This window comes from Erpetoichthys calabaricus, chromosome 7 (assembly GCF_900747795.2).
Source record: "Erpetoichthys calabaricus chromosome 7, fErpCal1.3, whole genome shotgun sequence".
In the NCBI taxonomy this organism is placed as follows: domain Eukaryota; kingdom Metazoa; phylum Chordata; class Cladistia; order Polypteriformes; family Polypteridae; genus Erpetoichthys; species Erpetoichthys calabaricus.
In genome coordinates this window covers 131,717,943-131,970,619 of record NC_041400.2, presented here as the reverse complement: position 1 = coordinate 131,970,619, position 252,677 = coordinate 131,717,943, and the positions used below count along the sequence as shown (strand labels likewise).

The 252,677-nt window shown below is 36.8% G+C and overlaps 1 protein-coding gene across 6 annotated transcripts; it reads right to left on the bottom strand.

Moving 5' to 3' along the window:
- Nucleotides 1-13,996: 13,996 nt before the first annotated feature.
- Nucleotides 13,997-183,147, bottom strand: nrg1 (neuregulin 1). 6 transcript variants are annotated; one of them, XM_028805397.2, is made up of 11 exons: nt 182,436-183,147; nt 141,835-141,997; nt 140,741-140,862; nt 59,152-59,284; nt 50,103-50,161; nt 41,948-41,971; nt 39,232-39,334; nt 38,611-38,737; nt 35,456-35,586; nt 26,683-26,886; nt 13,997-21,320 (listed from the first exon to the last, which is right to left on the bottom strand). In XM_028805397.2, exons 1-11 carry the CDS (start codon nt 182,539-182,541, stop codon nt 20,654-20,656), a joined length of 1,839 nt encoding a protein of 612 aa, XP_028661230.2. In that variant the 5' UTR covers nt 182,542-183,147; the 3' UTR covers nt 13,997-20,653. The 6 variants fall into 6 exon arrangements, with proteins under 6 accessions (XP_028661230.2, XP_051785542.1, XP_051785543.1 ...); XM_051929582.1 differs by lacking the exons at nt 41,948-41,971; nt 50,103-50,161 and adding an exon at nt 50,745-50,812; XM_051929583.1 differs by lacking the exon at nt 41,948-41,971.
- Between the last annotated feature and the right edge of the window lie 69,530 nt (nt 183,148-252,677).

Here is a 252,677-nt window from a genome sequence, read left to right as displayed (position 1 = left end):
AGGGAGTACAGAAGAAGTTAGATACTGTATGGCAGAAATGAGAATGTTGAGATGGATGAGTAGAGTTACAAAAAAAAGGACAAAATAAAAAATGAAACAATCAGAGGTAACACAACAGTGGGAGAGTTCTCCAAGAAAGTATAGGAACGTTAAGTTGAAGTGGTATGGACGTGTGATGAGGAGAGACATGGGCAAAAGAGTGATGGAAATGGAAGTACGGGGGAAGAGAAAGCAAGGGAAGCCAAAGAGGAGGAGGATGGATAAACTAAAAGGAGATCTGAAGGAAAAGGACTTGACTGGGGAGGAAGTGCAGGGCCGAGTTGTTTGGAGAAGGTTGATCAGGCACATCGACCCCACATAGAAGTTGGAAAAGACGAAGAGGAAGAAGATGATGAATGATGAAGGGCTTGCTTTATCTTTGTTTAAAAGGGGGTGAATACTCAATGTGATCAATTATTTTGTTTTTTTATATTTGTAATTATTTTAGGCTACTATGCACAGATCCATTTTCCAAATGGTGAATATTTTCTGTAGGTGCTGCACGTACCACTTTTTGACGTCTATGGCTTTGTGTGTCACTGTTTCCTACAAAGAAGTGGTTTGCCCTCCGTGGATGCCCTCCATCGCTCTTCACAACGTGTAATGATGTGTAACACTTTGGTCACTGAAGCACCTGCCTGTAAGCATCAGCAGTTACACACCTGTCCAGGTCACTGGGGCCTCTCCTGCCAGTCATGTTGGCCTGTAGCTACAGTGCACCGTGTTAAGTGGACCACCAGCCGACACAGATCTGTGGTCACTTCATACTCCCATCACTCACTGATGATGGCAGTTCAGGTCTTATCCTTTTGAACTCATTGATTCTTGTTTGAGTTACCACACTGTTGACTAGGTACTGTAAGATACTGGGGTCACTCTGCTGAGGTGGGAGTTTGTGTGAACCTTGAAACATAACATGGCACTCTTATAGCCTGTGAGTCCCATTAAAGGGCACAGGGGGTCAGAACTTTTCAGGTGCAGAGTGAGGCCCAGTCCTGGATGGGAATGTGGCAGTGGCAAAGTGGTCAGTGTACCCCACCTTGAGGGTGAGAGGTCAACACCCGGTGTGGGTTGGCTCCAGCTGCCACAACATCCTTGAACCCAAAACCATCAAGAACATGACTGGGATGAACCAGACACATGTGAAGTGCTTATAGTGCTTTTAATTTAAACAAGCAAGTGTTCAAACAGTGCAGTGCTGCTTCAATAAATAAAAACTATAATCCAATCAAAGGGCGGTTTTAAATCTAATAATATGAGTCATTTATTAAAACAAGGTCACATATCCAGAGGCACAATCCCTAGCTGCAGTGTCACCACTTTGAACCTGACATCCACCGACAAGGTGCAGGCAAACTTTAAAATCCGACTTGTGTCCCTCGCTGCCTTCCTTCGGTGTCCCAGGCCCCTTTTCTCACACCGCCACTCCTTGGCCTCTGCACTGAGCATGTGGCCATTCCTGTTCCAGTGGGGGCTCAGCAGGAGTGACCTCCACGGGTCATACCTGAGCGCCTGCCTCCTCTCATCTGTTGCACCAGCTCCACTATCACTCTGCCCTTCCTCATGTCACTCTCGTTTTCTTCATTTTAACCGCCGTCTTCAAACCCAGAGAAACCAAAAAGTGTAACTGTAATGCCAAGTGTCCTGGCAGAAATTGTTAGAGTCCGTCCGTCTATTTCATTCCTTCATACACATAAAAAAACATTAATAAAAGCAAAAGCAGGGTCCTGATTGAACAGAGCAGTTTATTTATGAACTTGCAAGCTTTTTTTGCTGTTTATGTTTTCTTTAATAGACCCACAAGATGTGAAAGGGCAGAATGATTACCGGCCCAGAAAACCTACAGAGTGCTGCAGATGACATATTGCAAGTTTTCAGAATTTCACTCTTGCCGCCGTCAGCATCCATTAATAATGGGAACCAACAGAAAAGAAGCGAATGTGTACAGTAGAAGGAGGTTAAAATATAAAAGTAAAAAAGACACACACATGTGCAGCTAGAGCCTACAACAGTTTCTGGGTGGGATTTGAAGAGGACGAGGCCAATAGGAGTCCTTACCACACTTGGTAAGGTTTGACAGAGAATGCGGCCGTGGAACAAGCGAGGGGACCCGCTGCCGATATACCTTAAGCTGGGCATTTGGATTTTTAAAGGTGGACACGAATAAATATACAATTAAATAAATCCTGCCCTTGGTTCTAATAAGTATTTTAATAAAAATAAAACACTACAGTCTAAAGAATGTAAATGAAATAAAATGCATGAATGCCAAGTGACTCGTTAATCAACCAGAGAGATTAGCACCACAGACGCCCAGCACACCACAATGTCAACAGAACAAGACCCCATGTGTCAGACACGCCAAACTGGAGTTAACCAAAGAACACCAAAACAAAAACACAAACATTCATTAGGATTAGAACACCATGCTGCAGGCATAACACGAGACAACGTTAATCAAATATTACACATAATGTAAGCGGTAGCATAAGTTCACTATTTTTCAAGTCAAAGTTATTTCTTCACAATCACAGTATTAATTTATTTGCCACTTAAAATTTTAGAAATATCTTGTCTGTTTTTGCAGCTTACAAAGGGGACAAAGGGTACACAGGGTACACAGGTCCATAGCTAATTAAAAAAAAAAGCCTTAAAACTTACCAAACACGTCCATTGCGTAAGATGAGAATGTTATCAGATATTCATTTACGTCCCTGTAGAACGAAATCCAAACTATTTGCATTTCTTCAAGGAGCGCTATACCTTCAGCCATCAGACTCCATAATGAGTCTCCCCCTCGGCCATGGTGCTCTTGTTTCCTGTGTGCTGAATGGTACTGAGCTGTTTTAGCAGACACCTTAACAGATGAGGACACCTTGGGTCACATGCTGTGCTAATGGCCGACATCTTGTACTGTAAAACTGTAACTTAGAAGGATGTGCGATTCTAATCCCTACACACTTTGCTCATTTATTTATACTCTTGTTTGTATTTCTACCTTGTTAGCATGCATAAAATTATATAACTCTTGATATTTGTGGCTTTTCGTGTTTGCTACTGTAACCCTGCAATTTCCTTCAGGAATAATAAAGTTGCTACACATGGCTTCCTCACTGACATGCCTGAAAAACGAGTGCTGCACCAACCAGTGACAGAACGGAGTGGAAGCTAACCTATTAGTTACTGATTCCGGTGAGATTGTGCCATCCTTGTTCTTTTAGATCTTGCAGCAGCGTTTGATACAGTAGACCATAACATACTTATTTCCCACCTGGAGCATTGTGTGGGCATTAAAGGTACCGCATTGGAGTGCTTCAAACCATACCTGTTTTTCTGTCAACATTGGTGACTGTACCTCCTCCTCAGCATCTCTCCACTACAGAATACCCCAGAGATCTATCCTAGGGCCTCTCCTTTCTTCCATATACACTTGTCCCCTTTATAAAAATACGGTCTTGCAGACGACACCCAAACATTCTTGCCTTTTAAAAAGAAAGATAACCTTTCAAAACCATTGTTGGACTGCTTGGAAGACATCAGATCCTGGATGGCCTTGAATTTTCTTAACTTTAACTTTGATAATAAAATCAATGTCCCTATTTTTCGACCTAGTGGAACCAGTGATTCCCCGTATTTTAACCTAGGTCCTTTGAAACCTTTTGTTTAATCCCCTGCAAGGAATTTTTGGTGCAATAATGGATGATGATTCTAAAATGGACAATCAAATTAGCTTGGTGAGAAAGTCAAGCTTCTTCCAACTAAGACTTTAATCGAAAGTCGAGCTCTTTTTATTATTTGATGATTTTGAGAAACGTATCCATGCTTTTATCTCATTGCGTCTCGATTACTGCAATGCTGTGTACTCTAGGGTCAGTCAGGCTTCCCTCTCCTCCGTTCAGCTGGTACAGAACACTGCAGCACGTCTCTTAACAGGCACTAAGAAGTGTGACCATGTCACCCCAATACTTGCATCCATCCATTGGCTTCCAATACAGTTTAGAATATATTTTAAGGTTCTCATTTTTATTTTCAAAGCTATAAAAGGATTGGCCCCCATCTGCCTTAAAGACCTGATTGTTCCGTTCACCCCAGCAAAGTCCCTCAAGAATGCTGGTTTGTTTCTGTTGATTGCCCTAAAGGCTAGGCTGAAACAGAGAGGAGACCAGGCCTTCTCTGTCTGGGCTCCTAAACTTTGGAATGATTTACCCCTGAATGTTAGGATGGCCCCCTCACTACCTGCTTTTAAATCTTGTCTTAAAACTTAACTTTTATTCCCTGGCTTTTAACGCTGCTTGAGAGCTGTTTGTCCTGATTGTGAAATTATCTGTCATTTGTTTTATTTATTGTTATTTAAATTCTTACCTTATTGTGTTACCCTATATATGGTCTGTGCAGCACTTTGGGTTCAATTCCTGTTCCTTTAAAGTGCTTTATAAATAAACACTAAATTAAATGAAATTCAGATAATGGGAAGATGGACGAGTTAGGGTGTGTGTGAATGTTGGGCTGTGGCTGTGTTAACAGAGCCTGGTGCCACCAAGACGCACCACGACCCCACCTGCAGCTCCCCATTGATCTTAATGTAAGCCAAATTCCATCCAAAGCAACCGGAGAGACTCTGTGCACGTCCTGATAGTTCTTACTAAGTGGCCCTGAGTTTTTTTGACAGATGGATCATTTCTGTTATTCTATCAGGTTGTAGATGGACATTTGTAACTTTAGGTTGAGTTCACTGTAGCTTAGCAAAGACAGGCTCGTCCTCCTGAGGATTTACAGTATTGCTGTGCTAGCTACATTATAAGTATGAAGACCTTTTGTCATTGCCATCATAAAACAGAAAAGTTAACAGGGATGAGCTTCAGCGATTTGATTTCAATTTGCTTCCCTTCTAGTGGCTGCAGTTTTTATTTGAACAAATTTTACAAATCTCAAAGCATGTGAGTAGCGTGTTGAAGAAGCAAGTAGGGTTGCTGCCTCACACCTCCAGATTCCTGGGGTTGAAAACTCCATGCATGTGTACGTGAGGCTATCTGACACTGGAGATCTGGTGCTTTGTGGGCGAGTGTGTCCTCTGATGTACTGATGGCCCATCATGCCTTGAGCTCAGTGCTACCAAGACAGGCTCCAGCTCCCCAGGAATGTAAAAATTGATAAATGTCATTCAGTAAACAGAAGTGTGGATAGAAACAATATGACGTTTTTAAATGTTCTTATGCACCCAAAGCAACTTTAGATGATGAATGAATGGGAAACTACAAAACAGGCTTCTGTTTCCTAATATGACAGACTCCAGTCCACAGAAATAATAAAAACATTCCCACATGGTGATGAAAAAAAAACACATGCGTTATGTGGAAGAAAGATAAGCCAAAGAGCAACTCCATCACTGGGATCACACACACTCAGGCCAATCTCAAACCGCAGGGTGCCAAACACAAAGAGCTGTGCCCGTGTTTATCAAGGGTCTCAGGGTATGAAAACGCTCCTTACTGGCTCCAAATTCTCCGAGAGACGCACTCATGATCCTACTTCTAGGAGGAAATGCATTTCAGCAGTTTTCTTAAATACATAAAGGACTGCTAACTTCACCAGGATTTATGGGAGCTCGTGAGGTGTGCTAACTTGCTAGGAGGTGCCAGAAGATGGCGTGGGTGTGGCGTTCAGGCAGAAATCTGGCCATTATTTTGGAGATACTGGACAACAGTGAACTTGTATAAACTTACAGATTTGACAGTGATGAAATGATACTCATAGCAAATCTTGTAGGTCACGTGATTGCTCCAGCTGCATGAAGAAGTCATGTGCTGTCAACCAAAATGACAGTGTTGGTGACCGTATGTCTTTTGGGCACAGGAAAAATGCAGTTTTGCAATAAAGATGATTTGGGTATGTCACAACCAACAGATTCTTGAATTTTGCACCAAACTTTGAACGCTCGTACAGCGCAACAGGTAATATGCAGATTTATACATTTCTGCACCACTCTACATGAGACTATGTTAATGCAAGCTGCGTTCACTCAGGGCGCTGGTTTTCTTGGGGTTGTTGGTGCACATATAGATCATTGCCCCCAAGTGTGAATGAGCACGCAATTGTGAATTGAGTATCAACACACGGGTGGTCAAGGAATACAAACTGTACTGTAGTAGCCAGCATATTAAACTGAAGACAGGTAGGACATGATGGGTGACTGACAGTGAAATGTCACACAGGTACTGTATGCCAAGCTCTGAACCCCTGGAACATTCATGTCACACTTTACAACACCTGAAGGTTCAAGATGGCAGGCAGACTCCTGGAACATTAGATACATAAAGCATCGCAGAAGTTAAGAGGGGATCATGGAGGTAGACAGACATGACATGACAGTGTGAAAGACGATCAAAACACTTCTGTTTATTGAAGGAGCTTCTGTAACACGCCAAATAACCCCCTGGGGACAAAAGAAAGTTGAATAAAGAAAAAGTGCCAGAATAGCTGTGGCTAGTATCAATAACTGTGACCTTACAAGGTGTGGCCATAACAGTCAGAAAGTACGACTGTGGACCATTCTTTGTTAAATACACATGGTCGCTATCAAGCTTTACTCTCAGTCAGTTTGCGTGTCTCGGTCATTCCATCTCAGTGCTCCTTACAGTGTTATTCTTCATGTTGTTGCAAAGCAGCATCAGTAAGGTACAGCTTGGCAAAATATCCTATCCTTAATATTCAAAGAAGAAGAAGGAAAGTTCATTATTACTATTAATATCTTTATATTGATAGTATCAGAAAACTACAAAACATCACAAGTGCCATGTGGGCGCTCAGGGTGCGGTAAAATCTTGATGTCATCTCACTCTCTTGACATCATTCACTCCTGTTCCTTGCTGGGAGTGGGCGTGGAATGCTTCGTAGCTACTTCTCACGTCCTATGCAGAGTTAAGACAAATTCTTATCCTCATCAAACTGTTAGTGCAGTTCCTAGGAGGAATTCTGAAATGCTTGATAAACTCAGGCACAGGCCATGATCTGAGCCCAGACTCATGGAGCTGTGAGGTGACAGCATGAAGCACTGGGCCAACTGAACTTTCTGCGGTAGCTAAGGAACTGCGGTGTACCAGGAGGCCAAACCGACCTGCCTAGACGGCGTTAGGGAGCCCAGAGTTCAGTTCAGCTCAGGGTCAGTCAGTATGGGTGGATGTGTGTCCTGCAAATTTCATAGTTTGGCCTTGTGCTACCTTGCAACCCTGAATTCAATTAAGTAGGTTTAATTATATATTTTGTAGCGGTCCGGTGCCGCTAAGATTCACACTGTCAAGATGACGGTGATTTATTTATTTTTTATAGTGGATCCCAGGGACGTTCCCAGCCTTGGCTCAACCTGAAGATGGATGGATGGTTCAGGAGCGCTCCTTTTCTTGCGGGGAAGCCAATGAATCCATAATCAATCTGCAGGACACAGACAGAAGACAATCCAGACCCCAACAATGAATACAATCCAGGACACAAAACTAATTACAGCTTTTAAACAACACAAGGCAGTCTCACAGGTAAACGGAACACAAAATACAACAACAAAACACACTTTTTTTCCCTTTGCCACCTGCCCTCCTTTTAAACTCCTTTGACCACCTTTGACCCCAACAGCCCCTGCAGGGCCTGCTGGGAGATGCAGTTCTCACTAATAGCAGCACTGCTACAATTTAATTATATTGGATGTTAAAGTGCAATAAAGTTTCTATGTAAAAGAAATTGCAGATCTCTAGCAATTCTATACTCACTTATTACATTCCTCCTATTTATTGACTCAACTTGCATCCATTGATGTCAAAATACATCACTGACAGGAGCAAAGGCACACAGGCCCTCGAGGTCCAAGGCTATCTACGCCATGTAGGACACACAAAGGTGGATCTTTAAATTTCATTAGAGGACAAACCGATGCCCTTCAGTATAAGTGAAATTTCACCAACAGCCAAGTTCTTCTCCCGCAGAGCTTGAAGCTCGAAGCTCTTAAACCGTTTCTAAAGTCTCTTTGTTAACTTTCAATCATGTCTTTAATGACTGTGCACTCATTATTCACACTTTGTTCCTATTTCATTATCAGGGAAATAAGCTCACCAGACAAAAAATTAGTCACCCCTGACAATCTTATCTAATAATGTGCAAAACCTCGTAACACTGAAGAACACCTTCAATTCTGGCTGGCATGGAAGCCACCAGTTTGTAGGCGACATCAATTTTCATCCTCTCTTCCAGCACCAAAATCTGCTTCATTGTTGCTCCAAATAGTCTCACAGATTTTCTATGGGACTTCAGTCTGGGGTGTTTGAAGGCCAGTGAAGACGAGAGAATGCTTTGGAATGTTCTTTACGTTGGTTTTCATCTTTGAAGGCAGGGTAGCCATTCAGTGCTCACTCTGAGAATGAAGCACAAAAGATAACATTTGGTCATCCAGCATTCCAATGCAGCCTTTCTAGTTCTAGTGCGTCATCACTTCAACCAAAGGACACGTTTCCTTGTAATTGAAAAACACCCCTAGAACATCAGTGAGCTGTCCTGCTTGAACAGCATCTCACACAAAGTCCTCATGGAAGGCTTCATGTGGTTTATGATGTACCCATCATCTTGCATTATTCATGTTCAAGCAGACCAGGTAACACATTTCCAGACGTCAACAGTCCACCATTTGTGGCTTTGCACCCACTGTAATAGTGCAGCTTTGTCAATAGCTATTAACAAGAGACTCTTCCGTCTTGATCTGCTCCAGATACCAATGGCATTCAGTTTCCTTCCGAGTGTTCATTCAGCTTGCTGTAGGCCTTCACTGACTGTCTGCTGCAGTCTTTGACTGATGGCAAAGTGATTTGCTGTCACAATTCATGATGAACGGTGATGGCCCCCATCTGTGAGCACCATCTTTCAACCACAGTTCAAGTGACAATTAGCATTTGACCGCAATGTACGACACTGCTGAAAACCCCACTGGACCCATTTGACACATCCATAAAATTGGTAACTTACTGTACACTGTGACCCTTGGCACAGCTGAACATCATAACCCCCTTTTCGCCAGTCATTCGTGTCTATTGTGCAATCCATTTCTTATGGAGAGAACTAAACACATGTGGCATACCACTACTCCTCGTCACTCGACGAACTCATAGCACATAACACAGGAATATGTAGGATGGCAAACTGGAGTGCCTTCTGCTGACTCAAGACACCAACACTGGCTGGCATAAACAAATAGAAAATTATTGAAGAAAACATAAAAATTTCCACTGACTTCCCAAAGTATAGGCAACACAGTAACAGCTGAGCACATGCCACAAAACTCCACTTCCACTTCAAGATGAAGCTCATTATGTAGACCTTATGGTCAAACTTTTTCTTTGCTTAGGGGTCTGCCTAAACCAACTAGCTCCTGGGGATCAAACAAAAACAGCAGCATGGCGCTGAAGAAAAATGAAAAAAACAGCAGCCAAAAAGATACAATCAGAAGCACCACAAAAATCAGATATATAAAAGAAAATAATGTGCTAAAAGCACTAGCAAAGATGTATAAAGTAGTAGAAAAAAAGATGCAAATAAGCACGTAAAGCATGGCCCGTCTTGATCTTTAACTTTAGGGAATTAATTTGACATGTCTTCGATATACATCTTATTTTTGATGCGAAGTAAATTATTTTTTGTATCAGTTATGAGACTTATGTGCTGCCATTTTGTGCATTGCTTTAGGTTGTGTTTGCCACTGTTCTGTACTCCCTTTAACAGCTGAGGCTCTTTTTGTTGTAGATGTTATCTGCTAGCAAATATTTAAGACTGACAGTTGTTATCAGTCCTTGACCAAGTTTCTGGATAAAAAAATTAAATGAACACATTACTAGTGAGATAGAAAAAGATAAGTGAAAGTGGTGTGCAAAAGTATTCAATCCCCTAGAAAGATGATGAAGAAAAACTCAAAGGTTAGTGTTTGCATAAGTATTCAAGTCCTACACATCAGTACTTTGTCAAGAACCCTTTTGCTGCAATAGCAGCTTTAATTTTTTTTGGGGTAATTATGTCCTTCTTTTACACATTGTTCAGGAGTGATTCTTCCCTATTCTTCTTGCCAGAATTTATAGAGATCCTCTAGGTTAGTGGGATGGCATCTCTGGACAGCAGTTTTCAAACAATGCCACACATTCTCAATAGGGTTACAATCAGGGCTTTGACTTTGCTATTCCACAACATTCTCCTTCAGTCTTTGAGCCATTCCAGTATCGCTTTGGCCTTCTGCTTAGGACAAATTTCTACCACACCATAGGTTCATAGCAGACTGGAATAAGTTCTCCTACAATATTGTGGGGTATTTGTGTCCATCCATTGTCCCTTCAACTTTGACAAGATTGTCCGTACCAGCATATGAAAAGAATCCCCATAGTATGATTCTGCCACCACCATATTTCACTGTAGGTATGGTGTTTCTTGAGGCTTGGGCAGTGTTAGTTTTACACCTCATATACCTCTGTGAACAAAAAGTTCTACTTTGGCCTTATCTGACCATAAACACCTTCTCCCACATCTTAACTGAGTTTTTCTCATGCTTTGTAGTAAATACCACACGCCTTTATATGGACCTTCTTAACGAATGGCTTTATTCTCGCTGTCCTCCTGTAGACGCCCGTTTTATGGAGAGGTTTTGAAATAGTGGACCCAGGCACCTTCACTCCAGTTTCAGACAAAGAGCATTGCAGACTTCTGAAAGTGATGGTTGGATTTTTAGTAGCCTCTTTCACCAGTTGATGTCTTATACTGATGTTTAGTTTCGAGGGATGGCCTGTTCTAGTAAGAGTCTAGGTGCTGTGATGAACCTTCCACTTTCTAATGATGGATCTGACAGTGCTTAATGGGACATTCAAACTCTGATATTTTTTGTAGTCATTTCCCGACTTGTGAGTTTGTTTCTCATATCAAATGAATGCTCCTTTACCTTCACTTTTGCAGTGACTGTCCAACAAAGACTACGGCCCTTACAAAGGGTATTTTTTATTTCCAGAGAGAGATTTAATGGACTCGCAAGTAGTACCTAATTAGGTTTGATTACGGTCAAATGACTGTCATCTTTGTGTCATTTGTGATTAATTTGTCAGCTATATAAACCTGGAGCTTCCAAAGGACTATGCAAACACTAACATCTACAGCAAATGGTTTACTCTGATTTTGGAAATCTCCTGTTACAGCATAAGAGTTCACATTAAAAAGATTGAATGGATAAATGTGTACAAATCTTTTGTCAAGCAGAAAATTATGAAGACTTTCAAGGGGATTAAATACTTTTGCACGCCACTGTACATTATACATTTCAGCCCTGGCTGGGCTTCAAGTGTTGTTTTTAAGTCTCTTTTCTTCAGTTTTAATTCATTTGTTTATGTTTAAAGCGTTGGTCATTTTCTTACTATGTACTTGGGTATCTCATTTTATGTTTCATGTGTTTTGTGGGTGGTCCCCCAAAAGGCAGGGCCACATTCCCATCACCATCAAGGGACTGCCCTATAAAGGCGGAGGACAACCCGCAGCATCTTGTGGTTCATTGTGAATGCTCTTGTGGTCCTGGGGAGTTCCTGTGCCTATCGCTCTTTTCATTATTGTGAATTACTGGATTTGTGTGACCTTTCACTTGCCTTTTGACCATGCTTGGATTTATGTTTTGGGATTTCCTATTCTCAAGGCATTGCCTTCTGTGATTTTTACTTTGTGGTCCTTGAAGTTTATTATTATGCCACAGAGAATTTTTGTGTTAATAAATCTTTTTATATTTATAAAGATCCTTTGTTGCCCTTTATGGTGACTACCTGGGGTATGAGGTTTTCTTTCTAGTGGGCATTCTGAGCTGATTTGACAGTTTTTTGTTGCGTTTGTTTCAATTGTACCTTATCTGTTGTAACTAAATCTGCTTTTGACCTTTGCCCGTTTAACTACTTTTTGCTTTGCTCATTGGCAGCTTGATTTCTGCTCTATCTTTAATAATTTTAGTCCTTTGAGATTTGAATCATTGTAACTCACAACAGGACTATTTGAATCATTCTGAGTAAGGTCCAGATTATCGTAATTATATCAGTCAAGGGATCATAATATTTTCTCTAAAAAAACACCGAAAAGGCATAACTTGTCAATTTCCCACGTTGTCGTGATGCTCCAGGTAGTTTTGGAATTAAATGTTGACATTTATTTAAATTAATTAATATTACTTTATATGACTGCAATACCACGTTAATATTTCATTTCATAGTGTTTACAATTGCCATGGCAACTACCAGTCACATGACCTGTGATGTCACAATGTGAACAGTATAAAACATGACCGTGCATTAAGTCAGCATCTAAGCATTTGATTTGATTGCTTTGCTTTCAATGCCACGTAAATATTTTTGGACCGTGATTGTTGAGAAGAGATTTCATACTACCTGTATATGGTAACAGCAGTTTTGGAAGATAATGGAATACACACAGTAGTGTAATGGGGACGACTGTAATTTAATAAACAAAACTCAGGACAAGTAACAAGAATCAAGGTCAAAGAGAAGTGTAGTAATTCATAATCTAAAAAGACTGCATGTAACTGGTGCCAAAGAATATGATATGCAAATTGTAATCGGAGGACAGAGAAAGTTGTCATAATCAGTAAACTCAAAACTAATAATAAGACATGATGCAAAAGGTTTCTTCCTTCTGTGAATTTAACATTGGATGACAAGCGAGTGCGCGACACGTGACTTTTATCTTATCACAGTAATCCGGACTTCATTCCAACTAGCAGCATGAGCGCCTGCCTGCTTTAATTAGTTCCTCATGGATTTAAAGAGTACAGTGCCGTAAAACAGACAAGGTAAAACTGCCTTAAGCAGACAGCAAAGCAAGCTCAAAAACACAAAGAAACATATTACATGCAAAAAAGTGTAAAGGCACAGTTAGAGAAAGCTTTAAAATAAAACCAACTCAGAAGAGTGAGCCTGGTCATTTCAACAACATTAGAAGAACTCACAATCTGATGGCACTTTGGGGTCTTTTCATATGGGGACCCAAAATGGTAATCAAGACCATAAGACATTACACCCCCATTATGTGACCATAGTCACACCCATGGTGCCAAGATATACCAGCCATCCTGGATTCTTGAAAACAATGAAAGATTGTCAGACATTGGAAAAAAAAAAAAGAAAAAGAAAAGAAGAATAAATAAAATAGATAAATGAAAACATAGAAGAAGCCCAAAATGAGCTTAACTAATTGAGGAACATTACACCCATCTGTGAAGCCTTGGTTGATAACATCCTGATGTTCATCCAGAATAGCTGGTACATCACAAGTTCACCAGTCAAACAACCTTAAAAAAACTAATATAAACAAATAAGCACAAAAACTGTGCAAATGTAAGATACACATCATGTAATCACTCATATTCAGCCACACATGATGAACATTGAGATGCCAATTAAACCAACACACACACATCTTTGACCTCAGAAGTACACCTAGAACACTGGGAGAACTTGCAAATTGCACAGATGGTGGCGAGGTCAGGACTGAAACTTGGACTCCTGTCAGGCAGAAGCACTAACAGGGGTGCACTGCATATCCAGTAGCAAACCAACAAGCCCTTACATTTAAAGGGGGAAGTGAAAGCACATGAAGAGAAACCCCGGAGCAGGAGCCCATTTGCCTGCCAAACTACTGCACTAATCATCACACTATCAAAGGAGCATCATGTCACGTTTGTTTTGCTTCAGGATAAAAGCTGCTGAAGGAGAAGCAAGTGTAACAGCAATACTAATTAATCACTGCTTTAGGAGGTAAAAAAAAAAAAACAAAATACAAGACTTCCTATTTCAGGCTTTTAGTAATTTGACAGATCTGCCACAGGAAATTCATGGTTACCTCTAAAGTGTGTGATGATTTCACTGGCAGAAAATGAAAATATTGTAGAAGAAGAAAAATCAATGTCATAACTCATTTTAATAAACAAGAAAAGGGTACAAAATGTAAGCTTTGTTTTCTTAAAAAACTGCAAACTGTAATAAATAAATGATAATATATTGCAGAGCTCTGACATTTTCTTTAGTTTTTCATTTAACAGATTAACCTTTTTCTTGCTGAAAACATTTGCTTTCTAAACACATTCTCAACAATAAATTATGATACAAAATGTGGTATTGATACATACTTAAAAGATAAAAAAAAAATGAAAGAAAAAAACATAAAACATTTGTTGGATATACACTTTATACACTGTAATGACTGAACAGTTCCTCAAAGACGCTTTGGAAAAAATATAAACATAAATAATGGAAGAATATTTACAGGACAATTAATTTAACAAGGTGTTTTAACAAACAGTATGCAATCTATATAAACTAAAATGAGTAAAGTAAAAAAAAAAAAAAAAAATACTAGCAAGCAGTTTGTTCTTTCTTTCTTTCTTTCTTTTTCTCTTTCTTTCTTTCTTTCTTTCTTTCTTTCTTTCTTTCTTTCTTTCTTTCTTTCTTTCTTTCTTTCTTTCTTTCTTTCTTTCCTTTTACTAACCTCATCTGGCTGGACACTTAGTGAATGTTGCCCAGCTGCTCACGAAAAACACAGCAGTTTGAGTTTCCTTGGAAACCCATTTAGTGGGCATCTCGTTTGTGTGTTTAAATAAATACTTTTTATCTGATTCATATTCCAAAATGATCCCCCATCCAGGTCAGATGTTTTGATCCTAGGGTTAGTGGTGTGGATTAGCCATAGTCATTTCAGAAAACATTCCAAAAATGTATTTTGAATTCTGCTTCTGTCTGCATTGAGATAACAGGCTCAATGAAGGATGCCATACAAAATAAAGGGTGAATGAGTGAAAACTGTGTGTGTGTAGAAATGTAATGTTACATTTTCTACACATACATCATAACACAGACTTCTTTCTTTATAAGCTGTTATTCTGAAAAAGTGACCCTCCAAACAAGACTTATAGAGCACTTAAGTTTCCATTGTTAAACCAAAATAGCTACCACAGATGAATATTATAGGTGCAGTACATTGCTGATGGCAGTGAGACCTAATTGTACCAATTACATAACAACATATGGAAGGAGCTGTAAATTCTTCACTTCTGCCCACATTCCGATGTGCCTTTTTATGACTGCAATAACTAGGTAGCCGAGTGCACAGATCAGGCTCGGGGCAACTAAGCCATTCCGATCAGAAAGTGCAGTAGTTCAGCCTGTCTTTAAACTGACAAAGTAAAAAACACACACATTTCAAAAACACATACAGTATATATATGTTCTGTAACTCGATTAAGAATGAAAAACAAAAGCGAAAAGACTTCAAGTTGTCAATGAGTCCAATCTGAATAAAAATGGTTGTACAAATAAAATCAAACAAGGTTTCATGAGAAAGACAGACCAGAATGAAAGATTGACCTCTAAGTGACAGAACGGTATGGTTACTATAAACTGGAGAAATATATTGTTACATATACAATTAAGAGTGACAAAAAAGAAATAATTAAAACAAGCGTTGAATGACTACTGCAGTTACATTTGTCCATTTTAATATATTACCATCACTTTAACATTGTGAAAAAATTTCCTTTTAAATATTTCAGTTTTATATTATTATCTTGTAATTTTATATAAATATATATACATAGGTTTGCATGGATGTGTGAAAATACTGTGTATATCTATCCATATACACACACATACACACATTACATGTAAACAATAGATAATATTAACATATATGCAAAAATGTTTTTTTTTCCTTTACAAAAAAAAGCTGATTTTAACTTTGATTATATACCTTTAAGGATGAAGCTTCTCTCCCAGTTTTCTTTCTGCCACATACATAAGCAAACATTTTCAGGGAGAAATAAAAATTTGTGAATCCTGATTATGTAAGTCTTTAAAAACTGAAACAGTATTATTCTGGGCCCCAAAAATTGAATACTTTTTTTTTTTTTTTTGAAGCGAAACATACACAAAGCTGCAATATGAAGAGGTTATTCATTTAAATGTTAGTCTTTATTTTAACACCTCTTTTATTTTGCCCTGCCTCAAAACCGCAGGTACTATTAGCAGCCTTGTGATCAGAGGACCGATGGTGGGCATGCTGACCCAGCTGGGGTACATACACACACATTTATTCGACAGGTACTTAAGGAACAATGTCATCTGCTCTGATACATTTGGCTTGACTCTTGCATTCTTCAACTAACAGAATGGCTATTTGAAAATATAAGTTGTCCCCGCCTGGTCACACATATTAATTTAAACTGAACTGAACAAAACAGTTATGCACTGGAGTTCAAAATTCTGTTAGTCTTACCAAATGGGGGAAAAACGATATAAAGAAACAGGCTCCTGATCATAGTGGGGGAGTGTTTTGTACACCAGCAGTAATACAATTCATCAACTTTGCTGCTCGCTGACTTGAAAGTGAAGAACAAAAGAACACCACTCATCCACAGATCCATTTAATAGAAAGCTCAGTCCAGTTGATGGCCACATGAAATCAGACATCTTTTTGCCACGGACTCAAGGCAAGAAGTCTCCTTGAAAGAAAATTCTGTTGACTACAGAGTGCCCAGAAGCAATTTGTGAATGTCAACTGAACTAAGTGATCATAGTGTCTTTGGGCTGTGGGAGAAAAGTCCCATCAAGCACAGCCATGGAGCTCAACATAGCCAATAGTCAAGCGGTAACAACACTGGTTGCAATATAGTGCTTCCCAGCTAAACAAATTACATTTTTCATATTTAAAATGTTTATTCTGATAATCTATGTTTAATTTGATGATGCTGCCTTATAGGGCCTGCTATCCATAGTATAGTCCTGAAGTGGAATAAGCCAAACCACAAGCTGGATGGGTGTTCTGTACCCTCACTTTGTTTGCTTTTAGAAAGACAAGATCATAAAAGCAGCCCACAAGGTAAGCCCAAAGAAAAAGGCAATCCTGACATCTTGATGTACAGTATTTGTGTCTGTAGAATTGTGATGTGAATGATGAAAGGGTATGGCAGGATCTGTGAGAGATGGCTGTGCAATGCACCTGATAGGCATGGAACAATCACTAGTGGACAGGGATGGGGGAGTTCTAGTAGGGTCCAACTAGGAATGCTTCACTTTATTCATTTCATTTCACATTTCATTTTATTATTGCAAAAAAATGCCTGCATTTTAGGTACAATAGCATTAAAAGAAATAAATATCCCTGGGAAATGGTTAAAAAAGTAGAAGAAAAAAAATACAATTTACATATTAAGTTGTATTTTCATTTAAATTGCAAGTACAAAGAAAATCATACTCAGCGACCTTGCCAATAAACACTTCCAAGCAGCAAAAAAGGGAGACTTGTAAAGGAGGGAAAATTAGGGGAGAAGTTAAATAAAGTAGCACAAGTATACAAGCGTCCTTCCACAATTTTTTAGTTTGTCAGCATCAGAAGTTCTCATTTTGCTTGTCATTGAAACTGCTGCATGCATATTCACTAGAAATGTGCACTGCATGCATGTACTGGACGTGCAGTGGTACCGTATTCAGAGCCACTTAACAAACTTCTACTCTTGTTAACTGTTCTGTAGGCGTTAAGTTAGCAGTGCAGTGTACTTTTAAGGCTTGCTGTGGTATTGCATCACAGGCACCATCTTTACTCCTAGTAATAATTGCATAATAGGAGAATAAAGTATATTTGAATATTATCTGATGTAGCCATGCATGAAGAAATCCATCTGTTTTTAAGGTACAAATATCATAAGCGATAACCTGGCTGCATGTTACGTTCAAATTATAAGAGTTGAAACTAATCGAATACAGAACAGAAATTTTAAAATAGGGGGTAACACGTGATCATGTTTCAGAGTAAAATGTATGCAAGCTTTTGGAAAATTTCAAACCACCTGCTAAATGGTGCAAAACATACTGAGGGATATTAGTCTAAATGAACTAAGCAGGACATCTAAATATCAACTTAGTATATCTTGAGGTTCTCTGTAACTAGTTTCAATAAAGCTCAGTTTTGTGAAACTAACAAGACACTTATGAGTTAAATAACTAATTGCGGAGCAACAAGACATATGGCTCTACTTCAGTAAATATAACTGTTTGCCACTGGCATAAATATCTGCTTCGTTTCACTTAGGAGCTGTTAGTCTTTAGCTATTCAGAAAATGAGCTGCCATCTGTACTTGTATCATTTATTTAAAACATGAAGCAAACTACACAGAGTGCTCCAAAAGTCTTGCTTAGCCAGAGGTTAGTATTTTCTTACAAATGCTTGCAGTTTAATTTGACTTTAAGCTATGCAAAGTTTTTTTAATTGTTTATATGGTAACAGAAGGAATTTGTTAATTGCACATCATTATCAGACAAAAATTACATTTGGCTGTAAAAATTCAAATTTCTGACAATTTGTACACTTGATTGAGAAACTATTTGTAGCATTTGCCAGTATGTTTTTGGGATTCTTGCACATTGTTCATATGTAGTGAATATGCAAAATACACCTAACTACAGTAATGGAGAGCATGAAAACTGACGCAGATACCATCCAGCAAACTACACAGACATTTGTAAACTGATGTCTCATTTTTTAAAGAAAAAGGCAGTTTTGTCCTTTCTGTCAACTCTAGCATTGCTTAATTTGTGTGTTAAAAGATCATATAATCTTGCTAAACTGTGAGTCAAACGTGAGTCAGAGTCGATGTTTGTTAACGAACAGTCAGAATTCACACTCTTTATTTTTTCAATTATTCTCAAACATATACTTGTTATGCTGACCCACATTCATAAAAGCATCTACATAGGGAGCCAGAGGGCAGTTCTGAGCAGCACATTATGTTTGATAATTTCCTTGTGCAGATAACTTGTAGCCATTCTGCAGTTCAGAAGTGTGTGCTCATCCTCTATATGTGGACCATATTGAATGATCAATAAGATAGGAAGAGGGAAAACAAAAAAACAAGAAAAAAGTTTCAAAACCTCAGACACCGAGTTTGACTGTAATCAGTTAAACAGGGTAGAGTAGGCGACTCTGCACAACTACCAGACCTTTGCTTGCAATCTCAATAAGATGGATGGCTTATCCAATATTCAGTGTGCAACTGGACTAATGCACCACCAAACAAAGTGATGAATGGGTGTAAACTGGATTCAGGTTGAAAATAAATGTCTGCTGGACAACTTGCTGCACTTTTGGCTAAGAGCCCAAGTCCAGTGGAGTCCGAGAATCCAGGAAGGCAACATTACAAGATCAGACTCAAGAAGCATGACTATTATTATGATAAAATAAATAGCTTTATCTGGTTTCATACAGATTTTCATCAAGAAGTGATGAATACAACAAAAGTGAATTGCACTGGAAAGCTCAAAAGCTGTCTATGTAAGTAATTTACTGAAAGCAATGCATATGTTTCAAGTGGATGGCATTACCGAACAGTCAGCAATGAACCTCGTAAAATGGTTTATTAAAATGGTGGATTCAGTGTTTTTCCTTAAAATGTAATTATGAACAGCTTTAGGAGAACACCTGATAATGTTCAGTTCATGTTCTCATTTTAAGGGAACAATGGAATTAAATGAATCTGGAAAAACTGGATGCAAGATTAATATGCAGAGGTAAAGGGCAGGTACAAGTCACAGCAAGACAGAATCAGAACTGCTCTATGGTATCCTGCTGGTGTCATAAACATACAACTAGAAATCAAGTAAACATCCGGAGAAACAACATGCACTGGGCTTTATATTATATTTTATATAAAACAGTGGAGCAAGCCTAGGCGAAAAGGGTGGCAAGACAAAACATCTTGCCAGCCGCTTTTTTAAAGAAAGAAATGCTGTTAGGTGCCAGAATGGTCAAAAGGACATGTATTTGAAAATGTAAGGAAAAATTAACTTGTCATCTAAATATTCAGAAGGAGAAACCCCTGTGTCTTCACACGTGCACACAGTATATATTTTTTTCTTTTAATTGCATGCTTAGTCATGTGGTCTAAATTATAAAGCCATATGAAAAGGTTAATGCTTACTTTTTTGAGTTAGCTGGTTCTGACCATGGACAGTTTCATTTTTTTTAAGAATGAATAAGTTTGTGGGTGACGCTTAAGAACACAAAGGACAGAGACAGCTATACTACGGATGACATTACATGAATGAGTTGAAAGAAACAGAGAGAGAGAGAAAAAAAAAACAGCTTATGACCACGATTTTGCTAGTTTCAATTTTGCACTGTAATTTAATTTAAATAGTTAATTTCTTAATAACCAGAAGACACTGGTCAAAAGCCAAAGCAGCAAGTCATTTTCCACGGTATTGTTGCTGTGTAAATATGCTGGGGCACCACGCACTGAATGAATTCTGCATTAAACAGAACATAATACAACATAAAGGCACCGTAGATAGTCATCTCTATTGAAATACTGTAAAAATTGCTGTATATAGTATGGCACATTCATTCATAACACACAGTTTTAGATTTGAATATTTAATTTATAAAAGACTTTTTTGTTAAATCTACTAATGATAAAATAAAATAGTTTAATTTAAACTAAATGGGCTTCTTATTTAATACTTTTATAGAAAATTAAATTTTACTGGTGAATCTATATGTATTCTTTGTTTTATACAGCAATTGGATCTTGATTAGATATTACACCAGATAACCTTGCTTGCAATTCATCCTGTGCAGAAAGTTTTTGGCTTGTGTTAGTCCTGCTGCCCTCAGCCAGCCAGAATGTAGGCGCTGAATCAAGGTTCGTTGTCATAGGGTTCTGTATACTGAGAAAAGGTGTGTCTTCCCCAATTCTCTCATCTTCAGTCTCACTTTCTGAGCTATTGCTCACAGAGATCGAGTCACTGTCTGATTCAAGTTTATGCTGCCCATGGCCATTAGTTTTTGTTCTTTTTGCACGTCGACTATTGGAAACTTTCTTAACAGGCTGTTGCGCTGGAGCTTCATATTCCTGTGTAGTTTCATACTCATCATCTTCAACAATTCGCAGAGGACTGGGGGGTGGACTGTGGGCTTCATGCCCTTCATTGTAATGGGCAGAGTTCCGTTGCTGGTTGCTATTGCTATAGTCATGCCATTTCTCTCTCAACTGTGGAGGTGTCACCAAAAGCAGAGGCCTTTCTTCCTCCATGAAAGGACTGATTGCGACCGAAGGCATGGATGTTGCAAGACTGGACACCGACGGTGACATTTCTGAAGGTGGCAGGCTTGGACCAACTGGAGGCTGTAGATCCACAGGCGACAGACGGTTAGGTGTTGTCACTGCAGACATGTACCTATAAGTAAGGAAAGGGTAGTAAATTATCAGAAGTTCTGAATTTTAATATAAACTAAGTGCAACACCTATATAAGGACAATTTCAAAGATTTTTTTTTAACGTATTGACCATCCTGATGTGATAATTAAAATGTTTTTTCTATCAGAATATTAATGAGGGAATAGAATAGTGCATCCAACATAGCATGAATTTTAAAAAGTTCAAAACAAATTAAAGAATTCTTTAAAATCACTGGGTAAGTGTTTTTCAAAGGCATTTATTTCTAAGCAGGATGCAATTTAATTTTGTGGCAGCCCACCTAAGCCAACTACCCTTTTGCTTGCTAAACCTGTTTTACATCACATGCCTCAAAACAGCAGAATGCTGTTTTTCCTTACCTCTAGCTCAGTGGTGGAACCAAGAGGGCTGCAGTGTCTGTTTTCATTCCAATCGTTTATTAAATTAGCACCGAATACTGCTCTCTAGTTGAACAAACATCTTTAATTAACTAGCATTTTAGGATTCAGAACACTTAATTGCTTCTTTGTTTAATGTGCCAAACAATAAAATGATGCCAAGCGAGCCAACAGATGACAAATGAATGCAAGGGTTCAAATTTATCTCTTGAAAGACTAACATTTTCTCTATAACAAGTTCCTTAATTAGAAGTTCATTCTTGCTGCTAATGTAACATGTTATTTATCTTTTTGGACTGTTAAGGCTCTCACTGTACCTCAGCAGACATTTCCAAAACTTTTGATCTGTTCTGGTCCACAAAACATTTTGATGGTGCACTCAGAAGTAATATTTCTCAGATCTTCACTTTTATAAATTATGCCTGTGCATGTGCAGATCAATGGAGAATACATTGTCTCTATTTCCTTCAGCAATTATGTTATGACAAACTGGATGACTCAATAGGCTTCAAAAAGCTAGGAGGAGGAATTATTACTTTGTACAAATAATGACCACAAGCAAGTGACTGACATTTTCAAAACTAATTGTTTAACCCTGTGTTGTACCAAATTTGTACATCTGACCCAGAACTGTTGCAGAATTTTATTTTTCTTATATCATTAGTGTCTGTGTCATGTTGTTTGCTTAGGCTGCCATCAAGGGTTATGCATACATATAATGAGGGAGATTTCTGGTCCCCAATTTAGATAAGAATAAAATGAAGAAATGTTCAGGTTAAGGAAAAGCTTACTTTCTAGAACATAGCTTAAAGTGCAAAGAATCCTTGTTGTGGGGATAGACACTTAACTTTGCCACACACGTGCACATGGGAGAAAACTTATGGGCTCATATAATTGCAATTTCCTGCCGGAACAGCAGAGGACACTGTTGACTGATGCCTTTCTTCTTCCTCTCTCTGCAGACAGTAAGATTGACAGCCATAACATCTCTGACATCACTTCTGGTGCCCAAATGCATAGACCTGCCTCTTCCTACCTGGAGTCCGTAAGACCAGAAGCTCTTCTTCTACTCTTGAGCAGTCTACTTTAAGACTTGTGTCGATATGATACTTTCTTTTGCCTTTTTAACACGTTTGCACCTGGGTTTTCTTTTCATTATATGGGGTTAGTCTTTGGGTGCCTCAAAGATTTATGATTTTCTTTGCCTTTCTCATTACACTGTGTATTTGCAGCTGTTTAAATTCATAGTGGAGGGAAAAGGAGGTCAAGTCAATTTACAGTTCAAGTATAAACCAGTTTTACTTAAGGCATGACTAATGCACACAAGTGCTCAGCCATGAACCTCTACCAGCTTGCTAGGGCTTACTTTTTGTACTGGACTGGGCAACTATGTTCAGTGTATACAGCAAGCTGCTGCTACTCACTCAATAGTCCAGTGAACACAGACCTTGATGGAGTGGATAAAGACTCAATGATGTTCAAAAGATATGTACTTTCTGATGTCTTTACATAAACTAAATACCTTGTCCCATAAGTATTCTTTTATCAAATGACTGCATAATAGTTTTTTTTTGTATCTCTTACAAAAAAAAAAAAACTATGTGTATGGGGATGACTCCCAAATATTATTGTTGACCAATATGTCACTGGTTCTGACACATTTTTGATTTAGCTAAAGTTAACAAACCTTTTGTAGGAGCGCCGAGTATTTTGAAAGCAGTGGTATTCTTGAAGTTCACTACTGTCCAATTAACATTATCTTTCAGACAGATATAATTATCTACTAAACACCTTATAGTTTTGCTTCACTACTCACATTATATGTAAAGGACTTCATTTTAGTTCAGAGCAGTGGTTTAAAAAGGGTTTCACATATTTGTAAAGCTATATAGTACAGCTAACTAATTATTTCTTGAAAATTCTTTTCCAGTTTGTGGTTGGGATGAACCATAGTCAGGAACCAACCTTGGACAGTATTTCAGGATTACAGGCATGAACACCAGACTACCCATGGAAATACTGAACATAGATAAAGTATGGAAACATATGCTGCATCATTTTAAATATAATATTACTCAAAATCTGTACAGATTTGACCACAACACACATAAAAAATGAGTGGGAAGAACAAGAGAAAAGAAATTTGGGATAAGAAAGCAACATTCTGGGCTGTGGAGAAAGAAAATAAAATATGTCCTTTTCAGACTGGTACCAATAGATGGTCCAGATGAAAAATAATATGGTTTGCTAAATTCTCTTTGTATTGTTTTACTTTGTTTGTGTGTGGGTGACATAAAAAAATACATGCAGAATTTCAGTGTGTTTCGTTCATGTCAATACTAAATGCCAATATGGAGTTTTTTTTTTCTGGGACACTTATATACTGTATTATAAAGTACTATAAAATAAAATATTAAAAACTGGAACAACCATTGAACTTTCGTGAAGATTTATGAAGAAAAAAATCAGCCACTTTTTTTTTTAAACCAATTTGCATTAGAAATTGTATTGTTTCTACTAAACAAGCAAGAATCTTCCACGCTTCAACAGTCACGGCAGTCTGTTTCATTTCCTTTTTTAATTATAAATGTAAAAGCAGCTGATTCCAGACCATATTTAGAGCTCAGATTTTGCAGAACCATGATAATTAGAGATAAGCTTAAAAGATACAGCTTTACAAAACAATTATCTTTTCTTCCAATTATCATAATTCTACGCTTTGCTAACCAGTTTTATATCAAACATCAAAATTCATGAAATATATTTATTTGCCAATGCCTTTGAAATGGGAATGGAACATAGATACATTAATAAATTTTACACTTATGTTTCCAAATTGCAGTTCACTGCACACAAAGATGAACTTGAAAGGCAGTAATTAACCATTTAGAATGAAATAGTCTTCAGCATGACAATGAAGGTGTAGAAAATCACCACTAATTCATAGGCCTGCATCATATGGTGAAGACAAGACGACAAAACAATTTACTGTGTTTACTCAAACAATAACCGCTTGAAACAATTAAGTATAAAATTAAATTATCACAATTTTACTCTCACAGAAGTCCAAGATATAAATTCATCAATGGTGGAGACAATGTTTACTATCAATATATACTGCCAGTACTGCTTATTGAGTGTGTGTGTGCATAAGAACCAGAAAGATCAGATTCTAACACAATAAAGGACATCAATTTGTTAAAATAGTGGTGGAACAATCCATACAATGTACATGCAGTATTAGTTCTGTTGTGACTCTGGAATACAGACAACATATTAATGAAACATATGATAAAACAATGGGTTTTTTGGTGGGTATGATATTGCTGTATCAGTTACCAAATTTTATATATTAGCTCATAGGCACAGTCTTTATGTTGAGAATAAGAAGGAAAAATGACACATTCCATAAAAGAAGAGGTGCAGTAAGGCTCATTAATGCAAGTATTTTCTCTGATAGACTCAATGAGCCAAAATGACTATTCAGCTGAGTGAAGCTGCATAATCATGCTTAATAGAGGGATTTCAAGAAAAAGGAAACCAAGATGCCTCAGGAATAATTTAAAGGGTTGAATGTGGAACAGGCAGTGAATGTACGTACTGGTCATTATTAGAAAGAGGTGTTTATAACAGATGATAAAAAGGAGAGGTGACTAGTTTTTCTTTGTAAAGGCTGGACATAAGCTGTGCTTGGCATAACTAAAAAATTACATTTGAAGGACTGAAAGTAACTAAAGTATTTGTTGGGAACAATTCATTTCTTGGCACTGAAGAAGAGCGGCGTCTTCAGGAAAATGTAACAAAATATGCTTTAAAGGTTTATTTTATTATGACTTGTGTCTCTGTTCTATGCAAATCATTTATAGAAAGGAAGATGATAGACTCCTCCTTTGCCAGGTCCTTTCAGGGAAACAAATTGTTTCTTTTTTTTTTTTTTTGCATAGCATGCACTGTCCTTTTAGAAATGTTATTGCATATTAGGTTGCTCTTCCAAGAGGTCTTTTGTTAATGAGTGCTTGCATGGTCAGCTCACAGAAAAAGTGAAACAACATGTGCTTCTCTTTCAATTGATCTATGTTAAAAATAATTAGTCATGCATATTAATAAAATGGTGACATTCCAGAAAGGAAATTAAATAACAAAATTAAAACATGTATAGATTGGACAGGGAGTGAAACAAACATCACCTAGATAATAATTCACAAATATACCTTCTCGCCCCTTAAAAAAGAGGTGTACCCTAAAACAGTGAAAGCTTCAACATGGCTATGGTCGCTCCTGCAAATGTAAAACTTCTCCGTTTCTCCTAATCAAGAAAACATTAGTCTACATGAAGAAAAGTAATAATGCAGATTTGGTTCAATAGACTGAGATTTTTGGTAAATGATATACTCTAAAGCATTGAGAAAATTCACATCTCAATGACTGTGTTAAGTTGTCTGCTGAATGTTAGTGGCCTCTGCTTTAGGGAGGCAACATAAGGTAACACAAAACAAGAGACACAGGAACCTTGATCTTACCGGGTAATCATTTATATATGGTATAAACTGTTTTAATTTATTTTATGAAAACCTCATGTCTTAAGAAATTGTGATAGCTCTGGGCAGTTGGCTACTATAAACAGAGAAAAACATTATAAGCAACAAATTAATGTAGTGGAGGTGATGTGCCTGATGGAGTCAAGATGATATAAAACTACAATCCCCATTAGAAACAGCATTGCAGACTGATGTAAAACTGGGGAGTGAGTTCTTCTCTTCATGGAACTACAGTAGAATTGTGTTCTTAGTAAATTGGTTATAGTCAGACAGTTAGAATTTATTCTTTAAGAATATGAATAGCAAGCTCTACTCATAGTAAAGCAACATTTTAGATGAAAATCTAATATTGGTTATTTGATACATGTACTTTATAAACTCAAGATCCTGGAACATATTGTTTATATACTTAACATATTATGCTTACCTCTCACTGTATGGTGAGTCTTTAAAGGATTCAGGTGTATCTCTTGAATTTTTTAAAAACACATTAACGTCTCTCAAACAACCTGTACCATTTAAACGACTTCGATGTCCAAATGGACTGGTCTGCCTGCTGGTTTCCACTGAAGATGTCACCAGTACTGATCGACTCTCTGTTATTATGCTTTCTGTTTGACAATTACTCCAGCTAGAGAAAATGAAAATAGCACACATTTAAGTGCATTAAATGAAAACAATGACTTATTAAATTATTAGTATACATAATATATAATTACTTATTAGTATACATAATATATAATTACTTGACAAATTAAAATTTTAACCTGCTTATTCTACTTTAGTGTACACAGAGATCACCACAATAGCACTGCACTAATGTCTGATGGGAGATTATTAAAACACATTGTAGAATTACCACACACAGCATTCTGCTGGTAACTTGGGAAGGGCTAATTCAAAGTTACTACTTAACCTAATACACGAATCTCCAAGATGTTGTTTGAGGTAAAAAAACAGTACTCAAATAAAAATCCAGATAGGAGGAAATGCAAACTCCACAGAAACAGTAAATGGGCTGAGATTGTAAACCTGTGTTTTGTAGCTGTAAGGTAGCAGGCTTGACAACCATGCCACTGTGCCTTCCACTTAGCAAATTCACTTTACTTATTATTATTTGCTGGTTGAATGTATTGTCAGAATACAGAAACACCTCTAAATTATTCTATATACAACATAATTGAATTAAGAGGCATGTAAGCTTGGGCTAATACTGTAATCTTAATTTAATAATAATGATTGAATATTCATATAAGGTTTTGAACTTTAATAACTTGTTAGTTTTTAGTAAACTTTAAAAAACAGCATTGGCTCTCATGATGCAATCCTCCTCCTTCCATTTCGAATTAAGTCAATGACCAATACAATTTTTACTCAGTGTTAATAATTTTGTGGCCAAAAACAACAGCATACCATTATATACTTTGGCTCATTAATACAGAGCATAATATGTACCAGATGAGAAAAAAAACATTCTTGACTTTTGTTAATCTGCGGTGGGTTGGCACCCTGCCCGGGATTGGTTCCTGCCTTGTGCCCTGTGTTGGCTGGGATTGGCTCCAGCAGACACCCGTGACCCTGTGTTCGGATTCAGCGGGTTGGAAAATGGATGGATGGACTTTGTTAATACACCACAGCAAAATCCGGCAACTTCACTTTGTATCTTAAGTAATCTGTGACCTAGATGACCCTGAGGAAGCGTAACTGTAGACCAGTTTAATCCAGCTGGAATCTCCAATAAAGCTTTGAACTTTGATTGCTGAACTACAAACACATCAGAAACTGACCCATAATTGTATTTTTTTCCTTATGTGAAGCTGATCTGCTAAACAGATTACAAGTCCTAAGGGTAGTATTCAGTGCTTATATGGCACAAGCAAGGTTAGTGAAAAAAAACCCTATATCATATAAACTGCTATATACAAAAAATATAATACTGAATTTGTTTCAGGTTTATTTTAATAACTTTACTATTTGTATTTAGTGCATGTCTTAGGTTTTAAGTGAACAATATTTACACAGATTTAGCATCAACATCTCAACAGACATCATCCTCAAATATTTTAAGTCTATAGTCTATGTATGACAAAGTAATACAATATTTTGTTGCTCTCTGCTATGGGTGAGCTGTATTTAAATAACACCAATATTAAATTGCAGTCTCCTTAATCTAGCTAAATACGAAGTTAAACTATAATGTCTTTTAAGCACTTGGTTTAGCAAAAAAAAAAAAAAAAGATAAGTACTTTCTCCTCTTCTCAAGCCACCTTTGATGGCTGCTGTAAATGTTGCAAGGTGTGTGTCACTCATAGATAAGGAGATAATACAGTGTATAACCTACATGCTACTGATATTGTAATTGACATGGCCTTACAATGATTTTCTGGGTAGAATATCCGAGTAGGTTAACATGCTCAATGGATCTTTGAGAATATACAGCTCTAAGATGAAGTAATCTTTTCAGTCTATGTTGCTTTGCTGCAAGAGTTTTACACATTATGGACATACAGGGTTATGTAGTTGCTACCTACAACAACACAGTGTCCCCAGACATAATATTGAAACATCTTGCATTCATACACTTTGTCAACATGGGCACAGTTTACTGCAGCAGCTCAGGGGGAGCAGGTTGTGTTGATAACTGACATACTCATCTGCTATAAAAAAACACCTAAACCAAATGAAAATGAACATAAATATATCTACAGTAACTTGGGAGTTTTATTTCTTTTCGTGGTTAAAACCGGTCATATTGAACCTTGTTGTCTTGTCATGTAGTCCTCCAACTTTTGCATTTTATATTATGTTGCACATCCTAGTTGAACTCACTTGAGCATTTACACAGCTGCTACTTGATCCCAGAGTGATATAAAGTTTGAACACAAGTAATAATATGCCTTGTACTATTTTAAGTTCTGCTTAATTTTTTTGGTATATGATGTCCTACTCGTTGGACATCTTGGTCTGATCTAGCTGATTTCACCTACTGTGAGGTAATGTTGAAATTTTATGACTTCAGCTGCTTTGATGATGTTCAGTTTAGGACTGAATCTGTCTTCTCACACAGGTTGTCATTGTAACAATGTAGTAGGATTCTGTCATGCTATTTTTCTTTCTTTTTGTAGATGTCATCCATACCTCAACTGCATCAAGACCTTCAAAGTTTATTCAGCTGGAATGCACATTAGCTAACTAAATATTATTCAAAGATAGGCAGAGCGATTGTGTATGTTCAAACACTGTTATAAATGCTTAGACTGAATTACTCCTCAGGGACTTTGAAGCTCCTGTGTTGTGATTTGACATGACAGTGAAAATGTTTGTTCCGGTAAGTTTGGGTGTAGAAAGTGATGACATGTTACATGTTGATTAGCACATACAAGTAAGAAATTCACTGTACATTGCACATGTGACAATAATGATCCCTTAACCTATAATTAATTTTTGTAATGGATGAGGAAATAGCCAAGCATAAGATTATCCCTTAGGATGAGATATAACTATTTGCTTTATGAAAACAAGTATTCTGTCCTAATCCTTTTGTTATAAAACACTTTAATAGCTCATGCCCTACAGTTCATTGTGTTCCCTTTCAGTGTGAAGGGCATAGGTCTTTCTAGGTAGAGTATAAGGTTTGTCAATAAAATTGCAAGTTCACTCTTCAATGAATGATATTGAGCACCTATATCTAGTCTGAACTTTTTTTTCTGTTTGCCTGCTTTAATAACTGAAAACGTTCAATATTGGAATGCTTACTTCTTTGTAACAGAGTATTAATAAATATATAGTTTTTATTTAATTGACTTTCACCCATAATATGTGTTCCTCCTTATTCACTGGAACAAAACACCCTTGGACTCACAGTGTGAACATCACATGCTACATAACTGTTTTTTCCTTGGAATTATGTGGCACTTGACCTGCATGCTTGATTGAAGACTGCTTATGCATGTTTTTGAGCTGCATTGCTTTGATTCATTGCCAGGAGTTTCTCTCTTGCACCCTGTGAATACTCGCTAAACACAAGTTTACTTCAGGCAATACAAAGAAGTAATAATGTATTTTTAGTACTTTTTTTTCTTGCTTCTATGAATTCATAACCTGTAAATGCCCTACATTCTTTCTCCTCAGCATAGGAAGAAACATGTCCACTAGATCATCACTAATTGACCTTCCATTCTCTTACACTATTAACTCTAATTTGGGTCACGAAGAGTCCAAGCCAAACTGTTCATCATGAAACACAACTCAAGAATGAAAGGTCACAGGACATACTGACACAAAGGCCCATATTCACACTTAACTGGTTGGTGTGGTTGACCGAGTCACTAATCAACCTAACGTACATATCTTTATGATACCAAGGACAAATTGGAATACCTAGAGAACTTCCCAGGATAAAAATGAGGCAAATTCCACACAGACACCGACCTAGGTAATACTTAAACCTAATGACTTGGGACTTTGACAAGAGAAGCACTAAACACTACATCAATAACTCTCCTTTCAAATGACCAAAAAACAACATTCAATGTGTCTACTGAATTTGGTACAAGAGCACCAAATATAACCACTCACTCTTTTCAAAAGGGTGGCTTTTACTTATCTACAGTTCTTTCTTTTATAGTTCATTTTATATCTAACAAGACTTTTCACTCTGATGCCATGTTCTTCTTTACTCACCTGATGTTTACTAACATACTCTAAGTAAAGAAAGAAACTTCTGTTTCTGTGACTTGTGGATTTTCCCACAGTTTCCTTTGCAAAATACTAAATGTTCATTGACTCACAACATTCAAATAACATCATTTATTAAATTCAGACCAAAATGTTTTATTTTTGTAACTGTACAATTCAGAACAAACAATCTAATGGCCATCATTACATACTGTGACAATGTTTCTCATAATGTACTATGTACCGCATGTACTAATAGCAGTTAAACTCAGTAATATTAAAAAAAAAAATTTTTCAAGCTAGAAATAGTGATACATTAAATGATCTTCAATCACCTTAACACTCAAATACCATCTAATAAAAAATGAATCATAATATTTGGCCTTCATGGTGCAGTGAATGGGTAACAATATAGGAAGGGGTTCGCGCGACCTGAAAATATTTTTTTTTAGTTTAAAAGAGCAATAACTTCACACCTTTCATGTAAAATGAGAAAAACAGAGAAATGTTTTTCACTTCTGACATTTCATTTTTCCATAAAAAAAGGTTTTTTTTATGGCTCTGTGACAATTCCGTTCCCTTGGACAATTAATAACACTGCACTCATGAGAAGTCACCCTACAGACATTACTTCATTTGGCTCCAGAGATGCACTGTTTAAACTGTTTGTTACTGTACTGAGAATGAATTACCATCTCTGTTTTACATAGAAATATTGAACTCATAAGCATAAACTGTGTCTTCTATGAATATAAAGGCAAATACAAGGCGCTATAGGAATGTTTGTGTTGTACATAATGTGATTCAAAAAAATGGTGACTGTTCTGCTAAAATCATGTTTTTTTTAAATATTATTATATGCCTCAAAAATACACATTAGTAATCAATGAAAACTGAAAACAGGGCAAGAAAAGCAGTTGTCATTCCAATGCAACACCAATGGAAATAAGAAACTCTGTGAAAAGCAGCCTTGGTTCACTATAAAAAATGTATGTTTATCAGCCAATAACAATAATCTGAATTTTTGACTTGTGCCCCCTTACATTAAGGTTACCCATGGGTCTTATTTTTGTATTGTGACATCATATAATACTTCCTCTACAATACTAAGAATTAACAAAATTTGGAGATGGCCTGAGTAAGAAAAGAAAAAAGGAATTATAATTGGTCTGTCAACATTCAATACAAAATTAGGAAGGTTTGATTTCTAGTAGCTAAATAAAAATGCAAAAAACGAAAACAGAGGTTTAATTTTTAAAAAACTACAGAAATTAAGTATGCAACAACAACATACAACAACAATCCTGTAAACACCAGAAGTGTCTCTATTCTATTGGGCCCTTGAGCAAGGCCCTTAACCTGCAATTGTTTCGACCTGGGTATGGTGTTAATCTGTATCCAACCCTGCAAGCTGATCCTCTAACTTATAGGGAAAACTTGGGGGTTGGTGGAAGGATTGGCACTCTAGCCACCGTAAAAAAAAATCTCACACTGTTCCAGTGTGGTGCTGAGGTAAAACCTACTGCATTCGGGTCCCAGGGTCCCAATCCAGGTAGTTCGTTATGTGGCAATGCAGCGCAAGCCAAAATATTGCTTCCTGCAAACATGTAATTTTAACTGAAATCTAAGACCAGTAATTGGTTGCCCTGTACTCAATTGTCCAGAATATGACACACATAGGGAAAGAAAAAGAAAAATTACAATGATTCCTTTTATATTACACGGTATATACATTATATACTAACATTTGTCAACAATTATTAAATAAGCTAAGTTAATTAATATAAACATGGTTTACATTCCCAACATCAATTTTATATTATTTAAATACAAAACAATGAATAGCTAATTAGCTGTCATGACCATCATGGCTGCAGAATCTCACTCTATCACTCTAGACTGCCATACAAACATTGTGCAAATACCGTCATATCTGTATTTGTAGATTGTCCTAAAGGTAGATGTTTTCTATAAATGGCAAATGGAGGAGGTTGATGGCATTGAAAGTTATGTTTAATAGAGTAAATTGGAACAGTCAAAAATGTAGAAAGTAACTGACAGAGTCCTGCCTCAGAGACAGGTGGCCTACTGAGACCAAAGGTGAGTATTCATCTAAACTTGTGTTGTTACTGATTTTGAGGAATGATAGTAAATATTACATGTTACAATGTGAACAGTAGTCAGGAGCTACCCAATCTTAAAATAATAGCCCTTCTGTTACGCAATAGATTTGGGAAAATTCGTCCCCTACGTAAAAAATACATGGAAGAGGTGCAAGCAGCACAGGCCCGATATTATGGCCAAGGCATGTCTCTCCGGGAATTCCACCCGGGAGATCAGGTCATGGTCCTTGTTCCTACCTCCCATTCTAAGTTACTAGCCCACTGTCAAGGTCCATATGAAGTTAAGGAGAGGAGAGGACTTGTTGACTATTTGGTGAAACAACCCAATCATCAGCTGAGCAAGCGGGTATATCATGCAAATCTGCTGAAGCCGAGGAAGGATAGGGATCACGATCCCTCCTCCGGTCAGCCCTGCTCACTCTCTGCTCACAAGAACAACCTTAACTTTGGTGCGGATTGAAGTCCTAAACAGAGGCAGGAGCTGGAAGCAGTTATCCTGTCCATCCTGGAGGTACTGAGTGAAACACCCAGAAGGAATTCTCTGATTGCGCACAATATTGTGACAGAACCCTGGGTTACAGTTTGAGAACACCCATATCACCTTCCTGAGGCAAAAAGAGCTTAAATGGAATTTGAGATCAAGCGCACGCTAGAACCAAGAGTGATAGAGGAAAGTCATAGTCCCTGGTCCAGTCCCATCATCTTGGTCAGTATGCCTGATGGTAGTTGGAGGTTTTACAATGACTTCCATTGACTTAATCAGGTCTCCCAGATTGATGCCTTTCCAATGACACGAGTGGACGACCGCCTCGAGAGGATAGGACAGGTTAAATATTTGACTAATCTTGACATGACAAGAGGGTACTGGCAGGTTCCTTTAATGGACTCCGCAGAGGTTAAGACTGCGTTTAGCACCCCCTAGCAGTCACTGGCAGTATTGTGTCCTTCCATTTGGGTTACACAGGGCTCCTGTGACTTTCCAGCGCCTGGTGAATAAAGTGCTCCAGCCTCATAACTCATATAGTGCTCGTAGTCATCTATTTCAGCACCTGGGAGGAACATCTACAGCAGCTCAGAGCAGAATTACTGACAATTGGTGAGGCCGGACTTCAGATTAATCCCAAGAAATGCTTTGTTGGATTGAATGAAGTATTTAGGCTACCTGGTGGGTTGGGGTACTGTGAAGTCACAGTGCTCCAAAGTAGATGCCATATTGAAATGGCCCCGTCCATGAACCAAGTGGCAGGTCCAAGCCTTTCTCGACTTAGTGGGGTATTACCACTGGTTTGTACAACGATTCTCAGAGAGAGCACCCTCGACTGATTTAACAAAAAAGAGGGCCACGAACAATGTGGTATTGACTGACAAGACAGGCACTACATTTAGTGACTTGAAACAGGCCCTTATGTCAACATCAGTTTTGAAAGCTCCTAACTTTTCTTTACCTTTCATTCTTTAGATGGACACTTTGAACACAGGCCTGGGTGCCATGCTGAGCCAGAGCATTGATGGTGTTGAACACCCCGTTATGCTCCTAAGCCTGAAACTGCTGGAACGATAGACCATGTATGCAGCATTTGAAAGACAGGCCTTGGAAATCAAACGGGTGATTATGCAGCTGAGGTACTAGCTCTTAGGCCACGAGTTCGCCCTTGTTATGAATCATGCACAGAATCGAATCTGTGGGTCACCAGGTGGTTTCTTGACCTACAGCCATACAAGTTTTTGCTTGTTCATCGATGGGGCTCTCTCCATGCCAACGGCGATGCACTTTTTCGGGTTCACGACCTCTTGGTCAGGAGTGCCCAATGGGTCTGGGCCATGGGGTTTGGGGGCTTTGTCATACACGTGCGCGTGGGAGGCAGCTAAAGGGCCTGAATAAAAGTAATTCCATGCCTGACCGGGGGTGGCGGAGTGCACTAACTCTTTCTCTCGCTGACATCACTTCCAGTTCCAGGCCCAATAACATTACTTCCAGTTCCATCCCAACTGATGACGTCACTTCTGCTCCCACACCCCAATAACACCACTTCTGGTTCAGGCCTTACTGTTGATGTCACTTCCGGGCCTGGCTCCAGTGACACCACTTCCAGTCTCAATAATGATGTCACTTCCTCTACTGTCCTTTAAAGCTGCCATCTTTGTGCCAGCAAATCAGTTCTGTTTTGGACTCAAACCTGTACACAACTGTACACCATTGCACATTTTTGCAGCCAGGAAATAATATACAGATGGCTGCCCCAAACCTTTTTGTGGCTCTTGTCTATTCTTGTGACAATGATTATAAATGGTACAAAAACACAAAACAATAAATACATTTGTAATTTAATTCTCCAGACCAAATATATGTAACTGTACAGTACGTACAACAAGCAAGATTTTACAATATCATATATTTACCTGTGGACAGATGCACTTTTTACAGTAGTGGAGTGATGCGTTGTTGATGTGTATTGGCTGGTAGAAAAAGAAGTTTCCATTTCTTTTTCTAAATTGTTATGTGTATCAACAGCACTTTTTGATGCATATTGCTGTAAAAAAGACAATTTGACAATAAACAAATACTAAACAAATTCTCAATATACTTAAATGCATTTTAATTTTTAAGCACAGTTGAAACAGAAAAAATATTTTAGCGAACTAGCATTTCATTATGTAAGAGAAATATTATTTGCTTAAATATGGCAATGAAATAATTTGATAATATCTTTAGCCCACTTGGTTTGACTTTTTTTCATTTGACTCTCTGAAAGCAAACAATTAAATTTAAACAAGTCTGACAAATAAGGAATCATAATTTTTTTATACAGATTTGTATAAAAGCCCTGAAGCCTACGAAAATATTTGTAATGATGGGCCACCTTAAATTCCTTCACACCTCATCATCAGTGTCTTTGTTTTTGCAAATATGTCAATCAGCACAAGCAGCCTGCTCACTCATCCCCCACTGAGGCAGCTGAAGTCAAGTCAGACTCAAAATTCCCAGATCTGGGAGCAAGGTATCTGGAATTGTATAAAGTAAATAATATATTGTTATTTGGAATACATACATTTCATGTGTGTTGTGTGTGTACAGTGATCTGTGTAAATGTAAAATGACAGGAAATGTTGAATACATAACTAAAACAGAAACTTTTTTCATAATATAGTAATAATGACAAAATGCTGACGTGAAGTGTATATTGTGTGAAGACTGATGTCCAAATATCAAATAAACGCTTTCACAAAGGGTATAACAAAACAAGTGCGCTTTTATTCAAGAATATAACTGAAAAAAAATAAATTATTCAAAGTACATGTTGCTGTCAATGTGTAAACACTGAAACCCACCTGCAGAACTGTTGTCTCGTAATCAAAAGATTGTGGGTTTGAGTCCTCCCCGCATTTACTGTACCGTTTTCAGTAGTGAGCTGTTATTATTATTACTATTATATAATAAAAACATTTGAGTGTAACATGCCTATGAATATATTGCTTCTTGTAAAAGTTAGTTCTTTTTTTTTTTTTAATTCAGTTTTATTCTCTCAGACACGTTCACGTGGTACAACAAACTTGACTCTCCCCCTCTGAGTTGACAGAATTTATCCCCATTCTTTTCACAAGAGCAGTAATGACCACAGTTGGTGCTGTGGTTGATGCCTTATAAGAACTATTTGTTGTACTGGCAATCAAAGATACAATGCCATGACTGCTATCAGACTATCATGCAGCATTTGCGCTTTGACAACAAAGACACCCATGCAGAACGTGTGAAAATGACAGATTTGCTGTGATCTTGGACATCTAGCAACGTTTTGTTGAGAACTGTGATTTGAGTTACAACCCAGGGCAACATTTTACCATTGATAAGCAACTGTTTCCAACCAAGGTCCATTGTCCTTTCTTGCAATACATCTCAACCAAGCCTGAAAAATTTGGCATAAAGTTTTGGATTGTGGCAGATTTGGAGACAAAATATATGTGCAATGCAACTCCTTATTTAGGAAATGATGCTAGTCGTCCCACGGGAGAAAGACTTTCCAAGACTGTGGTCAAAAAGCTTATGGAGCCATTTCTGGACGAAGGCAGAACCGTAACAGACAACTTCTTCACAGCATTTTCGCTGGCTGCTGCAACTGCTACACTGGAACATAACTCTGCTTGGCACCATAAATAAAGTGGGACTTCCACCTGCAGCTAAAGTCACTTCAGTAAGCGAGCAATTCTCCATGCAATTGTTTAGATCTGGTAGCACCAACTGACGGTGTATGTGCCCAAAAAGTAGAAGTCTGTCTGCATTCTCAGTACCATGCACCATAACGTGGAGACTGGGCAAGATCAGAATAATAAAAAAAACAAAAAAATTCAAATGACAACTCATGTTCAAATGACATGGCATTTTCAAATAATAACGTTTACATGTATGAATGTATGTGTGAGAGGGGCACAGACAGATTTGACGTCATTCAAGTGGTTACTGGAATATAAACTAAACACTTTTGCAGAGGTATAACAAAACAAGTGTGCTTTTATTCAAGAATAAAACTGAATAAAAAAAAAAATTCAAGTGACAACAAGATACCAAGAAGACATGATTCACCAGCGTTTGTGTTTCTGCTTATATCCCTTCAGCGATATCTTTTACAAGTAGCAAAAACTTGTACCGGGTGTTACAGACTCAAATCAAATACATGTTTTATTATATGATAGTAAATATAATAGCAGCTCACTATTGAAAACGGTAAATACAGGGATGACTCAGGCTCAAACCAACAACTTTTTGATTACGAGACATGAGTTCTTATCTCTGCATCAGCCAAGCGGATACGTTTAGTTTATGTCGATTGATATTTGGTTCCTCGGTTTTTAACACATTGACAGCAGTATGTAAATTAAATAATTTCTTTTTCTTTGGTTATACTCTTAAATATAAAAGCGTAGTTGTTTTGTTATACCTTTTGTGAAAGTGTTCATTTGATATTTCGACTTCAGTCTTCACACATTATACACTTCATGTCAGCATTTACTCATTATTACTATAATATGAAAAAAGTTTGTTTTAGTTATGTGTTCAACATTTCTTACCTCACATTTCATGTCATCCTACATTTATACAGATTGTTGTAGACACGTAAAACATTTGAAATGTATGTATTTCAAATAACAATATATTATTTACCCTATACAATCCAGACAACTTCAGACTTCACCTCTGAGAATTTTGCATCTGACTTGACTTCAGCTGTCTCAGTGGGGGATGAGAGAACAGGCTGTTTGCTGCTTGTACTGATTGACACATTTGCAAAACAAAGACTCTGATGATTGGGTGCGAGGGAATTTAAGGTGGCACGGAACTACAAATATTTTCATTGGTTTCAGGGATTCTAGTGTTAAGTGAGACAAATATGCAAGTTAGCTAAGGAAGTTTGATTTTTATGCCTCAAAACACAACAGAAAATCATAACTGCTAATTTAACAACAAGAACTTATTTTTTTAATATCAAAAATAAACAGCATATAAACTACATTTACAACATATCAGGATATCATATAGAAAGCAGTCAAAAACAACTTACATGCGCTAGTTGGACATGTTCAGTTGTGGGGTTTGGGTGATGAGGTCCATTTGCAAGACTGTTTGTATTGTTTCTTTCATATCGCAAGCTTTGTCTTAGGCGATCATGAAGCTTTTTTCTCTGTTTCCTATTTTGAGCAAATTAAATGTATAAATAAAGTGCAGCACTCCCTGTTATGTACAATAATCAGATTTCAAACAGTTTTCTACCTTATGTCAGATGCAACAGCTTATGCTTTGCAACAACAGTTAATAGTAAAATCAATGTTTTATGAATTATCCAAATTCATTTTGAAAAATTCTTAAAGTATCCATAAATCTAAATATTATTGACATCTTCAAAAAGTATAGCAAAAGCATCTCTCTAATTGTATTTTTGTCAAGTCAAACATAGGGCACTTCAGGAGCATCCGCCTCATTTACTAGATATGTGATAATTGTTATGCATTTTCTTCTCTTCATTCTATATTTAATCTTATCTACTGTGTGTCCACTCTTAAATAAATTAACTATACAATTCTGGATCATTTTTCTTACAGTCTTTCTTACAGCTACATACTACTACAAACATTTTAATTGTGTACTTATATAATCATTGAAAAAACATGAAAAACTGAATTACTTTGTTTTGCAGTAGGCTACAACACACATAATGCCAACAACCAAAAGGGCAATACATATGCCTGCAATAGTTAGAATACGTTTCTGGTACAGTTCCTCAGCTTCTAGAAAAAAAACAAGAAAAAAAATTATATTTCTGAATCACATTTGATTTATCTTATTAATAAAAAAATATAAATGCAATACATTAAAGAGGTATTTAAAAATATGACTTGTAAATTAAATTCTGAACAGACATGGATATTATTTTTGAGCACTTGTGGATCACTAATATATCATTTTTTAAGCAATTAAAGCAGTGTAATGGTTAGCCCAGGTGTTCCCCAGCTCCTCAGACTTGGGTTCAATTTATGGCCTGAACTATGTAGATGGAATCAGCACATTCAGCTTGTATCTGTGTTGGTTTTCTGTTTGAGTTAACCAGTGGTCTTAAATTGGCCTGTTGTGAGCTTTCTTGTAACAGCTTGGAATACTGTTGGAATTGTATTTTTCTTGAGTATGCTCAAAAACAACATTGGAAAATTATTTGAAGATTAAAGCTGTAAATCTACATTTGTTAATGGAATACTGTATTTATAACAAACTATTTGTACTTTTAACAGTTGAAAGTAAAAAAAAGTGTCATTGTTTAATACAAAGAATGTAGTAATGCTAAAACACTGCTTCATGCATTATATATGGGAATGACAATAAACACTGTGAAATAAATGAATAATCAACAATATATACTGACATTCTCAAACTTAAGTAAAAAAAGAGAGATATTAACTATTCCAGAGGAGACATTTCTAGTAATAAGAGCTAATGAGCGAATGAATATGATTGGTGTGTCTGGATTAATGGGGTAAGTGGTATGAAGTAGTGTTGGTGCAGGACAAATGCTGCAGGATTCTTTCATGGAGTGGTGGTAGCTGTGAGTTTAAGTGAGGTGATGAAATTCATCCTAACTGGCTTGGCAGTTGCTGTTAATGCTATCAGTACCATTTGGTGTTTCACTAGCATCCTTGTTGTTAAGATCACCTTCTGTGTCCTATTCATTGTTGCCCATGGTTTCTACAGCAAACATTTCAAAAGACCCTTAAGACAGCTCGAAAGCCAATGAAAAGGCACAACAGACATCTTAGCAAAAATATGTTGTAGAAATGAATTCTTGTTTGTAGTTAAGTTTTAGTCATAAGTCATAATGAGGACAATAACTAATGCAGTAACTAATAAGGCATAAATAATTTAATCAGATTTTTATACCTGAAAAATTCTAATCAAAAGGAAAATTCAAATAAAATGTTGTAGTTTTTTGAAACTCAAAATTCTATCACTGCTTGGTACTTGTTGAACATGTTTTTATGAAGGTATCCTGCGTCAAATTTTAAAAACATAAGAAGGGACATCAAAAATCTCAAAGATGCTTGGATATAACATCCATGTCTGCATGAAGTAAAGTACACTTTTTGCATATACATATAAAATTTAATGCATATGCACCTGGGCATATATAAAGGAAAACAAACAGCTAAAGTAATTCTAATAAGCAATACATTCACTTTGTTTTTTGTTTTGTACAATGCATAAAAAAAATATCTATATAACATATTTTAAACTAAATGTGTAGCTTTGTTCACAGGTCATGTGCTTAGAATTGGACATTTAATGCTTTCTTTCATAATATCTTGATACCTTTGAAAAGGCTGTACTTTAATTAAATTATGATACTTATTTAAAATTAAATATTTTGTTTCACTAGATTTTCAAAGTTCTGTTATATTTTAGAATAGCACACAAGTTATACAATGAATAAATACAATTCATGTCTAAAAATCATTGTTCATTAGTGTTACATGAGTAAATTATTCTTAAACAAGACACAATAAATGTGTCAACTTTAATAAAGTGCAATGAAAAATCTACATTTCCTGTGAACAAACCTTTGCAAATCAAACATTTGACAAATTAGACAATCATTAACATGAAACAAGAGCTGTTTTAAATTGACAAAACAAAAGTTATCAATCATTTTCACTGACAATGTAGTGAAAGAGAAAATGAGGGTGAGAAAGACAGGGAGACACTCAATGAAATGGAAGAAAAAAAAAAAAACTAAGAGTCAACTGGAATAACATGGAAGGGCTTGGAATAACATGCTTGATAATAGAAAAAGAGAGAAGGAGCAATGCTTGGAAAGGCTAAGCAGAAGTTTGAAGGGATACCCCATACAGCATAACAATGGAACTGTGTGTACAATCATGAATTCTAAAGGATTTAGATTAATATATTCTGATTTTAATTTCTCATTTCCTAACCTATGCCTAGAAATATATCTCAGTAGTTAACAGAATATGTTGTTGTACTACCTACACTGTAGAGTACAAAGATATCTGGCATAAACCAAAGTCATCAAAATGTACCATTAATAATTTTGCCAAAAAGTAGCTAACAGTTTTTAAACTGATATTGGAAGTACATTTAAAATTAACTAATGGTAAAAAAATTTCCAGAATGATTCTTGACATTACACTAGTGAAATTATGCCGAGAATTACATATTTTTAAGAATTTGGTACTTGTCACTTGTAATTTATTATTATTCATATTTTTCCATTTAACAGTTATGGCTGTATGATCCCTTATAAATTACACAGAAACTAGCTTGAGTTAAAAACTGAAAGTTTCAAAATCCTAAGAGTCCAGGTCTGCAAGCTAAAAGGAAAGAGTGTTTCATACCCATAAATTCAATCCCAAGATGCTCTGCCAACGAAAACAAGTTGAAAAGAAAGAGAAAGGAAAAACAGTTTCAGAAATGAACATTACTCCATACTGTACTTAAGATAACTGACATGTATACTTGTTGATTACCGTTTCATTTTCATTTATTATTACACAAGAACATGTGGAAAGTAGTAAACAACAAAATGAGGCACTGGTTGTCTAAAGATGTGTGTGTTTTGAGTTATGTTTACTAGAAATGTTCATATGGTAATTACTGCAGAAAAATAATATCAAGAGATGAAACAGTCACTGTCTTTAAAACATGAAACCATCAGTCGGGTGCAGGCTTTTATGCTCTCATACAATTGGATAACTTTTTGTAAAATTTGCCATTTCTAATGACTGGAAACACTTGAAAAGTAAGTCATCTAGGAATAAAGTAGCATCATGATGTACAAAGGGAAGCTGATCATTAAAGGATTTCTTGAAGAAGGTATTTATATGGAATATTCATTACTTTTACAACCTTAAGCAGAAATACTCTGTATAACGAAAGCACCTTATTTTACAGCTAACATTATCTTAACCAAACATTATAAATGCTACTTTTTTTTTTTTTTAAGAAACTTCCCACATTCTTCTAGTTAAAGACTCAACTATGGACTATGTAGAGCAGCAGCAAACAGTAGAGAGTGGCTTCCTACATTTGTTTAAATATTTGAAGCTAGAGCTAATCCTTCCAATCTCTTTAAATAAACTTCTTCGATGTATTACAGAAAAGCGAAGAAAGAAAAAACATACTGAGCTCACACTCAAATGAGAAAAAAATTAAACACACCGCTGTGTCAAAGAGCATTCTATTAAAAAAAACTGATAACCTATAAACAAAAATATAAGGATAGGTGCTTATAGCTCATGAATATTTTGAAACAAATTAAAAAAAAGAAAAAAGCTGAAAAGAATGTCTTGGAGAGAAGAAACTAGAGTTAAAGAAGAATACTGGTCATAAGTAGAATTGCATGATGTATTGCAAAGTTTTCTGAAGTTTTTATTTTCTAAATCTTTTAAAATTATTATATCAATACGATTGCTTCCTAATGGCATATGACTGACTTACAGTTGAAGGTGTTTTTCATTATTAAAGCGGAGTACAAATTTTCACCTGTCCCGTCTTTTAAAAGGGTGTTATTATAGTAATGCTAACTCACTCTTTATAAACTTTATTTTTTAATTAACATACTTTTCAGGATTTGTAAAGGTCTGTTTCTATGTGCATAAAGGTAAATAATTTACCATAAATAATTTAATAAAAAACTTTCTTTTAATTGCTAATATAAGTGAATGCTACATGCCTACTTCAGGTTAGCCTTGCAGAACTTATAACTTTATGCTGAACTACTTAGCCAACTATACATCTAGTTCGATTCCCAGCCTGGCCGGCCAATGTCTGTGTGCAGTATGCATGCTTTTCCAAGCTCTATGTAGGTTTTGTCTGGATACTCTTGTTTTAATGTGCTCATTAATAGGTAAGTGTTCTGTCAATGGACTGGGCCCTGCTTTACTACCAACATTGCTAATTAGGCTCTTCTTAATGGTGACCTTGTAATAGAAAAAGCAAGTTCTGACAATGAAGAGATGGATGATTTGCATTGTAACATCATCATCCTTTGGTGTAACAAACTGACATATCATTTACTAATATTTTCAATGCAATTATTCAAAATTTAGTGCTATGAACTTTGATGTAATCACTTTTTAACAATACACTAATATTGTATACAGTAATCCCTCGCTATATCGCGCTTCACCTTTCGCGGCTTCACTCCATCGCGGATTTTATATGTAAGCATATTTAAATATATATCGCGGATTTTTTGCTGGTTCGCGGATTTCTGCGGACAATAGGTCTTTTAATTTCTGGTACATGCTTCCTGAGTTGGTTTGCCCAGTTGATTTCATACAAGGGACGCTATTGGCAGATGGCTGAGAAGCTACCCAACTTACTTTTCTCTGTCTCTCTTGCGCTGACTTTCTCTGATCCTGACGTAGGGGGTGTGAGCAGGGGGGCTGTTCGCACACCTAGACGATACGGACGCTCGTCTAAAAATGCTGAAAGATTATCTTCACGTTGCTATCTTTTGTGCAGCTGCTTCCTGAAACGACATGCTGCACGGTGCTTCGCATACTTAAAAGCTCGAAGGGCACGTATTGATTTTTGCTTGAAAAATAAACTCTGTCTCTCTCTATCTCTCTCTCTCTCTTTGTCTGCTCCTGACGGAGGGGGTGTGAGCTGCCGCCTTCAACAGCTTTGTGCCGCGGTGCTTCGCCCTATTGATTTGTTTGCTTTTCTCTATCTCTGTGACTTTATATGCTCCTGACGGGCACTCCTTTGAAGAGGAAGATATGTTTGCATTCTTTTAATTGTGAGACGGAACTGTCATCTCTGTTTTGTCATGGAGCACAGTTTAAACTTTTGAAAAAGAGACAAATGTTTGTTTGCAGTGTTTGAATAACGTTCCTGTCTCTCTACAACCTCCTGTGTTTCTGCGCAAATCTGTGACCCAAGCATGACAATATAAAAATAACCATATAAACATATGGTTTCTACTTCGCGGATTTTCTTATTTCGCAGGTGGCTCTGGAACGCAACCCCCGCGATGGAGGAGGGATTACTGTATTGTCTTTATCCTTAACCATAAAAAGAAACTTAGCAAAATGTTTATAGAACAGGGAAAAATTTGGAGCCTTACAAGAAACGGGTGAGAGAGTCAAAAACTTTTCATGACATTCAAAGATAAGTAGAAGATTGGAATAATTAACAGACAATTGCAGCAGTTCTTTTGCCAATACTGGATAATTAAGAATTTAAAACACTAAATTTACCTTGCTTTTGTGTCTTATCTGTTAAAATTGATTAATGCATTTCAGTTTCAGCTGTTTTATTGATTTAAGTCAATCATCTTAAAGGTTTCAGGAGATATAGCCTTGTTACTTTATTTGGTGCCCATTTACTAATGCTCATATATCTTTACTAGCAAAATACCTGCACTTCGCAGCAGAGAAGTAGTGTGTTAAAGAAGTTATGAAAAATAAAAGGAAACATTTTAAAAATAACGTAACATGATTGTCAATTTAAGTGTCGTAGGCTTATTTAAGTATTGAGAGTAAATTTGATGATTGTAAAGAATTTATGATTGTAAATGTTGTGTATGAGAAATGCACATTTTTAGGCAGGCAGCCAACCACGTGGTAGGTGTGCGGACAGCGGCCACGCAGAAAAAGGAATGGGGACCAGGGGGGCGGCCCTTGTGCGTCTCTGCCGTGAAATAAATCGTCTGTTTAACAGAAATAAGGAATGAAACTGCCAAAAGGAGAGGTCAGTTCCGAAAGTACCTTACGGCACAGTGGCGAGAACTGCCAAAAAGATGACGTTATTTTCGGAAGTTCGTTATGGGGCACGGCGCGAAATAAAACAAACTTAACGTTTGTAAGTACAGTGTAAAGGATGAGCATGGGAAATTTGGGCTTCCTACGTATATCGGAAATCGCAGAAATAGTGAGGAGGGGTTTCCCCTATCTATATATACAGCTTAGGGGGTACACCCGTTCCCACAACCCCTTGGGTGTTGCAATAGGACATAAAACATACCTAACTTTTGTAAGTACACTGTAAGGAATGAGCATGCGAAATTTCAGCTTCCCACCTATATGGAAAGTGGGAGAATTAGTGATGAGTCAGTGAGGGCTTTGCCTTTTATATGTATAGATTTATCTTTATTTTTGGTTTATTTCAGAATATTAAAATCATATTTGTAAAGCTACAAATGAATACTAAAAGACATCAAATACAATAATGAGAATACTTTATCCACCTAATGAGACATATTCTAAATTACAAACTGATACAAATTCTGCCTGTAAAGAGAAATGAGGAAATTTGTACATGATGCCTTTAATTGTGGGCATTTTCTTTTTTACTTAAAAATGAACCTTCAAGCCTTTTGCGCCAAGTAATCAGAAGATCAGCCTGCCTTTAACAGCTCTGTCACCACTTCCTGTGTCAGTCTGGAAAATTAGACATGAACAATTGCAAATAATCTGACCTTAGCTGTCATGTTTCCTGCACTGACTTTCATTGACAAAAATAATAATTTAATAAGCAGACTTGTTTTAAAAAAAAATTTTACTTGTTAAAGATAATGAACATCTTGCAAGTTCGTTCATCTTCAAAGATCAAAACTATTCACATACAATTTATCATTTGAGAGATTTTTTAATATGTGACTTTTTCTTTAAATAAGTACAAAGATTAAAAATTACTTAGAAATTTCTTTAGATTGGCCTTTAAAACACAGTGTTAAATCTACATTACTTACACAGTGTTCATGAAAAAGCAAGAGGAATTCCAAAATCTTCTAGCAATAGTTGGTGACAACCAAAGACAGGGAGTGCAGAGTGCAGAAGCAAACTTCCTGAAAGTTTACAATCCTTTACATGACAGTTTTAACTTACTACAATGTTCATTATCAACACTGCACATTTTTATAGCATTAATCATTGAAGGCCTCTTCTGGTAATCCATAAACATAGTATATAAATAAGAAATCAAATGTTCCTAAAAAAGTTTAGACTATTTTTTTGGTGTTATGGTGCTACCACCACCGGAATACTTTCTAATGTTCTGATTGCTTCAGTGATGCTGGTAGGTCCAAGGTGTGAGTTCAATGTTTCTCATGAGGAGAATGCATATAATGAAATGAAGAGTTACTGATTTGCAATCGATTATGGTAAGGTGGTCCACAGCACTGGATTTAGAATAGGCCATAAATGTGAAAATATGTCCTTCTCCATGGAAAAAAAAAAGTTTAGCATTACACTACAGGCAATATTAGTTTTTCTTGCTATATGGTATTTGTGGACATGGGTTAGTGTTTGTTGGGTTAGATTTTGTCTTTGGCATTATGTTTTCTCATCTTCTCTGACTAGTTGTATAGGTCAAAAGGGATGCCAAACCAGAAAAAAAAAACTGCTTGTTAATTTAAATTGCGACAAAATACTTTAGACTAGCCGGCCATTTTTTTAACAAAACCAGCTCTAAGTTATTAACAATATATATATAGTGTATGACAGATTTATCTTCCACAGCGAGAAACAAGTTTACACTGCTGCAGCTAAACAATAAAATGAATGGATACAAGTTATATGTCATCTGCATTGAGAGATCCACTTCTGAAGAATTCCTTGGTTGCTGTAAATCCTCTGGAACTACAGAAATGTTCACTGATTTGTTTAGTAGAAATAACACAAAAAGATTTAAAAAACTTGACTTACTGGTTTAATGCATATTGCATGCACAAACAAATGCCAGACAAGGCAGCAAGTTATATGTTTTGAGAACAAAAAAAAAACCCCAAAAAAACTAAATTTAGCTACAATCGTATGGATTCAGCAGGCGAAGCATATTGACCCTGGTTTTGAAGAGCTCCAGGCTTTAATTCCAATTAATTTCATAATTTGACATCAGTCCTTGTGTTATTGAAACATCTGACCAAAGCTGATTTTTGTTTCAAGGTACAGTGTCAGAAATTAACCATATAGTGGATAATACTTCTCTCTGAAATTCAGAAAAAGCTGGTACTATATTTACTTTTTGCTCAAAAATGAAATTCTTCTTGAATAGTGAATCAAAATAGTTTACATCTCATTTTTTTGCTGACATAAACAAATATTTTTTCCCCAAGCACGGACTGTAATAAAGGTATTGGCTTGGTCTGTGCACCAATTTTGGATATTCAAATGCTTTTAATTATTAAAAGAGTGATGTGAAGATGTAAACCGTCAAAGTAGGGTGTGAGTTGATAATTACTAGAATTGGGTTATTAGTTTTTTGCTAAACTGATCAAGATTTGCTTGAGCACACTGCTAGCTAGTTAGTGTTTGAAGATGCTAGATATGCTTGTTGTTCCTAGGCTACTTTTTCCTTAAAAACTATAATTACAATTAACCACAAACAGATTTTACTGAAAAAATGGATATTCCATTTAGCGATTTAGTCTTTGTGTAGCAAGAACACATCAAAACTGAAAACTAAGTGTTTAACTCACCAATTTTCCAGATCTACTTATAATTTAACTGCTTCTATTTTTGGTGGTGAGGGGGAAACAGCTCATGAAATGACTATATAGTCACACCAACTGTTATTCTTTCTTTGTTATGATGACTTTCTTACAGTGTATGCTGATTGTTCTGTTCACCTTTAAATTGCATTTTGTCCACTCTTGAACATTCAATATTTTTCAAAACGTCCTATAATTTCAGTAAGTTAAGTCTTAAGGATTAATAAGTTAATGATTAGTTTTTGGAAATTAAATATTTTTGCTTATTTTTTCTTATTTGGACAAATCTTGCTGTAGTTTATTTCTTTATTGCATTTCTTCTTTAAAAGATAAAAAAAATTTCAGTCTTTTCAACTTTTACATTAAAAGAGAAGCCGTGTCGCCAAAATTATTCTTGTGTGCATGTGGTTTATCATTGACAATGGGCTGGGTCCTGTTTTACTAAAATGTAAGACAATGTTTGTGCAGAGTAAGATGTATATTTTTATAATTTATGTGCCTCTTGTATTTAAAGTCCATAAGTCAAGAAGCTAAACCTCTCCCTTTAAGTGATTTATTATATCATAACAATGAATGGATATTCAATTTAGTTCTCCACATTGCTGAAAAATGTAAACAGTTTGCCAGGTCACAGTAACCTTGGATGAGTAGTAAAGTGCAACATGCTTTTTTTGTAGGCTTAAAATGAATTAGTTTGACATATATTTGTCACTTGAAAGTGTATTTTTAATAATTAACTTACATTACAGGCATTAAAACTTGCTTTAAATGACTAAAACAATTTTAGTTCAGAAATATAGGTAAACAGCCTCAGAAAAAAGTATGTTAGTAAAACATATGGTATTTTTTTTTTTAATAATGTGGAAGTTTTGCAATCATTGGGAACAAATTCAAGTTTTGTACATTGAATAAAGTATCTATGTGGAAGAAAATCGACTTTACATGATGGATGTTACAAAAATTAGTAGAAGTTTTCATTCTCTCACATTACACTTTTTTCAATTAGTTTTGAGCTGGAATGAATTCCTAAATTAATATAGGATAGGTGTAATCTCTGTAGACTCTGAATACAAACTGTAATTGAAGCAGCAACTGTAGAACCTTATACATTAGTTATTCACAACACAATAACATCATTCCAGACAATTGTCAGGAATTGGAGTACAGTATACTATACAGTTGTTGGTATAAAGATAAAAGCTTAGCAAAAAGCAAAGAAAGACAGATTTACACCATACAAATAATACTTATTTTATTATGTCAGAGAGTAATACTTACTAGTTTTATGAATTTATTTGCTTATGTAAAAACAAGAATGGCTAAAATTGGATAAACTAACAATCTGTAGCTTGACTCAGAAAAATGTTTTTCACAGAACTACATGGTGTTGGTCTTAATGGTTTTGCTTCTAGTGAAATGACTGATTTTCAGCCTAACAGTGAATTCCTTACAAGTACCATTACAAATCAACAAACCTTACAGAGATTTACTGTATTCTGTGAAATGGGTGTTCATTAATTGTGTGCTTGTATTCATTATACTATACCAGGAAAATCATTATAAATATATATAATATATATATATATCTCTCAAGGTAACGGTATTACCATCAAAACTAATTTTAGCAATTCTCAACCTAATTAACTGTCAAAAACGTGAATTAACGATGTGGAGATGAAGATAGGCATATTTTATATTGAACATCACATCTTGTATCTACATAAAAATCACCTGCAACCTTCCCTTATATGAATTCAGCTCTCTATGAATATAATTTAAGTTAATGGGTTCTCCTAAGCTATTAGGGTTCTTACTTGTATACACGCGAACTATTAATTATGCAGTGTGTGCTTTTTATTTCTAAGTACTGTATTTTTAAAAAGTGTCATTTTAAAATATGAGTGTGTTCCAGTGCCCATTTACAATTAAAAAATAAAACACAAATTGATAATATAAGCTAATCTGTCTATATTTGAGAAGAAAATGAAACAGAAAGCTGTTTTGATTGAGCATGCTCAGATTCAGGCACAGACAGAAAGAGGAAATAGACGTACTGTAGAAGCTGGCCATTACGTAGTTTTGGCAGCGATCACCAGTAAATTCATTGGGGCACCTGAGAGGGGAAAAAAAAAAAAAAAAAAAAAAAAACGCAGAGAAAAAAAAAAAAAAAAGACAAGAGAAGAAGTGAGTATCAACCAGAGCAGATTCCTATCATGTCAGTGTGCATCACCAGTGCTCATCACTGTCAAGAAAGCCAGTCTGTGTTCAGACAAAAATAGTTCATTTTCATTTTTACAGGCTTCAAAGATCCATATATGAATATTTTAAAATACTATTACTTTTATCAGATTAATTTAAATGTTTTTTTTTTTTCAATTAATAGGCATAGAAATATTGACCAGATTTTCATTCTGAAGTAGTAAATCAGAGATAGGTAATTTAATTTTTTTAAGGTAGCCACACCCTGCAGTAACAAAATGGCACATTAAACATTGGAAGTCTGTAGGAAACAATTTATAAATGCACAGTAACAAAAACTTTTTCTTTATAGAAAGGAGAAAAAAAAATTATGAAAATTGATCAATCAACTGTTAAATCCCAAAACATGTTAATTTAAAAACACAGGGATTGGCATTTTTAGCAGTGATTAAACACCAGTGATTTGAAGAGCATTTTGTTCTGTGATTGGGACATACGTTGAGGACTTAGGACTCTCAAAGGCACAATGTCTTGACATCGCTCTCCCGTGAATCCTGGTTTGCACCTGGAGGGCAAAAATGAAATAAGAAACAACCCAAATCCAATAAGTGTATCTGTGGTATTAGCTGGAAATATCTTGCTTGAGGTTCAATGAAACAACAACAATATGTTTCTGGACATTGTACAAAGAACTCCTTTGACTTTTTAAATTGAATAATGTACAAGTTCCCATACATTTCTGGAATTAAATCAAAATATAAACAGTTTTCAGGGATCAATGAGAAACTGGATTTTATATTTCTTCTTTCTCTAGTCTAGATTATATCATCCATTCTCTGCTGTCAAGCGAAGCATAATCAGTGTTCTGCTTCAATGCATTTGGCTCAATTACTGTATTAATTGTTGGTGTGCAATTTCCAATTGATAAGAGAAAAAAGCATTTAGTGTAGTTATAAGAAGATATGCTAATTATGTGGGTATCATAGCTCCTAGCTTTTGTGATGGCTTGTAGCTGTTCTGCCAAGCTAGTTATGATATTCTATAGATTTATCTTTGTTTGCTTGTTTCGAGATTATAATTTTATTTCTTCATATAATTATTCAGTGCACCTTCAGCACAAAACACATTTTTTGTTTTTGACCTAAGGTAGTTAACTTGCTCTTGTAATCTTTATAATAACACATTCTGCCAAAAACAGCAGGATTACAGCTTATCTGGTAATTCTGGAGAGCTCTTTGCTGACAGATGCATAGCTAGTCTACTTTTCAATATACTGAAATTAGAGGGGTCAAATCTCTAAGAAGTTCTAAGGACGACATTTACAAATGTGTATTTTCAAGCAAATTTTACTTAAAAAGGAGTGTTGGGGAAGGGCACAGATATTACTTGTTTTCAATGAACACTTTATTAGAAAACACAAAATAGTATAAAAATTAAAAAGCTACAGCTGTACCCACACATGAAATACAAAACACAAAAACACAATAATGCAGCAATGTCAAATTGCCAAATGAAGTACAAATGTCCAGCCCTGGAAGGAAGCACCTTTATTTTCCCATTGTACAACGTTATTGAATGAAAGTATACAGATGTGAGCAATGTCTTTTACAGAATTACAGTAATATATTAATATTTCAAGGGATGCAATAAATGCACCGTAACACTTTACACAAAGTGGTGCAGAAGACGGTCTGCTAATATTTTAGGGTGACAGATTTTTTTGACGATCTTTCCATGGTAAGTAATATTCCTACATTTACCAACAGTTGCACAACAGTATTGACTACCATAAAATACACTGAAAAATGCTGCATATGACAATTTTCTTTTCCTTAGCCTTTTAGGTAGTCTTGGTATACTGGTTATTTACATTTCATGTGCAAAGCAGAAACAGTATATCAAACCCCTGGAGTTGGCAAATGTATGCAGAGGTCTGTCAAACCGTTTCAAACAAAGAATCAATAAAACCCTGTGGACGCAGGTATAGGTCCTGTATTGTGATTAATATAATTATGTCTGTTGTCTCCTGCCTTTTTAGCATACACTTTAATGTCTCTACCATTATGCCAATTTACCTTGGAAGCAATGGAGTGTTAATAAGGCATGTTTGCCAGTACCTTTAACATGATGTATGAACTTGTTAATTATATATGAATACAGTATGTGTTTAAAACATACATACATATATTTAAGTAAAGAATTCATCAACAGCCTTAAAATTTTTTACCTGATCTGCACACAAGTTTCTTTTCTTTCTTTTTTTATTTTTAAACTGTGAGGCTTTTAAACTTTGATCACCAAGTAGTGTTAAATCAGCACTCCTATGCATCTACATATCTTGATCAGCCAAAACTGCTTTCTTACCATCAACCTGTGATTAGCAAAAAAGAACAAAGTGTTTGCTTTTTTAATGACTAAACCTTGCGGAGCTTATAATAAGACAACATGGGCTCTTAAGTTCAGCAGCATTTTTTGCTTAGTCATGGGGGCATTTAAGCAAATACTTAATCTTACAGAACAGTCTGAAACACTCTCTTATGCATCTAATGGACAAGAGCCAAGTGTATCTTTAGGACTGTTGACTGCATTTCTCAATTGCCCATAAGAAATCCTGCATCTGCAGCATTCATTTAGATGATTAAAGTGGGGGTGGGGTGCAAAAAGTAGGGCAAAATGACACAGATGAACACAGATTGCAGAGTATGTTACAGCTTTTAGGCAAATACCTTTGTAGTGTTAAAACCATTGGTTGTAACCAGTAAGCAAAATTATGTGAAATAAGGAAACCAAATGACAAACATTGGTTCAGGACTGGTATCCTTATGCCAAACAAAATGCCAAATATTTGGTACAATACTATAGATAGTCAAGTTTCAAGTGATTTTTGAAAAGGGATTTTAAAATATCTAATGGTAGTCAAACTAAATGATTCATCTCTTTGTACTGCAATTGCCATAATGCAATGCTTCTGACCAAACCAGCAAGCCCGCGAAAGAATCGCAAATCCAAGAATGGCAATCACTTTCTGTTCCCTCCGATACTTGGAGGGATGAAATTTCATGGAGGGTGGGTGCGTCCTGGGAAAGTTCATTTAATTATATACACATATTTTTTGGAGCTGTGACTCAGTTGTAGGCGCCTTCGTTTATTTGTTTTAGCCATGCAGTTTCATTTTTGTGTTTCTATGGCTGTGTCGTCAGCGAGAAGTCATTTGCTGACGGCGGCGGATTCGCGTGCTGAAGTGGCCATGTCGGCGGATCCGGGCATGGAGGGCCACATTACTAAACGAACATGGTATATGCGCTGGTGTGGGCAGTCGCGTTCTGGCGGCCGTACAACCTGGCGTGCACACTTTACCTCAGGTTTAGTTTACAGGTCGTAGCCATGGTAAAGTTTTCATTTAATTAAATAAATATATTTGTACTAAAGTAGTGTCTTTGTGTGGGCACCTTCGTTCATTCATTTTATCCATACGGGCTCGTTTTTTTATTTCCGTTAGTTGAGCTGTTTCTTTTTGGAGTCGTGACTCCGTTAGCTATAAGTCGTTTACTGTTAGGAATTATAATCGCACTTACATTTAATACGGAGCGTTCGTTTACTGTTTTCTTCCATCTGGTGTCGTTTCTGTGTTTTCCGTGGCTGGACTGTTAATAATGTATTACTGTAATGTGATTCACATATGCTGTGTAGTCTGGACGTCTGGGGATTGTGTACTGTAATACTGTAATGTGATTCAGATATGCGCTGAATCGTTTCGTTTTTGTTTTCTCCGTGGCTGTGTCGTTAGCTATGGGCTTGGATTTGTATTTCCGTTAGTTGAGCTGTTTCGTTTCTGAGCCGTGACTCCTTTGCCTGGGAGCTGTTTCGTTTTTGAGCCGTGACTCCTCTGCCTGTGGTGTTTCAGAAGAGCGTTGTAGGCGGCAGTGCGCGTGTGCTTCGAAGTCTGGACGTCTGGGGATTCCGTACTGTAATACTGTAATGTGATTCAAATATGCGCTCAATCATTTCATTTTTGTTTTCTCTGTGGCTGTGTTGTTAGCTATGGGCTCAGATTTGTACAGCCTAAGCAAACGGCTGATTCTGGTACATCTAATCTGTGTTTTCTGTGGCTGTGTTGTATCACACTGGTAGGCGATTCGTGACATCCGGTTTACAACGTTCTCGTTTCTGTGTTTTCTGTGGCTGTGTTGTTAGCTATGGGCGGGTACAACGTTCTCGTTTCTGTGTTTTCTGTGGCTGTGTTGTTAGCTATGGGCGGGTACAACGTTCTCGTTTGTGTGTTTTATGTGGCTGTGTCGTTAGCTATGGGCGGGCTCGTTGCAGTGCGGCAGTGCGCATGCGCTTCGATGCGCCCATCCGGTTTACAACCTTCGGTTAGTAATATGGATAACAACTGATGCATTATAATTGCCAAACACACATATTGTGGATTCTTCTCTTTTAATCAGCTGTGAATAAAGTGTAGATGATTTCTTCCGTCATTGATTTTGGTGTCTCTAAGTCACTAAACTTTAAACAAAAATGCTGTCAGTTCAGTTCCTATTTGGTTCCTATTTCGCTATCAGTGTAGACCAAGGCGGCATGCGGGAAAGACAACTGAGAAGCATCTTAGTGCTTAACCAAGAAACGTTAGATGATGAAAGTCTTCAAACAGTGATGCTTGAATCAGAATTCATCATCAGCAACAGACCCCTTACAAAGATATCAGATGATCCGAATGACTCGGAGGCACTGACATCCAATCACTTGCTGTTACTCAAGACTCCATCCAGCATACCTCCAGGACTTTTTTTCTAAAAATGACCAGTATACAGGAAGATGCTGGAAAAGCAAGTACAAAATAGTGCTAATTTGTTTTGGAAAAGATGGACTAAAGCGTATTTAACAATACTTCATGAATGTCAGAAATGGTTCTCACCAAGACAACATTTTGAACCAGGTGAAGATGTTCTCAAAGATGACACTGTATCTAGGAACTCTCAGGTAATGGGTTGTCATGAAAACAATGCCAGGTCCCAAAGGTGCAGTCAGAAGAGTGTGAGTGCAGACTAAAACCAGCACACTGGACAGATCCATAAGCAATTTGTGCTTGCTCCAAGAAAAAGCAATTAATTGAAATGATTAATCTTAAATTTTGTGTGCTTAAATACTGATTGTGCTTTTACATTTACATTTTAAGTTTTCATTTAACTGTTCATGAATAAATTAAGGCTCTTATCTAAGTAGTGCTGTTGTAAATGATTTTGCCCTTAGCATCAACATTTAGGGGCTGGATATGTAAGAGCCATTTATTTTATTGATAGAAGTATTTTCTTAGTTATGCTAAAATTTTTGACTATATATTAATGCATAGTCTATGAGAGATTCTATTGTAACTCCCACAAGTTAAATTGAGATGGAATATTGACTGGACATAGTACCAAAAAGATATACTGTCATTTTGTATTCCTCTAGTCTGTCATACAGATTATCTTCAGGCCACCACAAAAAGCGAAGGAGATCAGCATCTTCATCTGGAACCTTTACTTGGTAAAACATTGATTTAATATCTGCTATTAATGTGGCTGGTTTTGAATCCTCCAAGCAAAGTATTAGTTAGGTCAGGTCCTTTCAGTAATTGTTCATTCAGTGTGAACCCTTGGTAAGTTGTTGTACAGTCAAAAACCACTCTAATTTTATTTTTCTTTAGATGATATACTCCATGGTGAGGAATGTACCACAAACTATCTTGGCCGAGTGATAACTGTTCTGTGAGTACCTTAATAGCATATCCCTTATCTAAAATGTCTTTCAAGAATATTTTGTAATCCTCATTAAATGTTAATTTAATTAATGTTTTCTTGAGAACAATAGCACTCTGTTCTGCAATCCAACGATTATTTGACATGTTAAGTATCTCATCTTTCAAAGACAAATTTATGCAATTGTGTCAGTCCACCAATTTTGCAGACTCTGAGACTATGGGCATGAACTTATCTTCTTGTGACATTTCCTCTTTCTCCTCACTGCTGTGCTCTGGAAAGTAAGTATTGTATTGCTGGAGTAACATTTGTTCTATTTCCATTACTGACACAAGATTGAGTGTATGTCTTTGCAGTCTTTCATTATCTGACCCCGTTAGCAGACCACTGACAATCCATCCTTCACCTCTACTGTGTATGACCAATCATGGCTCCACGGCTTTAGGGACATTTGTACCTATTAACAAGCCCACCTCTGCTTTTGTCTATGGTAGATGCACATCTTTGAGGCAAGACCATTTTGCGATATTCCTCTAGCATTGGGATGTTCTCCTTTTTTAATAGGAAAAAATTCTGTGTATAAACTTCTGGCAATTCAATAAATATGTTTTCTCATAGCTCCACAAACCTGTAACTCTGATAGGATGGAACTTTTCATTATCCCTTTCCACCATGCTGATAATGAACTTGAGTTCTTCTTCCAGGAAGATTTAACTGCTCTTGATGTTTTTCTGTGCAGAATGTTGTTGTACTGCCTGAGTCTACAAGGGCATAGGTTTATATACAGCTTTCACTCATTTTAGACTCAACTTTCACTGGGGCCAAAGCTAGGACATACTCTTTACCAGCCCTGGTAGCAGTACATGTCTCTAATTCCACAGTGACATATAAACAAGAAATATTCTTCTTTTCTGATGGATTAATGTCCTCTTCTTTAGTGGGTGAGGCTTTATTTTCTATACCTATTTCTTTACTCATATGTAAAATGTCTGGATGTAGCTGAGAACATACTGTATTTGACATTTAATTTTTTCTACACAGTCTTTACTAAGATGTCCTTGTTTAGGGCACTTAAAGCATAAAACTTTAGATTTCAAAAAGTCAATTCTACTTTCATTTTGATCTTACTGCATTCAACAAGCATGTGACTTTCATTTCAAAATAGACAGGGCTTATGTAATGCACAAACAGCTATCTCTGCCATTTTGACTGAGGTGTCTTGAATTCCCTTTTCAGCAGCAACTGTAACAAAACTGCTTCTTCTCTGTCCACTTTTCAGGGGAGACTTCCCTTTGTCAGTCTTTTCCTTTTCCTTCTTGGAAATATGGCTTTGATAAGCTCTACCATGCACAGGATGTAAGGATCATGTAGCCTGTTGTTCTAGAAAGTCAACTAGGTCAGCAAGTCGTGAGCCTGTTTAAATTTTCCTCAGTATTGCAAGCTACTGTATATTTTCCCACTCCTCTCAGTTGGTAGGGAAGCTATGAGAGTACAGTACGAATGTTTGAGCTGTTATCAAATTCAAAACCGTTCTTCACGTTGGATATAATGTTTATACGGCTGCAAAGAAACGATGAGTAATCTCTCAGACCTGCTCCATCATCCGACTTTACTTACAGCCACTTCACTGCTTTGGTTAGGTATGCATCAGCTCTCTGTAGCTGGTTTCCATAATAGCTTTTAAGCTGCTTCCTGGGCTTTTTGTTAACTTCCTCCGGTGGCAGTTATGTACAGCTTTTAACAATTTTATATGTTGAACCTTTGGTAAATTGCACCAAGACGTCTAAGGCTTCTCCATCACCTCTCCCACAGATTTGATCAAATGCTCTAATAAAGTTTGCAAAGGCCACTGGGTCACCTTAAAACACTGGGACCTTTCTGTCAGGTATGTGCACTTTAGATTGCTGTTCATAGTGTAAACAGCTACTTGCATCATAAATTTGCATCTACATTTTTAGGAGCATTGTAAGGGTTTGAATTTAATCAGAGATATTGGTTTTTCAGGAGCCTTGTAAAGATTTGAATTACTCGGAGATATTGGTTTTTCATCTACTGTATTGGAAGGTGCCTTGGGGTGACTTCTATTTTGACGCATCTTCCATAACCAGTTCATATTATCTTCAACAAAAGTATATAAAGTCTTCAGTTCAGCACTGAGACTTTTACGTTTGCTTCTTTTGTTCATCTTCATCACTTTGTAAAGAATAAAACTCCTCACTTAACTCTACATATTCCTTTTTTGCTGCAGAAAATTTTGTTTCAATAATTTTAATTATGTTTTCACAATTCCCTTTATCCTTAAATGTTTTCTATGTACTTTATCAAGTTGGATAACTGTTCATATTTTTCCATACTAGCTACTTGAAGCAACGTTACTTTATATATATTTTCATCAATATCTGATTGGGAATCAATACGTTATTCCAATTAGTCTACCATTAACAGTCATCCAGAAAATAACCTGGGCTGAGCTGGAGTTGTGAGCATCTTGCTGTCGTCATAGACATGCTCTCTCTCTGTTGGGTCACTGATATCAGGAGATAATCACTCAGGCTTCCATGTGGAAATAGTATTTCAATCATGCACCAGGATCGCTCCTTTAAAAGTATTTAAATTCTTTCCTCTTAGCTTATAGAATTACACAAAACAGCACTTTGCCTTTTCAAAAGTTCAGCTTTGCTCGGCAAATGTGCCAAAGCATGCAAACATTAAGATACCTGATGTGTCTTTCAAGTTGTTGTTGTTTTTTTCCTTTGCGAACCAACGTCAAGCTTAAACCAGCAGTTTTCAAACTTAAAATGTAGCTGCTTCTTTCCCAGGTTCCCAAAATCAAGCAGCTGCTGAGTTGGCAAGGTGGGATCCAACAAATGCACATCAAAAGAAATGTCTCAGTCCAATAAAATTTTAAAAAGGTTTAGTGAAAATGTTGCAGTAGCATCTTATATTTTATGATACCTACCACACTTTCTAAACATATTTTTACTCCTTAACATACTGCAGGCTACTCATAAAATTCTTTAAAATCAGTTTGCTTAAAATCTCCAGAAAAAGTGATTTTTGTGTGAAAGAATTTCTCAAGAATCCCCTCTGAAGGCAACAATTAGGCCTATTTTATTTTTATGATATATTAAAATGTTGTTCTTAAATCATAAAAACTGCTTACCTGCAAAGATACTTGATTTTGCTGGGAACATCATTGAGCATAAAGCATTCACCTCCATTTACACAATAGTTTTTCTCTTTCTCACTACATCCTATGAAATGGCCAGTTCCTAGAGGAGGTGTTGTGGTAGAAGCTACAAAGAAAGAAAAAAATTATATTTTTTATATTATGATTAGCGTGTACAATACATAGAGGGATAAAACGTATATAAACTACTATACTGTAAAATCACGAAAAGATTACTGTAGATAGATTAAAGGAAATACTACAGAATTTCATTGTAAACAATAAGATTGCAGGATTTTTTTATTTAGCAAATGATTGCTTAAAACATCCAGGAAATTCAGAGTGCCACTTCAACTAGCTGCAGCACAGTTATGCAAGTAAGAACATTGTAGGACTGCCTATAATACTTCAAAGTGAAAGAAAAAAAGCAGAGAAAGAAAAAAAACTAATATTAGTTTAAACAAGGCATCTCTCGAATCTACTCATTAAATCTGATGTAGTTTCAAGTTCCATAAAATACTACATATAATGACATAGGTATAATAATCATTTACATCCAACAAAACTTGAGACAGAAAATCAATTTGCATTTGATAAAAAAGTAAAAGCACTTAATGACCTCATGCTCTTAAAAGTACAGTATATATTGTCACCATGAAACTAGAGACCTACATTAAGATCTAATAACTTATTCCAGTATTGACCTTGTGGATTCTTGGAAAGGTTCTTCTTTTTCAGGTTTCTAATTTTCTGAATTAATAAGAATTTACAATGAATTTCCAGCACTGCTGGAAGAACATTCTGGACATTCTGTATCAGTTTCAAGATATACTTAGCTACTATGCATTAATCAGGACAAAGCTTGCAGTTATCACCATTAATTACTATGTAAAATTTACAATTATACAAAACTTTAAAGAAGACTACTTTTCAATAAACAAATACTTTTGTTTATACTACAGATTAACTTGCATTGTTTGCCCTGGCACATTTCTTTTATGATTGTGGTCTATAGTATTTTGAAGCTTACAGATCTGATGGCCTTGTACTTTTTTCAAACAGGGTCAAAAAACTCAGCTGGTATGAAAAGGGCTCCTTCCAGGATAAACAAAAGATGGCAGACAAGGGCTGCTGTGAAATATTTATCTCTGATAAAAATACTGTTTTTGGCCTTCAATACAGCTGTTCAATAACTACAGAAACAAACACTGTACTGTATATACAACTATACTGTACAGAGTGGTAAATGTATTAGCCATAAAATGCACAAAAAGGCTATAATCTATAGGAAAAGTAGCTAAAAAGACTTTCGTCCACCTAACCCCTTGCTTTCATCTCATTATCAACTCAGGAGGCACAATGTGTATTTTTTATATACCTATATAGTATATACACATGCATGCCGACATATAAACAATACTGTTTAAGAAGAGGGCAACTGCATAAGTGATTGAATTTCATAAACCTCCTTCACAAGAGAACACCCATAAAAAAAGAATAAAACAGCTGTTAGACCATTTACTTCTAAAATAAAAAGACTATACTCACCATAACCATACATGTTATTTATTTTATGAAAATGAAAAAACATATTTAGACTATGCTACTAAATGCAGGAAAACAAAATAGTGTTTCTTAGCCATGAGTTGGTAGGAACTAATTATAGTCTATTTGTTTAAAATCTGTACTGTTTTATAAACAGTTTTACATTTCATCTAAATTAAACCAACGGAACCTCTGTGCTTAATATGAGAAACCCAAACAATATGGAATTGGAAAAAATAAACAGGAGTTCATTTATACTCCATTATAAAAAGTATAAAGTTAAATCTTACCAAGAATGATTTTCATTTAAATATTATTTAAAAATAAAAGAATAACTGTTTTATTACTATCAAATTAAAATAAACTTCAAATTAGACACTGAAAAGTAATTCACTATTACATTTCACAAATACATTACATAACATTAAATAAAAAAGTATACACCACTTATTTTCACTTTCTCAAAATTATAATTTACTTATTCAAGTTTCCCACAAGTTTAAAAACAAGTATTCTCATCTAACACAAATAGGATATTACAATTAAAATAGATATAGATAGATAGATAGATAGATAGATAGATAGATAGATAGATAGAAAGATAGATAGGACAGTTAGTTTATTAATCCCAAGAGGAAATTCACAATTGAACTGCACTCTTTTATTGCACTCTTTCTCAACAGCCATTCTTGCCTACAGCACACAGTCATAATAATTTAGCAAAATACGTACATGTAAGCTTATATGTAATAATACAAGATATAATTCTATTACATTAACTCTCTGTTCTTTAAACTATTCAAAATGTGAAAAAGAAAATATCAACTATAAGGATATTAAGGAAATCTGTATTTGCAAATGAATAAAAAACAACTTGAATCACATTACTAAGCCTTTGACTTTCTTTGCCTTACCTGAAAGCATTTTAAAATGTCAGGAAGCATAAAGATGCATTTGAACAGCAAGCTGGAACACTTCATTCTCCTAATACTCTCAGTGCTCTGCAAAGCATTTGCACTCTCCTGTTAGTCTAGATCAAGACTAACTTTTTTAAAAAACCTCTTTTTTACGTCATCAGTTCTATTATTGACTTGAAAGCTTATTGAAAGGAAAGACGTCAGTGTTGGCATTAGAGCGTAATAAAATTACCAACCTGAAATCAAATAATCAAGCTAGGAAGGGAAAAGAACACTCAGAAAATGAAATGACAAATATTTTCCTCCTTTATGTCCTGGGATAAGAGCTTACTGCAAGAGCACAAATAAGCCTCATAGAAGGCTATTACAGTGAATCAATACTCAGATGCAAGTCTTAATTTAAGTTCTGCATCCACACAAGGGGAATGCCAAAGGTGATCCCTCATTCTAACTGCTTTATTTACCAAAAGCCTCACCATTTGCTAGTCACTTTAAAAAGTAATTAACAGCAGAGATACATTTCAGATTTTTTTTCTAAACAATTTGCCACCAAATGATTTGATAAACGATATAATTTTTAGAGTTGTGATCCTGGCTGCCCTGGAAATCCCATCTAAGGAATGGAACATATTAACATCACCAAATACTAAAGAAGAGGATTTTTTTATGTTTAACTTTTTCTCAGATACATGAAACAATCAAAATTTATTTTGAATTTAATTTATTGAACCTCTTGGTACAGGAACCATAAATGTAGATACTTTTAACCACTATAAGGCAAACTCTCAAAGACTACTGTATTTAGTACATAGTCTTGAGGTGACTGAGTGTTGGTAAGGGCTGGTCCTTGTGTTGTACCTAATGTGCTCTTATGACCCTCAATTGGATTAAGTGCATTGATTTGTGAATGAGTGGATGGATACAAAGAAATGTGGTTAAAAATGGAAGGTATTTAGATTATTATGGGTAAACAAGTAATATTCTTGGATTTTTTTTTTTTTATATTCTTTGATTTTATATAAATTTGTCTTGTGATTGTGGTGTTTATACCTTGTAATCCTTAATGCAAGTAAATGTTAAAGGGTTTCTTAAAGGCACATTAATGAAGAGTGCTGTTTTGTATCTAAAATAACAGCAGCTGCAATATAGTACTATTTGGTCCTCTACTTTTAATGGTTGTTGGCAATACAGTAATATTTAGTACTTGTATTGCTATGTAGTTTACAGTACATAAAAATAAGTGACCAGAAAAGAAATGAATCTTAGCATTATATCATTTCATACTTCAACATTTTGCAACTGCTGACCAGCCTACTTCTGCCAAATTCAAACCTGCTTGCTCATATGAAGTTAGAGAAAAAATAACACAGGCACATCAGCACAGATCTGGCAAAGGTTTAAATTTAGATCTCTGTTCACAATTATCATTGCTTCTCTTATCACTATTACTGTTACCAAAGTGGGTTGTGAGGTGTCCAACCACAAATCAGCTCTCAAATACTATATAATATCATTCAATTAATTATATAAAAACAGTTAACTGTGTAAACATATCCTTAATCAATATGCATCATAAAATGACACTGTCTCCCGATGGCAATTCAACCCTTAAATATCCTTATGACAAGGATAAGATTGTTTGTCTGCAAAAAACAGGGTGACCTAACTTTTAAACTCCAAAGTTCATTTACTACGTTTATTCAGATGTATCTATATCAAAATGGGCTGGTTAGAATATATACACTGTTCAGAATTACTTGTGTAACACGGTTGTCATAGTTTTTTTTTTTTAGAAGCTATTTTCTTTATGTGATGATGTCTATATTAGACAATGTGATTCACATTAACACAAAATTCCTGTGTCCTGTGGTTACTAGCACTTCCAAGACTGCAAGATCAATCAAATTATTTAAGGTTCAGGAGGGGCAAAAAGAGAATGATGTAAATAGGATAATGTAAATTTGGTGTTAGTAAGAACACATTTTGCTTTCAATTATTGAGAAAAAAAATCTATACAGTAAACTATCCAAAATGCAAGAGTGTGTTCAAACCCACCCTGCTAATTACAGGCTAATCAGGACACCTGGTGTTACAAGTAAATTAAATGAAGTTGATTGTAAAAGGCACTACTGAAAACAGCCATCTGTTGTTAGCATATTAGTGGATAGTCACTAGTAACTTAGACAGGAGCCACACAAATTAAGATGTTTGTAAGGAACAATGAAAACATCCGATAGGAATACAAAATATGATATAATTTACCATGAGTTCTACAAAAATATTTGTCTTATGCAAAACAAATAATTAAACTACAAGCAGGTGGCAATTCAGGGAGTGGTGTACAGGCCAGTACAAAACTGACTCAAGTACAGAATGCAAAAGGTTATGATGAGGAATTTCTGACTCTATAGTGATCAGTGTTAAGAATGCCACTATTTTTAACTTCCATCCATCCATCATTCAACGTGCTATATCCTAACTACAGGGTCACGGGGGTCTGCTGGAGCCAATCCCAGCCAACATAATGCGCAAGGCAGGAAACAAACCCCGGGCAGGGCGCCAGCCCACCACAGGGCACACACCCACACACCAAGCACACACCAGGGACAATTTAGGATTGCCAATGCACCTAACCTGCATGTCTTTGGACTGTGGGAGGAAACTGGAACACCCGGAGGAAATCCATGCAGACACGGGGAGAACATGCAAACTCCACGCAGGGAGGACCCGGGAAGCGAACCCAGGTCTCCTAACTGCGAGGCAGCAGCGCTACCACTGCCAGATAATTTCATAAACTGGTTTCACTTATAGATTAGTATTAACATGGGTAAATGAGTTAATCTCACAGACTCAGAAAAATTTGGAAGACCAAGGGCAAAAGAAGTTTAAATATAAAGATATAAGGTGGCTTAGACATGAAAGTGTGCCTTGCAAGGAAGGCCATAAAGTGTGCAGGAATGATTACAAAAGCTAGCAAGGTGTTAATTTACATAGCACACTGTGGAGTAAATGTCATAGGAGGTTTTGTTTAAGCTGTATAAAACATATATGGAATGCTGAATGCAGTTTTACTGTATTCACAATTTAACCTGCCTCCTTGGGAAGTGCATGCCCAAAGCACAGGAGAATCTCTAAGGAAAAGGATGAGGAACTCCAGATTCTTTAGAGCATGTTCTTTTTTAACAGGGGAGGACTAGAAGCATCCAAGGAAAGCCATGCCCAGTAAGGTCAAAGGAATTTCCCAAAAGTTTATCCAGTCCAAAAGACTACACTTAAGGACAGCTCATTTCCATCGAATTAGAAGACTGGAGCACAGCTCAAGGTCTGACATTTAACTTCCAACCATATTGGTTGTACTACAGAGGTTTCTTATCCTCTTCAACAAGGAACAAAGAAGACCAGAGAGGAGCCATGGAAAAACTTTGTTGCCCTGAAATAACTGCTATATGGATTAATTGACAACTGCATAACATCTTTGATAACACCTAGATGGTGGACTGTTTTGCATTTAGTGTATTTTATTTTGCATTTTTGCCAAAAAGACATCTATAAATACACAAGAGATGTAAATTCTATTTACAGCATGTCTGTGCTGCTTAGTGGAGAACCTCCACTTGGTTACACTATCTATATTACAAGGAGGACATAACCGCGGTAAGAAAATTCCAGAGGCAGGTTACTAGACTGATGCCTGGACTGCAGAGTATGAAGAATAAGGATATTATATTATATAGGAGTTGATCCTTTTGGTCTAGTTGAATGGAGACAAACAGATAATGCAACAGAAAAAAATAAATAAGTAGTAAGAAGTAACATGATTGTCAGTGGTTACTTTAATATCAATTTTTTTAAATTTACAAGATCATGTTGACAGAAGGCAGCTACTTAATGCAAAATTCCCACAAATATTACAAAGTATATGTACAACCATTGAACAAAGGGCCCAATAGTGTAGTTATACACTACAAAATTTGAGAAATTTTAAATCTTGATCTAGTGTAAATAGTTAATTAAATTGTTAATTATAACAATTTAGTTTGAGAGCAGTCAAATGCTGGATAGTATTCCAAGTCTCAAACTGTTTTTATTATTCTTATGTACTGTATTATAGCGGTTTGTCATTTTCCATAATTAATGTATGCATTCATATTACTTTGAAACAGCACATAATAAATTGCTGAGATTTTAAGTGAATAGATATTTCTATCTAGGCTTTAAAGTAGATAGAATATAGTTATATATTTAGATAACTAGAGTATGTGTCAAGAATTTATTTTGAGGAGGTCATATTGGGGAAAACTTAGGATTGCTTAGTCAGGTAATTCCATATTTTTAAACACACAGACTGGAAACATCAAACGCATTTTTGAAAGGTATTTTTGGTATCAGGACAGTATTTAGTTACAATGTGGAAGAGCTGAGCATGACTTTTTCGAAATGTTCCGATTGGAATTAGACACTAAAATCAATGGAAAGATCTTTATATTTGTTCAAGGAAAGTAACACAAAACCAAAAGGCATGAAAAAAATTCTGCCATGTCAGAAAGACAGTCAAACTCTTGCAAGCTTTTCTATCTCCTGTTTTTGCAGCCTGGGCACAATCTCAGTTTTAGAAAGATATTTGTACAAAGTTCAAGGACACTTCTTTTGACAATGCAAACTGAAATCTGCCTTGTTGATTTTTACAGTACATTACAATAAAATATTGGCTTCAATACTTGTATCTACTGTATTTAAAAACAACATGTTATAACTGACAATTGACTTCAGTGTGTCTTTTAAACAATCATATTTCTACACCACTGTTATGGCTTCATCAAAATCTCACCAACTTTGTCTATTACATACAGTAAATAAATATGTATCTAAACTTATTCAACATGTATATGAGGAACACATATTTAATTGAAATAATGAAATAAATTCATGATTTTTAAACTCACACATAAACAGAGCTCTCACCAATTAGAAACAAGTTACATACTAGTCTTTTGTTTAGACCTGATTTCTACTTTAAGATTATCACAAATGGAATTGGCTTACATGCACTAACACCATACGTTGTTTTCTGTTCTGGCTTGGTAGCACTAAACTTGGGATTAAGATAAATCCTTAGTAATACCACCCAAAATAAAAGTAGTTTTAAAGTAACCAAATCAAATTGGCACGTGATGGCAAATATTGAAGAAAACCTTCAGAATTCCATTTATTAAAGAATTTAAGAAAGAAATTATGTTAAACCTGACATCTATTACACATATACTAAACAGATCTGTAGTGTACATTCACTGTATTGTACTTTCAAAGAATGACTCCATGCAATGAAATTTATTTTTAAAATTAGATAATCTAGTCAATGAGCTTACAACTGTTCACTTCTCCAGTATAAAATTCTATAAAACATTAATAGTCTTCAAAAGACATTTACTTTGAACCTGAAAGGCAAAGCGTGATTTTACAGATTGTACAATTTAAACTCAGTGGCGAACAAGTCCCTGATGGTGTCTGCCTCAAAATCAATAGCTCAACACATCCTTCAGTCAAGCTGATGCAGTATTGCTGCAGTCTAATAGAGCTCTTGTTATCTTTTGATCTGATTTTCTCATCCGGTGTTGCAGTTATCTTCCAAAAAGATAACACACCTAGTTAAAATAATGAAAAGACAGCAGGAGTCAGGTGATGCTGTATCTTTTAATTCACAGTAATTCAAATCCTGCATTGACTTTGATGTACTCTAACTAGCCATACAGAACCTCCTGTTAGACTGCAGCAGTCAACCAGAACTTTCCCTTCACTTTCATTACAGATTTTGTGAAAATGAAAGAACGGACTTCAGTTAATAGCCTCGTTCTATGTTTGTCCCTCCACACACACACAGCGCAGAAGAATATTATATTGACTTGAAGAGCAGTACAGTCAGATGATTCATATTTAAAACACCTACCTTTATGTTTAATTTGTAATATTATGAAATATGAGAACAGACCATTGGCACTCTAGTTTACGAGAACAGACCATTGGCACGCTAGCTTACTTATTTATCAGACACACAAAAATCATACCAAATAATACATTTGATTATAACTTGAACGTTTTCTTTTTTTAACAGCTGAATATCAGCTCAAAATGCCTTACATTAACATTACTGAGACAAAATGTGCTATTGTGCAAAGCTGAGACTATAAGATAAGTCCCTATCTTTGGCTTAACAATATCTTGAACAAGTCACTTATAACGCCTTTTCAGAAAATCATGTAATATAAAATATATGTACATCAATATATATACACACACACACACACACACACACACACACACACACACACACACACACACTCTCACTACCAATCAAAGGTTTTAGAACATCTCAGTTTTTCTTTAAATTTAGTCAATTGAAATGCAACGAATAACCTAAAATGGTGAAAAAGTAAGAAGTAAACTAACAAAGGTTTAAATTTAAGGTTTAGGTTAGCAAAAACTTACAAAAGGAAATATCAGAATATTACAAATGAGCCTTCTTCAGGGAGCAATTAACAGGTGCAACCTATAAATGTTCTGCAGCAATTAAAGTAAATTAAGCCTTGCAAGGTGAAGCAAACAATTTTCACAGGTTTCCCAGCTTCTATTATTTAAAAACCCTCTGTCTGCCTTAAAGCAGAGTTGGAACAGACTGTGTTACTATACCCTCTGAAGTGCTACTTGAACAATATTACACTGTAGAAAGATCCAGTGATAATAGCAAGTAAATGGCCATTACCAAATGAAATGAGACAGAGCATTATTACCCTCATTGCAAAAAAAAAAAAAAAAAAAAAATCCAAGTGTCAGTGAGAATGCCAATCCAAAGGCAATTAGAAACTGGAAGAAATTCTGATTGGGTCTGCCAAACCTCTTCCTAAGTTGCAATCCAATCAGAACGCAAGTTTCTGTGGGTCACCAACTTTCATGATAGGTACCTCACAGCACAACAGCTTCAAGCACAGTTTAACAGTGGTCAAAAAAAGAAAGCTGCAGTTTCTGCTGTAAGCAGGAGACTTTGTGCTACATGTTTGACAGGGCGAGAGACAGTAAGAAAGCTATTCCTTTAAGGACAAAATAGGGACTTGAAATACTGCCTGTGGACTATTGCAGAAGAAAGTCTTATGGACCAATGAATCAAAATTTAAAATCTTTGGTTCATCACGCAGGGTGTTTGTTCGCCATTGGATTGGTGAAAGGATGGTTCCTCAGTGTGTGACACCAACTGTCAATCATGGAGGAGGAAGTGTGATGGTCGGGGGTTCTTTTGCTAGAGGCAGAGTCGGTGACTTGCACAGAGTCACTGGCATTCTGAATCAAAGGGGTTACCACAGTTTGGCAGTTATATTAAAATAATCAATCAAAAATGTATTCATAACTTATTCATTTATTTGACATTGTTTATATGTTATATGCCTTGGATTTCATGAAACATTAAACTGTGTATATTTCCATAAAAACTGAATAAACTGAGGTGTTTTAAAACTTTTGACCAGTAGTGTGTGTGTGTCTGTATGTATATACACACACATTTCATATGTATATACAGTATCTCCTATATATATTTTATACAGTATATATGCGCATTGATTAAAGTACATACCTTACTCTGTAAATCTTGCAGTCTCAAGTTAACCACTAAGCCACAATGCTCTAATTAAGCAGATTTTCATTACCCTTTAATGTACCTTTACTCAGATGAATAACATTCTAGTTTTCAGCACCAAAATTAAAAGCTATTAGACATGCTGATTTTGCCACACAAATTAATATATTTACTATAAATATCTGGACATTGCACTGTTATATTAAAGGCAAAAAATGCAACCCCCCTTGCATATTCTGAACCTACTTTTACTATTATAATGATGCAGTGAGTAAGCTACATCATGTACACGGCAGGTAACTAGTCCATATTCCCACACAACAACCTCAGTGATGTGCATGTTTGTGGGATGTGAGGGGAAATTAGTATACCTGGAGAAAATGCATGCAGTCACAACAGAAATGGATAACTTAATGTAGAAAGTAAAAAGGCTAAACACATAACCCATGTCCCTTGAACTATGAAGCACCAGAACAAGCCAATGTGACACCTAAAGACATCTGAAGACTGAATCTCTTGTTCCTTCATGAATGAATGTATGAATATGGCCTACAGTACAGTACTGTGTCACACATACAAAATGTTAACATGTTGCTGGTTAATTTTATTACTTGTTTTCTACTTTGCCTGCAGTAATCAGACTAAACATGCATAAAACTAAAAGCCATTGTAAACAGAAGATATGCATCTTAACAAAAATAACAACATCCTTAAATCCAATTAAGACGTACTGTTGCACCATTGGACACAAGAGAGAAACCAGCCAAGGATACCAGTTCATTGCAGATTCAACACAGACAAATAGAGAATGTTCAAACTCAACATAGATAGGGATAGCATTAAAAACATTAACCTTTTAACATTAAGTTAAAATAAAGACTCACTGCATAATATCTACATGCGGATCGTTTAGAGACTCAGTCATCTAAGGTAAGCCTTGTTAAGAAAATTAATGTCTATGTGAGTGAAACTTGAACATAATATTTTGTGAAATTTTACTCTAATATTAGAGTTAAAAATAACGGGGTAGAAGAGTTAAGAACAAAATCCTTACAGCCAGAAGAAATACTATTCACCACAATATAGAAAAAAAAAATAAATGCATAAATAAATGTATAACAGACTAATTTGATGATTTTGGTTGAATTTTGCTGTTAATATATCTTGATTAGACTGATTAATGCAAATCAACTAAAGCTAACCTCTTACCTTGCAAAGGCTTATGGTTGTCTCCCTAAAATTGTTCCTTTTATGGCCATGTAATGCGAGTCCAAATAAAAATTCTCCAACAAATATAGTGCTAATAAGAGAGCACAATGATTTCCACAGACTGTGTTGTCCATCCATGTATCCATTTTCTAAAGTCACTTTTACATAGCTGATGAACAGGCAAGGTTTCTTCACATTTTAAATCTGTGTGACAGTTAAAAATTGTGGTATTATGGTCATAAACATTTAATCTAGATAATGGTATTTTAAGCTATCACAGTTCTAAAAAGTTTTAATTTCACTTCAAACTTTATTCCACTTATCCGTGACCTCAACATTCATTATAAAACTAGTCTTCTCTTTGAAACTATATTATATATAAAGTATATATTGACTTTTATAGAATAAAAACCATTCATATTTGGCAATGCATATATGAACTGTAAGCGGATTGCAAAAAGAAGGCCCAAGTTGTCAAACCAACGAGATTTCTTCACAGAAGCAGATTAGACTAGATTTGCCTTAAAGAAGTAACAGTTCATTAACACAAAGAGTATTATTGAATCTAAACCATCAGTCTTTTTTTCCCCCTACCAATTGGGGAAAAATGTGCACCAACCCTGTCTACATTTTTTAAATTCTTGACACAGCAGCTTATTTTTATTTTAGGGGGAAAATCTGTGATATGAATTCATGCTTTTGTGGATGCAACAAATGAACACATATTTCAAGGCCCTGCTGATAAGATCATCTGCTAAATCAAGAGATTCAAATATATATTTTTGCGGGTTTTAGAATCGGATCATTTGAGTCTCTACCAATTTCCAAGAGTAACTATGTACAAAGGGGAATATACAGTATATTACTTTGATCTACCAACTAAATGTAATACACTCTATACTTTGTTCTGTGGTAGAGTGCCTTTTAATAAATGTGACACATATTTACAAATATCTGAAAGCTACCAATATCCCATTTTCTTGAGGTTTCAAGTTAATTTTAAACACACACAGATGATAAAACAAAAGGGGGCCTTATTAGACAACCAACCAACCAATATCTGCCTTACAAATATACAATATGATACACATCTTCAATTCTCCAAGCTTAAGGATTCTTTTTCCACCACCACACATCAGACTGTTATAGAGTCTTCTGCTACGACTACTTTCCCATCAGACTGTGGACTTGTTAAAACTTGTTAATTGTGTTGTATAAGAAAAAATCTCTAGCTCGTAATTTATAATTCTTCAAAACAGTAGTTTTGAATATCTGCATGTGCCTGTAAATGAAGCTGCCATGACATAAAAAAAATTATGGACTATGTTGTCTTATCTAATTTTTTATTTCATGGTGTATAAAATAATGTCTTATATACTGAACATTGTAGGTTAAATATTTCTGAAGGCTTTATATACTGTAGCAATGTATCTATTTTAAACAAAATATGAATTAAATTTATTCCTAAAATGTATGCACCTTTATAGAAGTCTGTAAAAAACTGAGTAACTGAAGTGTATGATACATCTACAAGATGAAAGCTGACATACAAAAGTATATTATATCCATTCACACTGAGGATATATGAAGATACCAACTGACTGAAGAGCAAGGCTTTGAACAGTTGAAGTAAAACATAAACCCTGGGAAAAGGTGACAAAAACAATGGGGTAACAAAGAAAAATCTTTGTGACAGAGAGGTAATCTGTGGGTTCACCATCTCCAAGTGGACAGGTGTGGTTTGGATTTAATGCAAGCTAATTTGTTTTCCAGTTTGCCAAAAGTGTAAAGTACAAAATAAGTGTACTTTTTAAACCATATCTCAGTGACTGAATTTCAATGATAAAGTTAACATTCAAAGGCCTATTAGATTAATATGTATAACCAGATAGAAGATCGGTTTTTATGGAAACTATGAGGTTGGAACTTCTTATGGTCACTTCAATTCCAAATTCAGTCTCTGAGAGTCAAGTGTGTTGATTAATTAAAACTCACGTATAGAGGCTTACAAATTGTATTCATGCTAATTATCCCAAAATATTCCCAGCATTCTGTCATTTCAAAGAACAAACTAACATTTAGAGTTTAAAAACCAGAGAATAAACCAGATGTTATGTTAATCAGTGGAACACATCTACAGAAACAGTTCCTGACTGAATAGATAGACAGATAGATACATCACATGAGAGAGAAGCAGGGTACATGTGGACACCATAAAATCTTTGCACATTGTGTGATGACAGCTAACATTCCAGCAACTAAGAAACTGTACAGATTACAACCATAAAGCAGATAGAGTAATTAAAAAAAAACACCCAAAAAGGTGGCCAGAACAACAACAAAAAATGTATGCGCACTTATGCAGGTAACTAATGAGCATAAACAACCCGAGTGTGATGGTAAATTCAATCATCTTTGTGTCTATACATTAGTAACCTGAGGACACCTGTAACACTCATACAGGAAAAATTATGTGCAGTGGAGAAAGCAGGCTTGGTATAAAATCTTAAGACATTCCATGTGTTTTTTCTTCTTCTTGTATGGCAAACACGGTTACATGGATGTCAATATCACAAGGGGAAAACACCAATTAAACAACAATGGCATTAAGCAGCTTGTATGTAAAAAATGGGTTTCAAGCAAGAAGAGAAAATGTCTGGTAATTAGTGAAGTCATTCACATATGTTAATTAGCCAAGTGTTGAATGCTATTAATCTTCAGTCATGGTGCTTGAATGCAAATGGATTCCTGCAAAGCTTGCTAACAAAATCCCTCCTGACATGTACTTTGTATGTTGCAAAACACTCCACTAAATAAATAATACTTTTGTAGCTATCAATATAACCTGCAATGGAACAGACCTAAAATGGTTTTGCACATCACAATAGCAAGCCCTGCTGTAGAACTACTGTGCTCCATTAGGTTGTGTTCTATCAGATACCTAACAACATCTTTAAAGTTTATTTATCCTAGTTTATATAGATGAGCGTATTTATAACACACCAGTCCTCCAGACTCATGTAATAGCTGCAGGCACTGCATTCTGACAGCAATCTGTTGAGTCATTAGGTGGCATTGTGAATTTGATTGCTCTCTTAATTCTTCGTCCTGCCTGAGGCTTAGGCTATGTTTCAAGCATATGGTACTGCCTTTAAGTTGACTGATTTTTTACAAGAAAGTGCCCGTGGAAACAGAAGCCTGTGTAATAAATCATAAAGGCAGGAGACAATCAACAGGAGACCACCCATCCTCACACATTTGCACTTCTTTGGAACACCTTATTTAAATACAACTGGAAATGAAATGAACTTTTTCTTGCAGATACAGTTATAAGAAACAACTCAGGTGAAAACATTCACTAATACAAGGGGAAAAAAAAAAAAAAAAAAAAAAAGTAGTTTTGCAGTGCACCTCCCAGGATTAAAATATAGTGCTATCCTAAACAGCGCTATTAAGTTTAACAAGCAAATTAAATATTTATAACAAAGCTGCAACTAAAAGCCTGTCTAGTATCCCTTTGCCCCATGCTGTAAAGACTACCAGGTTCACTGTTAAAATTTCATTTACAGAAATTTTCTTTTCAAAGACAAAGTTAAAAAAAATCTAAAAATGTATTCTAAATTCTTAGCAGCTTTCACTTAGATGATTTTAGGTGACTAGTATAATCTCTCAATTTGCAGGTTAGATATAACCTCTCTCTCTCTATTACAGCAAATGATCCTAATGAATGGGGCCAGCAGTTCCAAAGTCTTCTGTGGTCTAACTTTAGAAACCATATACTGTATATTCCCCAGAAACGGAAAGCAGGAAAAAATGAATATTCTGACAGATCTCATAAGAAAGGGATGATAAAATCTATATTATCTTCATTTAGTAAGATGAGGAGACAATGGTTTTATCAGCTTTAGTTACTCCATGTACCTCATGTATTACCTTTATATGTTTATCTTCTTCTTATTATTTTAGTAGCATATCTTACTAGTATATGCTTTTGCTTCATGTATTGTTAAGGTAACTGGCTTGTTATTTTTGTAGAGTCCTTTGAGGAAATAAATGCATCACTTCTATTAATTTTCAGGCTAATTTAAGCTCCAAAAAAGGAAATTTTGAAGTATAAAGGGAATTTCTAATTTTCAGATTCAAGTTAGAGTTTATGGGGTGGGCTGGCGCCCTGCCCGGGGTTTGTTTCCTGCCTTGTGCCCTGTGTTGGCTGGGATTGGCTCCAGCAGACCCCCGTGACCCTGTAGTTAGGATATAGCGGGTTGGATACTGGATGGATGGAAGTTAGAGTTTACTCACGAACACAAAAGTCTTAACATTTTGAATTTAATCTAGATTCATTGTTACAGGGAGTCAAAACATGGCAGAATATAGTTTTCCTTCATTTAGAGTACAGTATGACTGTATGTCAAAGTACAATTCTTTCACATATTCCAGAAACTGGTGCACAGGTAAATTAAATGAAAATTCATTCTCTTTGACATGATCTATAATACAATTGTGTAAAAATTTCAAACTTGTTTTACATATGAAGCTTTATTTTATTTGTATTTCCTCTCAAATATGGTGATTTCTGAAATGATCTAAAGCATGGTAAAATCTCCTTGGATTACCATGCTGTTAACAGTGTATTGAAGGTTACTTTTAATAATCTAGATTGTTAAAGTTATTTTAAAGTTAGTTATTTTTAATAAACTAGATTTTAATAATCTAGTAAAATGCTGTTTATATCTGAATACATTAGATAGAGAGATAGATAGATAGATAGATAGATAGATAGATAGATAGATAGATAGATAGATAGATAGATAGATAGATAGATAGATAGATAGATACTTTATTAATCCCAGGGGGAAATTCACATACTCCAGCAGCAGCATACTGATAAAGAACAATATTAAATTAAAGAGTGATAACAATGCCGATAACAATGTGGGTATACAGACAGACAATAACTTTGTATAATTTTAACGTTTGAAGAGTCGCATAGTGTGTGGGAGGAAAGATCTCCTCAGTCTGTCAGTGAAGCAGGACATTGACAGCAGTCTGTCACTGAAGCTGCTCCTCTGTCTGGAGATGATACTGTTTAGTGGATGCAGTGGATTCTCCATTATTGACAGGAGCCTGCTCAGTGCCCATCGCTCTGCCACGGATGTCAAACTGTCCAGCTCCGTGCCTACAACAGAGCCTGCCTTCCTCACCAGTTTGTCCAGGCATGAAGCGTCCAGGTATTTATAGGTTTGCACCCTCTGCACACATTAAACAAAATAGTCAATGCAAGTCATCCACATTTTCTTTAGTTGCCAGCTTCCATACTCAGTGATGGCAGTGGGAAGCTGTAGGTTATATTATTGGACTTCAAGTCTGTCAAAAAGATACCGATCATTATAGTATAGCCAAGCAGGTTGGTCGCTTGCAGATGACAAAACAAAACAAAACAGAAAATCATGCATTGACATTTTGTTACTTAACACATCTCAAATAAAAAAAGAAATGACTAAAATATGATTTGTTTAGAAGTACAAAAAAAAAAAAAAAAAAGACCTTGCGTCCTTAAGTCTATTGTAGCCACATTTTTTATTTTGACAACTAAGGTAAGACCTCCTCATTTAGGCAGCTTATTCTTAAATTTTCCTTGAAATTTTACATGGCAACTAACCAATAGATCTTGGCATAACCAGTTAAGTATCTTCACAGCAGTAACAGCTGATGTACTGGTTATTTATTTATATGCAAATCAAAGAGACGTCTAGTCAATTAGATCAACCCATATTGTTAAAATGGAAAAAGCAATGTTATCAAGAAAAACTATTTCTACCCTATAAATACAGAATGACCCATTTTGAAGTTTATTTTTTATCCTATGAATCCAATGGTTCAGACACTCATTGTTAAATATAAATTTAATATTTGAGCAGCATTTCTCAACTTCAGGGTCAGGAACTTTGTAAAAATATATGTACTTTATTTTTTTCATATAATGCATAAAAAGCACACTGTGCTCTGAATCCTTAACCTTGCAAAATTTGATGATGATCTTCATATGGTGTAAATTTTCAGAATATATTTTCAAAGTCATAAGTACGATTTGTTTAATTGTTCTGGGACATTAGTAAATCATATTGTCTCCTCTATAAAGCTGTAACAGCTGCCTGCTAACATACAGGTTCTAGCTAGCTGCTTTTATGTTTTTATTTTTTATAATACCCTCCATTAACTTACTTGTTTGAAAAAAATAAGCTTAAATGGCCTAATATTATCATATAGAACCTGATCATTCTTTTTGTAGATGGTTCAACATTTGCTAGCATCCACGCTTTAAGAATTTACAAAGTTGTCAGTAATCTCATAACACACATATTAAGGTCTCAAATACTGTATATATACATATAATGTTGGAAAAATATGGGTGTGGTTTTTTGTGACTATACAATATATCATAACTCCTGAACTAGTATCTACTGAAGCTTGAGTTTTTGCTACTCTAATTTATGTCTTCCCTTTTCCTTTGTGAATTTTTTCTTTTTTTTATCATAGCATTGTTCTAGTGTATACCAAGAGATTTTGCTGTACTCACTTCAAGACTATTGTTAATGAGTCATTCCATTAGACATTTTCACTCAGTTACTAGATGGGCTTCTTGATAGGGATTGACTGAGATTTACACAATTATCTATTTAAAACGCTGTCACACATCAAGAACTCTCTGTCGCTTGAAACAGGCAATGCATAATTGTACTTGGGAAAGTGAGCTACCAGAAGTTAGGATGTGAAATGTAATGGACTTCAAAATTATATTTTCATCTGCATCCTTTTCACTTATCTGGTAAAGGTAAAGCAAACAGCATACTGAAAAACAAGACTTGAATATGTTTCCTAAGTGACAGAGTTTACCTTTTGTTAGGTATAACATTGAATATTAAGATGGGCAACAAGCAGTATATCCCATGCATACATTAGCACTGTGCTGATATATGAATATTGTCTGAGCAGACTGAGCTACTAATGATTTACTAAGAATATGTAAATGATACTTAGATATTTTAATATAATCTTACAATCAAGAACAGAAAGCATTAGTTATGTTTTAACAATATTTTTTTTTTTTTGGGAAGTAAATTAAAGCAGCTCATATATTAATGGTTTTGGATGCTCTACGTTTTTTGATATTGGTTTACGGTTTCAGCACATTCTATAAAACAACTGGACTTTATCTGTTCACAATAGAATTTTTCTTTTGATTATTTCTAAAGCTCATTTCACTGGGGCTTAGTAATGTCTAACTACTAAACAAATATGAGCATTAATCAAAAATGCTTCATGACACAAACCAGAGCGAGCTGTGCAGGCAACATTATTAGTCTCATTTGTTTCATGACTATAATTTTGGGTTGTTCAAACTCATATTGCTAAAGTCAAACTTTAAATGTGTAAATGCATGCTTTCTAGTGGGCATGATCAGGCTATTACAATTACAGAGTAAGAAATAGATAGATAGATAGATAGATAATTAATCCCAAGGTGAAATTCACATACTCCAGCAGCACCTTAGTGATACAAAAAACAATATTAAATTAAAGATTGATAATAATGCAGGTAAAAACAGACAATAACTTTATATAATGTTAACGTTTACCCCCCCCGGGTGGAATTGAAGAGTCGCATAGTTTGGGGGAGGAACGATCTTCTCAGTCTGTCAGAGGAGCAGGACAGTGACAGCAGTCTGTCGCTGAAGCTGCTCTTCTGTCTAGAGATGACACTGTTTAGTGGATGCAGTGGATTCTCCATAATTGATAGGAGCCTGCTTAGCGCCCGTCGCTCTGCCACAGATGTCAAACTGTCTAGCTCCATGCCAACAATAGAGCCTGCCTTCCTCACCAGTTTGTCCAGGCGTGAGGCGTCTTTCTTCTTAATGCTGCCTCCCCAGCACACCACCACGTAGAAGGCGGCGCTCGCCACAACCGTCTGATAGAACATCTGCAGCATCTTATTGCAGATGTTGAAGGACGCCAGCCTTCTAAGGAAGTATAACTGGCTCTGTCCTTTCTTACACAGAGCATCAGTATTGGCAGTCCAGTCTAATTTATCATCCAGCTGCACTCCCAGGTTTTTATAGGTCTGCACCATCTGCACACAGTCACCTCTGATGATCACGGGGTCCATGAGGGGTCTGGGCCTCCTAAAATCCACTACCAGCTCCTTGGTTTTGCTGGTGTTCAGGTGTAGGTGGTTTGAGTCGCACCATTTAACAAAGTCATTGATTAGGTCCCTATACTCCTCCTCCTGCCCACTCCTGATGCAGCCCATGATAGCAGTGTCATCAGCGAACTTTTGCATGTGGCAGGACTCCGAGTTGTGTTGGAAGTCCGATGTATATAGGCTGAACAGGATCGGAAAAAGTACAGTCCCTTGTGGCGCTCCTGTGTTGCTGACCACAGTGTCAGACCTGCAGTTCCCAAGACGCACATACTGAGGTCTGTCTTTAAGATAGTCCACGATCCATGCCACCAGGTATGAATCTACTCCCATCTCTGTCAGCTTGTTCCTAAGGAGCAGAGGTTGGATTGTGTTGAAGGCGCTAGAGAAGTCTAGAAACATAATTCTTACAGCAACACTGCCTCTGTCCAAGTGGGAGAGGGATCGATGTAGCATATAGATGATGGCATCCTCCGCTCCCACCTTCTCCTGATATGCAAACTGCAGACGGTCGAGGGCGTGTTGAACCTGTGGCCTCAGGTGGTGAAGCAGCAGCCTCTCCATGGTCTTCATCACATGTGATGTCAGAGCAACAGGCCGGAAGTCATTCAGCTCACTAGGACATGATACCTGTGGGACTGGGGTGATGCAAGATGTTTTCCAAAGCCTCTGGACTCTCCCCTGTTCCAGGCTCAGGTTGAAGATGCGCTGTAGAGGACCCCCCAGCTCCGATGCACAGACCTTCAGCAGTCGTGGCGATACTCCATCTGGACCTGCTGCTTTGCTGGCACGAAGTCTCCTCAGCTCTCTGATCACTTGCGCTGTTGTAATTATGGGTGGGGATGTCTCTCCTATGCTGGTATCAGCAGAAGGATGTGTGGAGGGTGCAGTACTCCGAGGTGAGAGTGAGAGTGGGTTAGGGTGGTCAAACCTGTTAAAGAAGTTGTTCATTTGGTTTGCTCTCTTCACGTCTCTCTCGATGGTGGTACCCCGCTTCGAGCTGCAGCCAGTGATGATCTTCATCCCATCCCACACTTCCTTCATGCTGTTATTCTGCAACTTCTGCTCGTGCTTGAGCTCATGCTGATCACCGTCTTTAAGAGCCCTTTTCTTCTGGTTCAGAAGAAAACTAACTAACTAAATGTTAGTTTACAAAATTGTTTTTGAACAATTATACTGTATTTACACAGTTATGTAGTCAGTTAATAGATATTTTTAACCAAAGCGTTGAATGGAGAATTCTGATCTACTCTGAGTGCATTATTGAAGAGTATGGTACAGATCATATATATAGGGGTACTATGGCAAGCTGAGTGGTTCCTGCACCAATAACTAGATTGAGAAGGATGAGAAAGCTACTGTAAAGGCCGGCATGGGCCAGCAGAACAAATAAATGGGTAAAATGATAAAAATATGAGGTGTCTAGTGAAGTCTAAATAAAAGGGAGTCTCTCAGCAACACAACATCCTCATATTAATGTCAAATTATACTGTAGACGGACAACTGCTACAATTCTTATTTTGTTCATTCAAAGGTCTTTAACTGATTTTTTCTTACGTTAGAATGTGAGTATATGAACATGGATGTCCTGCAATGGACTTGCGCTCCATCTACAGTTGGTTACTGCCTTGCACCTGATGATGCTGGGATAAGCTTGACCATAACGTACTTTAATTTGTATTTGGTTGGATGGATGACTTTAGTTAAATCAAAATAACAACATAAAAATCTAACGCTTAAAAACAATCATTTATGAATCAGACAAAAAAAAAAACAAAACTTTTTCCTCAATCGTTTCAAATGATTTTATTATGACAACTTTTCTAGAGAGTATAACAGATAGATACCCTGCCATAGTTTGAATTTCCTATGCCAGAAGCCGTTTAATGCCCTTTAAATGGTAATCCATAACTTCACGTTGCAAACAAGCCTCCAAGGTAAAATGAAACCTCCGAACAGAAGGCCAATAAAGCACATGCTCACTGGCTCCTTCTGTGCCTAACATCATACCTTGTACAGCTTCTGCTGATCAGTTACTAGAGATTGATGGGTGTGTAGTATATAAACTGGATTCTCACCACAACCCTCTGAGGTTATTGTAAAAAGTTATATTTTGTCTGTTGCCTTCACTGACTCCACAATTTATCAAGCCTCAAAACAAGCCTAAAAGTCTAGTTTAAGTGCACAGCTCATCTGGGATCTCTACAATTCAGCCCCCATATCCTTCATCTTAATCTAAGGATCACTTACACATGCTGTCAGTGCCGGAACTGTGCAGACTCATCACACTCCCTTTGGTAGCAGACCGACAGGAAATTGTCCTAGATCAATAGGTAATGCCATAAATAATGTCTGAATACCATTTCTGTTCATTCATGCAGACATCACCATGATGATACAGAGTATTAGGCCTGTTCTGGGTTTTCTACAACAATCAAAGGCACAATTTTCCTTCTTTGGACAGGTATTGTGAAATAAAATTTTTTGTTAAAAACAATTTTCATATTGTATTTCAAATCTCACATTTTCTTGATTTATTTTATTAAGTTTCCTATCCCCGCACAATGATGCATGCCTCATTTGTTATTAATTACTACAAGTCAGCAGAAAAAAAATGTATCTTTTCAGTTATGAATTCCTTCTTTGACATTAGTGTAATGCCACTGGAAAAACATATTCATGTTTGAAAAATGAAATGTACTTTCCTTCATTTAAGACTGACAGTATTAAAATCTCACATGTCGGTCATTATGCAGGGGCCACAGAAGATAAACTAGGGTCACCTTGTATTTCTGATGCCGCAGCTTCAGTAACTGCAGATTTAAACTGAAGCAATTTAGATGGCAACGATGCAAGTCTTCCTCTTTCACTGGCCAACTCATGATTACAGAGATCTTCTGAACACCTCTTATTTAGCATTGAAGCATCTTTTCTCTGGAAATTACTCCCTAGGACCGTCTGTAAAACAGTATCAATTGGCTCAGTCAAATGAGGCTTAAATACTCACCTCTTGTCATTTGTATTTAAATTTGGCTATACCTGTATTCTCTTAATCAAACAAAATATTTTAAGGTTAGAATATTTTAATATAGTGTGATGGAGGACTACTTGGGTCCTACGGTTCAATTTTTGGCTTGCTTACTTGCTTGCTATCTGTATGCACATCAGTTCTCCTAACTGAGGTCTTTTTTCTAGGTCCAGACTTCATTCCAAAACCAGGAAGCTATACGCATAAATGAATTCCTAATTCTAAGTTTAGCCTGGTGTTTATGTTGATAGTCATCTGTCCTAGTTGTCATGCAATGAACAGGCAACTAGTACAGGACTGATCCTTGCCTAGCACCTCTTGTTGCTAGGATTTGTTTTGCATGCTAACCACTCAACTCTGAATTATCTTGCATACAGAATTTTTCATTAAACACTACAAAAAATAAAGATGATTCTGAAAATATTCAGATACCTTTACTTTCTGCACACTTTGTTGTGTTGTAGATTTAGTTTTAAATGAATGAATTTGCCTATCAATCTTTTGATTTATTAAAAATCAAAAAAATGTACATTTATCATTTATATAAGTATTCAGAATTTTTGCTGTGGCACTTTAAATTGTGGTCAAGTGCATTCTGTTTGCTTTAATTATCCTTGAGATATATTTATAACCTGAATCTGCCTGTGGCAAACTGAATTGGTTGGAATAGTTTAGAAAGCAAACACCTGGGTATATACAGTAATGTCCCACAATTAACACTGCACGTAAAGACAAAATCCATGCGATGAAGTCAAATTAAATTTGTGGTGAGGCATAGATAAGGGCAGGGGTATAAAACCATTTGTAAAGCTTTGACTGCTCCCAGGAGTACAGTAACCTCAGTAATTGTGAACCCCTACAACTCTTCCTAGAGTATGCCATCCAAGAATGCCCCTGGTTAGGGAGATGTCGAAAAACCCAATGGTCACGCTAACAGTACTTCAAACGTCTGCTGTGGAGATGTGAGAACCTGTCAGAAGAATGACCTTCTCACCAGCACTCTGCCAATTAGCCATTTATAGTACATTGGGTATATAGAAGCCACTCAGTAAAAGTGAAATATGATAGCACACTTGGAGTCCACCAAACTGCCCTTAAAGCCTTGTAAGAGCATGTTGAAAGAGATTCTCTGGTATGATAAGACAAAAATTGATCTCTATTTGCGGGACTCCAACCACTATATCTGGCAAAGACCAAGCACTGCTTATCACCTGTCTAATACCATCCCTACAGTGAAATATGGTGGTGGCAGGGACAGGGAGACTGGTCAAAGTTGAGGGGAGGAAGAAGGCAGCCAAGGTCATTAAAGAAAATCTTCAGAGTGCATGATACATCAGACTAGAGCCTTTCAATACATTTGTGACCCAAAGCATATAGCCAAGACAATGCTTTAATGGCTTGGAAATATGTCTGACTGTCCTTGAGTGGCCCATCCAAAGCCCAGACTTAAACCCTATAGAACATCTATGAAGAGCCCTGAAAATGTCAGTTTACAGACACTTCCCATCCAATCTAATGCAGCTTGAGAGGATCCGCCAGGAAGGATAAACTGCCCAAATCCAGGTATACACAGCTTGTAGAAATTTACTCAAGAACACTTGAAGCTGGAACAGCTGCCAAAGGGGCTTCTATAAAGTATACTGGGTATGTACCATACAACTAACTACGATGCAGAGTATTTAAAAACAGAGGCTTAACAAATCATATGATATATTATTTACAAAACCCAAGAACGTTATGAAAAACAGACCACTTCTAAAATCAAAAATGACCCAATTTATGTGAAGTTAATTTAGTTTATAAAGCCCAGTAATCATTAGTTGGATTGGTCAAGGCATTTATTGCAAGAATGGTTTTCACAGCTTTTCTAAATGAATCATTAGGGTTACAACCATGAGTCAGACAAAAGACCACTAAATCAATGTCATCCTTGCAAAGGAGGAGACCAAGGGGGGTGACAGGAATGTCTGATTAGCAACATATTGAATGTGTAGTACAAATATGAAATAAATAAAAATCAGGAAAAAAAAAACAGCCCACAGTCATGGCTTTGGTCAGCTGTGTCCATAGTTTTAAATGTCACTGGAAAGAACAGTGATATACAGGATAATACACAAGAAACTGATAGACCTTTGCACACATTTAAAAAAAGATCTACAACTCCTAAATTAACTGTCTATATTACACTTAAAAGAGCAGTCAGAATTAATGTAGATAAATTGTAACTGTTTCTGGACTCTAGGCTGTATGGCTGCTAATCCAATCCAAAGCAAATCTCTGTTTATATTTAACAAACTGCTGAAAGTGCATACCATAGCTCTACACCAGACAAGGTCATATCAGAGTAAACTTGAAGTGAGTTGGTGAAACTGTGCATAACTGGGTCAAAATACAAAGCAACTGACCCTTTGATGTTATTTTCCTGACCTGAAGTGTTAAAATCTAAAACAGCTTTCATATTCACATCAACGCCATGTCATCATATTATTAAGAGGTACTAGAAAGAAAGGGATACAATGTTATTTTGTTACTTTAAACAACAGTCAGAAAAATGATAATGACATATGCAATGACACAGCATTCCTGAGCATTAGCCTAAGCACATCAATAGATATTTAAAATATTCTAAATATTTTGGTAAACTGTAGAAGATAAAATTTTTATGCACTTGTCCAAGATTTTTGTGAGGTTTGCTTTTTCTTTCACAATGTCAACATTTGACAAATGCAGAAAAAATATATAAGCATAGATTTATCTGCAAGCTACTTCCACCATACAAATGCAATTTTAATTGGCATATATACTATATCAAAGATTATATACTCCAAACAACACATATAAAAAACATAAAGCACTGGTTTTAAAGAAAACTTGTTACTTCCAACTTCTACTTTTGGCTGTTCCCGTTAGGGTTGACCACAGCAGATCATCTTGTTCCATATCTTCCTGTTCTCTGCATCTTGTTCTGTTACACCCAACACCTGCATGTCCTCTCTCACTGCATCCATAAACTTTCTCTTAGGCCTTCCCCTTTTTCTCTTGCCTGGCAGCTCTATCCTTAGCATCCTTTTCCTAATACAGCATACCCAGCATCTCTCCTCTAACAATCTGAAACTCTAAATCACAATTATGTAATTATACACTTGCAGGACAAAAAAACAAAGCACTGGAAATTACACAAGTTACATGGTCATGAACAACTACTGTTTCCTAATCAGAACCTCCTCGGCAAAGCACAATTAATGTGCCTTCCCTGTCCTGAAACACCACATTTCATTACACCTTCTGGCATCACTAATTGAATCTATGAGTACCTTCACATATAGCTGCCCTACCTTTCCTCAAAATCCTTAATTTGATTTGCTTAAGAGTGTCAAAGATGGAATGCACAAAAGACTGATCTGAAGTTGTATAGATTCCAGAGTTGGCTGGATGCACAAGGTTGTTCTTATGTTTAGTTTTTAAGTTCTCATGCAACAACATATACATACATGCAGAGCAGACTCTTAACTAGTTATACATGTACCTCCTAAAAAGTGCTTGCTGAACCAGTGAAAGCACCATCTTCCTAAATGCTCATAGCTTTTTTGTTATGCCCTTTTTTATGTTGCAACTGACCTTACAGTTGCAAAATACAGACTTCCTTCATTAGCTATCCATAATGGTCTATATGGCACTAGCCAGGTACTAGCAGGGCTTCTGAACACAGACTTCCTCTTTTGTATTGGCAAGAAATAAGCAAACACTACATATTTAATTACAAAAATATTCTGATCATAAGCGATATAAGGGACAAAAAGAAATCTAGAGCACTATGAAAATGAAGGTGTATTTATACAGCAATGCAACCAATATAGAATATATACTTAGATGTTGGACAATGGAAGAGTTTGTTTATTAAAGTTCGAAAATGTTGTGATATATATATATTCACGGCATTCGTAGTCTGAATCACAATCTGATTGTATGGGTGGTTACCTACCAGGTATATATACACACAGACACACACACTGGGAGCCTGCTGTTGCCCCGGCAACATATAAACAGTCTTCCACAGACACGGTGATCACACTTCAGCATGTTGTCCAGTTGGGGGAGGTCCCAAGAGATTTTAGAAACCTCACATTTTCTTGAATGAGTGCCATATTAATAGGAGTGTTTCTTGAACGAGCATCACTTAATCACATAAAAACGGCTTTTTCGACATCTACAAATGCAGCAGTTCGCATACATTTTCAACCAGAGATTTTTCTTCTTTTGTTGCTTGGTCTTTCAAGACAGTTGACAGTGTCGATAGCGAAATTCTGAATTCACTGGCAACGTCTTTTTTCTTTTTGGCGCAATAGAGAGCTGCAAAAATGTAAAGTTTTTTTTTCTTCTAATATGAACTGTTATCATTTTTTTGTGTATGTTGTTTCTATAGGAGGGTGACAATGAGTTAAATTCCAATGTATGTTTTTCAAATGTGGACGAGCAATAAGCAAAAGGTATCACTGAAAACCACTGAAAAGAAAAACAGCAAAAAAACAGTATGAGGAAAGTTCGAAGAAAGAAATGTTATTACAATGTTTCTGTTGTGCACAACTGAGCTGCGAACACAGAACTAACTGCCCTGTGGATGATTCATTCAGGCATTTCAAGGTCTTTTGGGCACTTCGTTGTAATGAAAGTACTGTATCTGCTGAATGTCCTTCGTAGTAATGAGAATTCTATAGACTCGTGTCATATGGGGAAACTGTCGGGACCATAAAAATACTTCGTTGCAATGAAAATTTCGTAGTAAAGATATTCATTTAATGGAATTTTACTTGTATATTATATATATATTATATATATATATATATATTTATATAGATACTGTATAAATATATATATAGATATATATAAAATACCCATATATAATCATTTTAATATTCAAAGACCTATCTACTTGCACCTGTGATGCCACTTTGTGAGGCACTGCACAGAATATACAGTAGCTGCTGTTGGAACTATAAGGTTAATTAATGTGGGTGAAATCCATTGTCATGCTTTGAGTGTGGGAGAACTGCAGCATTCTCAGAATTAACCTTCAGTGGTTGTCCTCAATGCACCTGAAGCTGAATAGGACACAAAAGTTTTATATTATAGCAACAGAAAAACTGGGTGAGAGGGAAAAAAAAATTGTTTAATGAATAACATTTTATATATTACATGAAAGCTGGCGGCATAATTTACTGTACAAGTTACACCTATATCTGACGTCAACTTCAGCTTCTCTTCGAGTATAGATGATATTTTACATGGGAATGCTGTTTTGTTACTATATGCACAATATTAAGAATATAACTTTAGCATGAAATCTAACATTAGTAGGATAAGTACACTTTGAAAATAATACTCTATATCAGTTGACTAACACACTACAAATTCACACCAGCTGTTGTCTCCAAAAAAACAGGTCTGATTTCTCTCCTAAGAGTCTTTGAAAGAGAAAATCCAAGGATTTAACGAAAGAATAAAAGATTAAAAAGTACAGGAAACGTGCAGGATTTTGATTGTAAGGTAAACAAAACAAAATTAGCTTATGTACAATTCTTGCTATCGTGCTTTATTATAGTGTTTCTCTCTTTTATATTCTACCCTTATTTTTCAGATTATCTACAAACAAAAACAGCAGTCAAAGCCACTTGTCACAGCACCCCTGGTGGAACATCTTGAATGAAAGTAAATTATACGTTGTCAGGCATATTGACTTTACTAAGAGGATGAATAAAACTGACTCTCTCATGATGCATTAGGTGCTTGGCAGAAGTCCAGCCCCAGTAAATAACCCTACAGTACCAGTGTCTATCCTGATTTTCTTCACATACACTGGCCTGCAGAACACTGTGGTTAATTGCTCATCAATTTTTTCCTTTAAGAACACGGAATCTTAAAACAATTAATTTTCATGGAACGAACAAGAATGTGAATAGTGCATTATTTCCTGCTTTACCATTGCAGCCATATGCGTAAATTACACCTGGCTTGGCTATTGACTTTGGAAATGAATTTCTATTGGTATACTTTGAAAATCATTGTATTTGAAGTTGTAACATTCACTGGAGCAAGTCTTTAAGAACTAGAGTAGAAGGAATAATAAAAAAAAAAAAAACTTTACAATTTATCCTACAGTGTTAACAATGGTATTCTGTAACAGCATTAAATAGTCAGTACTTTAATATATACAGCTTTCATTTTAAGAAAACCTTTACTATTTGAAATTGTTTGGTGTTGCACTGACTAAACTAATAAACATTTGGTAACCCATAGACTGGGTATAGCAATTTCTGAAAAAGGGAAAATCTCATTCTTGTGTTATGCTAAAAAATTATCCAAAATATCACAATGGGGTTCATTCGGATTACACATCTGAAAGTATCAAAACTGACAATGAAAAAATCAAGGAGTATTATGACCTCATGAAAATCAGGGGAAAAAAAAGTGAAGATAAACTTACTAATTACAGTATTCAAAACAGAACATTTTTGTTATACATACACACAAAAAATACAAAGAAGAAAAAGCTGCAGTAGTTTAAAATCTCACATTTTCCATTTTATGAAAACCAATTAAGTATTCAATTTGTAAATTAAGGAATTCTTAGATAGATATATATATATATATATATATCTTGTATATAAATGTCTACGCATGGAAGTGTGTGTGTGCATGTATGTATCTGTCTGGCCTGGAAGTGAGAGGTGGTGTCGGGGTAAGGGCTCCGCCTCCTAAGAAACAGAAAACTCCCTTAGCCACTAATAACACAAGCGAGGCCAGCATGTCAGCAAAACAAAACCTCAGAAGAAAGACAAAGTCACTTAGCCGCCAACATTGGCAAAATGGTATCCCTTTTACTTTCCCTCCCGCCGCTAATGCACAAGCGAGGCGAGCACATCTGCAAGACGAATCCTCCTAGAAGAGAGATGCCCAGAGAAGTTCTTTTCAATTATCTGACATCTCAACATTTCATTCCCCGCCCCCCCAAGACGATTTCAATAGTTTCTAGGACCATGGGCTTTTTACAGCATGGGCTTACACATATATATATTGCTATCATGTGGTTTATTGTTAAAACAACATTAGGATTTTATCTTAAGCTTACTTTAAACCAAAGGTTAACAACTAGTGAGGTGTACCCAAAATTATGAGACATAGAGCATTCACCGTATGTGTTAAAAATCACTGTTTTTGTATTAAACAGTTTAAAAAATCCAAGTAATTATTCATTTAACAAAATCAGGCCACATCATTGGCTGGATTCGATTTACTCAGTTAAATGCAACACAGGACACAGAAGTTATGCTATCTGCTACTTGCCTGTGGGTGGGTGGCGATTTTCTGTACAAAACACCTAAAAATGACTGGCCAACCGTTGCTTACTTGAGGTTCACCTGTATGCCATCAGGTACACAATGCTCCATAATAATAATAATTTGTATTTATATAGTGCCTTTCCCATGCTCACTGGTTGGGCTAGGAAGTACTTCATCCTTACATAGCAAATAAAAAGCAATGTGGGTATCTTTGGAGTCTGTTGTCTGGGTCCAGTCAATTAAATAAATCACCATTAAGTGAAATACCCAGAAGAGACTGCCCAGGCAAAATTAAGACTTAAAGACTGTGGCTGCACCTATATCAATAACTTTATAGGCATATTAGTGAATTGGTGGTAATCATAATTTTAAAACTAATAAGTTGTAAGCAACTTAGACAACATGCCATGCAACTTATGAAAACAAAATGTGTTTTTATTAAGTGTAGGTTAGAAGATAACAATTTGCACATGATGGGCTAAATTCATTAATTACTTAGGTTCTAAATGATGTTATTATCACATGGCTTTTTTTTTTTTTTTTTTAAATCACATTTTGCTTTAAGTGAAGTTACCTGAAATATAATCTTAAATTCTGATTTCAGATCATGTCTTCTGAGATTTGTGTTTGCTCTCACTCTCCAACATTTTCTTAAAACATGTTTGATGACACAATATATAATATTTGTTAAGATGAAAATGGGTTAGACACAGTACATGTAGTAATTTATGTATGATAGACAGCTTACTCAATGATTTATTTTTGCAGAAAAAAAGGAAAACCTTCTTATGGGACACATTCACACAGAGAATCCCTACGTTCTCTCCCTTTCTTTAGCAAGGCAGAATTTTTAGCAAAAAAAGGTTTTTCTTCTGTGGAAAGAGTTAAATTTGTACATGTACAGCAGTCTTTAATCTTGAATCTGAGCAGTAAGAATGTGGTAATGCATACTTTCTGAAAAAATGTGTACCTTCACACTGAGAATTAACTTGTGCTTTTTCTTGTATTGTTTTTTCCTTGTAAGTGAGGTATTCATTAATTTATAACAAAGCACCTTGAACATAAATTATAAACCAGTTACTCTTAAAATATATAACGTGAAATATTCATTTATATGCAGATAGCCATATGTATAGTGGTACATATATCGTTTCACCTCACAGTTTGACTCTATTGATTTTTTTTCTACACTCCATTAGGTAATATCCAGCACATATATTAGGTGAAGTTTTCAGAGCAGCCAGAAGATGTTATTATTATTTACCCCATTGCTAATGGATGCAAGATCATTCCCTTGGGAGTTAAATCATTAATGATCACCATGCCTTTGTGATTAGACTCTACCATGTTACTGCATGAATGAAATTCAATAATGAATTTTGAGAATACACAAAATTTTTTATTTTATTAATTATCACTGAGTTATTTACAGCTGGGCAAAAATATACCTGTTAAACTGTTCTCAATCCAGATATATCAGATCTGAATGTAAAGTCAAAACTACAATAACATTAAGGAAAGTGTAATATAGTATTAAAAACTCATTGATATTTTATGTCAGCTCTTCTGTGTAGTAGATACACATTTTGATTCTGATTACAAAGAAATAAATACCTACTGTGTCTTTTTTATCAAACAATTACTTGCAATAGTCCACTACAACTGTAGCAGTTTAATTTGGGTAATCTTCTGATTTTGTTCTTAAGATGATATATTAAATTATTCATGATGAAATATGTATACTGCACTGAATTTGCTCTAGTGATCCTACATTTGTTATGCAAATTAAGTATTTTTCTGTTTGACCAATAACTGTTCTCAGTTATAGCTGTTCTCAATTTGTGCATAAGGCAATTTTACAAATGTTTTTACACTTATGGTCCCACCATAAGCTGCAGTATTTTTGTTCAGAACTTAAAAAAATATATACTTATGCTTGCCTGTATCATTGTTTGTATAAAGGGTTGCCGATTACTGATGAATACTCACTATTATGACCCTGGTGAATACAGTTCCTTTATTACCTCTTCATTCAAGTTGGATTTCACCATTCAAATATAAACTTCAGGCCATATACCCTTTTTATTATATTAAAATGCAATTTAAATATACTGCTCAAAAAATTAAAGGAACACTATTTAATCAGAGTAAAACATCAAGTCAATGAAACTTCTGGGATATTGATCTGGTCAGTTAAGTATCAGAGGGGGTTGTTAATTAGTTTCAGCTTCTTTGGTGTTAATGAAATTAACAACAGGCGCACTAGAGGGGCAACAATGAGACAACCCCCAAAACAGGAATGGCAGCATGAGGCAATACCTGGACCCTACAGAGGTTGCGCAGGTAGTTAACTTCTCCAGGATGGCACATCAGTACGTGCCACTGCCAGAAGGTTTGCTGTGTCTCCCAGCACAGTCTCAAGGGCATGGAGGAGATTCCAGGAGACAGGTAGTTACTCTAGGAGAGCTGAACAGGGCCATACAAGGTCCATAACCCATCAGTAGGATGGGTATCTGCACCTTTGGGCAAGGAGGAATAGGATGAGCACTGCCAGAGCCCTACAAAATGGCTTCCAGCAGGCCATTGGTGTGAATGTCTTCGACTAAACAATCAGAAACAGACTTCATGAGGGTGGTCTGAGGTCCCAATGTCCTCTAGTGGGCCTTGTGCTCACTGCTCGGCACCATGGAGCTTAAATGGCATTTGCCATTGAATACCAGAATTGGCAGGTCTGCCACTGGCACCCTGTGCTTTCACAGATGAGAGCAGGTTCTCCCGGAGCACATATGATAGGCATGAAAGGGCCTGGAGAAGCCGTGGAGAACGTTATGCTGGCTGTAACATTGTTCAGCATGACCAGGTTTGTTGGTGAGTCAGTGATGGTCTGGGGAGGCATATCCATGGAGGGACACACAGACCTCTACAGGTTAGACAACAGCACCTTCACTGCCATTAAGTATTGGGATGAAATCCTTGGACCCATTTGTAAGAGCCTATGCTGGTGCAGTGGGTCCTGGGTTCCTCCTGGTGCACGATAATGCCGGGCCTCATGTGGTGAGAGTATGCAGGCAGCTCCTGGAGGATGAAGGAATTGATACCATTGACTGGTCCCCATACTCACCTGACCTAAATCCAATAGAACACCACTGGGACATTATGTTCCGGTCTATCCAACGCCACCAGGTTGAACCTAAGGCTGTCCAGGAGCTTAATAATGCCCTGGTCCAGATCTGGGAGGAGATTCCCCAGGACACCGTCTGTCATCTCATTAGGAGCAGGCCCCGACGTTGTCAGTCATGCATACAAGCATGTGGAGGCCATACAAACTACCGAGTACAATTTTGAGTTGCTGCAATGAAATTTCGGCAAAATGGCCCAGCCTGCTGCATCATTTTTTCCACTTTGACTTTCGGGGTGTCTTTGATTTAGCCCTCAGCAGGTTGATAATTTTCATTTCCATCAAACGATGTGGCGTCCTTTCGTTCCTAACACATTACCCAGTCCATATCAGTATAGATATCCAGCATGAATTTTTCCCCATTGAGATCTGAAGTGTTTTCAAAGTGTTCCTTTAATTTTTGTTGAGCAGTTTATATGAAACCTCTGATTTTATGCATTTGGTCTGCATCTTCACTTGCCTACTTAATGTACTTGTGCACAGGGCAGATCTTGTGCACCAAACACTAAGATATACATCCAACAAATGTTACTGCAATAATTATACAGGTTTTAGGTGTACAGTGTTCAAATAAACAGCAAGCATATGTAAAAATGAATCATTTCACATACTAAGTTCAATGATTTTATAGCGTTTTGAAAACTACCCAGACTGTGATCTGCTTTTCAAATAAAAGGTATTTTGCAGATATAATTAAAAATAATGTAATTTATAAATAAAATGCATTAATTGTAAGAAAAATATATTGGACTGAATGATTTTACATATTTTTTAACAAAGATGAATGATAATACCTTACTACATGTTACCAAAGATATATTCCTCAACCTTTGTTTTAAATACGATGAAACTGGAAATCTATCAGAATATAGAAGAAGGTAAAACAAATTTCTGTACATATTGCATTATTGTAAAAGAAATAATTATGAAATTTTAACAGTGACTAGTGACTACATAATCAAACTTTACTATCTGCAGTAGTTCAGATATCTTTTAAAAAGAGGAATTTTAAAATTACAGTGGAGTATCTCTTAACTCACATTTAAATGGCCCACCAGCTCAGGAAAGCTATCATGTATGTGCTTACATTTTTAAGGAGGAGTTTATACTTCACTGCATACTCATTAGTGTTTCCAATAGATAAAACCAAGCAGACAATTACTAAAAAGATAGGGTATATAATACAAACAATGTTTGCAGATAAACAAAGAATGAAAGTACAATGATTTTTTGAGGCAGAAAAAAAAAGAAAATTCTGGTATCATAACAAATCACACAAATAGCACATTAATCCAACAATGTGACTTCATGGTTCCCTAAGACCAGCATTACTTTCAGCTCTTTTTGGCCAAATTACCCAGCTTAGTGACTAAAAACCAAGTAAGTTTAATTCTAATAGGTCAAAAACACTAAACAATAACCTTACATGACTTACATGGGAAAGGTAATTGAAAACACTAATAATTTAATCTCAAAACAGAAGAAAACTGAGTTAAAGTTCTCTAAAGCACACATATAGGGAAAATGATTACGGTCAATTCAGAGAATCCCCTAAATGTTGTTTTCCAGATCAGTGAACTATACTTAATGAATACAGGTTTGAGCAGCATTACAGTGTGAGCACTGGAAGTTATTAACAAAAATATTCTTGTGAAAGCAAGTGTTTCAGCAACCTGGAGACTGCTTATTTCCAGTTTAGTAAAATAATCATTGAAGGCAGAAATGTAGACACATTTCCTTAAAAAATGGAAAATGGAAAAAAAAATCATTGTAGCCTTCTCTTTGCGTTTTCTTGCATTTGTAGATGTATTTGTCAACCACAGAATTACAGACACGGATTCAAATAAGAACACCTTCCCATTTTCTTTCTTATTTTAAATATCTATCTATCTATTATAAAAAGAAATCCTGTCCCCTGTCCTGATAGTCTACGATACGTGATCTTTCTCGGAAGATAATTTAAAGACCCGCGAGACAAAAGAGACCTGCCACGGTGCGTCTCACGGGAACATAGAACGAGAGTCTTGCAAGACACACCCTACTTACAAGCAATATCAAAAAAAAACAAATCAGTAGTGTAAAGGCAGTCATGCAGCACACACAGCTCCAGGGCTCTCAGTGCATATAGAGTGTATAAGGTCAATATGGCAGAAATGAATAGGGTAGAAATGAAATGAATAGGGTAGAAATGAAACGTTGACGAATAAACAAAGAATAAAGAAAAGCGCGGAGAAAAGAGACTCAAATGTGTTGGACAGAAAAAAGAACAAAAAAGAATAATCGAGATGCAAATTCAGAAAATAAGGAAAGTAATTATCAGCCCGGAACAAGTGGAATTGAAAAAAAAAGCACGTCCATTCCGGCTCAGAATTAAATGACAGTGAGTAAAAGACAAAGTAGAACTTCATAGAGATGTTTACAAACGTTGGCGCTAAACACATGCAGAGCAGGTTAGAGACTATGAAACCAGGAAAATTAGAAAGGCTCAAAAAAAAAACAAAAAAAAAAAAACAAAACCTTGGCGCTATACACATGTGGAGAAAGTTAAAGGATATGAAAGTAGGAAAATTAGAAAATATAAAAAAAGTAAAGATCGCAGTAGCGCAAACAAACAAACTGCCTCTTGAGAATTTCAAAAACGGAGTTTACCGCACATGCATTTATTGGTTACTTTGTTAATGTATATATATTTATCTGTCTGCTTATTTAAAAACCTAAATTTACCCCAGGAGTCAAAAACGTTCTGTCTAGCCCTTGTACAAAAACCTAGACAAAAGCTGGGGTATCACCTTGGTAAACCCATGTACTTTTGGAACTGTGAGAGGAAAATAGCACGACTTTACAGACAGGAGTCCAATGCAGAACTCTACTTACTTTGTTATTTTGTAAAAAAAAATTATTAAATGCTGATGATGTAGACCGTTTTGTCTATGCTGAAATTCCAAACAAAGAAACCTATCCTGACCTCATTAAAAAGATTCAGAATATTGGGACTCGCAAGATTACAAATATTGTTTTTACAGAAGTTCTGAAATAAAAGTGAAACTAATGAAATAGCAACAATTCAAAGAAAAAACAATCTTAAAAGTGTGTATCCGGAAAACCAAATACGGGGGTTGGCGAGCGAAGCGAGCAGGGGCAAAGCCCCCTAGTTTATTTATATAATTTAAATAATGTCACATTATAAAGTTAACAGTAGAAAGTATAACATTTTTGTGTTTCTATTTAATTTAATACACTAGCATAAAACAAGTAGATAACACAAGATAGCTTCTTGCCAACGTGCCATGAACTAGGAGTTCCAAAGCACATAAATCCTACTAAGTTCCAAAAGCATTTCCAAAAAAGCCCATTAGAGGGGGATATCGCTGTCAAACCTCAGCTAGCAATAAGAGCAAACACCAAATCTTATAAAATAAAAAACATTTTAATTTTCAATAACAGAGAAGCTCAGCAGAGCAGAAGAACCAAAGGAACTGCCCAAAAACACTAAGATAATCCAGTGTAAATAAGTCCCAATTCAATAATCCAGACATGAGCAACAAAGTTAAAAACAAAATATCAAAAAATCTAGAAATCCAATAAATCGAGGAAGCATTACTCCACAACTCTGTAGCATGTTCAAACTGAACCACCAGGTGCTGTGGAAGACCATCTGGATTTATAGGGTGTAGGGCAATTCCTGGTAGTGACTGGCATGTGGCCCAGCCTCTTGGTAGTCCACCCACAGAACACATGGAACATAACAAAGGCAGCTTATAGTATAGGAAAGATCAAAAACAAAAAAAAAATGAAAATAATCTAGAAAAGCAACAGTAAAATAACTAAATGGAACAAAAATGAATAAAAAAAAGATATGAAACAAGACTTTAAACCCTAGTCTGGGGAGAAACCCTGACTAAAACATGACACAATGACTTTAGTCTCATTTGAAATATGTGCAGGCATTACTTTTATTTAATGGAGGGCAGAGGCAATTTTTTTGTAATGGTGATATGCTTTAATCTTTTATGATCAAGATTGGTAGATATAGACATAGTGTATGTGTTTTAAGTATTACGTGTGAAAAGAGAAACAGTACATTTTTGTTTCATTTTCGTTTCAGTCAGTTTATTAAGAGTATGAGTACTTGAATATCAGGAACAGCCAGGCCAAAACAGATTTTGCAGTTATTCTGGGTTTTGACATCCTCAATTTCAGTTTGTTTCATTTTTGGACCTTTAAGGCTTGTTCTCTTGTTGTTGTTTTGTTAATCATTATTTTAGCATTGCCATTTTATTTCTTGTTTTGGTTGCTGCAATTTCTCTGCAGGTGTTATACCAGATTTGTGTTACAGATACAGCCATTCAAAATAGGTAGAATGACCTCTGCCAGCACTATTTCACAAGGTACTACGTTCTGTACTTTGCTAGCAAAACTGACCCTAAGGTGGTGCTCATGATGCATCATTTCTTAGTGGTAAGATTACTTTATTTAATCTGTTTTTTTTTTAAAAATCCATTTAATAAATAATTTTACAGCTACTGGGTCATTTGTTACAATTATTTTGGAAAAAGTTTTGATGTTTATAGTATGTATTTTTTTTTTGTTTGCAAACACCATGTGTTTGCTGTTGATACTTTTCTGCAAGAGGTTTAGTGTTGCAGTGAACCGGAAAGACTGTAGGTTTTCCTCAGTCTTTATAGGGCTTAAGTCAGATTTTAAAATACCCTATGGCACTTCTAGTGTTAAAAAAAATAGTAATATCTATGTGTAGCTAAGTTTTTCTTTCATGGTGGTTTGTCTTTTTTATTTCCTTCCTTTTAATTATTCTTCTGCTGTCTTTATACCATAACATTCTCAAACACACGCCTAATCCGCTTCAGGGACATTGTGAGCCAGAGAATATCCTGGAAGAATGGGCAGAATTCAGAAATCATCCCTGGACATAGTGCCTGCATGGTGCTCTTGTGCACACAACCACACTCATATGTGGGCAATTTATAAGTGCAAGTTTACTTAGCAAGTATATCATTGGAGATGAGGGAGTTAAACAAGATCACCCAGACAAAACCCTGTAAAGACAACAGGAGACAACAAAGAACTACATGCAGGATTTGAACCCAAGATGGCAGATGCATGAGGCAATAATGCTTGCAAATACTATGAAAATGTGACATCCTCTTAAAAATAACTGTCAAAATGTAACAATTTTGGAAATTTGGCGGGCAGCTCATTTGCAAGCTTCAACAGAGAGTACTACATTTATAGTACATCAATCAACAATCGGAAACCTGAACATGAAATTGTGCATGTTATTATACATGTCTGTAAAGTCTCAAATAAAAGTCAGTCTGTATAATGCAGTGTCAAAGGATAGCACTATTCGAAGGTGAATTTAAGTACTGTATCTATAAATACGATTAACCCCTTGAGATGGTCTAATGTGAATTGTGCTTTATATGACATTAATTATTAATATTGTCAATACCTCAGTAAGATTTACATTTAAGGAAAAAAGATAGATTGCTAAAAATGAATATAAATGTTAATGAATGCAATCGCACTGCCTTAGAAAAAGAACTCTATTGATAGTTTAGCAGTTTTTTAAATGACATTGTTTAGCAAATCAACAGTAAAACTCAACTTAAAAAAACTTAGATTAATATTAACCTTCTATAAAGGCAAGCAGTGTAATACAGTGGTTAATGCTTTGAACTACAAACCATGAGGCTGTGGGCTTAAATCCCATCACTGACACTGTGTGATCCTGAGCAAGTTACTTCACCAGCTTGTGCTCCAATTGGAAAAACAAAAGAAATGTAACCAATCGTATCTCAAATATTGTGAGTCACTTTGAATAAAAGCATCAGCTGAATAAATAAATGTAAATGTATAAATTTTTGTTTACATCAAACATAGTGGAAAAAGGCATGCATGATTAAAATAATAAATAAATAAAAAGCACTACTCAAACTATTAAAAAACATACATTGTTGTATATTACTTACAACATAAATACATTGTACAAAATCATTTGAAAGCATTGTTTCCAACAAAAATCTAAAAGGAAATTAAGTCATTCAATCATTACAACTGCAGATACTAATGTGTACTGAAGATTTATTAAGTAAGAAAATAGTTGTTTTATAGTTATTTATATGGAAAAAGACATGCAGGTCATGATTAATTCAATAGCTTTATTAACTTTAATAACTCAAAAGAATGTCATAATGGCACAGTGCTCTTAGGCAATATATAAAGTGCTCAAAATGGTGGCCTTCATTATTTACACACTCTTGTAGTCTACTTCCTACTCTCAAGCATACTTTACTAATAACAAATAGTAACAAGACAAATAATACAATTAAATAATACAATAATTAATAAATAAATAATAAAAGAATAACCTCTGTTTTTCATGTACTCACAAATGCAAATCTACTTTTGGCCACCACTGTACATAAAAACATTCATAGGTTAATATGTATATTACCTTTATTATATTTTCTTACATGCTGGTGCCTAAACCTAAACATTGTGGGGAGAAAAGATTACAGCAGCTCAAAGAAACACACATGAAATCAAATGCTCTTTATTCAAGAGCAGCTGTCATGTACTACAGTTATGTGCAACTATGCATTCATACACATATACTAAAAGAATATTTGTTTATACATTTTCCTTATCTGCTTTTTCCATTGCAGGGTTACTAGAAGCCTCAACTTATAATTCAAGATGGGTCCCCATTACACAGCAGGGTACACTTATTCACAAATGGTCAATTTAGGTCACCAACTAACCAAACTGCAAGGTTAAGTTAACTGGAAACAGGGAGTTCCTGAAGAAACACCAAGCAATTAATCAAAAACAGACACCTGGAGCTATAAGTCAGCAATACTAAACACTGTACCACACACTAATAATACTATTTTGTTTATATTATCATGTAACATTCACACTAATTACATAACCATTCCCTTTTTGTTTCCTCATATGAATCCACCAACACCATTTTTATGGGTGTCAACATTGTGGGATTCCTTCATTTAGTTAACTCTTATTCAATTGAACTTTCATATTAATTACTGAGGTAATACATTGAACGATTTAAATCAGCATAAAATAGCCACTACTGAATATAACGAAGATGTGTAAGTACTACTTGTAATGCTATACCTTCTAAAGTTTTAAATGTTTTGTTAACAGCTGAAGATTTTCTGGTTTTAGGATGCATAAACGAATGAACCATAACTTTATTTCTGCTTTGATATAGTAAATAAAACAAAGTAAACGGAAAGGTCCGGGATTTTCCATACATTCTTTAAAGCAGACTGTAAAAGCCTTCTAGTTTTCTAGTCTCAGCACTTAAAGATGGCTCTTGAGGTGAATATAGTTGACTGTGTTTCAATCTAGTGGAATATCTATTTTCCAAAGTCAGATACCTTGCAGGTGCACCTTGTAGCAGACGCCTCTCACTGACTCCAGTTGGGGCAACTGTTCTGCTTTGTTGTTATTGATTTAAGCTTAGATTTCTGTGCCAACGATTACATTTCCATTAAGAGAAGAAGAATTGATCAAATACAAAAAATAGCTGTACATTCTACTGTGATAGTTATATTTAGTAAAATGACAGCAGAGGTATTTGTCCATTTAACCTTTTGAAAATATTGTGTGGGGCTGTACATCAAAACATGCTGTAGAAATTAACCGTAGAATTTTTGTTTCCCCAACTGCAAGAATCTTAGTATTTCAGCATTCCTAAAATATGTCAGGGCATCAGTTTTATTTGCTCAACAGTCCATAAAAGGCATATTTTTGTCGTGGTCTCTAGCTCTGTGACAGTAAAGAGTGAGTAGCATCCTTAAGAATTGCTGATACAATGTGCAAGCTTTTCTTTTTCAAGATTTGCCAGTACAGAAGACTAATTTGCTTTTTCATTGAGAACATTTATCCATTCACTTTTAATATCCACTTGATCTGGGTCAATAGCACTGGAGACGATTATCCACTAGACTTCCACTAAAAGTCAAGCTACTCATGAATATTTTTTTCCAAAATTAAGAATATCAAAACACCACTAGTACCCCCACAACAAATTTGTTTTCTAGTTAAAAATCAAATTCGATAAAAGGCTATAAGTTCAAACTTTTTTTTTTTAAAAAAAGAAAGTTAACAGCACACCTGATGGTAAAATATTTATTTTTAATGAGCCTTTAATTTTTTTCATTTTTACACTTATTAAAATGTAAATTGGAAAAGACTGACATTTTTACAAACTAGTTTTCAACATGAAATAAGACAATGTCTTGGCTATATTCTCACCTCAGTCTCTCGCTCTTATTGAGCTGTATGATCAAATGCAACTTCATGAAAGTACAAGTTACAGTACTCCTGTTCTGCTCTCTGTGATATATCTAAAATAAATCAGTAATGAATATTAATATATTCAGCTGTAGGGTAGCATTGTAATGTGGTGATTGATGTGGTCATCTCACGGCTCCATAAGTCTACATTCAAAGCATATTTTCTCTGTGTTGTTGGTTTTCCTCACACATCTTAAAAACATGCTTGTCAGATAAACTGGTGCTTCTAACATGATGTGGTGCAAGTTTGGGGAAATGTTCCCTGTAATAGCTAGGGTTCCTTCCTGTCTTGTTCTCAATGCCATGAGGCTAGGCCCTGGACAGCCACAGTTTTAGATTTGGATTAAACAGGGTCAGAAAGTAATAAAAGAAAATTGAAGCTTACACTTGACCCTGGCATACTATATAGAAAAACTTTCTGCAAAACACGTATTTGCTGTACTTGACTTTCAAATAACAAGTCTCCTTGGCATGTGACACGTATCAACATATTTTTATCAGAAAGGATGCAAGTTAAATTTGCCTAAATATAACAATGAATTGAAGGAGATATAGAAGACAGAACGCCATGAAACTGGCAACACTCCAAATGTAATAATTTTTCCTGCTTCAAAAGTGACGGAAGAAAGCAGTTAGCAGACAGATAGCATTACTAGAATTGTCTTTCTCAGACTCCACGATAGAGTGGAATCAATTAGCCCCAGCAGAGTCTGACCTTGAAGAAGATCATAGAGGAAACAAAAAAAAATAAAAAAAATAAAGGAAAAAGCTTCATCCAACCCAAAGCACTTCCATTTAGGAAGCAATGCATCTGCTTTTAATATTTGCTACTGCATAAACAAATTGTTCTAAATAGATTACAAACCTAGTATTGATTTCCAAGTTTAAACCAACATGATGTTGGTTCAGTAGGTACTACTGCTGAATTGACACCTCTTTTTCACTGTAAGCAAGAGTTATTTTCTTGAAAGAAGTACCACATACATACAGAATATGACAATTACATGACACAGCCCTATATCATGTAACTATGATGCCAATGACACAGCAAAATATTCACTTTTACACCAATGTAACACAATCTGTCCAGTCAGCAGCCACAGTGGTGGATTAATGTGACTCTGAATCTCCAAAATCTAACTATGTACACTAGACAGCATACTGGTCATTCTTCTTACTGAACTGCACTGTAAATCACACTGCACTCTATCACTTGGTATACTGACAAGTGCTACTAATTCTGTAACACCATGACAAGGGTTAATATCTATAGTCCTGCTTGCTCATCCAAATACACTCCATTTAAAACTTTTGTCAGAAGAAAAGGCAGAGGGTAGTAAACGTTTGTGACCTTATACTATTCAGCCCTGCTTTCCTTTACATTTATTTTTTTATTTCTTAGTCTAGCTAAGCAATTAAAAGGAAGGTTTAAAACACCACACACACAGCAAAATGGAAGTATGGAAGAAGACAGCCAATGTCACTTTTATAACAAAGTGTACTTACACAAATCAGGTACTTTAAGAATATTAGTTTCCATGGTCTGCAAAGTATTCACTAATGGTGTTCCCTTCACATTCGGCTGGATAGAAGTGGGAAGCAGCCTTGGAGCCACAGTACTCAGCAGAGTTAAGGCTGAGGTAGGACTATTGTACGCTGGTCTGTGAAGGGGTTCATAGGAAGCCATTGAAGGGTCAGCTTTTGCCTGGATTACTTGTTTCCCTGTGGGTAGAATGGGTATGACAGAGGTATATACATCAGTAGGCTCTTCTGTGGGCTCAGTAGCTTGATCCATGTAGACGACAGGGTCCTGCCCTATCCTTTTGGGATCAAGATGAGTGGGAGGCTCATATTCAAAAATTTTGTCCACAAACACCCACTTTAGTCCAGCCGTGCAAAGGGCCAGGCTAATGAGACAGGCCAAGATAGGAAGGATGCAGATTTTCTCAGAGTGCAAGCAGCTCCGCATTTGTTCCCTCTCCATGAAGATGCAGCAGGTAGCAGTCAGGCCTGCTAATCCCAAGACTCGTCTTTCATCAGGAGCATCCGGAACCTCCTCAAGGCCAAGTTCCTGATCTGCGTGTGGAGTGGCGCATGGGACTGAGGAGGTTTCACTAATTCCCTGAGACATCTCCATAATGTTGGTCAGACGAATGTCTCTGGAGGCTTGCACTCCTTCTTAACTAGGTGCCCAAGGCAGTTGCCAGCAACGATGAGTAATTGTGGGCTCCATTGTTTGATTTTAAAATGCCTGGCTGTGGCCCGCCACAATCCCTATAAAAAACATACCAAGGAGCTAATTGTGGGTAAACTTACAGAGCAACACTCAAGGCATGATCAGTCTTCAGGTAAGATGAAAAATAAATGGAAACAGTACCCACGCAAAAAATAACCCAGATAAGTTCCTTCAGTCAAGTCGGTCCCAATTTTGGCAAGACGAGTTACACAGCCCGGTGTTCACGCTGCAGCTCACTCACCTGAAGACTTTAAGAGAGGAGTCGGCTTTTGAGTAAATGCTGTTATCAAGCAGTAGCCGAAGCAGGGGCTGTGGCAGCAGCCAATGCAGTAGCAAAAGTAACATCATTTTGTGTTGAAGCAGCAGCATAAAGGGATTCAATCACCCAGAAGCAGCAGGTGCTAGTCTTCTCAGCACAACTAGAAAAGCGTGTCATTAGCAGAGAAAGAGACTCAGACTGGTTGAAGTACCAGGAGGGTGGATACTCTCCTCCTTCTTCCTCATCACTCGCCTATCCCTCCCCGTTCTCTCTCTCTCTCTCTCTCTCTCTCTCTTTACATTCTCACTGCACTGCAAATTCAAAGCACACAACGTGACTGCTAGCAACTTCCTTCTTGATCCAATTAAGAAGAAAAAGCCATCAAATCAAAAGGCAGGCAGGCAGGCAGACAGGGCGGAACCCCCCCCCCCCCCCCACACTACTGCTGTAGGTATAGACAGACACACAATTGATTATGCTAATGTAAGAGCAGGGATTTTGAAGGGCTGGAGCTGAACTGGTGCAACTTGACATCTGATGCCTCCCTAGAGAGTTTCAGCTTTTGTTTTAATATTGCTATATCTCTGCTGGCTTACTTTCACGCTTGCTGGCATTATCATGAATTGCTTATAACAACCTTCACTTATGACATAGAGTTAAGAAAAAAAATACACGAAAATATAACGGAAGCACAATGAACGTTATATTGCTGTCACAAAATGAGCATAAAATATTATGCTCGTTTCATTAAATTTTTTTTGGCACATTATCTGTGCTTATAAAGCTTGCTCTTTTGTTAGTAATGATTACACTAACACTTACTATTAATTTGCACTTTCATATAAGGGATACATAACATTGTAAAGAACAGCAAGAGACTGCCAAAAGGCAAAGTTAATATTTTACAAGACATAGACAGGATAAAATTCATTAAAACATCATATCTTTAGCAACTGTTCTTTTGTTCGTAACAAAATTGAAAAATTAACTACTGTATATGCATTTTATTCAGCATATTAATCTCCAATGAAATAAACATATTATTACATTATTTAAGTTTGTATAGTAACATTTTTCTTTTCTTGATATTGTTAAACTACATTCTGAATATTTACTTAAAATGGATCAAATGTACATCTATTAATACACATTTTAATGACTGACAGTACTATTCCATACATACAGCTTAATCCTGTTTAGCCAGCTATATTGAACATTTAGCTTGTGGGTGATACTTTTTAGTAAAATTATATTTTATATTATTAATATATTTGTAAGCAAATGCAATATAATGATGCATATATCAAGAAACTGACCTCACACACTGAAAATTATAAGCAAATAGATGCTAATATCAGTGTTATCAAACGTTAATGTTTTGCTAATATTTCCACGTCATAGGTTTATCATACTAATAGGAATGGTACACTTTAACAAAGTTAGCCTCAATTAAAATAATCAGCAGCCTGAACATTTACAATTTTACATTTAAATTACCATTATAAATAGTAGTTTTCAAATCTGAAATATAACCAGCCACTCTCACTCATCTCTTAAAAGTCATGGATTTCTTTGCTGTATATCAGATGGCTTCAAGTCACAAAAAGTTCAAGATTACAGGTTATCCAACTCAAGATGCACAGTTGGGATTATAGAGAGGCAATCTCTTAACTGCCCTGTGAAAGAGGAGAGAAATTCAGACAAATCCCCCAATGAGCTGTTAATCTCTCACTCTGCTAATTAAGAAAATCCAGGGAGTGCTGTCTGCAAAAGCTGCCAGTAAAAAGACTTTACACGTCAACATCAAACCTCACAAATGGTCCAGAGAAAACCACCAGCCTCCTTCAGGATTTTGTTTTCCACAAACAGCACATGCATCTGTTATGATAACACAATCTTACCCTACATGAAAAAGGTGAAAAACATATGCATTAAGTATGTTTTACTGATTTACTGTATATTTTAAATCAAAGGACACACTGACATTTCCAGTATGTCTAATTCTTAATTCCAAAGATCTTTGCAAAGTATTCACTTCACAACCTCATGTCACTAACAAACATACACCTTTGATCCCCAGATAGATAATACACTTGAATCCAGGAGATAATGTTAAAAAAAAAGCCAGTTGGGTTTAAAGATTGAGACCTTGGCTAGAAAAGTATTCAATATAAGTGAAAAAGACTGGGCATATTTACAAGTTTATGCAATGAGGCTTTTGAGAAATCTGATTAAAAAAAAACAAACAAACAAACCCCCAAAACAATACATATAATGCAAAAGAAAAGCAGGCTCCGCATCATCTAAGGGTAATTTTCCTATAAACACAAACTGCATTCTTGCTACATTTTTTTTTTTTTTTTTTTTTAACCGGTTTAACAGGAAGTAGATTAAAACTATCCACGTTAATGTTATACTCTGTCATTTGCTTACTAGTGTGTGATACAACATACTTACAGTAAATTATCAAGCATTTACATGTTTGACATCTAGAGTAGTAGGATATTAAGTGGCAAGCTCACAGTTACAGAGTAAGTGATTGAAATTGAGTGTATAACTTTTGTGTTTGACATTATAATGCCTTAGTTTCAAGGCCTACAACATCTACTCATTTCATAAATCTGCTTAAACGAAGCAACAATGGTTGAAAGCAGGAGCCAAACCTGAATTGCTCCTCAGTCATCTGAAAGGCAAACTCATGCACACACTCACACCGTTTCAAAACCTGATAATAAAGAGTCTTAACATTTTTGGATGTAGGAGGAAATCATAATTCAAAGAGAAACCACACAAGGGGAGAATATGTATACGTCACACAGAAAATAACCAGACTGAGATTTAAACCCAGTCTCTTGAAGCTATGGGGTTGTATGAAGCACTAATCACTGGGTCTGCCTGACTGTAAACAACCTTTACTCTAAAAAGCACTTCTCTATAGGTGAGATCATTGATGCTTTATAACACAGTGGTTTGTCTGAGCCATTTTCTTGTGTGTGTGTGTGTGTGTTATTTGCAGTACAAGCACATGGTAGTTAAGTGTCTTACTCATGGCCATGGAGAGAGACAGAGACCGGGACTAAACTACCAGACTTTATTTGCCTTATCTGGTTTTAACTATTAAACAAATCTGGTGAACACAACGACATCTAGTTATATGTTTGTATTAACCACTTCTTAACTTATTAACCTCTTCTTTTAGCACATTAAACATTGTATTAAATCTAAACAGGTGTGGCTTTAATCATCAAAATGGCAATACTGTGCACAAATACAAATATCCAAACAGTTGAAATTATGTAAAACTCATTTAAAAGTCATAATATACAACATTCAGGTCAGAACTCAAACTGGATGATTCTCTTTACAAGCCTTCATTTATTCATTCATGTTCTGTTCTCACATATTCACTTAAGACTCACTAGGGGCTGAAGTCTATTCCAGCAACATCAGCAGTAGTGCAGAAACCAACTCTGGATGGGATGCCAGTCCATTTCCGGGCCCACTCAAGCACATGTCAACATTTTAAAAATTTAATTTACTGTTAACTAGTTTTGCATATTAGTTTACAGTATTTTCTTAGGATATGCATTTATACCTGTAGAATACATAATCATGTAAACACATAAACATTTACAATATCTCTTTTTACACAATCTGTTCAGAGAATGATGCCATATTATCTTCTGTCCTGTGATTTCCATTTGAAAGCTGGGAGTTAAACAGAGCCGGGTGCTATGGAAATTGGCACCTTGGGATTTGGAAGAACAGTGACTGAAGTACCTTAGAGCAAAATAAGTCAACAACTAAATGCACTTTCCTAGCCACCAAGGAAACTTAAGCAGAGCAGTAGAGGATAACAAGACAGCATTATACAATGGAGACTAGAACAAAAAGGATCTGCAATAATTGCAATAGAGGCAAAAGCTATAAAGTTTGAGCACTTCTTTCCTGAGATGTTAGCCAAGCTGCACGAACAGACACCACAACATTCACAATTAGACCCAAGGGATGATCTATAGGTTGAGTCAAAATTAACAAGTTAACAATTTGCCACTATGACACACCTACAGTCTCCTTTGAACTCTTGAAGAGACAAATAAGCAATGGTTAGAAAAGTCAATGTTAGGTTTAGCTTCAAATAGTAAACTAATATATTATAGACAGACAGACAGAGACAAAAGATTACTAAAACATTTCTTTATTTATTCTAATCTGGCATTTTAAAATCAATATTAATTAAAGAAATCCAACATAATGTAAAACATTGCTATTTTTTAAATAAGTGGGAAATACTCATTTGTTCATTTTCTGTTTCTGTTTAAGGTCATGGGGAGCCATAAAATATCCTGACAGCATTGCAGTTTCTAATTTCATATTGTGAAGCAGTCCAACCTATGCCACATGGGCGATTATTACACTCTTTCCTTTGCCAATTATTTTTAACTACACCACACTGAATCAGTTTAGTATTTTACTTGGTATTTAAAAATCAAAGATACTGAGGAGCATCTACTGCAAAAATGACCTTTCTACCTTCCTCCTAGAGCCAAAACTGCAAGCTTTAAAACTTCAACATTTAACTAGACTCAAATCCAGTTTTGATTACATGAAAAGTCTGGTCAAAAGCTGCAGTGGATACAAGATTTTTATTTAATTTTTTTTAAGGAAAACAGCTATTATTTAACATTCTTACTTCATATTCATGTTTTATGTACATGTAATGACTATTTCTACTATTCTTAACAACAAAGTAAAAGATACTGTATAACAGAACCCATTCCTGTACTATAAATTAAATTAATGGGAGAAAATAATTCAAGGTCAGCTATTATGGAGCAGTTTAATTAACTACATGTACAATACTGAAAAGAAACAAAGCAGTTTGAGCTTTGCATACGTGGTTACAAAATGAATAAGTTCCATTACAGCACTTCAACACTCACAGTGCATCTCTAACCTGAGATCTTAATTGCATTTAAGCATCCGAGAATACCTAAGACAGAATCTGTCTTAATGAACTTGTTTTGAATGATTTATTAGGATTGTGCTCCAAGGGAATTTCTCAATGATTCAGAATAAATGACATTATAATACTTCTCTGTTAATAAACAATATATAGTCTTACTGGCTACTCTTTGAAAAACACAAGCAATATTAAAGTCCTAATCTGAAACCGATGCAGATAGTTTCCCCTTTAATATGTTATATAAGACCACCATGTCAGTAACATGCACAATGTAAATTACTACCCATTTAGCTTTTTCCATGAGGACATCCAATTTACCTTTTCACAGTCAAGGAGGAGAGGAGAGGAGAGAGTTGGGTTAAGGCTGTCACTTATGTTTTATCTTGACAAGACAACAAATGTAATGGTCTCCATGATGCAGAAGAAATACACAACTGCATGTAAAGGTATTGCTCCAATCTGGATGAAAACCAGAGTGCTGAGGAGAGTATCAAATAAATCCAAAAATTGAAAGAAACTAGTAATTTATTCATCTAGAATGTTGGTTCTTTAGAATCGTGGGGCCTCAAATGGTTAAAGGGATTTGCTCAAACCAACTTCTTTTTTTAAATTGGAATTCTAGTCTAATTAAGCAAACTGATATTTCCCAATTTCTGTCTTTTGTGGTGAATTTACAAAGTACACAACTTTGATGTAGTAAATTTTTATTTACCAAGCATTTATGTAGATTACATGGGTATAGTTTTTTTTTTTGTTTTTTTTTTAACCTGGTTTTCAAGATTTTCATCATTGTCATGATTTTCATTCTAGTTTTTCAGTTGTTCTGGTTATTTGATCCATTGTTAATTAATGGGTACATTAGAAAATCTGACACTGAAGAAGTTACAGTCTTCATTTATTTAGTGTTGTTTGCCTAGGTGCCTGCTCTGCTTGTTGCCAAAATACAAATATTTCTATGATAATTAAGAATTGAGTTATACTGGAGAATTGTTACATTTGGGGGAACCTTTATGGTTGGCAATGCAATCAGCTACTCATTGTAGCATGAAGCCAAACAGATACCAAGTGTTAGCCAGTTGTATAAAAGTCAGGATGGAAAAAAAAAATCTTAAAATATTACACTGTACTTATATGCAACACCAGTTTTAGAGCCGTTTTCACACTTGCTCATCTTCCAAAATACTGTGCTTAATTATACGTCCTCTCTCATAGTGCTTCTTCCTTCTCATTCTCTCTCTTTTCCTACTAGTCAAGACTTGTGTCCTTCTATTCTCCCCTTCTGTTCTGCGGTAAAGGCACACCACTTTACACCACTTACAAAATCCTACCATTGGCCAACTCCTTATAAATATCTCTTTTGAAAGAGCAGTGGTCCTGGCAATGGAAAAGCTTTTAGAATTGGCTTCTGCCCTCAAGGTGCAGAATTGGAGTGTCATGCTCAATTTGGCAATGAAGATATGCCCATTATGTTATGTATCAAAGTACATAAGAGGCTGGTAATTCTTATGAACCTCAAAGAACAACAGCGGTGGAAAAATGTTCCTGTTCCACTCACCTTTACTCTACATTGCATGAAGAACTAGAAGGATAGAGTCTAAAAGTTGAGATTGTCATTTAACACCCAACCTCATCCTTTGTTAGCACATTCTAGTTAACATCTTCATTGATTGTTATTTTACAGAAACATCTGTGGTTCTTTTCAATGAGTTTAAGATGTATGCAATTTGTTTTTTGCAAAGGAAATAAACTGTAAATATTTGTTTGATTTATACATTTACAGGTACTGGTAAAAACATAAATGCCAAAGGAAAGATAATGTTTAAAACCAGAATTAACAATAATTACCACCTTACTTAAACTTAATTATTTTTCTTCTATGTGGAGACATCTACAGGAGGTTGTTTACTTTATCTAGAACACATCCACAAGCTGCTGTAGAAGGACAATTCTCCTGCTGTCTGAAACAGGATATTAGTCAACACATTAGAAGAAGAGATTCATATCTTGCAAAAAAAAAAAAAAAAAACATACCTTTTACTTTCAAATAGGGCCTTAAGCCACAGAGGTATGGCTGAATTTAATATTATGGTCATTTCTTCTGTCAAAAGGGCTGTTAAATGCAAAGAAACATCTGACTCATTACTAATAAGCACGTCTAGGACAATTGGAGCGCACAGACAACAGGCATATAGCTAACAGATATAATCCTCATTAATATATTGTTGGAGCAAGGTTAGAGTTAATGCATTGAAATAAATGCAGCCTGGTATGTACCAAAACAAATCATGCAAGAACATTTTTTTTTTTTTTTTTTAAGTGCCATTTACAAAGGTAAACTATTAAGAAGAAATTAATGTTCATATTGAGAAAGTCTCATTTTTTACACCACACTTTGGGCGTAACAATACTAAAAGTTAAAAGTAAGTTTAGCATAAATTGCAACTGGAAAATTTTTAATCTGGTGTTACTCAAGTCTGACAGCTTGTTGCCAGTGTTAAAACGTATCATTCAAATGACTATGACTTCTCAGTGCTTCCTGCTCCAGCACAGCAATTTATTTGCTTCATGCTGTGCAGTTAATGGAGCTTATAGCAAGTATGAACACAATCTTTTTATGCAGATACTTTTTATACAGTATGTCAGTAACAGAAACAGGAATAGTCACTGTTATATTGTAGATAAGAAACTAAAAGAATGACTTGATGTTCTTTCATTATTATCTTCCTAATGGGTGTGTCTGCATTAGTGCTGAGGAAGCCTTCAGCACTACAGAAGAGAACAGCTCCCAACTACCACAGTCTATTCGGCTGACTACACACTTGTGTCTCTTTCACATTAGGACTGGTCATGCTACGTAAAACCAGAGTATTACTAGGCATAACATTCACTGGTGGTAATTAAAAACTGCAGCAAGATAATAATGAAAGCAAAAACAAATGGATTTGTTAAGCTTGAGAGGCATAACTAGGTATAGTAGGCATAACTATTCCTTTTTAAAACATTTAGAACAGATCAGAGAATACATTTATAAATTTTCCTATTTTGTGAATGTAGAGAAAAGCCAAGCAAAATGACACCTTTTATTGGCTAACTAGAAAGATTACAATATGCAAGCTTTCGAGGCAACTCAGGCCCCTTCTTCAGGCAAGATGTAATGTTTACATGATTGCATGTAATGATTACATCTTGCCTGAAGAAGGGGCCTGAGTTGCCTCGAAAGCTTGCATATTGTAATCTTTCTAGTTAGCCAATAAAAGGTGTCATTTTGCTTGGCTTTTCTCTACATTCATAATGGCTAACACGGTACAACACCCTAGTACTACCTATTTTGTGATAAATACTATATATCCTTTCTTCAAAATATTTTATTGTCAAAATACTTTTTGAAAAAGTTATAAAATAAGTATTACAGAGACACTCGTTAAAAAATATCAAAGGTGTGTGTAGGTATTTGTTTCTAGGAATTTTTCTGCTAACTAAAACAGCCTTGCCATAACTCTTAGATTTTCAATCAAGCATAGAAAGATGCTTCTATTTATTATAAAAGCTCTAAAGCAGCATATACTACTTACAGAAAATTAATTCTACAAATCATACCATACAAACGGAAATTAAGCTGAATTTTGCATGTTGAATTGGATAAGGCAATTAAGTATTGTTCATTTCCTTACAATGTCTGGAAATGAAGGTAAACATGTCAATAAATACTAATATGGTGTCACACACGTGTGACTAGGAGCATGTTGTAATGACCAAGCAAAGGTAATTCCACGCCAGGCCAGGGGGTGGCGGGGTGCACTAAACTGTCTCCTGTTATCTCTACAGACCAGCCGCGGGAAAACCTGTCTGATTCAGAGCAGATGACGTCACTTCCAGTTCCAGTGCCCAGAAGAATATCACTTCTGGTTCCGGCACCAAGAGGAATACCACTTCTGGCACCCAATCTGACATCCGAAGAACATCACTTTCGGTTCCCTTGCGTCACTTCCTGTCTGATCCCTTAAAGCCGCATTCTTTACAAACCCTCGACAGTTCTGTTTTGGACTCTGTACTGAGAACATCTCTGTACTATTTAAAGAACCTTTTGCAGCCACAAAAAATATACGGGAGGCTGCCCCAAACCTTTTTAAGTGTGTCAAGTCTATTCCTTTTACAATGGCTAATTAAGACAGAGAAAACCCAGCCACAGGGGATGCACAAACCAGTGTGTTTCTTTGGGCTGGTCCCAAGCCTGGATAAATGGGGAGGGTTACGTTAGGAAGGGCATCCGGTGTAAAATTTTGCCAAATCAATATGCGGACAACAATACAAATTTCCATACCAGATCGGTCAAGCCCCAGGTTAACAACAACCGCCACCAGGGTGCTGGCGGAAATTGGGCTACTGTTTGCCAAAGAAGAAGAAGAGGAGGGGGGAGACGTGTCCGGAGGCAGGAGGAGAGGGGGAACGAGGATAGGAACTTTGAATGGTAAGGGGAGAGAGTTAGCAGATATGATGGAGAGAAGGAAGGTTGATATATTGTGCGTGCAAGAGACTAAATGGAAGGGGAGTAAGGCCAGGTGGATTGGAGGTGGATTCAAATTGTTCTATCATGGTGTGGATGGGAGGAGAAATGGGGTAGGAGTTATTCTGAAGGAACAGTATGTCAAGAGTGTTTTGGAGGTGAAGAGAGTGTCAGGCAGAGTAATGATTATGAAGCTGGAAATTGTAGGTGTGATGATGAATGTTGTTAGTGCATATGCACCTCAAGTTGGGTGTGCAATGGGTGAGAAAGAAGATTTTTGGAGTGAGTTGGATGAAGTGATGAACAGTGTACCCAAGGGAGAGAAAGTGGTGATTGGAGCGGATTTCAATGGGCATGTTGGTGAAGGAAACAGTGGAGACGAGGAGGTGATGGGTAGGTATCGTGTCAAGGAGAGGGATGAAGAAGGTCAGAGGATAGTGAATTTTGCCAAAAGGATGGACATGGCTGTGGTGAAAACGTATTTTAAGAAGAGGGAGGAACATAGGGTTACATACAGGAGTGGAGGAAGATGCACACAGGATAGATTACATCCTATGCAGAAGAGTTGATCTGAAGGAGATTGAAGACTGCAAAGTGGTGGCAGGGAAAAGTGTAGTTAAGCAGCATAGGATGGTGGTCTGTAGGATGACGTTGGAGATCAAGAAGAGGAAGAGAGTGAGGGCAGAGCCAAGGATCAAATGGTGGAAGTTGAAAAACGAAGACTGCAAGGTTGGAGTTTAGGGAGGAGGTGAGACAGGCACTGGGTGGCATTGAAGAGTTACCAGACAGCTGGGAAACTACAGCAGATGTAGTAAGGGTGGCAGCAAGAAGGGTGCTTGGCGTGACATCTGGAAAGAGGAAGGAGAAAAAGGAAACCGGGTGGTGGAATGAGGAAATACAGGAGAGTATACAGAGGAAGAGGATGGCAAAGAAGTGGGATAGTCAGAGATGCAGAAAGTAGACAAGAGTACAAGGAGATAAGGCGCAAGGTGAAGAGAGAGGTGGTGAAGGCTAAAGAAAAGGCGTATGATGAGTTGTATGAGAGGTTGGACACTAAGGAGGGAGAAAAGGACCTGTACCGATTGGCTACACAGAGGGGCCAAGCTGGGAAAGATGTGCAGCAGGTTAGGGTGATAAAGGATAAAGATGGAAACGTACTCACAAGCGAGGTGAGTGTGTTGAGCAGATGAAAAGAGTACTTTGAGAGGCTGATGAATGAAGAGAACAAGAGAGAAGAGGTTGGATGATGTGGAGATAGTGAATCAGGAAGTGCAACGGATTAGCAAGGAGGAAGTAATGACAGCTATGAAGAGGGTGAAAAATGGAAAGGCTGTTGGTCCAGATGACATACCTATGGAAGCATGGAGGCGTTTAGGAGAGATGGCAGTGGAGTTTTTAACCAGATTGTTTAATGGAATCTTGCCTGAGGAGTGGAGAAGAAGTGTACTGGTGCCGATATTTAAGAATAAGGGGGATATGCAGGACTAAAGTAACTACAGGGGAATAAAACTGATGAGCCATAGCATGAAGTTATGGGAAAGAGTAGTGGAAGCTAGGTTAAGAAGTGAGGTGATAATTAGTGAGCAACAGTAGGGTTTCATGCCAAGAAAGAGCACCACAGATGCAATGTTTGCTCTGAGGATGTTGATGGAGAAGTTTAGAGAAGGCCAAAAGGAGTTGCATTGCATCTTTGTGGACCTGGAGAAAGCATATGACAAGGTGCCTTGAGAGGAGCTGTGATATTGTATGAGGAAGTCGGGAGTGGCAGAGAAGTACATAAGAGTTGTACAGGATATGTATGAGGGAAGTGTGACAGTGGTGAGGTCTACGGTAGGAGTGACGGATGCATTTAAGTTGGAGGTGGGATTACATCAGGGATAGGCTCTAAACCCTTTCTTATTTGCAAAGGTGATGGACAGGTTGACAGACAAGATTAGACAGGAGTCCTCGTGGACTATGATGTTTGCTGATGACATTGTGATCTGTAGCAATAGTAGGGAGCAGGTTGAGGAGAACCTGGAGAGGTGGAGATATGCTCTAGAGAGGAGAGGAATGAAGGTCAGTAGGAACAAAACAGAATACATGTGTGTAAATGAGAGGGAGGTAAGTGGAATGGTGAGGATGCAGGGAGTAGAGTTGGTGAAGGTGGATGAGTTTAAATACTTGGGATCAACAGTACAGAGTAGTAATGGGGATTGTGGAAGAGAGGTGAAAAAGAGAGTGCAGACAGGGTGGAATGGGTGGAGAAGAGTGTCAGGAGTGATTTGTGACAGACGGGTATCAGCAAGAGTGAAAGGGAAGGTCTACAGGACGGTAGTGAAACCAGCTATGTTATATGGATTGGAGATGGTGGCACTGACCAGAAAGCAAGAGACAGAGCTGGAGGTAGCAGAGTTAAAGATGCTAAGATTTGCACTGGGTGTGACGATGATGGATAGGATTAGAAATGAGTACAATAGAGGGTCAGCTCAAGTTGGATGGTTGGGAGACAAAGTCAAAGAGGTGAGATTGCGTTGGTCTGGACATGTGCAAAGGAGAGATGCTGGGTATATTGGGAGAAGGATGCTAAGGATAGAGCTGCCAGGGAAGAGGAAAAGAGGAAGGCCTAAGCAAAGGTTTATGGATCTGGTGAGAGAGGACATGTAGGTGATGGGTATAACAGAACAAGATGTAGAGGACAGAAAGATATGGAAGATGATGATCCACTGTGGCAACCCCTAACGGGAGCAGCCGAAAGACGAAAAAGATTAAGACAGAGCAAATGGGCAGATTAAGGAATAACATTCCCTAAGAGAAATTCCACTCTAAAGAATGAGCCATGTAGATTGTTAACCTATTAACTAAAAAGACAATGATCAGAAAAATGAAAAACGTATACAGTCTAAAAAAGATTTCCAAACTGGTAAAAAAAAAACATCTGAAATCAAAAAAGACAATATTCCATTCAGTAAAGCATATTTAATAAGTAATCAAATTATACTGGAAGTACAAGAGTACATACTTTGAGGTAAGCACTGTTATTATTTCAATTCTTTGTGTATAAAACTTTACCACTTGATTAAAATGTCTTCATCAAAAACTGTAAAAAATACATTCAAGTATCAACTTCTGCCTGAATAATAACCTCTAAATCTGTTCTTAACCTTTAACATTTTTTTCAAGCTTGAAAATTGGTTTCTATTTACCTTTCTAGGTTTCTAGTTACGTTTCTAGTCTGCATTACAGACTTTAAGCTTAACTGTACTCCACACTCTAACACAGCCTACCAGGCAGCAATTTGGTAGCAGTTATATTGTGATTGTTATTACTTAGCTGTAAGCACCAAAAGATAAAATTATTGTCCTTCATTTACAGTCTTGGCAGACTGTGGATATTACATGCCTGTACAAAAATCTAATAACATTTACATTTTAGTCACTAGGTGGCTTCAGAACACTGTCTGTAATAAGTAATTCCAAATAATCAATTATTAACAATATGAATATATTGTTAAACTATTAAAATATTCCTACTTTCACATTATCCTTGTTTTCTTTCCATCAGATAGTGGTACTGTGTAAAACTAATTTGATTTTCTACAACAGTTTGCAATTTGTTAAACTATGCTGTAGTAAAGCTAAATTGTATAGTTTAAGTTACACAAAAGCAGCCATGGAGAGGCAACTTGACAGGAATTTATAGTCTGGATTGAAATTTTACATGCAGTACATCTTTTAGAACTTTAGACTGCATTTTCTATTTACAATACAAATATTGTTACAATGGTTAATGGATGTTGAGCTGTTTTGTCAGGGTAGATATTCAATTGCTTTTTCATCGTAAATACAAGGTTTACACATATCTCTCAGAGAGGGAATGTTTAAGTGTCTTAGAATCAGAAATTTACAGTTACAAAGTAACATTCATGTGTTGTCTATCTCTGTAACACTGCAGATTGGTTGCTTTCACACAGGAAGTACAGCGAGTCTACTGCTGCTGTAAACATAAGGCTGCACAATAAATAAATAAGATTGTGAAATTAAACGTTTTTACATAAGAGGGCTACTTTACTGATAACACACCACAGATACTTGAAGCATCTATTGAGGTATGAGCACAAAAAGATTCATCTGGTTGCTAGTGTAGCTTTATTAAAAAAAAAAAAAAAGATAAATGAACATTAAATGTACTAGGCCCAAGCAACTTGAATTTGGACAACACAATCCAGCAGTTGTTTGTTCTTTCTTGATACTTCCTGCATAAATTCTAAGTCGATACAACATTCTGAAATTCTGGACAAACAAAATGTGCAACAGTCATGGAAAAAAATGGACGTCAATGGCAGATTTAAAGAATTTTAAAATGCTCTACAAAATGTTGGCTCTGTAATTATCTGCAAAATTTTCTGTTGACCTTTAATACTTTATGAAGTGAAAAATTTGCAGCATTAGCAGTATTTGATTAGCAATCACTGGGCTATGTGCAATGGAACTTATTATGTCTGAAACCTTTTAAATGATATCTAATCCCAGAAAAAGCATTCAACTGTGGAAAAAAAAGTACTTCCTTCTATTAAAGCTCTTTTTATTATGCTCTGTTATATAAATATTAATAGATTATTAAAGGTTAGTCACTGAGGTCTAATTTTGTTTTTAGGACTTCAGATATAATTATTGTATAACTTTTTCCAAGCATGATATTGCTGAGGATTGAGATGCCCATAAAATGAAAACAATTCATAATATAGAAATATGAAAGGGGGTGCTGTTAAAAATATACAACTTTGTTCCTAAAATAAAAATACCTGTCCAAGATGTTTACTATAATAATTAATATCATCAAAAATATAATCTACTTTCCATGTGTTGTAGTTATTTTAAGAATTAGTAACACACTCTGTAAAAAAAGCTTTATAGAGAATGAAGCTGCCATAGAAGCAGTCCGTTACAGGTAGTTTTCATATCACATGTTAATAGTCACAAGGAAAAGGCACAGTCACAATAAGTACTACATTTTTCCATTTCAACAATGCTGAAATGGAAAATGTGTTTTTTAAAAGTAGTCTGGAAAGGCAATTAAGGAATTAGAACATGGCATATCATGTCCCAATGATGATGCTAGGTTCATTTAGGGTATGGGATGAGACAGCCTTTTAATATGGATATCACTTGTTTAATATTTCATATGCTTTCTGGCTCTAAGGGCACATTTTATCAAACAATGCATACATACTGTATTTTATGTATATATCTTGCATTTAACTGATATTCATAAAATAAATTAAAAAATACAAAAAGCTAATGTATGACTCCAGTAAAAAGTCATGTGGAGGGTTATTTTACCTTAATTCATAAAAGACAGCCCAACTGCACTGATGAGGTTCCAATTATAATCAAAGCTGTTCTAAAGTATGAACCTGTCACAATATGCAGTGATGTGTATTAAACAGTATCTTTCACAAACTGTATAAGTAAATTGTATGTAATGAAATGTGTCTATACTGTATTCTGTACATTTTAAAGTGTTTCAAAAAATGTCAAATGAAGCAAAGTTCTTGATGTTATGTATTAACAATTATGATACAGGACTTAAGATTGTGTCTGGATACAAAGGAGCCCTCAATGAAAGACTAACTGTGATTAAATAAATAGTGGCAAAACTTATTTATTAAATCTAGGAATAACTTAGTTTTGCCCTACATACAGTATGTTCCTTTAAAAAACTTAAAATTATGACATCCCACCATCACTTCATCTCAATTAAGCCTTTCTATGTAAGCCTTCAAACTTTCTTCTCACTTTATGTTTCAAGTACTCCCTCCTCTAACTGCTTTACTACCAATGGAACAAATTTCAAAACAACCTTATCATTAATAGGATGTCCACATTTTTCATTTTCTAAGAGAAAAAGGTTTCAGCCGCTTGGGTCCTCAACAAATGAGGTGATCTGGGGTGACCCAGTTCACCCTCGGGGAATCACGCCACATGGCCGTAGTGCCATAACTGATGCTACCTCACACTGCAAGTAATGTGCCTCATTTGGGACTCTGAGCAACCACTCATTTCGACACAAAGTCAAACCAGCAGTACCCAAGGATTCTCCGAAGAGACACAGTACCAAAGGAGTCCAGTGTTTGTCTTAGGTCACTGGATATCATCCATATCTTGCAATCATATAGGAAAACAGGAAACACCAGGACTCTAAAAACTTGGGTCTTCATACTTCTGCAGAGATACCGGGGACACCACACACCCCTTTCCAGTGACCTCATGACCCCCCATACTCTCCCAATCCATCTACTGACTTCATAGAAAGAGTTACAGGAGACATGAATGTTGTAGCCAAGGTAAGTAAACGCCACAAGGTCGACATTCTAACCGCAGACAGACACACTGCCGATGGCTGTGCCCAAGAGGTCATTAAGGGCCTGGATCTTGGTATGAATACATCATCAAAAATTTTATTCCCAGAAAATTGAAGCAACAGACATTTACATGCTTAATTTCAGGCACAGGTGAAATTTAATTAGACAAATTTAGTTATACACTGCAATCATTAATTCTATTCAAACAGTGCCATCTAGCAAAGAGCAGACATAGGTGTACAGTAAATGACAGAAGTAGCTTATTCATTGTCAGTTCAATAGTGATCATTAGCCAACAACTGGCTAAAAATCTAGCAGCTATTAAAAGTAATAAAACAGTAAATCTTTAAAAAGACAGATCAGAACAGCTTAGTAATGCATTTTGTTAAATTCCTTTAAAAAGAGAACCAATCCTGTTATGAATTTCTCATGGTAAATTACAGGGTCAGTGAAATAGTGAATCTGTAAATAATGCAACTATTTAAGGTTTAGTTTAAGGTAAATAATGAGTTGTTTATTTACACTGTGCATAACAGCTTACACACCACAGGGTTCTTCACTCATACCTAGATACCCTTTTGTTTTCTCTGCTTGCATTTTACACTTTTATGGTTAGGGAGATAATTTACCTGTTTTGGCTTAGGTCAAAGCAGCTAGGAAGACATCAGAAAGCAGAAAAAATTTGCTAATGCAGAGGTTTCAGCCTGTGTGCAACTGAATTTGCAGATGCAAGTTTACTTGCCCGTGTGTGCGAGCAGCTTGAGACAGCGAGTTTCTACCCACACAAATAATGTTTTTTTGTGTTTCGTTAACTTGTATTGGGGATCTGTTTGCTATCAGTAGCAGTTATCAAAAGGTAAAAAAGAGGAAAATATGCAAAAATACAAAAAACTTGATGTAACCGCTATTAGGGTAAAATTGAAACAGTAAACTAATTCATAACTGAAGTCATACATAATGTTCTCTTTTTTAAGACAGACACGTTTGCAGATTCATCTATGCTTTACAAAGGGAGATTCTAAAAATCTGGTTTAGATATATCAATGAAAATTAATCCATCTTGACAAATTTCTTTGAAGACTAAATGTGATAAATTACAGCCAAAAAACACCAGGCACACACCTAGGAGATTAATTGTTTCATTCGGACAGACAGACATGGCTATTGCAGTAGTTGCTTTTTGCATTACAGTAATCCCTCCTCCATCGCGGGGGTTGCGTTCCAGAGCCACCCGCGAAATAAGAAAATCCGCGAAGTAGAAACCATATGTTTACATGGTTATTTTTATATTGTCATGCTTGGGTCACAGATTTGCGCAGAAACACAGGAGGTTGTAGAGAGACAGGAACGTTATTCAAACACTGCAAACAAACATTTGTCTCTTTTTCAAAAGTTTAAACTGTGCTCCATGACAAGACAGAGATGACAGTTCCGTCTCACAATTAAAAGAATGCAAACATATCTTCCTCTTCAAAGGAGTGCGCGTCAGGAGCACAGACTGTCAGAAAGAGAGAAAAGCAAACAAATCAATAGGGCTGTTTGGCTTTTAAGTATGCGAAGCACCGCGGCACAAAGCTGTTGAAGGCGGCAGCTCACACCCCCTCCGTCAGGAGCAGAGAAAGAGAGAGAGAGAGAGAGACAGAGTTTGTTTTTCAATCAAAAATCAATACGTGCTCTTCGAGCTTTTAAGTATGCGAAGCACCGTGCAGCATGTCGCTTCAGGAAGCAGCTGCACAGAAGGTAGCAACGTGAAGATAATCGTTCAGCATTTTTAGACGAGCGTCCGTATAGTCTAGGTGTGCGAACAGCCCCCCTGCTCAATCCCCCTACGTCAGGATCAGAGAAAGTCAGTGCAAGAGAGAGAGAGAGAGAGAGAGAGAGAGAAAAGTAAGTTGGGTAGCTTCTCAGCCATCTGCCAATAGCGTCCCTTGTATGAAATCAACTGGGCAAACCAACTGAGGAAGCATGTACCAGAAATTAAAAGACCCATTGTCCGCAGAAATCCGCGAACCAGCAAAAAATCTGTGATATATATTTAAATATGCTTACATATAAAATCCGCAATGGAGTGAAGCCCCGAAAGGCAAAGCGCGATATAGCGAGGGATTACTGTACATGCAAACGCTCCTAAAAACATGTTGAAAATTTATAAAGCTCCCAAAATGAGTGTTTTGTAAACTATTTAAATAAGTTTTCTAAAAGAACCAAAGTGTAATAATTAAACAAAGGAATGAATATCAATAGGCGATTCTACCCTACACTTAAGATTTTGTGATGTGTATTGAGGTAAAATACTACATTCTCCAATTGTGCACGGTAATAATGAGGGCACTCAAAAGTTGTTTCCTGCCAATAAAATGTAAAAACTTACGTATAAAAAACCTGAAAAGATGGCCTGCAATCATAGTCAAGAGTAAGAAGGTACTGAACCTACATGAAGGGAAAGAGAATACAGTAGTGCCTCGTACTTCAATTGTAACTTTGAACATTCCTGAGTTTGAATGCTTAATTAGAGAGAAATTTGATTTGAAGTTTGAAAGAGAGTTCTACGTTCGAACTACGCATGCAGTGAAAAAAAATGCAGCAACAGATGGCGTTTATACAGCAAGCATAAATATCATCTGTTGTGTGTCCAAGTTGTCTCGTGCTCTTTCTGTGAAAGCATCTCTTGCGTTATGCTCGTGTGTTTTCGGTACTTTTTTTGCTTTATTTTTGGTGTGTTTGGTTATATGTACTGTATATAACTCTTATCTATTAACTATGGCATCCAAGAAGAGTGTGGAAGCAACAAACCCTAAGAGGAAGGTTATAATACCGATGATTGAGGTGAAAAAGGAACTTATGAAGCATGAAAGCGATACATGGGACACAATTTGCCACAAGAAAAGAGAACACAAAGGATTAAAATCATATGACCATTGTGAGATTAAAGGAAGAGGATTGTATGATGATTTACATGGTAAGGAACAGAGAGTAAAGAAAGGCTTCCTTTTTGGATGAAAAGGAGAAAAACAGAAAAAAAAGCTTTTGAGGAAAGAAGGTCAGATAAAGAAATACCAAAGGCCCAGAGCACTGATCTGGGTTGCATGTAAATTATGGCCTGGAATATTAAACGGCCCAAACTGTTAAAACAGTTCACCAAGAAGGCTTACTGCTTGGTGCCACAATAGGGGAAACTTGTGTGGCTGGCTTGTCACAAATCGGGAGAGCAGGGCTAAGAAATAGAAGTTGTAATAAAAAAAAAACAAAAACAAAAAAAAAAACAAAACTTAACAAGAATATCAACTCTTTAATTTTCACACTCCAGCTTAATCAAAATAAAACATTCTAGCATTCTATGATTAAGCAAAATTTATCAATGAATCAATGATCTTAGGATAAAAGGACATGAGGTTTTTAAATGAATAAATAAATAAATGCAGTGGACTAGTTTCTTTCATAATGTAAAGAAATGTGTCTTAAAATATTCCAACAACATTTAAAGGAGGCATTCAAATTATCAGAACTTCAGTATTGAGGTAGTAATTTAAAATGTGCGTGCTTTAGTAAAACTCTTGTAAGGGGTCTTTACTGCGAAAAAGTTACAAAATGAAAGACAATATGGAACAATGCATCTTAGGTCCATTCATTTATGCCTTTTTAGACCTTTTTGTCTTTTTCTTTATTTAAACATTTTTTCAATCCTCCTAGCATTTTATTAAAGGACAGTTTGTGGTGTCCTCAGTCACCCTTTCAGTCTGTCCCTAAGGCTTCAGAAAGTGTAGCTGCTGTGGAAAACATCCTGCATTGTAGCTGTTCCTAAGATGGCAGGTGCCTCTTCACCTAATGATTACACACCAGTGGCACTTGCGTCTCCCATCATGAAGACCTCCGAGAGGCTGGTCCTGGACTATGAGTCCTCTTATGGTAGACCACCTGGACCGACTGCAGTTTGCCTACTGGACAAAGACTGGAGTGGAGGATGCAATTATCTATCTGTTTAACAAGGCTTATTCTTCCCTAACAAAGCTGTCAGCAAAGTGAGGATTATGTTTTTTTGATTTCTCCAGTTCCTTCAATACCTCCCAGCCATTACTGTTAAGGGGTAAAGTCAGACATATGCAGGTGGATGAGCCTATGGTGTCCTAATTGACCATCTGTTGGGGAGACCACAATCTGTGAGATTCAAGGACTGTGTTTCTGATATGGATATGAGCAACACAAGGAACAGTCCTGTCTCATTTTGTCTTCACTCTGTACATCTCCGACTATAAATACAACACCAGGTCATGTTTCTTGCAGATGATTCTGCATATATGGGGTGTATTGATGAAGGGGATGAGACAGAGTACGGGAGTCAGGTTAGGAACTTTGCTTCTTGGTGCAAAGAGAATTGCTTGCAACAGAACATCAGCAAAACCAAAAACTGGTTATTGACTTTTACTGCACCAAACAGCCTGTATGCCTGGTCACTATTCAAGGAGTGGATGTAGAGGTGGTCCACTCCTACAAGTACTTGGGGGACCATATTAATGACAGGTTGGACTGGTCTCGGAACACGAAGGAACTATATAAGAAAGTGCAGACTGCATTCCTTTAATGTAGATAGTCACATCCTTCACATCTCTGACAACTCTTGTGATGGCCAGTGCGATTTTCTACACTGTAGTGTGCTGGACTGGTAGCATCACTTCAACAGAGGTCCACCGAAACAACAAGCTAATTAAAAGGGCAAGCTCAGTTATAGGACACACTCTGAACTCCCTGAAAGTAGCAGCAAAGGAAACAGTTAAAACAGAGTGCCAATCTGAACAAGGATGCACATCCTCCCTCAGACACATAACACTGAGGACTTCCAGCAAACAAATTATTCAGAAGTGTGTCAAGAAACACGACTGGACTCCTCTATACCAACTGCAATACGCCTGCCTAATGCCTCACTGTGACTGTTACAGCCAAGTCAGAAGTTTTCTCTCTTTAAAATTTTCATGCTTTTTCAGTCATTCTGGTGTGTGTTCAGACCAAAGTGTGTGTGTGTGTATTTATTGATTTACTTATTTAACTATTTATTTATTTAAAGAGATTCTATAAAAAGCCAAATTCACCCCAGAGACAAATAAAGTTCAACCTACCTATTTTATAAGCTCAAATTCTCTCTGTCAGCCTGCTCTTGGGCATATCAATTTTCTTTTACAGGTTGATTATTAAGTACCAGGGAGGCAGCATTACAAGATGGTGCCACTACTATTGTGTAAACACTGATAATTGTTTTTCTAGAAAATAACAGAGACATAGTAGTCATAAATAACACTGTGATTGATTTTTGTTTTTGTGTTAGGGTATTAAGGGAAACAGTACAAAGCTATTTTAAAAATCCACTTGCAGTTACATGGCAGCACATACCTATACCCACAAAATACTAAAAATATGCAATCAAGTAGACCTTTTTTTAGTATATATTTTGAATATATCGAGGAAAACCAAATAATTTCAGTCTGAAGCAAGCTATATTTTTAAGATTTTTTATATGAAGTTCTAACTGCCAATGTACACATATTTTTGAAGCTCAATGCAAAGTTTGTCGAAATGGAGAATGTGCCATTTCTTGCTTATCCTTAATGTAGTTGTACACTATGCTTTAAACACTGCAGCAGTAATTTACACCCATTGTCAATGGGTCAAATTCAGGAACATCAAAAACGCAGTAACTGCTTTACAACCCTAATCAAAGTAACCTTTCTAAATACGTACCGGGCCATTTTTCATGAGAGGTGCCTTCTTTGTGTATTTTGCAGGTTATTACAACAGCCCCGTGTACTTAATAGTAAGTACACTTTACTTTTTTAATCAAAAATGGTAAAGAGCAATGATAAAAATTGTGTTGGTGTGAATATGTAGGTGACTATGCTTATAAGATCAACTAGTGTATCATTCAGCATGACAAATCAGCTGGCAAAGGAAGAATATTACATCAACTAGAAACAGAAAAATATATTTAACCTATACAGAAATGCTTCAGAGAAACAAGGGGTTGTGGATCACAGTAATTAGGTTAAATACTGCGAGTGAGTCGGGAGTTTTCATTACTGATGATGGGTGATCTATTCTGGTCTCAGTACATAATTTTCATTTCTTTATGCCCTGCAAAATCTTCTTTGACAATAAAAGCAAAATAAAGAAAGGAAAGAAATCTTAAATGAAAAACCACCATCCAGATTAAACACAGTCTGAAAAAGATAAAAATTACAGCCACTTTATAAATGTTATGTAGAAATAAAAACTGTATGACATAAGAGTCAAGCAGCCTCAGTGGAAATCACTAGATTAAGAGATGATTCTCACAATAAAATGATTTTTATCAAATAAAGATTGTTTGCATTTCAAGCATAACAGAAGTGGCACATAAGAGGCTTCATACTATGAGATGCAATTCAACTATACAAAGAAAATTGGCTCTCGATCAAATTTATTATGCATGTAATCTTGCGAAGAGGGTGAGCCATCATTAACCTAGAACAGGACAAAAATAAGCCATTAGTGCTTATTAAGACGATCCACTTAAGCGGTTTATTTCACTCACATTTGGTAGCTAATTCAGTTTCAGCCGGTACCAAAAGTGCTGTAGTTGCTCCTGATATATATTTTTTACATATTATATATATTATACACACACACACACACACACACACACGTGCTGTGTATCAATAATGCTAAATAAATAACAGAACAGGTAGAGTAATAAGATTTAGTGTCATTAATAAGCTATGCACTACATCACAGCAAACATATTACCTTAACCAACAGATTAAATTTTAATATTATACATGGGTAAAAAAAATGTAATTAAAATTTCTTATACGTCAAAATAATTACAATTGCATTGTTTAGTGTAGGTGTGGTTATTCATATAGCAATGATATACTCCTTGCAAAATAAAGGCTTACTATTGAGACAAATAATATAGAAGAAGAAGAAGAAATTGAACAGCACATTGGCAACACACACACACACATATATATATATAAAGAATTCTCCATGTATAAACAGTAGTTTTCCTTTAAAATATTAAGTATTTTGCTGCATTTAAGTGAGTGTGAAGTACATCTACACCATGTGCAGTAGTTCTTTAGTACTGTATGTGTGATAAATGATGTTTTTTAAAAAGTTAACAGGGCGGAGATGTCTGCCCTCCGCGTATCAGTAAGTCTTAAAGTTCATGTTCACACTTTCCTTTCATGAACTGGAAAGACAAGCTGAGCTAGAAAGCCCATTCTTTTTTTTTTATTTAAACTGTCGGACTTACTCAGAGAATATCTATTTGTCATTTTTATGTATGCACTCTAGGTATAACAGCAATGTTAGCAGGAATAAGTAATGACACTCGACAAGCACTAGTTTAATGGTGAAGACTTTTGAATAAGCTCACCTTACCCTATTTCAAATCAATAGCTTGCTGGTTCTTTCAGCACAAATGGCAATTTCACAGCCTGCAGCAAACACTTGTCTGCAGCATCATTCTCATACTAACTCATCACTGAAAAAATAGGATTACAGTGACAACTCCAGGGATTACAGTAGGTCACTAGGAATTTCTACAGCATGGTGCTGGTAATTGTTGAGCTTTACTGTAATGCAAACTAGAGCCTGAATTAAGTAATTTACCTGTTTAGATATATTGTAAAGGAAAAAAAGAACTGCAAAACTGACGTGTGAATTGTGATTACTGTAATGGTCTTGAATACAGCATCATGTGTAAGAGAACTGCAGCCTCATTTAAGTAAGAATAAAATATGTATACAGTGATGTAGACACCTTAGATCTTAGGAACAAAAACTGATGGCTTTGTACTTTTTACTTTCATCCCGTTAAACATTTAACCATATCAAAGTGGTTTGGACTATTTTCTTTCAAATTCCTCATTGGTTGGCAGTTAACACTGTTCAGTTTTCTGGTATTCTTACTGAATCTGCTAGGGTTTCTTGTTTATAACAAAGACTATCATGGTCCTGTCTTGCTCACTTGAACAGAGGCTGAATTTCCATGTCATTCTAGTTGATTGTACTATACAGAAAAATGATTTCGTAAATTCATCTGTGAAAGCCTAAGTCTTATTTTTTTGCCTTTTGCAAGTGTCCCATCAGACAACCCAATATATGTTAGGAAAAGAAACGTTTACTTACACTTAACCTGCCATTCTCATGGTACTTTTCAGAAGGGTTTTAATTTAACTAGATTGCCACAATCTATTATTAACCATGTAAATAACCACTGCACCTCGCAGTTAGGAGACCCGGGTTCGCTTCCCGGGTCCTCCCTGCGTGGAGTTTGCATGTTCTCCCCGTGTCTGCGTGGGTTTCCTCCGGGCGCTCCGGTTTCCTCCCACAGTCCAAACACATGCAGGTTAGGTGGATTGGCGATTCTAAATTGGCCCTAGTGTGTGCTTGGTGTGTGGGTGTGTTTGTGTGTGTCCTGCGGTAGGTTGGCACCCTGCCCAGGATTGGTTCCTGCCTTGTGCCCTGTATTGGCTGGGATTGGCTCCAGCAGACCCCCCGTGACCCTGTGTTCGGATTCAGCAGGTTGGAAAATGGATGGATGGATGGATAACCATTGCTTACATCATCTGCCACCTGCATCTGTTAGTGATGGTGGCAACTTGTGAACAGCAAAATGTCAGGTATTTCCTCAGAATAATTTGCAATAATAAAAAGTATGTAGAACTATCACAACATACTCTTAATTAAGATTTGAATGCATCAAACTAAAAATATTTGTTTAAATACAGTATGCAGGTTAAAAAATTTGTGGTTACACGTTACTGTAGTAGGAACATTGAGCTCAAAAAGACCATTAACATGATGCACATATGAATAAAGTTTAACACACTTGTTTGATCACAGTAGGGGTCCTAAACCAAAGCCAAAAGATTCACACTTTGATTCTTAGTACTGGTAAAAGGTTCCATGTTAATTAGTTGTCAGAGTCCCATTTTAAGGACTTTACCGATTTTAACTTTTTCTTTGGTTTACAGAGTTTTGTTGCAAACCAGGCCATATTTACTGTCATGAAGGGCTCAGCACAGTCCTTGTAAACCATGGAAAGTGTTCATAACTCACTCGTTTTCTCTTCTGAGATGCATGTAGTTGTGAAAAAGCAGCTCTCCGGTGCTTCTTAAAACATATCCTTCATCAAGGCATTTTGTCTCTTCTTTTTCAAGTAGCACTGACCATCCATATGGTCAGTCAGGTGGGGTTTTGTTACACTGTGATTTGGCACCAAGCCTCGGGTTGAAAGTATTAAGTAAATTGTGCTCCACTTTACGATTTACAATTGACTCTCTGTCAGTTCTTAACTTTATACATTCTTTCTAGTCACTCAAATGTCTTATGTACACACTGCCCATTGTATATAAAATATAGAGACAGTGTCATTAAGTTTTCTAAAGCTGGGCAGCTGCCAGTGACAGATAACACAGAGCAACAAAAACTGCTTAAATAATGACTGTGTTTAATGTGCTTGACTAATCATAAGATGTTAAATTATGGTTCATTGTATGCACATTCCCCACAAACCCCTCTGTTCATTAGATCACTTTCTGTGAAGAGAGATTCTGAAATTTACCTTTGTATGAAATAAATTATTAGCTTTCAAGCACCATGTGTCACAAAGCTCCCTCCTCCAGATAACTAGTGACTTCCGGAGTTACACAATGCTGATTAGTGATTTTTGAAACTTATAATTAGATATTGAATATTAAATTTGTATTAAAAGTATTAGTAAATCAAATATGAATGTTACAGTACTGTAATGCAGTGTCTTGACGTTATGCCATCACAAACACTCAAAGAATAATGCAACAAATGATGTTTTATTATCATTTAACAACATATATCTAAGGATATAAAATATAATAAATAACCTATGCAGAAGAGTTTTCAAAATTAAAGTTCTAAGTTGTCAAAGCAAGCATCCTGTGAGAAAAGTTGGCAGATAATTAGGTCATGGTAGGTGCCAGGCAAGGTCCACAAGTGGCCTGCTTAACGATGTCACATGGCCTTGGAAATTTTTTTATAAACTGCCATTTTCATACTAAAATATAGGCATATGTACAATAAATATTATGTAGCACCTTAATCTGTGGATGACACACAATCAAAGTTACATATTAGGTTTGGTCTACAGCATGTGATACATATTGATTTTTCTTAATTATGTGCTGCAGCAGCAAGCATAATTATGCATATATTGTATCTGCTGAAAAAAATGATGCAATCTAAACTTAAGTCAAAATTCACCTCATTTCTACATTACTATGTATTAAGTGCTATTTGATGATACTGCATTTTTGTTCTATTCATAAACCTTAGGATATTGCATATTCTATACAGAACTGAATAGAATAACATGAGGCCAGATATTTACAGATAATCATTTAACATTATATACAAAAGCACGTTGGAAGAAATTCTTTCCCACAATAAATAAGATGATCAATTGCAGAGGCTTTCATTTATATATTCATTACTTTTCTTCTTTAGGTAAAATCTTATTTTTCACATCTCTGAATATTGCAAAAAAAAGTTAAAGATCTTACTGAGCAATAAGCAATCAAATAGACAGAAAACATTCAATGTACGCAGCAGAAAAATGAAATACTGTTGTGAATGTTGGAACAACAGCCCCCTCACCATCCTTTGTTGAGTCTCTGGAGACTTTCATTTGAAACATCCCCTTCACCAGCCCCTCCCTTTCCTGGTTTCTGTGCTTTTTTTAAAGTCATTCACATCTCCTAAGCAACACTGTCTTAAGGGAGCATACATTACTCTTGCCTTCCATTTTATGAAAGATGTTTCCTTATTGATGCTTTGTTATAAAATTTAACTTCTATTTTTACAGTAATAATAAGCTTCTTTATATTGATTCATTTTTCCAAATATGTTTTGAAACTTTCTCGAGAAACTTAAATTCACCACTTTCAGGTAAGGGAGATTAATAAATTAGAGAAAGGGAAGAAATTAGGAGCATTTTGTCAGCTGAAAAGATTAAAAAAAAAAACACCAGTTAAATGTATGTGGATAGATAAAATTAATGACCTTTTGAAAAAAAAGAAACTAATGATCTTTGATGCCATTTAGTTCTGCCAAACTGAATCCAAGATTTATGAACTGCTCTATCAGTAGTTTTCTGTAAATGCGAAGTCAGTTGGTTCAGCTTTTTTTTATTTTGTTAAAGCATTAAGTCTGCTCCCCTTTTCCTCCTTCATTTTAATCTTATAAATTGATGTACTCCGGCTTAGACTTTGCCCATAAACTTAGGAAACAGTTTTAAAAAAGGTTTACATTTTATCTTGGCCAAATGCTATTTTCTCCACCTTTGTGAAGGACCTTATGGCATTAAAAGAGAGAAAGAAAGTCAAATTTTTAACAAGAGTAATAGCTAAGGTAAAACAGCAGAATTTATATTTGGAATTATCAGAAAAAAATAAGAATTCAGGAGAGCTAAACATTTCAGGTATGAGAAGCACTTCTGTGAGCAGGATCTATAAACAAAACATTGTATTGCACTTCAGCAAAGAAAACTAGATCACCTGCCTATCACAATGTGCAATATCTATGCTGTGTACAGGAAAATTAAGTCTAGACATACAGCTCTAACCACAAGTCTGCACTGAAACAGAAACAATTGGAACAAAGGTTTCGCCATGTGGCACATTTAGCTCAATTGCAAAAGTATTTAATTAAGAGGTGCTAATTGCAACAAGCTGGTAGTGTAGGAGGTAATTAATCCAAATTACCTGATTAGATGCTCTCCACCATTAACAACTATGCACTTAAGTAGTGGAGAAAAAAACGGTACGAGTATGAGAGAAGAGACCAAGCATATATACAGTAAGTGACTACATAAAGCAGCTTTTTATTATGAAGAGGAGATGGGTAAGTTCAGAAAACCCAGAATAATAAAAGTGCAGCTAAATTATTTAACTGACTTAGAACGAAGATGGTGTAACTTTTATTATTACTATAATTGTCTATGTTGCTTACTGTTTTATTTGAAAAATATAGTAGCGTGAGAAAAAAATTCATAAAGTTGCTTGTCGTAAGTAAAATTGTAATAATCACTACATGAATCTGAAAGCAGACTACAGCATGATCGTGTAATCTCCCTCAGCCAATCATGATTGTACATGTAATTTTAATATTTCATTTATTACTTATGGAATAATGTTAACATATTTGATTTAATACTTTTTATATTATACAAGTGGAAGAATGAGGGCGGCACGGTGGCGCAGTGGGTAGCGCTGCTGCTTTGCAGTTGGGAGACCTGGGGACCTGGGTTCGCTTCCCGGGTCCTCCCTGCGTGGAGTCTGCATGTTCTCCCCGTGTCTGCGTGGGTTTCCTCCGGGTGCTCCGGTTTCCTCCCACAGTCCAAAGACATGCAGGTTAGGTGGATTGGCGATTCTAAATTGGCCCTAGTGTGTGCTTGGTGTGTGGGTGGGTTTGTGTGTGTCCTGCGGTGGGTTGGCACCCTGCCCGGGATTGGTTCCTGCCTTGTGCCCTGTGTTGCCTGGGATTGGCTCCAGCAGACCCCCGTGACCTTGTGTTCAGATTCAGCAGGTTGGAAAATGGATGGATGGATGGAAGTGGAAGAAAGAGACAATCTGATGTGAATGATTAATTCAAGCTGATGTTGTATATTGGAGTTAAAGCCATTGAAGAAAATTTTGACTGGACAAAGTATCTTCCAAAACAAAGGAAGGTAATATGCAATATTCCAAACCTGCATATGCTCACAGAATTCAGGACTGATATAGGAAAGTCTGCTTTTTTATTGCTTGTTACCAGTTTGCTCTGACAGTCTTATTTCAGTGGTAAAGACAGTCACTGAAAAGCAAATGGCAGACATGTCTATAATAAAATTACAACACAAAATCACCATACTAACTTACCTACTGAATGTCCTCGTACAACATATTTGCATTAGCTTCCTCCAAGGCTTATGGTTCCTTTTCATACAATAGTCCAAATATATGCTATTAGATTCTAAACCTATCCTATGCATGTGTCTTGAGATAAACTAAATAAGGAAATTTCCTAGCTTGTGCCCAATGCTGTCAATATACACATGCCAGCTCCCCATAACCCCAACAGGAAAATTCATATTTAAAAAATGAACGGATAGATTTATGTATAAAATTAATTATTTCCTTTTCTTTTAACTCCATAGTATATATCATCTTATGTCAGATATTTGTTATTTTGTCCAGTAACCAATTTCAAAAACACTGCAGCACTTCATCTGAATTTACATTAAAGGACATCAAGGACAATGGAATAATTCATTCATCCAAAAAGCTTGAGTAGTTAATTTAAAACAACATTTACTTCATGTATTCTGTAAAGACAAAAATTAAACACACACACACCACTTCTGTAAATATATTTGAACCTACTAACACAACATTACTTAACTTTAAACATAAAAAAAATATTTTCTATAAAAATAACACCCCCTCCTTTAACCGTCACCTTATCGTGGTGGAGGGGTTTGCGTGTCCCAATGATCCTAGGAGCTCTGTTGTCCGGGGCTTTATGCCCCTGGTAGGGCCACCCAAGGCAAACTGGTCCTAGGTGAGGGATGAGACAAAGAGCGGTTAACCAAACCTCCTATGAAGAAAAACAATTTTGGACGGCGTTTTCCCTTGCCCGGACGCGGGTCACCGGGGCCCCACTCTGGAGCCAGGCCTGGAGGTGGGGCTCGATGGCGAGCGCCTGGTGGCCGGGCCTGCACCCATGGGGCTCGGCCGGGCACAGCCCGAAGAGGCAACGTGGGTCCCCCTTCCCATGGGCTCACCACCTATGGGAGGGGCCAAGGAGGTCGGGTGCAGTGTGAGTTGGGTGGTGGCCGAAGGCGAGGACCTTGGCGGTCCGATCCTCGGCTACAGAAACTGGCTCTTGGGACGTGGAATGTCACCTCTCTGAAGGGGAAGGAGCCTGAGCTAGTGCGCGAAGTTGAGAGGTTCCGGCTAGATATAGTCGGACTCACCTCGACGCACAGCTTGGACTCTGGAACCAATCTCCTTGAGAGGGGCTGGACTCTCTACCACTCTGGAGTTGCCCCCGGTGAGAGGCGCCGAGCAGGTGTGGGTATACTTATTGCCCCCCAACTTGGAGCCTGTACATTGGGGTTTACCCCGGTGGACGAGAGGGTAGCCTCCCTTTGCCTTCGGGTGGGGGGACGGGTCCTAACTGTTGTTTGTGCGTATGCACCGAACAGCAGTTCGGAGTACCCACCCTTTTTGGAGTCCCTGGAGGGGGTGCTAGAGGGCATACCTTCTGGGGACTCCCTCGTTCTGCTGGGAGACTTCAATGCTCACGTGGGCAATGACAGTGAGACCTGGAAGGGCGTGATTGGGAGGAATGGCCCCCCTGATCTGAACCCGAGCGGTGTTTTGTTATTGGACTTCTGTGCTCGTCACGGATTGTCCATAACGAACACCATGTTCAAGCATAGGGGTGTTCATATGTGCACTTGGCACCAGGACACCCTAGGCCTCAGTTCGATGATCGACTTTGTGGTCGTGTCGTCGGACTTGCGGCCACATGTCTTGGACACTCGGGTGAAGAGAGGGGCGGAGCTGTCAACTGATCACCACCTGGTGGTGAGTTGGCTTCGATGGTGGGGGAGGATGCCGGTCAGGCGTGGTAGGCCCAAACGTGTTGTGAGGGTCTGCTGGGAACGTCTGGCAGAGCCCCCTGTCAGAAGTAGCTTCAACTCCCACCTCCGGCAGAACTTCGACCACATCCCGAGGGAGGTGGGGGACATTGAGTCCGAATGGGCCATGTTCCGTGCCTCTATTGTTGAGGCAGCTGACCGGAGCTGTGGCCGTAAGGTGGTCGGTGCCTTTCGTGGCGGCAATCCCCGAACCCGCTGGTGGACACCGGCGGTGAAGGATGCCATCAAGCTGAAGAAGGAGTCCTACAGGACCCTTTTGTCCTGTGGGACCCCGGAGGCAGCTGATAGGTACCGGCAGGCCAAGCGGAATGCGGCTTTGGTGGTTGCTGAGGCAAAAACTCGGGCGTGGGAGGAGTTTGGGGAGGCCATGGAGAATGACTTTCGGACGGCTTCGAGGAGATTCTGGTCCACCATCCGGCGTCTCAGGAAGGGGAAGCAGTGCAGTGTCAACACTGTATATGGTGGGGATGGTGCGCTGCTGACCTCGACTCGGGACGTTGTGGGTCGGTGGGGGGAATACTTCGAAGACCTCCTCAATCCCATTAACATGCCTTCCAATGAGGAAGCAGAGCCTGGGGACTCAGAGGTGGGCTCCCCCATCTCTGGGACTGAGGTCACCGAGGTGGTCAAAAAACTCCTTGGTGGCAGGGCCCCGGGGGTGGATGAGATACGCCCGGAGTTCCTCAAGGCTCTGGATGTTGTAGGACTGTCTTGGCTGACACGCCTCTGCAACATCGCATGGACATCCGGGACAGTGCCTCTGGATTGGCAGACCGGGGTGGTGGTCCCCCTCTTTAAGAAGGGGGATCGGAGGGTGTGTTCCAACTACAGAGGGATCACACTCCTCAGCCTCCCTGGAAAAGTCTATTCAGGGGTCCTGGAGAGGAGGGTCCGTCGGATAGTCGAGCCTCGGATTCAGGAGGAACAGTGTGGTTTTCGTCCTGGTCGCGGAACAGTGGACCAGCTCTATACCCTTAGCAGGGTCCTGGAGGGTGCATGGGAGTTTGCCCAACCAGTCTACATGTGTTTTGTGGACTTAGAAAAGGCATTCGACCGTGTCCCTCGGGGAATCCTGTGGGGGGTACTCCGAGAGTATGGGGTACCGGCCCCCCTGATAAGGGCTGTTCAGTCCCTGTACGATCGGTGCCAGAGCTTGGTCCGCATTGCCGGCAGTAAGTCGAACCCGTTTCCAGTGAGAGTTGGACTCCGCCAGGGCTGCCCTTTGTCACCGATTCTGTTCATAACTTTTATGGACAGAATTTCTAGGCGCAGCCAGGGTGTTGAGGGGGTCCGGTTTGGTGGGCTCAGGATTGGGTCACTGCTTTTTGCAGATGATGTTGTCCTGTTTGCTTCATCAGGCCGTGATCTTCAGCTCTCTCTGGATCGGTTCGCAGCCGAGTGTGAAGCGGCTGGGATGAGAATCAGCACCTCCAAATCCGAGACCATGGTCCTCAGCCGGAAAAGGGTGGAGTGCCCTCTCAGGGTTGGTAGCGAGATCCTGCCCCAAGTGGAGGAGTTCAAGTATCTCGGGGTCTTGTTCACGAGTGAGGGAAGAATGGAGCGTGAGATCGACAGGCGGATCGGTGCGGCATCCGCAGTAATGCGGGCATTGCATCAGTCTGTCGTGGTGAAAAAGGAGCTGAGCCGCAAGGCGAAGCTCTCAATTTACCAGTCGATCTATGTTCCTACCCTCACCTATGGTCATGAGCTATGGGTAGTGACCGAAAGAACGAGATCGCGAATACAAGCGGCTGAAATGAGTTTCCTCCGCAGGGTGTCTGGGCTTTCCCTTAAAGATAGGGTGAGAAGCTCAGTCATCCGGGAGGGGCTCAGAGTAGAGCCGCTGCTCCTCCGCATCGAGAGGAGTCAGATGAGGTGGCTCGGGCATCTGATCAGGATGCCTCCTGGACGCCTCCCTGGTGAGGTGTTCCGGGCACGTCCAACCGGGAGGAGGCCCCGGGGAAGACCCAGGACACGCTGGAGGGACTATGTCTCTCGACTGGCCTGGGAACGCCTTGGGATTCTCCCGGAAGAGCTAGAAGAAGTGGCCGGGGAGAGGGAAGTCTGGGCATCTCTGCTCAAGCTGCTGCCCCCGCGACCCGACGTCGGATAAGCGGGAGACAATGGATGGATGGATGGATGGATAAAAATAACACAGTAACATTGTACAGTTCTGTCACAAGCAAAATCTGTATTCAGACATGTATTCTGTTACTGTTGTAATACACAGTCTTCTTAACATGCAAGATGCATTTAACACACCTGACGAAGGCTCACTAGCTAAAGCTCTGCATTTCAAACTTTTACTTTTTACAGTGGATTTAATTTTTACTTATTATTCACTCCCTATGTTTAAAAGGATGTTTATGCAGAACTTGTATATTCCATATATAATATACACTTCTATATTCTAAAAATGCCTACTTATAAAACAAGAACAGTTCTGAAGGTTTTCTTGTTACAGATAAAATCCCACTGCGGTGGGCTGGCGCCCTGCCCGGGATTTGTTCCTGCCTTGAACCCTGTGGTGGCTGGAATTGGCTCCAGCAGACCCCCGTGACCCTGTGGTAGGATATAGTGGGTTGGATAATGACTGACTGACATAAAATCCCAATTTCTCAATGAAAGAGTTCAAAAGGTTCACTAATAAATACTCTGCACTGCATGGCTGTAACCAATGTAAAAGATAAACATCATTTACTAGTAGATTTTGCACACTAATTATCAAATGATTCATAAATAAAGATAAAAAATACCAGTTGTCACTGGTAGATCTCTAAAGAAATTACACATGATCTGATCCTAATTCTTTTTTTTCTAAGAGTTTCAGGAAGGAACAGCTGCAATAAATGCAGGAAGTACAGACCATATGTAAAGAACACAGAAATTAATATGTTTTCTCAATGGACTTTCTGCTTTGCAGACGCTGAAGCATTTTCCGACAATACAAGGGACAAATGCAGGTCATGATATCCCTGGAAAGAATGAGAAATGACTTCCTCTGTTTGAGTTCGAAAGGAAAGACTCAGGCGTGCTTAAGAATGGCCTCTGTGACTAGGATAATGATAACACAAAGTGTCAAATTACAGGGGTGGTTTTATATGGTGCCTCCTGTAAGGGAACTCTCATCGGAGGGAAGTAACCCACAAATCAATAGCATGCTGCATGACAACCAGTGCATCTCTGTAAATCATGCTGAAATGGCTCTTTCATTACTTTTCTCCTTTATAAAGCACACAGTATTGAGCAGTAAAAACCTAGATTAAAAAATACAACATTAAGTAACTCTTATAGGTTGCAATGATGCCTATCAAGTATTGGTGAAATAATATACAAAAGCAAAGCATTTACAGTTCTGACAAAGTTATGTAATGTCTTCCTAAATGTTTCCTATGATAGTCATACTGTATAGAAATTAATATGATTTTTTTTAAGCCTCTTACAGATATCAGAGTAAAGAACAATGAAGTTGGCTGTTCTTTTAAAATGCTGAAAAACATTTTCTATATAATCTCTCTCTGCACATTTTTCAGTCGGTGTCCCCCTATAATTGCCTACACCCTGTAAAGGCTTTCCATTAGATTTTGGCAGTGAAGATTCACCTTCATTCAATCACAAGAACATTTTTGAGGTCAAGCACTGATGTTGGGTGATAAACCCTGGCTCATCTTCATCATTCCAAATCTTCCCAAATGTTTGACTGGGCTGAGGTCAAGGCTCTGTGCAGACTAATCAAGTTCATTCACACCAACCTCTGCAAACCATTTTGGCATAAACCTCAATTTAAATAGACGCACTATCATATTGAAACAGGAAAAACCCTTCCACAAACTGTTGCCAAAAACTTAGAATCATACAATCCCTTAGAATGTTACTGAATGCTGCTGGATTAAGACTTCCTTTCACTGGAGTTAAGAGGCCTAGTTCAAACCATGAAAAACATAGGCCCAGTTTATTATTATTCCCCCTCTACCAAACTTTACACTTCGGACTATGTATTCAGGCTGGCAGCATTACCTTGGCAGATGGTGAAGTGTGATTCATCATTCTAGAGAACATGTTTCTACTGTTCCAGAGTCCAATGATGGTGCAGTTTACACTACTCCAGCCAATGCTTGGCAATACACAAAGTGATCTTAGGCTCGTGTGGCTGCTTGGCCACAGAAACTCAGTTCATAAAGCTCCTGTCAAAGTTGCCTACAGAAGCAGTTTGGGACTCAGGAAAGAGATCTGCTACTAAAGACAGATGATTTTATGTACTACATGCTTCAACACTTGGAATATGTGAGCTTGTGTGACCTAACATTTCAAAGCTGAGCTGTTGCTACCCCTAGACATTTCCACTTCACAACCACCACAACACACCACATAGTTTATCACAGTAACACTAGCAGGACAGAAATTTGATAAACTGACTTCATAGAAATGTGGCATCCTATGACAGTGCAACGTTGCAAATCACAGAGCCATTCTGCCGTTGATGTTTAGCAATGTATTTGGCTGAAAACAGTCAAATCCACTAATTTAATGGGCTGTCTACTTTCCTTACTTTCGGCCACCTTATACGCCACACACATATGGGTTTTTATAGTGACCCAGTAAATATCCAGTATTTGCACAGAACCATTTTTCTGTTTGTGCAGGGTAATGAAAAATTTTGATGTATTACTGTTGAATGAATATTATGAAAGTAAAATTATGTATTTTCTTGAAAAGGTTATTCACACACTAATTATTTTTCACAGTAACTCTGTAGAGTATGTGCAGAAAAGAAACATACCCTTTGTAGAAAATGATTCAAATTAACATCAAATCAAAATCAGCAGAGATAGAAATACATAAACAAATAAACAAACAAGGGCGGCACGGTGGCGCAGTGGTAGCGCTGCTGCCTCGCAGTTAGGAGACCCGGGTTCGCTTCCCGGGTCCTCCCTGCGTGGAGTTTGCATGTTCTCCCCGTGTCTGCGTGGGTTTCCTCCAGGCGCTCCGGTTTCCTCCCACAGTCCAAAGACATGCAGGTTAGGTGGATTGGCGATTCTAAATTGGCCCTAGTGTGTGCTTGGTGTGTGGGTGTGTTTGTGTGTGTCCTGTGGTGGATTGGCACCCTGCCTAGGATTGGTTCCTGCCTTGTGCCCTGTGTTGGCTGGGATTGGCTCCAGCAGACCCCCGTGACCCTGTGTTCGGATTCAGCGGGTTGGAAAATGGATGGATGGATAAACAAACAAACAAATACAGAAATAAATAATCAAGCTGTTAATATAGTATTCCTGACAAAATGTTAGAACTCCAACTGTAAACATATTTAAGTGATTTTCAACATCAGTACAATTCTTAGTGATAAAAGCCACCTCAAAAGTTTAGGGGTGACCTTGAGGAAAAAGCAGGGTCACTGTACGTGGAGTACTGTCCTAAGAAGATTATTATAGCAAGGTGGTTATATAAAAAAAATTAAAATAGAAAAAGAAAATGCATATGGCAAGACAGCACCATTCTTATATAGATGAAGTATTTAAATTATGGTATATCAAAAAAGCAAGTCTTAAAACAAACATTTAATAAACAAGCATGAACTGAAGGAAATAAACCGGACAAATCCAATCAATCAATCTACAAACCTCCTTAATCCAATTTGCGGTTGGGGCAAACAAGAAACAGTTCAGGAAAATCTGTACTTGTCTACTGTAATTAATTTGAATATGCCCTATGAGAAAATCAATACATTTACTGTATATTTTTTTAAAAATCCCACTTTAAGAATGACCTTATCACCACTGATTATTACCATGCTTTTTGCACAACACTAATACAATATGGGAAAGGTGCTATATAAATAAAATGTATTATTATTGGTAGTGGCACAGCTCTGATTAGCAGTTGCAGAACTCAAGTGACTATTAATTCTGGGACCACCTATTATAATCATGGTGATCAGATATAAAATGACAAGGAAGGAAGAAAAAGTATTTAAAAAAGGAATAATCTGTTCCCAGTGTTGACATTAATAGGCTATGGAGTGGAATTGTTAGGGAATTTCATGATTGGCCAATGCATACCTGCTAGAGTGAAAAGTCATTCAACAGTGTAGGACACTCAGAAGGCTAATACAAATCTGCACAGAGAAGACTTGTATAGAATGTTGAGATTTATAAAAAGGGCAAATATAGTCTCTATCATGCTGCTTAAACAAAGTAGCAAATATGACATTCAACTATTATGTCTAGCCTCATTTAACAATAAAGGCAGATACTCACAGACAAGTAACTTGATCATCTGAATGTAATCTGAATGAAACAGAGGAATGTAATACTTAACAAGTAATTAGCTACCAAACTTGAATGATTTTTCCAAGCTCTTAAATGTGTTTACTTAAAAGAGACTTTTAAAGGTATTCCATGGCTAAATATTTATAATGTGAAGAATGTGCCAGGGTGCAAATTTTTAGGAGACAAACCACACCAAAATACCATTCAAAAAACAATAATTAAAGCTCATCTTGTTACTTTACTGTCACAATAAAGCAAAACCTTTAACAGAATGTTTTCTTTAATTAAGTGTGGAATTGTTTTTTTGTTGTTAACTTAAGGATTAAATCTACACGTCTCAGTAATACATAGACTAGATGTTTACAAGCTCCACTGAAGATTAAATTAGTACGGATATAAATGAAAACAACATATGATATATTTATTGTAGAAGGTTTGTATTCTAAGTGTAATGGCATAAAAATCTTAAGTCTTTTTTTTCCATTTTATTTCTTAGGTTCTTTTAGTCTCTTGGCTTAATGCTTAATGCCCACATTATCGAACACCAGAGTACCAAATGTCCTTGCCTCTGTGCTGTGGTGTAGAATATAAAGTAATGACGCGGCTTTTTAAGCTTGGCATTAGTTCAAAAAAGTACTATCCACTAATTGAAAAAAAAATATGACAGCTAGATACAAGTGACCTTAAATGCATATTACAAAACGACAGGACAAAGGGTTAGTCTATTGACAATAACACCCATAAAGGCAATGAAAGCATCATTATGAGTGCACTGTTTATTCATACATGATTTGGCAAGGATGTAATATTTAAACTACTCCAAACATCTTCCTTCTTAGTTATTCCTTATAGTGGCTGCAGATATTCTATAAAAGTGCCCCATTCATTCATTAATTGTATAATATTTGTAGATTCTCCTACCTGTAATAACATGTAGTCTGACTGTGGCCCTGTCTTTTCCATGTTGATTGAAAGCTTCACATATGTACTCCCCATCATGTGACGCCGTTACTTTTCTGATCTGAATTTCAGACGCCATCTTACTATAGAAAACAAGCACAATATAAAAAAAACATTCATTATTTTCGAAAGACTTGTGCTAAAGGGACAGTGATATCAAAACCCTCTATGTTTTACAGAGTAGCATACAAGCTCATCCTTCTCCAAATGCATGTTTTGAACTATACAAAATTGATTAGAGTTTCTTTCAACTTGCACTTTTTAAAGCTTATAATACTGTTCTTGTGAGGTTGTTTAAGTTTAATCTTTATCCATGAATGTTTTAATAGTGAGATATACAATTTTATTAAATAGTGCTCACATAAAATGTGAATAAAGTAAAATTTCTTAATTAACACAGAAGAATTAAAATTAAATTTAAACAAACCTTTAAAATCAACATGTGGTTGTAACACCTAGATATGTAAACTGATGTAAAGAAGTGAAAGGGAAATGTTCAAATGCTTCAGATTCAAATAGTTTGAAGATGTTTTTGGTATAGGCTAGGTGAGGGTATGTTAGTGTTTTTCCTTATTTTCTGTTAACAAATTCAAAAAAGTTGTGATTTTAAAAAAATATGATTTTTTTAGTACAAGATCCTGTAGAATTCAGCCATTATATGGTAATTAAAACACTTTATATTGAATAGTTCAGATTATGCATATAAAGCACACATTATTAGTATACAGGGATGTTTTGTGTTGATGTCCATACTATAGAATTTAACAGATCTTGAGTTTACTGCACAAATAAATGTTTCATGACTCAAGTATAAGTCCAGATAGAATTAGAGTTAGTCAGAGGGCAGCCTTCTTAAGTACATCATAGGGCAGTTAAAAGAAAGTAAATTTTGATACTCTTTGCACAAACTGAGGGCAGGGATAAAAAGTTTTGGGAAAGGGAGAGAAGGGGAATATTGTCTGGCAGCATTGCATCAATGACTCACTGAGAAAGCAGAACAGGAAATGTTTAGTTGCAAGTGGCAAATGCCATTAGGAAAATGCTTGTATACTTACTTTCGTCTTTCCTTGATCTTCATATTTCTAACCTTTTCATCCAATTGCTTTCCATCTTTGTACCAAGCAAATTTCGGCTTTCCCACACTGGCTTCACATTTCAAAACAGCCTTTTTTCCTTCTTCTATTTTTACATTTTTGATTTTCTTTAACTTCGGGGGCACTATTGGACAAGGACAAAATAGAAAAAAGGACATGCAAACAGTTGAGTTAATTTCTGTGAATTACCACCAGCTGTATTCATGTTTCAGATACTGAAGAACATCAGTTCATTTTCACTAGAGCCCAGTCTTGAATGTTAAACACAACCCATATTACATTTTAACACGTCTATTAAGGAGTAGAGTATAATGAATATTGGCCAATTTATTTTATTTCATTCTAGATATATAAAAGAAAAATAATGTGTGTGTGGTTCCATTATGAAGCCTGCTTTCCTGTTCTGAAAGCTCAATTTAACTCCAATGCTAACATCATCTTCGCAATGTAAACCTGCTTATGGGGAAATGTTTTCCAATGCTCTTATTAATCAAGGCTTGTATGCTCTTCTCTTATCTGTTGAATTCTCCGAAATTCCAATTTTTTAAAGTTTTACCTATTCTTTAACCACAAATAATTATATCCAAATATGTAATACACTCCCATAACGATTATAATTATTCTATGTATTAATATATTTGCTATGTAGTCCCGTTTATACTTTACATTATTATTCACAATTTTCCACTCATTTATGCTTAAATACTTTTTATAGCAAGGCTGTTTTTTTCAGAATATATCACATAAATTAAGTATCATAAAATTGTTTAAAAGTATGTAAAGTGAAAACTATTTTACAGAACTACCAGGAACTTAGTATACTTCTTCAAAAGTGTTAGCAGCAGTTTCTGACTTCTGTTAAAAATACCTCTATATTAGGGCATTCTAGGTACGTACCCAGGGGCTTGTGATTTTAAGGGGCCTTTTTTTTTTTTTACAAATAACCCCCCTCCCGTAAATCATCACGGTATCCAGTAAATGATTCACTATCTGTGTGCCAAAATGACTAAGGGGGACCACCCCCCCTTCCTAACCCAGATCAAAAAACAAGAGTGAGAAATGTTGTGCTACAATAAATGACCCGGTGTCCATGTGGTGCATTGTTAAAAGTAAGATCAACTGCCAGTTAAGGAGTTTAGTGTTCCAGGGTTCTATGGGGGGTCTTAATATGACTTTACTCTACCTTTACCTGTACATGTGATCAAATAACAATGTTTGACAAAGTACACTCAGCACCTGTAACACCTCTGCCAAATGCCACCCGTCTTCCTGAGTGACTTATGGAATATGTATTATTGCTGATTGCATGGCTTGGAAGCAACACTATGCAAGTATAACTTAAGTGTAATTAATAATAAGGATGATTTTGTTAGCTATTTTAAAATTAAAAGAAAAGAAAAAGTAAACATCTGCACACTTCACTGGTTAGATGGTTTTCAGCTATACCTCTATCAGTGCTGATTAAATCTAGGTAATCACTGGATTTGCTTAAAACAAAACAAAACTAAAACACACACACACACATTTTGAGTTCATACTTTGAATTGGTATATTTATTATCATACTGTCAAGCTGACTAAAGTGGCAATTATCATTTTTACTTTATATAATTCTAAGCAGGAACATCAGCTGAAATTACCTACACTACTTTAAAAATCAGGCTTAAATCAAAATTAGGAAACACTGCAGCTAATAAATCAAGAACCTAAGATGCATCAGCATTAAAAACTACCATAAAAGAGTAAAGAGCAAAGTAAATAATCTAAACTCACCTTATGCAATATGAAACTGGAAAATTATTGCAACATTTGGGACCTGCTTTTAATATTAAGTAACACCAGCAATCAATCGTTATTTGAAAACGTTATCTCCTAACCTTGTCATTACTTTGATTGTTGGTTCAGTAGCATAATGTACTGTAATGTAACATACAAATATTTCACAAAGCAAACAAATGTAAAATTTCTATCTGCTGAAAACAAATATGCAATAAAATACAGTTCTGTTTTACTCTGCTCTACAGTTAATAAAAATTCTAAAACTCTACTGTTGCCAATGTCAAAACACACAAGAGTTAAAGTAGTATTGGGATAAGCAACATTTATTTGGCCTGGTCTGGGAATGTCTATAATACAGCTTTGGAGCTGGTATATAGAAAGTCCTAGTATTAGATATGTGATGAAAACTGCAAAAGATTAGACACAACAAATTGAAACAAGTTCTTTAAGCATTATCTTTGCACCTATAATACCTACTGTACATATGTGCATTTAGTGGCATCCCTAAGTACTGGGATAGTGAAGGTGCCATTTTTTCCTTATATAAGTGAACAATACGGATTTAAATAAATATGAGGGAACAAATATGAAACATTAAGTTTTATTGCTGGAAATTTTCAAGCAAATAGTTTACAATAATGCTCCCTGCCCCTATTTTACATGACAGTAAGTATTGGGATAGGAAAAGGTGAAATTTCTACTTTTTAATTCTTACTCAATCAGTTCTGATTTGAAGTGAAGATATATAAGGTAAAACAATAAAAGGTTTTGTCCAGTAGCCACTTGTTCATGTGAATTCGTTTGGGTTGGAAAACGTCTTTGTCTGGGAGTGCTCCCTACTTCTGCAAATATTCACATACATCAGCATCAAAGTAGGATAATGCTTTACATAACTTTCAGGAGGTTTTTCATAGAGGATTTAATTTCATAACTGTACCACCTTCCTCTGCGAAACTGGACTGTATCATGTTTATCATTTTGTGCTTAATGTTTTGTTGGATTACTTTTGTATCTGTAATATTAATCTGCTTTGTCATTTACTACCATAAATATACACATAAATTACAGTTTTAATTTTATAAAAAGTTAACAGCTCACTAACGAAGCGCTGGACTTTGCCTGAGGGACACCACACATCTTTGGCTTGGCAGCCAGTCTTAAACAGTAGATTTGAATTTCTACAGTGATCTTCTGTCTAGCATTTCTCAAAACTTTTTGTATCTTATTTACTGCAATAAACTTAGAATATACAGTAATCATAAGCCCAAAATATATTAGCGGATTTTTGCACTAGCAGGGGCCCTGCCCCCCTTACCCCAGTAAATCGCAAAGGGATTAGTGTACATACCTATAAAATACTGACCCCAGATGGAAGTGGGAATAGATGCAAAAAAGGAAGGAAAAGAATATATTATTGCCACATATGCACATCAGTGGAAAACCTTCTGGGCTCATCTAAGGTGTAAAATACCCCACGATGAGAGAGAGTGCAGTCACTAATGGTACCATTTCTTTTCTACCCCACAGCACCGATAAGATGGCCCTTGAGGGCAACTGACCCTGCCCTTTCTTTTCAGAAAGTTATAAAAACCTGATGCCCCTGAAAGGTGATGTCTCCTTTGGAACAGGACTTACAAGAGGATGTAGCTCCACAATCTAGAGCTGCTTTTGTAATCTAACCCTTTGAAAAGATAAGAAGCCCGTTTGTGTTTGGTTTATACTTTGCACCCTTTTGTGCATGTTCTGTTTACAACTGCCAATAGGATTAAAAAGGAGCAACCCGGCTGGTACCCCAATACTTCTCTGGACTAATCCTGTGTTTTTTCTATTCGTCCACAATATACATACAGTACATATACAGTACTTATACTATACCGGCTATTCAAAATGAAAGAGCAGATTTAAAAAATTTATTTCAGACTGTATAAGACAGAAACACATTCCGCACATTACTGGATAGAGGAAAGTTCAAAGTTTAAAAGCCTGCCTAAAAGTACCAGTGAATGCCACCGAGCACAGTTTGTAATTTATAGTAAAATGGCGACAACATCACAAGAGAAATCATTTTGTGTGCTACAATTTGAGAAGTGTGAGTCCATTGTTCAAGTGCAGCTAAAAGAATTCCAACGACATTCAACAAACAGCCGCCTCGTCATAAGCAAATTTATGAGTGGCATAAAAAATTCGTAGAAGAAGGTTGCATATGCAAACGTAAAAGCACTGGTCGTCCACGCATGTCTAATCGAAATGTTGAGCGTATCTGAGGTATGTTTAACGGAGCTCTAGGAAATCCACATCACGGGCAGGCATTGAACTTGGAATTCCTCAAACCACGGTATGGCGTGTACTTAGACAGCGTCTGCCTTACAAGTTGCAATTACTGCAGGCATTGCATCATGACGTCCATAAAAAAGGTTTGAATTTTGCACTGAACTTCTGGAGGATATGGAAGAGGACAATTTTCCTGAATTACTCATTTTTTTCGGAAGAATCAACTTTCCATCTCTCTGGTAAGGTTAATAGCCACAATGTTAGAATTTGGGGGTATGAAAATCCTTGCATAGTCGTCGAACACGAAAAAGACTCACCGAAGACAAATGTGTTCTGTGCTATTTCTGCAAACAAAGTTTAGGACCCTTCTTTTTTGAGGAGCAAACTGTGACTGGATTTTCATACCTGGACATGCTACAAAACGGGTTGTTTCCCCAAATTCAAGAAGATTCGAATGACTTCATTTTCATGCAAGATGGCGCCCTGCCTCATTTCCACTTGGAGGGCCATCATTACCTGAATGACACCATTCCAGGACATTGGATTGGAAGAGGTGGACAAAAAGATCTTGCTCATCATCTATGGCCTCCCAGGTCTCTAGACCTTACCCACTGCGATTTTTATCTATGGGGTACATTAAAGAAAGAGTGTTTGTTCCATCTGTGCCCACTAATCTTCAAGATTTGCAACATTGAATTGAGGAAGCTGTGAATTCAGTAACTAGGGACCACTTACCCAAGCAACAGCGCTGTAAGCCTGCTGTTGCCCTGCCCTGGCAACGGACAAACAATCTTCCACAGTCGTGGCAATTGCAGTTCGGGACGCACTTCAGCGTGTCATTCCCGTTGGGTGGGGGGTATCCCAAAAGAGTTCAGAAACCTCACAATATGAAGAAGAAGAAAAGGTTGATTTGGCTTCTGATTGATAATTGTGCTGCTCACAACATGCTTCCACATTTAGATAATGTTTGCGTTGAATTCCTCCCACCTAAATTGCACAGCAGTGCTTCAAGCATTGGATTTGGGCATCACTCGCACCCTGAAAGTGCATTATCACAAGGAAATGCCGAGAAAAACTCATCAGCATAACTTGTATACAGAAGGAGATTAAAATTAATGCGAAAGAAGCTATTGAAATGATTGCAAATGCCTGCCTGAACGCAAGTTAAAGAAAGCACTACAGTGACAAATACAGAATCTCATTACTACGAAATTTTCATTACAATGAAATATTTTTTAGGTCCCTGGCAGTTCATTGTAATGGAATTTTACCTGTAGTTTGTTTGAAATAAATTTTTGAAATCTGCTCTTTCGTTTTGAATAGCCCTGTATATACATATGTCTGCCAGCTCTTTCTTATTGCTTATATGTTTCATGTAACACTGAGTGTGCACACAAGCGGCAACCTGCTACAGAAGCTCAGTTTATTTAAAGAGCTTCTGTAAAAAGCCAAATTTCCCTGGGGACAAATTAAGTTCTATTATCATTATCATTAAAGAGCTGCAACTATGTAGTGTTGGACTTAGCCTTGGGTTTTTTGTTTATTCACCTTTAGAATACTGTACTTATAGCCTAGACCATGACAAAAAAAGGAAAAAAACAGCTTAAAAAAGGATGCTAGAATTTTAACTTTTCAAACTGTATTCATAATTTTGTTAATTGATAACCATTATATTGTTTACCTTGCACTATAATGGATTATGAGAAATTAAATGGGGATGAAGTTCAAACAAATGGCTGCAGGTCTAAAATGAAGAAATCACTTGAAAGGCACCACTTCCCCCATAAGTAAGTTTAAAATAGGTACATCCATAATATTAGAATGGATGGAAAGTAGACTATATTGGTCCGTTTTCTTAAAGGAGATTAGAGAACGCGGTCAGGCTCATAATGACTGACCATGTTCTAAGATACATCACTCTGGCATAAAGGATGTGCATGAACACATGAAGCAGAAGGATGAATTGTCATGTTTTTCCAGCAGCATCAGCCAGATTGGTTTTACGGATTCTGATCAGGAGAACAATGGAGAGGGTCACTGACAAAGCCAGATTAAATAACAGTTTACAGTTTATAACCTAAAAAGGACAAAGCAAAGAATAGAAGATCAACCCATGAACAGTGCAGAGATGGACATATCACAAAAACAGAATCCTTAAGGCAGGCAAGATGTTTATATACTTAGGTCTAGGCAAAAAAGGGAAGAAACGGCTTTCACAAAGGCTCAAAAGGCATAGTACTAGATCACTGATCTAGCTAGATTCACAGCGCTCCAGACAAAAATTCACCTCAAGGAGCCAGTGGCTCCTAAAAGAAAAAAATTAGGAGCCAATAGCTTTGAAAGATTAATATTTTACACATTGATTTAAGTACCAAAAAATAAAATCTCTTGTCTTTCTAACCTGCATGTATGTGTACCAAATTTATTTTATCTCTCTGTCTCTCTCTGTGCAATGCATCCTTCCCTTCTGCTTTTATGTATGTCTTGATGATTTGGGTAATTTTACAACTATGTACAGTCATTAAGAACAGTGCATTATTACTCAGGCTCTGAGTCTGTGTCATTGACCATCAGAATGTCAGTGTCAGGAGCGTTACCCAGTGAAATTTGGTCTTCCTTCTTCTTCTCCAAAAGTGGTAAAATCATCTGGCCATGAATCACAATAGATGACGGAGAAGCAGTAAATGATATCAGATCCATGTGAGCTTCCTTGCTGTATATTACCCCTCATATTTTCAAACTGGCTTTCCAATTCCTTAACTGCAGCATCCACCGTTTTTCTCAACATGTGATTGAAGGTTCTCTCTAAAGTTGGCAAGACTTACACCTTTCAGTTATATATTCTGAAAGGCAATGCCTGGATTGGTACTGCTCATGTACTTTACCTGCTGTTTAGTTTTCAATCTGTCTGTGTGTTATCCTGGGGCACGAGTGCTTCAGAAACTCCTGAAACTTTTCATTCCTTAATGGTCTGTCTGATATCCCTTTCATTGTGAGAACACAATGGTCAATAGCTGCTACACTTTGAGGCAAAATCAAAGAAGGCAGGGTTCACACATTTCTACAGCTCTGCTCCAGCCGTGGAAAGGATTGCCAAAACCCCCATGGATGAGGCCACTGTAGACATGAATATGAAAAAGAAGACTTTCTGCAACCTTTTAAAATACAATTTGAAGAATTTTAGCTGTCCAGTGTTCAATTTGTAAATAGATGAGCATTTTAACAACAAAGGCTGAGCTGTGGAGAAGAAGTGTCCACTGAAGTGGATGCGATAGAGAGGCACATTAAATATGAAATTGATATAGAATACTTTCTACAGTCTTTTAGAATACATTTTTAATAATTTTAACTATACAGTGTTCATTTGGCAAGACGCTTCCAGGGGTACGCATTTCTACAGCAAAGGCTTAGCTATGGAAAGGATTGTCCCTTCTGGTGGAAGAGATGGAGGGGCAAAGTAGATACGAATGTGCAATAAAAGACTACCCGATAGGTTTATTAAAGACACTGTGCAGCATTTTAACTACACAGTATTCACAGTTTGATCAGTTTTAATTTGGCACTAACACTGTGGAACTTTATAATAAAAAAAAAAAAAAAAAAACCTGCTAAAACCCATTATGTTAATTTGGCTTTCTCACAGTCTTTCAGTCTTGAACCCCTGTAGATTTTGTGTTTTTTTCTTCTTCTCTAGCATACCTGGAGTTTCTTTTTTTTGTTTTTCCTCTGAGTAAATGTTTTGGAGCAAGGCACCATGTATGATGTGAAAGTGGATTAGTGCATTTGTCTTTAAAATGTCTTTGTGCAGTGTTCTTGGGTGTCAAGTAATGAATTATTAATTATAACTATTATTTTTTACTAAATCTTATTTTCCATGTCTCTTTGTTGATGAGCTCCCATTGATGAATTTATTGGGAACGGAACAGATACAGTAGTGGGCACATCAAAACAACTTAAAATGTATTTTGTTAGTTGTTACTTAAGACAGCTACAGTAACAATCTCTGTTCTATTGAATCTATAACTCCAAAATGGGGTAAAAGAAGGGGGGAAAAATTATATTCCCTGTAAAAGCTCAGAATTCTGGTATAAAATTCATAAAATTAATCTTTTTTGGCATTAGATTTCCGGTTCACTTTTTTGCTACATATCTTAAGTCTTGAATATAGCTAAACACTTATTCAGTCATATCCACAAAATGAATTTTCACTTCATTAGCTACATCAATTTCAATACTACTCAGATTATGGAGAAAAGATCTGGCTGATAATTTGCAACCTTTCTGTGCAAGGGTGGTCTGAATGAACAAAGCTCAAAACAATATTAGAAGAGACATTTCCTAAAAATCAACTCTAGTGCTGCTTATGTGCACATCTGCTTAATTTAATGTGTCACCAGCACAGCTGTTGGTGCACATAACAATGAAATGGCACAAATTAATTTACAGATTTACTATGTTCAGGAAAAGATCACACCAAACATTATTTTAATGACAGCACGTAATTGTAAAATATCTAACTAGACTCAGTCTGAGAAAAATAGATAGTCATTTACTTCACTTTATTTCATTTGACAACAGAATAACAGAATACAGCTCCAAGGAATTCAATACACAAAATATGTCATGTCACAAACCATTCAAATCATCTGTAGCTTTCCTAAATGCCCAGCTACACTGCTATTTAAAAGCACCACTCATTTGGACATTTAGTGAAAGCTAGATTGTCATATATAAGTTTCTATAAAGAATAAATCTACAGAAAAATTTTTATCAATTTAAAAACAACCTTGGTACATGAACTCAAACAATATATTAGAAGGTGTACCCAAAATTAGAACTTTATGGTTGTCTTTCTATTTGCATTCTAGAACATGATTTGAGATATGCAATGGTGTTTGGTACTGTACATTGCATTTTTACACTTTCCAGCAAGTGCTAAGAACATATTGATTGTTTCAAGAAACGATTTCTGAATAAACAGTAAAGCTGAAATCGAGTTACAAAAGAATGTTTCAGGTTGATTTTAGCAATTTTAAGTGACTTAACACCTTATTGGAACAAGAAGTTAAATGAACCGGTTGGCATGCATAGGTGGTATTCTAGGAAGGAATACCTCATTGACCTTTTCTCAAATCATTCTGTTTTATTTTGAAAACAGTATAATGGTACAACAGTTTGCACTACTGCCTGTCATATCAAGAATGTTTTACTGCTCTTTAACATGAGAAATCTTGTTTATTCAAACCATCTACATAACATATGTGTATATAATGTGGGTTTTCATTACAGATGCATATAATACTACTGTAATTTATACTACTACCTATTTTATAAACCAGCAGTCTACAAACCTAATAGCCTAATCTGTACATAGTTCAAATGCAATTACAAAATCACTTTAGCTTGGAGGTTCAGTTTGAAGCTATGCACAATCAGCACATCCTTCTCACATGGCCTCCCAGGCCTTGTTATGTTATGCTTGTTTGTCTTTTACCCATTGTATACTATGCAAATACTTTAAAAAGTGTGCTGTTTGCATGTTTACTTACACTTTTGTGTTGTAAACTTGCAATGTAATAAATGTTGGCTACATAGTTAATTTGGACCACCTACAGTACAGCTGACAAAAGACATTATGATGCAGTAATGCGCAACTCTTTTCTATGCCTATAATATATGCTGCGTTACTTAAACTGTACACACTGTATATGGTTGACTTGAGTATATTGGAAGTGCATTAAGTGTCTGTGATGAGTGGTCTATAGCGTTGGGAGAATTTTAAATAATCATGTCTCAGGTAGTGTTCAGGCCCAAAATCAGATGCAGGGTGCACAAGCACATTTCACTCAGTGGTTAATTGGGGTACATGGCTGCATACATGTGTGGAGGTGTGTAAATGAGTTGGGCACCTCAATTGTGCCTCGGGACGAGAGGCATGTCGCACTTGCACCTGCTGTGCACTGGGAAATGCTGGAGATGGCACATGAGAATATCTGACAGGGTTCTATTCCCCCATTGTTTTCCCAAGATTCTACTCAGCTGATTGCTTCTACTAGGCTTGTAGAAATGTGGATAAGTAAGCTGAAAAAAGGTATATAAATAGCTTCATTTAGCAGGAAAGCACAATATTTACATATAATATCTAATTTAAATAGAATATATATATATCTCCCTGACAGTGTGAAACTGCCTAGTGATAAAAAAAAAATATATATACACACACACAAATGATCTTAGAATTATAATTACAGTTATGGCGTAGTGGTGGCTCTGAGGCTAGGGATCTGCAATGGCAATTGGAAGGTTGCTGGTTCGAAACCTGCAAATGCCAAAAGGGACTCTGCTCTGTTGGGCCCTTGAGCAAGGCCCTTAACCTGCAATTGCCGAGTGCTTTGAGTAGTGAGAAAAGGCTATATCAATGCAACAAATTATTATTTATTATTATGTGCCATCTATTTTGCACCACATTATGGTCACCCTGTCACTAAAATGCAGATGTTTGAATCTCTACCATTATGCCAGCAGAAAAGACTGTTAATTTCTTAAAAGATAAAGCAATAAATATTGGATAACAGGCCAACTCATTATTGAGGAACCTTTGAAAAGAGCAGTGGAAAAGGACAAAAAGAAAATTGCCAAAGGCTGACAGAAGCAGACTACATTTTATATTTGATCACCTGTAGCCATTTTAATTGTCATTTTACAAATAATAAATGTAAACAAAACCACAACTGAACAGACGTTTACATGTTTAAATTATGATATGTGAAAATCAGCACAAATTATTTAACATTGTTTGTGGCTAATCTTATTTCTCAAAGGGGGACAAACATGACATTAAATAATTAATTTATGTTAGATGAACAGAACATTGATTTATTAATGGGCAAAGGCATAATTGTCATTTTGGCTCATAGGCAGTAATATGGCAATCCGTTGATAGTTTCCTAAAGAGTATAATTTATTAACTTAGTCTGTAACACTGCATGTGGGTGAATGAGTGGGGATGGGTACAAGTGCAAAATGAGTAACACGCATGATGCATCATAAAATGTTCTAAATAAATTGATTATTTGACAACGCTGCTAAATTGTGGAACGATTTTATATAAAACAAAGTGTTAAATATCAACTACACACAAAGGGGTCACCACAGCGGATCATCTTTTTCCATATCTTCCTGTCCTCTGCATCTTGCTCTGTTAAATCAACTACACACAAACATGCTAAGGAATAACCAATGACAATTATTTGTGAACGTGTATCATCAATATCCAGGAATGCCCCAACACCCAGCTCATTTTGGGCACAAATCCAGACTCATAGATTTGCTTCTCACCGTAAGCCGCTGTCCACTTGGAGATTGTACATCAACCCCATATCTGTGCAGGTATTTCTCCAGATACTCCAGTTATTCCTTCCATATCCAAAAAGCTGTCCATGTTAGTTTTATTGAAGTTTCTAAATTAGAACTGTATTAGAAATGTCTGAGAGTGTATTCTATGCTGGACTAGCACCATAGCCAGAACTGGTCCCTACTCTGCACCTGATGTTACAGGGAAAGGCTCTTGATCCCCATAACCCAGAGACGGCTAAACAGACCTTGAGAATGCAATGTTATGTCTATTATTTCAGTTTAGTTTTCTAGCCTTAAAAAATTACCAAACATCTTTAAAAAAAATGATTGGAAATATTTTAATGAGAACTGGCTATTCAGCCAAATTGAGCTCATGAACTGTTATGTGCCTAACTTGTCCAAAACAATGACAAACTTTTTTGCAATTTTTAATAAATGCCTGTTTGTAAACTTAATCGCAATCCTGAATTGGAGTCTGAAAATGTATGAATGCAAGTATGCATTTACATACTGTATGTTTTATGTACATTTGTAAATCAAACAAACCTGACAACTATAAAGATTGCTACATAATAATAAAGTGAAATTAATCATTGTAGGGTACTGTGTAAAAATAAAAACAAAATCTAAATTATGAGCCAATGAACAATGTTACGCCAATTCTGAAAAAAGCAATTAAAGCTATCAAGGCAACTTTTTTTCTATATTCCACAAAATGAGCTATTAGGTGTTCCTGCCTATTGCTATCATAAGAATTACAGGAGATAGGTTTTAGGTCCAAGTTCTCTTTATTTTAAAACTGTTCTCTTATTTGTAAAATTTCAAAGCAGCCATCCTATTCCCAACTTTTTGCTTCTGTTGCCGCCTTCAGTGTTTCTTAACATTTGAAGTCACAGTATACTGCACAAATTGTATTCACATTAGTAGAAGAAAAATGCAATAAAACACATGCAAAAAGTAAACAGGTCATTACATGTTTAATTTGGGAAGCTCGACATTACATGGTTTATTTTTGCAAATAAAACCTTTTTTGGAAGAAAAAAAAATGCCTAATTGCCTCCATTGTATTAGTTTAATTTCATAAATCTACAGCATTCATAGATGATCATACTGGAAGTATCTAAAAAACCTCTGTCTACGTTTTAAAAAGTCATTTGCCATATACGGAGGTCAATGCATGGCAGAAATTGTCCATATCTTCAGCTCAGCATATTTCAGACATTTTAAACATTTCCTTCAAAACAAATTTGTACTGTACAATTGATCACTCAACACACACTATAGTCATGATACTTTATCAACAGTAAAAAAAACATTCAGTACAATACTATAGTTACTTTAATTTCTTCGGCAAACTCAGTTTGAATGTTGGTGGTAAAAATGCATTTGACCGTTTTGCTCAAATGAACTGAAACCTGACTCTAAAGAGAATCTAAACTATGACCATTTCAGACATTCATGTTCAGGCAGAAAAAGGAGACAAAATTAATCTCATGTCCTAGTTTAGTACTTTTTAATCCATGTCTCCAATGTATATCATGTCAGGTGTATTTTGTTTCAAAAGTGCTCTAAATCATTGCAAACAGTAATAGAGTACAGTAAATTAAAATACTGGGAAGCAGTTAGTAATAATTTCCCCTTGAATGCACTGGGGATAAGAGAACCATGTAAAAGATCTGGCATGGCTGAAGTAACAAGCAGTACCCAAGTCTAACAGTATACAGAGGCGCACCTGTGAGATGACAGCATAATGTTTTGCAGTGAAGTTTGACTACTGTATTTGCACAGAGGTATAATGGATCTAATTAGAAGAGTGCAATTTGTCGGCTTTCATTTCTATTTGTTAATTGCATCATTAGAAAATGTAGTTAAGGGCACTTCAGATTATTAGCACTCTTTCTCGCTTGTACCATGTGTGTGTTTTGGAAATAAATGATCAACAGTTCAGACAGAAGTCATCCTCTGAGCATCTCACAAATGGACTGTTATTGGCTTTCTTTGCATATATTGGGTTAATAAACATTAACACAATAAACCCACTCAAGCAAATTGATATTTATAATTTACATATTTAGTCAGTAAGCAGTCTGATTTAATCCTGTAGCATCCTGCAATTGTTTTCTAGTAATTGGAGGGAGAGAGTGGAGACAAATTAACCAACTTCCTTTTAATATACCTTGATTTAGAGGTGCTATCATTTAATAGACTGGAGACTATTGGGTTTTCATTATGAAAGTCTGAAAAATATGTTATCACTGTGTTATGTTTCCAACGTGATTATGAGGGTGTGAAACAATTAACTGGTTGTACATATATTTTTTGTAACTTTTTTTTCTGAAAAAGGGTCTCAGTTACATATGCATTTATAAGTAGTTCCATTAAACAGAAGAAGCCTAGAAATATTATAGAACAAGGTATGTCATTAACAAAACAGCACAACAAGGACTAAACTGAGACTTTGCTAACATTTTGAGTATATAAAGCCGATTCTTCATTTTCTGCTGTTTTTCCCAGGTCATGAAGCAAACAAAATAGCCAGAAAACAGCATGTAGAGCCTCCTGAGAGTAGCAACAAGATGAAGGATTATTTGCTTCTCTATCTCTACAAAACAGACCTATTATTTCTAAAGTAGGTGTTCCAGGTATTGTTGGATAAACAGCAAACCACAGAAGCTGTATAAGATTTATGGTATTCACATATGAAAACTTAAGGGCTCCAATAACCAGATGTTTCTTTGTGTCCTGTAACACAGTACTACATGGCCTAAAGCCCAAATAAGCATTTTTCTTTTTTCATTCTATTTTAAAAAGCTCTTGACCTAAGAACATGTTAAATTACTGTTCAGCAATTAGCTAATACAAATATCCAGGAAATGATCATCTAGGTTGATGAATAGAAAATACAGGGAATAAAAATTTTTTTTTCAACCACTGCCACAACTAATAAATAAATGGTCAAGAAATCAAATATATATTTTTAAAGACTTGTGTATTAGGAATATGGTTAGCAAAGTTTACCTTAGCATGCCCACCCCTATTAGAACAGTAGAAGTAATTTAAAAATCTACTAGGCTAATGTAAGGATACAATGTGAAACCTGATAATAAAGATCCAATTCATGATTTTCAGCATTTTTCTAACAGCTGGTTGTGCAGACCAACAGTGCACATGCTGTAAAGCACATTTGTCATAGATATGTGTCTTCTTGTTCAAGACAATACATCTGCAGTGTCTTCAGTTACAGTTGCTTACTGCAAAAGAAAATCTACTTTATAAGCAAAGACTTCTTACCTAAAAATCATAGCTCATGCTTTCTTAATTTAATGTTCTGAATTTTTAAATGCAGTATTTTCATTGAAGCAAAACATTTTGTCATTTTCTAAATGTGTAAACACGTACATAATACATATTTAAAATAAAAGTAATCGTAAGTCAAGCACATATATGTGGCTACTGTATAACCCTCATAAGAATATGAAAAACAACTGTTTAATTGTTCTATTTATTTCCCAATCTTTAAATACAGCTTTTCGGCTCTGTTACTATGACATAGAAAAAAAAAATGAATGATGCTCAATCTAAATGATTATCATTGATATATTTAATGTTTTAATCTGTTTTCCATTACAAGATTATGAGGAGCTGGAGCAACAAGGTAGAAATCAAACCATTGCAAGCACACCAATGCAGAAATCGATGCATACCAGACAAAGAGTCACCAATGAGCTTAATGACATACCTTTGGAATGTGGGAGGAAGTGTGTGAATATGGGGAGGGCAAGTAACCTGCACAAGGTAAGCTAGAAGGCAATCAAGTCACACTAGAGTGGTTAATCATCCATATACAAGGGCAAGCTAATGAGGAGAGTCATTAATTAATGCACATTTATCATAAAGAATAAAGGTAAATATATTTTACTGAAGCTTCTTTGCCTTTAGCGCAGTTTGTGCTAGTTTTTCCACAAGTTTTACCTACACCATCAAAACTACTTTTTGACTGAATCCTTACTAGTTTAACACACCATTAATGTACAGAAATCATCTCCTTCTTTGACCTCTATAATTGGAGAACCTGAATAGGAAAATATCTATCCACTAAAAAAGTTATATATATTTTTTTTTAAACCAGTAATATCACCACATGAAGCTTTCACTCAAAAAATAATTTCCAAAGGAGAAATATTTTTTAGCAAACATGTCCAGGAATGCCCACATTTCCCCTTTGTAACAACTCGGTAACAAAGCTTCCATTTGTACTGCAATAGTTAACTACAACCTAATAATGGGCAAGTGAACACTAAACCAGTGGAATGCATAGCTAATTCTATTTTGCCAAGTTCAAAATGTTCCTTAATACAATTTTTTTTAATGTATCACAGCATTATTCTTTGCTTTGCACATCAATCATTAACTGCATTTCAGTCTTATAAATGGAAGTTACTTAAAATGGAATAGCCCACCATAAGCATCACAGTATTAGTGACTTATGTTTTATGTTAATCTTATGCGTTGGTGTGTCACTCCATATGAATTATGAAAAGGGATGACTGACTGATTAAATGGACTATACCTTATTCTAATTCTTCTGTTCAAATCATTCACTCACCACTTCTAAACCCACATAATATGGAACAGTTTCTAACTAAAGACCCTGCAAGGAAATGGAAGTGCCTAATGATTACATAAGAGGTAAAAAAGAAAACAAGACTTACAGAATGCTACAGGATAGAAATAATGTGTTGAATTTAGGAGTAACGAAAAGCAAGATACTATAGACAAAAGTTAAACATATGGAATACACAGACTAAATTCAGCAATGATGAAAAGATTTGCCTCACTCTTTGAGACAGTTCTTTGCCTGTCAGGATAATGTAGGCAAAAAGCAGAATATCACTGCTTAGACCACAACATGATCTGGGGGGGTTCTGGTGATCACCAACAGCAAAAAAAACCAACTATTTTCTATTCACAATTTACATGACATCAGTATTAGTATTTAATATTTTAATGATATGGTTACTTTACACCAGTAGTAGGCATTAAAATAACACAGCATGCTATACAAAGTACAAGTAGTTTGATAATAATAGAAGCTGAATTAATAGGTTACCTATAGGTTAATAGGTTAGAACAGTCTAAATAAAGCATGAAATGCTGTTAAAGGCCTTAACACATTAATGCAAGAATGTACTGCAAGTCCAGTACTGTAGTGTTTTGGTTTTTTTTTTTTTCCTTTCTTGTATACATAGTATAGAGAAAATATAGGAATAGTGAAAAAATGCAACCTCAAGATTTTAACAAATCTTGATGTTTTAGACCTTCCAGAGTTCAAAAATACCACTTTTGAAATTATGTGTCTGTGTGTAAACAGGATAACTCGAAAACACTTTGACCTAGGTCAATGAGATTTTGTACACCTACTTTGTATCAAACACATATGGAATCCTATCAACTTTTGAGCCACTTGGGGCAACCAGAAGTGGTACTTTAACTGAAATTTTTGTGAATTTTCAAGTAAACTATGGTTATAATTACAGAAAGATGATTCAAATTTTGTACATATATTATTAATGATAAAAAGCAAACAGATATGAAATTTGAGAAAAATTACTCAACTGGATGTAGTATTTTATTTAAACAGCCATCCAAATTTTTTTGAATCATGAAAATATAAATGTGTACACGATATTAAAAACTGTATCCAATATAACCCATATTCTTTCAATAACTATTACTAATTTTATTTTAATTTATACATCATTAGTTTAACAATAATGTGTAAACACTGAACATGTTCCTGGTAATACAATTAATTTTACGATTTTTTTTTTCCCCCCACCATCATTACCGTAGTTAAATGTAGCTAAATGCAGTTTTACCTGTAGCAATTTATTGCAACAAATACTAATATTTTTTCTATACGGTATTTTAGGTGACTATAACTCTTTCTTTTTACTTTGCATGTAATCTAGGTAATGCATATGTAATCATGGAAAAATTCTACCACCATTTGACTTCCCTAAGTGCAAAAATATCATTTTAAATTTAAAGTTTGATTATAAACAGAGATAAATGATTGTGTTTCGATATTATCAATTACTGTAGTTATGATCAGAAACAAAGATATGATATTTGAGAAATATTGTGCAACTGAAGTGGTTCTGATGACCTTTTCCTCTGTCTGAGTATATGAGAAAGTCGAGGGGAGCACACTCCCGATTATTTAAATCTATATAGCAGCATTACAGCAACTAAACAATTTGCTGAGTGCGACAGGAAAAGTCATTTTTATTTAAGGCAATTCATGGTCCAGATTTTTCAAAAGGCTCAAGTTTTTGATTACCCTTAGTGAAAATAATGTTATATTGTTTGTATATACTGTATAAGAATTATTTGCTATTACAATGCATCAATTTGTTTATTCAAAAAAAATAGTACAGTATACTATTACTGCATTTATAAATGTTGAACTTGCAAGTCACTTGCAAATTTTGAGTTTAAAAGCTCAATGCTCAAGCTTTAGACTAAAGTTCTAAATGTATAATGCCAATCTTATGAACTTCTGAGCTCCAGTTTGGCTATCTGCTGAATAAGACTAACAAATGGAAGTTATCCATAAAATTTCACAAGAACTCGTCTATTCTCTTTCAAGTTAATGTCCACAAAATGCTTACCACAAAGGCACAGACACACATCATTCCAAAAATTCTTAAGCATGTGTTTTGAATATTAAAATGTGTTTTTCCATTAAAGTCCAAAGTTGTGTTTTTTTTTCATTAAAACAATATGTTGTATATATTTGAAATATGGAGAATGTAAAAAATTAACTTCACTAGTAAGAAAATGTTTGATCATATTACTAATTACATTTTATATTTTAAAATCATGTAATAGCGCTATAATTCAACATCACAGTACCATTGAATAAAAATGATTATTATTTTAGCTCAAACAAATAATTCATTCATCTACAGTCTGTATATTATGGGGGATGTTAAAATAAAAAAACTATAGTCTTCACACCTCCTAGTGGTTTGACTAGGAATGTTCAACCTTTAAAACAGAACTTTTTTTTTCTCTCAATGTGGCAAAGCACATTATGTCTGCTTACTTGTGTTTCTTGCAGTACATCATAGGTAACAGCATTGGGGGGGGAAAAAAAAAACAAAAAGTGCGATTTTTTTTTTTCTCTCTATGATTGTAAAGTACAAAGCAATGTTGGGTGAATTTCACAGGAAGAGTGAAAGGACTAGTCTGAGAAGATGCGACTTTTTGCCAGCTTTAAAACTATGATAAACATTTTTTCCCCCATGATGTGAGCTACCTTGGTATGGATATTGCTGCTTTATGGGCATCATAGTTTCTGCCGTGAACCCAGTGCAAATAGACACCAGCTTCCAAAAGCCCAGAACTAGAAAAGCAGATTACAAATTAGATGGATGCAGAATTGGGTAAGTTTTCATTAATAATTGTACATATGTCCTTTGTGGTAGACACAGAAGAAATTTGGAAAGGAAAACTCCTTAATTTCTGAACTCAAAAATCACACCTTAACATAAACCATAATTCAAACAGTTTTTCCATTATATAGTCACTCCAATGTCTTTCACCATTGTAATTTAAACAACTGGCCCATATTAAGTAATTTAGTACAAGTATGCTCTTAAGTGCTTAAGCATCTGTTTATAGGGCATGAAATTAAGTTAATAACCACTCTTAAATTAAGATACAATGTCTATCTAATAAACGTCTGCCATTTAAAAACCAATACATTTTAATGAAAGTCGATACATTATCCCCTCAACAAGCAGATGAAAACACCCCTGTAAAAAAATCTTTACAGCTACAATAATAGGGAGGATCACAGATACAGTAATTAAAAAAAAAAAAAAATCAGTAAACTATGTTAAAAATTGTCTTTAAAAATTATTACAAGGGTAGAGCGTAGTAATTATACAACCACTTATTTTTTTATATTCTGAAGTCACTTTTTCCATTAAAGGGTCACAGAGTTTGAAACCTGCTCTGTATGCAACATGGCTAACAACCATGGATGGGATTAGAGTTCACAACTGAACCCGATTACGAACACTCACTTACTTGCGGAGGACCACTTTAGGTCATTATTTAGCCTACCAATTTGAGATGTGAGAGAAAACTAGATTATATGGAGAGAAAAAAAAAACCTCACTAAATAGGCCTAGAATCAGAACCAGAACCACCCATACAAGTTATTCTGAAAACCAATTCCACAACAAGAAATGGCTTCTTTAAACATTTTATACACCCTGGTTTTAACAAGGAATTCTAAAACTGTGAGAAATCAGTGTAGCCATTTTGTACTGAGTGACCTATTTCTAAAGTTTTCCAGAGAATGACCGTGAAAAGTGCAGATTAGCCTGAAAATGCATGGCACGAGCTTCTAAGAGACCAAGAAACAAGCTTCGGAAATGTCAGATTCATTGGACACAGGTGGTTGGATGGAGGGGTAAATGAGTTTCTTAAAAGGCTCAAGGGAGCAATATATGAACACATTTGGTTCCTTAATACATATTACTTTGAAAATAACCCAAAAAGTAGAAATTCTACAATGCCTGAAATTACTCTGATGAATATGAAAAACTGAAGTTGAATTTAAGGTGAAGATTAATTAATGCAACAGTTATCAATTCATTTTGGAGAATTATTAAATACATAGTCATTTCTAAAATGGTACTTGGTACATTTATGGTATGAAAACATGTAGAAAGTGTTCTTTCTGGAATTCTATTGGGAACATAATATGTTTCTGTGATCTCTGCAACTGAGTAGATAGACTTGTATGGATTGCAAGGGAACAGCTGGATTGGCTAATACCAAAGGAATCTCCTGGAACTTACAAGGAGTTAGCTGTTGTTAATCCTCCACTTCTATGAACACTTTTATCTCAACAGAAAGGGTGCTGGCTCTCTGCCCTCCAAAGAAGAATGTCCGGATCAACGATTCGACACAGGTCCTCCTCTGGCTTCGTGTGGTACGCAAAAAGGGTGGACATATGTGCCTAACAGCAATCATAAGCAGGACAATAGTGGCTTGTTCATTCAAAAGAAACAATTTTATCAATGACAGTGAGAAATGTATAATTTAAAAAGAAAACAAAAAATGTTACACAATTGTCAAAACGGTGCTAAATTCTTCTAAGCTTATACAAAATCTTGTTTAAAATAAAAGCAGTTGTATTACACTTAGTCTACATTTTATAAACGATTTATTCCAAAACAAAAACAAACATGGCATCCTTATCTGAAAGCGAGGTCTGCAAACCAGCTTTGGATGGCTATAGATAATTTGCTAATTGTCTCTGCAACTGAGGGGAAAACTTCACATTTTTTCCAAGCATTGTCAAAATGGAAACTTAGCAGCACAAACATCACTTGAGCAATTATTAAGAGGTATTAAAAACTTCATTAAATGTACCACTGGAGACTAAGTCCTGTAGTTATTATATCTTTTCTCAGCATTGTGCAACAGGTCTGTAGACTATTTCATACAAAAGCAAAAACAATATGTATGTGAAAAATTAGTATTTGAAAAATTCAGCAAGTTATCAGCAGTAATGAGGTTACTCAAACTGTCACTAAAATTCCATTCAATTTTATTAATGCTTACATAATTAGTCAGTGCTACCCAGTTGCTGATGGATGTCCAACCTAGGGTAGTTTTGTTCTGCACAATTTAACGTGCTCAAATGGTACTAATGAAAAGCCCAATTAAGTGTTATTGTGGGTCAAGTTCTACAGGCTAAGAAATGATCCCTTCATTTTCAGAATCCACTTAATCCAAATGTAGGGTTGCGTAGTAGTAGGAGCTTATTCCAACATCACAGGGTATAAGGCAGGATTTAACCCAGAATGGAATGCCAATAAATCTAATAAAGGTTAATAAATAAATAAATAAATATAACAAACAAACATATTTTGGCTTTAGACATATAAATGAAATGCAACTGCCTTTTCATCATATGTACTACAAAAGCTTCTGGTTAATGAAGAGGAAAATATACTTTTTGTGAATGTGGTCTCAAAGTGCAAGGAACAAAGTACAGGCATAACTAAACAAGAATAGGCCTATTTATAATGCAATGTTATGTGAATGTCTTTGAATATTTCATACAGTTTAACCAAATCACCTCAGGTTTTTAAGTGGCATGTGACAGTGTAAACTGCTGAAATTCCCAACACCCAGTAAGCCTTTACTGTAGTTTACCACCCAAACCTGAAATGTGAAGTCATATATTGCAGCCATTGCTCCTTCCAAATTTCTGGTCATAAAACAATGGTAACCTCTTATTCCCAGACACAAGGAGATCATGCAGTGCTGGGGACGGTGTTCCAAGAATTACTCACATCACTAGTAGTTGCTGTATTTAAAAGATTAAACACTTTACAAACCTTTTATTAGTTATTCATCAGATTACTGCAACCTGCAAACTGAACAACCCCCAGATGTCTCTTCCATACCAAGTAGAAATAATGAAGGCTATACCCCAACATAGACTACAGTTCCCTATACAATTTTTTTGTGACAATTAACAATTCCCCAGCCAAGAACTGCACATAATTAGATTATCCTCTCCCAGATTACATATGTTTGTCCCCAATACCCATAAATATAGCACTTATGTTGGTGTCCCTTAAATATTGCTTTGCTCTAGCTATAACTTTGCCTTCCAAACATACAGCCTTTTTCCACTCTGGTATAAATTGATTTAGGAAAAAAAATATGTTGGATCAAAGACAGTGACTTTTGCAGATGACAAAAACTTGCAGATCATTGGTATAAAATTAAGTAGCCACTGATGTTTACATACATAGATTCAAGAAAATAAATGCCAGCTTGTACAGACATATGAGGAATGAAATCAATATGAATAAATGTGCACCTGGGACACAAGACTCGTTTATAAACTAAAGAACTTTTGAGAATTCCATTTGAATAAGACTACAGGTGCTGATGGATCTTAATTTCATACTGATTCACAGCGAGCTCTTCCCAATATTTTAGTTAGTTGAGTTAATTTTAAGTCAAATTCAACTGCCACTGCTTTTGCCAGGTAATGGCAAAAAAATTTGGAAACACATCTCTTACAACCATTATTGCACTCAATGTACTAAATGGAAGATTTTTAGTTAATATTTGCTCTTCATACATTTAGAATTAGTTATGTCAAGTTTCACCCAAAAAATAAAATTATAAACCACTGAAATCAGTTGCTTGCAAACCATAGAATGTAGTAGAAAGAGTGATCTTAATGTCCAGGTACATTTTTTTTCTTTTTTACATAAAAGTAAAATTAAATATCAGCTTTCTATAAGATCTGTTCGCTTAACTTTTCTGTGGCTAAAACACTGAATCACTTGTAAAATCCCTTTAAGCCTTTCCTGATTAGGTTTCTCCTATGATGTTTCAAGTGACATCATACAGTATTAATATTTACTAAAAATTCCATTTTGTACAGGTAAACATTATAAGTACACTACCTTATCAAGGACAGAGTTAAAAGTGTTTTATGATACTTATGAAAGGAAGCCATTTACAGTGCACAAACAAGCACAAATGTAATAAAACTGGTGATCACCTGCTTGGCCCTATCTGTTTACAAAGCCAGAGAATGCAGGTTGACTATGATGTTAATGCTAAAAATAGCCAGCTATTTGGATGGTATCAAAAATCCTGCTAAAAACCCAAACAAAATGCAGAAAACGAACCATTAAAAAAAAAAAAACAAAAAAAAAAAAACAAACAACAACAACTACTCAGAGTTTCGGTAAAAAGTAACAATGTTGTGAAATTAGTTCAGTGTGGCAATCTGAAGCTTCTTGTCTAAAAAACCTGCATTTGAGGTAGCATATACCAAGGACTGAAGTCAACTCGCAATTCTCAAACACTTCTGGCAGGTTTTAGTTCTTTACATAATAATAGTGACCAGCATGGGGTTAATCTGTAAAGCTGATGATGCTATGACTGACACACACACACACACACACACACACACACACAGAGTCAAATACTGACTGATAATCTCAAAACTGGTTCGTAGACTAGCATGATTAATATGCAAAATTGTTTTGTTTCATACTAGTCTATAATTCTCATTTTGAAGCTTCTATATTCTTTTTCACTGATGTGAGACAAATGAAGCACTACATGGATAATTAAAATGAAAGAATCAAGTAATGCGGCTGTACTAAACAGATTTGTTGGAGAGTTTCTGTTTCTTACGAAATCCTCATTAAATTCTTTTTTTTATTCAAGTCATAGAATACATGAAACTGTGCAGAAACTATAGTATTAGCAAAGCATGATAAGACCGTTTATGTTACTTTCATACTAACAAAAATGTCCACATGATTTACAACACTGAACCAATCTTTAATGAGGATCAGTCAGAATGTTTGAGAAGTAAAACTATTTCCTCTACATACCAAAATTCATCCTCATCTCTATAGAGCACAGTCTAGGCCAGAAGTGAGGTGTTTGTCAGGACTGTATTTTCCTCTTCTTTTCAAATAAATGTTGATAGGGACAAAAATATTTCAACACATTCAACAAGTGTAAAGCAAGGGCATATAAGAATAATATGTATTAATATATTAAATATTTTGGTATTGTTTGTATTGTACATTGAAATATTTTCACAGAAGTAGATATAATTTAAGCATTTACAGTATCTGTTATTAACTCTTTTACTTTAAAATTCCAGCATCCTGGGTTACATTCTCTTGTTGCCTATGTGGAGTATGCACTTCTCCCCATATCCGAGGTGGTCTTTTATTGGGTACTCTGGTTTTCCTGTCACATCACCAAAGATGTGTGTGTGCATAGGGTCTTAGAAGACATTGTGCTCAACCTTTGCTGCTAGGTAAGTTTGACTACCACCTACCAAGGCCCTGAATTGGATTGAGCAGATTTGATATTATGTTAGAATCATTCATCTACTGTATTCATATTATTGCATTATAATATTAGCTGTTTGAAGCGTTCATAGCTTTTTATTCAGTCAAGAGTGTTTTTTAAAGATAAGCCAAACTTAATGCAGAGAACAACCACTTGTTTTGTTAAAGCAAATTTTACTTTTATTAAGTTTGAAACACTCATTAATTCTGTTTTTACGCAATTCATCATTTAATGTATACATTTTTTTATGTATCCTGAAACATCATTCTAAAACCTATGCAATTAAAATATAAAAATAAACAATTGTGCTGTGTTACAATTGCAGCACAATTTGGTTTAGGAGACACGCTTTAACCACTGGACCACACTTCCTGCTTGATTGTTGTTCACCTTGAGAGAAAATGTTGCACTTTTCTGGCACTGACATCAGAAATGAACCACTAATGAAAAGAAGTTGAAAGCATCACACTGAGAACTTAAGATGTTAATCTTTTAGTATGGAAAAAAGAGATAAATCAATACATTTAATAATGTACTTGTAACACTAAATTTGATAGAACATCAAGCTAAATTTGCTAGCTCTAAACTAATCCTCTATTTTTTCTTAGACCTTTCCCACGCAGTGTTGGAAGAAAAGACGGGGGACATACTATCAAGTATTTTCAAACTCTAGCAATGGAGATCTTGTCAACCTTGCTGCTGGTCAAAGAAACATTCACTCCTGCTGGAAGTCTATATACATTCCACTGTGGATTAATGGCTAACATGGGACTTGACTTTATATCTTGGCCTATCGGAGACAATAAGCTGTTCCAACATTTACTTAGGCTTTTCTCCAGGTACTCTGGCAACTTGTGGCCTGTGTCAAATGAATGTAAGCAAGTATGGGTGTGTGTGCGCATGAGAGTGTGTCTTATGATGGACTTGCACAAGCCTGGGGTTGGTTCATCCTTTGTGTGCAATGCTATTGTGAGAGGCTCCTAGTGACCCGAAACTGGATTAAGTAGGTCCAGGAGATGCACTATTCAAAAGTCGCTAATACAAGAAAAAAATTCTGTCAGTCTAATTTAAGAGACAGCTTTGTCCAACAAGTTTTACAACCATGGTTTCCCAAAACTGCCCTCCTACTGTACTGCTAAAAAAACTGTATAACACTTAGTCTGGTTGGGTATCCACAATCTGAAACATTCACTGCTGCTGATGTCCAAGGCCGCAAAGTTCTAAACACCATAAGACAGTTTATCAGTTTGAAACTAGGCTTTTAGCAACAATAAAAACTCCATTTCTATTTCTCTCCTCTAATGTAGATCACAAAAACTTGCAAGATTAACAAGAAAAAAACAAGGGTTCAAGACCAGACTATGTATTCTGCCCAGAGCAGAAGAAAAAAAAACTTTCTAAATGAATAAAAAAGTATGTAACTTATAAAAATATCCAGTAAATGTAATAATTATAAACATAAAACTTCATAAATAGCTGTATTACGCAAATTTATTCAATTATGGTATGACAGTAACTGCATTCCAATATCTTCCATTTCTTTTGTTTGCTTGAGATACCATAGCCTGGTCATCCAGATGTTTTATAATGTCTCTACTCATTTTTATAGACTATAAAATAATTAACATAAAAATACACATTCCAAAACATTACACAACAATTGTGGAAAAATCCTATAATAATGAAAATTTTTAAGATAATATTGCTTCTACTTTTTCATAATTGATCAACAGAATGACTGGAGATCTTTATACATATTTTTGTTATTTTCTATATACAAACATGCACTTACATTTAGACAGTACATAGCGCAAGTGTTTTATATTTTACTATGACTGTTCCTGTAACACTTCCAAGTTTATCCTCATCTAAAAAATAATATTATAAACTTAATAAAGCTACAGTGGAAAGAGAAAATCTTCAAGATTCTAACATTACTGATTCATTAACTTTTAAACAAAAAGTAATTATCAAGAGAAAGCAATCAGTATAGAAGGCTTGCTATTGGACTGATATTACATACTGTATGCTGTACTGGCTCAGGCTTTGAAGTTTAAACCCCAAACCTGCCTATTCAAATCACTTTGCTTGTGATCCAACTGTAAAAAAATGTGTATGAACATTTATATTATAGTATTATGATAATAATGGAATGTAATGAGGGGGGGGGGGGCAAGTTCTACATACTTTCAATATATTCAAACTGACAATTAAGTCCAAAATACTGAAAATATTTACACATCTGCAGGAACTCTGCAATTCATTGTCTGCAATGGAGAAATTCAACCTGCAATTACCCACAATGCAGAATACACCCTGTTAGATGTGCATTATTATAATCTGAAACCAGTCTTTGATGAGACACAAGTCCACCGCAGAACTCTCTCAAACACACTCTCACTCAAATACAATTTGCAATCACTAAAACTGTATGCAGATAAAACACATGCGGACACCAGTAGAATATACAAGCTCCAAACAAAGACTGGGCAAAAGAATGACCTAATATAACTGGAGCTGTGAGGCCATAAAAACAAGCCATTGCATCTTTCATTAATTAATAAAAATGATTGTAAATATACCTGGAGGGCAGGTGGCTTGGTAGTTGAACAGCTGAATTGTAAATCTAAATTCCTTTGGTTCAATCCTCATCTTTGTCTTCTACAGTATGTGACCCTAGAAGAAGCTCTTAAATGAACAGTGTTTCAAACAAATTGTTCTGTACTGTACCTGTACAGTACCTTGGGGTCAAGTTAGCTTTTCAAACTCGCTATCTTTTAAAGTAAACTACATTAAGTGGCAACTTAAAATGCTTTGTTTTCACATACACTTCGCATATGATATCCTATATACTTAATGATCTTCCATTAGAGCTGTACCATAGCAGTTATAGTATGGGACTGAGTTTGTGATGTAATGAATCAGTGTGAATCTACAAAAAGAAAATATTAGGTAAAGCTAAGTTCCTCTCTGAAAAAATGGCAGCAGAAGCATCACTTTGGCTGTATAGATTTATCAGTATAATTTGGTTTTCTGCATTTCATGTAGGAAATCTAGGGGAAATAATACATTATTAAAGAATTAATTTCCATATACAGCCAAAATATTGTACATCTTACCTTCTTTTCCTTGTTCAGAACAGAATTACCTTTACCTATTTTTTCCCACTCACGGTATATGATTGATAAGGCTTTTGACATTATGAACTTGCAATGTGTACAGCATTTTTGTAAGGGGATCTGTTAAGTAAATAATGTAAAAAGAACACTAGCATTCCCATGTTGTTTTTAACTATGTAATGACAAAAAAAAACACACATGCATCAAAAATGTAAATTTGATGATGAAAGCTAATGATACAGACAGGAGTTTGTATCAGGTAGTAGCTGTCCCCCACAGCTCTGCTCGCATAGTAGTGAAACAGGACACTTTAAAAATCAATTAAAAAATGTATTGAGAAGAATTTATATTGATAGCTTTTGAATCCAAGGGCCTCTTGATATACAATATTTTCGGTTTTGCTATCGGCCATCAAGAATGTGGCTGTGAGCCCTTCGCCAAAAATATAAAAAGATGGCAAGGTATCTCTGGCCAAGTGGAAGGTAGGTATGCTCCAACGTCAAATGTTGCCACTGTATCCATTTGTGTTCAGCTCTGATGAGAGAGTGTTCCCCACATGGGAAGAAGAGCATTTGGCCGTGATATCTCTGCCAATGAGCAGGTACCCTCTAAAAGACACGTAGGTATGATCTCACTCTCAAAAACGTCAAACGTTACTCTTTAACAATCTCTAGATGATAATGTCTGCTGAACAACTAGGTATAGCTAGCTAAGCAGAGGCAAGGTACGCTCCAACATGTGGCGAGAGGTAGTGCGACTCGAACAGAGGCTAGTACATGAGCGAGGATGGCCCCGTCCAGCTCCCTACTCTGGAGTCCCCCTCCCCTCAGCCTGCAGCCTGTCTCTCGGATTTGGATTTGGTGCCACAACTGAACTATAATACTTAGCATGATGAGAGAAACTCAAAAAATCATCCGGAATGTTCAAGCAAATTATAGAAAAAAAAACAATCTAAATCTGTTAAGTAGTTCTCTTGTGAAAAATGGACAGACGTACAGACAGATGTTAGATTTTATATATCTAGAGATATACTGGTGATTGAGGTTAAAATATTGATGCTGAATTGCTGATCATCTTCAAGATCTCAAATGACTCAATGATTTGTTTTATTATTGTATTTTTACAAGAATACATAGATATGCATTCTATCAGATGCACAGGAAAATTAAAATTGCATGGCATGTACCTTTTTTTTTTCCTATGTCTAGCTTTTAAAAGAATGCATTTTCTTTGTCTGCAATATACAATATTATAGTCTAGAAGTACCTAAAGTAACTATTTTACTTTGCTATGTAAAAGTTTATCAAAATAGTCTTCTGATAATCTGCAATATTATGTCACTCACTTTTGCAAAGAACTCACATTTTGAATAAAAAATATGATTACAGAGCCTGGGCTACCAGTGGAGTCAGCTAGCTCCCCTAAACAGCACCGTTTCCCACAACACCCCTTTCTTTTGAAGAATTAATAAGATTATTTAACATTTTACTACTTGCCCTCATTTAAATGTCTGCTAGCCATCCTAAACATGTTTAGGATACGATGCTTTGGGATTTAATTACAGCAGCTGCATAAAGCATATATTTAACATACTGGACTGTCCCATTCCCAAAGTTTTATTCATGGATTTCAGATATTTGTCATTAAAAAAAATTTAAAGCAATTTTGCTTTGTCAAGCACTGACAGGAGTACTGGCCACATTTTCTAGTTGGTTGGGTGTTGGTTTGCTACACACAATGCTATCACTGCCAGATTATCAGGTGGGAAAAAAAACTGGGCATCTGGATTCAGTAAGCTAGCAAACCTTGTTACCACACAGTGTAAAGAAATTCAAGTGAAGAGAATCAGTTACAGAATCAGTGCTCTCAGTTAAAAGTCCAAATAGTTGCTTAGGCAAGATAAATTCTACTTTGCATTTACCTGGCTAACACGGTGGCATTTTTATACTCTTTGCTCAGTGTGATGGCACCAAGCATATGGAATGATCAGTTATACTTGTATTATTATCCAAATGAAGTTCACTGAAGGTCGGAGTAGCAGGGCTTAAAAGAAGTACTGTAGTTTCATTTTTTTGCGAAACTTTTGATCTTAAATCGCTAATCATTCTAACTTTCACATCTTTCAAATATAAGAGGAAAACAGAGTGGCAAGAAATACTCATGTGCACATAAGAAACATGCAGAATCTGTTCAAACATTTGGAGAGTTGAGAATTGAAATATGATCCTAAGAGCTGTAAGGCAACTGTGCTATCCCAATGCATCACTGTACCTGACCTGAACATGGTTTGAAGATATTTCATATAAATAAAAATTTTAATATACTATGACAGCTCCTACAAAGTCAACATATTTCACTCAGTGTTCAAATTCTGTAAGTTCTGCAACAAATTTAAAATGTCTTAAGTAGGTACTTAACAGGGCCAAATACAGACTGCGCATTCTTCTCTTTATAAACCTAAAAGCTTTATTGGCCAGCACACAATACACTTTACTAATCAATACAGCAAACTCATCCTTAAAAAAATTATTTTAGTTCGATGAAATCAAAAGATTGCATCTAGTTAAATTACTTTATTTCTTGGTTTGCATATACATTATCTATGCAATTGTAGCCAAATTATTTTCAATTCCATGAAGACCATTTACACATCTGTTCTGAAGAATGAACTTATTATAAAGCAGCAAAGCTGCAGTGTTAACCTCAAGTGTCTAATTAATTTTCAGTTTTCATCCTACTCAAGACTATTTACTCGGGCAAAATCAATGCTTTGCAATCTGCAACAGTAATTTTGTTTCAGTTTTTTTCTACAGAAAGGACTAAAAAGTCCGTAGAAGGCTGAAACAGTGCTGTTTTGACAATATAAGCACCCAGAAAAAAAAAAACTAACAAACTTCAGTTTATCTGCTTTCCCACATCCTTGGTTAACACTGTCTCCAACATGCTTTGTACATAAACTGCATCTGTTGTCTCAAAATAGGTTAGCAGTGGAAAGTGAGCCTGCATACTTGTGCTTTATAGTCAACGTTCTTACCTGCTGTGCCTGCTTGAAGTAGAGACACACCAGCTGAAAAAAAAAGGACCTTTGCCACCTCTGAAGATTTCACAAGTGAGCATAAGGCCTCCAGGTATACTAAACAATGTCCAATGTATTTAAAATACACGTTGAGAAAGGCCTGATTTGTCTTCCACAACTATATCTTGCACCTCTTAAAAAATAAGAAGTAGAAGAACAAGCAGCAAAGTGCCATGTTGTTTTCTAAAAATCACTTTAACAAAAACAAAAAAAAGAGAAAGCAATCAAAATTATCTCTGGAAACCTTTGAAGAGCTGCGTTTTCCCAGATCCTCAGGGTATCTCTGCCACCACATGTGGCTGATCAGTGCAATATCTTTTGAAAATAGAGGTTGAATCACACTCCGATATCAATATCAAAATACACACAAAATTATTAAAGCTTAAAAGATAAAACTCCACGACTCCTCCATAGGGATGAATTCATGAGAAACAATATAGATTAATCACATATTATGAATTTGCTGTCATCTTCAAACTTTCTGAACAGGTCTCTATTTAGACAAAATTATAATACATACACACACATACTTTATAAATATATATTGCTGCATGCGCGCACCTAGGCATCTACAAGGCTAGGGAGAGGTGACACCTCTGCTGCAAGTGCCTGTGGAGTTGTGCCTCCTTTTATAAAATCCACATACTGGAGGATAAATCTCAAGAAGGCTTCTGACGTCACTTGTGACTTTCACTTTGAGATCCTGTCTTTTTCACCCCAAGACCTAATTAAAGGACAGCGACAGAAATCAGCATTCACTTGCAAACCCACATCTGAGAAAGATGCATCTCCAGCAGGAGAACTTCCTAACTGAGGAAAGAGAGACTCACAAAGAGCCAGCAAACACAGCCTGTAAACAGGCAAAAGACGCTCAGTACTTTTTATTAGACTTTGCTTTCCTTTTTACTTTTAATTTCACTCCCTTTAAACAGGGTGCCGGTTTATACACTGAGTTTAATTACTGTATATATTAAGTATCAAAAAAATGTTTGTATGCTGCTTTCCAATGAACCTGTCAGTTTACAAAACAAATCAATACCTTTGACCTTAAAAACAGATCAAGCTTAGTGCCAGAAAACAGAGGAAACAATAAATATTGTGCCATCTAAAAATAGCAATCCTTCCTGCCCAATATTTGTCTTTCTGGTTTACTCAGCACACAGATAAAAAGAAATCGAGTTATCCTGGAATGTTATGGTACATTTAAATACGTCAATGTCATGTTTGTAAAAGTATGTATGTACTTTGTAAATTCTTATGCTCCACAACACATTTCACTAATAACAGCACACTGCTTCATATTCAAACATTTTAAAGACGTAAAGAGTGCAGTCAAGGAAGTTTGCACTGCTCTAGCAGCAGGCTGGTTAATTCTGCAAATAATATGCTAAATATTTTTCTCCCTCTCATGCCCCCTTCTCTTTGTTGTTGCTAGAAGAGCTAGAAGGGAGCAACGTCCTCCTGGGTGAGCAACAATTGTTTTTGTAATTCATTCTACATAAGAGGAATTAATCTGAATGAAAAGTAAAGTATAATTCAGGGTCAGCACAATGCTTCTACTGTATAACATACAGAAATATTATTTACACTACCATACCTTTTCTAATTGGACTGCATTTTGTTAATGAACATGTAAGTCATATGTTCACTGTCTTACTTGTTAAAGTCAAGTCATCTGCAGTGACTTTGCATCTTAATAAATCTAAAGTACAGTTGAACAGGCAACAAATAAGTGATTAGCTTTGATTTATTAGCACTTCTGCCCTGGTATGGACTGCACTGAATTGGCATGGTTCATGAAATTTGACAAATAGCAATATTGTATTTATTCATTCACTTTTTCTTTTTAAACTGTTTCTCTTTTAGAGGGTCCCAGAGATCCAGATTGTATTTCAATAGCATCAGATGCAAAACAAGGACATTTAGACAATTTGTTCCAAATGAATTTGTTTATAAATGTGGAATAAAACTGATAAGAAGCAGAGCAGATCTGAATAGTAAATTCATACATCAATTTCCTGCACTCACTTACCACAGTTCAGTGTTAATCCCAGCGCCATCAGGAAAGAAAGCAGGAAGAAAACATGGACAATGCACCAAGGTATACCAACTAGTTGAAAGATTTGGCATCCTCATAGCGAGGATGGGTGGATCGTGGAAGAAAACCAAACATTCAAAAAGGACATATTAACCAACATTTATAATTTAACAATACATGGGTTTAATCCATATACCTAGTAAATCTACCCGCAATATTGTGAATGCATTAGGAAATGCATAACATCCAGTCAAAAACTATATGAAACGGTATTAAAAGCCTAAATCAGCTCTGAATAAAGTAAAAAGTTAATAAAATAGCTTTTAAATAGTTTAAATCTAAAAGAATGTGTTATAGATAATAGCTTTGACAAGTAGTTGAATTATGCCATGGTACAGTATGAGGCACAGAATTCTTTGAATGCCACATTCCCAGAGGAATGTAGTAAATGAGTACACTGCATGGATAGTCTATGGCACTGATAAACAAGGGAAAAATAAGAAAGCTGTAAGGGTAGGTGACCTGATTGTCAGTCATCTTATTCAGAGAAGTTCATATTTATGTTCCAGTAACTAATCAACTTGTTTTCCCTGAACCAATTGAAAGAATAAAAAAAAAAAAACACACACACACTCTCAAACCATACACATACCTAATTTAAATTTGGACTAAGGATAAAAATAATTTTCTTCCTGATAAACCAATTTTTTATCATAAGCAGCAATTTCACTTGTGCAGAGTTTAACAATTACCTTATGATTAGCCATCCATGACAGAGCAATCACAGCTGACTGGAGACAAATTTTTCCTAGGGGCTCATTATTGCAAAGGCTACTATTTTGTAAGAGTTTCAGACTGATGGTGCAAAAAGCCTTTTTAATTCCAGGATTGTACAAATATACAAAATCCAAAAACAGCATTGTGGGGAAAGACAGACACATGGCAAATTTGCTGTTTGATAATGTTTGGGTGACAGGTTCATGTTCTACTCCATTGTGGATTCTTCAGTTTCCTCCCACTGCCCAAATCAATGTTAGGAGAATCACACATGGCACTAAAAGTTCCCTATATGTATAGAAGCACTGGGAAAGCACCTGCTAAGTGTGTATGCTCTATGGCAGACTTGCATTTTCCAAAGTGAGATGCAGTCGTATGCCCTTAGGAACTTTGATAACCTCTGAAATCCTAACCAGGTCTGAAAATAAATGGCTCTGTTGTTGCTGTTGTAGAGTGATTTGAATCTCTTCAGTGGTCACTAGCCCCAGAACTGTGACCCTTTAACATATACTTGGACATTTTATCTGCAGCATGCAGCAAAACAAGTAAGAAAACAGAAAATAATTTTAGAATGAATAAAGTTGGCAATACAGCACAGAGGGCAAGTTGTACCTCCTATTACTTTGTTGTAATGTGAAGGAAAGGCTGTTTATATGGTCATTGCTGTTAAGAGTATAGAGTACAGTGAAATTCATGCACTAATCAAAATGTAACCTGTTGCCAAGATTAGCGAGTATAACAGTCTTATCTGAAAACGTCTGTCTTGCTTGCTTACTTGACAAACATCAGCACATACAGTATTTATTTTGCCATAGCAAATGGAATATTAGAATTCTTTTTTCTCTTGAACACTGTAATAGGGCATAACATACTTAACTGTATATCCCCTAATTAATTACTTCACCTAGTATCACAATTTCTTTCTTTACGGAGCTAGGCTGAAAGAAGCCCCACTCCAAAACCTAAGTCCTGGCTACCAATTCTGAGCTATCAAAGTATCAGAAATACTGTATTATGCAAGATTCTCTCAAAAGTAATAAAACATCTTAGGGTTGTCAATATTCTATCTGCAAAGAGTGAGGACGCCAAGGTAACAACATATCATCACAGCTACCCACTCGTATTTTTACACCACTAAATAATAATATTTAATAAGGAAAACCACTTTGGTACACTAGAATACTGTTATATACAAAAGTTAAATCCACTAAATCCTCATTAGCAAAGCAACATGGTGACAGCACACAGCCTTTATTAATTTGTTAGAACACTGAAAAAGAGTCTGTTAGGAACTGTCCTTGACCCCACAGACTGCAAAACTCCATAATACCATAAGGCAATAGCAACATATTTGCTTGGCTATGACTTCCATATCAGTGATGAATTGGGTACACAACATACTCAAGAAACAGCTGGGTTTTTTTCCTTTAAAAAAAAAAAAAAAAAGAGATGCCTTTATGCTGCCAAGTGCGGGCCAACTGTGATGTCAGTTTTGTAGCTCCAGAAGTAACAGCACCAAAGCTAACAAAATGAATTTCACATCTGTTCAAAAGGCCATTGTCGAGAAGAGACTTGCAATCACTCCTGAGGGGTGTTGGAAGTAAAATGACTAATTGTAAATGAAGGGCTTCATATCCAATTACCAAACTTTCAAAGAGTTTAAACGTAGTAATTAGAATCAACGACAAACTAGTGTCATCACTTCAGGCTTCACAGGTCAAGCTTTGACTCATTAGAAAGAAAAAAAACAAGCCAACTGCATGTGTGTCTGCTTTGTTTTGTCAGTGTAGTTCTGTCTTTGCATCTGTTTCTTTCAGTCATCCTTGAACCTATCTGGCGTCATAATATCTACAACTGTGGGTAAAACTAACAAAACATCCACCTACAAAAAAGGTCAAGACTAACTGGTGACACAATACAGAGCAAAAGCTGTATGTCTTACCCATCTTCCCCAACTTAATTTGCCTTTTTTATTTTATTTTTTTAAAATAATCTCCTTGCTCAAGACACACCAAGTACAATCCCAGTGAGCAATGTCTTATGGGACTTTGCATAATATGCATCTCAGCCTACACATTTATCATTTCAGAATCAGAATTCACTTTATTGGCCAGGTACATTAATTTGTTTTAAAAGTTTTGGTGCGACATACAAGAACAACACAGAACAGAAACGATAAGTATAAGAAAGTAAAAAATAAAATGATAAAATATGATGCAACATATTGGGCCAGTACAAAAAAATAAAGAAACAGTAGGATTAAAATGTACAGGCAGTCTAGTGTGCAGGTATACATACAGTAGATATTGGAGTATAAGTTCAGACCTTATTAGTCAGAATAACTGCACATGGAAAAACTGCTTAGGTGACATGTTGTTTTACTGTAGTTTTCACTGCAAATGCAGAAAGAAAAGCTAGCAGAAGTCCCAAAGAAGAATCTTTTTGACTTTATAGAAGAGTAACTAGTAAGTAATAACGTATAGTGAGCTTTAATGTTATTTATGAACACTTGGAATATTAGTGCTTATATCATGCACTACACTACAAATATTATTTACTCTATAAATACAAGGGTCATAGTGACATGTATTTCTCTCCAAGACCCATGACCTGGTCACTGTCTCTGTGAGGGTGTACATGTGCTTTGGGATCACATGATTTTCTCCAGTATTCCTAAACTATGTATGTGAAGTTAACTGATGACTCAGAAATCAACTTGGAGTTTGTGTGCACAAGTGTGATGCTCCATCTACGGTCGATTCCTGCTTTCAGTCGGATGCTGCCAAGGTAGGCACCAGTTCTTTGTGACTCCAAAACTTACAAAGAAGGTTCCTAAAATGGACGGATTACAAAACCATCCCTTCATCCAAATCCAACTCTCTTAATTCAGTTCAGGCTCACCGGTGCTAGTGTGTAACCAGGCAACATTGGGTGCAGCATACCACTATAAGGCCAAATGCGAGTATATGAGTAACAAGCCAGCTGTGAGCTTATCACGTGTTTTAGGATGTGAGAGTAAAGTGGAAGTAAATGAAGAAAAACCCAGATTGTGCTCAAGCCAACATGTGAACTGACGACTCCAGAGCTAACCACTACACAACCTTAACACTATAAATGCAAAAGGCTACAGTACTACACCATCTCTTAGTGTGACCCATTTTAAATCACAAAAGAGGGGTAATTTTGACATGATTATACTTATTCCATAAATTAATAAATTACTTTAAAAGTTACTGTATTGTTCTTTATTTACCTTCCCCCCCTCATATAATACAGTATTCTGCAGAGCTACTACATTGACTAAGTTCTTACCAAAATGTAGATTTTACTCTGTATATGTGCTGTACACTTATTCAAGGTGTAATGTGTATTTGTTTCTATTTAATTAGCTGTAGATCAGTAATTTCACTTTACTTTCTTCAGTTTTTGAAAAAGCAGAGGTACGTTATGATTAGGAAACCTCTTATAAAAATTGGGAAATCGGTTTTATAATTTCAGCACAAGACACTAAAACTGCATATTGTTTGGGATTTTCTCCAAAAGCAGTAAAAATTAAATATAATGTTAAAAAAATGTGAAAATCAAAACAATGTTGTACACGTTTTCATTTTGTGCACATGTCCTAAATGTTAATTTCAGTAATTTTAATATTACTTTAGATTAATGGACTTTTGTTTGAAAATAACACTGTGCCACAAACTCTTGGAAGACAATAAAACCAGCATTTTACATTTAAGGAATCTAAACAGATGCAAGAATGTACTGCATTTTTTGGTCTTGCTCAAAAAAAGCTTCTTATTTTAGGATTTTAAGATACAATTGTTTGTGCATCTAAATCTATACAGTTCATTAATTTGTTATCTCAATATATGCAAAGCCATAGACTTTCCCAGCCTCAAAAGGTTCAAAGCAGGAGCCACCTTAGATAGATTAACAGCCCATCACAGAACAAAATCCCACACTCATAAAAGGGTAATTTATAGTACCTTTCAACCTAACAATTACATCTTTAGCACTTCAGAGCTCACCGGAGCAGCCATAGGAAACAATGAAACAATTCTATACACAGGTAATAAGTGTACACTGGATTTGTGAAGGCAAACGTATCAGTTACAGTGGAATCATGACATATAATTAATGCAGTTTCATTAGGAACTTTTTTATTTGTTGTTGAGGAGGCTATACTGCTTTAGAGCTGCAGAGCCCTGGGTTCAAATCTCAAAGCTAATTATGTCTATGGGGGGGTTCTATCTTGGCATTGTAGTTATCCAGATATGTCCAGGGTAAAATAATTGACAACTCTTAGCCCCATTTGTATGAGTGTGCCCATTGATGGGCTGGTATCCATTCCAAAGTTACAGCTTGCCTTTGCTTCAACATCTGAAAGCAGCGACCTGGAGTGAGTAGATTTAATAATGAATGTATGGATGTTGCTTTGAAAGAACATTAAAGTAGTATGGCTTATCAAACTTAACTGATTTAAAAAATCATATTGTTTGTCATTTGTAAGGCCACATATTTGGTTCCCACAAAAACTGTGGGTACATAATGTACTTTTTAAAAGGAGACGTTCTGAGACATGCCTCCTTGGTTACAAGAAGCTAGTCTGCAAAAGACCATTAACATGCCATACCATGTCATGCCATTTTGTAAGCCCAATTAATCCTGAACAGGGTCATGGGGCAATGCTGAAGTGGCGTCAATGGTTGCGAGATGTGTGCTAGTTTGTTCCCCTGCGATGGACTATTAACATTTTAACCATTTAGAAGAAAATTATTCTTTGATACAAGAATTTCTAATCTTGTACAATTGTGTTCAAAAACACCTTTTTAGCCCGGAGCCAGCTATTAAATATTTCATTTAATTAGGTGTGTCGTGGATGTCTGGGGCCCTTGCCTGGCTGGGACATCTCTTCTTTGGAAAGACCAGGGGAAAAAAGTGTGGATAGAGCATTACCTCCCCTGAAACACTAGATGGCAGCCTCCCTGGGTGGCAGCGGTTCCTCGGACTCCTGCAGGGCTTCATGGTAGATGGAGTTGGATACAGCCCTGTTGGGATCCGGGGGCACTGCCAGGGGGCGCTGCAGCTGTTACTGAGCCTGTGTGGGTGATTCTTCCACCACACCCAGTACTACTGCCGGAAGTGGGGCAACGAGCACCTGCAGCACTTCGGGTGCCTTATATAAGGGGCCAGCTGACATCACTCGGTGAGCCAGAGTCGGGAGACAAGGCATGCCAAGGAGGAGGGGAGGAGAATAAGAAAAAGAAGAAGGAAAGGAATTAATTTATTGTATGCTGTGCTTAGTATTGTGTGTTGTACTTGTGGGAACGGGAAGGCTTTGCCCGCAAATGAAGAAACAAAATTAAAAAAACACTTGTGCTTTATAAGTGTGCCTTCCTGCATCTGTCTGTGTCGGGTTGGGTGGCTGGCTCGCCCCTTACAGTTGTCACAGGTGGCATTTTGATACTCTCTCTCTTGTGGAACAAACTAGATTAGTCAAATTTGTTATCATTTTTGCATCAGTACCTATTCCCTCATTTTTTTCTCTCTCAACACCGACTTTAGTTACTTTAATAAGAATTTGCAAAGGTTCAACTGGTATCAAACAAGTTACTGTGTTTTACTTAACACCACTTTTCTAACTGCTATCCGGCTATGAAAAAAGACAAATTTTAGCAAGCAATTAAACTAAAATGAAGCTGAGAAAATCAAAAGATTTACTGACTCTTAAGTACTGCATAAAACGTTGAGAAGGCATTATACATGCTTATAACTTTTAAACCAGCACCATTCAATTTTTATCTGTAACTTATCAGATTCTTGACAGAGATCTGATATGGACAGCAAATGACATATAGATCTAAGAGACAATGACATAATCATTAACATCCAAATCAGTCTTATATTAAAAAAATAAACTGAACAAAAACTTGTGGCTACTACAGCACTGCTGAACCACAATGTGTAAGCCCTATCCTAATACAATCACCCATCCATTCATTCATTCATTCATTCATTTTTGAATCAGATTATCTTGGGTCAGGGGTACTGGAATCTATGCCAGTCCATTACAACCAACTCTTGCAAGTTCATTTTAGAGTCTTCAATTAACTGAATGCGTATCTCTGTTGGACAACATAGAAAATTTCACACACACCACTCTCAGTGGGATTGGAATTCTAAACCTGGACTCCACCACTGTGCTGTTGCAGCTATCTGTGTTTAACAATCAGTTAACATGTATTCAGTGTGGTGCCTTTAAAGATGAAAATAAAATGTTTCCCAAGCGCAGTATAGCATTTGCGCATCCTTACAGCGAGTAGGTTAAGTAGCCTGCCCAGTCGGGGTTACAAAGTGAGGCTGGGACAGTATTTAAACATACAGCCTTACAGATTGAAGCTCACATACCAATCACAATGCCTGCCGACACTGTATCCACTACTGTAAGCCACACATACAGTACAAGTGTATCTCCGGGGGAGTTTTTTTTTATTCTCTCTCTCATATGCGTTATTGTGAAATAGGCGTTCTCCGAGTGCCTGTGTGACGACTTCAAGGAATGGATCAAGTGGCCTTCAGTCTCTCATCGCTCCGACTTCTCTGCGATCAGTAGGCACCTTTATGGATGATGTAACATACTCTGTTCTTCCGTGACAAGTGCATGCTGAACAACTGCAGGAAAAAACTTTTACTTTGAAACCACAAGGAAACGCCACTAAAAGATAATTCCCAGGCGTTCGTGCCGGGACTTGCTCTTTCCCACCTTGATAAAAAAACCTGTTGCCACTAGAAGGCGATAAGTAATTATAAATGCGTGCAACAGAGACGGGGCCAAAATAAGGTTTGCATGCTAACCCACGTACAAGACACGCAATAAGCGTGCGCGGGCATTCCGAATTCACGGGCGCCGTAACAGAAGCGAGAGTGGGTGTGTGTGTGGCACCTGGGCGCGGGGCGAACAGCGTGTAGAGGCGCGCTCTCAGCGACACCTGCGCGGCAGTGTGGGCCGTCCGGAACACCTTGGAAGTCTTAGAGCCCGACCCTGACAGGAGGAGGAGGACTGACAGAAAACGTGGAAAGTTTCGTGCGTGACACTCAAAATCACTGTGCTTGGAAAATGTAGGAAAAGTGAGTTAAAAAATGTTAAAATGAAAAAGGTCGAGTCGGTCGGTGCGCGTGCTCAGCAACTCTTAACACACGTGCCCACTTACCTGGATCTGAACTCCCTTCCGTAGCAACCGGCTCGCTCGTTTCCTTGCCTGCCTTCTTATTTCCCTTTTTTCTACCTTGTCCCTTGGGCTTTTTTATATCCGACATCGTCAACGTTTGTCCTGCTTTTTTTTCTCTTGATTCACCGTGAATAAAGTGAAAAAATGCGGAGACAGATTTCTTCGGCTTTTTTTGGGAGAGGGTTGAAAAACAAGAAACAAAAGTCACTCCGTGCGAACTCCAGCAGTGAAGTCGTTCTTTCTCTTTCGTAGTTAAAAGTTCAGCTGGACCGCCTTTGAAGTCTCCCAGGTCACTCCAATGAAATATCCTTGATGACTCCCTGCTGACTCTCAACCTGTTCTTTAAACTTAAAAACCATGCATGATGCCCGTCCCACTGGGTGGAGAGTTTGCTGAAACATAAGAGAGTATTTCAGAGGTATACCACATGACCGCGACACTGGTTTAAAAAAAAAAAAAAGTCGAGAGAGAAAAATGAAATACTTATGTTTAAGAGGTTTTAGCAAAGTTTACATCTAAACATTAATAGAAATGAATGAATAGTAAAGAGCCATCCATGTGCGCTAACTAGACTTTCACCCTATGTCTTTCCACCGTTTCTGGAGCGCAGAGGGTCTTGGTTTAGTACGGATTTTATGGGTTCAGTATCATTTCGCGTCTCCCATAAGGTGGACTAAGGGGCGTCACAAAGGGGTTTCGAGTTCCGAAACAGTTGCAAGACCTGTGATGTAATGCCCTGTTAGTCATGAACTGTTAACAGGTTCTCAACTGTAAAAGCACGGCATCTTTTATTATATTACATTATGTGATTAACATTGCTTTCCTTCTCGTTATTCTAAAGTTTAGAATCTTTTGTTTTTCTTCTGATTGTCGAATCTATGGATATAACCTCGTGCAGGTGTGATTGCAACACATTATTCAGTTCTGTACTTCAAGTGTTAATAATTTTAGGAGTAAAATTAATCCAGTAAAAAGAAAACTTTAGAATTTTAGATTAGTTAGCCATTTGCCAAGTTTGCTGCTGTCCATGACCCGAATGGCAAGCCATCTCTAACAGTTATGTTCTTGGCCCCACGACAGGGCTAACTAACCGTTCAAATTTTAATGTAAGTGATATGGCTTGAAAATGAAGATGCTGCCTTCCATATAACTGATATGAAGAAAACCACCCAACCAATGTTAAAGCTTTAAGCGTTTAGCGTTTGAACATATGTGTTACTGGAATCCTCTTCTTCCTGACAGCCCTGAATTGGAGTGAGTGTGTTTGAAAATGATGAATGCATATAATATAAGCAAACTAACCGTTCAAATTTTAATGTAAGTGATATGGCTTGAAAATGAAGATGCTGCCTTCCATGTAACTGATATGAAGAAAACCACCTAACCAATGTTAAAGCTTTAAGCGTTTAGCGTTTGAACATATGTGTTACTGGAATCCTCTTCTCCCTGACAGCCCTGAATTGGAGTGTATTTGAAAATGATGAATGCATATAATATAAGCATAACCTACATATGTCAATCAACCACAATCACATTTCTATAGTCCCCAGTATTGAAAGATGTAAGCAGGAGTTGTGAGCCAAGAAGTGTGGTGGCTTGCTGGTAAATTCAGAAGTGAAAACCTGTGGGAAGAGTTTTTGTATTTTGTACTTACCGTTCAGTGACACACAAGCAAGTGTGCTTTTTATTGCTGCATTCCATTTTTATTATGTTTTGGGGTCACATTATTAATTCAGTGCGAGAATTAAAACATCTTACATCTTGCCTGAAGAAGGGGCCTGAGTTGCCTCAAAAGCTTGCATATTGTAATCTTTTTAGTTAGCAATAAAAGGTGTCATTTTGCTTGACTTTTCACTCTATTAATAGTACATATTCTTGTAATCCTATCACATTTTAAGCATTGTTTTATCAAAGGACAAGTTAAGTGAGGGCTGTAATGAAAGGAATTAAGTAGATAAAGCATTAGTTGTAATAATTTTACTTATAAAAGATACATGACATAAGACTAGTATGCCTAATATTCAGAAAGCTCTCAGAGTCTACTGTAATAAGTATTGTGGAGTCACTGTTCCGCTATTAGCCATGTATGAGGCAGGTGTAGTATTGTGATGATGATGTCCTTCACAAGTACAGTTAAGCATTGCATTCACAACACCTGTTTGCATTGAACTTCTAAATTAAAGAAAAAAGGGGTATCGTAAGGTTTATGAATACACATTAAGGAATAGTGTAATTTATCTAGCCATCTGCAATGTATTATTTTCACTCAGGAATCTCTGATCAGTACCAAATAAACTCAATAAAAAATAAAATAAATTACAACTTACCTGCTGTTATGCATGTACGCCAGGGGATCATCTTCCTGGGTCAGCTGACATAAGTGATACCACTCTAGAACAAGAGAGGGCACTCACTCTGTCTCTCCTTTTCTACCCACAGCTCCAAGAAGCCAGTGAGTGAAGGGCAGGGGTCTATAAAACCAAATGTTCCCCAGAGGATAGTGTCTGATATTGGACTCAGAACTCAACCTGGAGAAAGGCCCATCGTGTTGTCCAAACCTCCCTAAATCAAGGAGCATTTTGTTCGGTGGGATTTTTTTGTTGGTCCCATTACACACAGTTTTTGTTTTACTTTGCTTTATTAAATGGGGACACTCAGCTGGTGCCCCAGAATTTTGCAGTGGCTCATGCAATTCTGTCTTTCAATCACACCATAAGCATTTCATTTAGACATGTAAACATGGACCATTCTATAAACTAAAAAAAATTTTTTAAAAATTGTTTGAGAGGAAATTCGGTATATCAAGAATTGTCATAGTTATCATTGTTACGAGGAGGTTTGTTATGTTAATAATGTCTTAAGATGAAAAAAGAGAAAATCTGATAATACAATACTTTGACCCTAAGGATTCATGTGCTCCCGATTACACAAGAACAATAGTATGAGATATACTATAATAGCTAAAAATTATTGCCATGAATATTTTATTAAATAAACTGTCAAAAGGATTAAGCCAACATGAATTTCTTTGCAACATTAAGGAAAAGTAACTCATTGGCAAAAAAAAAAAAGATTCTAGGCCATTATTACTGTAATCAAATAAAACTTAATGCTTGCAGAATATAAGCAACCACCAACTAGTATATCATATACAAAAAATAATATATCACTCTGAATTCAATGTGTATGAAAGTCGCAGTTTAGTTGGTGATGGATACAGAATCAATATCATTCACTCCATTCAGATGTTCAAAGCACCTAAGTTCTAGTAACAGTGGTGGCCAATGCTTTAAGGTAAAGTAACCCTCATGTGCCAGGATCTATTACAGGAGGTCAGTAGCCATATGGCATTCAGCATTAATCTACTGAAGTGTAAAATCTGCACATGGGTACACTGCTGCTAAGAAGGGATACACATACATAATCAACAGCCATGTTCAGATACTCCATGGCATTCAGATCTCTCATAGGATCCAATGTGTGATACAAAACTACACTCTTAACGCTTCCAACCCCATCTTGCACTGTAATCATTTAACAGGATGGACCTATGGACTTGTGTCATTGTTCACTAAGGTCTAGTCTCTCCATCAGTGTGAACCAACAAACAAGAACATGTTTTGGACTCCTCCAGTTTCTAACATTCCATAGTCTATTGCAATTGCACCTTTTTCTACTTTGAAAGAAGTGGAGCCTTCTTGGTTCATTGTTTGCCATATTTCATTTGTAACAAGGTAGTACATATTGTGTGTTGTTATATGATTCTTGGGGCAAGCTGCTGCACTTGACTGTCAGCTGACAGACTCTTGACAATCTGTTAATCTGTACAAGTCATATCGTCCTCTTTTACCCCTTTAAGTTTCTAATAACATGGCCATTTTTGGCAGAATATTTTTTGCGTGGTGGTCCATTTTTAATATACCTGGGACACTACTGGTTGTGAAAACCTCAGCAGGATTACTGCTATTAACAGATTCATATTGACAATGCAAGGTGCAAACATCCCAAGCTTAGTGGCCAGGTCGTGAACCGAGGTCAGGTTCCTGTAGCCACACATCCATATAGTATACATACTGTCAAATGTGCAGGTTAAGTTTGACTATTATGGGAATGCCTAGAATGACGCTGTGACTTACTTTTTTTCTTTTTTCACCTTGAGCCAGGATGAACAAAAATCAGAAGAAGACTAATAACCCCACCCCAGCCCCTCCCCTTCTGGTTCATCCAGTTTAAAACAACCAGGAAACAGGAAATAGTTGTTATATGAAGGACCATCGTTGAGTGGGGATGGATCTACCGCACTAGAAATTTTCAGTTAGACACCAAAAACATTTGTAATTCTCCTGTTTTTTTAATACAATTATACATTCTCAAAATCCACTTAATTCATTTCAATGGATACATCAATTTTAATTTTTAAATTAAGAGCACCATCACAAAACAAAACATGGATACACTACCACTTCAAAAAGTAATGTGTAAGAGTAAAAAGGACCATATACAAAAATTTAATTAGGGATTTTAACCACCACCTAAATCTGAAGAAAATATTTCCAGTTTCAGTTCAGTCTACATCACATCTTTACTGGAACATTGCATTACAGTATACATGTTGGTTTATCTCAAGGTTTTCATTCTGAGGACTTGCTTTTAGATGGTCAATATATTAGGAAAGGCTCATGATTTGGGAGGATGGGGTAGTAGCCTGAGTTTATATTTCCTTTTCGGTATGTCAAATATTTCTAAGATGGTTTTCTGGAATCTGTCCTAGGATAGGTTTAGGCTGTAGAAAGATTTACTGAATGCCCAACCCTTTAAAAACAAAAACTACTATGAATTGCAGTAATAGAACATCCAGAGGCAGCACTGTATGGAACCTGTCAGCTCAATGTTACTCCCACATTTCAAAATATGTGTGCATCAGGTTAACTTGTCCTGTTGAACCGACCTAGTGAGCTGTCCTGTGATGGACTGGCACCCCATCCTGGGTAGGTTCTTGTGATAGGGCAAATTTTTTTCCTGAGATTGGCTCTTGTTTCTTGCATCTCCAAAACTGGTTTAAGTAGGTTCATGAAAAAGGGATGAATGGGGAGCACATTTAGAACAAAATGGCAACATACAGTAACTGTTCAGGATTTGATGTCCACTGACTTTCACAATACAGTATATAGGTATATCAAAAATATAAAAGGATTTTTTCTCTTCATGGGATATTCTGTAGATTGATTCTATAAATATGTTACATGCATATTCTGTTCATGTTATCTTAAGAATGTTAATTTTGATCATGCTGAAAAAGAATGACACTGTTCAGAAATTATGTCATTTTACAGTTTTCATTAAGCTCCTCTTTTCAGCAGTCTGTTTCAATTTTTACACACATTCTTTTGGATTAAAGTGTCCAAACATATTTGCCTTATGCCTAATGCTGCCAATAAAGGCTTTGGATCCTCACAAACCTATTATGGAAAATGTGAATTCAGAAAATAGCCTGTGGGAAAGATGTTCAAATGTTAAGATTTTCAGTTTTCTCCTATTAACAGACATCTAGATAGTTTTATTCCCATATTCCCTTATTTTATAGAGTTTTTTGAGAGCAAGATTTCTTTTTCAGATAATACTGGTTTATTTTTTGCACTACATCATAAAAAGTTAAGGAATCAAAACAATTTGTGGTTTTATCTCTTTATCACTTCACTGAAATTTTGAATAAGAATACCAAATACATGATGAACTGTAAATCTCTAAACATATTTATTCTTAGAGTTGTAATAATGTTTGAATAATTAGTCACCACAATGAATTGGGTTCCTCTGCGGAAACTCCAGATGGTGCCTAGTTTATACACAGTATGCTTATATTAGTCTCTGACCTTTTGGAAACTGACACATAATTTTGTTTATGTACAAAAAAATAATACTTTATTATCAGTAAATATTGCATTGATGTCATTGCTTCGTCACATGAGGAAGTGGGAAAAAAAAGTTTAAATTTGTGTGTTTTTACTAAACTCCTACTTGATGCATATTGTAAATTGTGTACTTTTGGCAACCGCCTACTTAAGCTATGATACTAATAATGATCAAACAAACTCTCAAGGAATCAAGGCGTACATTTTACTCATTTTTCCATTACTGCAGCATAAATCTATTCAATCTTTAAAGTAAATGTTCACATTTTAAGATATTTTCTTATGAATTTTGGTGCTCACATGCACCCGTTATAACTTGCCCCTGACAACTTACTGGAGATATTATGCAATTTGTACAAAGACACAGAGGGCTTTTTTACCCTAGAAACCGACAGTTAACTGGGTTTAAAAAAAAAGACTTAGCAAGTGAATGGGAAGGATATCAAGCAAGAGGAGACATGTTGAAAGAAAATCATTTTCTGTTATCTGAAGAAAAATGTGTAAGTTGCACTCTCTCTGAAAAAGTAGTTTCACTATCAACTGCTGTAATGGTGGCTGAAACTTACTCATAGTATTTGTAAAAAAATACAAAAAAGCAAACAAAATTAAATAGGTTTCATGAATTTCATAAGGATATCCTGAGGTGTAGCACAGTGGTAATCATTTCTAAACTTAGATGTTTCCATTGTCTCCAACTAAAAATATCTCATTGAAGCAACTCACATTATCTATAGTTGTTTTTCGTTGCCTTCCAATAAGAGAAGATTAATTCTGAAAAGATAATCTACTGTGTAATGGCACAACTCCACATGGAAAAAGTCATGTTTTAGAAATTAGTATGAATGAAAGCGTCCATATGTTTTGGTATTAATATTTTCACTATATGCAAAAACAAAAGAAATATAACTTTTTATTTCCTTAATAAGGTGAATACAGTGAGATACATTAGAGAAAGGTTTATACCATGCACAGTTGAGGAAGTGTACAAGTGCTTCAGTTATGCCTAGTGTCCAAAATAGATTCAACTATTAAAAAAATACTTCAATATTCTGGTAAATTACGGTCTAATTAGAGATTTTAATTACGGTTTTAGGAAGCTGAGAATCTGTCATGACAGCATTAGGCATCTCTGGACAAGAAACCAGCCATTACCATTAAGACACTAGAGTAAGGGGTGCTGAAAATGGGGCTTTGTAATCATATGTGATTAATAAGTTATAACTCAGTCATTTCAAGCACATTCACCTATATCTCATTTTTGAGTTGTCTGATAATTAAGACAGCTTTAGATGCACACTAACCTGGTACAATGAATAAATGACCTAATACCCGTGAAAGCAGGAACGTACACAGCCACTGACTTCCATGCAGGAAAAATCATGCCACAGGACTGCAGTGACACACAATTCCCTGTAAAGTGCAGATGTTCAAGCAAACCATTTTTGGGCTGCGGACTTAGACAATCAAGAAGGACAGAAAATTTGTCAAAAAGGTAAAACTTTAGTGTATTTTATTATAATTTGTAGTTTTTGATCCAAACATAAGACAACAGTCACAAAAATCGGGAATAAATATCAAAAGCAAAAAACAAAAGCCAAAACACTTCAACTCAAGGAAAAAATCTACTGAACTTGAAGGTTTTCACAAAGGAAGATTACACAATATTATGGTAAAAACCTCTAGTTAGGCTCCCTTCTTTATTTTCAGAGCCTCTTAGCTGAAGCATTAGAAAGATTGCATAGTAACAAACACCAACAGGAGAGGGCCAGGGGCAAAATTCATGTTAAAGGAAGGGCTAAAGATGGAGCCCGGGACCTCTGCTAACAACTGCCATACTTTAGAGTATGAAGGGAAAATCACAGCAACAGAAGGAAACCCACAGAGATAATGTGCAAACTTCACATGGACAGAAACTGGGCTAGGATCTGAGCCCAAGCTTGTAGAACTGTGATTTAGAAGCATTACCCACTGTGTCACCCAATTTAAAATACACCATACATTATTTGTTTGCAATTATATTTTGAAATAAGCACATTTAATATATATAAACTATTATGATGTGCAATGGAGGCAACATTTAAACTATAGTATATATCTGTCAGTATAATACCACAGCAATGAAGTAATGAAATTTTTAAAAAAATGCAGTGCTTCAGTACTTCAGAGTTTGAAATATTGGAAGATAGCAACATTTCAGTTCTTTTCTCAGTTAATGGTAATAGTGCAGCTCAGTGGTCAGAATTAAGAGGGTAACGATGAATTGAATGTCTGTGATGACTCAAACAGATTTCAGCCAGAAAAATACATCTAAATGCTAATGCACAGTAGTGTCCAGAACAATAAAATAAAAAATAAACATTCATGGTAGTACCATAGGTAAACAGAAAGAAAGAAAGAAAGAAAGAAAGAAAGAAAGAAAGAAAGAAAGAAAGAAAGATCATTGGCTTATTTAATGTATCAAAGTAACAACCACTGTTGTTGTTATTCAGTTAAAATTATTACAAAGTACTGTACAGTATTTTAGAACTGGGGAAAATATGACACCTTTTAAGGGTGATACAGTGAATAGGTGCAGAGTTCTGGGATCAAAAGCTGACCAGTGTGTCTGCGGAGTTTGTAGATTCTCCCTGTGCCTTCATGTTAGTTAGCATCTCTAAATTAAGCCCACATGAGTAAGTGTTGATTACTACATTGTGCCCAAGGTGGCCAAGACAGACTCCGACCTCTATGACCAGAAATGGATTAAGCAGGATGGATAAATGATTTATTGTAATTAACTAAATATTTTGACTTATTTATATGTTATTCATTGACTGTTCACCTCAGAAACAGAGTCAGATCTGCTGACAAATCATGGCATCACTTACTGTTTGAGAATTGTATACATGACTTTTATTTATTTACTTGAAGCTATAACCCAAAGTGTCTTACAAATCTTAACAATTTACTTCTTTCTTCCCTAGGTTTGAAAACAGACAGTGAGTCAGTGGTGTGAATCTGCAGATTTTAGTCCATTGCCTTAAATGCAAGGTCACACTGCCTGGCTGCCTGCCTATATTACTTAGGCCTTGATTTACAAGAATCTCTAAATGAGATGAAATTAATTAAATAAAACTGATTACACTAGAGTATGTGATTGTGACAGGGTCATTTAAGAAGCCTAATTGTAAGAAATCCATACACTATTTCTCTTTTTTATATTGTTGCATCATTTTCAAAAATAACTTTATATTTTATTTAAACCTAAATAGACCATGTAGGTATGTTAGTTACTTAATTAGCAGACAAAATGGTTTCTAAATTAAGAGTGTTAGTCTTGACTGGTCAGTGCTGTAGCCATTAATTAATTCCCTGAATGAATCAAAATATTTCATTTTGGGAATGGCATTGAGGGAAGCACTGAAAAACCGGCCTAAAAAATAAATAGGGCTCAAGAAGACTTAGCAGATTAGATGTTCACTGTGACAAGTCTGGATATCTAGCAACCTCTAGAGGTCAGTGAGCACTACACGTCATATATGAAGATATTGTCTTAAAGTAAAGATTGAACCCTTTTATCATATTAGGGATTTTTAAAGAAGTGAGGGCAAATTATAGACAGTCTGATTCAAAACTAACAGCAGACATACTTGGTATTAAAAAGACCATAGCTTAAGATAACACATCAAGTGGTCTGGGACACAAAGGATCAAAGAGTGCTAAAACACTAAGAGCTGACTCACCAAAGTAAGTTTCAAAACCGTGACAGGACTGAGAGTAATTCCTTAAACAGGAAATGTCAGACAGTAGCACCTGCAAAGCTGTGACTTCAGAACCCAATGGGCTAACATGCTTTACTACAAAACACTGGAAAACGGACGAATCACACACATCCAAGACAAGAGCCCAAAAAGCTCTGTAAGACAAAAATCACTCTCATATATTTCACTCTTCTATGAACAACAAAAAACCTCAAACATTTTGTCTTTTGTATTTAAGATAAAGACAGGTATATCAGATACCACCACAGAAAGAAGAGGGAAGGCAACATTTAGTAAGTAATATTGTACTTAAAAATGCAACGATATATTAATGGCTACTACAAGAACCAAACTGATTTAGTAGTGAATATGCTGGATTAGCAAAAAATACTTATACCAAACCAAAACAAAGCAGAATATGATGAATTCAATCAGCAAAATAGCTCTTATTATCTCTATAGAAAGGAAAGTTTGATCAGGCTAAAGGCAGAGCTCAAAGGAAATTACCTCGAGGAAACCAAGAGAAACTGGAAACAAATGAAGAAAACATTCAAAAAGGTACAAACCAGTGAAGGACGTTTTGAAAACATTCATAAAAAACTCAATAATTTACTTCATTTGTATTTCAAAATTTATTTCCAAAATGCTAATGGAAAAGTCAACCTTTGAATAAAAGGCTTTCCAAATCTACCATATGTAAAGAATACAATCAGAAAAGTTATTTAAATGGAAATAAAATGATTGAAATCTTGGTTTGAATAATCTAACCAAAAACTAATGGAAATGTCAACCTTTGAACAATAGGCTGTCCAAATCTACCATATGAACAGAATACAATAAGAAACGTTATTTAAATAGAAATAAAATGATGCAACATATGTATACCAGTGTTCGAGTGTTTGGAATTATCCAGATATTTTCATGTTATTATATAAATTGATACTTTCTATCAAGGTACTATTGAATTGATTTAAACATAATGGTAAGACATTTCTAATGTGGCAAAATTACTTTTCTGCTTGAAATGACTGACTTCTAATTTTTTATTCACATATGTGTTCAAAGCTCCATTTTCTGCAGCCATTATTTCCTCATATACCAGCCCCCTGTGACAAGAGAACAATTAACCTAAGGATGAACTTTTAGAAAACCCTACAAAGGACAGGAAAAATATCCACATACACAATGACAATAATTGAGATTCACACAAAGTGTCCCTGAAATGTGAGGTGGTAGTGCTAAGCAATGCACCATTGTGACAACATAGTCAATCTTCTGAAAGCTAAAACATACACAAATAGAAATGTGTGAAATTCATTCAGCAATGGGACATGAAGAAAGATAATGAGCTCATTAAAACAATTAAAATCAAGTTAATTGTCAAGCAAAGTTGTTAAATAATGGCAAATAAGAAGCACATCCATAGCCAAACAGTGCATAAACAGTGGAAAAGGTGTGGTGATGAACAAAGCAGGTTTAAGCAAAGTGTGGATCAAAATCATAAATAGAATTCTAGAGTGACACCTCCATTTTTTTGCATCCAAGTTCAAGGAATTTGTATTGCAATTAATAACTAAGAATAATTATTCTGAGGCATAGTTGACTCACTACTAAAGATACCAATAACCAAGCAGGCCATTTTCATTCATTCGAAACACAGATATCTTCAGTCCCTCTAATCTTGACAGTAAGAGCAAACCTCTGAAGTGAGAGACAGTTGACATTCTTAACAATTCCAGTTTATTTTCTCAGATTTCATAAATTTAGATCAGTGACATATTTGTGTTTATTAGTGTCCGGAATTTAGGTGTTTATGAAATCAGCTTCATTCAGCATTTTTCCGCTTTCTCACCAGAAGTCACCTTTCAATTAGACTTCTATTTCATGTGTTAATATTACAGTCCAAACCTCATCGTTTTAGTTTGTTTTTAACCACATCTAAAAATCTTTAATACTGTATGTGTTCGAGTTTAAGTTTTGACTCAGATAAGTCAGGGCTTGATTTTACTGTATAATTTCTGGTATTTTATAATGTCAGTTGTATAAGTCGAATGTGGAAAATTCACGCTATTGGTCCAAGAGATTATGATATGCTAATGCCCACCTGAGAAAGTAACAATGGAGCACATAGCCTTTTTTTCCTATGTATTGTGCCTATGTGACCACACGGTAATGCCCGAACTATTCCGAAGTGACGTTTGCACTGTTTTGTGTTTTCTGTATCTCACACCTTCATACACCTTTATCATAAGAGCATCCCTTATCTACGATGGAGCGTTGGATCAGAAGAAAATATGAAGCTGGTTTTAAATTAAGTCGTTGAAGTAGTGAAAGAAATTGGTAACTGTGCTGCTGCAACAAAATCCGATATATCTGAGAAACTGGTGCGAGATTGGAGGAAGCAAGAAGATGTAAAAAAAAAAATAATAATTTAAGTGTTGCATTCTTGAATGGGCGTATAAGTCAGGGTCTGATTTTGTGATCGCTTTTTCGGGTTTCAAGACCCGTCTTATACATGAGTATATACGGTAATAAAAAAAAAAAACAGATGTCTGCTGTCAAATTTCTGAATTCTGTGAAAGAATCTAGGACTGTACACTTTAATGGAATAATAATCTTTGTCTTGGATTTTTCACAAATTTTTTCAAGAAAAAGCAGGATGGGTAAAGTTTAAAGGTGAATGAACATTGAGTTAAAAATCATAAACAGCGATTTTTTGCACTTTGGATTTTTTTTTCCACTTTTACTTTCAGACGTGAAGTGCTTGTATTAGAGGCTCAGGATGTGCCCTCATGCACTAGGTTGCTTGCTGCTTTGTCTCTAAGAACAAAGGTCTGGACTTCAAGACATGGCTTGAAGATTTTTGCATAGCCTCCGTTGATTTGCCATCAGGCACAGAGCTTACATGCCTGTTTACACTCCATAGTTAAACCAAGTGCATTTTCTCCTTTCTATAATAATAACCAATATTTCTGTGCAAAGTTCCAATGAAACGGAAGAAACTCAAACCAAAAGGTTTTCCACTATGTTTGTTCTCTCACAAATAAAGGAAAATCTTCGAAGGATTAATCCCTCCCCACGAATAATGTGGAAAAGGTCATTCTATAGTTATTCTGAACATTCTATGGCTGTCATCAATGAGTGAGGAGGTAAACATGAAAGAGAGACAGAAAGTAAGAAAGCAGCGATTGAGAGAGTTACAGTAAGAACTGGACTTAACCAACCAATAAAACTAGAAACATATCAATAGGAATGCCTTATAAGGGTAACACTGTGAGTGATGTGCCCCAAAATGCAATGTAATGCTTTACAAGTGCAATAATAGAAAAGACTAAAAAAATTTTTGGATCCTAAAAGTAAGTTAGACTAGAGCATTAGAACAAGCTAGATGAGAACAAACTGAAGAATTACAGCTAAATGAAAGGACAGGTTGAAAGAACAAAGTGAGAACACTGGTACAGAAATAATCATAGATTTTTGGAATTCTAAGAGTTTAGTCACAAAAGCAGGCATCAAATACTCAAAGAGGTTGAATTCAAAGCACTCATTTTAAATAGAAAACTCTCGAAAGAAACCATGTTACCAAGTGACAAGATATGACATTGAGCCAAAGCTAGAAGTAAGCTAAAAGAAGCAAATGTGATGATCGTCTGTGGTTTTGTATGTACTGTAGAAATTCTTCTGGTATTAAGATAAATGTACTGTAGTAAATTTCTATTCATTTACTGTATTTTTCATGTAACATTTTCTTCCTTAGAAATTCATCCTACAAACCCCAACTTCACACTTCTCTTCCATTTTATTACGTTTGCATCTTTACTTTCATTTCCGTCCAACAACAGTTTTTTGTGAGATTGCCTGTTTATTTTTTGGGTTCATGCCATTTTCTGCATAATTGGGTTGATCTTGTGGACAAAAATCCCCAATCCACTCTTTCCAGCTATTAGTGATGACAACAAGAAACACAGCAAACATATAAAAAGTGACAAAGGCAATATTTCAAAAATGTATTCTCATCTTTCTACATATACTTAAAAACTTGGTCTGCAGAGATGAGTACATCCTAGTCTGGCTGTGAAAACTGTTTCAAATGCAAATTTCAAATTAATTATTATTCTGCAACTGTTCTTACAACTCACTGTCAGAACAACACCCAAATAATATGATGATAATTCTGGAATTGTTATGTCCTGTCAGGAATAATGTAAGATGTGGTACTATTTCAGCCAAGGAACTATTAAACATATAGACAGAAAGAATCACTCTCCAATGACTAAATACATTTTGGAGATGAAGGGTTTTACATCCATACAAATCTAAGGAAATAATTCAAGGACAAACAACAGATTACAGAAACAGACAACAAATGAATTATTTTAGCGTGATGGCTGCATACACAAAATAACTGAGTGGTTCCAGTCTTCCTTGCTGATCTCAAAAGTGATTTCAAAGCTTTTAGGAAGATAAATTCAAGACAGAGTTTAAAGTTGTCTCATAGCCAAAAGCTGATTGAGTTTGAAGTTTAAAGGACAGTTGGTGTGTAAGACTCAACATACAAGGGGAAAGAGGCCAGGATTTGGGAGAAGAGTGAGAATTAAGAGGTACGTGTGTAGTGTTTTGTGATATACAAGTGGGCTAGTCACCCACACAGGATATACTGGTGTTTAATTGCCATTTACTGTAGATAGGCACAGAGACCATATAGGGTTGCTATGTGTCTCCTGGTTTATGCTTTGTGTTCTTTCTATGTCCAAACCTTAGATTTTTTTCTAGTTAATATAACTACCAATTCTATTTGTGTTTTGCCTTCTGTGTGTTGTTCTGAGTGCGGTGTAATTCCACAAAGGGACCTACTATCAGACAGGTAAATGCAACTCAGTGTAACAATTTGTGAGTTGACAATCATGCACTCTGCATCTTGTGGTGTTTGTCATCTCCATCGATGTTCCTCATTTCCCACTCCTGTCATTTAGTTTTCTCTCTTTAATCAACACCTGCATATCTTGTCACCATGACAACAACATAAAGTTTGAGGTGATGCTCTTGCATTTCTTCAGGGTTGCTCACACCTGTAGGCAAATTCAAAAACCCACTTCTCTTCACACTTAATGTTAATGTTACTTAATGTGAAACTTAATGTTTCAATTTGCATAGCAGATGAACAGTCTGCCCTGGAAAGCAGGAAGACATAAAAACTCTTAAGACTGTAGAAACTGAGTCATCCCATAAACGTAATTGAAGATATGATCTATGAAGGCTGCCATGCTCATCTGCATGCCAAAAGAACTTTGAAGTGCAAATCTTTACACTGGGGGCTGGTATCTCAATCACAATCAATTTCCCTGGTATTTCCTTGTGTAAAGTGAAATTGATCCACAGCACATAAAGTTTACGTTGAGACATGTTACGTTTACAGAATGCTTAAAAATAACAAAATACTAAGTAGACAGTCAGACACTCTTTGAGTTCAGCCAATGGCAGCTAATGCACTTCGAAAATCAAAAGCAATTCCTTAAATGACACACTGGGACTTTCAAATACATCAGTCAGATATAATGATAGGAAACAAAGACATATTATTCATAAGATAAAATATTCAGAACTCTAGATACATGCATTGTTTAGGGTAAAATGCACTTGTCCTTCTTAACTAAAGAAATTTAGGTTCATAATGTTATTTGATCATCATGTTTTCCTGAAGCAAGGTATCCCAGGACATTGCTGATTCTGTCTTACCATTGCACAGATTCAGATAACAAACTATTTTTTTGCATAATGGCCCCTGACTATATACTACAGTATATCAGCTTGAGGTACAAATTAAATGTGTTTTCCTTTTTTGATTTTAATTTTAATGTATTCACTTTATCATTTGGTATAAAAGAGCTTAAGCTTAATCCCACACCAAATGAATACTAATTTTTATCAATGAATACATTTTAATTTTATACAATTTATTTATACTGCATACATTGTAAATAATGCCCACTGGACTACTAACATTCTGAATATGTTTAGTTTTGGTTTAATCCATTTATTGGGTTTTGCTTCCTAACATGTTTATCCATAGCATAATTTTCATTCTGTGACATTTACACAAAGCAACCAAGGGCATTTTATTAGATCATAAGGAAAGGTTAACATAATGGATTATAGTTCCTACATTTTTAACAAATTTTTGTTCATCAACCACTCAGACCTTAGTATTTTGATTGAAATCTTACAACGGAAGCTTTCTAAGTCAGACCAGTTTAATAGTTTAATATGAAATTTGTACTGCTATCTATTGGAAGGTTATGCTTCCATTTGTGGCATAAAGCATTAATGATGTTAGAAGAATTAGTATGTTCTTTCATATGGTGGAGTGCCTTTTGCTTTTCCTGGATAAAGAACTGTTCACCATATTTTAGAAGCATACACTATCTGACTAGTATGCTTAAAATAATGCAACACTTAATCAAGTTTAGGGAAACAAATACATTTAAAATTTTATGATTAAAATATAATAATCATATTCTGCTCTCCGTGCATTTCTGTTATACGTAAAATAGAAAGTAAGGCAAAATGAAGCGCAACTCTTTAAAATAATTCTTTATATGTTTTACTTTGTAATTCAGCTACGAAACATTTTCAGAGTGTGATTCTACTACTTTCATAATGTGAAAATGTCACTCTGTCTCAGTTTGACTACTGCACTCCTATTTTTCCAATACACATGTTGTAACGTACAGATTACAACAGGTTCAAAATGTTGATGACTGAATCATAAGTGTTATCGTCAAAACTACAGATTTACAAAGCTGTAAATTCCAAATTCTCTTTTTCCAGTCTTCTCCATACCAAAATGCTTCACTATCCCTCGTCTTTAAAATGCTTTTTCATTCTAATACTACATGGAAGTGTCTTTTTGATTATGCCATTGAGGACAAATCAGTCAGAAGGCCCAAATTAAGACATAAAGCATGTATCTTAATACTATTTTATATTTACCTGACTCTTCCATAAGTTCAGTAAGTTTCTGTGCACAATCACCTTCTAGTACATTAAGTCTCATTTTTACAGTATATTCTAACCAGATGACAGGACATCTGTAAGTTCTTCCAAGTGATTCATCTTGTTTCAGCATCTAATTGAAGTTACACTTGCAAATAATTGTCAAAGGACAAACATTTCTTCCTCCTTGTTTAGCCATGCTCTTTTCTTCGTCTCCCACTTGTTCCGGACCAAATATTTAAGAACACAAAAGGTTTCTCCAAATAAGGTGTGGTAGGTTAAATACTTTATTGTTGAGATTTTGTTGCACATGCACACGCCTACAATGGCAACGATATTCACCAATAAATCAAATATTCCTTGTAGTGCCTATGAACACTATTATTTTTTAGCACATATGCCCCAATTAGACCTCACCTGCCCTCAACTCTTTTTTGATAATTTCTAATTCAGTTCTCTAATGTGTATTTTCTGCTCGTCATCCCTTTCACCTTCTCCTTTGATAGTATTTTTTTATACTTTCTCATAAATATTCTCAATCTTTCCTACTTTAGATTCATAGATTATCTTTATAGTCTTCAGAAAAAAATTATTTCTAATCAATCATGTTCAAATATCCTTTAACTCATCTTCTTATAGGACTTAATACAATATACTATATATCATATCCATTTTTTTTTTTGAAAAAATACTTTTTGTTTTTGATTTTAGAAAAAAATGGGGAAATACTTCCTGGCAAACAATGCCATAAATACAGTAAGTGGATTAATAGTCTCAGCCAGACTTTTTACGGATTAATTTTCAAACACAGACAACTGTAATGGTTTTAGCCTTGTGACACAACTTTAGGCAAGCTAATGCCAGTGCTGATGTGCTTTAATAGGTAAAGCTTCCTGTTGCCTGACCTCTGTTTTATTAAGTTAAAGAAAAGGGCACATCAAAGAGCAGGTTACAGCTGTAGGACTGTTTGACCATATACTATCTTAGACTTATGTTACTTATCATAAACAATCAAGTGTCTTCGTAGATTACTTTTAACTTCTTACAATGAACTCCATTTCAGAATTTCTGTAATGAGAATTGACTGGGGTAGAAAATGGTGAGAGTATTTTGGCTGACAGCAGGAATGGAAATAGAAGCATCCTAGTGATCTATCCCTATTTCATATTTGAGATAATAATAGCGGTACAATTGTTAGTGTTGTTGCTTTATGGATCCAGAGTTCTGGGTTTAAATCATGTGCCAAGCTATTGCCTGCATGATGTTTGAACATTCTTTCTGTGTCTGCATGTGCTTATATCTGGATACACGTGACACAAATGACAAACTGTACGAAGGACCTGTGACTGGCTCCTGGTCCAGGGCTGCTCTGTGAATTGTACATAGCATTGCCAAGATGGTCTCCTGGCTCCTGCATGATTCTGAATTGGATTAAGATCTTAAGGTGTAAGATTGTGTTAAGTGTTAAAAATTTCTAGGAATTCCTCTTAGACCTCATTTATTGTACATGCTATTCTTATTAAAGGCAAACTAAATTCACATTTTCAAGAGGGTTACAGTGCATCACATGCCATCACAACTGCACATCTAGCTGGGAGGTTTATGAGGAGGTGATATAGGAGGACATTTTCAAATTTAGTTGCAAAAATAGCATCAAGTTTATGCTAATAATGTATATAAAGATGTGTAAAGCTGGACCAGGTGTATCAAACTCAGACCCTGGAATGCCGCCTTGGCTGCTGGTTTTCATTACAGCCATGTTCTTAATTAGTATCCAATTACTGCTGGAGGAAGAGTCTTCTTTTGCCTTAACTATAATTGACTTGCTTTATAAAAAACTAATGCTTTAATGCTATTTTTTTATTAAATCGGCAGCTAAACCATAATGAGATGTAAGCAAGTCACCTAGGCTGAGAGAACCTAGTTGAAAACGTTTTTCACTAAAGTAAGTATCAAAAAATAAAATAGAACTCTATTGAGATAAGAAGCTCTCAAGAAACCTGGAAGTCATTTGGTAAAGCCCTTGTTACCAAGCAACAAAGTACAGCAACGTGTTATAGCATGGCATAAACTAACCAAACAGAGGAGATGATCCGTGTGGTTTCAATTAATCTGTAGAATTTGTCACAACTTTAAGACAAAACTGATTGCTTCATACATTTCTAGTCATTTATTTGTAATTTGCTTTATTCCTACATATTTATTCCACCAGCCTCTATTATTAAAAAAAATATTGTATGAAGGATATAAAGGTGCAAATGAGATCAAGTGAGCTGGTCATCTATTGACTCGCTTTGCATCTCATTATTATGTGACTTCTTGAAAAAAAATTAAATGAACCCAGGAGAACTGTGTTTGAATAGCAGAAACAGCTATACTAGTAGTAGTAGGATTGTCACATGCACAGGGTAGAGTGCTTAATTGCATTTGCATGTGCATCCAACATGTAGTACCGTAGTTGAATAATAATTAAGAAAGCGGCTGAAAAAAGAAACCTACAGACACTGCTGCTTTCCAGGATCTGAATTTAAAACCCCTACGTTAGATCATGGCTTTTTCAAAAAGTGAGGTTTTCCAGTGTCAAAGTCTTTTATATAACATTCCTACTTCTGTTCTATTGTCCCCAGAAATCAATTATTTCAATAAAGGGTGCCATGGCGATGATTTTAGTATAACATGTTGTTTTAGTGGGAGTACATGGAGTGACCACACAAAACCATTGGTCTTCCAGTGCTGCAGTGATTGCAATGAGCTCACACATTGAGCCTATACAACATAAAAGCCCCGTTAAAAATAAAAATTGGATTTTTCCCCATTAGCTTTATTACCTACCAGCCAACCACTGTGCCAAATTTCTGATCGTTTTGTCTGAAAAGAAGTGACAGACCAGAAGGGGGTTCTTTTGTTCACTACTCAACTCTTCAGATTCTAAGGATGTGATTCTTAAGGCACACTCAGAGTTCCCAACTTTGTTTATTATACCATCATTCAGCTGGTATAATTGTCTGATAATGCTAATTTTTCCATTTTAATTCTGATTTATCTTTTCTTTTACATTTGAAGGTATATGATATATTACAGGGATTGTAAAGACAGTGTACAACAAAGAACCTTTCATTTGAATCAAATTTAAATTTTAGATTCAGCTTTATAATAACCATACTGAGGTCTGATTACTTCAAATAATACATGTGGCAGGCAACTCTTCCTTTGTCCAGTCTTTTGCTTTCTCTCTCTTTTTATTTTTATCTCTGTGGCCTCAAATGGGTTCTTTTTCTTTCTTTTGTGTCACAGGTTGTGTCAGTTTTGGCCCTGACAATTGAAGAGTGGGAAGATAAATGAACAAAAGATTCAGATTGTCAGTGAACTATTGAAAGAAATTGGAAGAAATAATGGCAGAAACATTAACACTAAAATGGAGAAAAGCCTTAAAAAAGAAAATGTCTCCTCCCACATTGGTCTGTAGTATGCAACTAGCAGTCAAGCATCACCGTCCTAAGTACAGTACTCAAAGATCCCCTTCACTGGTGTGCTTTTGTACATTTCTCAGGAGGGAAATATACTGTTCAACCATTGCAACACTGAAATAATATTTTTGAAGATGGTTTAATATTGAATGCAGATCTTTTGAGTTTTAATCATCGACTATACAATATCATTGTTTTACAATTTCAAAAATTAAGTTTTTCAAACTAGTTGAGTTATATGTGCACTTCTGAAAACATCTGAATTTGCAATAAAGTTCAATACTTGATTTGCAATAAAGTTCAATACTTACAGTAATACAACAAAGAATTAGCTTGTTTTCAGGTCATCTTTCCCAGATTGTAAAAGCTAATTGTTTCTGTTAACTGAACAACAGCCTTTACAAAGTCTGTCCTTGTTTTTACAGTTAGTATGCCTGTATAGTTGTGTGGCTGTGCCCCCCATATATACCCCTCCGGTCATGAGCATGATAGAAGTTCAGTCACTTGATAATTAATGATAAGCATACATGAATCCCTGGACAGGCCTGTTAGCCTAAGGCCCAGGGGCCTTCATGAAACGTAAACCTACTAGACATTTGAAGTCACTCTCTCTCATGGACATAGAGAGTGAATTAACTAATTACCTGGACTATGATGATATTGTTAATGAACTTGTGAGGAGAAAAGCAGGACACAAGTCTCTATAAGGACAACTGACTTATTGTTACTATGAATTGTGTTTAGACACAATGGTGTTGGCCTATATTTATTGTTTGAGTTAAGATATTAAACAGAGATAACGTTGATGGATGTAATATTATTATTTTTTACTGTGAAGAATTAGTCAGGTACAGCTCTCCCTGTCTTCATTCCATTCAAACAATACATTTTATTATTCTGAATACAATACTAGGCATTTTCTAGCTGATAGCTGAAAGTGTAGTGACACCACCCTTATGCTTTCCTAACTGCAGTGAACAGCAAATAAAAACATTATTAATCATGAATAGGACTTTTCAGCTCCACCTGTTGAAACAATACGAGAGGTCTAGTCAAGTGTTTTCACACTTCCCAGAATAGACTAAAATGGGGCAACTAAAGAATTGCTAATGGTATGACCTGAATAATATAGTGTGTTTTAGTGTGGGCCAAGTATTACTGTAATCTCTTTTTACAGCTACTTGGGTTCTTCTTAATAACTGTGTTGTGTGGTACCCGGCTGGGGTTCATGCCCGGCCAGGATGACCAGGAGGACCGGAGGAGGGCTTGTGCCTCCTCCAGAACATGAGGGGGCGCCCGCCCTGGTTGCTTTGGGGGCCACGGGTACAGAGCTTGGAAACTCAACCCTGTAGGGGCCCGTGGTCACCGCCAGGGGGTGCCCCGATGCCTTGGGAGCCCTGGGCCTCAGCACTTCCGCCACACCCGGAAGTGCTGGGGGGAAGAGGATTGGGGACACCCGGAGGACTTCCGGATACACCGCCAGAGCTTCCGCCACACAGGAGTGTGGCTACAGAAGCTCCTCAGGATGCACCTGGAGTCCATCTGGGGTGTATAAAAGGGGCCGCCTCCCTCCAGTCATTGGCAAGAGTCGGGTGGAACAAGCGGAGCTCAGAGGAGAGGAGTGGAGACGGACCAGAGACTAGAAGGCATTGTGTTGTGTGGCCAAGGACTTAAGGGGTGATTGGTGCTGCGGCACTGGGATTGTACACTTGGACAATGTATATAGTGTATAATAAACGTGTGTGTGGTGAAACCAACATGTCTACCTGTCTGTGTCCGGGCTGTCCCACAGAGTTGTGATGTAAGATTTTGCATAAATATTTTGTATGTCTTTATTTGTAATTTAGGCAAAGCAATGTAATTTAGTGTTACATTAGTGAGTGTTTACCCCCCACCCTTTTGAATTTTACGACAGAGATGGGGGGGATGTGCCCTAAACCAGTTTGGCGAGTGTTTCTCTGCTAAAGTCTTTCAACCCACGCAAGGAAGCCAAACTGCACCTTAACATATGGTTTTGGGGGATGGCAGGTGTTAAGATTGTCTTTGCCCCATTGGTCTGAAGCATGGCTGTTTGGAATTGGCTTCTATCAGAAGCTTTTAAGTACCATGATGCCCAATTGGCTGTAGGGGTTGGACAGATAATCTATAAATCTGCTTGTTCAACCACATTCTCTCTCTCTTACTAACCTCTGATCATGAAGAAGCATATCTCTCTTACTAACATCTGATGAAGACCATCACACCATGAACTGAAAGGACAACACAATGGAGACCACAGCTCGGCAGCCATATTGGAACAGGCATATGGCCTGTTCTGAAGAAAGATGAGCAAGAATGATGCCTTAACTAGAGACATGTTAAATAACTAACAGGTCTGTGTACCGCCTGAACTACACATCACCATTTAATCAGGTTGTATGGTTGCCAATATTCAAATGTATTTTGAATATTGTTATTATTTATGAATATTATCAATAATACATTATTTTATGTGTAACTTAACTCCTGCTTGTCTTTTTACTACACCTAATTGCCTGAGGTTATAGATGTAGGAGGGAAGGTGGGGATAAGTTATATACTATAATACTTTATAAACAGTGGTAAGTCTGTGAGATTAGAGGCATTTTGACAAAGGCTACATATTAATAATACAAAAGGGGAAAGTAGAGCAATACATTACTCTACCAAGATAAAACACAGTGAATTGATGACTTTCACAGGAGAGGAGGGAATGGTTGAGGAGAGATATTGCATTTTTGTAGTGTTGGTAGTAGTAATAGTAGTAGTGTTACATGTACATACTGTAGTACAGTAAAATTCTCACTTGCCATTTGAAATCACAATAAAGTGCAGCAGGCAAATTAAAGAAACACAAATAGGCCTTAAAAGCATATTTCCAAATCCTGTAGTTGATTAACAAGGGTAACAAGGAGGGGCAAAATTATTTTGAATATGTGCAGCACAGTGTTTGGTGTTACTTCCTCACAGATGCAGGATCCCCGGCTTGAATCATGTGCATGGTCATTATCTGTGTGGAATTTGCATGTTCTCCCAATGTCTGTATAGGCTTTCCTCCCACATGCCAAAAGACAGGATTGTGACTTGGTAACTCCAAAACTGGCCCCAGTGTGTGTTCTGAGATGGACAGGCCTCCCACCTGGGTTTGTTCCCTGCCTTGTGCTTCCTGGGATAATTAGAGCTATGACCTCCAATTTGACTAAAGATATACAGTATATACAGTATGTCTATATATATTGTGGGATATGGCCGGCCATTCATTCCAGCCAATACCCCCAGGCTGCCAGGTGGAGCCCTCCCTGTAGCGTGGAAGTGCCCCGAATGCCAGCAGGGAATTATGGACAGTGGACTTTTAATTCACAGCCCTGCTGGATACCATGGGGGTTGCCAGAGGACGCTGCAGGGAGGAGTAAGGACTATTTTCCCTACACCCCGGAAGAACATCCCAGTCACATGGACAGAAGAAATGATGTGCTTCTGGGATGAAAAAGAAGAGTTTTTGATCTGACCCGGAGGTGCTAGGAAGTCACATGGACTGAGGGTTCAGAAGCACTTCTAGGTCAAGGACTATAAAGGACTCTGGGAAATCCCAGATGGACGAGCTGAGCTGGGTGGAAGGGTGGCAATGCGTCTGTGAGAGTGGAGGATTGATTATTGATTGTATTATTGGTTATCTATATTACTAAACCACAGCTTTAATTTATGCACGGATGCACCGATACGCATGCGCAGTGCGCCGCGGCGCCCCAGAATCAGTAGGTGGCGCCCAAACACCGCCCAAACACCACAACCCACAGTCAAATGCAGTGGCCTCCCAGAGTCAGTGGTATGTATGTGCCAGCAGTCTGTGTGGCATGTTTGAATCACATAACGGTAATTCAGTAACAGAGAAACAAAAACGAGACCGCATGGATACAAACAATAAACGGAGGCACCTACCACGCACTTCACAAACACCACAAGCGAAGAAGTCACGGCTCCAAAACGAAACACCTCAAGTAACGGAAATACAAAAACGAGCCCGTATGGATAAACAAAATGAACGAAGGCGCCTACAACGCGCCTCTGAAACAGCGGACGCAAAGGAGTCGCGGCTCCAACAACACAGAGCTCAAAGCCGCCTACAACGCGTTTCTGAAACACTACATGCAAGAGAGGCACAGATCCAAAACGAATAATCCACTGTGCCACCAGTCAGTGTGTATAGGTTGGAGTGTGCTTCCTAACAGTAAACGACTTCTACCTAACGACACAGCCACAGAACAACAAAGACGAGACTGCATAGATAAACACAATACACGGAGGCTCCTACGACACGCTTCAGACACACCAGAAGCAAAGACGTCACGGCTCCACAATGAAAGAACTCAACTAAATACAAACACAAGACCGTATGGCTACGACCTGTAAACGAGCCCGTATGGATAAAAAGAATGAACGAGGGTGCCCACACAAAGAAACCACTTTAGTACAAATATGTTTATTTAATTAAATGAAAACTTTACCATGGCTACAACCTGTAAACTAAACCTGAGGAAAAGCGTGCATGCCAGAGTGTACAGCCGCCCGAGCGCGACCCGCCCTCACCACCGCATATACCATGTTCGTTTAGTAATGTAGCCCTCCATGCCTGGAACCGCCGCCATGGCCACTTCAGCACGCGAATCCGCCGCCGTCAGCAAACGACTTCTTGCTGATGACACAGCCATAGAAAAACAAAAACGAGACTGCATGGCTAAAAACAATAAACAAAGGCGCCTACAACTGAGTCACAGCTCCAAAAAGAAACCGCTTTAGTACAAATATGTTTATTTAATTAAATGAACTTTCCCAGGATGCACCCACCCTCCATGATATTTCATCCCTCCAAGTATCGGTGGGAACAGAAAGTGATTGCCATTCTTGGATTTGCGATTCTTTCGAGAATCGCGGGCTTGCTGGTCCTTCAAGAGAAGGAAAAGGTAGATATACAGTAATTGTGCTCCTCTTGCACCAAGGAATTTATGGCAGTTTATGTTTTGTGTTGGTAAATTAATTTTTCGCCTTTGTGCAACATCTGTCTGTCTGTCTGTCTGTCCGTCCGTCCATCCTGTATTAGGTAAAAGGTCACTTCCTTTATTATATATATATTGTGACAGATAGGGGGCGCTCTCGCTCCCTTGAACCCTCAGATCAGACGCCAAACACCAGATAAAAGTCCAATAATAATATTTATTATTAATAAACAGTGCACCAAGCACCCTCTTCTCTACAATCAATTGGAGAAGAGGGTGCTTTATGCACTGTTTATTAATAATAAATATTATTATTGGACTTTTATCTGGTGTTTGGCGTCTGATCTGAGGGTTCAAGGGAGCGAGAGCGCCCCCTATCTGTCACAATATATATATAATAAAGGAAGTGACCTTTTACCTAATACAGGATGGACGGACGGACAGACAGACAGACAGACAGATGTTGCACAAAGGCGAAAAATTAATTTACCAACACAAAACATAAACTGCCATAAATTCCTTGGTGCAAGAGGAGCACAATACTGTATATCTACCTTTTTCCTTCTCTTGAAGGATTAGTCATGTGATGCAGCAGAGATTAATGGGCTGCCTCACAGTTGGCCAGAGCCACTGATCTGTTCTGATGTCCAGGACAATCAAAACACCACAGCAGTTAATTTTACTACCATTTCTGGTAAAATGCTGCAAGTGAGTGTGTCCAAGACAAAGAAAGCACTTTGATAGAATTCTTCCTAGTAAAAAGGTGCCTTACAAAAAAAAATGATGAAATATGCACTAAGGGAACGTTAAACTCGATTTCCTATTTGGTTATCTGGTTAATATATGTTGAAAGTTTGAGAGTTAACTGAAATATGAACTGCTTTGTAATCACTAATTTACTGTACCTGTTCATGAAGATGAGATAACTTTATCCAGTGAAACTAAAAAACTAGCAATGCTGGATAGTGGACGAGGGAGACAAAAGGTGCATCACCACTGAAATGTTAGTACAGTGGTGTATATCTGCAAGAAGCACATTCCATGCCATTTAAATATTCTTATTTCCATGCTCCATTGGTATATGCAAAACATAAAAATGAAACTTGGGCAAATATGTATTAAACTCCCACTTTCTCTCTGTATCTACAGATCTGCAGTGTTACTGAAAAACGCAGACTGGCATGATTATTTGCAAGATTATTTTAATTTGAACAGCTAACAATATACAGATTTTGAACTATAAGCTCTACACAGTACAAGATAATAAAATTAATTAAAGCATTTCGCAATCACTGGCACCTTGTCTAGGGTCGCTTCCTGTTTTGAGACTGATGTTGCTGAGATAATTTTTAGCTTCTTGTCACCATTAAATGCAGTTTCAGAAAGTGTATGATGTACTTTAAGTAATGTCTTTCTTGACCAACTGTTTCACTAAGGGGATAATTTGGGTTATAATGTAAAAATGCAAAATTCAAAGCTGTTTCACAAACACCATTAGGGTTAGTTAGTTAGGTAGTACATGTCACTGATCAATAGTTAGGTTAAAGTAATTTTCTTCCTCTTTTGTTCCAAACATATGGAACCTACTTATGTTGTTATCTATTCTGAATCACAATTCTTGACAGACATAATAGCAATTTAAAAAATTCACCTGATAGCGTAATACGTACAATGGTTATAGCTGCCATCAAAGACTTTGCTTTATCTGTTATTTGTATAACGTCTCATTCTCTACAATATGATAGGATCATTTTTAAAGGATAAGGCAACCTAGAAACATTCCCAAATGTCCCCAAATTATTTCTCTGTTAAAAAATCAAGCGTGAATAAAATGAATAGACAAAACATTAAGTTAAAAAAATGCAAAGTAACTGCCTCTCTGAACCTGACTGCAAGGACTTAGTCCCTCTCTATGTTCCTGTGACTTCTAACAATGTAAAATAATTATAGAAATCAAACATTTTTAAGTCACATTCTATTAATTGTTAAGGGGATGCTGTTCATTTATTTTAAAACAAAGTTAATAGTTTCTATGCTGTATAAATATCTTCCCTATTTGACTAACTTAATGTAATTACTGTTAAAACATTGGAAAAATTACATTTAATAATTCTCCCATTATTTTTTTGGAATTGTACTTAATTTTGGGTCCTTAGTATGTCAAATGAATTTTACAGTGCTGCCCAGACAAAAAGGATTTAATTATGTAGCTCTTTTCTTCAGTAACATATTTCTCTTGAGGTGATCTTTTGATCCAGCATCCACTTTTAACTCCAAAATGACAGTATGACACACACACACAAAATACAAAGTACACTTGTTGAAAATTAAAACATCATTACTAAAGGCTTATAGGTTCAGGATGCTGTTGTTTAAAATTACAGTACTTTTGAAATTCCATGACACACAATCCTCTTTAAACATTATGCCACCTGACTGAGTCACAGAGCTTCCTATCATTTTGTCCTCATGACATTTAATACAGGCTTTTAGTTTAAATAATAATGAAAGGAGCCGAGTCAACTGGTGTGAGATAAGCTGCAATGTAATAATGTGTTATTCTTTTTAAACTAAAAACTATACACTAAAAAGAAACAGGAACTTTGTGTAGTTACCCTTTTCAATTAACACAGCACTTTACGGTGATTGAATCATATTTTCTAACACCTGGTGGTCCAGTTTCCAGTTTTTTGTTGGCGTAAAAAGCAAGTTCCACAACGGCAGGTTGGGACAAGTACTGTTTCCCCCTACGTACTCGGAAAGTAATAGAGTTATGGCGTTTGAAGAGCTAGTTTCACTCAGTGGGTGTGAATGAAACTAGTATGTAAGTTATTAAGTGGCATTTTTTTTCTTAAGCAACCTTACTTTAAAGTATCTGAGCTGATTTTTTTTTTTTAATAAAGAGCCATTGTAGGAAGGTGGATTGCACGCAATTTATACCAAATAACAAGTCAAAACTGATAACTATATTGCAATGACTCTTTGGGAACAAAGAGCTTTGGTGGAGAGAAAGAAAAAATGTAAATTTCATTTAAGGTTAACTCGATGTAACAAGGAGGTCCACTGCCTAATGGGGAAAGACAAAGTAGAGGCATAATGCAAGCTTGTAATATTCTTATCTATTTTCAATTAAATTAAACAATTCAAATTATGCAGGTCCTACTTTCCAAGGACTTCCTTTTGAGGTACCCTCTCCTACTGGGATGGATCCTTTGGAATGTTAATTTAAACAACAGTATGGCCAAACTACTCCTGTTACGGACATATGCCAGTTCCTCACTCCCTCTGACAGCTAATTAGTTTAGATTTCTCTGTCTTTTTTCTTAGGTTTCTTCTCTACCACTAATGCTGGCTCTATTGCCCAACCCAAGAGGCTTCTGGTGTTCTGACCACTATATAGCTATAATTATTCATATTTGCCTACATGTTGAAAGTGGTTGGCGATTAAATCACTAATTAAAGACATTATTATAGTTTAACACATTTGTCCTACTAAGAGCTCCAGGAATCCACTTTAGTATCCCTCTCTGTCATGTTATTTTATGTAAATCTTTACCAAATGCAAAGTGAAAAATGTTACAATAGTAACTACTATTGTACTTTGTTGTACAAGTGGTAACAAAGCAGAAGAAAATTATATTTTCATGTTAGAGTTCAAAGTTTGCCTCATTATTTCTTATATATAAACATCTATGCGTGGAAGTGTGTGTGTCTGTCTGTCTGTCCAGCCCGGAAGTGTGAGGCTACAGCATGAAGCTCAAAGAGCTGGCAAGGCAGCCCCAAATTAACGAGTCAGAAGAAGAAAGAAGTACGAGGCTACAGCATGAAGCCAAAAGAAAGTGACTCCGTCGCCAAAATGAATGGAAAGACAAATGAGAAAGAAACTCGCTTAGCCGCTGATAAACAAAGGGGGGCAAGTACGTCTGCAAAATGAAACCGCCGACTCTGCATTTCAATTTTTTTCTGATGATTTCAATAGTTTCTAGGAGCCATTGTGATAAGTTATATCCACTTTAATAAAAGGACAAGCATCCATGTATAAGTGTATCCGTGTGTCCATCCAGTTTGTATGTCTCTTGTCATTCCAAAAAATGGAGCATCGCAAACATTAACACTGGTTTTATAAATCCCGTACCAAATGGCAAATAACAGAGACATATGCACTGCATTTGTCATTCCATTAGATGGTGCATCAAAAACATTTGTATTAATGCATTTAATTAATATGTTTGTAATGCATCATCTGTTGGAATGACAAATGCAGTGCATTTTATTACAAAATATATTCCAACAGATGGTACACTGCAACGTTCACGCTGAGGTCTACATCGATTAATTAGATTTCAAGCATTCTTAGATGGGTAGCACAGTTAGTTCTTGTAAATCACTAACAGCTCCTTGATCGTAGCTTTCCAAGCTATCTTTCTACAAGACATCTACCATTAATATTATAAGAACTTAATCCACTGCAGGCAGCACAGGGTATAAAGTACCAAGCAAGTTTGAATTGGGGGCCCTTTCATTCCAGGATTTTGTACAAACAACCATGCAACTATTTATTATTGAATTTCCTTAATTCAGTTAAGAATGTTTTGAACCGAAAACCTTCTTGATATCATCTACTGTAATGTAATGCAAGAAACCATGTTTATACTCCAGTCCATCAAAGTGACTTGTACAACGATCCATTCATTATTGAATTTGTTAATCCTGATCACAGTCATGGGAAACCAGAGCCTAACTGGTGCTGAGGTGGAACCTACTAATGATTGGGTACAAATCACTGAGCATTGTAAAACCATTATATCAAAAATATGGTGTCAAGGATCTTTCATCAATGCACTTTTCTGTCTGTTCTCTTCTCCATTTTGAGCATCATTGATTGTAATGTACTAAAATGTTTTAATTAATCTAAATTAGAATGCAGGGAATAGATAAATCAACTTTGTTTGAATTACAGTACAAGGAATGCCTAGGTAATGTGTGAATGGCACTTTTCACTCTCCAATTGCATCTAAAGTTCTTGGCATTATTTATAAGCTAATAGTAACTATGTTATTTGTTGTCTTCCTGTTCTTCCTGATAATATTCGTAAAATTTCATGGTTGAAGAAGTTTAAAGAAATGCTTGAAATTGTATCATGGTCTAATACTTCTTGAATTAGAATGTTCCAGAGTTCACGTATGATTATTCTGCATTGCAGCACTCGTATTTAGGGCAGCTCAGTCCAGCAGCAGTTAATATTGCTACCACACTGCCTCAGGGATCTCAGTTTGATTACTGGTTTGATTACACTCTGTGCGCTGTTTACAGGTTCTCCCTTTTCCTGTGTTTTTCTCCCTTCAGACTTGTTAGAGTAAATGGAGATTTTAGTTAAGTTTAGTATGCAGCAGTGTGGGTGTAGGTTTCTTGTGTTGGGTTCAGTCTTACCTCATTCCTAATCTACCAGGATTGGCTCTTTTATGAATAAAGCAGGTTCAGAAAATTGTTGAACAGATGCATGACATGCATGTATTTTTCTTTAACGTGAAAATCATAACTACCATGAAAAAATATTTTGCACCTTTCTAAATCAGAAGCACTTTCTTGAAACTTAATTTTCCATCATTCTCATTTGTTATCCTTATTCTTTACTATCCTTAAACACTTGAATACAGTGGTAAATAGAAGTTACACTTCTGTCCATTGAGACACCTGCTTAATCTGCCTCAAGGTCACCAGGGGGAAGAACCTGTCCCAGCAGTATCACGCTCATGTCAAGCATGCTGGATGGAGTGACAGTCCATCACAGAGCACCCTCACTCATACACCTATGTGTACTCACCATGCACCAATCTACTGTAGATTGGACAATTAAGCTAATATGCTTGCTTTTGGGATGTTGGAGGAAACTGAAGGGTACCCAAGGATGGGAAAAATCTATATAGACAAAGAGAGAACATACAAATTCAGGATTACAATATACACTGTCCACAGGGTTACACTGAAAGTAGCATGTCTTTTGAATTACAGCTCTTATATATCCACTTTTAAGAAAGTCATTTTGCTTTGATAGATGCATGCCTTGAAATCTGTATTGCTAGCTTACACTGAAGAATAACAACAACAACAACAACATTTATTTATATAGCACATTTTCATACAAGTTATGTAGCTCAAAGTGCTTTACAGGATGAATAAAGAGGAAAAAAAAGACAAAATATAAGAATAAAATTAGGCAATACTAATTAACATAGAATAAAAGTAAGGTCCAACGGCCAAGGAGGACAGAAAATACAAAACAAAAAAACTCCTGATGGCTGGAGAAAAAAAAAACAAAATCTGCAAGAGTTCCAGGCCACGAGCCCCCTCTAGGCATTCTACCTATATAATAAAATAATAATAAACCTGCAATAGCTGTACTTTCTGTTCTTATAATGCACCCTGCAACCACGACTCCCTTGGAAACTAAACTTTTGACTCTCGACAACATCTGTCTACAGAATTTCTCTTCAGGATAGAGTGATCCATAGCAAAAGCAAGTCTTGCAAAGGAGACATACACATTCAGCATGATTATATGCTTTTGCTTTCAGAACACAATTATTCTGCATGAAGACATGAAGGTCCTGTCATGCATGTGTGTCGGAGGACTCCTCCACTGGCTTAGTTCAGGTATGTAATAACCCACCCAGGCGAGAAGGGGGGTTTTCGTTAACTTTGCCATCTTTGTCTTCCTCCCTCACAGTGCCGAGAAGCCTCTCAATAAGGGCACTTAGCCCCACTCCTTCCGGTCTGACTGCCATAAAAGCCAGATGTCCAAGGAGAAGATGTCTTTTGATGCCAGTGCAAGCTGCAGGACGGAGCACTGTTTTGTTTTGTAACTTTTCCTCACTATTGATGAGAAACCCCCGTTTAGGGATTACCACAAAGCCAGGCATTTTTCTTTCCTTTTTCTGTTCTTTTTGTTTTGTTTGCCGACAAATAAAAGGGGTGACTCAGTTGGCGTCCCAAAAATCCTTTATTTTTAAAACTGTTATTTCATCACCCAACCACAGTCCTAATCTGTTGCTACATAAACTGCACCCCACAATGCATCTTTTAAAAATGGTGGCACACGATGAGTGAATGTATATATGCGTGTGTGCCACTACCTGATTTATGCATTTGTAGTAATATTTGAGTCAATGTATTTAGCAAGTATGTGGGTGCAGACACGTGAAAACTATATGAATGTTTCTAAGGATCAGAGTTCAGAGCATGGACAAATAATCACTTGGTTATGTCTGTATATTAAATAAAAAGAAACAAGCAAACAAAATATATCTTTTACGACTTCTTTCTAAGGAATTTTGCCTTGAATTATTGGACAGTTCTCAGATGTATTAATGATCAGCACTGGAAGTGATTAACTTGTGATGTACCAATTTTGGTTCTGCTCACTTACTAGTCTATATGAAGAAAATGTAATATTATTAAAATTACCTGTTAGCTTTTTTATAATAATTCTTTCCCTGCACATATGGCAGCAAATGTTATTCCAATACAATATTTTTACTATTTTTCTTACAACTGCAGCTTTAATTTTAAATAACATTAGAAACGCTTTTAGTATGTCTGAAAAACACGGCTGAAAATACTTGTCACCCTTCTCTCACTGTGTCATGTTAAGTGAAGAGATTTCATGCTAGCAAACTGATACACTTAGCTTTGTAACAACAACTGAAACAACACTTAAATTTTAAATCTAAAGAACACCACAGCTGACAGGAAGGCCATCATGTTTCAAAACTGTAGGAATGAAGAAGGAGAAATCAGAGGTAAACACTGTACCACTGTACAAGAAAATAAAAAAATTACTCAAACACATGTTTTGAACAGAAAACACAATGTAGGAGCAAAACTGACTAGAGAATTTCCTTTTTTATTTCCTATAGAGATATTTCCTGTGACAAAAAGATTTGCTTAAACATGATGCAATTTTTAATGTACCTTGTGTAGTAAAAAAAAATTAGATTTGATTCTTGCCTTAATTTGTTCTGTGTCTTAGAATTGTTGTTTACCAGTGTAATAAAAATAATTAAGCTGTTAATTTAAGGGTTTGCAATGAACTTCTCTTTGTACTATTTTTGCAATGACTGGGATTCCCAAAGCACATAGTTCCTAAATCACTTCCAAAAATGCCCACTACAGAGTGAAATCCCCCAACTAGATACAAAAAGGGCCACACTGAATTTTTATAAAATAAAATATTTGTTCTTCACCAAAATACTCTGCACTAACAATGAAGCTTATTGGATCACAAGGGCAATAGGAATTGGCCAAACACAATAAGGCAATCCAGTGCAACCAAAGTTCAAATGCAGAAAGCAAAACCAAAGTCAAAAACAGAGCAAAAAAGTCACAAAAAACATAGAAAATCGCAGTAACGCACCACTCCCAAGAGCTTTCAAATGAACCACCAGGAACTGTGGGAGACCCTTTGGTTTTACAGGATGGAGGGCAGTCCCTGGTGGTGATTGGCAGGCGGCTCCACCTCTTGGGGGACCACCCACAAAATACACTGAACATAACATTGGCAAAGACAATACAGCAGATAATTAACAAAGTAATATTAAAATAAATAAATGGCTCAACCATGAATAAAAAAGAATAAACCCTGGCTGAAACAAAAAAAGATACAGTTATGTCCTTGGGTAATTTTTATATAATTTTTTTGTTCTTGCTGAGCAGAACAAGTACACATAAAATTAACTGGTCAGACACATTATTTGAGAGTCACTTAATTTAAAATAAAGTTTAGGAAAATTTTGCAAGTATTTAGGAAATCAAAAATAAAAAATATCAAAAAGGTTTAGTGTCCCTTCTAGTTCTTTCCAAGTTTCTCCACTATACATTATTGCTGGTCTCACGAAAATCTCATTAATTTTTCCTTGAATCTTTGCAAATAACTTTTGTCACAGAGCATTCCACTACAATTTCTGCAATTGTACATCCTACTCAGATTCTCTGCTAATTTCTAATTCTAGCCTTCCTTCCTTTAAAGTACTGAAAGTCATCTGCTCCCAGTATCACTTTTTCATTTCATACCATCTCCACTATACAGTAGTTGCAAAACATACTGTATATTGGGGTTATCGATCTGAGCAGTGGTTCCCAAGTTCAGTCCTGGAGGACCACTGTGGCTGTGGTTTTTATCCCAAACCATTTCACAATCAGTCAGTCACACTAACTTCAATTGATTTCATTGTTTAATTAGCTACTCTTTTGTTTTTTATCCTCTTATTCTGCATTCAAAAAAGCACAGTACAGTGAGGTTTACATTTATAAATAACTATAGAAACAGTTGATTATTTTCCATAGCACTTATCTCTCATTTTCCTATTAATTCACCTTTTTTGCTGCCATAATTGCATTCTAATAATAGTAATTAACAATAAATGAAGCAGACAATAGGACAGACAACACAGAATGGTGAAATTGTGCAGCTATGTGAGCATCAAACCTACTAGTGTGTTCATTAGTAAATAATGGCCAGGACATCTGGACAACTGGAATGATAATCATCATAATGATGATGAAAACGTAAAAATAAAACCATGTAACATACATAAATATGTACTAATGAAATTTTTGAAATGCAGTTTTGACCTTTTTTGTAAACACAGACTAGGAAATAGGTGGCTTGTTTAATTATGTTAGGAGTCCAATTAAAAGTAAAGTTGATTAGAATGAAAACCTGCAGGTACAGTGGTCCTCCAGAACTGAACTTGGGAACCATTGCTCTAGAGCATTTCCCCACTTTTCTATTTCCAGTTCCTTCTTTGTAACTTTATATAACTCAAGACCATCTACAAAAAGAACTGACCACTGAGTTTCTTTCTTCACTACATTACTGACTTCATCTGATATTAGTATAAACAATAATGGGCTCACACATCATTCTCTTACTTCATCTTCCATATTTTTAATGAGTCTTAGGTACAACTGGGGTACCCCTTTTCTTCTCAAATCTCACCAGATCACTTCCTCTGGTGCTCTGTCATGATTTAGATCTTTCCCTCTCTGCATTTTTCCATTTACATACACCATACCAAGATTGCATCTTTGGTCCCTACTTCCATTCTGAAATCTAAATGATTTACTCCAACATTGAATATTTCTCTCAATTATCTTCCCCTATCTTAAAGGTAGGAAGAAGTAGCTTAATAACTCTAAAATGCTTTTCTATGTATTATTAAATATTGGCATTTCTATTCTATGGTTATTTTTACAGTTATCAGGATGATATTATATACAGTATCTTCATTAGTACCTGAACTCCTCTGATGCCCTTTAACTTCCACACTTCCACTGATACTTCAACTTCCCCAACTGCTTTCTCATTCTTTATTCATGACATTGCTGTCTTAACTTTGGTTTATATGATTTGTTCTACATGAACTTTTGTGGGTTCACACTCTTATACTGGGTTCCTGGGACATTCCTCATTCAATAATTCTTTAAATTACTCTTAACATCTTTATTATTATTATTATTCATTACATTTATATAGTGCTTTTCTCAGTACTCTTTGTCTTAACCATTATGTTATTGTATATGGAATACAGTTTACTTCTTTTGTTTTTATTTTTTTAAAGGTCTGCAGATCAGCAGGCAATTTTAACAAACAAAGCTAACACTGTCGAATTGCTTGATTAGTATAATTTTCTCAATTATCTTATTGTCTGAATCCTCAGCATGGAGAAGCGCTAATATGTAACACATAATCAGATCATAAACTCAATGTAAAAGGCAAATATTACAGGTAAGGATTTCCAATTTCTGACAAAAAGAAGTGTCAGTCTTGCTTTATCAAAAGGCATGCCTCTTTAAAACCATTCACATTGAGGCATTACTGTTTTCTTAGTATTTGGGAAACAAACATTTCATAAAATATAAAACTTATTTAGATAAGATAACCACAGATATTTCATTAAGTGTTAATTAAATATTCGCTACTTGAAATTTAGTGCCATAAAGATTAATTACTTTTAATAAGGGTATAGTAAAAATATTAAAATAAATAAGTAATCTGATGAGCACGGTTGTGCAATGGTTAGTTCTGTTGCCTCCAGGCAGCAGTCTTGGATTTGAATCCCTGCTTTAGTTCAGTCTTTGTGAAGTTTGCATATCCACTGTGTGTCTGCATATGTTTTTTTCCAGGTACTCCAGTTGTACTCCTACAACCCAAAGACTTGCGTGATGGGTGATTCTAAACTTGCCCTGTATGGGTGAGTAATGGTATGTAAGAGCTGTGATGCTGAACCAGATTACGCAGGTAGGATGATTGATTCATTTCCCTGAACCCACTTATTCTAACAGTGGGTTGTGAGTCATTCTTAGTACATATTACTTAAAATGAAGATTTATGATTCTAGACTAAAATGCCTTAACATCAAAGTTCACTAGACAGATGATGCTGATGTTTAAACGCATTCTGGAAGTTTTGGAAAGAATGGCCATAGAAATATACACCATTCCCACCTAAGTGCATTAAATTTTGTATACAGAAGTGAGTAATCAGCATGTTATGTAGAGGGACATAAAGAACAAGAGAAAGGAAGAAAAATGTGAAGATGTGTGAGATAAACATTAACGTTTGCCTCTCTCTATTTTTAAACAGTACACCATTAATTTCCTTTGATTTTGTAAAATACGACATAGCACTGGATTAACTTTGATGTTTTAATAGATTTAATGATGTAGCTGTTTTTTAACATACCAATAACTTCAATCTTTTTCTGCGACAAAGAATCCTTAATGGACTAACAACACTGCAATCAGCCTCAAAGACAATTTTAAAAAATGACAAATCACATATATTATACTGAAACGTTTCATTTTTTCTTTAAATACAGCACATTATATCTTTAAGCTAATAAAAGTTGAATAGTTTAAAAGAGCAATTTAACAATTGTTCAGTAATTATTCACATATCTAAAAACACTGATTTGGAAATGCCAGCAATCCTCTAGAAAGAGAGTCCAAGAAACCCTCCACATGACTGCTCCTTTTGAACTGTACACCACAAAGGAGATCCAAATTAGAAATTCCTTCTCTCTTTTTCATGGGAATTCAAAAGGAAAGAGCCAATGTAATGGTGCAGTTGAGTCATATCCCAATGAAAATGCAGCTTTGTTCGTATGACCCACTGAAAGTCTATGCAGATTTAAACCAATATTCCTTGAAAATGTAGGTTTTCTTCCTTCAGTTTCTAGTGTAAGAGGGAGATAATACATACGGCAACATAGCAAGGCATTTTAGGAGAACCCAAAAGCAACTGAATCAGTACAGAATGAAAAAAAATTAAATGAATTTGAAGTTTATGTAAAATTTTGCATGCCACAAGGAAAACAGAGAGCTGAAAATGAATTTGTGAATAAACTGGATGGTTCAGAATCAATGCATCATCACTCACTTCCGAATAATACATACAATGGATGTACCTAAATGTAACAAGTGTATTAGAATTACCAATATATGTCAGACAATAGTGAAATAACAATATATCGCAGCTAATAGGTCCAGCTGTTGCCTCACACCCAAATCAAAAATTACATAATGTAATCACTGATTTCTTCATAGCTCAATACATGAAAATGAGCAAAACGTTGTTTCGTCAACGGGAAACCATTGAATTTCATGTGAAGGGCTTACACATATGCCTGACATAAACGTATAACTTTAACATGCATTTGAAAACAGCTGCATGGGCAGTAGCAGCATGTGACTATTGGGAAAGCATTTAAAGAGAAAAGCACAGACAATTCTAATAGCTTCACAGTAGTCTACTAAAGAAATCGATGAACTCAAATCAAAAATGTCACTGCAGTTGGGAATAGGGAACCATGTGGTTAGCTATTTTCTTACAATTGGAATGGAGTTCTACCACAGGCAGATCTTGTTTGAGGATTTTGTGGAGAAGAAAAGCAGGTGGATTTGGCTGATGTAGTATTCTTTTAATTGTAACACTTTTAAATAAGATTAATATGGTTCTTACTTGTGATACTTTTCTTGCAATGTAATTAAACCTGCTGAGGAGGTTAAATGATAGTTTCATGATAAGTGGATTAGAAGCTTGGACAGAGCCAACTTAAGGTACTCAGTTCCTTATCACCACAAGGTGTCTGAAGGTGCAGCACGCATTCTGGCCAAGTCAGGCGTCAGAATAGCACACAAACCCACGAACAAACTGCGCACGGTCCTCTTTAATGCTAAAAACAAGAAATCGACAGCAGAAACACGAAATGCAGTTTATAGCATTCCATGCAGTTCTTGCCCAGTGGTATACATAGGACAAACATCAAAAAGAATCGCAACACAAATACATGAACATTGCAACGCTGTCAGAAGAAAGGACTCATGATCACTGATCTACACTCATACTAAATCAACAGGACATACATTTAACTGGGATAATGTACAAGTAAGATTTAAGGCCAGTACCAAAAGTGCCAGAGAGCCGGCTGAATCTTGGCTAGCAAATGAGAACGCCATCAACAGACATTTGGACATAAATCCAGCATATGCAAACTTAAGAAGAACATGTTCATAATAAATAAAATCTTTACAACCAATAACAAGTTCACACTGACTCAGTCCCACCTCGCCGCCCACCCCCCATAACTTTTGCGATATACTGCCTTTGATTCTTGTAAGTCTAAGCATTATCCTCTGATGAAGGCCCCTGGCCAGGGCTGAAAGCTCAGGAATAAAAACTACTTTATGATACGTGATTCATTTTCTCCCTTTGTGGATCTCCAGCTGCAAATATGCAAACCGTATCACAGACCTTCTCTTCCATATATATATATATATATATATATATATATATATATATATATATATATATATATATATATATATATATAAATACTTTTTAGAAACCACGCTTATATTAAGTTAAAAAGTGTACTAAAAAGTAAAAAATAAGTCTGTCATACATCACTCGTAAAAAAAACTCGCTTTTGTTTTACGTGTGATGTATGAGAGACTTATTTTTTACTTTTTACTACACTTTTTAACTTAATATAAGTGTGGTTTTTAAAAACTATTTATATATATATATATTATTTTCAAGTTTTTAGTCTTGGGTTTGTTTTAGTATAATTTTGCAATCAATATTTTAACACTTCCTTTAATATTCTATTCGTTACTACCGCCATCTATTGGTGAAATCTTGAACTATTCTTCATATGAAAATTTCATTTCTTAACATGGATTAATTAATCAATTAGTGAAACTGATTATTGATTCATGTATTGTCATCGGAAGTGAGTAAGCGTGCAAAATTTCAAGTCATTTGGACAATAGGAAGTGGGTTAAATATCGATTACAAGATTTGTACCAGACAACAAACAGGTGAAGTTAATATAAGCATGGTAATAAAAAGAGTGTTATAAACACCCTGCACATTGGTGGCAATGATGAAAGCTCTTGATGTAAAAATATATATCAGGAAGATGGAATGTTACAAAATGGTGTACAACCACAACCAACATACAAAGCTAAAAGTAAAGCAAAAATACAAATTGAAACTATCTTCTATCTTTCATCCCCTAACTTAGTCTAGAACATATCCCAATAAAAAATACACACTGCCATCTTAGAAAGGCAAGGTGTGCTACTGGCAGTCCATGTCATGTGATTAGCAATTGGCATAGAAACTGTAAATAAGTTGGTAGCTGAAATGCAAAGACAACAACAGAATGATGGCGTCATATGAAAAACAGGACACAAAATGGTGTTATGTAAATTATATGAAATGATTATACAAAATTTCCAAAAGTTAAACTAGATAACGGAAGTTAAAACAATATGGATTATCACAAAGACCTGTTTCTTTGAAAGTTTGTAAAGTTGTGATCTGCATATAATAAGGACATGGGAACACTGAAATCTGGTTTCTGATATTATGGCCTATCATTAAATAAACGATTACAAACTAAATCAGTTTGGGACTAAGTCAGTTGGTCCCGAGTCACAATGTCTGCAGGTTTTCATTCCATTTTTTGTTTTTAATTAAAGTAAATTTGCTTATCATCATATTAGATTAAAAACTTTGCCATCTTTTCCCTATTTAATAGTTTTTTTTCTCATTCTAGAAACACATAAAATCTGTGTCCATGCAGGGACCAGTTGTAATAACACTGACCTAAGCAGAGATTAACAGCAGAAATTACAGCAGAAATTACAAAATGAATGCAGAAATGGCATTGGCAGCTTAGACTCAGCAATTGAAAACACTTGATTTATTCAGATATGTTCATCTCTTAAATGGAAAAACACCACATTGCAATAGACATGGATACATACTCATTTAAATTTGCTTTTGAACTAAAACATACCTTTTAGATTAGAGATTTTTTTACTATTGACTTTTCTCGATTTTGTTTTGGCTTTTACTGTTGGGTTTTGTTCAGAATATAAAATTTTTGGATTACTGGTTTGACTTGTTTACTGGTTCATATCACTGTTATTCTTTTGGATTTGTGACGTGGCTTTGAGAAATTATGATTTAAAACTTCTAATTTATGTTTTTTAATATCAATCAATTATTCTGTATTGTGGATCTCATCTTAGGTTATAATTAATTAGGATTTGTGTTTAGTCATACTTTGATGTGTTCTTCTTAATCTGTTCTTTCCTACCCCATTTTGCTAGAATGTTTAAGTGTTTGCCATTTTCTCTCCTTCACCTAGTTATTATTACAAATTCCTGTTTGTTCAAGTTTGCTATTAAAAAGGTTCTCTCTGCCGTTTTCATTCCTTTGTTTTTACATTTTGTTTTATTATTCCCTACTTTTGTTAATTGGATTAAGTTTTTCTAGTGTTTTTTAGTCTAACTCACACTGGGCACAATTGTCCCTACTCCCCCACTGGCCTGCAATCACGCTGCGCTTAATGTTCTGGGTCTAGACACACTTTCATCACGACCATGCGACTTTGTTTAATACCAAAACAAGATCCGAACATGAAGTGACAGCATGCATGTCAAAATGATTTTACTTATTTTCGTGTAGGGCAGGATAACATTCTACTCTCTCACAGATTCATTGAGTGTGCAGTGCAGCATTTTGCTGTTAATTGTGCTGCACGTGTGAGAAGATTTTTACAGTGACAAATGATGTTAAGGGAGGAATTCGCAGCTTTTCTTGCTAAACACAATTCATGTTCATGTGTAAGGTGAGAATAAAAACCTGTTTTTAACTCAAAAGATACTGAATGAAATCAGAATTGCACTATCTGACTTGTCACATCATTGACATTCTGTCTGTTTTCCGTGCACTGGCATGTTTAGTGATCACACTGTTCCCCAATGCTACTGAACTGTGCTCAGGCCCACCTCTTCCAAGCAGGCCAGGGTATGGTACAGTTGCCCCAGCACGGAGCGATCACACTAGTCAAACGAACTAGACTTTGGGGAATTACATGCGGACAAACAAGCTTGGGCATGGAATGAATTGCCAGTGTGAGTGCACCTTTAGTCTTAAAGGGGTTTAAGGTTTTGGAATAGCGATTGAGAGTTTGGATCATAACACACATGTGCACCTAAATTTGTCTTGTATTGTGCTTGCTTTGAATAAAGTTATTAGATTTGATAAATTAGATTAGACAAACTTTTTTAAACTGGAGATGCATACAGAATAAAAGCATAAAAATTAAATGATACAGACTCACGGGTCAAGTAATACAATCAATTGATAAATAAATAAATACAAAGTTGAATACATCGGGGGGAGGCATTGAATTGCCTGATAGCAAGCTGTTTTAACTGAATTTTTTGAGTACATATATATAAGATTTTAATATATAACATGCTTACAGAAGTTATGTAAAAGCAATCATGAAGGAGTATCACACATTTTTTTTTGTTATTATGGGACTTGCCTTTGTTCAACACATTTCTCTGGGACAGCAAGTATGCCCATTCAATTTGTAACAAAGTCACTGTAACTGTTTATTAACCTTCATATTGTCTTTACGGAATTTCCTACAACACTCTCTTAACAAATAACTTTAACACTGCGCTGCTTGAAGGCTTTCATGATCTGATTAGATCTAACCGAAAAATCTTTGTTGGGCTTAATGCAGGACATTGACCTGCTTATTCCAGACTTTCCTTCTTCATTGCCATGTTGTTTCACCCACATTAGGTAAGTGTTAACTGTCCTTCTGGAGGTCTCATGTTATCCTCTAGAACACTTTGAAATTTTAGTGTAGATTCAATTAATGCATGACTTTAGGCAGCGGAGGAGATACATATCTTAATGGCTGGCATGAGTTTATCCTGGTCACAGTTAGTGTTTGCCTAACATTGTTATTCAAGTATTTACTAAAGTTTATTTTAAAACTCATCATTCCAGAGCATATTATTCCAGCTCAGTTGCATTTATTTTTGTACAGCACTTTTCACTGAGCACAGCACCAGAATGCTAGCAGAAATTTACAAGTACAGTGTTTGCCACACATTGAAAACTTAGCAGCAGACCGCCACTGTAAAATCTTCACTCACTGCTTCTTCTGCTACAAAATTATATAAATAATGAAAATCCATAACCATTTCTCACACTACGCTTAATGTTTTTTGAAATTCATGCCATTAAAACTGTGGGTGGAGGAGGCTATTTTTTACATAATTAATTTGTTATAGCTTTTTTTATAGCCGTATTTTAGAGGGAATGTTAATTACCTACTTTAAAAGTTTTAGTGGTCCCCGTAAAATCAATGTAACACCATATGCTATTTAAATTGATTTATGATCAACACATTGTCTTGTGCACTGTATAATTACACAGCTGCCAACTTGATAACCAAATTTCCTCACAATATTTCTACATTGATAAACCGGTCAAGCTGTTTATTCATTATTGTACAGACCCTTAAAATTTGTTCAGCTAGATATCTGTTGAATTCTGCTCTGTACTTGTAATATTTCTATTGCAATATTACATTGTATTGAGGATTACTTGTGATTTGTTCTGTGTATTGTATTGTATTGACCCCCTTTTTTGACACCTGCTTCATGCCCAACCTACCTGGAAAGGGGTCTCTTTTTGAACTGCCTTTCCCAAGGCTTCTTCCATTTTTCCCTACAAGGTTTTTTTTGGGAGTTTTTCCTTGTCTTCTTAGAGAGTCAAGGCTGGGACGGCTGTCAAAAGGCAGGGCCTGTTAAAGCCCATTGCGGCACTCCTTGTGTGATTTTGGACTATACAAAAATAAATTGTATTGTATTGTATATCATAAATGTGTCATTTGAACAACATGGGACTATTGACATCTCCACAAAACCTTTGTACCCAATGCATCTCCATGTAATTTCTAAACCAGTCTTACCCATTATATGATTGTGGCTTTACAAACAATAGACAAATATATACTTTCAGTAAGAGCTGTCTACATTTTTTTTTTTACTTTATATTGATCTCTTGCAGGCATTTAAATTACATTACAATAGCTTTACATTCAGATAGCGACATAACCAAAACTTCTTTGTTAAAGGTGGTTTCATATATGTTGTTCAGAAGCTACAACTTTATAACACAAGACCTCAAGTTTATAGTTTACTGAGTGTTTTACAGAATCCCGCTGCAACTTTATTTCATTCTTTTACTTTAACATTCCTTTTTGTGTTTTTGTCACTATTTTTTTAATTGTTAATGTATTTATTGACTTTATTTTGTTAATGTTAATTATTGTTAATGTTATTAAAAATAATTGGTAAAGTTACATTTTCTTTATATTAACACTATGTATAAAAGTAAAAATCAACATCATCATCAAGCAGTTGATTTAAAAATATGTTTGTATTAACCACAAAAAATGTAATTTTAAACACTATATTATAATTGAAACAGTCATGTGACCAAGACAGTGATATACAGTTAGGTCCATAAATATTTGGACAGAGACAACTTTTTTCTAATTTTGGTTCTGTACATTACCACAATGAATTTTAAATGAAACAACTCAGATGCAGTTGAAGTGCAGACGTTCAGCTTTAATTCAGTGGGGTGAACAAAACAATTGCACAAAACTGACTTGGCCATTCAAGAATTTTCCACTTCTTTGCTTTAATAAACTCCTGGGTTGCTTTGGCTGTATGTTTTGGGTCATTGTCCATCTGTATCATGAAATGCTGCCCAATCAATTTGACTGCATTTAGCTGGATTTGAGCAGACAGTATGTCTCTGAACACCTCAGAATTCATTCAGCTGCATCTGTCCTGTGTCACATCATCAATAAACATTAGTGTCCCAGTGCCACTGGCAGCCATGCACACCCAAGCCATCACACTACCTCCACCGTGTTTTACAGATGATGTGGTATGCTTTGGATAATGAGCTGTTCCACGCCTTCTCCATACTTTTTTCTTGCCGTCATTCTGGTAGAGGTTGATCTTGGTTTCATCTGTCCAAAGAATGTTTCTCCAGAACTGTGCTGGCTTTTTTAGATGTTCTTTAGCAAAGTCCAATCTAGCCTTTCTATTCTTGAGGCTTAAGAGTGGCTTGCACCTTGCAGTGCACCCTCTGTATTTACTTTCATGCAGTCTTCTCTTTATGGTAGACTTGGATATCGATACGCCTACCCCCTGGAGAGTGTTGTTCACTTGGTTGGCTGTTGTGAAGGGGTTTCTCTTCACCATGGAAATGATTCTGCGATCATCCACCACTGTTTTCTTCCATGGACGTCCAGGTCTTTTTGTTTTGCTGAGTTCACCAGTGCTTGCTTTCTTTCTCAGGATGTACCAAACTGTAGATTTTGCCACTCGTAATATTGGAGCAATTTCTTGGATGGGTTTTTTCTGTTTTCGCAGCTTAAGGATGGCTTCTTTCACCTGCATGGAGAGCTCCTTTGACTGCATGCTGTCTGTTCACAGCAAAATCTTCCACATGCAAGCACCACACCTCAAATCAACTCCAGGCCTTTTATCTGCTTAATTGATAATGACATAACGATGGACTTGCCCACACCTGCCCATGAAATAGCCTTTGAGTCAATTGTCCAATTACTTTTGAGCCCCTGAAATGAAGGGATTGTGTTAAAAAATGCTTTAGTTGCCTCACATTTTTATGCAATCGTTTTGTTCATACCCACTAGATTTAAGGCTGAAAGTCTGCACTTCAACTGCATCTGAGTTGTTTCATTTAAAATTCATTGTGGTAATGTACAGAACCAAAATTAGAAAAAAGTTGTCTCTGTCCAAATATTTATGGACCTAACTGTACCCCTTCACCCCGAAAAAAATGATGTTCCCCCTTCTGCTACATCAGACATTGGTGGGAAACACTGCAACTGTTATGCAATTAATAGTAAATTGCTAAACCTTACAACACTAACATTCAACAAAATGTAAGCTGGCATCACATTACACAACTTGTAGTCGAAGTGGATGCCACACTTGGCAACTTTAGGTGCAAATCTTGTTGCCTGAGGACATCAAATCATCTGACTGTGATGACTTTCCACCACAGGTTCACATTTCCAAAGTTTCATGAGTTCACCCCTTTCCTGACATCCAATATCGTGCTGTCTGAATGTGCTGGTGGCCTACAAATGCTTTTCCGGTACAGCAAATTTAGCCTCAATATCAACCCCTACTCCCTTTTTTTCTCTCATTCTGTTGTAGTAGGTAAAACAAAAGACACCAGATTGATGAGCTCTTCTTCTATTTGCAAGGTCCAAAGCATGCATTTCTCTTGTTTACCTGCATGTATGATGGTGTGCACTCATTAGTTGTCAGATTTCACATTCACACTCCTACGACTGCAGGATGACATACTGGTTGGACTGGGTAGTTAGGGATGTCATGACTGCCTCCAACTCACTAAAATTATGTAAATGAAGTCTGTGAGTGAAAATCGCCGTAAAAATCATGTAGTGTGACATGGCCTTTACACTCTGGTAGATACACTATAACAATATAAAGTCCATTTTAACTGAGATATGTGATATCTCAGATCCAGGAATGTGCACATTAGGGTGGCTTCATTGGTTCAAGCACCTGCCCCTTTCCCCTCAATGGCCCATAGACCCTTTTCTTCCTTAAAGACCTAAACACGAGCACTCACCTCCTTTTTATTGTAAGAAACAGTGAAAAAACATCAATAACCAACATGCGTTGTTAAACCTATGGGGCCACTGTTCACTATCCCACATGGAAATAAAATAAGTCATGTAATAATTACTACTGTTATTTAAAAAATGAAAACAATAATAAATATTCCTATCCTGGTTTGTTGTTTGTACAATGTCATGCCTTGGAAGACAGCTGTAATGTCCTTGCACAAGCCACATATATATATTTTTTTAGTTTGCTTGTTACAGTTGTTAGCCACTCCCCACTATTAGAGATTTATCAAATAACTTTGCATTTTCTGCCTGTCAGCTAAAGTTCAATAGAGTTTTCCAGGTGTACCGATTCAGAAAGGTACCAATGCAGGTAAACGTATTGCTTTACACCATTGAAGTTGTTTGTTTTTTTAAAAGAAAATGATCATTTTCTTCTGCTCCTGTTTAAAAGGTGTTTGATTGGGTTCATGAAAGATTGTAAGAGGCGCTCTTCTTCAGGTCAGTGCAGCCATAGTTTAGTGCTACTTTTATAATAAAAGATGGAAAATTATGGTGTCCAGGAGTTGTCAAATATGGAAAGCATCCCAATGTTCCTCGACAGAAACCACAGAAAACTGACTGATGAGATGTGTAACTATTTTGTTCGTGTTATACTAGACAATGCTTTGCCGTTGCATTCTCAGTGTAACACTGTTTTAAAGTTAAAATTGCACGATACAAGGCACAGGCTAAGGATACATCATAAATGCTTGCATCATCTGTAAAATTCCAGACATAATCAATTTTTTTGTCAAATATCAGGAACCAAACATTTTAAACTGTCAGTAAAATAAGAGTTGGGCAGTCAAACCTAAAGCAAGGTGTACTGGGAACACAAAAATGTAAGAAAATATAGTGTGGCCCTCATATCACCCTAGGTGGGGCTGGATGGGCGGCTGACAGCAAAATGTTCACAGCTATGCTAAGCTTTGCATTCCAGGAACTCCAGGAACTATTTTTGTTGCACATTACAAGTCCAGGAAGGCTTGAGAAGGCAGACAGAGACTGTCAGGGTGTTATAAACACAACCGCGTCGAGAACAACGGAAGGACCGACTGAGACACAGCAAGCAATGCTGGATGACGACTGGGGACTCTAAACAAGTAGAACAGCCTGTCTAGTTTAAATGTCAGTCTTTTTACAAGGCGTTCCCAACATCTTCAACAGTGGGAAGGTGATTCTGCTAAAGGATGACTGCGAATCATTTGCTAAATAAATGTGCCCTTTCTCAGGCTTAATTCCCATTCGGTGTGTGCTTCAGTACAGCATCAGTTAAATGGCAGACCTGGAGATTAGAGCCCTGAATGACTTTTTACCCAGTTATTCACTGTATTAATATCTTTACAGCTTCCTTTATTATCGCTATTGTTTTGTGACAGCAGTGAGCATGCACCTCCACCAAGGCGCAAAAACAGAACATAAAATTTTCTGTGATCTTCCTATGGAAAGGCAAAAATCAAGTCTTGATAGTCAAGAGAGCTAAGCGAAAGTGTCCTCATTGAAGAGTCACTGACTGTCAATTTATCACGATGTTGTTATATTAAACTTCATCCTCTGCGATGAAAAGCTCTCAGGTGTCAAGTGAGCACCAATCTGTTGAATAATAATAATAATAATTAATTCCATTTATATAGCGCTTTTCTCAGTACTCAAAGCGCTATCCACACAGGGAGGAACAGGGAAGTGAACCCACAATCTCCTTACTGCAAAGCAGCAGCACTACCACTGCGCCACCTGTGAGGCGACACCAGTAAGATGATTTTTATCTGACAGGACTGTTGGTTAACAGTCGCAAGCACATTCACCGTATCGACGTGACTTCTGATAGTGGTAAACTGGCAAAAGTGTGTAATTGCAGACTGCAGTATATGTGACATCAGTCAAGTAAGGCCCCGACATCACAAAACGCCTTCAACATTAGCCACAAAAAACCAATCGCATTAGACTATGGTTAAGATCAAGGTCGTGGGAGGGTTGTCTGACTCAAAGGGCATTTCATGACTGAACTTGTGGGCATTACCTGACCTTTGTCATAGGTACCGCAGACTGTAGTTAGACCCATCTCTCAACTGCTATGCCCCATGTGGTTGTTAAAATTAAACCTTCACAGTAAACTGAACAGCACAACAATAAGGGCTTTATAACATTGAAAGAGATATTACTCATGCCTTTAAATACTTTATTATTATTACTTGGCAGATGCCTTTATCCAAGCAGACGTACAGCATTTATGAGATACAGTTGGTTACATTACCTTTGCTTGGTTACACGCTACCAATAGCAGGATTTGAACCCACAATCTCAGGGTCCAAAGTCTTAACCATTACAGCCCACTGACTGCACTTCAAACTGGGATCACTCTTTTCAGCTCTGAAAGCTGTTTCTAAGTGCACTAATGAGGAAACCTCAGTTATGCTGCACAAATAAAAACAAACATTTTGATGTGAATTTTATATTTATTACAGTCATTACAGATCCTTGATTGCATATTACCCTGGCATTTGAGTGTTTCCATTTAGGTAATTTGTTCCCACAGTTCAAAAGCACACATGCTGTTCCTTGCAGGTGACTCTAGAAATCTGAGTATGGGCGAGAGTGAAAGCGCCCTCTGATGGATTGGTTTGCAGTCTAAAATGGGACTCTATCTCGCATTTGTTGTTCCTGGCATGGGCTCTAGTAAAGAGACCATGCAATAGCAGGTAAGTTGATTTTTGTTTATTTATTTTTTTAATTTTATAAAAAGAACTCTTACTGAAACAGAGAGAAGCATTTTAAAAACATACATAATAGGTGTAACAATCCTAATGAATTAAAAATAAATATAATTGAGAGCATGATGCAGCAAAGGCATTTCACATAGTATAATGAAGAATAAGTGTCTATGTGTCTTTGTATCCATCTGGTTGCTATGTCTCTGTCATTCCAACAGAATTTTGTAGAAATAAAAATGTATTGCATTTGTCAATCCAACAGATGGAGCATCATAACCATTACACTGCTTTTAGGAATCCCATAACAAATGGCATATAACAGGGACATATACATTGCATTAGTCACTCCAACTGATGGCAAATCACAAACATTTATAGTAATGCATTTGTTGGAATGATAAATGCAATTCATTTCATTACTACAGGCATTACAAAATACATTTCAATAGATGATGCACTGCAAATGTTAACAATGAGGTCTATGTTGATTATTCAGATTTCAACCCATCTTAGACGGTGTGACAAATAGAGGCACTGTTGACCCCTTGAACCCTCAGACCAGACGTCAGACACCAGGTAAAAGTCCAAAGATAAATATTTATTATTATAAATAAGTGCACAAAGCACCACTACTACACACCACTCCAATAAACAATAATCACTACAATAATAAACAATCCTCCACTCCCAGACGCTTAGCCACCTTGCCTCCCAACTCAGCTCAGCGTCTGGGATTTCCCATCGTCCTTTTATAGTCCTTGACCCGGAAGTATTTCACCTTCTCTGTCCACGTGACATGGGACACTTCCGGGTCAGATAAAATTCCTTTTTCTTCACCTTGGAAGCACGTCATTACTTGTGTTGCTGTGATTAAGACGCACTTCCAGGTTATGGTGCAAATAACAATCCCTGGGCCTCCCTGCAGCGACTCCTGGCGGCCCCCGTGGTATCCAGCAGGGCTGTGCATTAAAAGTCCACTGTCCATAATTCCCTGCTGGCATTCGGGGTACCTCCATGAAGCAAGAATGGCTCCATCTGGCGGCCTGGGGTATTGGCCAGGATAAATAGCCGGCCATATCTCACAACGGATAGTAAGAATATAATACAAACATACAAGCCATAAAAACCTGGACACAAATAAATGCACATACACAGGCTTGGTCTGCAATAGAAGTAAAATCCTGTAGTACTTTCTTTATATTCCCTGCTTTGCTCTCCAATAAATGAAAGTTATCGCAAATATACTAATAACCCAATTGTGCTTTACTCACTCAGAATATGGAACCAAATTAGGAAGCATTTTAAGATGGAAAATCTTTTATCAGTGGCACCTTTGCAAGGGAACCACCTCTTTCAACCTTCGCAAGTATATCCAGTTTTTAATACCTGGAAAAGTTTTGGGATTAAAATGCTCAGAGATCTTTATATAGACAACATATTTACATCTTTTTGAACAATTACGTTCAAAATTTAACCTCCCAGCTACACATTTCTTTTACTATCTTCAAATTAGAAATTTTGTTAAACAGAAATTGCCCGATTTCCCCCCACCTTGCACCCTCCACAATGCTGGAAAAAATACTGCTCAATTCCGAGGAAACAAACACTATTTCCGCAATATATAAAATCTTATTAGAGTCCCTACCTTTCAAAGATCCAAGAGGACATTGGGAAGAAGATCTCTTAATCAATATATCAGAAAAGGAGTGGAAGGTAGCAAAGCAGAGAATTCACTCGAGTTCTATATGCGCAAAGCATAGAATTATTCAACTAAAAATTATATATCGAGCTCATCTGTCTCACTTAAAACTGTCCAAAATGTTTCCAGGCCAGGATCCAACCTGCGAGCGCTGCAACCAAGCTCCTGCCTCACTGGGTCACATGTTCTGGGCCTGCACCAAACTAACATCATTTTGGGACAAAAATTTTTAAGTGCCTCTCAGACAGCCTTAGTATCACAATCCCTCCTAACCCACTAACAGCTGTGTTTGGTGTCCTTCCAGATGGACTTGAATTGGAGAAGGACAAACAAACGGTGATTGCATTCACTACACTCTTGGCACGCAGACTTATTTTGTTAAATTGGAAGAATCCTAATTCTCCTCTTATAAGTCAGTGGGAAACTGATGTTTTATATTATTTGAAATTGGAAAAAATCTAATTTTCAGTTAGAGGATCTGTACAAAATTTTTTCAAAACTTGGCAGGATTTAATCAATATTATTTTAGAATAAGAGAATTAACTATTATTGTATTTAACTCCTTTCTCCATCTCTTATTTATATAGATATTTACTTCTCCCCTTCTTTTGTCTAATGTTGCCTTATTAAAAAGCTTAAAGAAAATTTCCTTCTCAGGGATGGGGTTTGATTTGTTTTCAAATTTGTTGGGTTATAAATGGATCTGTTTGTATGGAATGATTACAATGAAAATTAATAAAATAAAAATATAAAAAAAAAAAAAAAAAAAGAATATAATGTGTCCATGTTCAAAGGACTGCAAAGTAGTATTAAACTCATAACTAACTATACAAGGCTGTACCAGCATGCTTAGAAGATGAATTAGGGAGCAGAACATTTATGAGACGTGTGTTTCTATACAATTTTATTTTGTATATTAAGGATTCTTTTCAAAAGAGGGAACATGTTGTTTTTTTATATTTGGTTTGCTTTTCTTTATATTCTTTCATTTCTTCAAGTAAATGTAGGGAAATGGTAAGAGCACTAAAATGACAGTTTTTGCTGTACAACTCAAAAGATGACAACACCTAGAAAGCATTACTTTTCTTTTTGTTACTGAAAGATCTTAATGCATATAGTATTTTTACAGCAATTTTGCATTTGCTTCAGGGTTCTAGATCGTACTGTAATCATTTCTTGATGAAACTCTAATCCAAAATAAATAAATAAATACATAATGGTTATATATATACTGTATATATATATTGTCACACACGTGCGCATGGGAGGCAGCTAAAGGGTTCGAGGGATGGCAGTTCTGAGACATACCGGGAGGTGGCAGAGTGCACTGACTCTTTTTCTCTCTTGCCTGCAGACCGTTCCCGGGAGATTCCACCTGGCTCTCGTGACATCATTTCCGGGACCGAGCCAATGGAAGGGGACCTGACTGGCTCCGACCCCTCTGACGTCATGTCCGGGCTCGGTCCAATGGAGAACGAACACATCCCTGATCCTTATGACCTCACTTCCTGTCTTCCCCTTTAAAACCCTGCCCTCTTTCCTAATTCCTCAGTCTGGTTTTGGACTCGTTTGTATGCACTTCAGTGCTATTACTATTCACTTCAACTTTGCAGCCAAGGATTTCGAGATTATACGGGTGGCTGCCCCAAACCTTTATCAGAGTATGTCTGATTCTTTTACATCTGGCGTAGTCGGCAGGAGGAAGACGTCCTGGACGAGAAGGGGACAGGACCTGCAACATATCCAGGTGGGAGCGTACTGGGACCGAGTTTCCAGGCGGGGAGGGTGTCCCGTGGTTCGGGGTGACCCGGTGCAGGCTCTGCCTCCGGCAGACTCTATTAGGCAACCTAGGAGGGCCGGGGAGTATGCGGGAGGGGCTCACAGAATTGGGCTGCTTCGGAAGCGGGAGGCCGGGAGGGCTGTTTGTGCTCTCTCGGGAGAGAGTGCCCGTCTCCCTGTAAAGCCAGAGCCCCGAATTCCACCTAGGGGTGCCCCAGACCAGCAGGTGAGTAGAGTGAAAGCCTGGCGGTTTGACCCAGAGAGGCCAACCCCTCAACAGGCCTTGAGCCTATGGACGAAGGTAGGGCTGTGGCTACGGCCACATGAAAGTACGCCCTACCACATGCTTGAACAGGTGGCTTGCGACCTGTTTTTAAATTCACTGCCCCAGCGCTTCACCCAGCCGGTTTGAGGTAAAGATTTCATAAATATGGCAGAGCTCATTGAGCTCGTAGAACAACAAAGGGGGGCCTCCCGACCTGGGAGGGCTGAGCCGCCCCTGGGCCGACCTCGACCGGAGTACGTCCCAAACCCTAGCCTCCCTCTGTACAACCCAGAGCTTGCACCGATGTCCCCGGCGCCGCAGGCGCACAAACCGCTTGGGAATAAGGTGGGATGCAGGTGGAGGGGGAGGAGGGGTTGGTGTGCTCTGTCAAACCCGTTGACGGTCCCGCATACAGACAGGCTGATCGTTAACGGGTATAAAACATCTGTGTTGTTAGATACCGGCAGCAACATATCCATTGTTGCCCGCCGTTTTGTGCTACCGCAACAGTGGTTAAAACATAAGACAGGTATAACCTGTTTCCACGGAGACATCCGCTGGTACAGGACCGCCATTTGTGTCATCAGCTACGGAGGTTCAGTTCGGAAGTTAACCATGGCTGTCCATCCTGGGCCTCCCCACCCGGTGATACTAGGGCGGGACTGGTCTGAAATAAACAGCGGTGAGTCACATACCACTCCTGGGGATAACTTGGGCCTAGTTATAGACGGGGATGAGCCGTCTCAAGCTGCCTCCACGCCGTGTAATCAGCCGGCAGAGAGAGATGAAGCAGTCGGCCTGAGTGACGTGGCTACTCCCGGGCCGTCGCGTGCCAATACGTCATCCACCAGTGCCGCGGTGGAGCGGGAGGAAACCACGCCCATTGAGGTCGGCACTGACCCTCTCTCCCTTTTAAGGTTTCAATTTAGAGAGACGCCGGCTTCCTTTAAAAGGGAGCAGTGGAGTGACGACTCCCTGAAACATGCAAAAAATGCAGTAGTTCTTATTGACGGCCAACGCACCAACCAGTCCATGCCACAGGGTCCTCACTTTGTGTTGGAAAATGACCTAATATATCGGGTAGCATTGCATGACGGGCAGGAGAGAAAGCAACTGCTAATCCCACGGACCTTCCGGCGGCAGGTCTGTGAGTTAGCACACGCCCATCTCCTAGGTGGCCACTTGGGCACCGAAAAAACCCTGGAGCGGATTAAGCTCCGTTTCTACTGGCCGGGAGTCAATGAGGAGGTTCGTCGCTTTTGCACTTCCTGTCCGGAGTGTCAACTGCGACAAATTCCAAGAAGGGACCGTGCTCCTCTCATTCCCATTCCCCTGATTGATGTTCCCTTCCAGAGAATTGGGGTCGATATACTCGGACCTCTAGAGCCCTCAGCCCGAGGACACAAGTACATCTTAGTCCTCGTGGATTATGCTACGAAATACCCCGAAGCTGTTCCTTTGCGCTCAGCTACTTCTAAAGCAATCGCACGGGAGTTACTAGGGGTCTTTTCGCGCGTAGGTATCCCCAAGGAAGTCTTGACAGACCAGGGGACACCTTTCACCTCGGAGACGTTCAAGGAGACTGCCAAGTTACTGAGAATAAAGCATTTAAAGACCGCGGTGTACCATCCTCAAACCGACGGTTTAGTCGAGAGGTTCAATCAGACTCTCAAACAGATGCTACGTAAGGTGGTCAGCGAGGATGGACGGAACTGGGATCAGCTCCTCCCCCTCGTCCTTTTTGCCTATCGGGAAGTCCCTCAAGCCTCCACGGGGTTCTCCCCTTTTGAATTACTGTATGGGCGACAACCCCGGGGCATATTGGATATTTTAAAAGAAGGATGGGAAGAAGAGGCTCTTCCCTCGACAAACATATTAGAGTATATCGCGCAGTTACGCGATAGATTTGGAAAGATACGGCCCCTCCTTAAAAGTCACGTGGAGGAGGCTCAGACAGCACAGGCCCGTTACTATAACCGTGGCACGTCACTCCGGGAGTTCCGCCCGGGGGATCGAGTCATGGTCCTAGTGCCTACCTCCCACTCGAAGTTGCTCGCCCATTGGCAAGGCCCCTATGAAGTTAAGGAGAGGAAGGGACTGGTCGACTATTTGGTGAGTCAGCCGAATCGTCGGCCAAAGGAGCGGGTTTATCATGTGAATCTGCTGAAACCGTGGAAGGACAGGGATCCCGATCCCTCCTCCGGCCAGCCCCGATCGCTCTTCGCTCACACCCCCAGCCTTAACTTCGGGGCGGACTTGAGTCCCCGACAACGGCAGGAACTGGATACAGTTATCCGGGCCGTTCAGGAGGTAGTCAGTGAGCACCCCGGACGGACCTCTCTGGTTGAGCATAACATTGTGACAGAGCCCAGGGTTATTGTCCGGGAACGCCCGTACCGTCTTCCCGAGGCAAAAAGGGCTGAAGTGGAGCTTGAGATCAAGCGCATGCTGGAACTAGGAGTAATTGAGGAAAGTTATAGTCCCTGGTCCAGTCCCATTGTGCTAGTCGGTAAGCCGGACGGGAGTTGGAGGTTTTGCAATGACTTCCGCCGGCTTAATCAGGTCTCCCAATTTGATGCCTATCCAATGCCACGAGTGGATGACCTCCTTGAGAGACTTGGGCAGGCTCGATATTTGACCACGCTTGACATGACGAAAGGGTACTGGCAGGTTCCTTTAACGGACTCCGCTAAGGAGAAAACGGCGTTTAGCACCCCTAGCGGACACTGGCAGTATCATGTCCTTCCATTTGGGTTACACGGGGCCCCTGCAACCTTCCAGCGTCTGGTGGACAAAGTGCTCCGACCTCATAACTCATACAGTGCTGCCTACCTAGATGACGTGGTCATCTATTCCGGCACATGGAAGGAACACCTACAGCAGGTCCAATCGGTATTGCGGACACTTGGTGAGGCCGGGCTCAGGATTAATCCCAAGAAATGTTTCTTTGGATTAACCAAAGCGAAGTATTTGGGCTACCTGGTGGGTCGGGGTACCGTGCGGCCACAGTGCTCCAAAGTAGATGCCATTTTGAAATGGCCCCGTCCGCGAACCAAGCGGCAGGTCCAAGCCTTTCTCGGGTTAGCGGGGTACTATCGCCGGTTTGTACCTCGGTTCTCAGAGAGAGCGGCGCCCTTGACTGATTTAACAAGGAAGAGGGTCCCGAACATTGTGGTATGGACTGAGAAGACAGGCGCTGCATTTGGTGACTTGAAACAGGCCCTTACGTCCGCACCTATTTTGATGGCACCTAACTTTTCTTTGCCTTTCATTCTCCAGACGGACGCTTCGGACACAGGCTTGGGAGCAGTGCTGAGCCAAAGCGTCGATGGTGTGGAGCACCCCATCATGTACCTGAGCCGGAAACTGTTGGACCGGGAGACCAGGTATGCAGCGGTGGAAAGGGAAGCCTTGGCGATTAAGTGGGCGATAACTCAGCTGAGGTACTACCTGTTGGGCTGGGAGTTCACCCTTGTCACGGACCATGCACCCTTACAGTGGATGGCCCTGCACAGGGAGTCGAATCCGCGGGTCACCAGGTGGTTTCTTGACCTACAGCCGTACAAGTTTTCGCTCATTCATCGTCGTGGCTCTCTCCATGCCAACGCTGATGCTCTTTCCCGGGTTCACGACCTCTCGGTTAGGGTCGCCCGACCCGACGGGTCTGGGCTAAGGGGGGGGCCTTGTCACACACGTGCGCATGGGAGGCAGCTAAAGGGTTCGAGGGATGGCAGTTCTGAGACATACCGGGAGGTGGCAGAGTGCACTGACTCTTTTTCTCTCTTGCCTGCAGACCGTTCCCGGGAGATTCCACCTGGCTCTCGTGACATCATTTCCGGGACCGAGCCAATGGAAGGGGACCTGACTGGCTCCGACCCCTCTGACGTCATGTCCGGGCTCGGTCCAATGGAGAACGAACACATCCCTGATCCTTATGACCTCACTTCCTGTCTTCCCCTTTAAAACCCTGCCCTCTTTCCTAATTCCTCAGTCTGGTTTTGGACTCGTTTGTATGCACTTCAGTGCTATTACTATTCACTTCAACTTTGCAGCCAAGGATTTCGAGATTATACGGGTGGCTGCCCCAAACCTTTATCAGAGTATGTCTGATTCTTTTACAATATATATATATATATATATATATATATATATGGTACCAGATGACCAGTTCTGGTGGCTTTGTGAATATTTGACCAACAATAGGCCCTTCATTTGAATTGATGTGCTGTGATGTAAATTCTTGCTATTAAGGAAAATGTAATAAAGGTGAATTTATTTATTGGGTATTTCATCTTGTTAAGATGTGTTATTAGGAAAATAATCATATACATAAAATAAGGTATACTGTATGCCCAGTAGAGGGTGTGTAGTGTATTTTCTGATAATCTGACATAATCGGCAATCACAGACACATATTTTTTGAAAGGGCTGTGAATGTTATAAAGCCTCTGAATAGACATCCAAACATCCTGTGAAATTAAAAACACAGAAATAAAAGCAGGCACTAATTTATATCCAACGTTGAAATGAACAAATCCTGTCCTGTAAAGTGTTCCTTCTCCCTTTTTGAGCCATTGCCCACCAAAAGGTCTGTGCACATCACTGCTCAGCTGTTCTACCAAAATAATCATTATTGCTTAATCTTAAAAGTGGACTCACAAACTCTGACTCTTTGACATAGCAGGGGAATACTGTAGACACCAGATGTAATCTGGAGGTTGTCTGACACATTGAAAGGCATCACCCAATTAAGCTTTTAAAGTATTTCAACGGCCAAAGAATTTCCAGCCAAAACTGGATAAATTGAAGTTGAAGGCAGTATACTCTTCTGCTGCTTCTTTCTCTCTTTCTTTCTGTCCTGGGAATTCAAATATAATTCTTAAGCTTGTTAGAACAGTCAATGACATTTCTTTTACAGTTCATCAACATCACTCAAAGAACTCACCCCTTACCTCTACTAAATTTACAGTGCAATACAGTTGATCTAAAATGGCACAATTTCACCTGAACCATTCTGTGTATATTGTGCTCCATTAACAGAAGTTTTGGAATTATATAGAGTGTTTCTTTTGAGGTTGAATGACAAATGGAAAAAGAAAACTTTTAAGAAAGAAAAAATGAAAACTTTATAATCAATAAATGGCAAAAGGGAACTGTCTTTATTTGCCCTATAAGATAACGTGGAATTGTAAAAAAGCAAGATTTTCTTTGGATTGAAGTTTTAGAAAAGACAATGAATTGAAGAGAATAATTTATATATAGTTTTTTTACATCAGGGAAATAAAAGTTAGAAGGAGGATTACCTTCAGAGAGTAAAGGAATATTGGCAATATGTTTTCTCTTGGACAATTTCTTAACAAGAGCTTTGCCCAGAAAATTATTTCAGCAAGTTATTAGATTAGATTAGATAAAACTTCATTAATCCCATTGGAAAATTCTAATGCATACACCAGTAGAAACATAAAAATAGAATATAGACTCGCAGGGCAGATAATACAGCCAATCAATCATTCAATCAATTGATCGATAAATAAATAAATAAACTTACATCATGTTAAAGCAATGATTTGCCTGATAGCAGTTGGCAGAAAAGACCCCAGGGTTTGCCCTGTGATGTTGCAGGCTTTTCTGATAAGTTTATTCAGGCATTATGCTTCGTTTGTGCTCAGGTTGCTTCCCCGGGAGATTGCAGTGTAGAACACCACACTGGCTACTATGGACTGGTAGAACATTTCCAGCAGCTTGCTGCACACATCAAAAGACCTGAGTCTCCTTAATAATAATAATAATAATTCATTACATTTATATAGCACTTTTCTCAGTACTCAAAGCGCTACCAGTTTGTTGTTTATGTAAACCCTCAGTTACTTGTAGCTCTGCACCACTTCTATGTCCTCCCCGTAAGGTGACTGGTCTCAGAGGCTCCTTGGCATGTTGGAAATCCAACATTAACTCTTTTGTCTTGTTTATGTTGAGTTGAAGGTTGTTGTCCCTGCACCACAAGACAAAGTCCTCAACGACTTTCCTTTGGTCTGACTCATCTCCATTAATAATGCAGACTATGATGGAAGAGTCGTCTGAAAATATCTGTAGATGCAAGTGCTGGTATTGTGCTAGAAGGTTGTTGTGTAGAGAATAAAAACAGGACACACAGTCACTCAGCCTCAAAAACTGCGGTCTATTAGTCATGTAGTCCATGATCCAGGAGATTGTGGGGGGTGTCAAGATTCAAAGATTGTGTATAATATAATATAATATAATATAATATAATATAATATAATATAATATAATATAATATAATATAATATAATATCCATCCATCCATTTTCCAACCCGCTGAATCCGAACACAGGGTCACGGGGGTCTGCTGGAGCCAATCCCAGCTAACACAGGGCACAAGGCAGGAAACAATCCTGGGCAGGGTACCAACCCACCGCAGTATAATATAATATAATATAATATAATATAATATAATATAATATAATATAATATAATATAATATAATATGTGTCATAACAAAGGATACAAATAAAAAAATAATTTTGATACAATCAATTTAAAGATAATTTTGCATGTATCCTTTCACATCTGACTATATCCAGTTAGAAACTTAAAAAAAATGTTTAATTAGAGCTTTACACCTGGGGACCTGGGTTCGCTTCCCGGGTCCTCCCTGCGTGGAGTTTGCATGTTCTCCCCGTGTCTGCGTGGGTTTCCTCCGGGCGCTCCGGTTTCCTCCCACAGTCCAAAGACATGCAGGTTAGGTGGATTGGCGATTCTAAATTGGCCCTAGTGTGTGCTTGGTGTGTGGGTGTGTTTGTGTGTGTCCTGTGGTGGGTTGGCACCCTGCCCAGGATTGGTTCCTGCCTTGTGCCCTGTGTTGGCTGGGATTGGCTCCAGCAGACCCCCGTGACCCTGTGTTCGGATTCAGCGGGTTGGAAAATGGATGGATGGATGGATGGATAGAGCTTTACAATTTATTAATTCTACCTTAAGTCTTTTAACACAAAAATGTTACTCAAATTTTCAGATGCATCAGAAGCAACAAAAAAGCTTTATAAATTCTGCATTATCCAAAAGACAATCACACAAGCATAACTAATTGATTTTGAGTTCACTAAAGGCAGTAAACTGAACTGCCTACTGATTATGCCTCAGAATTACTTAATCAGCTTTACATTTTTCCTCAAATATTAACCTTGAAATGCTCTTTTTTACAACAGACAAAATACAGTAGGCACATTGCTGTTATGTTTCTCATTTTTCTACGCAGTCTGATATGTAGAGACTCTTCCTGACAGTTGTTTGAAGATAGTCACAGAGTGAATTGATTTTTTATGCTCTAGTGTTCAAAGTATTTCTCTACCAGGAGGTTGACTAATTAAATTTTTGTCTCAAGCCTTCCAAATTACTTTCCAAATCTAAAAAGGATGACTTTCCTTTTTGTTCTTCTGAAATTATTGTTATTACCTTTTTACTCTCTGTTGTTATCAGTAACTAGCATTGTAAACATAATACAAAAAAGTGAAACATCTCTGCTTCCATGTTCTAAAATTAACATTTCATATGAAGTTGTGTTATGAATTTAGAAAGAATACATTTTTTTTCCTTGCAACTTCTGGTACGTTATTTAATTCCAGAAATCTGTGGGCATTCACATATTATTTATTTGAAACTTTTATCACACTTGGGATTTTATCATACTTGGTCAGGTGGGATCATAATGAGGAGGTGCTATAGTACCTTCTCTGTCACTCAAAATAATGCTAGAATGGCCAAAACATACAAAAAGATTTACAAAATAAATAACTCCTATGGAGGAGGGAGGAATATAGGGAGAATACAATTCTCTAGAGTGGAGAGGAATGAAGGTCAGTAGGAACAAGACAGAATACATGTGTGTAAATGAGAGGGAGGTCAGTGGAATGGTGAGGATGCAGGGAGTAGAGTTGGCGAAGGTGGATTAGTTTAAATCCTTGGGATCAACAGTACAGGGTAATGGGGATTGTGGAAGAGAGGTGAAGAAGAGTGTGCAGGCAGGGTGGAATGGGTGGAGAAGAGTGTCAGGAGTAATTTGTGACAGACGGGTATCAGCAAGAGTGAAACGTAAGGTCTACAGGACGGTAGTGAGACCAGCTATGTTATATGGGTTGGAGATGGTGGCACTGACCAGAAAGCAGGAGACAGAGCTGGAGGTGGCAGAATTAAAGATGCTAAGATTTGCATTGGGCGTGACAAGGATGGATAGGATTAGAAATGAGGACATTAGAGGGTCAGCTCAAGTTGGACGGTTGGGAGACAAAGTCAGAGAGGCGAGATTGCGTTGGTCTGGACATGTGCAGAGGAGAGATGCTGCGTATATTGGGAGAAGGATGCTAAGGATAGAGCTGCCAGGAAAGAGAAAAAGAGGAAGGCCTAAGAGAAGGTTAATGGATGTGGTGAGAGAGGACATGCAGGTGATGGGTGTAACAGAACAAGATGCAGAGGACAGAAAGATATGGAAGAAGATGATCTGCTGTGGCAGCCCCTAACGGGAGCAGCCGAAAGAAGAAGATCACAGATTGATATCATTAGCATTATTACTTGTATTGCTACCATGATGCTGTTTTGTAGCTATGTTACTTTGCAGCGCTCGGGAGTTGCTAGGACCTTGTCCTCAGAATCAGTTTGATGACATAAAGAGCTTCCTATGAGGTCATTCCAGTGTCCAACTCTGTGGATAACTAATGATATACACTGTATTTATTGTTATTTTTTTTTAGTTTGCTAGGTTTTCAATGAGTTGGTTTCATCCTTCGTTTAGATACAAGGTTTTCTGATTGATTTTCTGGTAATGGCCATGTTTTGTTGACTATGTTCTCTTACCAGACCCATTTCTCCTTTCAGTCTTCTCACTTTGCTGGTAGCATAGCATTATGGATTTCTTTTCTGGATCATTAAAAATCTATATTGAAAGTATATTGAAATGAAGTAAGACAGTCATACTGTAACTCATAAATTTGCTGGTCCATGAAGAATTTGCTGAGTTCTCAAAAAGACCAGTTGTAAAGTTTACTAATAACTAATATATTTGAAGTTCACTGGTGATCCAGTCTCATTTAAAACTGAAAGCTGTGACGCTAATGAAAGTAGCCTACAGTTCATTCACTTAGCAGACAGGTGCCAAAAAGCCTCAGTAAGTTCACTGTACCTACTCTGCTTAAGTGGCAATGGAGGGGCAAGCTTTTTATTTTCTAAGAATTACACATTTCTTAGATCGATTTATTTTCAATCACCTCAACATGGCACATCAAAACTTCTGTAATATTTACCAATAAGGAATAATTCTCAGTTTGAGTTGAGTGCATCATAGCAGTTAACAACTGGAATTACCAAATAGAGCACATGTTAAAATAACACCGGGAACCATAAGGAATTTAAGATCATAATTCACATGAGGTAAAAGAGTAATCCATGCTTAATAGAGAAAACGGCGAAAAAAAAATACAAAAAAGAAAACAGAAACAACTTTAAAAATACTATAAGAAACTATAGGAAAGAGGGCGGCACGGTGGGTAGCGCTGCTGCCTCGCAGTTGGGAGACCTGGGGACCCAGGTTCGCTTCCCGGGTCCTCCCTGTGTGGAGTTTGCATGTTCTCCCCGTGTCTGCGTGGGTTTCCTCCGAGCGCTCCGGTTTCCTCCCACAGTCCAAAGACATGCAGGTTAGGTGGATTGGCGATTCTAAATTGGCCCTAGTGTGTGTTTGGTGTGTGGGTGTGTTTGTGTGTGTCCTGCGGTGGGTTGGCACCCTGCCCAGGATTGGTCCCCTGCCTTGTGCCCTGTGTTGGCTGGGATTGGCTCCAGCAGACCCCCGTGACCCTGTGTTCGGATTCAGCGGGTTGGAAGATGGATGGACTATAGGAAAGAATGGCGCAAAATAACTGGTCAAAAGCGTGCATTTCATTTTTTTTTTGCAAATGCAGGCCAGTTGAAAACTTCAATTAGTTGAATTTGTGGCATATTTGGGAGGCTAACTAACAGATTCTTCAAGTATGAGAAGGAAATCCAATAGCTTTTTCAGCACTGGGGATGTGTGCTACACGTACAGTACATGTCTTTACTGCAATCCTCCGAGTGCTACAAAGCAGCTGAACCGCTGGACCTGTTTTCTGGTCTCAACTTTTTTCCCATTTTTGGGCCAAGTGGAGTTTAATCAGTGCTATAGCAGATCACATTGTACTTCCTGGATGGCACTGTACATAACACTGGTGCTTCACTGAACCAGGGATCTTGGTATCAGTCCCAGTCGTCTGTATGGAATTCTCCATCTGTCTGCATGAGTTTTCTCCACTTACTGTTTAGTCCCCTCGCACATTTTAAGTGAAGTTCTGTTTAATTCAGTTTATTTTCACATGGTGCACTTTACTGAGTGCAGACCCAGAGTGCTCTAACGCATTCAGAGGTAAAATGTAAATACAGCCTTTAGAAATCACTAATTACATAATGCATACACATAAACGTTAAATGCAAAATTGGCTCTTTATGAGTGAGAGGACATGAGTGTGCTTGGCAACGTTCTGACATCCTATATTTAGTTCCTTCCTCTTTAGTTCTACCTTGATATGCTCTGTCAACACTCAAAAAGTCTGTCGAAAAGCATTTGTATTGAAAATGGATGTATGGATTTATGGCTGATAACAGAATGTATTACTTTTTGGCGTAATTGGCAGGATAAAAAACTTACCATAGTAAAGACTATGGCCAGTTTTCAACCACTTATAACTTAGGAGTTTTCTTCACCTTTTAAATTTGTTTACCTTTAGACTGAACATTGTAAAATGCTTTAACTTTAAATATTACAAACAGTGATAATATTGTCACAATATATAACTAGCATGCTGAAAAATAAGTAATTCACATGGCTGATGGTGCATACAAACTCCACAAAGAGTCTAGTTACTGTATATCACTACTGCCATCTACAGGGGTGCCTTAAGGAGAGTGACCTAGTACCCACTTAGAAAAAACTAAAACAGTATTAAAAAGAATTAAACTGCAAAAATGGAAAACAAAACAAGACAAAAATACACAGCAGATTGTTTAAACCTTGCCTATAGCAACATTCTTCACGTTAAATGTGTTGATGCCACATTCAGAATGCAGTACATCATTTTTCAAGATTGTACTGCCTTTGAGTATTACACTTTTTGAAAGAACTCTGTAAGATTTTTTTGGACATTCTGAGATGTCCTAAATATTTCTCTTATAATGCTGAAAATGTTTTAAAGGAGCGTTAGCCTAACATTGAAAGTAGATCAAAATAATTAACAGTGGTACAAAAAACTTAATGGCCTTGTAGTGACTGCTGAAGTCTTTCAAGATCACTCTTTAAATTAAGATATATTGCTAAAATATATCTTTGCATTGCTTCTTAGCAGTCTTATTGAGAGTACTAATTGGTTTTTGCCCATCAACCTACACTCAATAATCCATAATGAGAAAGTGAAAACATGCTTTTGAAAAGTTTGCAAATTTATTAGAAATCAAAAACTGAAATCTCTCATTTATATAAGTATTCAGACCCTTTTTGTGGCACTCCAAATCATCAGGGCAAATTGAATGTATTGGACATCATTTAAGAAGGCACACACCTGTGTATATAAAGTGTATATAAGGTATTTTTTTGAATCTCTTTACTACTAAACACATTGTGGCACGCGGCTGGGGGTGGTACCCAGCCGGGACGCCCAGGAGGACCGGAGGAGGGCTTGTGCCTCCTCCAGACCACGAGGGGGTGACAGCCCTGGTTGCTTTGGGGGCCACAGGTACAGAGCTGGGAAGCTCAACCCTGTAGGGGCCCATGGTCACCGCCAGGGGGCACCCCGATGCCTTGGGAGCCCTGGACCTCAGCACTTCCGCCACACCTGGAAGAGGATCAGGGACACCCGGAGTCCTTCCGGGTGCGCAGCCGGCACTTCCGCCACACAGGGGAGTGTCGACAGAGGAGTGTCGGGAAGCACCTGAAGCCCATCCGGGTGTGTATAAAAGGGGCCGACTCCCTCCATTCATTGGCAAGAGTCGGGTGGAAGTGGACGGAGCTTGGAGGAGAGGAGTGGAGGCGGACCTGAGACTTAAAGGCATTGAGAAAGGCCAGGACTGAAGGGGTGATTGGTGCTGCGGCACTGGGTACTGTGCACTTTATATTGTAAATGAACATGTGTGTGGTGAAACAACATGTCTACCTGTCTGTGTCCGGGCTGTTCCCCACAACATATAAAGTGCCCATTTATTATTCACAGTAGAAGTGAATGTATATTATATACTGTACATGTATGTTGCATAAACACATAGATAGATAAGAGTTTTCTCCTAATTTAGAGTTGTAGGGATTTTTATCCGGTGACAATGTAAACAAGGTCTGACCATACATAAATATACAGTATGTATATATGCCTGTAGTTTTCATGTTCCTCCTATGACTTCAGCTGCACAGCCCTTTATATTGAGTAAAAAGGAAGACGACAGCACAAGTGTAACGAATGTCAGTTTGGGCCTCCTGGGACATGCTGTAGTTTCTTTCATTTTTGGATTTGTTCCATTCATTTTAGTGTTCAGTTGGAGTCTGGTGAGGCTCAATTGGGTTCTGTTTTGTATATGGTCACCACCATTTTGAGATCATTTTTGCATGGCCACGGCCTTGTTGCTGATAGTGACTATGCGCCATTGCTGGTCATGTTCACTTGTCATATTGTATCATCTTGTTCTGCCCATTCCTGACATCCAACCATTGAATCAAAGAAATAACCTTTTTTTATTTCAAGTATCTTTTTATTATTTAGGAGTCAGGGAAATATATTTTTGACTAATTTATTAGATAATATTTTGTGTTTTTTTGGTTAATTGAACCCTGCCTCTTTAATGACTTTTGTTTGTCTCTCCCATTCAACCAATCTTCATTGTCCAGTCCACATAATCTAACTACCCTTTGGCTGTTATTTTCCTTAATCACTTACTTAATCTTTATTTTTTACTGAACGTTTTATTGCGAACATTGTCATGAACTGGATTAATTTTAAATGTTTCTTTCATGTGCTGAAGATTTCCCAGTTTTGATCATTTTGCTTTGTTTTGGGATTTGTGTTTTAGGTACAGTATTTAGTTTATTTGAGTTCCTGGTTTTGACTTTGCTTCATCTTCTGGTTCCAAATCAAATCCAATCTGCGTCCTGGAATATTGAGGCAGGAAAAAAAATAAATCAGATCTTAAATAGTGGGACCCTGAGATGGAGCATCTGGTGCTCATAATCTTAGACAATCTCGGGCTGTGCCTCAGACATTTATTTTAGTTGCAGAAATTAAAGTGCTTAAAGAAAGAAATGTGACCAATAAGAGAAACACTTAGGGATTAAGGCTTCTGCACAATAAAATGAGACAATTATACACACAGCATCAGTTAGGTTTGAGAACGTAGGTTTGGGTAATCAGGCATTTTTAAAAGATTTGTTTTAATTGCCTTTGGCTATTAATGGGAAAAACATTAGCGTGTTAACTGACTCCAGAGCAGCAGAGAATTTTATTAGTACCACTCTGTGGAGGACGGCCGGCTGCTCAACCCGGCTGGGACACCCAAAGAAGAGATGACAACAGATGGCTAGTTCCCTGCAGCATAGCGGTGCCCCGGATTCCTGCAGGGCACCATGGGATTGGGAGTCCGGCTTCTCAACCCTGCTGAATACCGTGGATGCCGCCAGGAGATGCTGCCAGGGGACCTGGGAACTCATATCTTTTCCATAGCAAGTTCTCCATCTGACTCGGAAGTCCTGGCGAGTCACATGAACGGAAGAGGAGAAGCACTTCTGGGTCAAGGACTATATAAAGGACTGATGGAGACCCAGCAAGTGAGCTAGAGTTGGGAGGTAGTAGGAGAGAGGTTGCTGGGAGGAGTGGAGGAGATATTTGTGTTGTTTATTGTAATTGTTGTTATTATATTAGTTACTTGCCTGTTTATGGTGGCGGAGGTGCTTTTGGGCACTATAAAATCAAGAGGAAAAATTAAATACCTTCTTGGTAATTTTACCCTGTTTTCACTGTGTCTGTCTGTTGGGTTGAAAGAGGCAACAGAAACCTCTAGCATCTTACAACTCTAATTCGAGAATTACAAATACCAAGCATTCCATTCAAATTTAAGTGCAGAGTTTTACTGGTGGACAGTAAACTTACTGACTCAGCTTTATTAGATACCATTCACACTTCCAGTCCAAGTAAATACCATTGTCCTCCATGAGGAGAATCTCACCTTTTTTATTATTCAGTGTTCCATTCTTCAGTTGATTTTGGAACTTCTGTGGCTTAACTTGCATAACCTCCAAATAGGCTGGACACTAAAAAAATAATAGCATGGCATCTGTATTGTAAAATGAATTGTCAAAAGAGTATTTTTCTTCCATTGCTGGCTCACTTTCATGCCCATTTCCTTTGCAAACATAATGGGGGCGAGTGTGCCATAGGAAGAGAGTTACATTGAGATTTGGGTTCAATTATTTTTTTTTTATTATTATTATAAACATTTTTAAAGAAATCTTTTTTATTAATAGAGGTTTTTCAGACACTGATTCCATTTCTAATATTCAGATTTTGTTTTGAAGTGGAGTTTATTTAGATACTAAGTATTCAGTGCTCTTCCAATCCATTTTGTTTTTTCATGGGTGCCTCATTTTATAGTTTTTTTGTATACTGTTGCTATGGTGGTTGCCACTGAGGGATGACTGGAGGTCCATGTAATTGAGTCAGTAGCATAACGGTCACTACCACACACCTCCTGGTCATCTGAGTTTGCAAATTGAACTAAAAAACTTGTGTGAGATTGTGTGTTTCTTTGCTTAATATTTCCCAGTTTAGATCATTCTGCTTTGTTTTTCTTTACTGCATTTTGGGTTTAGAATTTTGGTTTGTTTTTTGACTGTTTCATCTTCTAGTCACAAATCAAAACCAAACTATACCTAGGCAAGACAGAACACTAACCAAAACTGGTTAAATTCCTAAATAATTATTTAATTTGTTTTTTTAATACATAAGACAAAAATACAACCAATACAGAAAACCATGCCTCTGTTTGTTGGGTGGTTAAAGCTTAAAGGAATACTCAACTTAAAAAGTTTATATTTGTTTTTATCTGTTACTTACCCTGTGTTGTTTGTAGTGATTGCCAAGAAAAATATGTTTTTCTCATGTGTTTATAGAGATGGAGATCACAAAATTCCTGATACAATGGGCTTTAACAGAGACTCAGTTTGAATAACAACAAGCAATATTAAACCTTTCACAAAAAAATCTCAAATTACTCATTCTGCATAATCCAAATGTCAGGTGTGTCACACCTACCTATTTACCTTCTTAATTCACTTTTAAGTACTATACTTGTGGCTTGACAAAAGCTCTGTAGCAATATAACATTTTTATATTGTTTGCTGTTGTTCAATGTGGGTTGCCACTGAAAAATCTAGTGATCTCCGTTCTCCATAAAACATCAGATCATTTTTTCATGCAATACTACAAATAGGGGTAAGTAACAGATACAAAAAATATTTTGGGGTATTTTTTTTACTAAAGTAAAAATTGCAAGCTGTTTCTCTGCATTCCACACCATTCAAACTCCTGGTCTACTGACATTCATGTGCCAGTAGAAGACTTGTGTCAACTCACAAAGTATCTTGGTAATGCTTAGATTGATTTTATTATATTGTTAGTTTATCATCTGTTCTAGTATTAACAGCAATACTAATAGTACTTAGTGTTTTCTGCTCTAAATTTAGTTTTCCAATCCCTGCTAACATAATATTTTCTTCCAGAATACCAAAATATATTTTCACTGGTTTTTGAATGCCACCTTGGGTAATGTCATCTTCTAAATGAAGAATAACAATAATAATTGTCTTATGAGTGAATTAAGAAAGTCAATATAATTAACAGACTTGAATAATCAAGATTCCCCTGAATAATCAGACAGGAGTTACTTTTGGTGGCAACATACAATATACTTTTTTTTTCTTCTCCTGAATATAATTACGCAATTCGGTCTGCTCTGAGGGAGCAGTTTAGTATAGAATGATCCATATGAAATGATGCAAGTTGAAATACAACTGAAAACGTGTTTAATGAATGGAAGTCTTCATGAAGGGAGATAAAATAGATCCTAGTAATTACAGACTTCTTAGTCTTACTTCTGTGCTACTTTTCTAAATAGCAGCCAGCATGGATTTATGAGAAGAAGGTCCAGCCAAACCTATCTTTTAGATTTTTTTGAAGAAGAAACTGGAATAGGTGACAGAAACAAAATATACAATATAATTTACCTACACTTTCACTTTGATAGAGTCCTGTACCAAAGATTAATTCTGAAACTGAAAGCTGTGGGAATCAGAGGTAACCTACAAAACTGGATCTCTAGTTGGTTAACCGGTAGGAGACAAAGGGTATAGATAAGAGGAGAATACTTTTTCTGATTTATATTAATGACATTGATTCTGTTACAGTTAGTAAACGTGTACAAATCGCAGATGACACTGAAATTACAGGAATGGTAGAGACTGAGGAGGCAGCAAAAACTATTCAAAAAGACCTGGACAACCTTCAGAACTGGGTGAACATCTGGAAAATGCAGTTTAATGTAGAAAAGTGCAAAGTGCTATACATGGGCAAAAGGAACATCAACTATAAATAGAAGATGGGAGACACCGCCATACAGGAAGCAACCACTGAAAAGAATTATGGGTATATGTTGATGTAACATTTTCATCAACTAAACAATGTACAGAAGCAATTAAAAAAGCAAATAAAATATTAGGTTATATCATAAAAACTGCTGAATATAAATCAAGGGACATTATGCTCAAACTATATAATAAACTAGTAAGACTGCATCTGGAGTATTATGTGCAGCTCTGGTCACCATGTTACAAAAAAGACATAGCAGCACTTGAAGTTGTGCTGAGGAGTGCAACCAAGTGGATCCCAAGACTTTAGGACTAGGGAATCCATTCCCAGGCTCTGATTACCAGGAGCCCGGGATTCCCGGACATTTTTCATTCCCGCATTCCTGGGAATTAAACTGCTGTAATTCCTGGGAAAACGGGAACGGCCAAGCTCGCATATATAGCGTGTAAAAGTGTAAAAATCGATCAAGAAATAACAGAGTTATAGCTGAAAATAATTAAGGTGGCGCCATTGCTGCAGCTTGCACTTCATCAGACAACAGCTTTGAACAGCAACTTGAAATTGCAATGTGTCAGTCTGTTGTATCCGCATTATCTGTGCCAAGAAACTTGCCATCACAGAATGATGACAAGAAACTGGATGCATCAGTAAAAGCTAAAATGACGGTGTTTCAGCGCTACGGCAAGCGCGGGTGTTGTTTAGAACAAGTGTATCAGTATCTGATGGTTGTGCCGCCTACTTCAGTGGAGGCAGAGCGTGCTTTCTCAGAGGCTGGCGTACTTCTGCACAAAGGTGCGCTCTTGCCTGGACGACCGCACGCTGGACA

Coding starts and splice junctions, on each gene's coding strand:
- nrg1 (XM_051929584.1), bottom strand. CDS start 102,673: ATGGAGATGTCTCAGGGAATTAGTGAAACCTCCTCAGTCCCATGCGCC. Junction 41,972..50,102: donor CGTAATGGCCAGCTTCTACA/GTACGTCTATTT, acceptor TTTCGTTGGCAG/AGCATCTTGGGATTGAATTT. Junction 35,587..38,610: donor AACATGTCCAACTAGCGCAT/GTAAGTTGTTTT, acceptor TCTTTTTTACAG/CAATATGCATCAAAAAGTGC.